Source organism: Entelurus aequoreus, linkage group LG07 (genome assembly GCF_033978785.1).
Source record: "Entelurus aequoreus isolate RoL-2023_Sb linkage group LG07, RoL_Eaeq_v1.1, whole genome shotgun sequence".
Classification (NCBI taxonomy): domain Eukaryota; kingdom Metazoa; phylum Chordata; class Actinopteri; order Syngnathiformes; family Syngnathidae; genus Entelurus; species Entelurus aequoreus.
In genome coordinates this window covers 26,905,498-27,140,497 of record NC_084737.1, presented here as the reverse complement: position 1 = coordinate 27,140,497, position 235,000 = coordinate 26,905,498, and the positions used below count along the sequence as shown (strand labels likewise).

The following is a 235,000-nucleotide window of genomic DNA, read 5'->3' as shown; positions in this document are numbered from 1 at the left end:
ACAGGCTTCACACCATAAAGTGGACTTTTGAAAAAGGATGCCTCACCTTCTGACGTAGGCAAGCACGAGCATCATCAGGTCAAAGGTGGTGGGACATTGGTGCAAATGGCTCTCACTCCTGACCAACCACCACCTGCATTTGATGAAGACACCATCCAAGACGTGAAGTGAAGTGAAATGTAATATAATAATAATATATTAGTATACATGTGATGGGACACAAGTAGGGGATTTTATTTGTTTATGTTTCATTGCCATGCATGTCTTAGAGTGTTTTATTATTGTGGATTTTAATTGCATGTTTTATTGCTGTGGAATTTGATTGTACTTTTTATTGCATGTTTTTACACATTGCGGACTTTGATTGTATTTTTAACCATGTTTTTACACTTTTGCGGACTTTGTATTTTTAACTACATGTTTTTACACTTTGCGGACTTTGATTGTATTTTTAATTGCGTGTTTTTACTCCTCGAGGACATTGCTGGCATTTTAAGACGTTGCCCCTTTTAGCTTGTTGCCCCTGACAACCAAAGTGCCAATCGGACGGCACCTGAAATCAGACGCACCTGTGGAGCATTAGGGCTGCATACATTTAAAAAGGAGCAACCGGGAGATTTGAGGGCTTGACAAGGACCGGGCGAACGTGCGCAGGCTGGGAAGGAATCCCCAGGACTATCCAGCAGACCCGCAGGCTACCGGAGCGAACCCCCAGAATCCCACAACACGCAGGGGCAGAGGAAACTCTGCCTCCAAAGTAAGTGTCGTGCCTTGTGGATTTGCGGGGGTATTCAACTGCCTTGGGCTGTGGGCTTGCGGGGCGTGCGGCGTGCGCTGGCTGTGTGGTTCTGTGAGCAGGAGCAGTCGGGACCCGGAGACCTGCGGTGACTCCCGGGAGAGACCAAGAGGCGGAGCGAGCCGGGACAAGTACGGCTACGTAGGTCCCGCGAGAGACCGGAGACTGGCGAGGTGGGTGGGCGTGCCCAATACTTCTACGCCGAATTACAGCAGAGGCCTTGCGCGTAAGTGTGACGTCAGCCCTGAGAGCGTCTCCGTGGTTTTAAATTATTTTATCCCCCGTGGCCTGCCTCCGATTTAATTTGTGTGCAGGAGGACGCTGTGGAAGTGAGCGGAACCAGGACATTGACCACGCCTGTCGTTGCTGTACCCTCACCTGTTTTATTGTTTACCAATTGGTATTTTTAGTGTTATCTACTTGACTGTTTTTAGCTATATTATAATAAATTGTGAACAAGCAAAATTATCTTCCCTTATTTTGGACAGCTGCTCTCACTTCATTGGGTTGTTAATATTTTATATTTGTTTTTAGCAACATTTTTATTAGATTTTAAATATACCACCACTCGGGTCCATCACATACATTATATACTGTATATATAATATGTAAATATTACATATGTTATATTTTATATGCTACTATGGTACAGTTTTAGTCTACTTTATACCTGCATTATCCTTTCCATCCTTTGTAACTGAGCTACTACTGTGTGGAATAAATTACCCTGTAGATCAATAAAGTTTGTCTAAGTCTAAGCCTATCAATTTGGAGCTGGAAAAACGTAACTTAACCTAAACTAAACATCCCACTCAGACTACTGTAACTCTTTGCACTTTGGCATTAATCAGTGCTCCACTTGTCACTTTCAACCGGTCCAACATGCAGCTGCACGCCCACTAATAAAACATGACATACATCACTCCTGCACTGGTTTCAATGTTTTTATTTGTTCAACCGCATTCATCTGATTTACTTGTTTTGCCCACTTTGGTCTGAGCTCTGGGTCATCCCACCAGTGTTTTTTTAAGAGACCAGAGAAGTCAAAACGCTCTCCTTTTGAATCTTGGAGCTGTTACATCTTTCCAGATGTGTACATCTTCCCAAATACTAATTATTTTATTGTTTGGTTCATATAGCCTTTTTGCTTATTGTGATTTGTATTCACTTATTTTGACCTTTCTGTTAATTTGTACAGCACGTTTTGGCAATAGTGGCTGTTTTCGAAACTGTGCGATACAAAACCCAAAAATACCTTAACTTGATTCAAACTTGCAACTTGAATGCTAAAGTAACTGATACCATCTGTGCTATTGAACGTTTTAGACGCAGTGATGGGCACGCTGCTTGGAAAATGTAGTAAGCTCAACGACTAGTTACTCAGGATTAAGTGTAGCTAAGATAAGGCCAAAATAATACGTAGAAATGGATGAGATCCTGGATGGATGAGAACAGCCATACATATGGAGAAAATTCATGAGGATTGGTTGGTGTTTGTGTGATGAGGCACAATTGGCTAAGGTTAGGGCGAAACATTACAGACTGGCCAATCAGAGGCAAGATAAACAACTAGAAAGCAAAATCTTAACAGTCACGTACTCATGCCTCATGATGACGAGGGAGTCGGAGACAGACGGATGCTTGAATTTGACTACTCAAAAAAAAAAACATACTTAAAAATGGCTGAGAAATTCTCTCCCGCGGATTAGATTTTTTTCTTTAGTGATTAAGATGACGTGCAGGAAACCCACAATAATGCATGTCTTTGGCCATATTTAGACAATTGTATGCATTTAGAGAAAATAATGCCCAAAACCCTAGTTTTTTGTTGTTAACTCTGTAAACCAAAATCATAACCGCTCTCTTCATCTAAGACGTCCAACAGAAATTTAGGAACACACATTAAGATGAGTTGAGTGCATGAAAGGTTTTACTGCACATAACCGTTACCAACTGTTCCCAAACAACACACAAGTCATTGTTTGTTATTTCAAGATATAGATAGATTTTTTTTCTTTTTTTACTGAAGGTAGAGAAAAGGAACAACACCATAGGGGTCAGCCAAAGAAAAGGAAAACTAAATAGATATATACAGTATAGTGGGGTGCAGGGACCCCTAGAGGTAGTTGTAGGGTGTCCCCAGCTAAATGACAGATAGTTAGTAGTAATGGGTCCATTACTATTTGTACACTCTCAGTTATAATAACACTGATATTATACATGTGCACCCATAGATATGCCGTTAAATGCAGCTTTGATGTAGCAAGCTACTTTTTCCGTGTAGCTTGTAGTGTAGCTTGCTACAATTGAGGCTTACTACATTTTCCAAGTAGCTTGCCCACTGAATGTAACTGAGAGTGTACAAATGGAACCAAATGGACCCAATAAGGGTCTATTACTGTTTTTCATTTAACTATGGACACCCTACTATTCCCTCTGGGGATCCCCAAACCCGACTGTATGTATTTACTGTATTCTGCCTTTTCTTTGGCTCACCCCTATAATGATATTCATTTTCTATCCCTATAGTAAATAGGGACAGATCTTGACAAACAAGTACTTGTGTGTTGTTTGGGAACAGTTGGTAATGGTTATTGAAACTAAAAAATAAAGACAACTTCAGATGGTTTTCTTTGTCTTACCTTGGCCCAAAATAGAACAAACACATTCTGAAAATATGACAATAAAAGTATATATAAAAAAATAGCCGGCAGCGGGAAAGTTTAGATCAGGGGTACCCAAACTAAAAACAGTAAAACTTTTCATGAACATAACTCACCTTAATTTGTAAATTTGTGTCAGACTTCTTTGATATTGAGAGCAGTTTGGATGTTGATTTCCAGAGTAAATAATTAAAAACAAAGGTTTTGGGCATTGTTTTCTCTAAACCAGGGGTCCCCAAACTACGGCCTGCGGGCCGGATCCGGTCGCCCAGCATCCAAAAATCTGCCCCACGGGAAGTCCCAAGTTAAAAAAAAAAGATTTTTATTTTTATTTTTTTATTTTCTATTTATTTTTTTATTTTTTTTTATATATCTCATTTCTAATCCATTTTCTACCGCTTGTTACTCTCAATATATATATATATATATATATATATATATATATATATATATATATATATATATATATATATATATATATATATATATATATATATATATATATATATATATATATATATATATTCCGTCCTTGTTGAAATGGTCATGCAGCTGTGTGGTGACTCTGAAATAAGAATGTAACAATCAGATCACAGGAAAACAGCTAAGACAATATAAGTCATACAGGGAAATGCATTTGTAGACAATATGATTTGCCTGAGCGGCTAGGGGACACCAAAAAATGAATTAAAAAAGACAGATTGAAAATAATAATACAACATTTTTTTTTTTTCCAGCGGGCCGGATGTTGGACTTTGGCGGGCCGTAACCGGCCCGCGGGCCGTAGTTTGGGGACCCCTTATCTAGTCGATAGAAAAGGGCTAAATAAATGCAATCCATTATCATTAGTATATGATTAGTGTTGGGTTTCTTCCTTCTTCATTCATCTTCAATGAATACTCCAGTTGTATATATATGAAAGATGATGGTTTATTTTAAGAATGGTTCAGTACAATGCCTCACAGCACCGGGAAACAAAACATCGGTAACTGTGGGAAAAAGAACACAACTCCATCGAACTTTTCTGTGTGTGTGATGTCATTTCCTGGCGCGCAGTGAACCGGAAGAGATCACCTGAGGATAGCGCGGATGAACCGGCACTACCGTATATAACCTATTGGAGGCGCATAACAACAACAGCAAGCCTCTCTTCTCATAATACACAGAAACAGCATTAATAACAATGAGATCACATTTACTCAACAATTAGCTACTGACGTAACACAACGTGACTCACATTTGGACATGTTACCATTGTAGCTCACTACAATGCCATGTTGTCTTACATTTCGTGTGATTCAACAATCATTTAGAAATAAATAATGTCTAATTACCTTTTCCTCCTTTTGCCCCGATGTCCATGAACTGAAACGTTGCATGTGTGCGGTGCAACCTCGCAATGGAACGAGTACTCCAGACTGCTTGGCTGTCGGGACGAGAAAGGCAGATTGAAAATAATAATACAACATTTTTTTTTTTTCCAGCGGGCCGGATGTTGGACCTGTGTGGCCGCTCAGGTGCCGCGTCCTGCAGGGGAGACCCATGGCAGCAGCCCGACCCTTGTTGCATTGAAAGTGTTCTTATATTCTCCGCTGAAGCCCTCAAATTATGAAGTGGAGCTCCCGCCTCGGTTAAGCTACTTGTCGGCAGACATTTTGTCCACAACTTGGCTTTAAAAAAAATAAAAATAAACTTGTCTGAAAAGGGGCGGGGATTATACCGGAACCGGAATGCAACATCGCTCACACACACTAGTAAGATGCTCTTACACATAGTGGTAAAATGCTCGAATACACAATGGTAAGATGCGCTCATACACATAACTGAAATCTTTGCACACATACTACTGAAATTGTTGTCCCTCACACGCACGTGTAAAAAGCACACACACACACACAGGTGAAATCCGTTTATACATACTAGTGACAAATAATTCCAGGTGTGTGTGTGTGTGCGTGAGACAAAAACATTTCAGTAGTGTTTATAAGAGTGTTTCAGTAGTGTATGTAAGAATTTTTCAGTAGTGTTTATAAGAGTGTTTCAGTAGTGTTTATAAGAGTGTTTCAGTAGTGTTTATAAGAGTGTTTCAGTAGTGTTTATAAGAGCATTTCAGTAGAGTATGTAAGAGCATTTCAGTAGTGTTTATAAGAGTGTTTCAGTAGTGTGTATAAAAGAAAAAGATTTCAGTTGTTTATGTGAGAGCATTTCAGTAGTGTATGTAAGAGAATTTCAGTAGTGTTTATAAGAGTGTTTCAGTAGTGTATGTAAGAATGTTTCAGTAGTGTTTATAAGAGTGTTTCAGTAGTGTTTATAAGAGTGTTTCAGTAGTGTATGTAAGAATGTTTCAGTAGTGTTTATAAGAGTGTTTCAGTAGTGTATGTAAGAATGTTTCAGTAGTGTTTATAAGAGTGTTTCAGTAGTGTTTATAAGAGTGTTTCAGTAGTGTTTATAAGAGTGTTTCAGTAGTGTTTATAAGAGCATTTCAGTAGTGTATGTAAGAGCATTTCAGTAGTGTTTATAAGAGTGTTTCAGCAGTGTATATAAGAGTGTTTCAGTAGTGTTTATAAGAGCATTTCAGTAGTGTTTATAAGAGTGTTTCAGTAGTGTATATAAGAGTGTTTCAGTAGTGTTTATAAGAGTGTTTCAGTAGTGTTTATAAGAGTGTTTCAGTAGTGTATATAAGAGTGTTTCAGTAGTGTATGTAAGAGCATTTCAGTAGTGTTTATAAGAGTGTTTCAGTAGGGTGTGTGAGAGAAAAACATTTCAGTTGTTTATATGAGAGCATTTCAGTAGTGTATGTAAGAGTACTTCAGTAGTGTTTATAAGAGTGTTTCAGTAGTGTGTATAAAAGAAAAAGATTTCAGTTGTTTATGTGAGAGCATTTCAGTAGTGTATGTAAGAGGTAATTCTGAATAATGTCCCTAACGGCCCCTCATACAAAATAGTCCATCGGCTTGTTTTGAACGGAAGGGTGTTTCATTTGGAGATGGCGTTTAAGCTTGCTTGGCACCATGGCGCTATTGGATAGCTTCTCACCACACACCAAGCACTGCGGAGTCGGTGCTGTCGCATCCCCGGTGAAAGTAAATCCAAATGAAAGATAGCTTTCGCTGTATTGCCTCGAGCTCACCGTCTTGTCTTTTTTATTTTGTCGACCATTCATACTGGGGCCTTCATTTGGGTCAGAATTTTGTCCAGGACCCTGTCCGGCATTTACATTTTCCCTTCTCAAAAACTTCTCCATCACTGTCACTTGCTCGCCTCCTCCTGCTGCGATCCCACACCGTCAGTGTCACGTATCACGCAGCCTACCTCGCTTGTCTTTACAGGTATATCGCCCTCTGCTGCCACCTACTGAAATAGAAGAGTATTACATTATCTGCCGCACTTTATTACAGCAGGCACCCGACAATGGTTAAAATTAGGAGATATTACATAATTTCCCGCGGCACACCTGACGATCTCTCACTGGCACACTGGTTGAAAATCACTGCCTTAGTGTACCCAAGGAAGCAATTTGCGTTTAAAGCAGAAAGTCAGATCTATGGGTGAGGGCGGACCTACGTCACTTCCGCCTACCAATCCCCTAGCAACCGGGAATTCGTTGAAAACAAACCAGCTCACAGCGAACACAGCATTGACAGAAAAAGCATTTAACGAGTGTTGTGTCTTGGAAGTCGGCGTTAAATCCTTCATTTACGCATTTTTACTTATTCGCATATCGTGTGAAAAAACAAAAATGTATTATTTGCGTCAGACTCGTCTCAGTGAACTTTAACGCTTCTCAGGCTTAGCTTAGCTTGCTAGTTAGCTTAGCCTGTGCGCTACTAAGAAAGAGACACGGAAGTTATCAACAACAAGTTTAAGTGTTAGTGTATAAAATATTGAGAGATTTGAGGGCTGCATGTATTGAATGGCAACATGAAAATTATAGGGTTTATTGGTTTTTAAAAACCCAACTGTTAAGTGCAAATTTAAACGAAACCGGTTTTCGAAAATAGCTAGCTAGGCTACAGACTATATAGTATATTACTTACTTAACTTAATCCTCTTCTTCCCGGATGGGAAATAAGGCTTCGACGACTCGACACCATTCATCTCGCTGCTGTGCTCGTCTCTGTGCCTCGCCCCATGTAAGCTTCATCTCTTTCAGCTCCCCTTCAACTGTTCTTCGCCAGGTGTTCTTTGGCCGCCCTGGCTTACGTTTTCCCGGTGGTGTCCATCTTAACGCTGCCTTTGGTATCCTCTCGTTGTCCGGTTTTCGAAAATAGCTAGCTAGGCTATAGACCAGGGGTGTCAAACATACGGCCCGCGGGCCGGAACCGGCCCCCAAGGAGGTTCGATCAGGCCCGCAGGATAATTTGAAAGTGGAAAAAATGCATAAAAGACATGGAATTAATATTTTGAATTCGCTGCAATTCATGGATTATCCGCTAAGGGGCGCACTCTTTCCATCAGAGTAGAAGACAAGCCCCATCACTGAGACAGACTGAAAACAGCAGACGGTATCAATGCGCCATCTGCTGCTTGTTACGACGTTGTTAATACCTTGGTCTCTACCTCTCCGCTACACCCTCATTAGCCAAAATGTCGTTATCCAAACGGAGAAAAGTAGATAAGGAGTGTAGAATTTTCAAAGAAAAATGGACCACGTCCTATTTATTTACAGAGATGCACGGAAAACCTTCGTGCTTGGTGTGTTTGCAACAAGTTTCGGTATTGAAGGAATATAATATTCGACGCCACTACGAGACTCATCACAGCGAAAAATATGACGGCTTGCAAGGACAACTGAGAAGAGATAAGATTAACGAATTGCTGGCGGGTCTGAGGAAACAGCAGTCAACTTTCATCCAGAGCCGAGAAGTCAGTGAAGCAGCGGTAAAAGCCAGCTACCTAATTGCTAGCGAAATAGCATTAGCATCGAAGCCGTATTCCGACGGTGACTTTGTTAAACGATGCATGATGAAGGCGGCTGAACTTGTATGTGTAAGTGGTTTAAAAATTCCTTTCTTTAAAAGTCTCATTTAATCTTAAAGTGCATTACTATATTTTTCAGTACCAATTAAAGTTTTGTGCCTTTGTACAATCAGTGGGATCAGTTGCAATGCATATTTGTGAATGATAAAAGTAAATTGCACATTTGTCTAAGGAAATATGAGGTGTTTCATGAAATGTTTTGTAAAAGGATAGTTCATTAAATTTCAATATTTTCCTAATGTTCTTGTGCTTCTTAACACCAAAACAAAGGAAAGACATGATATTTTGGTTATTTATAGCAGAGTATGGTATAATTTTAATGGTCCGGCCCACTTGACATCTCCCTAGGCCGTATGTGGCCCACGATGCGAAATGAGTTTGACACCCCTGATCTAGGGTATAGTATATACCGCATGTTATTTTTGTACAACAACAACTTCAGCTGTCGAACGTTATAAGGTACAAATTCAACAAGTACAACATTAGCACGGACGTATAGCCAAGTTGTGGCTAAGAAGGTGGATTTTTGTTCCTTATATTTACCAGAAACGAAGTGATCCGAACACACGACCCGGGACTTTGGGCGACTCCAGTGAGAACCGTCCTCGTTTTCCCGGTGTAAAGCTGCGAGCCATTTGTCTCGTCTCTGTGGGCTTTTATCACGCTTTGGCAGAACAAAATACAACCTTTGTTTTCCCTGTTTCCAGTTGTGGTTAGCACAACCAAAAACAACACAGTTTTTCGGCATTTTGGAGGCAGAATGACGGGTTTAACCAGCGTAGGTCGACAGGTTAAAGAGTAATGGCAACGGTTTGTTTTCAACGCCAGTCTGGTTGCTATGGCTCGAAGAACCCGTATGTAGCTCAGTTGCCCGGATGTCGGCCCTCACCCATACATACAGTTGCTTTCAATTGGATTTGGCTGATACGTGATAATGCAGGGAGAAGAAGAGCTCACACAGAGTTGGACAGATATGCCAATACTGACACCTAGTGGCCATAATGAAAACTGCTTCAATATTAAGAATGCCTGAAAGGCCAAGCATAAAAGCTGTTCATAATGGAGACTCAACAAGACTCTTATACCTTGAACAATGCTTTTTCTCATTGGATTTCTTTTTGTCCACTGCTGTAGTGGCTGCTGTTGGTAGGAGCTCTGTGCTCTTGTGTCATCCTTTTGTGTTCCTGATGTTTCCCTCTTGTTTTCATGTGGGTTTTTTTTGCCTTTCGTGACTTCTGCAGTGCTTTTTTGTGAACTTCTGGATCTGCCTCCTGGGAGCCTTTTTGGCCATGGAGACCAGCTGCTGGGTCTCTGCCACACCAGAGTCTGTTTGAAGGGAAAGGAGGAGATGCGGATGAAGAGACAGGGCTGCGGAGGGACAAGCTTCACAGTGTCTTGGCTGAATGAGCAGGTATCGGACACTTCGGTCTCCTTGGACGTATGCTCGCTCATCCATGCGGACTGGACACTGGCCGAGAGTTAATGGGCGGCCGAGGGTGGAGTCGGCTCTCTTGGTTGCTTTATTGGGTCTGCTCCTGTCTCGGCCATGCTCCCCCCACCCAGCAGACGATGGCGTGGAACAACGCAGACGCCACCACACTGTATATGTTTTTATTGTTGTCATTTTACTTTTGTGGCTGTGTGTAGACGTGGCTGGTTGCATCAGCTCTGCTCTTTTAATGTCTTTAATGTCCTTTGTGTTCTTTGATGTTTCCCTCTTACACAAGTGTTTATGTGTGCTATGATGTTTTTTTCCCGTGGCCTCAGTCTGGACCCCCTCCCTAGTGGCCTAGGCTTAGACTGATTATTTTTTCTTTCTCAACCACCCCCTCCCCAGCGTTTACCTGTTTCTCACCTTTTTTGTAAGGGGCGCCGAAGTTGGCAGACCCGTCAGCGATCCTGTTCTGTCTCCCTGTAATGTTTGTCTGCTCTTGAATGGGATTGTGCTGAAAATCTTAATTTCCCCTCTGAGATTATTGAAGTATTTCTGATTCTGATTCTGATTCTGACTGGACCAATGTCAGACGGTTATGCATTCTCCAAACAACAGGTGTTTGTTTCCATCATCATAATTCAGCATGAAAACACAGAAACAAAACGACTGTAGATATATATACTGAACTCAAATTTCAGTTGCCATTTTAATAAAGTACATCCCAAGGGGACAATGTATAAGTAAAACTTGGACATAATTTAGAGGATGCGACTCGTATACTGTAGCAATATTTGGGAAACTTCAGAAGATAAATGACAATAGTGGCTGAAATGTCAGGAGTTTACTCACTTCTGTGAGATACTGCAGATCACATGTGTCATACATGTCATGTCATGAGCTGTGTGACAGATTTATTGGTATTTTCCTGTGTTTAGTGTTTCTTCCTGGCGCGCGCTCTTGTTTTTGTTTCCAATTCCAGTTTTGGTTATGTCTTGCAGTGACTTCCCCACTTCACAGCTGCTCTTGATCAGTGATCAGGGGACCTCTCTTGCCTCTGATCACTAATCAGGAGGGTTTATCTCTCATTGTTACCGCATGAGACACCGGTTTGTTTTTGTCTATTTTGACTTATCTTTATGGTGCACTTTTTGATGTTCGCTTGCCTTGTCCCAAATCAAATACCTTCTCTTCTGCACTTCGCCCACAGTCTTTGCATCCTGGGGTCACGCCAACAGCAAATATGCGCTACCGTGAAAACTCAAGGCCCTGAGCCCGGATATTGCCCACCATAATGTCTGGAAATAATGTGCGTCAATAAAGCACTTTATTTTTCCTACTAAATGTATTTGTAATTTTTTAAACAAAAATTGCATGCATTTCAAACAATTGCATGTCTTATAAATTTTAATATTACTGAATCTGATCATGCAAAAACATCAAATTAACATATATTCCAAAAATTTTATGTTAGAATAAAAATCTGTATGTGTCACTTGTCACCCTGACTTATGATTTCCAAGCAAGGTGTCCATCAATTTGTACTTAAAAAAATGTAATAATCAAATGCATAGGCAATTGTCTTATATTATATGAGGCGATTGATTATACATTAACATTCATATATATTCACACTTACCAGCGGCCCTAAATGAAAATACCCTGCTGTAAATACAGTAGATGGTTCTGCACGAATGCAGCTGAAATAGGCTGCAGCACGCCCGGCAACCCCAAAAGGGACAAGCGGTAGAAAATGCATGGATGGATAGTTGATTAGATGGACAGATGGGAAGGAGACATATTCAATGACAATTACCCACTTTTTATTTGATTAATGATTTATTGACATTTACTTTTCTCCACCATGGTTTCTCTTGATACCTACTTTGTTTACCATAAAGTTTGTCATTTTTAAATTACATTTATAATAATGATTTACTCACGTACACATGTATTGTTCATTTTCTTATTGCAATAAACAAGAGTAGCCAGAATGAGTCAGGTATTGCTACAGTTCACTATACAAACTCTTTGTCCATCTGACGATGAAATTCAAAAAAATAACTTTGTTGGCAAGACAAACGTACATCATAGCCTCTCTTCTCTCTCGCTCTCTGCTGCAGGAGAGGCGGAGGGCACAATAAGGCTAAGGCTAGTCGCCGAAACACAGCTAACATGGAACACCTGCTCTGAAAATAGGAATCTAATATATTTTCTCCCACGTGTGAATAATGATGATGAATGCTTCAAACCTTTCGGACAGGCCAGATTGCAGTACACGGGATCAAGGTCCCATGTACCATACTGCGTTAGGCCACTCTATAACTCCAGGTGGCGACGACATGGGTAGCGAGCAAGTCCCAACACACACTAGAACACATATGTTACACACACCAACAGGAAGAAGAGCACAGACCCTGGAATAGTTCCTCACTTGCGAAACGGACTCATGAAGAAGATTTCTGCTCTGCAACAAAAAACAAAAGAGCACAATGGTGGACACCACAAGGCCAGCCTCTTCTTGGAGTAATGGCATGGCAAATGTTCCTCACAGAACAAACGACACGAGTCTATAGCTTTCGTCTCTCCATTTTGTACCCTGTTCCCAAAAGCAGAGATACCCCCAAGCAAAACAAAGGCCCTTTAATATGAAGGGTCGACCCCTAAAAAACACATTTCTCTCTCTCAGTCCGCCCTCAGGAGGACTTATGGAAGAACCGAAAAGTCTGTCTGCCGGCTGCCAGTTTACATGTTTGACTTCCAGACATGTCACAATGATAACGATACAAAAATGCTCATTGCATTGCAATATTCAGACAAAAGGTAAGACATTAGAGCTCAGTTTCTAAATAAAAGGGCACAGTGTACATCTCCATAGCTCAGTTGCGTCATCAGTTGTGACTCCTTTACAAGTCTGTGGGTTATCAACACTCTCATCCTTGTGTTTACGACCTACACTATTAAATCGTGCTGACTTTTTTTTTTGCTTGTCTTAATGCATGAAATAATTCAAACCAGTCTAAAATCAAACAAAGTGCTCAGCAGTCTTTGTGAAAGAAAACAAAAGTCATGGCTCTCAATTTTGTAAGGGAATATTTTGAGCTGGCTTCAACTCAATCATTACTCCATTGATGGGCCCCGAACGGGACAAGCGGTAGAAAATGGATGGATGGATGGATGTTTTTGGCTTTCACCCCCCCTCCCCCCCAATGCTTTTTTCCTAGCATTAGATTGCCAAAAGTAATGTGTCCACTGCTCTATAGCTATGTTCGCACTGCAGGTCAATTCAGATTTTCTTAGTATCTGCTTTTTTCACATCAATGTGAAATGGGACCCATTACCTCCCTGCTTGACACTCAGCATCAAGGGTTAGAATTGGGGGTTAAATCACCAAAAATTATTCCCGGGCGCGGCCACCGCTGCTGCTCACTGCTCCCCTCACCTCCCAGGGGGTGATCAAGGGTGATGGGTCAAATGCAGAGAATAATTCCGCCACACCTAGTGTGTGTATGACAATCATGGGTACTTTAACTTAACAGTGTAATTCCGATGTTTTAATCCGACTAAGGCCTTTTTGTATGTGGCTATCAGAAATGGATCTGATGTGATAGCAGTCTGAACGATCAGGGTGCAAAAGTAAATTGTGGACAAAGTCGCAGAAAACCGTCAGTGGCAATAATATGATATTTTAGAACAGGGATTCTCAAACTTTGGCTCCATCTAGTGATATGCCAAATAATCACTTAATTAAATATTCAAACACGGTGTTACTGTTCAAACTGTGTAATGTTACAGTGGCCAAACATATTAAATATACTTGCTAAATAAAACCTCTGCCTTGTTTTTAATGAATAGTTAGGCCTACTACACCACCGCATTTGTATGTTGGTCATCATGGTTGCACTTGGAGAGCCAAGTGTTTTTGAGGTGGTACTTGGGGAAAAAATTTGAGAACCAGTTTTAGACGTTATTAAATTATAGTAGAACTTAAGGTCCCATCGCTGTGACACTTTCCGTTCACTTTAGCCATACATTGAAGTTTTTGGGGTAATGATTCAATAAAAAAAATCATTCTGGGCTATCGTCATACCCTGCAGTGTGAATGCAGCCTTTGTGCAATTTTGACAGGAAGGTGAGTAGCGAGAGAATGTGAAAGTGCTGGAACAGATAACGGCGTCATACAAAAGTTTGACCCTGCAGGACCCAGATGTGATGTTGCACACAGAAACAGCTTGGTTACGTTAGCGCACACACGGTTGAGCCGCACCACCCACAGTGTGAATCAATGATTGAACACCTGGGTTCATGAGAGGTTAGTGACAGGTTTTTGCTGTGTGAAAGCCCGATGTGAACTCTCCCTAATGTGTAGTATTTGCAGTGATCATCATGGCTCTATTACAGCACTCACAGGACAGTGGAACATTTGAAGTCTTATGACAGGGAGTAGTTATAAACAAATAATTCTGGAAAAATATGCCTCGAAAGTGTAAACTTTGTGTGAGACCACCACAAAAGGACACCAGTTATTGTAAATAGGGAAATTATAATAATAACCATAGAACCACAAATAGAACGTAAACACAAAGGAAAGTGTTTTAGGTAGGGGTGTCCCGATCCGATATTGGGGTCAGATATTGGTCTGATATTAGCAGTCCTGTAGCTCGTTTACTTGTGCAAAGAAAGCCTAGTTAACAGCTAAATGTCTTCCAATAAGCACACAATGTTGGTCTTTTCTAGTATTTCAGTAAAGTCACTTAAATATTTTTACTGTCATTGTGTTTGCAAAATGACTAAAAAGACTCTTGAATCTTGAAAAGGTAAACATGGTAGGCTATATGTTAGGCTACTAAGGGCAAGCATCTACACAACACCTTAGCACACGTAAGCGTAAAAGCTAGACATACGTAATTAGTGTCCTTCGAAGACTTAATGAACAATATAGCAGTCTAAAACAACACATTTGTCAATATAAACAATTATCAAATACGTATTGTTTTACTTAGATACAAATTCTCCATGGTAGAAGTGTATTAAAAGGTATCCAGTAACAAACGTGTCCACATCATTCAATTGACTGCATCAAAACCTGAAATTGATTATTGTTGCCATTAGGTGTTACTAAAAAACAAATTACCCCTCCACTTCAACTTAAAGAGAGCATACAATAGGAAGGGGATTCTTCATGGTTTACCTGACACATGAAACGTGACAAATTGGAAGGTGCACTATCCACTTAAGCCCCCAGACGGCAGGGGAGTGTTGAATATCTTAAAATTTGTTTTGTGGCAATTACCAACTTTGACCGCAGTGTCAGTTGCTATGGAGAGCGGCACTTTCCATCATTTTCAGAAGACTGTATGGCAAAATGATTAACCCCCCCACCTTCCTCTCACGCGAGATCCACCCAGGAATATGGCCATATGAATCCCTTTCCTACTGTAAGTCTATCATATGGTTAGTGTGTTTCATACCTACCATTGCTCTCTATTTGAGTAATTCAACGCGATTAAACTGAGTAATTCAACGTGATCAAACATGTTCTAACATTCCACACAACAAAACAACACATGTATGAATGATTTGTGCTAAAATCGTATCTGATCATCGGCCAGTACTCAAAGCTCCCACATCTGTGTTTGTATCGGAAGTCTAAAGGTTGTATCGGGACACCCCTATTCTTAGGTATCTTAAATGCTTAGTACACTATGCGCTACCAAATGCATTTGATAACCTAAAAAGCATACAGCCAAAAACCATTTGGGCATTAGTGTGAAAATAAGGGATATTTTTACTGCACTTAAAAAAACAGGTTGTTTTCTACTTCTGAAGCAATCATATTAATACAGTGTACAAGCTCAACATGTATGTTTTTATAGAAGTCAACCAGCGTCATATAAACACCGATAGTTCTCCTATATGTCCCAAACTGCTCTCGTTTCGGGCCTTGCTGAGGCTTCCTTTCTTTGACTGATACTGAGGTTTGCAGATCTGCCTGGTGGAAATGCTTTTTTTTTCACTGCAATCTATTTTAAAACATAGATTTGTGTGTGTTTCTGCATGCAACCATCCAATGACCCATGCTAACACTCTTCTCACCTCACCTTCTCACAAGAGAGTTCTCCACCTGCCTGTCTGCAAATATTACTTACATTGTTGTGGGTCATATGCAGTACTTCCTACCACCATTAGTACATGTGGTGCACACAAAACTACACCACTGAAAAAACATCACCGTCTCTGTTTTTTTTTTAAGTGCATAGGATGAGAAGAGCACATTGATGATTTATGGTGGCAGAAGAATGATGATGATATGGTCCATGTGGTTTGGATGGTGCGTCTTCTGTAGCTCTTCAAGCAACCATGTCTGGCTACAGCGACAGGATGTACAAGTTCAATGGATAATAATGAATATCTCCTCTCTGCCCGTTCCTTCTGCAGGTCACTCGCAAGTCTTTGAAATGGAGAAAGGGTTTCAGGTAAAGGGAAATACGAGAGACTTGAAGTTCTCCTTCTTTCCTCCCCCAGGACATGTTTAAATAAGCTTGGATCAGTTGCGGTCTGTGGATCATGTTTGTATCTTCACAGTGTGCTTTTGGAGAGGCTGATCCCAACCAGTCCCAAGTCAGATGGTGTGATATGTCAGTAAGGGGAGAAGAGGATGGGCCCGTGGGCGGTGCGTATGGGCCCAGGGGCGGGTCTCAGGATGGCGTGGCTTAGAGGCGGTCCTTGCAGCAGGTGGTGGTGCGGGTGGTGCGGGTGGTGCGGGTGTGGTGTGGGATGTGCCGCACGGAGAGCCAGTGGGTTCCTGGAAGCGGCCGCAGCCATTGCCGCAGCAAGAGCCAAGGGACTGGGCAGCAGGCCTGCCCCCAAAGCTTTGGTGAGATCCTTGGAGAAGGTCAGAGAGGGCTGAATAGCACAAAGGAGTGAGAATTAATTTCTCAATTAATTTCTGCTACGCAAACACAAATAGAACAGGAATAAATATTAGGAACAAAAAAAAAAAACTTTACTAACTATAGGTCCTTTTTCCACCGCACAAACGTTTTCAGGAACTTTCCCATTAACCATGAGTTCTAACTGTGTTTCCACCAAAACTAACTAACTGGGTAGATTTACTTCTTTAGGAACTATTTTAGTTCCTGCCAGCTTGGTGGGACTTTAGGAAGGTTACTGGAACTTTTGAGGGGGCGGGCTGTGCTGTCAACCGCTGATTGGTTGAACACAGTTATTGACGTTCTTAAAACTATTTTTTGGAACACACGACCGCCAGGCAAAGACGACTTGTGTATTTCCCATTTCTTGCATATTTCTGTTACAGCAAACTTGATAACGGAGAGAAAGAGAGAAAAAAAAAAACACGAAGGAAACTTTTGACCTGCAGGAACTTTTGTGTGGCATCTGTGTGCTGAAGAACGCTTAACCTATATGCAGTTTAATGTTGTTTACTATCTTTTACAAAATAAATTTTTGTACGCAAAACTCAGAGAAAGGGACTTGATCTTTTTAAACAGAGGCCGCAGAACAGTTTCAGTCTTGATAAATCACAGCGTCAGCAATAAATAATTATACAGCATCTCCTCCACTTATAACAAACACGATAAATTGATAGGGCTCTCTATTTTGCTCATTTAAGAGACGCAATCTGCTCTACACAGACTTGGTAGATCAGCTGTGCAATCAAGTTTGCACATGTTTTAATAGACACTTGTAGATCAGGCCCATAATTCAATGTTTGATTATGCTTGATTGAGAAGTTTTATGGTTCAATTTAGTTCAGATTAACACACAAAAAAAATGTATAGCAAGACTTGCTAGAAATGTTACCGTTAGATCAGCTCCCCTGTGCTTCTTGTGCCGGCTGAGGAGAGGGTTTGGCTTGCCTGCCATGCCATCCCGGTGCCTTCGACTTGATATGTGCTAAAACAAATCCAACAAATAACACATTACTTGTATTATTAGTCTTTATTAAACATATTACTATAACATCTGTTCTTTCAAATGATTCATCATCATTAAAGAACTTTACAAATATGTCAAGCACAAGGACAAAAATCTTGGTACAGGTATACGGTTTGGGCTGGGTCCTTTTGTTCCTCTTGAACCTTTATTAAAGGAGCTTTTTGGTGGGTACACGCCCTTTCTGTTCCAGAATGACTGTGCCCTGGTGCACAAAAAATTGTTTGACTTACCACAGAGGTAAGCAGACAGCAGACAAAGCATTTTAATTTGGACATCATTTTTTCTAAATCCTTTTTATTTCTATATTCACTCCCTGTATAATGGCCAGATCAGGGGCAGACTTACAATTAAGCAAACAGTTACCTGTGGATCCCAAACGTCTAATAAAAACAATTTATACAGTTTTCTTCTCCTAAAAAAAGTTCCGGTATCTATTTAGTCTTGCCTTAATTTGTGCAATTAAAGTTTGATTTTTTAATTTTTTAATCAAACTACTCGATGTGGCAACTTTTTTTCTCACTGACACCGGATGTAGGTGCTCTACAGCAGCACTAATCAGCAGCAGCATTGCTGCATGTCAGCATGCAGAGGTGAAGTAAGTGATGATTTTCATTACAAATATTGGATATTTAAATACTGAAGTGCTCAAAATAGTAAATTATTGTAACTGAGGGTCTGGTAAAATGTAGGGCTATCTTCGTAGAAAGGCCCAACTTTATTGTCAACAGTTTCGTCCCCCGTTCCAACATTGCAGCCGTAAAAATTAAACAAAAAATCTACGCTTTTTCCCACTAGTCACACACTTCTGGCTTCTACAATAATAGCTAGCTAAAGAATTGCTTACACTATATTACATTTTGAATAATGTTTTTGTCAATTACAGTAAACATGTTGGGATCAGTGACACTCATCGCCTTGGTAGTTCCTCACAACATATGGTAAATTACCATGTTGTTGTTTTAATTTTTAAATTTTATTGTATTTATTTTCTTAAATTAATCAATCCAACAAAATAATACACAATAATACCATTATAATACAATTCCAATTCCAAAACCAAACCCGGCCCAGCAACATTCAGAATAGCAATCTACAGAGCAATTGAGAGGACACACAAACATGACACAAAACACTCCAAAAGTAGTCAAATAATATAATATCAACAACAGTATCAATTTGAATAAAAATTCCAACATAGCAGTGATTAGAAATCCCTCATTGACGTCATTATCACAGCCATTTATAAAAAAAATAAAAACATTTAAAAAATGAACAATAGTGTCACAGTATCTTACACTTGCATTGCATCTCATAAGCTTGACAACACATTATGTCCGGGTACTCCGGCTTCTTCCCACCTCCAAAGACATGCACCTGGGGGTAAGTTGATTGGCAACACTAAATTGGCCCTAGTGTGTGAATGTGAGTGTGAATGTTGCCTGTCTATCTGTGTTGGCCCTGTGATGAGGTGGCGACTTGTCCAGGGTGTACCCCGCCTCCCGCCCGATTGTAGCTGAAATAGGCTCCAGCAACCAAAAGGGACAAGCGGTAGAAAATGGATGGATGGCCAATATTTTCCACAAAGATAAAATGAGTCATATTTTAGGTTTATTTAATAGTTAAAACACATTTAAATAATGGATCCCATATTCCAATGTATGACTCATTATTATCTAAACTAAATGCATTTTTTTCTACTGATATACTTTCCATAGCTTGTGTACAACAGTCAGTATGAGTTGGACTATCAACATCTATCCATTTTTTTTTTGTTATGTGGAGGGCCACAATCACTAGGTTTGCCTTGGGCCCCTAATGGCTAAAGACTTGTCCATACGTAAACATATTTTTGATATAACTTTGTTCACATACCTGTTTGAGCTGCTGTTCAGAATTGACCCGCACATTGCAGATCTCACAGTGGAAGGTTCTTTCCTGAGTGTTTGGGTCCACCGGACCACTTCCCTGCTCTCCACTGGGCTTGGGGCCCAGGCGTGGATATGATTTGATGGGGCCCAGCCCACTCCGCGCCTCCAAGATGGTTTTGTGTTTGGTACCTGCACATACACACATATGCAGGTCAGTAATACCATTGACTGTTACCACATCATGTGCAGTTTTTAATGCTAGATGACTCTAAATCAGGGCATTCAATCGATCGCAACTGGACTGTGTGGTTTGTCTTAGAAGACGTTTCGCCTCTCATCCGAGTAGGCTTCATCAGTTCGTGCTCATAGACTTAGATTGGTCAGATCTAGATCTAAGGGCGGTATTAGTGCTGCAGACTGTGTATGACGAAGTACTCCAATATGGCCACTAGAGGCCGCCAGTCACACAGCTGTGCAGCAGGTGAGCAACAGCATATGAACTCAATATCCTCTTTCATGTTATTATTTTTAAAATAGTCCATTGATGTTCAATTGAAGGGAAGATGAAAAAAAAAGTGTCCCACATGTGCATGCATCAATGACATTACTGAACCCATAAAACTGTTTTACTGCAAACCACAAATGGTTCCAGAGAGACATGTGGTCTATTCATAATTATGTATTTATCAAAATGTGTGTGGCAAATCAGCACTACAACTATTATGCTATTGTTGTAATTGTGTGATTTATGATTTAATCTAATTCTGTTTTTGAAAAAAAAATATGGTAACACTTAAGTATGGGGAACACATATTCACCATTAATTAGTTGCTTATTAACATACAAATTAGTAACATATTAGCTCTTAATTAGTCATTATTAAGTACGTATTAATGCCTTATTCTGCATGGCCTTAAGCCATTAATATTAATAATTAATTAATAATAATTAATTAATTAATAATTAATAAGCCATTAACTAAGAGTCTCTCCTCAATAACCTCAGAATTATTGCTATTAGTAACCCTAACCCTAACCCTTATATGTTCCCCTAGTGTCTAAATAACTCTAAATTAAGTCTTTGTTACTTTAATAAGCAACTAATTAATGGTAAATACTATATATATATATATATATATATATATATATATATATATATATATATATATATATATATATATATATATATATATATATATATATATATATATATATATATATATATATGTATATATATATATGTCGCACAATTAACCAGTTGATGCTTCATTCGGACATGAAAAATGAAATATTTAGAGCATCAGAAAAAAATGCTTCAAAGGTAAGGTTACATGTTACAGGTTACAATTCTGATGTTCTAGCATGTTGTTGACAAACAGTTTGTGTCAAAAAGTGTGTCTGTGACGATTATCACATGCTTATGTTCACATCATATCTCCACATCAACACTTTAAGTCCACAGTCCCTCCATGCTATGCCCTCTACTCTTGAAGGAAAGCCATTGGCTCAGACTTCACTCTCCTAAAGGCCTTTGAACAGAGTTAAGGTTACAGAATGATGGAGGGTTAGGTTGGTGGGGGGTTCTGGGGCATGGAAGTTGTGAGGAGGAGGAGGAAGACTACATGACTGCATTCACTCAAGGACAGAAATGCTCTCTTGAGGTGTCTCTTTTCGCTTTTCTTCTATTTTGGTCCGAAAATAGATGGATTTATTGTCATTGAAAGGTCGACTGACATGTGGAAACCAACACAGACAACGAACATTTATGTAGATACAAACTTAGCCAATGTGTTGACAGAAAACCTTTGCAGCAAATCTGTAACAGCATTACACACACTTCCTTTCCTAGCTTTTTCTTTTGTACTCGCTCCTCACGTCTTCACACGATTACTTTTAGATCCCGTAGCTGCTAACATGCACAGTTTTATTTCGGGGAATGCACGGGGTCATTGATTCCAGATTATTCCCCTCATTGAGTTTCAACAGTAATATGTCACTCAAGGGGGCTGGATTTCATATTGTGGTATCATTTTTGGAGTTACTGTGCATACGGCCTGATCTACTGAAAGCCAAATAACAAGTTGTAATTAGTGTGTGAACATTCCAAAATTGTGTGCTCTATCAGCAGGTGTGTTGCAGGCAATTTACTAAGACTGTGTGTATAATTGATAACTAGTGATATAGACCACCTTATTTAAATGAAGTTATTGTGTCACCATGGAGACACTCATTTCCCTCCACATTTATGACATTTAGGGGTATTTAATGGTCCAACGTGTGGCGTTTCATCTGGCTATATGGAAACGCAATCTGGAGAACAGAACCTACTTTTAGCACAGTGAAGGTGCACTCTGGGAGGCGCTGTGGTGTTGTGATGCTGCGTCTTACATGATCCAGTGCAAGAAAATGCATATTGCAAAATGTTTTTTCATACAAAAGGTATACTATAATTGTTTCCAATATATAAAAAAAGGAACATTATTTTGAAAAAACACCAACAGACCAAAACAAATGACTTTAATTTGTTTTAATTAGCCCCTTAAGTCACCCAGCAGCCATAAAATGAAATTGCTGAATAGACAATATGTTTAAATTTAGTTTTATTTCCGACAGTCCAAATTTAACCCAGCTGGTGCTGCCCCTTGTTTTTACTGCATTCTGCATGGGGGCGCGGTGGTTAATATGAGAGGCATGTGTGCTGACCACTCGGCAGACCAGCCGCCAGCACTACTCTTGAAGTTGTCCGGGAGTGAGGTTTACTAACGTACACCTTGCGCAGCCACACTGGCTGGCCCCCGTTATACAAATACAGTATGTTGACACGCGCAGACAAAAATATCTCTCTCAATCATTTGTCTTTGCACCGCAATCTCCTCCTTTCTCACATGCATTCGGGTGCAACTGCCAGGTATTCTAGACGTACAAAGTATAAACACAAAACAGTGGCCGCAGAACAGTTTTAGCTTTGATAAATCGCATTGTGAGCGCAAAATTATTATATCTGCATTTTTCCCTCCCGGTATTGTGTGTGTTCAGATAATCAGCCTACATTCTACATATGCATGAAGACAGACAAGCTAAATAGACTCAACTCTCTATTTTGCTTCTTTAACAGATGCAATCCTCTGCGCACAAGCTTAGTAGATCAACTGTACGTGCACTATTAGTTTTGCACATTTTTCTAAACGCAAACTTTTGGTAGATCAGGCTCACAGGGTGCGGGATCTATTTTCATGCGTCATTCTAACGAACATTTAATCGGTATACTTCCATCGCTAAAAGGGATCCGAATCTTTTTCATGAAAATGGTTGGTTCTCAAATTGTTTCCAAATAAATACAGGGTAAATACTCAAACTGTCAATGTTTAATTAACTGTACTGTACAAAAATAAGTTACTCCCTGGAGCATAGGTGTCAAACTAATTTTAGCTCAGGGGCCACATGGAGAAAAATCTACTCCCAAGTGGGCCGGACTTGTAAAATCATGGCATGGTAACTTAAAAATAAAGACAATATCATATTGTTTTCTTTGTTTTACTTTGGCAAAAAATAGAAGATCGACATTCTCCACAACCCTCTTGACTAAACACTTCCAAGTTAGTTGAAAATTCAGAGTAAAAAAAATGATTTAGTTTCAAAAACACAATGAAGAATACAATGAACTTACACTTTGTCTCAGTGTATCTACAAAGCCATAAAACTAAGTCACAGCCTGTCTGGGATTGAAAAAATTAAATAATAAAGAGATAAAAACTCTTCTCTGTCTTAAATACCTCATTTGTCATATCCAGCTAGTTCAACAAACCCTACAAACAGAGGTAGAAATGATTCAAATGAATGAATGAAACTAGTTTATTTCGGTCATATAATCAACCATTTTGTGTGATCAAATTAACAGTACAGATTATACATATTTAACAATCATACACATTTACACACAAAAAGAAAAGAAAAAGAATAACCGAAAAGGAATAGGCTGAAGCCAAGGCTTATATTTGCCTGTCGTATACCTTCACTGAAAATAAGGTTACCTGGAACATCAACGTTCAAAAAATCCATGGGATGAAAGTAATTGTTACTATATTTTATAATTTTCTATTATTTCACCTTTCAAGGCTTTCTTAAACCTTAACAAATAACTACATGTCTTCAACTCATCACTGAGCTTGTTCCACCATTTACCTCCTAAAACTGAAATACATTTGTATTTTATATTCGTTCTTACTTTACCTATTTCAAAAATTGATATCCCCCGTAAATGATAGTTTTCTCCTCTTAATTTAAATAACCTAAGAATACAAGCTGGAAGGCTGTTGTTCTTTACTCGAAACATAATTTGCATTGTTTTAAAAACACAATATCTGAAAATTTTAACAAATTAGAACTTATAAATAATGGATTGTTAGGTTCATAGTAGCACACTTTGTGTATAATTCTAATGAACCTTTTTTGAAGCGGTTTTAAGTTACACTCTGTGTTCACATTTCTCTTTTTTAACAGAAGCATTTTGGGGCAATTGGGTGCCAAATAATGACACGTTCAAAGCAGAAGACGTATAAAGGGCAGATTTTACGTTTCATTTTAATCAAGGGGGAAGAACCGCAGCCACGCTTTACTGTGTACCATTTGCTTGCCTAACAGAATTGCTATTGCGACATCCAGTGGACATATTTAAAAACAGCAGTTTCTTTCATCAAAAAACAGCTAATCTTTATACTTAGCAATCTCATCTCGCGGGCCGGATAAACCTGTTCGCGGGCCTGATCTGGCCCACGGGCCGTACGTTTGTCACCCTTGCCCTGGAGAATACTACTGAAAAAAAGTAAAATAAACAAAAAAGTAGGAATTTGAATTGAACTCCAAATTGAAAACTAAAGTTACGGCAGTTCCGATATTATTTATTGTTTTGCGATGTAAGAATGAAAAATGTAAGTCAATAAAGAAAACTAGTAGAACCCTTTGAGTATTGTACATGTGGAATAGGTGTAAAATACCAGTCATGTGTGCAAAGCTGTGACAGAACACACACAAGAGTGCTCATGGTCAGATTTAACAGATCCAAACTATCCCCTCAAAATAGGGTCACAGAAAGGGCATGAAGGCTGAAAGCTGGCCCAGACTGAGAAAGGGAAGTTTTGCAACAGTAACACAAGCTCAGTGTTTTTCTTACACATAAATATTAACTTATGTGCGAACAATTTCAAGTGGGAGGCCACCGGCTACGGAAAGCAAGTGACATGCAGCTGGAGACACGACGGAATATGAATATTTGAAAGGGGAAAATGTGCATGTTGAATATTCTATCAGTTTTGAGGAGACAGCGTGTTAGCAGATACTGCAAGTCTTAGTTTCACAGAGTGAGCGTCTTGCTGACGAACAGATCAGCTTTCTGATGATCGATCTTCCTTTCTGGGTCACCTTAAGGTTTGAAGCATTAATCTAATCAAGTTTCTGGATAGTGACCAGGGGCTTCAAAGTGAAGCGATAATTACTACTAGGGCAATACGTACACCCCCTATCAAACATGCAAAATGGTTTGTTCCACCTAGATATCGGCTTTGGACACTTCACTAAAAATAGACGTTATAACGTCATCAGAGCTCACCTTCAAGAAATCACACACAGCACCAACATTTTGGAACAAATATGAGGTGATCGAAGAAAGGAAAAATATAATAAAGCTATCTGTGGGAGAATTTGCATCTCATTGCACATAACTGTGGTGCATTAAAGGACCCCTCGATTAAAGTTAAGATCAGAAGCGTCACTAGATTTCAAAGACACTGGGAGACTTAGCCCCCAGGAAATGCACTATTAATAATATAATCATAAAATGTATTACTATGATTCACATGATTTACAGAGGATAATCCTATGTGTTTCAGCTAATATCTAAACCAGTTGTTCTTAACCTTGTTGGAGGTACCGAACCCCACCAGTTTCATATGCGCATTCACCGAACCCTTCTTTAGTGAAAAATAAAATGTTTATTTTTTTTCAAATTCAAGACAAAGTTATATGTCTTTAGTAACACTTTAGTATGGGGAACATATTCTAAGTAACAAAGACTTAATTTAGAGTTATTTGGACACTAGGGAAACATATTCTAAGTAATAAAGACTTAATTTAGAGTTATTTGGACACTAGGGAAACATATTCTAAGTAATAAAGACTTAATTTAGAGTTATTTGCAGTGTTGGGACTAACGTGTTACAAAGTAACGCGTTACTGTAACGCCGTTAGTTTCGGCGGTAACTAGTAATCTAACGCGTTATTTTTTTATATTCAGTAACTCCGTTACCGTTACTACATGATGCGTTACTGCGTTATTTTACGTTATTTTTTATGTAGTATCGGCTAGAAACTGATGCGCTGCGGTGTTGTTCTTCTGAATCTTCCTCTGTCACACGCCGGAGAGAAGAAAAGAGGCGTGTGTGTGTGTCTGGGTGTGGGTGTGGGGGGGAGGGACACACGTGATCCGCGGTTTGATATATAAAACAAAACAAAAAGGTTGTTCGCATGCACGTTCAGTCCACACACAGCGTGGTCATGGCGAGCGGAGTAACGGAGGAGCTTGAACGCCCCGCGCCATTTAATCGGTGTGTTTATAGGTGCAGACTACGTTGTGCAAAACGAGGGTTTTAAACACATGCTGAACGTGCTTGAGCCACGTTACGACATCCCGTCGCGCACCCACTTCAGCGATAAGATTGTGCCAGATCTTTATGAGCAGGAGAAGAAAAAAGTTGTGGATGAACTATCCAGAGCATCATCTGTTGCACTTACGACAGACTTGTGGACGTCCAGGGGAACTATAAGCGCTCACTTCATCACAGCAGACTGGCAGATGAGCAGCCATGCCCCCTCTACGAGAGTCACCTTGCGCAGGTACTGACACAAGCAGTGGAGGAATGGAAGATAAAGATATCCCAGTCACAAGTGATAATGCCAAAAATCACATAAATGCAGTGAATGAGGCAGGACTGGGACCACAGATAGGTGCTTTGCACATGTAGTGAATTCGGCATCACATCTCAGTCAATAGGATGGATCAGGAAGGAGGTTTCCTAGCACAACAGCTGCTCATGTACTTAAGACAAAGCAAGAAATGCTAAAGCTGCCTACTCATAAAGCTCATACATGATGTACAAACGAAGTGGAACTCCACTTATGATATGTTGGAGCAGCAGGCAGCTATATACTCTGCATTGACCCGCAACACCCTGAAGAAAAATGTCAAAGACATCATCAACCTGTCTGATGATGATGTGAGAGTGGCAGAGGAGGTCCTCCAGGTGCTTAAACCCCTCAAAAGTGTTACATCTCTACTGAGCACTGAAACTTCACCATCTGTGTCAATGATCCCGCCACTGAAAACAAGGATTGTACAATCCATGACTCTAAGTGTGGAAGACAGCAGCATCAGGCTTTATTTCACTATCTATGTTTCAAGGAAGATGATGTGCCTTCTTATGTTGCACTTTAAGTTGTTTTTTATTAATGGTCATTGGTCCAAGTTTAAAGAAAGGAGAAAAGCCTTTTTATGTTGCACTGTTTTTCATTAATTATGTTAAAATGAAAATAAAAATGCATGTCAAGTTGATCAACAGATTGTATTATTCTCCAGTGCAATAACAGTATTGTAATGAAGGCTAAAAGGGCATTAATGGGAGCTTTAAAAAAAAAGAACAAAAAAAGAAGTAATTAAATAGTTACTTTTCACAGTAACGCATTACTTTTTGATGTAAGTAACTGAGTTAGTAACTGCGTTACTTTTGAAATTAAGTAACTAGTAATTGTAACTAGTTACTGGTTTTCAGTAACTAACCCAACACTGGTTATTTGGTTGGGGTTAGGGTCAGGGTCATACTTGCCAACCCTACCGAATTTTCCGGGAGACTCCCGAATTTCAGTGCCTCTCCCGAAAATCTCCTGGGACAACCATTCTCCCGAATTTCTCCTGAGTTTCAGCCGAACTTAAGGCACGCCCTCTCAAGGTTGGCAAGTATGGGCAACCATGCTCCCGAATTTCTCCCGATTTTCACCCGGACAACAATATTGAGGGCGTGCCGTGATGGCACTGCCTTTAGCGTCCTCTACAACGTGTCGTCTCATCCGCTTTTTCTCCATACTAACAGCGAGCCGGCCAAGTCACATATTGTATGCGGCTTCTGCATACACATGCAAGTCCCTGCAAGACATACTTGGTCAACAGCCATACAAGTCACACTTGGGGTGGCCGTATACACAACTTTAACACTGTTACAAATATGCGCCCACACTGTGAACCCACACCAAACAAGAATGACAAACACTTTTCGGGAGAACATCCGCACCGTAACACAACATAAACACAACAGTACAAATACCCAGAACCCCTTGCAGTACTAACTCTTCCGGGACGCTACAATAACAGCTCGAAGGGGAAGGGGTATGCTGCCTGCACCTCAACCCCGCACCCCCAACCGCGCCCCCGCAACCACGCCTCCCTGCAACCACGCCTCCTAAAAACCATGCCCCCAACACCCCCCTCCCCCCGCCCCCCATCTCCCGAATTCGGAGGTCTTAAAGTTTGCAAATATGGTTAGAGGGTTAGGGTTATAATAAGGCCTTGCCGAATAAGGCATTAATAAGTACTTAATAATGACTAGTTAAGAGCCAATATGTTACTAATTTGCATGTTAATAAGCAACTAATTAATGGTGAATATGTTCCCCATACTAAAGTGTTACCATGTTTTTTTTTACTGGTGCATAAAATGAACCGTGCATGAACATCACCTTGTTCAAAGAACAAAACCAACACAGTGCATAAACTCACAACAAATTACACACTTGCAAATCAGTCAGCTGTTGCCGTATCCGTAATACACCGATAAGGAGAAGTTTGTATTTACACGATGAGTCGGGTGTGTTTTGACCTCCGCAGAACCCCTGAGGCCGACTCACCGAACCCCTAGGGTTCGATCAAACCCAGGTTAAAACCACTGATCTAAACTCTGAAGGAAATAAACACTTGATAGATTTATAATCATATTTGAAGGAGAACTGCACTTTTTTTGGAATGTTGCTTATCGTTCACAATCCTTATAAGAGACAGGAAGACAAAAGGTTTTGTTTTTTTTTGCATTCTAACATAACATTTGGCTTGTTCTAGAAGGCTAGCAAAATCCAGCTAATGGGAGCAATCCATTTTGTCTCTAAATCACTTTAAACATGCATTCAAAAACCACCAACAATATTTTATTTATGTTCCGTTACCTGTATAATTACCAAACTGTAGCATCATTGTTTTTGTAAGAGCGGACACGGAGGAACTCTTTTTCAAGCGAAGTATCACATTGGTATCACATTGCTTCGGTGTTAGCCGTAATAGCTAACCACGGCTAAGCTATCTTCTACGTCTACACCCAAATCGCGTTTGAGTTTGTAATACACAAAACAATGCGATAGGACAACAATCTGTACTGACTGAAAAACATGAAAAATCAAATTATAGTATCTGTAAAGTATTAGCCCACATTTCATGTTTTGTTTGTACACAGCTAGCTCAACCGTGTATGTGCTGTAGTTGAAATAACACGAGTGATGTGCTGCATGTATCATGACCAATATTAAAGTAACTCACTCGATGGACATTTGTTCGTTTGGTCCAGCTGGCTAGGGACATTTTTCAAGTTGACTGGGTAAGCAATCCATTTATGTCAAAATAGCGTGGCTCCAAGCTCCACATTTACACCATCAAAGTCACGCCTACCTCAATCTCTCGGATTCTGTCTGCTCCAAAGTTTCACTCTTCCTTTGTGCTCGCTTCTAGAAGCACCAGTTCATCTTCCGTATATTGACCTTCAAAATAAGGTTGAGAATCCTCATTTGTCAAAAATCATTGTCTATTATCAAGTCTGCCATGATTTTATTTTTTTTAAACTTGTGCTTGTATCCGGAAGTAGGAACACACATTTTTTGTTGGAAGTCAGAAGTACGCTCCTATGGAAACGGGAAAAAATGCGCATAGGAAATGTGTTCCGGCAATAACTAAAATGACCAAAATTAGGTAAATATTATTTTACATATTGTTAAGAACGTATCTGTTACTACATTATTTTTATACCTGCAGTGTGTATATAACAATTTTGAGAAGAGTTTGGAAGTTGTTTTAGAGGGCTTTGAAGGCTACAACGGTGACTCGCATTAACCGCATCTTCCAAGCAATTTTAATCTCCCATCCATCCATCCATTTTCTACCACTTGTCCCTTTCGGGGTCGCGGGGGGTCGCTGAAGCCTATCTCAGCTGCATTTGGGCGGAAGGTAGTGTACACCCTGGACAAGTCGCCACCTCATCGCAGGGCCAACACAGATAGACAGACAACACTCACACTCACATTCACACACTAGGGCCAATTTAGTGTTTTTAATCTTTTATATCCTAAAAAATAAAAAGACGTGTGTTCTTGTCCTTCATAATGATTGTGAAATATCCAAAAAAGAGCAGTTTCCCTTTAAGTGACTAATGACAGATTGTAAGATGATTTTATTTCATATTACAGCTACTTTATATTAACTTTGTTTGCATGTTTACACACAAAAAATAAAAATAAGGTTATTGCATGTGTTTTAAAAAGCTGATTCTAACCAAATCTATTAATTATTAGTTGTTGTGCAATCAAACATATCAAGTATGTATAGGTGTGGTAATGTTGGATGAGTATACGGAGCCCTTCAGGAGTCTTGTGTATGGGCACCCAGAATTCGGTGCTGCGCCCCTGAGAGTGGAATGTGCCAAAAGGTGTGTCTCACGCCCTTTGTGCATGTACGATATTAATTAAAGACCCACCTTTGTTGTGAGCTTCCAGTTGTGACAAGGAATTGACAGCCACCTTGCACAAGGAGCAGTAAAGCAGCTTCTTTGCTTTGTCTTCCTCCGTCTCTGGGCCGGGTGGGCTGCCCGTGGCCCCTGACACCGGGGGCTGCTCTGAGTTGGGGAGGCTGCAGTCTGGCGAGGAGGAAGGGCTGGACGTGGCCAGGAGGGGGCACAAGGATGGGGAGTCCATTGGTGGGGTAGGTGGTGTGGTCAGAGGGGGCAAAGGTCCCGGGGCCAGCAGGGGCCCGTTTACCAGCGAAAGATCCTGTGTTTCATCTGCAAAGAGACCCAAATAAGTAAGGACGGTGTTCATAAGTCAGTAACAGGGATGTGCCGATCAATCGGCCACAGATCATTATTGGCCGATACGTGATGGCCAACAATAATAATTGTTTTTATTTTTATTTATTTATTTTTTAAATTATTAAATCAACATAGAAAAAACACAAGATACACTTTCAACTAGTGCATCAACCCAAAAAAAACCTCCCTCCCCCATTCAAACCCACTCACACAAAAGGGGTTGTTTCTTTCTGCTACCAATATTCTGGTTCCCACAACATGGACAACAATAATAATAATTTCTTTAAATGCCGATCACAAACGACAATCCTCTCTGGCTAATATTGTATTCATTTTTAGTCCCCTGGCTGCAAGCTCACAAGTGGTCTTGTGGTTAGAGTGTCCGCTCCGAGACTGGAAGGTCGTGAGATCCAACCCCGGCCGAGTCATAAGAAAGACTATAAAAATAGGACCCATTGCCTCCATGCTTGGCACTCAGCATCAAGGGTGGGAATTGGGGGTTAAATTACCAAATGATTCCCGAGCGTGGCGCACGCTGCTGCTCACTGTTCCCCTCACCTCTCAGGGGGTGAACATGGGGATGGGTCAAATGCAGAGGACAAATTTCACCACAACTAGTGTGTGTGACAATCAACTTAACTTCAAGCTAGCAGATAATTGTGGATCTCCATACACAGTGTGGAGACCCTCTCTGAAGTGACTAATAATCATCATTACGACAAATCAACTGCATTTCTTAAGATCTTAAGTCTCTGAAGTAATAGGACAAGGTAAACTTGTAGCATGACTGCTCCTGGCTTGTCTATATGTTTGTATTTGTTAATTTGAAGGACAATGTGCAGTTACATTAAAAAGATGGCTGCACCAGGATTTAGCACCATGCTAATTTTCATCTGTCGTTCTTTTAGGGCACATTTAACATCCACAATTAAAATTACACAGGATTAAAAATACATAACAAAATTGAAATTACTAAATGAAAAGCAATTTAAAATACAAGTGCAATTCAAAGAGAAAGGGTGAGTTACAAATCAGTGGTAGGTCAAGTTACAGTATTTTAGCAGCATCATTTAAAGGCCTACTGAAATGAATTTTTTTTATTTAAACGGGGATAGCAGATCCATTCTATGTGTCATACTTGATCATTTCGCAATATTGGCATATTTTTGCTGAAAGGATTTAGTAGAGAACATCGACGATAAAGTTCGCAACTTTTGGTCGCTGATAAAAAAAGCCTTGCCTGCACCGGAAGTAGCGTGACGTCGCAGGTTGAAGGGCTCCTCACATTTCCCCATTGTTTACACCAGCAGCGAGAGCGATTCGGACCGAGAAAGCGACGATTACCCCATTAATTTGAGCGAGGATGAAAGATTTGTGGATGAGGAACGTAAGAGTGAAGGACTAGAGTGCAGTGCAGGACATATCTTTTTTCGCTCTGACCGTAACTTAGGTAAAAGGGTTCATTGGATTCCACACCTTCTCCTTTTTCTATTGTGGATCACGGATTTGTCTTTTAAACCACCTCGGATATGAGAGTCGAGAACGCAAAATGGACATTCACAGTGACTTTTATCTCCACGACAATACATCGGTGAAGCACTTTAGCTACGGAGCTAACGTGATAGCATCATGCTTAAATGTAGATAGAAACAAAAGAAATAAGCCCCTGACTGGAAGGATAGACAGAAGATAAACAATACTACTATCAGGAGACACCGAACCAAACACTGGACCTGTAACCACACGGTTAATGCTGTGCCGCCTGTCGAAGCCTAGCAATGCTGTTGCTAACGACGCCATTGAAGCTAACTTAGCTACGGGACCTCGGCCGGGGTTTGAACTCACAACCTACCGATCTCAGGGCCAATAAGTTCCTTATTTTTCCTTATCCTCTCGTTGTGGGGCAGACTGGCTCGTACATGCTCGGTGGCCTTGTGGTTAGAGTGTCCACCCTGAGATCGGTAGGTGATGAGTTCAAACCCCGGCCGAGTCATACCAAAGACTATAAAAATGGGACCCATTACCTCCCTGCTTGGCACTCAGCATCAAGGATTGGAATTGGGGGTTAAATCACCAAAATGATTCCCGGGCGCGGCCACTGCTGCTGCTGCTGCTCACTGCTCCCCTCACCTCCCAGGGGGTGTAACAAGGAGATGGGTCAAATGCAGAGGGTAATTTCACCACACCTAGTGTGTGTGTGACTTTCAGTGGTACTTTAACTTTAACTTTTAACATGCATCTTCTGCTGTTGCCATTTCTAATACAAAGTAGCATACGGTTCTAACTTATATATGTCTGTAGACTGCATGAAAGCGCTAAAAACTACAACAAAAGGAATAAGCGGTAGAAAATGGATGGATGGATGGATGAATGGCTGATGGGGAGAAGACACATTTGAAGGGGAAGCCCGTAAAAAAGACCGCCCACAAAACGATACATCCTGATGAGAAGGTCAGAAAGTGGCTTTAAGATCGTCCGTAAAACATCTTTCACGCACATTGTTTCCTAAAGAACCCCCATTACATGTTATGTGCACCACAAGAAAGTGTTTTAAATGTAGAAAAAAAGAATATGACCCCTTTAAACAACACCAAGTGCTTAGTAGGGTTTTAGAAGTGTGGCTGGAACCATTTTGCAGCAGAAAGTAAGCAGATAAAAACATTGAAATTAACAAATAGATTAATAAGAGTTAGAGAGAGGATAATGTTACATCAAATGTTGGTGTGCCAGCATTGTAGCAGCCAGAAGTAAACGACATGTAAGAGGGAGGATCGATCCATAAATCGGTGGTGTCGACACCAAGGGTTGTATCAGTATATGATCGATACTAGAATGATTCTTTAATTGTTTTTGTCAATGTTTACAAATTCAGAGAACATATCGCTAGACACAGGAGGACTTTGAGGGCAGACATAATATCAATGAGCAATAAATAGTCGTTTTTTGAAATTTTGTTTAGTTATTGAGCACAATTGACTTTGAGTTGCCCAAACAAATGAATGTCAGAATCAGAATCAGAATAGTTTTTATTGCCATTGTTTGAGAACGGGTTCACAAACTAGGATTTTTTCTTGGTACAATCGTGCAACATAAAACACATAACACAGAATAGGTAATAAAATGAGCTGTAACTGAGCTATAAAATGAGCTGTAACTGAGCTAAATAAATGTATAAATAAATACATGTAATAAAAATAAGGAACTTGTTTAAATATAGTGTTGATATTGTTAAATTGTCAATAGCACTCACCATAAATAAACTGAAACATTTACAGTTAATACATGACATCCGTAATGGAATCAGCAGATCTCACTCATGGATGATGGGTATCAGAATCAGCAACATAAATCCCTTACAGGAACATTCCTAGTCAGTAAAGATAAAAAAGTCAACATCAAGTGTCTCACTGTGGTATGAATGTGTTTGAATGTGGTGAAGCGAGTGTCAAGAGAAACCACACTAATAACCATGTGGAGATCACAGAAACAGCATAAAATGCTTGCAGGTGGATGTAAAACCTGCACATGCCAGAAGTGATGAAAAATTGTTTATTTGAATTTCAATTTGACATCAAAATGACAAGCATACATATTTCCAGCCTGCACGGGATGGGTTTAAGATGTTTTTTTGGTTTTTCATTTGATTGAAAAGTTTATTCGAGTGAGAAAACCCCACAACCGTTGCTCTTTGCTTTGCTGCAGCCAAGGCATGGCACACGCTTTGACACAGGGCAGGGCAGGAAGTGCAAAGAAAATGTAATGAAGTGAGACGTCCCTTGACTCAGTGTTTCCCGTCTCTGTATTTAGCATTTCTTCCTGTCTTTTTCTGCATTTCTATGGATGTTTAATCAAATAACCTGTGTAAACATAGAGATCTATACACATGTTTCTGATCAGCCTACGCCATGCCTGTGGTATTCTTGGGTGTTGTCTGAATAATACGCCCTAAATCTGGGTAAGTTACTCAGCCCTCCACCCCCAATGAGGAGGGACCATTAACTGCACTGGAATGAGTGCCAAATGCAGCACCATGGTAAACACTCCCACCAACTAGATTATGGCATTAAAGATATTTGTGGCAAGAAAACAGCTTGTGATTTAAACTGCCTAATTGCTTTTTCAAGATTCCTACATGTTTTGTCATGACATCGAGGCCACAGTGTGCTGATATATTTATTCCCTATGGGATCATTTTGGAGTTATGTAAAAGGAAACTACATTTACAGTTTGATGACATCACATCTGATGAACACGCCATAGTGAGAGCTTTCCATTCCGCTGTTTTCCAACATCGCAATCTTCTCTCTTTCCGTACAGGTTCAGAGGTTTCCAGCTGTAGAGCTGCTGGCTGAAGTGTGTTGTCAAACAGATGTTAGTTCTCACTTGGTTTTGGTAGAAATGGAGCCCTCTCATCTGTCCAATTCTCTGAGGCCAGTTGACAGCCTTTGCATGGCAAATATGTGCTGGCTGCTTGCAGACCTCTGCCTTCAAACTCACGCACATTCTAAACTCAATTTACACATGCACGCACACACCCAAATCCAGAATCCATAAAATGTGATTTTAATTAAAGCTGGGAGGAACAGTGACGACAAAGGAGACATGGAACTGTGCCATAACAAACATCACATCCGGTCATAGCAGGATGTCTCCTAGCTCTTTGAACGAGGTCATCTAGAGGCTAAACTCTTCTTGGCAACACTCAGAGAAGTCATTTTTTGTCATTGTCAGTGGCTCTGATCTTTACGCCGCGGATTAACTCAGGATTTACCCATAATTGTGTTTGTTTAAAACAAGTCTCTGTCGGTCGGTAAGTGCTCTCTAGAAAGCATAGATGTTCTCCGGCTCTAATTAAAGACTGATAAGTGACCTTCCTTCCTGATAGTCGGCCTCAACTCCAAACAGGAGAAATATTCACTGAAGGGGGGGAGGTCAACAAATGGGGTTAACACAGTCCAGATGCTTTATACTAGCCTTGTCTGTCTGCATTCATTTAATCCACCTCAGGAAATTAAAGTTATGGATCATATGTGGTCTGCTTGTTGGTAAAGTCGTGGTATTCAAAAGAGAACCATTTAGTTTGAACCCAAAAAATGCCAATTGTTTGCTAGGAGTCTATGTTGAGCCAGATGCTAAAAGTGTAACCCTATCCCTCAAAGCTTCTTGGAAATGCAGAAACATGGGGATTATCAAATTATAGAGCAGAAGGGTACACCGCAAGCATATACAGTACGATTGTTTAGTACTGTGCACAGAATATTTGCTGTGAACTTCCCCATTGGAATTCATGCACCCTATCTGCACATGCATATGAATCCAATGAAGGCAAATACTTAAAATGTGCATTGAATGACTCTTAAACATGAGTACAAACGTCACACTGAATTACGATATATTTTTGTATTTTGTCATTTAAAGGCCTACTGAAATGAAATGTTTTTATTTAAACGGGGATAGCAGATCCATTCTATGTGTCATACTTGATCATTTCGCGATATTGCCATATTTTTGCTGAAAGGATTTAGTATAGAACAACGACGATAAAGTTCGCAACTTTTGGTCGCTGATAAAAAAAAGCCTTGCCTATACCGGAAGTAGCGTGACGTCACAGGAGGTAGGATTCCTCACAATTCCCCGTTGTTTACAATGGAGCGAGAGAGATTTGGACCGAGAAAGCGACGATTACCCCATTAATTTGAGCGAGGATGAAAGATTCGTGGATGAGGAATGTTAGAGTGAAGGACTAGAGGCAGTGCAGGGTGTATCTTTTTTTCGCTCTGACCGTAACTTAGTACAAGGGCTCATTGGATTCCACACACTCTCCTTTTTCTATTGTGGATCACGGATTTGTATTTTAAACCACCTCGGATACTATATCCTCTTGAAAATGAGAGTCGAGAATGCGAAATGGACATTTACAATGAGGAATGTGGAATTGTTCGATGAAAACAGAGCAGTTTGTATGGTGACACATTGGGTACGAATACTTCCGTTGCCGTCGTGACGTCACGCACAAACATCATCATATCGAAACGTTTTCAGCCGGAAGTTTGCCGGGAAATTTAAAATTGCACTTTATAAGTTAACCCGGCCGTATTGCCATGTGTTGCAATGTTAAGATTTCATCATTGATTTATAAACTATCAGACTGCGTTGTCGGTAGTAGTGGGTTTCAGTAGGCCTTTGATATATATGTTTCACACAACAAACAATCAATTGTATTTTTTATGGGGGTATTTTTACGATAACCTAATGAATCATACTTTAGATTGTTTAGTTCTCTTAAATTACTAAATACAAAAGAATAGCATATATTTGGTGTAATGGTTATACTCATGTAAAAGATTCCTTCAATTCACCATGACATCTTCACATTCCTTGGATTCATACTGTATGCATGGTGAGATGTAGGGAATGCATGAATTCCAATGTGGAGCATGTCCCGCTGAAACACCGGTTCTTGGCATAAACGCTCTATGTGGTTGTTAGGGCCACACAACTACTGAGGGTTGTTAATTTGAAAGGCTCTGACCACATCCCAGTCAATTTTTTTGTTTATATTGTTGTGCTCGTAGCGTGAAAGCTAGACAACTAGAAGTATAGTTGACACACAAAAACGTGTGCGTCGTTTATTCCTCAAAGCACAAGCAAGAATGCACGCTTTCATCACAAACACTCAAATATCGCGGGAACAACAAACCCCCACCTGTGTGAGAATCTACTGACGGCCACTTAAAGGGGCCGCACCGAATTACTCTTAACTGCACACAAAGAACAACATTGTCATGTACACAATGGAACAGTACGGTGCATGATGATGACTAAGTCAAATAACAGGTGTGGTGAATTATGTCCTTAAAATCAACCGCTACACACGTCCCCCCCAGAATTCGCCATCACAAAAGGAAAACAAACTGTCAATAGACAGGGGCACGGACGGGCCGACCAGACCGGGTGCGCCGGACTGGTACAAACGCCGGGGAGTCAGTAGGGGGGACCGGAAGGGTACCTGTACTGTCTAAGGTCCCGGGGGCCTGCGTAGAAGGATGCACAACATTATCATGGGGCCTAGGTAGAGCGGGCGGACGACCCCGGCGCGGGGGTACGGCCGTAGTAACCGGCTGACTAAGATCCAAGTGGGCGGCTTTCAGCCGGTCCACCGTGATCTTTTCAGACGTCCAACAGAAAATGCTTATCTCCGCTCTCTAGGACGCGAAATGGCCCATCGTAAGGAGGCTGCAGGGGACCGCGGTGGGCGTCGTGGCGGACAAAAACAAACGCTGCTCCCCTCAAGGAAGCGGGAACATAAGACGGCGTAAGGCCGTGTTGAGAAGTGGGGATGGGGGAAAAACTCTTGGCGGCATCGAGGAGAGCAGCTCGCTGCTTACCGGCGGACCAAGGTGCCGTCGTGCTAGGAATAAAGTCACCTGGCACCCGCAGGGGCTGGCCATACACCAACTCTGCCGAGGAAAATTGCAAGTCTTCCTTGGGGGCAGTCCGAAGCCCCAGCATCACCCAAGGGAGCTTGTCTACCCAAGCGCTGTCCTTCAAGGACGCCCTAAGCGCTGCCTTCATGGACCTGTGAAATCGCTCACACATACCATTGGCCTGCGGGTGATACGCCGTCGTGTGGTGGAGTTTCACTCCCAAGCTCTCGGCCACAGCGGCCCAGAGCTCAGAAGTGAACTGAGTGCCCCGGTCGGATGATATGTCCGATGGGGTACCGAAACGGGCAACCCACGTACCAATGAACGCGCGCGCCACCTCCGCGGAGGTGGCGGACGTCAGAGGTACTGCCTCCGGCCAGCGGGTGGTCCTGTCGACTATCGTGAGGAGGTATGTGCAGCCGCGTGAGGACGGGAGAGGCCCGACCAGGTCCACATTGACATGGTCAAAACGGCGCTCCGGAACCGTAAACGGTGCCAGTGGGGCCCGCGTGTGGCAGTGCACTTTTGAGCGCTGGCATGCCACACATGTGGAAGCCCAGTCCCTAACGTCTTTCTTCAGGCCACGCCAGACAAATTTTGCAGCAACCAGCCGCTGGGAAGGTTTCCTCCCAGGGTGGGAAAGGCCGTGGATGGAGTCGAACACACGCCGCCTCCAAATGGCGGGCACAAGGGGCCGTGGCCGACCGGTAGCGACGTCACAAAAGAGCGTAACCCCTGTGTCCTCAAATGGGACCTCAGACAACCGTAACCCTGTGGCTGCAGCCTTCAAAGCTTGGATGTCCGGGTCATCGGCCTGGTCAACTGCCATTTGTGCAAAATCGAGCCCCACATGGACAGCGCTCGCGACGGCTCGGGAAAGGCAATCAGCAACGACATTGCTCTTACCAGCAAGGTGCTGGATGTCCGTCGTGAACTCTGAGACGTAGGAGAGGTGCCTCTGTTGCCGAGCCGACCATGGTTCAGCCGTCTTAGCCATCGCGAAAGTGAGGGGTTTGTGGTCCACAAAAACTGTGAAAGGCCGGCCTTCAAGCAACAAACGGAAATGGCGTATGGCCAGATAGAGGCCAAGGAGCTCACGGTCAAATGTGCTATATTTCCGCTCGCAAGGGCGCAACTGCCTGCTAAAGAAAGCCAAAGGTTGCCAAGTGCCACCCGCCCACTGCTCATGCACTGCACCTACAGCATATTCTGACGCGTCCGTGGTGATTGCAATAGGAGCATCGGGTAATGGGTGTGCCAACAGGGTAGCGTTAGCGAGAGCAGACTTGACCCCCAAAAAAGCACTGTGCCGCGCGTCAGACCAGTCTACCATGTCCTTGGGAGCAGCTCCTTTAAGAGCATCATACAGCGGCCGCATGAGGTCAGCTGCCCGGGGAATGAAACGATGGTAAAAATTCACCATGCCAAGGAACTCCTGGAGAGCCTTAACCGTGAGAGGTGCTCGCGACCAGGATATCGTCCAAATAGACAAACAGAAACGGCAAATCACGTAAAACAGAGTCCATCAACCGCTGGAAAGTCTGTGCGGCACTCTTAAGGCCAAAAGGCATACGTAAAAATTCAAACAGTCCAAATGGGGTGATGACCGCTGTCTTCGGGATATCAAAGGGGTGGACCGGCTCTTGATGATAGCCCCGGACGAGATCTACCTTAGAAAACACAGTTTTCCCAGCGAGGTTGGCGGAAAAATCTTGTATGTGGGGGACCGGATAACGGTCCGGGGTAGTCGCGTCGTTGAGTCTGCGGTAATCACAGCATGGCCGCCAACCACCTCCGGGCTTCTCCACCATGTGGAGGGGCGACGCCCACGGGCTGTCTGAGCGGCGAATGATCCCGAGGCGTTCCATGGTCTCGAATTCAGCCCTAGCGATGGAGAGCTTAGCAGGGTCCAGGCGCCGGGCTCGTGCGTGCGCATGGGGGCCCGTGGTGGCAATGTGGTGTTCCACACCATGCTTGGCGGTAGATGACGAGAACGTGGGCTGCGCCAGGGTGGGGAACTCAGCGAGGAGGCGCAGAAAAACGTCTGCGGTGGGTAGCATGCTGGAAAGCCTGATGGAGTTCGTCGCGCTGAGACTGCACTTGTACGAGCAGAACGTAATCGCATCCACCAAACGCCTGTTTTTTACATCCACAAGTAGGCCGAAAGCACAGAGAAAATCTGCACCGATGAGCGGCACCGTCACTTTAGCAGTCACAAAGTTCCAACTGAAACGCTGTCCACCAAAACACAGTTCCACGTACCGTATTCCATAAGTGCGGATAGGGCTGCCATTGGCCGCTTCCATGGGGGGGCCATGTGACTCAGACAGCATGTCCAACCTTGATGCTGGCAGGACGCTCCTCTGCGCGCCGGTGTCACACAGGAACTGTCGTCCAGAGAGGGAGTCCTGGATGAAGAGCAGCCTGCCAGTACTGCCGACGCTCATGGCCACTGCTGAGCGCCGGCCCCGGCGTTTTCCGGCGGTGGTCCACGAAAACTGCACGGGGGACGTCACCGCCTAGTTTTGGTCCCGAACTTTGCGTGGAAAAAACATAGTCCAGAATCCGGTTGCCGCCTTGGGGGCGCAGCAGCAGCAGCAGCAGCGAGAGTGGAAGAATCTGCCACGGGTCTTTCTGTCTCAGCCGGAAGGAATGCAGCCACATAGGCCGGTTGGGAAGCTAAAAAAAACTTATCAGCTTCAGCAGCTAGTTCGCGGCAGTCCGAAATGGTGGTGTTGGCTAAAGCAGCCCGCACCTGAGTAGGCAGGAGTCTCAGGAAAAACTGCACGAAGAAGAATCCAGGTCTGTGCTCACCTAAGAGTCCTAGCATGTTGTTCATTAGTTCAGAGGGCTTGCAATCGCCAAGCCCCTGCAACGAAAAAAGGCGATTAGCTCGCTCCGCGTCGGAAAGATGAAATGTCTGTAAGAGGTGAGCCTTCAACGTGAGGTACTTGTTCCTCTCCGGTGGGTGCGTAATGGCGTTAACCACTCTGGTCGCTGTCGCGCTCCCGAGGGAGGGCACGACATAATAAAACTTAGTGTCGTCCTCGGTGATACCACGCAGGGCAAACTGTGCCTCGGCCTGGGCAAACCATGCGGTTGCGGAAGTTTCCCAGAACTCGGGCAGCTTTAGATGGTCGATAAAAATCACTGAATCCGTTCAGTGAAGCGTCGGGGTCACCAATGTTGTGCTCGTAGCGTGAAAGCTAGACAACTTGAAGTATAGTTGACACACAAAAACGTGTGCGTCGTTTATTCCTCAAAGCACAAGCAAGAATGGACGCTTTCATCACAAACACTCAAATATCACGGGAACAACAAACCCCCACCTTTGTGAGAATCTACTAACGGCCACTTAAAGGGGCCGCACCGAATTACTCGCTCTTAACTGCACACAAAGAACAACATTGTCATGTACACAATAGAACAGTACGGTGCATGATGATGACAAAGTCAAATAACAGGTGTGGTGAATTATGTCCTTAAATCAACCGCTACAATATATTCAATATCTAGAAACATTTGGAACCCTGGAGGTTTAAATTAGATTAGCAAATTCTAAAATCAAACCCTACCGTAATAATTAAGAATAACTGCACTTTTTTCATCCAAAACCCCTAAGTGCCACAGGAACGCACATGTCTTTCTCTTTTCTGTGCGTTCCAGATAGTGAAAATTTGCTAGCAAGAGGCGACTAACAATGCCGGCAACAAAGAGTCATCTATAGAGCCCTCTAGAAAAACAACCAAACCTGCTAACAATGCTCTATTTAAATGCAATGACCTGCATATTAACAGAGCTAGGGCGACATTGTTATTGTAAGAACCTACGCAGAGGAACTACTTTTAGTAAATTTTAGGACACTTACACTGCTCCCTCAGCCATAGTGAGAATACATTTATCTACTGCTCCCTATGTCTAGCATTAAAAGATTACAGTTGGTACAAAATGCGGCTGCTAGACTTTTGACAAAAACAAGAAAGTTTGATCATATTACGCCTATACTGGCTCACTTGCACTGGCTTCCTGTGCACTTAAGATGCGACTTTAAGGTTTTACTACTTATGTATAAAATACTACACGGTCAAGCTCCTGCCTATCTTGCCGATTGTATTGTACCATATGTCCCGACAAGAAATCTGCGTTCAAAGAACTCCGGCTTATTAGTGATTCCCAGAGCCCCAAAAAAGTCTGCGGGCTATAGAGCGTTTTCTATTCGGGCTCCAATACTATGGAATACCCTCCCGGTAAAAGTTAGAGATGCTACCTCAGTAGAAGCATTTAAGTCCCATCTTAAAACTCATGTGTATACTCTAGCCTTTAAATAGACTCCCTTTTTAGACCAGTTGATCTGCCGTTTCTTTTCTTTTCTTTTCTCCTCTGCTCCCCTCTCCCTTATGGAGGGGGAGTTGCACAGGTCCGGTGGCCACGGATGAAGTGCTGGTTGTCCAGAGTCGGGACCCGGGGTGGACCGCTAGCCTGTGCATCGGTTGGGGACATGTCTACTGGGGTGAGTTTTCCTTCCCCGTATGTGGGCTCTGTACCGAGGATGTCGTTGTGGCTTGTACAGCCCTTTGAGACACTTGTGATTTAGGGCTGTATAAATAAACATTGATTGATTGATTGATACTGAGCTGCTGCTGCTGAATCACCTTTGAATTGTACTTGTATTGTAGAAAGTTGTGGCCATAAGCCAAGAAGTTGGTGAACTTTAAAATTACATTTAATCCAGACTAAAAGGAAAGATGGGAAGATGCGGCAAGATGCTTTTTTCCTCGTTTTTACCTGAGGAGTGAGGATTAAGATGAATTCATCTACTAAAGGGGAGCACAAATTTGTGCTGAAAGATACAACCATCTCATCAGTCGCCATCCCATTGAGAGCGGACTGTATAGGTCACTATGGTGTTGTGTTTGTATTTTCATGTTAAGTAGTAGTTGTGTCATCGGATTTGCGGCCTCATGTTTTGGACACTCGGGTGAAGAGAGGGGCGGAGCTTTCTACCGATCACCACCTGGTGGTGAGTTGGCTGCGATGGTGGGGGAGGATGCCGGACAGACCTGGCAGGCCCAAACGCATTGCGAGGGTCTGCTGGGAACATCTGGCAGAGTCTCCTGTCAGAGAGAGTTTCAATTCCCACCTCCGGAAGAACTTTGAACATGTCACGAGGGAGGTGCTGGACATTGAGTCCGAGTGGACCATGTTCCGCACCTCTATTGTCGAGGTGGCTGATTGGAGCTGTGGCCGCAAGGTAGTTGGTGCCTGTCGTGGCGGTAATTCTAGAACCCGTTGGTGGACACCGGCGGTGAGGGATGCCGTCAAGCTGAAGAAGGAGTCCTATCGGGTTCTTTTGGCTAATGGGACTCCTGAGGCAGCGGACAGGTACCGACAGGCCAAGCGGTGTGCGGCTTCAGCGGTCGCGGAGGCAAAAACTCGGACATGGGAGGAGTTCGGCGAGGCCATGGAAAACGACTTCCGGACGGCTTCGAAGCGATTTTGGACCACCATCCGCCGCCTCAGGAAGGGGAAGCAGTGCACTGTCAACACCGTGTATGGTGCGGATGGTGTTCTGCTGACCTCGACTGCGGATGTTGTGGATCGGTGGAGGGAATACTCAATCCCACCGACACGTCTTCCTATGAGGAAGCAGTGCCTGGGGAATCTGTGGTGGGCTCTCCTATTTCTGGGGCTGAGGTTGCTGAGGTAGTTAAAAAGCTCCTCGGTGGCAAGGCCCCGGGGGTGGATGAGATCCGCCCGGAGTTCCTTAAGGCTCTGGATGCTGTGGGGCTGTCTTGGTTGACAAGACTCTGCAGCATCGCGTGGACATCGGGGGCGGTACCTCTGGATTGGCAGGCCGGGGTGGTGGTTCCTCTCTTTAAGAAGGGGAACCGGAGGATGTGTTCCAACTATCGTGGGATCACACTCCTCAGCCTTCCCGGTAAGGTCTATTCGGGTGTACTGGAAAGGAGGCTACGCCGGATAGTCGAACCTCGGATTCAGGAGGAACAGTGTGGTTTTCGTTCTGGTCGTGGAACTGTGGACCAGCTCTATACTCTCGGCAGGGTCCTTGAGGGTGCATGGGAGTTTGCCCAACCAGTCTACATGTGCTTTGTGGACTTGGAGAAGGAATTCGACCGTGTCCTTCGGGAGGTCCTGTGGGGAGTGCTCAGAGAGTATGGGGTATCGGACTGTCTGATTGTGGCTGTCCGCTCCCTGTACGATCAGTGTCAGAACTTGGTCCGCATTTCCGGCAGTAAGTCGGACACGTTTCCAGTGAGGGTTGGACTCCGCCAAGGCTGCCCTTTGTCACCGATTCTGTTCATAACTTTTATGGACAGAATTTCTAGGCGCAGTCAAGGCGTTGAGGGGATCCGGTTTGGTGGCTGCAGGATTAGGTCTCTGCTTTTTGCAGATGATGTGGTCCTGATGGCTTCATCTGGCCAGGATCTTCAGCTCTCACTGGATCGGTTCGCAGCCGAGTGTGAAGCGACTGGGATGAGAATCAGCACCTCCAAGTCCGAGTCCCAGGTTCTTGCCCGGAAAAGGGTGGAGTGCCATCTCCGGGTTGGGGAGGAGACCCTGCCCCAAGTGGAGGAGTTCAAGTACCTAGGAGTCTTGTTCACGAGTGAGGGAAAAGTGGATCGTGAGATCGACAGGCGAATCGGTGCGGTGTCTTCAGTAATGCGGACGCTGTATAGGTCCGTTGTGGTGAAGAAGGAGCTGAGCCGGAAGGCAAAGCTCCCAATTTACCGGTCGATCTACGTTCCCATCCTCACCTATGGTCATGAGCTTTGGGTCATGACCGAAAGGACAAGATCACGGGTACAGGCGGCCGAAATGAGTTTCCTCCGCCGGGTGGCGGGGATCTCCCTTAGAGATAGGGTGAGAAGCTCTGCCATCCGGGGGGAGCTCAAAGTAAAGCCGCTGCTCCTCCACATCGAGAGGAGCCAGATGAGGTGGTTCGGGCATCTGGTCAGGATGCCACCCGAACGCCTCCCTCGGGAGGTGTTTAGGGCACGTCCAACCGGTAGGAGGCCACGAGGAAGACCCAGGACACGTTGGGAAGACTATGTCTCCCGGCTGGCCTGGGAACGCCTCAGGATCCCCCGGGAGGAGCTGGACGAAGTGGCTGGGGAGAGGAAAATCTGGGCTTCCCTGCTTAGGCTGCTGCCCCCGCGACCCGACCTCGGATAAGCGGAAGAAGATGGATGGATGGATGGATGGATGTTTAGTACTCAGCATTACTTCTACATGATGCTTAGTGTTTCACTATAGCTGGATCTGTTTATCACTGTCAATACATGGACTTTGGGGTTTGTTTTCCCGGAATGCAAAGGAAAGTTGGCGCGTGCAAGGCGTGTGAGTAAGGACATCCTTTAATTATTACTATAAAAAAGGAACAAAAGGCAAGGCGGAAGTACAAAAACTTGGCTAATGAAACAAAAACTTGCACAAAGGCAAAAACTATGAACATGAAGCAAAACGTCACTAACTGTGGCATTAATAACAAAAACTTACTTGGCATGGAACTATGGAAACATGGGTAGTAGAAGTCATCAGAGGTAAACAGGGGTCACAGAGTTAATGACCGACCAACAGAAAATGAAAAGCTTAAATAACACAGACATGATTAACAACAGGTGCGTGAGTGCAAATGAATCAGGTGTGTGACATGAGGACAGGTGAAAACTAATGGGTTGTCATGGAAACAAAACAGGGAGTGAAAAAACAGGAATGACAAAATCCAAAGAAGCACATGGCCAAACAAAACATGATCACACAGACATGACAATCACCCAGCTTACAATTTGATTCAGGCTAAAAAAGATAAGGTTCTGGATCCTAATTTGTCCCAAAGTAGTCGTCGTTAGCTCTCATGGAGTCCGTCATGATTGGTGGTAGTTGATATTGTGGTAGTTGAAACAGCGATTGGTTCTATAAACGTTGTGAAATCAATGTGCCCAGGAAATAAGTTACACTATTCCTTAAAATGACCAAGATAGTGTAAATATTACATGTTATCATGATTGTGCCTGTTATTATAATATACTTACAGCGCCATTGTTGGTGTTTTTTTTCTTTAGATGTTTTTAGAGGGCTTTATATGTGGAATATATCATATAGCTGCCTCTTGCTGGCATTTGTTTTAGTTTTTAGAATGCACAGAAAAGAGAAAACTAGTTGTTGTCTCACACAGGGATTTCCAAAAAAGTGTAGTTCCCCTTTAAAGATCGGAATGGGGCCTCAAAACAAAATCTTGGGCCACAAAAAAACCTAGAGCCGCCACTGCTTTCAGTAGTAACATTCAAGGAAATGTGGAATACATACAGTATACATGTTACGTTGTCGTGGCATTGTGATGCCGGAGGTCGTCTTTTCAAGATCCAGAGGAACGTCAGGAAGCAGCTTGCAAGTGAGAAGAATTACTTATTCTAGATGCAGACAAAAATATGCTGCGCGGTGCCCACGGCACGGAAAACAAAAAGGATAGCCCAAAAGATGCTAGTAAAAATACGGACTCTGAGTGTAAACGAGAACACAACTTTGTTGCATGGGAGCAAACAAAACCAGGCTAGAGGATGAATTAAATAGCTCTCTGATTAGTGCCCGGGAACAGGTGAGCGTCCCGAACACTAACCAGAGGCAGGTGAGAGTAATCTGCCGTCATGGCAACTGCAACACACAAACTCAAAGGTGCTGAAAACCCAAGTGAATCGAAAACGCAAATAAACTATGATCTGGGCACCGGATCCTCACAATACAGACTAAAAGTGTATTTTTTAGAGGTAAAACACTACTTAAAGCACCAGTAAAGAAAATGTATGATACAAAATACAGTTTATACAAGCACTATGTAAAACATACAAGCTCGTCAACCAACAGTTTTATACCAACAACTAATCCTGAATGATTTATGAGATTCAAAACCAAATGCTGGGCTAGGGAGAGCTGATCTTCATTCATAATGCAGGTGAGTACTATTTGTCCTCTGTCTGGCCTAAGTGTGAACTCAGACTCTCACACGAAACCTAGGAAACAATATATTTTTTTCATCTTTTTTAGAATGTTTCCGTTATAAATGAAGGACGTGTAAAGAGTGTCTGTGACAATTCATCCAAATACCCAAAAGCTTTAAAAGCAAGAACCCTGTGTCACTTAATACTTCATTCTGTAGTCATGCGTTTGTCATGCAACCTATAGCTCTCACATGAAAGTCATCTGTTTAATTGACCTTGGGTGTGTGTGCCTGTGAGGGTGCGTGTGGACTAAATGGTGCAACAATAACAAGGGCCTTCATTAGAGGGGGCGTATCAGACAGCAGAGGGATACAGATGGGGGGGGGACAGGGTGAAGTCAAGTTTGTCTCCCTTCATGTTAACAGCTGCCTGCCCATCACTGGAGGCCTAAGCCAAACCCCCAGCTCGCCATGCCAAATCCCTCAAAGCAAAGCGTCTCCATTTGTGGGCGGTCCCTGACCAGAGGCCCTGCTCTGACTTCTCATTGTTGTTTGCCACATATTTTGGTGTAATGACCTCTGCTAGATGGAGACACTGAATACGAAATACTCTGTTCACACATGGTCATTGTAAAGTTGTGAGAATGATTCAGTAGAGTAGAGTAGTAGAGACCTCAGCCACTGTTGAACTGTTCAACTGTTGAATGCTTCTTCTAACATACAAATAAAATAAACTGACTTTTGTTTATTTTGCTTGTCTGGCCATGTGTTAGTTTGCCGACTACTCTGTAGTTCAGTGAGAATGATGCAAGATGTTTGCCTTTGGCAGACTAGATTCCTTTGTACGTTAGAAAGTCAATCCCCTCCATACTTTATCAAGAGAATGAAATTGTTTGGGTTTTTCATTGGTATCATGAACACTAACTAACTTACTCACTTGTAGAAATCATAACCCTACCTATTGTATTCAGTCTCGTCCAGGGGTATCAAACGTACGACCCGAGAGCCGGATCAGGCCCGCGAACAGGTTTTATCCCTCCCGCGAGATGAGTTTGCTAAGTATAAAAATGTACCTGAAATTTTTTAATGCAATAAACAGCTGTTCTAAATGTGTCCACTGGATGTCAAAATAGCAATTCTTTGTATCTTTGTAGATGATGCTACATATGTACACAATAAACCACATTATGTTATCAGTGGAGGAAAATGATCAAACTACATAAATAACATGCTGTAATCAGATTTTGATACATTTTTTTTATTTTGATAAATTGAAATTTTTTTAAAAGCCAAAAAAGAATGACAAACACATTTCTGGAGAACATCTGCACTGTAACACAACATAAACACAACACAATAAATACCCAGAATCCCATGCAGCACTAACTCTTCCGCTCAACCGACGCACGGCGGGGGGTGGGGGTGGGGGGGGGGGTTGATGTGTGGGGGGGTTTTGTGGTAGCGGGGGTGTATAATCTAGACCGGAAGAGTTAGGGCTGCATGGGATTCTGGGTATTGGTTGTGTTGTGTTTATGTTGTGTTACAGTGGGATGTCCTCCAGAAATGTGTTTTTCATTCTTTTTTGGTGTGGGTTCACAGTGTGGCGCATATTTGTAACGTAACAGTGTTAAAGTTGTTTTATACGGTACGGCTACCGTCAGTGTAAGCTGTGTGGCTGATGACTAAGTATGCTTTGCTGTCTCCTACGTGTGCAAATAAAAGCTACATACAACATGTGGCCGGGCTGGCACGCTGTTTGTAAATGCTATAGGGGACAATTATTGCAGTGCAATTAGGGCACGCCCTTAATTTAGTAATTAGATTGAAAATAGGATTATATTTGCCCTGGGAGTTATCTAGGAGAGGCACTGAGATCCATAAATCTCCTGGTAAAATCGGGGGGGTCGGCAAGTATGCAGCTGAGCCGCATCAGAGTGGTCAAAGAGCCGCATGCGGCTCCGGAGCCGCGGGTTGCCGACCCCTGAGCTAGGGAATATAACAACTACACTACCCATCATGCAACGGGAGTGACGAGCATGCACGGTAGCCCCGAAAAGTGTTGTTGCATGTCGTCACCCGTGAAAGTAAACGTCAAGAACTCAGCCAACACGCCTCGTCTGTATTATTTATAATTGGACAGACAACACATATACTGTGTGATTTTGTTTTGTTTACAAGGAAAGAAAAACAAAAGTTGAAAAAGGGAGATCATGTCATATATGTATGTGCTGCGGTTGCTATAAGAACGTTGCGACAGCTGCCGTAAAGGAGGTGCGTTGCTATGTTTCCGGTTGGTCGTAAAAGTGTTCGTCATGTGTTTGTAGTCTGCTCAAATCTCCCAGTAAAGTTATTCATTGGATTATACCTTTTGTTTTGAACTTTATTACACCTTGGAGCACTTTTTCCCGTCCATTTTTTTCCTGCTTTCGCTATCTGCGCTTAATGACCGAGCTACGTAACTGATTTCTTGTGATGTCACACGGAGCATTTCTGGTCGGGACGGGATTCGTTCCGAGGGGTTCGAATATAGAACCAACTCTTTTTCTTTACTATAGTGGTCTCGATAACGGGTACCGGTTTTTAAAAAGGGATTCGAGTCCGAGGACTCGGTTCTTTTCTTATCGAACAACCGGGAAAACCGGGTTCGAGTATCATCCCTATATATAACACTACCAAACACACTTAAAAGTAAACTGCACTTTCTTTGGGATTTTGCCTATTGATCACAATCATTATGAGAGAAAAGAATGCTCATGTATTTTTTTTTTTTAAAGATAATCAAAAACGCTTTCAAGATGCATCTAATGGAAGTCACTGTTGTAGCCTTCAAAGCCCTCTAAAACAATTTCAAAACCCTCCATCAACGTTTTATATACACGCTGCAAGTCTGTTTGTAATGTAAGAACAGACACGTTTATATCAATATGTCATATGTTCAATATTTACCGGCATCTACTGTGTTTTCCTACTTCTGCAAACAAACACACAAGTGTTCTTATCGTGGCAGACTAGGTAACAGACAACCAAGACGACTATTTTTGGACAAATGAGGATTCACAACCTTATCTTTCTAAAGCTGAATATAGGAACGCGCATATTCTACTTACAGAAGCCAGCACGAAGAAGAGGGTGAAACATTGGAGCAGACGGAAGCCCAGAGAGTGAGGTCGGTGCGATTTGGTCACGCTGCAAATCTGGAACGTCTGAGCCACGCTATGCCGAATTATTGGAGTGCCCAAATCAACTGGAAACGTCCCCTGTCCAGCATGACCAAACGGACGACTGTCCATTGAGTAAGTCCCTATACTAATGTTTATAATACAGACAGCACATCACCGTACACTGCCGAGCTTGCTGTGTACAAACAAAACATGAAATGTGGGCTAATACTTTACAGACACTGTAATATGATTGTTCATGTTTTTCAGTCAGTACAGATTAGTGTCCTATCGCATTGTGTTGTGTATTACAACACGATTTGGGTGCTGACGTACAAGCTAGCTTATCTCTTGCCGTAGTTAGCTTTTATGGCTAACATCGTAGCATGCCGACACTATCATAGAAAAATAATTCCTCAGTGTTGGCTCTTACAATAACAATGTTGCTACGGCTTGGTTATTATACAGGTTACAGAACGTAAATGAAGTATTGGTGGCAGATTTTGAATGCATTTTTAAAGTGATTTAGAGGTCGAAATGTTTAGCCGCATTGCTAGCTACCTCGAACAAGCCAATGTTTATATGTTAGAAAGCGGAAAAAAACATTTTGTCTTTTTGTCTCTCATGAGTATTGTGAATAATAAGCAAAATTCCCCAAAAAGTGCAGTTCTCCTTTAAGACAGGGAGGTCTAGGGTTGGTTACCGAATTAATTCCTTTTTTGGTATTACCCAAAATCAGTTGGTACTACCGGGCACCGAGTCACATCAAAATCAAACTGTGCCTTATTCCGATACCTTTGTTGCCTGTGACGCCACATACAGTTGCAAACTCAGCACCGGCTTAAGCCCTTGCCCAGGAAACAAGCAGTCAAGCACTCAGAGCCATCAAAGCAAGAAGAATGCGCTCAACAGTACAGTCAGGCTCTACTTTTCAATATACGCTAAATTGATGTGTATTTCTGATCTTGTCATCCTCCTCCGGACAGAAGGATGACACAGCAGTGCGGCTGGATCAAAAGAGATGTCGGAGACGCTTTACTGAACCAAAAGTTGCTTTTACAAGCGAGCATCATTATTCAGGTCTGCAGTACGTGGAGGAACTCCGGTCAAAAAATGAAGGACTCCTGCTTTGGAGAAGCCAAACCATCAGTTGTATATTCCTACCCCCTATCTGTGTGTGTGTGCTGGGTCAGGAGCGTGCATCCTGACCATAAAAAGGAGGGGGTTTGTGTGTAAGTGACTGAAAAACAACAGATGCCGACCGTAGCTTAGAATGAATGCCTAGAATGCCTTTTTTCTTGTCACTATACACAGGTACAATGAGCTTAAAAGCAACTCCAGCCTACAAATATCCAAAACATAGGAAGGAAAGAAAATAAAAATAGTGCAAAAGGTAAGGTGCACAGTCCAGTCCTGAGAATGTTTACATCAAGCTAAACATTTAGTCTCTTCTCACGGATAGGGCCATCACCTTTGCATACCAATGTCAAATTTTATTGCCTTTTCTTCCGCAAGAAATAATCCAATCCACACAGAAATGTCAGTACTAAAGGGCCCGATATTATGTGTCCCAAATGAAATACCTACTAGTTAACCTGGTGGTTTGCTTTCTCCAAGATGAATACGAACATTCACCATGGTACAACATATTATGAGTTAATTAATTCACTTCAGATGATAATTTACATTGGATTTGCAATAGACATGTTAAAAATTTGCAGTTTTGATTTTACATGGTGATTTCAACACCTCAAAATTTGATAATCCAAACTATACTACTAAGATGCTTGTTTCAATCAAACAGCTGGTGTGTAGTAACTATAATACCATCCATCCATCCATTTTCTACTTAGAGTTTAAACGATTTATAATATTTAACAAAAAACAAGTCTACTTCCTGGCTAAGGCAACACACTGTAGCCTATTTTGGAATTCCAACTGCATGCAAATCCTACTATGTAATGCTGTACAGTACAGCACTTGCAAGTGAGACACATACAGCACAGTTTATTGTTAATTGTTAAATAAAAATAAACAAATAAAGTTAAAGTTAAAGTGCCAATGATTGTCATACACACATTCTGTGCGGTGAAATCATCCTCTGCATTTGACCCATCCCCACAGGGGAGCAGTGAGCAGCAGCGGTGGCCACGCCCAGGAATTATTTGGTGATTTAACCCCCAATTCCAACCCAAGCAGAGAGGTAATGGGTACCATTTTTATAGTCTTTGGTAATAAATAAATAGACAATTAGCATTCATAAACACATTTGAACACACACAAAAGTACCAACAATTTGAACCGTTGAGTACCAGTATTGAGAATCGGTACCGTATCAATTTAAATATGAAAGGTACCCATTTCGAGGGAAGTCTACCACATTTTAGCCAGGATCTCAGCAATCACGCTAATCAAACAAAGCAGACTTTAGTGGGCAAGCGTCCCCAAGGCCAGTATCAATTGTCTTGTGTCAGTTTTCTACTAAATTTAAGTTGTGGGCTGCACTGACATGGACCAGTGTGACAGAACCACACACAAAAAAAACCCATATACCAGTACATACTGTATATTCACATGCAACATACAGCCAAACCGGGAAAACACTAGGTCCAGGGTCACGAGAAGTAGATTCTTTCACATGTTTCTGCTTCGTAATCCCTGGAATAGCGGGCTTGTTTTGGCTCACTACGCTGGAATCCTCCCTAATGGCAATCTCAAATCCCTCTGAGAGATGGAGTGTGACCCAAATGGACCTCTTGCTATTCTGGGATCAGTTACACTGCGATCTTCACTTGCAAAGCAATGTTGTGGTTAAAACAGAGACAAAAGTCAAACACAGTTCAACATCTTTGCGCCGGAATGTTGCAACATGCTGGTCTTGATCAGACGTAAGTGTTTTAATGTGATTCGTCATGTTTGTCGTGGGCGCACTAAGGTGGAAATATCTGGTAAACCTTCAGCCACCTGGTAAATGTCACCAAAACATGGCCAGTCTAGTCACTGCCTGGTGTTTAATCCAAGCACAAAGTGGGGACACTGAGGGAATGGAAACTTCTACATGAAGACAGAAGTTGGGAGGAGACACAGAGCCTCTAAGTTAAAGCTAGAAATACAGAGATGAGCTGCACTGAGCTGATGGATGAAGAGATTTTGGGAAAATAAATACAACTGGATGAGAGGAGCAGCTAAAGAAAGAGTTTGGATCATGCCTATTGTCCCATTCCAGCTATTGCTAATGCCTCATCTTCTCCAACAACGCCATCTTCATTTTTCATTCACTTATGACATTTGAGTTTGACTTTGGTAACTGATGGTGTAAAAGCACAAAAGAGCGTTTGCTCTACTCTTTGAAGACAGGCCAAGTGACTGCCACGCTGATCACTTTTAAAACGTGTTTACATTTAACAGATGTACGAAATAGTTTTGGTCAGACTTGTTTGAAACAGTATATCATTTCTGGCACCACTTTGTACGTCTTATCACAAATGGTAGCCAGGCGGCACCATAAAGTAACAGCCCATTTATGTTCATTGGTATCGTTAAAAATAAAAGCAAAATAACATCTATAGGGCAACATAACGTGAAGGGTTTTATTGTTTCAGCTTTAGGTTGTGATTATTTCCAGCTGTAAATATTTATCCAATACATATAAATATATATAAATAAAAATACACAATCCACACAATTGTAGCACTCTTTTCTTCACTCTTACCAAAAGTAGGAATAACAGTAACCCAAAAAGAAGGGAACATAATAGTATTTATACACCAATTTCAATGCTTAACATCGATTAAAATGATACACTGCACATTAGTACATTTAATTACAAAACGATTTCAGAGTCTTCTTATTGATAAGGGTCAGACAGGATTTATTAAAAACCGTCAACGCCTGACAATGTTCGAAGGACGTTTAATTTAAAATAACCCAATTTTAACCCAACTGCTGGTTCAGAAAAGGATGAACCCCTTATTTGAGTTATTTCAACTCAACATTTTGGGTACATTTTTTCAACCCAACTTTTGCGTTGAATTATTTAACCAAAGAGTTGAGTTATGATAACTTAATGTTGGGTTTTTCGCCACCAAACTATTAGGTTGAATTATTTAACCCAAAAGTTGAGATATGCTAACTCAATGTTGGCTGATTGTTAATAATGTTAATGAGATTAATCTATAGTAAAATTCCCTTCAAGAAAATAAGTTACTTTTTAATTTTAAAAAAAAGCCTTTTACCCAAAAATGCGTTACTCGTTGAAAAACAACCCAAAAATGGCTCATATTTATGAAAACCCAGAAATTGAGTTAAAATTATACCCTTATAACCCAAAACATGGATTGATATTCATAAAAATAACTCCAAAATTTAACCCAACACTAGCAACTCATAAAGTGGGTTACCAAAACAACCCAGTATTTTTAAGTGTGTAGAGAAAATACAATATGAAAAAATTAAAACCTATAATATTATTTCGCCTTAATGCAGAAAAAGGCGTTCAGAATGATTATTTGGACTTTCCTCAACCATGCTTCAGAATGATTTGGCTTTTAGAAAAAAAAATCAATTGACTGTATGAAAATTAGCGCTGTCAAATGATACATTTTTAATCATACTTTTGAATTTGGATGACTTGTGATTAATCACAGTTATAACTGGCTTGCATAATTTAAATTAACTTAAAAAAAGAGCCCATCTTTTGGAGAATAATGTTATTTTACTGTCAGAATGTCGAACTGAACATTTTTTAAATGTCATTTGAAGTGAAGTGAATTATATTTACTTAGTGCTTTTCTCTAGATACTTAAAGCGCTTTACCTAGTGAAACCCATTATCTACATATTTAAACTACATTTAAACCAGTGTGGTGGAAGCAGGGATCGAACCTGGAGCCCTCAAGTTGCTGGCATGGCAACTCTAAAATCCACTCAGAGTTTATTTTTAATAGAAATTTGCCATTGAGTACAACAGTCGTACTTTCTCAATGACCTTATGCATTGACCTGATCACCAGTGTTGGGTTAGTTACTGAAAACCAGTAACTAGTTACAGTTACTAGTTACTTTATTTCAAAAATAACTCAGTTAATAAGTCAGTTACTTACACCAAAAAGTAATGTGTTTCTGTGAAAAGTAACAATTTATTACTTCTTTTTTTTTTAAGGCTCCCATTAATGCCCTTTTAGCCTTCATTTCAGTACTGTTATTGCACTGGAGAATAATACGCTCTGTTGATCAACTTAATATGCATCACTGAACTCTGCTAAGCCATGTGGTCTACACATACAACACACAAAGACAAAGATATGTTTCAAAGGGCCAATTTATTTCAGGCCAGAACAAATTGACAAAACTATTTTAAATAGCTGCAACATAATATACATAAGTAACAAACAGCATAGCTGTAAACCTGGCTTCACCCAAGGAAGGCACACATGACATACACAAAGCCTAACCAGGCGTTCTTTTTCTCTCAAGGAATTCGGAAATAAAATCATGTATTCAGGAGATCAACACTGTACTGAAGCCCATAACACTCTACACATTTCCCCAGTTTTAGTTTAAAGAAAAGGAAAGATTGGCCTGGCCCACTAGGATCCCTCTTTATGTTTGTGAACTTTATAGTCTATACATTTAGAGTGATGTTATAATCAAACACTCTAGAAGTCTAGAATGAAAGAGTATATAAGAGAATTGACAGAGTGTGTACCATCAATGATGAATGATGAGCAGAGGCAGAGTTTGGAGTGTTTTTCTTTAGCTCGCTTTCCCTTTCCATGTTTAGGTACTCACTGTCCAGGTACTTGGAACATGTTTTCCGTGCCATTTGCTGTTTGACGTTGGTATCATGCTAATTAGCTGCCTGGAAGCGGGTGACTCCACTGTAGACATAGCCTGCATGTCTTCTAGCACATACGCTGCAATGGCTCCATCAACTTTGTCCTGGCTATAGCAGTCCCTCCGTTAAAATCCTTAAGTGGAGCTGAAGTGGCATCGGAGTCTGTGTCTCTCTTTACTAGCTTCGTCGAAGCATGTTGCTTTTGTAGATGTTTCAGCAGATTTTAATTGCTGTTTTGGGCAGTATTCCCGGTCGAGGTCACTGCTGCTGCTCACTGCTCCCCTCACCTCCCAGGGGGTGATCAAGGGTGATGGGTCAAATGCAGAGAATAATTTCATCACACCTACTGTGTGTGTGACAATCATTGGCACTTTAACTTTGACTTTAAGTAAATGGGATCTTTGATCCAAGACACAACTTACATTTAACTAAAATGTTGTTTTCTTTGTGCTCGACAAAAGAAAAGTAGCGAGAATATCTCCATGTTAGGAAACTCGACTTCTGGCTTCGCCATGATGTCTTGTTAGTTGTTATGAGAGTAGCGTGTGTGTGTGTGTGTGTGTGTGTGGCCCTTTAAGATATGACAGCATGTGAGGTGAGTGACGTCAGTGAGTGAGTGGGCGAGAGAAGTGAGGGAGCGGCGTGCAAGACACCAATAAAGTCACAAAATTGCAACAAACCGCCGGCCTCGTCATTCACCCTCGAGTCCGGAGCTGTGAAGACCCACTGCCGGGTAAAGTGAAGGTTGTTAGCCCCGAAGTACATAGGCCCTGGAGGAACGTCTCCCCTGCGTTCCTCGACTACGGTCTGGGAGCACCCCCCCGACCCCACCCACACAAAGCACCCCTTTTCTTTTCCTTGTGACACAGAAGGACGACACCGCAGCGCTCTTCTGTTTCTAGCCGATACTACATAAAAAATTACGTAAAATAATGCAGTAACGCATCATGTAGTAACGGTAACTTTGTAACGCGTTAGTCCCAACACTGGGAAACGACGCATACCAGAGGCAACACCGGGGAGGAAGATTTCATCGGATTTAGCGATCAGGAGTGACAGATTGTTTGGTAAACGTATAGCATGTTCTATATGTTATAGTTATTTGAATGACTCTTGCCATGATGTGTTGCGTTAACATACCAGGCACGTTCTCAGTTGGTTATGTGTGCATCATATGGCGTACACTTATTCAGCCTGTTGTTCACTATTCTTTATTTATTTTAAATTGCCTTTCAAATGTCTAGTCTTGGTGTTGGATTTTATCAAATAAATTTCCCCCAAAAATGCAACTTATACTCCAGTGCAACGTATATATGTTTTTTTCCTTCTTTATTGTCCATTTTCGGCCGGTGCGACGTATACTCCGGAGCGACTTACAGTCCGAAAAATACAGTATATATATATATATATATATATATATATATATATATATATATATATATATATATATATATATATCAGTGACGTGTGGTGAGGTTCATGGCTGGTGAGGCACTGACTTCATCACAGTCAGATTTACAAACATATGAACCCTAAAGAGTATCTTATTCACCATTTGATTGGCAGCAATTAACGGATTATGTTTAAAAGCTCATACCAGCATCCTTCCCTGCTTGGCACTCAGCATCAAGGGTTGGAATTGGGGGTTAAATCACCAAAAATTATTCCCGGGCGCGGCGCCGCTGCTGCCCACTGCTCCCCTCACCTCCCAGGGGGTGAACAAGGGGATGGGTCAAATGCAGAGGACACATTTCACCACACCTAGTGTGTGTGTGACAATCATTGGTACTTTAACTTTACACATACAAACTGTAGCATACAAAAAAGCATATTTAATAAAAAAAAAAACTTTATTATGGTCTTACCTTTACTTATAAATGAAGTCCATGCCCCGCTGTTGTGCTGGATTAATGCACTCCCGTCGAAGAATGCACCCCCTGACGGGAGTGTTATATCAACTGAAGCCCACACTTAAACTTTCCACATGCAAGATTTAATCCATTTAAAAAAGTTATTTAATAAGAAGCCAAAAAGTGCAAAAACAATAATGTTCGTGTTGGAGGAGTTGTGAATGAATGAAATATGAAATCCGTGCTGCAGTCTGCAGGTGTACCTAATGTTGTGGCCCTGCGGTCATTCACAACTCCTCCAACATGAACATTATTGTTTTTGCACTTTTTGGCATCTTATTAAATACATTTTTTAAATAGTGTAACTGAGGGTTTATAAATGTCGCATATACTGTATGAGACTACAAAATAATAAACACGGAGGCTCCAGTTTACACGAGGACCACTTTATTTACCTTCTTTCAAAAACCTCCGCTCCACTCCAACGTGTCATCTCTTAGCGCCTTCAAAATAAGCGCAAGGCATATACTGTATAACAGCGTATAACAGGAATTAACATAACAAAGAGGAAAGCCCATAAAAATAGGTTACAATAGATTCAATCTTGCACATGGAAAGTTTAAGTGTGGGCTTTAGTTGATATAACATAAGCACGCCCCCCCCCCCCCCGTTTTCTACGGCGCAGCAGTTTTATGATTGCTCAGCACAAGAAATACGTTACACACATACAGTTGTTGACAAAATACACTGTACATTATATACCTCAGCTAACTAAACTATGGAAATGTATAATATAGTTCATATAGCAATACGGTCTCACTGCACAGCAAGCCAGCAGTTAGCCGAGTCCGCAATCCATGTTGAGGCACAACGCAGTGACGTGGCTGCTGATCACCGCACCGTCTCTTCTCAGTATTTGAACGGCAAATGTGAAAATTCAGCGATTTTGAATAAAAATAATCTAAAACTGGTGAAGTTAAATGGAAAATAACTTTGTAGTATAATCACTAGATACATATAACAATTTAATTTTTTTTTTCTTTTTACATTTTTTTTCTTTCCATGATGGCAGGTGAGGCCCCGCCTCACCTGCCTCTAGTGACTGCACGTCACTGGTATATATATATATATATATATATATATATAGTATGCAAAGGTAAATAAAGCTGCTGCATGGTGACCAGTCTTGAAACAAATGCAGCTACTGCCATCCTGTGAAGTAATCAAAACCATAGGTGTTTTTTGGACCTTACACTAATTATAGAGACCCAGCTATTATTAGTTTTTTGTAGACCAAATGAATAGAGATTAATTGAAGCGGAAGAAAATGGATGGATGGATGGATGGATGAAACATTTGTGACTTCCGCCCTTTTTTCTGTCCTCTCACCTTGGTTGCTGGGCTCACCATCAATGGCAGCGTCCTGGGCTCCTGGAGGGGATGGTGAGGTGGTGGGGGTCACAGTCTGTGAGGGCTTGTCCCCATCTTGACGACTCTTAGAGGTCTCAATGCCTTTGACTCTCCTGGCATGGCGGTTTCCTTTGTAGTGGGATTCTGCTTGGCTCTGCCGAAAAAACACAGAAAACATGTAGTTAAAGGGCACCTATGATACATTTGGTCTGCTCAGTGGCCTTGTGGTTAGAGTGTCCACCCTGAGATCGGTAGGTCAAACCCCGGCCGAGTCATACCAAAGACTATAAAATAGGGACCCATTACCTCCCTGCTTGGCACTCAGCATCAAGGGTTGGAATTGGGGGTTAAATCACCAAAATGATTCCCGGGCGCAGCCACTGCTGCTGCTCACTGCTCCCCTCACTTCCCAAGGGATGAACAAGGGAATGGGTCAAACGCAGAGGACAAATTTCACCACACCTAGTGTGTTTGTCTATCTGTGTTGGCCCCTGCGATGAAGTGGCAACCCCGCCTTCCACCCGAAAGCAGCTCAGATAGGCTCCAGCACCTCCCGCGACCCCAAAAGGGACAAGCGGTAGAACATGGATGGATGGATAGTGTGTGTGACAATCATTGGCACTTTAACTTTAACTTTTAACTTAACTAATCTTATTTGCTCGTTCATCAAGGTTCATGCATTTTTGGCGTGAGCTTGCTCGCAGTTTTGGATGCCTCTGTTTGCGGTGTTTTGATTAATGAAAACATTCTTGGCAAATGCTTTCGCACCATTCATTATTGTCCCAAATATGTGTCATGTTTGCCATTTTAATGATGCTCAAGTTGCACCATGTTACCCAATAATGCGTGCATGCTGTCTGGCTACATTGTGAGGTAACAGTGAGGTGGATGTACTTATTTGGACGCTAAGTAAGGATCTCAGCCAGAGGGAGAGGGGTTTCTCCCTCTTTGCTTCAGGCTGCGAGGAAACATAAAAGAAGATAGGATAAAGTAATATTTTCATCTAATCTTGTCATGTTCATAATAACACCGACGTGCGACATTCAGTGACATAAATCCTGATTAAGCAGATTTTTTTATGCAGGATCTGAATCGATAATGTTGAATCTACATAGTGTTTAATAGGGTCAATTTCCTAAAATAGTGTTGACGACATCAAGATATGTTTTTAAACAGTGTACCGTTTTCAAAGGATACATAATGATACTTTTGGAAAAGGTGGGGCGAGGTTTCATTTGCAATCTGAGAACGCCTCTACGAACCTCTACGAACCTCTACGAACCTCTACGCCAGGGGTCCCCAAACTACGGCCCGCCAGCGCCCAAAATCAGGCCCGCTGGAAGTCCCAAGTATAAAAAATAAATAAATAAATTTAAAAAATATATATATTATTTTTTTCTGTCTTTTCTTATCCACTTTGTACTGCTTGCTACTCACAGTGTCTCCTAGCCGCTCAGGCAGGCAAATCATATTGTCTAAAAATGCATTTTCTCATCGATAACGTGACATCATTGCACGGGCGGAAAGTGCGCTCTCTCTCTCTCTATATATATATATATATATATATATATATATATATATATATATATATATATATATATATATATATATGTATGTATGTGTGTGTATATGTATGTATGTATGTATGTATGTATGTATGTATGTATGTATGTATGTATGTATGTATGTATATATATATATACATATATATATATATATATATATATATATATATATATATATATATATATATATATATATATATATATATATATATATATATATATATATATATATATATATACAGCCCGGCCCCCGGCCAAATTGTTTTAACCTAATGCGGCCCCCGAGTCAAAAAGTTTGGGGACCCCTGCTCTACGCACTCAAAAAAAGTAACTGTGGAGCAAAATGTATACAACATTTACAACAAAGCATATCCAATATGTGTTATCACAACCACAAGGTTTTACTTGTAGATACAAAAAAATCATCATGTCCCTTTAACGTAATAAACACACAAAAAAGGTGTAATGCATATTATTCTATACACACTCTGGGTCTCAGTCGCAGACAGCAGGCTAGTTTACAGTGAAAGGAAGATTGGATTACAACCAGGTGACTGAAGACATGCAACGGTGGAAACACCTGAGACCCCGTTTGGCCCCCTTGTTCCGAACACACTCCTTATTCCATTGTCAGCTGTTCCCAATTTACTGTAAATTCATGTAGACTTGTGTAGTTAATATTTGTTGGTGAATCATTAGTCCACTTGCAAAGACCAAAACTAAACTATTTGACAGTTCCTGGCGCCGACCTTAATTATTAACAAATATGCCGACAGATGACGCCACATGGGAGTTGAACTGAGGGTCGGCGGAATGGCTACCTCATTAACACGGCGCACGTTATCATCGGGTTGCTGGATTTTGTGAGTCCATGTGAAAAGGAAGAACGGCTAACTGTAGCGGATCACAGTCTGGCATACCTTGCTTGTAATATAATATCCACCCAGCAAGCACATTAAATCAAAATGCTTCTTTGAAAAGATGAAACCTGGGATGTACAATTTGAGCGGGGATGATTCCATAGAAAGCTAAGATCATCCTGAATTACAACAAAGATAGAAACTTGACCAGATTTATTGCAGTGGCTAATCTCTTATGAAATGCTCGCCACTCCCTGATGTGTTTGCACTGAGAGTAAACAAGCCAGGTGAATCATTCGTCCGGCGGGTGTCAGGATTTCCCGAGATTCTTTGTTTGTGTATCTGCACGGAGAAATGCGAGTCTGTAAGGTTGTTATAATGTGCTGTCGCCAGCAGTCTACAGTATGTTGGCTGTTATAAAAGCACACGCATATTGTGATCCCCTACACGCAGGTTACGCATCTCTATCTACCACCTGTTCATTTTGTCTTTATACCCCCACTATCATGGTTTTAGTGTCCGCCAATTAAAGACAACGCCACATTACTTCAGCAGTGCCCTTAAATCAGCTGTCAGCTATTTGAAAAAATATGTTGAGTGAGCAGATGTGCAATGCTAGGTGGGGTAATAAAACCACATCAATGGGGCAACTCGTGGAGATGATTTTTAACTAGTTGGATTACAGTCAGAGTCCCTTTGGTGTCTTGATGGGTGCTTGACAGCTGCCACAAGTGCTGAAAGGCGTGGAGAATTTAAGTGACACTTAGACCTTCGCACCAACCAACAGGCTTAGAGGAGAAATAGACCAGCTTGGCAAAGGGGAAGTCATGGGTGGGGTTTCTTTGCTGTTTGACAAGCATAATCTGGCACTGTAAACCAAAAGGCTGTCTTTTTCTTGTAGGGCAGAACGGGTCGGATTGGTCGTCACCTGCGTTATATCTACCAATCCAGTGAGCACGGTCTCTCGCATCCCTTCCATCCATCCATCCATTTTCTACCGCTTATTCCATTTTGTCCAAAATCTGGATCATAGCTCACCAATAGAGTCCTCTCTGGGGCAAGACAGCTGAACTTGAGGAGAGAGGACTTTTTGTGTTTTTAATGTCAAATTGTAAATACTTCGCTCCTCAATATTAGTCGACCGTATTTTCCTGACCATAAGGCGCACCGGATTATTAGGCGGACTGCCAATGAATGGTCTATTTTTTATATTTTTTCATGTAAAAGGCGCACCGGATTATAAGGCGCATTAAAGGAGTCATATTATTATTATTTTTTTCTAAATTGAAAACACTTCCTTGTGGTCTACATAACATGTAATGGTAGTTCTTTGGTCAAAATGTTGCATAGATTATGTTTTACAGATCATCTTTCTGACAGTCGCTTACTGATGCAGCGTTTTTTGGGCGGTCTTATTTACTTGGCTCACCTTTGGCAGCGTCTTCTCTCCGTCATTTTTGTTGTAGCGGTGTAGCGTGCAAGGACAGGAGTGGAAGAAGTGTCAAAAGATGGAGCTATGACATTCAGACTTTACTTGAATCAATAACAAAGCACCATCTCCTCATCTGGAAACCACAACACAGGAAATGTGTCCTGTGAAAAATCGTCCAACCGGAACTTTAATAACTAAAGTTCCTTGGGTGAATAATGTAAACTCACTGCACCGGTATGTTTTAGCGCTTTCATGGCGAGTTTACTGACAGATATAAGTAAGAACTTTACACTACTTTATATTAGAAATGGCAACAGCAAAGGATGAATGTCGCATAACAAGAAGATAGAGAAAAAGAAGCGTATCGACTCGCGGACGTGCGCAATTTTTCAGGACTTCTACAGATCCCAAATACACATCAGCAGGTACCAGAAGGTAAGAAAAGTTGCTTTTGCATAATATTGCGAAACAAAACGCCAGATAATATGTCTTACCTTATACACGTACCATACTAATAATTGTATATTTAAGCGGCTTCATAGCTTACCAAAGTCGTACTTAAACATTTGGATAGATTTTTGAGCGCCGTGTGTAATGTTCTATATTTTCAATAGAACATTTCCTCCTGATGGGTGCTGGTTAGCGCCTTGCATGGCAGCTCCCTCCATCAGTGTGTGAATGTGTGTGTGAATGGGTGAATGTGGAAATACTGTCAAAGCGCTTTGAGTACCTTGAAGGTAGAAAAGCGCTATACAAGTATAACCCATTTATCATTATCATTTATAACATTTAAAATGTTGGTGTTGTTTACTTGAGACATATTGCAATCATAGTGCTGTCTACACTTATTTCTCATGTTTAACTGCCATCTACTGGTCACACTTATCATTACACCATGTACCAAATAAAATAGCTTTGAGGTGAGTAAGCTCAACCAAACTTATTCCTTACATTAGGCGCACCGGGTTATAAGGCGCACTGTCAAGTTTTGAGGGAAAAAAAACATTTTAAGTGCGCCTTATAGTCTGGAAAATACGGTACTTGGCTTTTACACAACGGCTTTATAACAACAACAAAAAAATGTTACCCTTAAAAAGTGTGATGGGAATCTTTAATAGTGATGGGTAAATTACTCACTAGCTGTATTGATAACAGTGATGAAAACCGATGTCCGACAGTACGGGCGGTAACTTGTGAGATGACAGAAGCGCATCTTAATTAAGTAGTTGGGCGCTTTGTAGCTGCATCGGCCATATTATTTTTCTTAAAGTGACACACACAAGGGCATGGAGAGGCACAGTATACTTCTTGTGTTTCATGATGCATCGGTATCGTTCGACTCACCACCACTAGTTTGAGACTGTCTTTAGTCGTGATGCTGGCAAAATCTTCCAGCTGAGGTTGGTTGCCACTTATACTTACTCATACATGTCCCTTCATTTTGCCTTAAGGTGCATTAAGTTAAGTATGTGTCAATTTAATAAAATTTCAGATTTAGTTCTTCCTTCTTTCCCTTTATAAAGAAAAATATTTTGTTCAATTTAAATAGCATTGTGACAAGTGAACCCCATAGTGTGTGAAAAGCATTCCGGTAATAGACTTGGTTGTTAAAATGTGTCAGCTTGTCTTTAAAAGTTGTTACAGTGAGATACAAAATGGAGATAGACATTTCAAGTCAACACTTTAGAATTACATTTACTGTAGGAATGACAATTGAAAGATGTTTTGATGAGCCAGTCCGACTACAGTAAAAGGTGTGACAACCGAACCCGTTGTCCCTTATATCACGCCAAAAAAAGGTCCATTCTCTGTAACTGTACACTAGTAAAGTGGTCTTGAGAAAGGGCACAGCCTTCAGATCAAGGTGGAAAGAGCCGTGCATGGAAAGGCGTGTGGAAAGTGTGACCGCTTGCCGGAGAAGTGACCTCTCAGATGAAGGCTGTCATGAGGGGAGATAGAAAGGTATATGGCAGTGCAGAGTGAGGCGGCCATAAAGGCTTTCTTAAGCTCTCCTACTGAGCCAAAGGGATCAACTGCTTGGCAGCTGAAAATCACTGGGAGGGCCTGCTCAGAATAAAAGGCTTCTGCACTGGGACATAGCAAAAATGGAAAGTGACACCAAGATCAAAACCAAGGGGTTGTTTATTTAAGATCCTTTTTAAAAATAATAACTGTCATTTCTTTATGGATCGTTTATATGATTGCAGTGTTATGGAGACTAAAATAATCCAATGTAGTCATTAAACATTTCAAAAATGCTAATTAACCAAAAGGCCTATTTTTTCTTTTTTCTTTCTTATGTAAACATACCCTTACACCAGGGGCGCCCAACCTTTTTCCGCTGAGGACCAGACTGACAAAGCAGAGGATTGGTGGGCCATTTTTGTAGCTTTCATCTTTCAAAACTAGTACAATAATGTGATTTTTTTTTCAAAGAACTAAAACATGCTATTTCCATAGAAATTGTGTGTGTGAATGCTGAAGAGCCAAAGACAAACTGCAATGCTAACAGTTAGCGCGCTGTCCAGATAGCGTCAAGTAACAAAAAATGTAAGCAAAATGAGCTAAAAAAAAAAAAAAAAAGCTAGCTTGCTAACTGTACAATGCTTAAAGGCCTACTGAAATGAATTGTTTTTATTTAAAAGGGGATAGCAGATCCATTTTATGTGTCATACTTGATCATTTCGCGATATTGCCATATTTTTGCTGAAAGGATTTAGTAGAGAACGACGATAAAGTTCGCAACTTTTGGTCGCTGATAAAAAAAAAACCTTGCCCCTACCGGAAGTAGCGTGACGTCACAAGCTGGAGTGCTGCTCACATTTCCCTATTGTTTACACAAGCAGCCAGAGAGATTCGGACCGAGAAAGCGACGAGTACCCCATTAATTTGAGCGAGGATGAAAGATTTGTGGATGAGGAAAGTGAGAGTGAAGGACTACAGTGCAGTGCAGGGCGTATCTTTTTTCGCTTTGACCGTAACTTAGGTACAAGGGTTCATTGGATTTCACACTTTCTCCTTTTTCTGTTGTGGATCACAGATTTGTATTTTAAACCACCTAGGATACTATATCCTCTTGAAAATGAGAGTCAAGAACGCGAAATGGACATTCACAGTGACTTTTATCTCCACGACAATACATCGGCGAAACACTTTAGCTACGGAGCTAACGTGATAGCATCGGGCTCAAATGCAGATATAAACAAAAGAAATAAACCCCTGACCGGAAGGATAGACAGAAAATCAATAATACTATTAAACCCTGAACATGTACTGTAAATACACGGTTAATGCTTTCCAGCTTGGCGAAGATTAACAATGCTGTTGCTAACAATGCCATTGAAGCTAACTTAGCAACGGGACCTCACAGAGCTATGATAAAAACATTAGCGCTCCACCTACGCCAGCCCTCATCTGCTCATCAACACCCGTGCTCACCTGCGTTCCAGCGATCGACGGAAGGACGAGGGACTTCACCCGATCATCCGTGCGGTCGGCGGCTAGCGTGTCTGCTATCCAAGTAAGTCCTCCTGGTTGTGTTGCTACAGCCAGCCGCTAATACACCGATCCCACCTACAACTTTCTTCTTTGCAGTCTTCATTGTTCATTAAACAAATTGCAAAAGATTCACCAACACAGATGTCCAGAATACTGCGGAATTTTGAGATGAAAACAGAGCTTTTTTGTATTGGATTCAAAGGTGTACCAATACTTCCGTTTAACTAGTGACGTCACTCGCATACGTCATCATACAAAGACGTTTTCAACCGGAAGTTTAGCGGGAAATTTAAAATTGCACTTTATAAGTTAACCCGGCCGTATTGGCATGTGTTGCAATGTTAAGATGTCATCATTGATATATAAACTATCAGACTGCATGGTCGGTAGTAGTGGGTTTTAGTAGGTCTTTAAATGCTGATAATACCCCACTTGCAGTTTGCAATAGTGAAATACCAAAATATACAACACTGATAGGTATAACTGCAAAATTAGCTAAACAAAAAAAAAAAAAAAAAGCTACCAAGCTAATTTTAGCATGCTAAAATGCTAACTGGAGTCTGTCAAGTACCAACATATTATACTCTGTGATGTATACCTGAAATATTTGCTGGAAAAAGTTATTATCAAGTAACAAAATATGACTCTGGTGTACTCCTATAATATTAGCTAAAAAAATAGCCTAAAGGTAGCATTTGTCAAAAAACAAAATATTAAACGCTAATGTGTATACCTGCAAAATTTGTTAAAGAAAAAAAACAAAACGCTGCTATGCTAATATTAGAATGCTAACGATTGTGCCGCAGGCTGTTGAAAAGTTAGCTACGGGCCACAAATGGTTTCAGGGCCTTGCCAAAGTAAAATACATTCTGAAGATTTTAGAAAGATTGAATACTGTATATGTATAGATTTGAGTCTATATGTATAGTTTGTCAAAATTGTGCACCTGATTTCACCACCCCCCACGACAATTATTATTATTTCTTTGTATTTTGTATAATTTCTTGTGCAGCGCTCATATTTTTCGTGCCCCTTCCTGTTTGTCTCCATTCCTCTGGTCCAAGCGCTGGTTACCGCACCTTTCCCTGGTTGCCAATCACGATGCTTCTAATGCAAGTCCTGTCCCCCTGCTTTGCCCTTCATACACATGTTTGCTCTTTGTGTACTCCTCAACAGCAAATCTAATTTTTTTGTGTTACCTGCGTTTTCCCTTATAAAAAAAAAAGGCTTATTTTCTGCATTTGCCTAGGGTCTCTGCATCTCGTGGTCCAGACAGATACAGATTGTGACACCTGATTAATTTTCATTAAATAATAATTGATTATGTATGTTGTATCATCATTTCCTCCAGGGAAAATAACAAGTAAACATTCAGATTAACCATTTAGTAGCCCAAAATGAATATGACATTCATGGGTTTGATGAGTGTATTCTTATGACAACTGTTTAGAATGCTTAGAAGTGTTATCTATTAGGTGTTGCATCTGGGCATGTGCAAGTGAGACAGTGACAAGTAACACTGGTAGAACACAGCATTTGTGCTGTAATGTAAAGTGCTTTTTACAAATAAACAATATATTATTATTATTATTATTATAATGCTTCTTCAGTGAAGTGTACATTTACTGCATAGCTACTGCATCAAGCAGGATGGCATCACTTACCAAAGTCACATACTGTATACTGACTATTCATATATCTTGTCTATAAGGACTGAATGTGCATGTGAGGCAGGTGTCTTTGTCAATTGCTACTGGTAACAATAATAACAAAAATGAAAAAAATAAAAATAAAATCAATATTTAACTGGACTGTGTTATGAATATAATTTCGCTATGACTGCAATATATATATATATATATATATTTTTTGCATTTCCTAAATCACAAAATGTGCATATTTCCTGATCAAATACAGGACAGAAACCTGAGATAAGGTTGCAGTGAGTGTTTCCTCAGTCCAATTTGATGTTTAAAGAAACATTTATTATACACCATGACTTTTTACAGCCTGTGTAATCCAATCCAATCCAATCCACTTTATTTACATAGCACATGTACACAACAAGAATGTATTTAATGTAAGTGGGACCTCATTGTTATTTCCTAATCGGACAATATAACTGCCGACTAATGTCATACGATAAGGCACTTAGTTTCCTGCAGTTTGGTACGTGGCTGGGGCGCTGCCTTTTTTCTCCCAACAAAGCACAGCTGCTGTACGGTGGCTGGGAAGTGCAAAACTCTATCAAAAAGAGGCTGAGGAACTTTTAAAACTAAAATAAAGTAAAGAGTACTCTTAAAAAAACAAAGTTTTATGGAAAAGGATAGGTTCAAGGACTTTTTAAAAACGTTTTATTTGTCCAGGAAAAGACTACTGAGATGAAGAATTTCTTCAAGATACTGTAGTCCTGCCACAAAGGACTTAGGGCCTGATTTACTAAGCTCCAAACACCACGTGGTGAATAGCGTGTGCAATGTGTGTACTATTATTGTGCGCAATTTACTAACACTGCATGCGTGTGCAATTGAAAAGTGGTTCGGATATTGCATGTACTATACAAATATTACCACCGTGATAGCCTTATTTACAGCCCATTCATTTTATCAGGCACACAACTGTGGCGTTTTGCTGTTTTCCAACAAGCAGGATGCATTAACTACTTTTTATGGGTATTTTAGAAGCATTTTTAGAATTTTTTTTTTTTTTTCATATAAGAAATATTTTGAAAGAACGTCATTAAAAAAAAATACTAAAGGACACCAAAACGAATCAATTTAATTTGCTTTAATCAGCTCCTTAAAGGCCTACTGAAATGATTTTTTTAAATTTAAACAGGGATAGCAGATCCATTTTATGTGTAATACTTGATCATTTCGCGATATTGACATATTTTTGCTGAAAGGATTTAGTAGAGAACAACAACGATAAAGATCGCAACTTTTGGTATATGATAAAAAAAAAGCCTTGCCCCTACCAGAAGTAGCGTGACGTAGTCAGTTGATAGCCTCCTCATATGTTCCTATTGTTTTCAATGCAGCTAGAGCGATTCGGACCGAGAAAGTGACGATTACCCCATTAATTTGAGCGAGGATGAAAGATTTGTGGATGAGGTACGTTAGAGTTAAGGACTAGAATGCAGTGCAAGACATATCTTTTTTCGCTCTGACCGTAACTTAGGTACAAGCTGGCTCATTGGATTCCACACTCTCTCCTTTTTCTATTGTGGATCACGGATTTGTATTTTAAACCACCTCGGATACTATATCCTCTTGAAAATGAGAGTCGAGAACGCGAAATGGACATTCACAGTGACTTTTATCTCCACGACAATACATCGACAAAACACTTTAGCTACGGAGCGAACGGGATAGCATCGTGCTTAACTGCGTATAGAAACAAATAAATAAATCCCTGACTGGAAGGATAGACAGAAGATCAACAATACTATTAAACCAGGGACATGTAAATACACGGTTAATGCTTTCCAGCCTGGCGAAGCTTAAAAATGCTGTTGCTAAGGACGCCATAGAAGCTAACTTAGCTACGGAGCTAACGTGATAGCATCGTGCTTAACTACATATAGAAACAAAATAAATAAAACCCTGACTGGAAGGATAGACAGAAGATGAACAATACTATTAAACCAGGTACATGTAAATACACGGTTAATGCTTTCCAGCTTGGCGAAGCTTAAAAATGCTGTTGCTAACGACGCCATTGAAGCTAACTTAGTATAACGGGACCTCACAGAGCTATGATAAAAACATTAGCGCTCCACCTACGCCAGCCAGCCCTCATCTGCTCATCAACACCTGTGCTCACCTGCGTTCCAGCGATCGACGGAAGGACGAAGGACTTCACCACGATCATCCGTGCGGTCGGTGGCTAGCATCGGCTAGCGCGTCTGCTATCCGAGTCAAAGTCTTCCTGGTTGTGTTGCTGTAGTCCGCCGCTAATATACCGATCCCACCTACAACTTTCTTCTTTGCAGTCTTCATTGTTCATTAAACAAATTTCAAAAGATTCACCAACACAGATGTCCAGAATACTGTGGAATTATGAGATGAAAACAGAGCTATTTTGTATTGTATTCAATGGGGTACCGATACTTCTGTTTAACTGGTTACATCACGCGCATACGTCATCATCCAAAGACGTTTTCAAGCGGAAGTTTAGCGGGAAATTTAAAATTGCACTTTATTAGTTAACCCGGCCGTATTGGCATGTGTTGCAATGTTAAGATTTCATCATTGATATATAAACTATCAGACTGCGTGGTCGGTAGTAGTGGGTTTCAGTACTCCTTTAAGTCCTATAGCAGCTATAAAATGATAACATGATGTTTCTGAATGGACGATATGTCTACGTTTTTTTTTTTCTGACCGTGCAAAATGTTGGGATGGAGGTTTCTTGTTTTTGCAGCGCACGCACTGATCCTGCAGCCGTGTGAGGAACTGTCGGTTTACACGTCCTTCTGACACGTGCTGAATAAAACACAAAATAGCGCTCGCAAAACGATGATGAGTGTTTGATTGCATCGTCTTCCAGTGTTGTGGGCGTTTTGATGATCAGCATATATTTTGCATATTAATGAAGACGGAGACGCAAAATGGATTGCACGCTTTATTCTGCTTACTTAAAAAGGCACAATCCAATTTGCACCCATTCAGTAGATCAGCTTTGAGTGTGCTATCAGGTTTGCATGTGTTTTAGTACACTCAAACCTTCAGTAAGTCAGGCCCTTATTGTACAAATGAAGACAACTACAAATAAAATATAAGGTAAATCCACAAACTGGGAATATTTGAAAAGGCATTTTAAAGTGAAACATTTCCTTATGTTTGTGTTGTTCTCTAGAAGCTCTATTAACATTGATGAAAGCACATCAAGTATCAGACTCTGTCCAGGAAGCTAACACTCTGTACTTATTCAAATTTATCAATTTAAGTGGACCCCGACTTAAACAAGTTGAAAAACTTATTCGGGTGTTACCATTTAGTGGTCAATTGTACGGAATATGTACTTCACTGTGCAACCTACTAATGAAAGTCTCAATCAATCAATCATGTAAACTTAAAACTAGGGATTTAATTCCAGGCTATAGCTCTCAGACTCTGGAACAATTTGCACCATTCCCTCCGTAATCTTGACTGTGTTGAAACTTTTAAGAAACATTTGAAAACTTCTCTTTTCAGTAAAGCTTTTAGTTAATGCATCAATTTTAATCCACTTTGTATCCTTTTTATGTGGTTGCCCCTGTTGTTTTAATTGGATTGTTGTTTTACTTCACCTATGTTTTGTACAGTACTTTGTGATTTTATCTGTGAAAAGCGCTTTATAAATAAAATGTACTTACTTACTTACTTACCCTCTTTCTCTTTGTCTTTCTCGTGTCTTTCTCTCTCTACCATGTTGTTGATAAGCTCTGACTCTGGATGTGTGGCTGGCAAGTGCACTACCGTCTTTTCGAAATTTCTGCTCGTTATTGTTGGTGGCCAGGCCAATGGCGGTGATGCTGGCAGTTGACCAATACCGTCGTTGCTGTCATCATGGGGCCGGTATTGTTTCTGATACGACTGTTGTTATGACTATTGTCTTTTGTCTATCCCCCAGTCACTGTACTCCTCTATTATTTCCTCTCTCTAGCTACCCTCTGTCCCTCCACTCCGTTTGTTGATCTCAACCAAAGTGGTCGAGACTGATGGCCAGCCTATACAGTCCAAGTTTTGTACTCGGTTTATTCCCTGTAGATAATTTTTCCTTGCCTCCGTCGCCAAGTGCTTGCTCGTGTAGACCTCTGTTGGTTCTCCTCATTGTGGGAGGAGTGTAGTTCTTGAACTGCTAAGTATACCTTCAGATCATTTCTGTTGTGAATTAAATGTATTTAATTAAAATATATATATATATATAGTTTTTTTTAAATGTCAGTGCTTAAAACACTCACGGCATACATTATAGCCATTGAATCCCTTTTTTGATGATCTTTTTGAACAGGTATTGTTTGACTGACATTCTTTTTTGTATGTAGAAACTAGGGTTGTACGGTATACCGGTATTAGTATAGTACCGCGATGCTAGTGAATTATATTCGGTACTATACCGAATATAATATATATACTGAAAAGTACCGGTCCACCACCACCCCGCGTCCCCGTCATCGTCACGTCGTGTCATTACTGGTTTACGAGCAGACAAGCGTGTTCGGTAGCACAGAATCACGTTACCACAAGTACTTACAAACAGACACAGTGTGTAGACAGAAAAGAGAGAATGAATGCATTTCGGCTTAAAAAGTAACGATAAAGGTGAAGTTATAACACTGAAACGCCCTCAGGAAGAGGTGCTTTAAGACATGGCTAGCTAGCTAACGGCGAACGTCCATTTGCAGTCGGCAGTGTTTTAGTTACTTCTAAATCACTAATCCTCGCCTCCATGGCGACAAATAAAGTACGTTTCTTACAAGTATAATCCCTGCAGGACGAGGAATAGCTAAACATGCTTCACTACACACCGTAGCTCACCGGCGTCAAAATGTAAACAAACGCCATTGGTGGATCTACACCTAACATCCACTGTAATGATACCAAGTTCAGGCCTGTATCTAGTCGATACTACTATAATTATGTCAATATTTTTTGGCATCGCAACATCTTTTTTCGTTTTTTTAAAGTTGATATTTTGTTTATAAACTCAGGAAAAATTTCCCTGGACACATGAGGACTTTGAATATGACCAATGTATGATCCTGTAACGACTTGGTATCGGATTGATACCCAAATGTGTGGTATCATCCAAAATGAATGTAAAGTATCAAACAACAGAAGAATACGTGATTATTACATTATAACATAAGTGTAGATAGAACATGTTAAAAGAGAAAGTAAGCAGATATTAACAGTAAATGAACAAGTAGATTAATAATACAATTTCTACCACTTGTCCTTAATAATTTTGACAAAATAATAGAATGTAAAATGACACAATATGTTACTGCATACGTCAGCAGACTAAATTAGGAGCCTTTTTTTGCTTACTTACTAATAAAAGACAAGTTGTCATGTATGTTCACTATTTTATTTAGGGACAAACTTGCAATAAGAAACATATATATATATATATATATATATATATATATATATATATATATATATATATATATATATATATATATATATATATATATATATATATATATATATATATATGTATGTATGTATGTATTAATGTACCGTAACATTTTTTGTAAAATAAAGCCAATAATGCAATTTTTTGTGGTCCCCTTTATTTAGGAAAGTATCGAAAAGTACCGAAAAGCATCGGAATAATTTTGGTACTGGTACCGGAACCAAAATATTGGTATCGGGACAACACTAGTAGAAACTCCATACAACATGCAACGGCATCCTGAGAATGGATTGATTTAAATGGGGCAATAAGATGCACATCAGCCCCATAATGCATTTATTATGCAGAGGATTCAAACAGAAAACAGAGACATGACAGCATTGCTGCGGCTGCTGACACAAAATAATGGACACTCTGGGAGAGTAAACAACAGCGAGAACAAAAGCAATGTGTGGCAGTAAAGGAGAAAGGAAGAAAATAAACGGATCCTTATCAGCCTAATTCTGCTGCAGTCGCTCTGACGTTGGTCAATGCAGTGAAACGGAGCTTGTGACGTCACTAATGCAGCAGAGCACCAAGGTTATTGTGCATGGACTACCATGTAGCACCTCATAGCCCAACAAAACAGTGGGTTAGAAACCCAAAAAATCCTCCCTTAATCTCTCCTTCCCTCTTTTCCAGAATGCTCTGGTGCTGTCATCGCCAGACACTAATCCGTGTCCTTGACGAATGCGTCTTATGATAAGTAGTGGCAGGCAATTTTGGGGCATTTCCATTCTGGAGATAATGCACCATGAGAGGGAATGAGAGACTGGCTGGAAGTAAAATATGCTGAGGGAGAGAAAAGTTGCAAAGGTTGGAGAAAGATCGATTGGACCAGTAATTTTATTGTCAGATTACATTATACATGCCTCTGCATTGCTTTTTTTAAAAAGGTGAATGCATGCATGCTTTTTCTACAGCAATATGTTGGGCACTGCCATCCGCGGTGGGACGCAGAGAAAATAATCTGCTGCACTTTTGACATTGCTGACATATTGCAGCGAGTGCTTGGGCTGCAGACAATGACAGTGAAAGTGACAGCAGAGAGGCGCTGCGGCTCCTTGTATTGCAGGACTGAGTGTCTCTCGCTCTCTCTTTCATGTGCAAAAATACATACAACATGGCTTGCAAGTTTTAGTCTTGCCTAATGAATTGTGGTCAGGACCTGACATCACTTGAGGTTAACTCAACAAGGGCATGTAATTACTCCCAATGATTCCCAAAGAACAGGCTAATATTTAAGACAAAACCTATTTGAGTATGCTTCCATTAGTTTGAATTGCATAGTGTGTAATGTAAATGATTTGTTCCAGAGTCACACTGCTGCCATCATGGACTAAAGTATAACGTCTTACAACAAGGGCTGTCAAAAAGAATGCTTCAACCCATGCAATCTGAATAAAATATTGCATTAATAATGTATATACACAGATTAATCATGCAATCTATTTTGACCGCACATTACCTGAAAGGTGGCGCAGGTTATACGGCCAGTAATTAGTTCCCTGCATGCATCAGTGCAAAGATGAGTCAGGACACTGACTAGTGTGCTCGCTAGCAAATTTCACCTCAAAATAAACCCTGACTGGACTTTAAGATAAAACTCTTAGCATGTTTTGTGCAAAAATAATGTGGTGCATTCAAGTAAAACGTTTAAAAAATCCCCTACAGTATTTGACATTATGACAATGAAATTGTATGTGTCCAAACTAGGGTGTGGTGTGGTTAGCTACAAGCTGGCTATATTTTAAGTAATTACCAATGATTGTCACACGCATTAGGTGTGGTGAGATTATCCTCTGCATTTGACCCATCACCCTTGATCACCCCCTGGGAGGTGAGGAGAGCAGTGAGCAGCAGCGGTGGACGCGCCCGGGAATGATTTTTGGCGATTCAACCCCCAATTCCAACCCTTGATGCTGAGTGCCAAGCAGGGAGGTAATGGGTCCCATTTTTATAGTCTTTGGTATGACTCGGCCGGGGGTTTGAACTCACGAAAGCTCCACTTCCAGAGTGGTGTTTCAATGTTTATACCTCCACATTTACCGTTAAGTTTTAAAGCCCCAATATGTCCATTCTCTCTCTCTCCTTTCCCTATTCTGTTTCTGCTTGCCTCAGGCCGTAAGACTCTTGAACGCATCATAATTATCCCCTCAACTCCCCCCAAAATGCATTAACTCGCTGGAATAAAAAAGACAATATAACATACATACATTGTCTATCTGTGTTGGCCCTGCGATGAGGTGGCGACTTGTCCAGGGTGTACCCCGCCTTCTGCCCGATTGTAGCTGAGATAGGCTCCAGCACCCCCCGCGACCCCGAACGGGACAAGCGGTAGGAAATGGATGGATGGATGGATGGATACATAAATGTGGATGCATGTGAAAAAGTGCAATATATTTATCTGTACAGTAACCTATTTATTTATTTATATATGCACCTTATTGCTTTTTTTTATCCTGCACTACCATGGGCTAATGTAACGAAATGTCGTCCTTATCTGTACTGTAAAGTTTAAATTTGAATGACAATAAAAAGGAAGTCTAAGTCTAAGTCTAAGTCTAAGTGGTCTGTGCGTGTGTTGATGTTGACTGGTGACATGGTGTGCGCCGTTAGACGCATGAAAAAATAAAAATGACGGTATTTTTCAAAAGCAGTATAGTGGCTTTTTTAATTCATTAGTATCGCGGTACTTTAATATTAACAGTACACCACCCCAGTCCAAATGTTGGGGTCTTTTTGGAAGTTAATTTAAATTATGCATACAAGTAATGACTGGTGATTAATCATGATTCATCCACATACAAAGTGTGATTAATGTAATTTAAAAAAAATCGTTTGACAGCACAAAGGTTATTCTCAATGCTTTATCTTACCAAGACAAAATAATTCCAACGTTGTGGTTTAAGCTCCAGCAGTGCATGGAACACATTCCATAAAGGCATGCTTGGAGGGGTTTAGTGTGGAACAACTTGAAAGGCTTGACCTCAACCCCATCACCTTTTGGGGTGAACTCGAGCAAAGGTTGCGAGCCACCAGGTCCAATATCAGCGACCTTTGACCTCACACATGCACTGGAATGGACATAAATTCCCACAGGCACATTCCAAAACCTTCTTAAAAGTCCTCCCAGAACAGTGGAATCTGCTGAGAGGCCAGCATGATTGTTTTCTCTATAGGTTTATACCATACAAGACTTTGTAAATATATGTTTTGCATAATCTTGTCCATGTTTTTCATCGCATAAACATTGTGGGGTAAAAGTTACCAGTTCAGTATGACGATCCAAGCAGATAATTGGGTTGGAGATTATAGCCTTGTAGCTGCTTCACCGCATGGAAGCCATGATTGCAGCCCTAGCAAGTATATTTAGCACGGTATAGTGCACACTGTATAGTTGAATGGAATCCAGTCTGAACAAACAGACTGGATCTTAAATGTCACTGCACAAAAAGTAAAATTGTCATTCATGAGTTGAAAATGCAATTAGTCCCCTCTTAAGAACTGCAAGGGCTAATTGGTTCACCTACATGATGCAGGTTAAGCCTTCAACACATGTAAAATCACATTTCCACATGATGAAGCTTTTCATAAATCTTTGTCAGTGTTGTTTCACCAGAGAAATCCGGTTGCAAACAACTTATTACTCATCCTCGGAACTCTGTGCCAGATCTTGCAGCTTTGTTCCACATTCCTTATTGATTCTCTGATCCAAGACTACTTTTAAACAAATTACATTCCAACGGGGGTTACAAGTGCCAAAACAAAGCTGCAATATGTAGCACACCCTCTCTGTGTCAATATCCGTTCACCGACGAGCTAACCAAGTAGAAGATGTTGCACTTATCACCGCGCTCTAAACGTCATGAGATGTGAGGTGTACACATTCAATGGCTGCAGAGAAAAAGCAATATTTAGTACCTCTGAGTTGAAACGGATTGAACAGACGTTACAGGAAATGACCGGACGCTTGGTCTTGACCAGTGGAACTCCGAAGGTGTGGTTGATCACAGCCTTCTGGACTGGGTCCATCTGCCACAGGGAATGGGGAAGGGAGGAGAAAACCAATAAATATGTGAATTGTAATTTAAACATACATCTCATATTATCGGTCTTATGTTTATTGCATGCTTGACAGCCATGACTTAGGTAAACCTGCACGACCACATTTAAAGATATTGATTTTCTTCTTTCCGGGTTTCTAATATTTTGGGGTTGTTACTCAGCTATGTGTAATGGTTATGGTGCTCTGTATGATGCACTTCTGCTGTGCACCACTGCAAATAAAGGGCGTGGTGGAATAAGACACCAAATAACACGTACTAAATCAGCACACTAGTGCCGTGAGATACAGTCTGGTGTGCCGTGGGAGATTATGTAATTTCACCTAATTGGGTTAAAACTATTTTTTACAAACCAGTAATCATAATCCGCAAATAATGTCTCGTTGTTGAGTGTCTGTACTGTCTAGAGCTCGGCAGAGTAACCATGTAATACTCTTCCATATCAGTAGGTGGCAGCATGTAGCTAATTGCTTGTCGGGAACACGTGTGTGAGACGACGATGGTTTGTCGTGATCCCTATATGCAGACGACAGCGGGAGGCAGCATGCAGGTAAAAGGTGTGTAATGCTTAAACCAAAAATAAACAAAAGGTGAGTGCCCCTAAGAAAAGGCATTGAAGCTTAGGGATGGCTACACGGAACGGAACTAAAACTGAACTGGCTACAAAGTAAACAAAAACAGACTGCTGGACAACAGCAAAGACTTACAGCGTGTGGAGCAGAGATAGTGTTCACAAAGTACATCCGACCATTACATGACAATCAACAATGTTGCCACAAAGAAGGATAGCGTCCGTACAACTTAAATAGTCTTGATTGCTAAAACAAAGCAGGTGCGGGGAATAACGCTCAAATGAAGACATGAAACTGCTACAGGAAAACACTAACAAAACAGGAAAAGCCACCAAAATAGGAGCGCAAGACTGGAACTAAAACACTACACAGAGGAAAACACCAAAAAACTAAAAATAAGTAACGGCGTGATGTGACAGGTTGTGACAGTACACCTACTTTGCGACAAGAGCTAAAGTGATGCATGGTCTGTTATGGTTTAAAGCAGGGGTGTCAAACTCAAATACAGAGTGGGCCAAAATGTAAAACTGAACAAAGCCGCGGGCCAAGGTTGAACAAATTAACCTTTTAATAGGGACCCAAACAAGTTTTGCATTGAATATTGAACAAGCAAGGCTTATATAACTTTATAGTGACATGCAAAATTGAGTTTCAAATAATAATAATAATAATTCAAAAATATCAATGGCATATCAAATACAATTTCAATAAAAATTGAAAGCCTCTTTTCTATTTGCAGCCTTCTGCGGTAAATATCAACATTAACTTTTTCCACAGGCTAATAATAAATTTGAAAATAAAATAACAATGAATAAACCAACCATTCAGGACTTTAAACTGCTCAGTTTGCAACACACTGATCTAATCTGATGTGCCCAAGCCAGATACCTGCCATCATTTCTGGGATGCTAGTTCATTAATGTCGGGGCTCAGGTGGGCGCGGTTGGGGGAGCGGGGTTTGGTGGTAGCGGGGGGTGTATATTGTAGCATCCCGGAAGAGTTAGTACTGCAAGGGGTTCTGGGTATGTGTTCTGTTGTGTTTATGTTGTGTTACGGTGCGGATGTTCTCCCGAAATGTGTTTGTCATTCTTGTTTGGTGTGGGTTCACAGTGTGGCGCATATTTGTAACAGTGGTAAAGTTGTTTATAAGGCAACCCTCAGTGTGACCTGTATGGCTGTTGATCAAGTATGTCTTGCATTCACTTATGTGTGTGTAGAAGCCGCATATATCATGTGACAGGGGCCGACACGCTGTTTGTATGGAGGAAAAGCAGACGTGATGACATGTTGTAGAGGACGCTAAAGGCAGTGCCTTTAAGGCACGCCCCCAATATTGTTGTCTGGGTGGAAATCGGGAGAAATTCGGGATAATGGTTGCCCCGGGAGACTTTCCAGAGAGGCACTGAAAATCGGGAGGGTTGGCAAGTATGAGTATTAGCGGTGAATGCGGTGTTACAGCGGCACTGCCGCTGTATAATACCGGCGGGCCAGCTCTAATGTTAATTTGATATTGCCTCAAGGGCCAAATGAAATTACACGGCGGGCCAAATTTGGCCCACGGGCCAGACTGTGACACCCATGGTTTAAAGTCATATCCAACAACTGCAAGAACGACTTTTAATTGTCAAAGCGGCTGCTGAGTTTCTATTTTAATGTTTTCTGCTGGTGGTGTGCCTCCGGATTTTTTCAATGAAAAACGTGGCTTGGCTCAAAAAAGGTTGACAAACGCTGCGCTGAATAGCAGGTGCAAGCTTTAAAATTAGTGGCCGTGTTGCAGGTTATCTACTTAGACTGCGAACGTGATTTGTAACAAGTACACAAGTGGTAAAGATCGCCCTATTTGAATGAAGATTTAGCGTGTACTTCCAGTTGTCCCCATGGAGACACTCTTCTTCTATTGCAAACCCATTACATAACATGCGCCAACTTGCAGTATTTTTTTTAATATAGAAGTGCAATCTAGCCAACAGAATCTAAATATTAGCTCGCTGGGTTGTTCCAGACGCACAATCACAAATGAAAATATTTTTGTTGCAAGAAGTTTTTTCATATAGGGATATTCCATTGGAGATATACTAACAATAATTGTCCTATATATAATTAATGAAACTCATATGTAAAAAAAAATAACACCATTAAGTAAAAACACCAACACCAACACACACCAAAACAAATCAGTTGAGATCATGTTAATCAGCACCCACAAGTCATCCAGTAGCTATACAATTATATAAAAAAAACTGCTGACTGGACCATCCATCCATCCATCCATCCATCCATCCATTTTCTTCCGCTTATTCAAAATCGGGTCTTGGGGCAGCAACCTAAGCAGAGAAGGCCAGACTTCCCTCTCCACAGCCACTTCATCCAGCTCCTCCCAGCGGATCTTGAGGCGTTCCCAGGCCAGCTGGGAGACTATGTCTCCCCAACGTCTCCTGGGTCTTCCTCGTAGCTTCTTACCGGTCAGACATGCCCTAAACACCTCCCCGGGCAGGCGTCCGGGGGGCATCCTGACCAGATTCCCCAACCACCTCATCTGGCTCCTCTCGATGAGGAGGAGTAGCTGCTTTACTTTGAGCTCCTCCCGAATGACTGAGCTTTTCACCCTATCTCTAAGGGAGAGCCCCATCACCCGACAGAGGAAACTCATATCAGCCGCTTGTACCCCTGATCTTGTCCTTTTCGGTCAGCTCCTTCTTTACCACATTGAATCGATACAGTGTCGGCATCACTGCAGACGCTGCCTGTCGATCTCACGATCCACTCTTCCCTTACTCGTAAACAAGTCTCCAAGGTACTTGAACTCCTCCACTTGGGGCAAGATCTCCTCCCCAACCCGGAGATGGCACATCACCCTTTTCCGGGCGAGAACCATGGAGGTGCTGATTCTCATCCCAGTCGCTTCACACTCGGCTGCGAACCAATCCAGTGAGAGCTGAAGATCCTGGCCAGATGAAGCCATCAAGACGATGTTATCTACAAAAAGCAGTGACCTAGTGCTGCAGCCACCAAACCGGATCCCCTCAATGCCCTGACTGTGCCTAGAAATTCTGTCTTTAAAGTGTATGCACAGAATCGGTGACAAAGGGCAGCCCTGGCAGAGGCCAACCCTCACTGAAAACAGATCTGACTTACTGCTGGCAATGCGGACTAAGCTCTGACATTGATCATCCACAATCAGATACCCCATACTCCCTGAGCACTCCTCAAAAGACTTTCCGAGGGACACAGTCGAATACCTTCTCCAAGTCCGAAAAAGCACATTTAGACTGGTTGGGCAAACTCCAATTCACCCTTAAGGACACTGCCAAGAGTATAGAGCTGGTCCACAGTTCCACGACCAGAACGAAAACCACCATTGCTTCTACTGAAGCAATGGTGGTTCGACTATCTGGCGTAGCCTCCTTTCCAGTACACTTGAATAAACCTTATCGGGAATGCTGAATAGACAATATGTGTAATATTTTTATTTCTGACGGTCCAAATATGTTTATAAGCACACAGACAGAGAATTCTCCCTCCATCATTTATCAATGCATTGCAATCACAGACTATGTAACTATGTAAAAAAGGAGGGGATTCGGAAAAGTTTATACTTCTTCCCATTACCATTTTGAGATATGTTTAATTTTATTTAATTGTATTTTATTTTCTTAATTAAATTGTATTTTCTTTTTAGTGAAATAATGATATTGCCATTGAGCACAAGACTGTTCACTGGAGATATGTACAGTATGTATATTATGTACTATATGTATGATGTGGAGCTGACTATGACATTTCATTTTTTTATTTTTTATTTATCTCCTTCATTGATGTGCATTTTTGATCAATAGACAATTAAACTTTAGCAACTAAACACATATTTACACACCTATGCTTGAGAAGGAACAGGATGAAGAAAATCTTATATTTCCTGTCCCCTTCAACATAATAAGTAGTCTTACTTAATGGATAGCCCAGATTCACAAGCATACAAACCAAACAAATACATCCAAATATAATAAAAACAAACAAAAAAACATAAAAAAAACCAAGTGCAAAACTTCATGAAGTACAAACCGAACAAAAAAAGTAATATACACCTCACGAGATGATACAAAACAAATACAAAACCAGACAAAAAAATAATAATAAATATAAAGCAAAATGTAGACACTTACGGCTGTCCATATGATCTTATTGTTGAATGAATGAATGAATGAATGATCTTTATTGTCATTGTGCATGTACAGGTACAGGTCCAACGAAATTTAGATTGCTTCCCTGAGGTGCTTTGCATTTTTTTTTTTTAAAAAGAAGAAACCACACAATATACAAAAACAACACAATATACACAATATGCAATATACAATGTGGCCTAAGACCACTCTAAGAGGCAATGTAAAGGAAAACGAGACAGTAAAAAGTATAAAGTGACTAGAGAGGAGTAATGCGGAATCCCAGTGTGCTAAGGGGGTGGGAGTCAGCATTTCCTACCTCCTATGCTGTGCAGGCTTTTTATTGTGGATTAATTGTGTGAATAAATATAATAAATATTGTCCAGTTGGCATGTAATCGCTGATTGCACAGTCCCGGATCGTGATTGACCGGTGGCTTCCTCATGTTGCACGTGAGGGAGTTTTTTTTGTTTTTGTTTTTTTTTTACAATTTAGCTGCATTTAGTGCAGTAATGGCCCGGGGGTAGAAACTGTTTCTGAGTCTATTTGTGCGGGTTTGCATGGTTCTGAAACGTCTGCCGGAAGGCAGCCGATCGAAGTGGCTGTTGCCGGGGTGGGACGGGTCCTTGAGTATGTTGGCTGCCTTCTTCAGGCAGCGGGAGTTATACAGTTCTTCCAGGGAGGGGATGGGGCACCCGATGATTTTTTGGGCCGAGTTGACGACCCTCTGGAGAGCTTTCCTCTCTGCTGCTGTGCAGCTGCAGAACCATACGCAGATGCAGTATGTGAGGATGCTCTCCACAGAACAGCGGTAGAAGGACACCAGCAGATTCTGTCTCAGGTGGAGATTCCTGAGTACTCTCAAGAAGTAGAGCCTCTGCTGTGCCCTCTTGACGATGGCCGTGGTGTTGGTCCTCCAGGACAGGTCCTCATCCAGGTGAACTCCCAGGAAGCGTAGGGATGAGACTCTTTCCACACAGCCCCCGTCGATGTACAGGGGCTGTGTGGTAGTTTTTCTCCTCCTGCTGTCCAAGATCACTTCCTGGGTCTTGAGCTGGTTCAGCTTCAGGTTGTTCACCCTGCTCAACACTGCCAGCTGCTCCACCTCGTCCCGGTATGCCGTCTCGTCGACCCCAGAGATGCAGCCCACCACCGTTGTGTCATCGGCAAACTTTATGATGTGGTTGCCGGGGTGGATGGCTGTGAAGTCGTGGGTGTAGAGTGACTAGAGCAGTGGGCTCAGCACGCAGCCCTGAGGTGAGCCGGTGCTGAGGCTGAGGGCTGTGGAGGTGTGGGTACCCATCCTCACCCTCTGATGGCGGTCAGTCAGGAAGTCTTTAATCCAGAGACAGGTGGGGTTGGATATTCCGAGGTCTGCTAGCTTGGTCACCAGTCTGTCAGGTAAGATGGTATTAAATGCAGAGCTGAAGTCTACAAAGAGCAGCCGTACATAGCTTCCCCCCCCCCCCCCCCTCCATGTGGGACATGGCGGAGTGGAGAGCCGTAGCGATGGCGTCCTCCGTAGATCTGTTGGCTCGGTAGGCAAACTGATGGGGGTCCAATGCGGGTGGTAGGGATGAGAGGATGTGGGTCCGGACCAGTTTCTCGAAACACTTCATTGTGATGGAAGTGAGTGCCACTGGCCGGTAGTTGTTCAGACAGCTGACAGTGTTTTTCTTTTTGGGGACCGGGATGATGGTGGAGGTTTTCAGGCAGGATGGGACGGTGGCCTGGGACAGGGACCGGTTGAAGATGTCGGTGAGGACACCAGCCCGCTGATCAGCGCAGTCTATCAGCACCCGTCCGGTGACGCCGTCCGGTCCCGCAGCCTTCCTCGCGTTTACGGCTTTCAGTGTGCGTCTGACCTCGTGCTCCGTCACTGAAAGGGTGAGGCTGCTGGGGTCTGCCGAGTGAGGTGTGACTGCTGATTGAGGTGTGGCTGTTGGGTGAGGTGTTGCTACTGAGTGAAGTGTGACTGCTTCCGATGGTGTTACCTCAAAGCGGGCGTAGAAGGAGTTCAGCTCCTCTGCCAGCCGGGGGTCTCCCCTGCCGGCCGGGAGATTGCTGGGCCTGTAGTTGGTCATGTGCTGGACCCCCTGCCATACCCTCCTGGAGTCGTTGCTTTGGAAGCAGTCCTCAATCTTCGTTTTGTAGTCCTCCTTAGCCTCCCTGATACCACGCTTCAGGCTGGCTCTGGCAGTGCTGTAGAGCTCCCCGTCGCCAGATCTGAACGCGGTGTCCCTCTCCCTCAGCAGCCTCTGCACCTCTCTTGTCATCCATGGCTTTGTGTTGGAATAGACTCGGACGCACTTATCCACAGTAACAGAGTCTGTGCAGTGTTTTATGTAGCCCAGTACTCCTGATGTGTATTTCTCCAGGTCCTCGTCTACAAAGACCTCCCACGCAGTGGTGTCAAAGCAGTCTTGCAGCTTTTCAGTGGCACCTTCAGGCCAGGTATTGATGGTCTTTGTTGTGGTGGGAGCACTTATCCGGGTGGGGGTGTATGCTGGGATGAGTAGCAGGGATATGTGGTCTGACTGGCCCATGTGTGCTAAAGGTTTAGCTCTGAAGCCCAGTTTAATATTGGAGTAAACCTTGTCCAGTGTGTTTTTGCCTCTTGTGGCACATTTTACATGCTGGTGTAGTTTGGGGAGCTCTACCTTCAGATTAGCATGGTTAAAGTCTCCTGCGATGATATGAGCAGCCTCCGGATACATGCTTTGTTGCTGGTTGATTGTATCATGCAGCTGACCTAGTGGCGCTATGTACACTGCGGTTAGCAACACAGCATTGTATTCCCTCGGCAGGTAAAAGGGTCGACATTTAATAGTCAGATATTCTAGATTAGGGGAACAGTGGCTACTCACAATGCTTGTGTGTGTTCCCCATGTGTCCTTTGTGAATATTAATAGTCCTCCTCCACGCGATTTCCCTGTAGCCTCTTTTGTCCTGTCCAGGCGGTGTAGAGTGTAGCCTGTTAGCTCGATAGCTAGGTCCGGGATGGATGAATGGAGCCAGGTTTCTGTGACTATTAGCACGCAGCTATTCCTCACGGTGGTGTTCGTTGCTACCTGTACCCTCAGTTCGTCCATCTTGTTTGCAAGTGATCTTGCATTTGTGAGAAATATACTCGGCAGTGGTGGTCTGTTCGGTCGTTGTCTTAGCCTCTCCAGCAGACCAGCTCTGCAGCCTCGTTTCTGTTTACGTTCTCTACGCCGCCTGCGGCGCTTTGTTCCGGGTATGATGTACCATGGAGATCCGGGTTGTCTCGCAATTTCTTCCAGAATGTTGTTTACTCGGATAAACTCGGCCGTGACGGCGCTTTCTCCGGGAGATCCGACTTCTATGAGATCCTGCCTGGTGTAGACGTTGTTTGCCCGACAGGATGTAAAAAGTAAAATAACAAAGACATACATAAATAACATAAAAAAGCACCGAACGGGAGAGCGTTGAGCCTCTGCGACTAGTCGCGACGCCATCTTGATCTTATTGTTCTGTCTTGATATATTTTTTTCAATTCGAATATATTTCTACAATCTTTTATCTCATTGTAAAGAGAATTCCATAATTTAACCCCCACCACTGATATACACATTTGTTTTAAAGTTGTCCTTGAATACTGATGTTTGAAAGGACCTTTTCTTCTATGCTCTTTATTCTCAGAAGTGATGACAAACATTTTTTGTAAATTTGCTGGTAATGCTTTACTTTTAGCCATAAACATAACACATCATGTCTGTAACTTTACTAGCTCCTGTAGTTTCAATAAACCAGAATTAATAAATAATATGTTAGTGTGTTCTAGATAATCTGCTTTGTGAATAATCCTTAAAGCTCTTTTCTGTAGTTGATACAATGCCTTAATGTTACTCTTATACAGGTATGTGTTCCCCACATACTCACTAAACAACAACAACGAGCTAAACGTAAATGCAAAAACCGTTTCAGGCTTGATAAATCACACCGTGTCCGCTAAATTATTATATTTGCATATCCTCCTCCAATTATTGCGGGTGTCGTGATAATAAGCATATATTCTGCATATACAACAACTTTTGTGTGTGCTGTCGTGTTTTAGTACGTGCAAACCTTTAGTAGGACTATCTCTTTGACTGTGTCAGTTCAAATACGGGCCTTATTAGCTGTAAAGTAAAACCTTAGCATTGACCACCGATATTTATGTATGTATTCACATTATGTGGTCAGTGAGTATTTTAAGTAACGTGGTCATCACGGGGCCGGCTTGGCGCAGTTGGGAGAGTGGCCGTGCCAGCAACTTGAGGGTTCCTGGTTCAATCCCCACCTTCTACCAACCTTGTCACGTCCGTTCTGTCCTTAAGCACTTGACACTTCACCCTAGCTCCTGATGGGTCGTGGTTAGGGCCTTGCATGGCAGTGTGTGAATGCGTGAATGTGGAAATAGTGTCAAAGCGATTTGAGTACCTTGAAGGTAGAAAAGCCCTATACAAGTATAACCCATTTACCATTTATCATTGTTGACCGCACCTGTGGATAGGTTGATTGGCAACACTAAATTGGCCCTAGTGTGTGAATGTGAGTGTGAATGTTGTCCGTCTATCTGTGTTGGCCCTGCAATGAGGTGGCGACTTGTCCAGGATTGTAGCTGAGATAGGCTCCAGTGCCCCCCGCGACCCCGAAGGGAATAAGCGGTAGAAAATGGATGCATGACATTGTTGATTGCATGTTGCACCTGCTGTTTCCTAGCCAAGCTGGCAATTGTGATCCTGCAAGTTGCATGTTCATAGTTGTTGGGTTTCCAGCTGGTCCATCTATCAGCAGCATGCTGTAAAACACCTCATATAAATTTTACTGACTCAGGTTAGGCAGCTCTTTTGTGTGTCGTTAGATAAGACCCTCCCTTCTTTAGCTCTGTTCCAGATACTAAAGGGCACCACTTTTGTTGGACTCCATTCCACTTAATTATCATGCTTGAAGGTGAATTTATCTTGCCATCATTGCTAATTAACTTTAGTGTTAGTGAGGAGAGTCAATAGCTGGTGTGGATTTCTACCACAGGTCTTTTAGCTGAAGGAGGAAGACGTTTAAAAGAGGAAGATGATGTGGCATTGTTTCGGTGAGCAGGAGTTATGGTCTGAGAAGAAAATGGCTTTGGTGTTGATGTGTTTAAAAATTAAAAGAATGTTCCAGAAAACTTTCCAGATGCGACACAAACCTGACGCGTTGGTGTACTGTAGTTCACAGACAAGAAATTACTCAATTTGGCCCAACACCAAACTTTCTCTTAAGCCATCTCACACATGCTGTCATCTATTCTAGAAAATACCCCTGAACCTTGGCCAGCAGGGACACAGAGAAAGGAGATTTGTGCTCATACCGCAGAAACAAACAGTGGCTTTCACAAAAAAAAAAAGGGTAAAAATAGAAAAACAAGGAGACGGCCAGAGATGTTACATACGTAAACAATAACCCTACCATCTGGATACGTGCAGGAGGAAAAAAAAGATGAATCAGGGTTTATGGAGATAGAAAGGAAATAGAACCAAGACAAGAGAATGAGACCCAGGCTGGGCATCTTAATATTACAAATTCTTATCTCACGTGGCGTTTTCCTATTACTCATGACTGCTGCCATTCCTTTCTTCAGAAATCGACTTAAGAGCACATTTGGACGAGTGGATGACAAAAAGTACCAACTGCATGGACATACACTATATTGCCAAAAGTATTTGGCCACCCATCCAAATGATCAGAATCAGGTGTCCTAATCACTTTATACGCCTCAGGTGTATAAAATCAAGCACTTAGGCATGGAGACTGTTTCTACAAACATTTGTGAAAGAATGGGCCGCTCTCAGGAGCTCGGTGATTTCCAGCGTGGAACTGTCATAGGATGCCACCTGTGCAACAAATCCAGTCGTGAAATTTCCTCGCTCCTAAATATTCCAAAGTCAACTGTCGGCTTTATTATAAGAAAATAAAAGAGTTTGGGAACAACAGCAACTCAGCCACCAAGTGGTAGGCCACGTAAACTGACAGAGAGAAGCGCATAGTGTAAAGACTTTCTGCATAGTCAGTTGCTACAGAGCTCCAAACTTCATGTGACCTTCCAATTAGCCCACGTACAGTACGCAGAGAGCTTCAAGGAATGGGACTGCATTGTGCCGAGTGTGAAATTTGGTGGAGGAAGAATTATGGTGTGGGGTAGTTTTTCAGGAGTCGGGCTTGGCCCCTTAGTTCCAGTGAAAAGAACTTTGAATGCTCCAGGATACCAAAACATTTTGGACAATTCCATGCTCCCAACATTGTGGGAACAGTTTGGAGCGGGCCCCTTCCTCTTCCAACATGACTGTGCACCAGTGCACAAAGCAAGGTCCATAAAAGACATGGATGACAGAGTCTGGTGTGAATGAACTTGACTGGCCTGCACAGAGTCCTGACCTGACCTTTGAGATGAATTAGAACGGAGACTGAGAGCCAGGCCTTCTCGACCAACATCAGTGTGTGACCTCACCGATGTGCTTTTGGAAGAATGGTCAAAAATTCCTATTTACACACTCCGCAACCTTGTGGACAGCCTTCCCAGAAGAGTTGAAGATGTAATAGCTGCAAAAGGGTGACCGACATCATATTGAACCCTATGGGTTAGGAATGGGATGGCACTTCAAGTTCATATGTGAGTCAAGGCAGGTGGCCAAATACTTTTGGCAATATAGTGTATATACAATTATGCATGGTTTCTCATACACTGCACCATACGTTTTTCTGCAACCCTCCAAGGTGCTGTCAGATGATGACTCCAGTATTACAAGCAGCATTGTGCAGGTGCGCGTTACATGCTGTATAAGGCTGTGGCCCACCATTGCCTCTCTGGAGAGCGTTTAACAAGAGCTGAGGTAACTGTGCACATGAATTATGGGCTTAGGTCCAGTTCCCTGGGTGGAGGTCAGCTACGATTCATCCAGTCAAATCAGCTGTTAAAAACACTGCGCAGCTGCCATGAGGCCTTTGTGTAGGGGGGGCGCTCTCACGGCAACCGAAACCAAACGCATATGAAAGTAAACTGTGATCATGTCAGCGGGTTGGAGACGGACTTAAGATACAAAATATTGATGTTGATGATGTTTATAAGGCCTAAATGTATTATGTCCCTTTGACATGGTCGTAAAATCTTCAATAGCCATGTTGATGGTAGACCTCCATTTGAGTGGCATGGGTCTGTACCTGCTTCATATATAATACAATAGGAGTGTCTTGTCTTTGTAACCCCTAGCGTTTTTGGATTGTCCATATACTGCAGTAATAGTTACATAATGATAATCAATAACTGTGATAATGATGAGATGTGTTTTTAGTGGACAAAAATGCTTCTTGGCATGAACGTTTATTGTGCCTTTGGACGATAAAGAACATACATTAGTGGGATGAGAAGCACATTATGTGGAAAAACTTCCCTGTCTATGCCAAACAGGTGATTGCTGATTCTGATTTATATTCATCACTGGGAAAATGAAGCTTGTCATCACTTAGGGTCATCCTAGACCTAGAGAACTATTCTCCAAGTTGATGACGCCTGCCCCCAGAGAAGGGTTTTTAATCTCTGACTGTGTCCAGAAATTGGGAGTAGAAAGGACAAAGCGCCCTGCCAAAAAGTCCTGACCTCAACCCAACCGAGCACTTTTGGGTGCAGCATGGGCGTGCTGTTCATGCTAGAGTAACCAACAACAAACATGGTTGACTTGTGATGACTCCTGGTTGAGGAGTGGTATGCCGTCCCACAGCAGTGTGTGACCAGGCTGGTGAGCAGCATGAGGAGGAGGTTCCCCAGGCTGTTGTGTAAGTATGGGTTCATGCAACTGTCCATTGCCACTGTTTAGATTTTGATCATCCAATGCACCAAAGAACACCAAAGGTTGCATATACCTGTAAGCAGTGAAGCAGTGAAGCACCACACTTAAATTCATGTTCTTTACAAATGGAACATTTAGAAAAGTGTCATTTAAATTAAAAATCGGTTTAGTACCAGGCTATACAAATAAACCTGATAATGTCAGATACATTTCTGCATTCTAATATTTCCTCTAGTGCCACAAAAGTCATGTTTAACTACCTTGACGGGTACCAATCGACTAACAAGACATCATTGTAGGGTTGCATGGTATACCGGTATTCGTATAGTACCGCAATACTAATGAATCATTTTCGATACGATACCGTCTCTGAAATGTACCGGTCCCGCGCCCCCCGCGCCCACATCGAAGTCACATCGTGACATTGCTGGTTTACGAGCAGACGAGCATGTTCAGCGGCACAAAATCACAGAGTACTTCCAAGCAGACACAGTGAGTAGACAGAAAAGGGAGAACGGACACATTTTGGCTTAAAAACTAACAATAAAGGTGAAGCTGTAACACTGAAATGCCCTCAGGAAGAGGTGCTTCAATACATGGCTAGCTAGCTAGCGGCTAACGTCCATCCGCTGTCGGCAGTGTTTTAGCTACTTCTAAATCACTAATCCTCGCCTCCATGGCGACAAATTAAGTGAGTTTCTTACAAGTATCATCCCTGCTGGACGAGGAATAGCTAAACATGCTTCACTACACACCGTAGCTCACGGTGTGTCGATACTACTCTGGTTACGTCAATATTTTTTGGCATCACAACATCTTGTTTCGTTTTTTTTAAATGTATATGATGTTTGTAAACTCAAGAAATATGTCCCTGGACACATGAGGACTTTGAATACGACCAATGTACTATCCTGTAACGACTTGGTATCGGATTGATACCCAAATGTGTGGTATCATCCAAAACTAATGTAAGAAGAATAAGTGATTATTACATTTTAACAGAAGTGTAGATAGAACATGTTGAAACAGGAAGTAAGCAGATATTTACAGTAAATGAACAAGTAGATTAATAATACATTTTCTACCACTTCCTTAATAATTTTGACAAAATAATAGAATGATAAATGACACAATATGTTACTGCATATGTCAGCAGACTAATTAGGAGCCTTTGTTTTTTTACTTACTACTAAAAGACAAGTTGTCTAATATGTTCACTATTTTATTTAAGGACTTAACTGAAATAAGAAACATATGTTTAATGTACCCTAAGATTTTTTGTTAAAATAAAGCCAATAATGCAATTTTTTGTGGTCCCCTTTATTTAGAAAAGTACCGAAAAGTGGCACCAAATTAAAGTACCGAAATAATTTTAGTACCGGTACCGGTACCAACATATTGGTATCGTTACCACACTACATCATTGTGCCCCCAAAGATTTGAAACAGTGATCAAACAAGCCTTTTTCATTCTCCACAACAGAGTTTGTGTCATTTCTGGTTTCCTTTCTTGTCTCTTTATCAAGCAGTTCTTTGCAGCAGACTCCCCTGCAGTGTTTGATCACTTCTAGACAGCAGATTGTTTTGATCGTGTTGAACTTGGGCAACGAGGAACGTTCCCAGTGGCACCGCTCTGGCACTCACACTGAAGTGGATATAGAAGCGACTTTGAAGCACGAGTCGTGCTTGACTTGAGGCCAGATTAAGACACAGCATGGCAAAAAAAAAAAAAAAAAAAAAAAAAAAAGCTTCAATCATTCCCCAGGAGGTGTGTACTCACCTTCATCTCCTCAGGGTCTGTGGAAGCTTGGAGCTGCATCGTTCCTCCTGTGCGTATGTTATTATAAAAGTTGAGCGTTTGGGTCTCAGCCTGGGTGAGACTGAGAGTGCGTGATGCACTTTCCTCCAAACCACTTGTCAAAGATGGATAGAAAAGCCCTAAAAATAAGTCTTGTTGCTAGTGATGCATAGCCATCAACAGTGTCTCCTGGTTTTTGAGGTGTTGGGATGCTTGTCTCTAAACTCCCTGACAAGTGTCAATACACTTTCTGTCCAACTTCCTCCTCCTCCTCCTCTCAGCTTTCTTTCAACATGCCCCAATGATTCCCATGGTGTGTGTCCCTCAGTCCGCTCTCCGGTGTCTCCTCCCCTTCTCCTTCTCGCTCCCCTCCTTCAGATGCATAGTTTCGTGCTCTGGATGTGGTCATGGGATTGTGAGTGGGTTTCACTTACTCCCCCCCCCATGCATGCCCACCCTTCTGCATGTTCAGCCGTCAATCAAATACAACCAATGCAACTGTAACATTTGCTTTGCCGATCAACTTTTTTTCCTTACGTCATAATTTACAAGCATAAATGGTAAATGGGTTATACTTATATAGTGCTTTTCTACCTTCAAGGTACTCAAAGCTCTTTGACACTATTTCCACATTCACCCATTCACACACACATTCACTCAAACATTCACACACTGACAGCAGGATGCCATGCAAGGCCCTAACCACGACCCATCAGGAGCAAGGGTGAACACAACGGACGTGACGAGGTTGGTAGAAGGTGGGGATTGAACCAGGAACCCTTAGGTTGCTGGCACGGCCACTCTCCCAACTGCGAAACCCCGAAAGAAGAACAAGTTAAAGTATTATGAAAATTACCCTCTGTTACTTTCACTTCCCTTTCTCCGGTATCGCTGCATCTCTGCAGGACACAGGTGTGACAATTAGAAAAGCTCTGACTAGCTTAAGGAGAAATCATTTGGTGCCCCCTGCTGGTTGGCATGTCTGAATATCAAGACACAGCGTTGAGCTCTGTCATAGGGAAAATATTGTCTTAAATCTGGGTCAATAGTTTGTCTGCTGGCAGGCAGCATAACATTTAATATTCGAGTGTCTTTATTGCCAATTTATCATGTAACCAAGACGCACAGAACATCAAAATGACTCTCTCTGGGGTGCAATTACAATTGTTACAGTCGGCATGGGTGGTCGTGACCCCAGGATGCAGAGACGGCGGGAGAAGGGCAGGGAAAATGTATTTATTAGTAACAAAATGTGCATCAAGGAAGAACACTAGAAAGATTTTACGGTCACAATAAGCATAGGGATCCATCCATCCCTGCAGGACCTGTTCTGCACCAGGACCAGGAGGCGTGTGGGTCGGATCACAACTGACTCTTCTCACCCTGGACACAAATTATTCTCCCTTCTCCTCCTCAGGCAGGAGACTACGGTCCATCCAGACCCACACCTCCCGTCACCTGAACATTTTTTTCCCCTTGGCCATCAGACACATGAACAATAACAAGATCTGATAGCTCAGTTACAGGTCATTTGTATTACCTATTCTACCTATTATGTGTTTAATATTGCACGATTGTACCAAGAAAAATTCCTAGTTTGTAAATTGTCAAACAATGGCAATAAAACTATTCGGATTCGGATTCGGATTCGGAAGGCTATGCAACATGGAGGTACAAAAGCTCAATGACACAGCCCTGTCTTCTCAATCATTAAGCTTGGTACCTAAACAAAAGCATAAAAAACATTCTGATTGACAACATGAAGCATCTGTGTCCTGATTACCAATCAGGGAGAGGTAGTCAAAAAAAAGAAGTGCTTAACAGGAAATAAAACAAAATACCAGAAACTAATAACAATGGCTATAAGAGAAGATGAAAACAATAATACAATATAGAAAATGTTTGTTTTTTTTATTTAAAGAAAGGCATCGTAATTATAGCCATACAGTATAAACAGGTAAAGTTCGATATAACTCCGTTCGATATAAATTGGACGCCAAATTTCCGCACATTTTCTTTTTTCCGGCAGAGTCAACCCCGTTGTTTTTCACCAAATTATCCAATACCATTACTGTATCGACCCACTGGTGGATAGTGCACGCCCCATTCTGTGACGTGGGAGCACAATCCGCCATTCACGTCACATCACGCCAAACATCATCGCTATCGACTTCAACCCTCACCGTTTGCCGGAAGTGACGTACAAATGTTTGTTCACTTTCAAGATGCCAACCGTGTTCGGCTTTGCTGGGCTCTTTTTTTTTCCCGCCTGTCCACATCAAGAAGAAAACAGACCATTTTGACACTTGTCTCCTTTCAGAAAAAAATTCATCCGCACAACTGAGACAAGACAGGTTTAGTACGTCCCAACACTTAAGCACGAATGAAGCACTAGGCAGAGAAGAATTCAAACAATTTAAAGACAGAGCTTACCGTCAACTCACAAACTTAAAACTTTATGACTTTGGTAAGTCTGCAAACCCCTGTTGTTTTCACCACATGAATCAGGATCACTTAACTATGATATTTTGAAAAAAAAAGGATTAAAAAAGCTCTATATAACGCACTCTCAGGTATAACACAATCGGGATTTTATGGACCCCAACAGCAGTGTAATATTGAACTTTGAATGTAGTTATACAATGGTCCAACTCTACTAAAGGTTTGCCTGCATTAAAACACACACTAAAGTTAAGTTAAAGTACCAATGATAGTCACACACACACTAAGTGTGGTGAAATGTGTCCCCTGGGAGGTGAGGGGAGCAGTGAGCAGCAGCGGTGGCCGCGCCAGGGAATCATTTTGGTGATTTAACCCCCAATTCCAACCCTTGATGCTGAGTGCCAAGCAGGGAAGTAATGGGTCCCATTTTTTATAGTCTTCGGTATGACTCGGCCGGGGTTTGAACTCACAACCTACCGATCTCAGGGCGGACACTCTAACCACAAGGCCACTGAGTAGGTGGTCTACGTACTGATCTGCAAGTGGATGCGCAGAGGATTGCGTCTCTTAAATGAGCAAAATAGTGAGCACAATACATATATACAATACAGCGGGTGTAATCTCCTCATTAACATGCAGATTATATGCTGATTATCAGACTGCCAACAACACTGGGAGGAGGAAATATCATCATTTAGCTGTTTTACTGTCAATATTTAGCACATTTGGAAGGTACGTGCAAATTGGCACAGTTACACAAAAAACACCAAAAAAGTATTGGTTCCTTTGTACCTCGCACTACAGGAGTCCTTCTACTAGCCCAGAAAAGGTATTGGTGTGCTGCATGTTCCACGGTATGGTAAAACACCACATATCGGAGCATGATGCCATGGATGTGCAGTCAACGAGTTTCTCCAGGGTGACAGCCGGTAGCACACACAAAATCCTTCTTGAAATAGGGCGGTCAGTCTGCCCCACATTTTGCACTTGTTATCTATCAATTGCCTGAGCAGTCCTATTAGATCACCCGCAACACGCCCACATTTTTGCATACGGTAATATAGCACTTGTTATTTAGTATCCTAGTAGATCAGGACTAATGTGTACAATATAACAAGAAACAACACATGGTTCCCAGAGTAAACTCAAATCAAGGGAGAGCATCATTCAGTCACTATGAAACAAATAGCTGGAATAAACTTTGTGAAGATGTCAGACTTTCCCCAACTCTGACTACTTTTAAAACTAGACTGAAAACTTTTATGTTCACCTTAACTTTCAGCTAAATCTTTTAATCTTTTAACTTTTAACGTCCGCACTGTTTTTATTTTTATTGTCTGCATTTTAATTTTGCTTTTATTTTCTTTCATTTCACTTTGTTGTCTGTGAAGCACTTTGAGTCTGCTATCTGTATGAAAAGTGCTATACAAATAAAGTTGCCTTGCCTTGCCTTGTGCAAACACTGACAATAGTGCATAAATGTAAGGGTATCAAATGCAAGACTGTGAGGTAGAATTGACTTAATAAATAGACATGTACAGTGTAAACTAGATATTTCCATTGAAGGTAACAATACACAGTGCGGTGATATTGTCCAGTTTGTGTGTGTGAAATGTTAGGTAAGAGTTTATCGGGGCAGAGCGCATCTTGAACTTCGAGGTTGCTTCTTTGGTATTTAGTGTTTAATTAATCTATATTCAACATTCTCAGTTTTGGATCATTAGAATTTGAATGGTAATGTATTTCTATTTTTATTTTTTTATTTTTTTTTTACCAACAACTAACATTTGATTAATTGCATTACTCATATTATAATCAGTCGCCAGGACAGATGATGTAGCATGTTCCTATGTTACATTTACAGTTCTCATCACTTTTTTTTCTCTTTGCCCTCTACGGGGGCCAACAGAAATAAACATAAACAACAAACAAACGATTTTAATTGTCTTGATGCTGGGTGTGCTGAAATCTCACTACTCTTTATAAAATGTATGTCAATTATTCTGTTATGTTGGGATGGCCTGGTCAGAAATATCCAGACTTTTTTTAGTAAGCTAGAAAAATGCATGTGCAGTCTATATCAGGCCCAACAAATAAAGCAGTCCCATCACTGTCCAAAGCCCCAATGGGAGAGACAGGCAAATGGAGGACAAATCACATTATCCAACCATTTAAGCAGTATATATAGGCGACTTAGGAGCGGCCATTCCACTGTTATAGAGGTAATAAGCATCAGTGTGGATTCTGGGTTTAATTAAGAATGTACAAACTCAGCGAGATCAATTATCGAGACTAATAGAACAACGCTCTGCCAGCTAAAAGTGCAAGGACATTCTTATTACTGTTATGGCGGATATAATAGCAAGTCTACATATTTAACATGTACAGAAAGACACCAGGAGGTTTGAAACTAACCAGTGTTTTTTTTTCATTCATACAGTCACAAGCAACACACACAATGTTCATTTTCCTGTTGAATTATTCTTCCACATCGGTGTTAACATTAGGCTGTAAACACACTCTCTGTCTCTAACTTCAAGTAGAACATTTTCTGGGACAGCTGCAGGGAAAGGATTCCTTCCTGTGAAAACTCCTTGCATGTTTTTTTTTTCCCAATGCATTTTTTAAGCAGCTATACAATTTGCCCCGTACATCCTGAGGCTTTGCAATGCACCCCAGGGAGACTCCTTTCAGCTCGAGTGAGCGTCACTCTTCTTTCCTTTTTGAGTATAACACATCAGAGTGTAGTCTAAATGTTTGCATTTCTTGCTGCAAGGTCAAAGTTTTTTCCTTGCCTTTCCTGCGGCCCCCTCTCCTGGACGCAGGACTGTAAAACACTAAACAGAATGATGGACCGGTACTTTTATTGTAAACGACAAAATGGAGTATAAATACAGATGAATGAGGGGATAAATGCCAAAAACAGCATTTGGACTGATGTTAGTTTGTCAATGACTGAAATGTCTTTGTCAAATAAATTGCCTGGCCAATAAAAGGCAGAGGAAAGAGTTCCTTTTTATCATATATAGCAGCAGAAGTTGTGAAGATGAATTAATCCAATGTCAAAACAATTATTTTTGTCATTTTTTCCACAATTTGACGGACGCACGCTGGTCTTGTCATCAAGAGATAAAAAAAAAATGCAATCATGGAAAATGACCTCATAACATACTGAAACCACAACTGGCCCGATGAGCAAGTCCAGATCACAACAGTACCCCCAACAAGCTTCATCAGGTCATACTACAGTATGTGGCCATCACTCTGGAATAGTGTAAATCCATTAGACTGGTGTTTTTCAACCACCGTGAGATGCAGTCTGGTGTGCCGTGGGAGATCATCTAAATTCACCTATTTGGGTTACAAATATTTTTTGCAAACCAGTAATTATAGTCTGCAAATGATGTGTTGTTGTTGAGTGTCGGTGCTGTCTAGAGCTCGACAGAGTAACCGTGTAATACTCTTCCATATCAGTAGGTGGCAGCCGGTAGTTAATTGCTTTGCAGATGTCGGAAACACGTTGTGTGAGACGTTGATGGTTTGTCGTCGTATCTAATGCTTAAACCAAAAATAAACAAAAGGTGAGTGCCCCTAAGAAAAGGCATTGAAGCTTAAGGAAGGCTTTGCAGAACGAAACTAAAACTGAACTGGCTACAAAGTAAACAAAAACAGAATGCTGGACGACAGCAAAGACTTACTGTGGAGCAAAGACGGCATCCACAAAGTACATCCAAACATGACATGACAATCAACAATGTCCCCACAAAGAAGGATAAAAACAACTGAAATATTCTTGATTGCGAAAACAAAGTAGATGCGAGAAATATTGCTCAAAGGAAGACATGAAACTGCTACAGGAAAATACCCAAAAAAGAGAAAAAGCCACCAAAATAGGAGCGCAAGACAAGAACTAAAACACTACACACAGGAAAACACCAAAAAACTCAAAATGAGTCACGGTGTGATGTGACAGGTGGTAACAGTACACCTACTTTGAGACAAGAGCTATAGTGATGCATGATATAGTGATGGTTTAAAGTCATATCCAACAATTGCGACAACGAGTTTTTACTGTCAACTGAGTTTCGTTTTTTAATGATTTCTGCTGGTAGCGTGCCTCCGGATTTTTTTAACGCAAAAAATGTGCCTTGGCTCATAAAAGGTTGAAAAGCACTGCATTCGACCACTGTTTGCATTGCTCCAAAATACTGGAGACCCATTGCCAAATTTCGAGTTAAGCTTATTTGTATTCAGTAGCTAACTTGTATTTATTTTTAATGTGCTGGAAATGACACAAAAACATGACAAAATGTAAAAATATATGGAAGAATACTTTACTTTGTTGATATTCTGTAATGTGTTTTTGTAGTTTGTCTATACCTTTGCTGCAAAACATTGTTTTCTGAAATGTGTTAAATTAGTTGATTTCCAAAGAATACCTATAACAAATACAAATGGACTCAAAATATGGCTATTGGCTAGGCTAGAGTACCATTTTAGAACAGAATACAAAAGAATAGAATCCCATTATTGCCAGTGTCATCATGGTTAACAATACAATTACTTTTGTAAGTGTCGTCCATCAGTGCAATACAAATAAAAAAACTAAAATATATTGAAGTCATAAAAACAGTCTCACATACACACCATTTCACATTCAAAATATTGCATGATACCATATTGCATGGATTGTTATTTCAAGAGTTAGTATTTCACATGCAAGAACTGAAAAGTTCAACTTCAGCTCCGGTTGATTTTGTTTTTCAAATGTTCATTTCCAATGTTGATCATTCCAACCTATTACGGGGGGGGACGGCATGGCGAAGTTGGGAGAGTGGCCGTGCCAGCAATCTGAGGGTTACTGGTTCAATCCCCACCTTCTACCATCCTAGTCACGTCCGTTGTGTCCTTGGGCAAGACACTTCACCCTTGCTCCTGATGGGTCCTGGTTAGCGCCTTGCATGGCAGCTCCCCTCATCAGTGTGTGAATGTGTGTGTGAATGGGTGAATGTGGAAATACTGTCAAAGCGCTTTGGGCTCCTTAAAAAGGGGTAGAAAAGCGCTATACAAGTACAACCATTTACCATTTACCATTTATTATCAATAATTGCTCAATGGCCACTTCTTAAGTTTACTGCACTAGTTTCTGCTGTCTACAATTTGTTAAGTCATTGAAAACTCAGTATTGTTTTCCACTTTCATGGTATATGGTTTGGAAAATTAGCAGGTACATAAAGTATTGGATTACCGGTAGTTCAAGGGGAACTGCACTTTTTTTTGTCCATCATCCACATTCCTTATGTGAGACAAGAACACATGTCTATCTGTTTTCTGTGCATTTTCAATAGTGAAAAACAGCTGGTAAGAGACAGCTTCATTTACATGCCATGACCTGCATATTAATAAAGCTATGGTGACATTGTTATTGTAAGAACTAACACAGAGGAACTACTTTTTTGGCGTTGTGACAAATCGCCTTGCTCATACTGCTGCCACGACCCGGGCGCACCACAGTGCGCATTCATCTGTGCGCTGCACTGGGCGCACCTCCAAGCGTGTTCCTGCGCGCGCCACTCCGGCTGCAGCAGGCAGCTGCTTTCCATGAGCAATCTACACACCTGTCGCTAATGAGCTTCCGGGCCTTCTTAAGCCAGTGCAAACCTGCGTTCCGGGCCAGAACGTAGCGACCTGTTCCTGTACAGTGAGCCGAATATCTCTGAGCTCAATGCACACTCTCTCTCTGTGTTTCTCCCCCTCCGTGTTCATTTGTCTCGTGTCCCTTGTCGTCTTCCAGCAGAATTCCTCCGTTCCCGCGTCACAAGCAGTGTGTCTCGTCTCTCCTACCCGTATTCCCTCTGGTTCCCTGGCTGCCTCTTGGATCTCGACATCTCGCCTGGACACGGACTTTGCCGCCTCGCCCCTGCCCTTGACCTCACGCCTGCCCACGGACCTCCAAGCCTGCCTTGCCCCTCTTGGTTTTCCGCACCTCACTCAACACTCTACAGATACTCGCTACACCAGGGGTCGGCAACCCGCGGCTCTAGAGCCGCATGCGGCTCTTTAGCGCCGCCCTAGCGGCTCTCTGAAGCTTTTTAAAAAATGTATGAAAATGGAAATTGATGAGGGGAAAAAATATATATTTTTGTTTTAATATTGTTTTTGTAGGAGGACAAACACGACACAAACCTCCCTAATTGTTATAAAGCACACTGTATATTAAAGATCCTTCACTGAGTCGAGTATTTGGCGAGCGCCGTTTTGTCCTACTAATTTTGGCGGTCCTTGAACTCACCTTAGTTTGTTTACATATATAACTTTCTCCGACTTTCTAGGACGTGTTTTGCCACTTCTTTTTCTGTCTCATTTTGTCCACCAAACTTTTAACGTTGTGCGTGAATGCACATAGGTGAGTTTTGTTGATGATATTGACTTGTGTGGAGTGCTAATCAGACACATTTGGTCACTGCATGACTGCAAGCTAATCGATGCTAACATGCTATTTAGGCAAGCTATATGTACACATTGCACCATTATGCCTCATTTGTAGCTATATTTGAGCTCATTTAGTTTCCTGTAAATCATCTCAATTCAATGTATATCTCATGACACACTATCTGTATGTAATATGGCTTTTAATTTGTTGCGGCTCCAGACAAATTTGTTTTTGTATTTTTGCTCCAATATGGCTCTTTCAACATTTTGGGTTGCCGACCCCTGCGCTACACATAGTCACACATTTTGGATTAGTTTCACACTCCATTCTATTGTTAATATAAATAAATATAGAGTTAAAACAACGTCCCCGCTGTCTGTGCCGTCTCCCCCCCTGTACACGTAAGAACTGATCCTACGGCCCCTAGCAAGTAGCTTGCTACTACTATGTAGCTTGAGCTGCTAATAACGTTGGTTGCGACCTGCCATAAAAAAAGAAGAAGGAGTCTAAGCTCTTTCTGCTGCTGCTGTATGGCCTTTGAGTTAAGAAAGGTCAATGCAAGATCATGCATCTCACCTGTATAGTAGAAGGATTTGGCACCAAAATGCACACGCTACCAACTATGGCTCTCAACATATAGAACTAAGCATAAAATCGCAACATCGCTAGGAAGAATTTTTTTATCTGAGCTCCAGTACTGGTCAAAAATCTCCCAAAAAGTTGACTAGAGAAAAACTGATTTGCTTACTTAAATCAAAGTGGTGACTGTTTTTTGGCCTGGTAGTGTTTATCGGGCTCATGCACACTTAACATCGCTCCCTACTGGGAACAAAGCTCAGTGGTTTACCATATTGATGAAAAATGTGTTGACATTCTCTAATGAAGTTTGGAGGAGCAACATTATGCTGAATTGATGATGTGCCGAATGCCTCTACAGTCTGGTCTGAATTAAAAATGTTTTCAAGGCCTGAGGGGAAAAGGAAAGTCCCTCCTGTCACAATAAATAACAAATCAAACAAACGGCGCTGCTTAGAGTACGCAGCTCTGGAGCTTCCTCTTTGTTTATCAGCTTTGATACATTCTTATTTTATGTACAATAGACACACGTCAATGTGTGGTGGCCACTCAGCAAATTAAAAAACAGGCACATAAGCCGTTACAGCAACAGCACAGGCCATAAAAGTGTTATGTAAGCAATTATGCTAACACTTGCCTTACATTTTCCATGCATGTTAAGTTCCCACGGTGGATGTAAAATTATGTGTACATTTGTTTACCAGCCAGCACTCATCCATCCAGCAATAACACCTCATACTTACTGAGGCAAATAAGGCACCCAAAGGCCCGTGGGTCCAAAGGGGCGGATGCTCTTCTCAGAACTCCCTCAGAAATAAACACAATTCTTTACCACACGTTGATGACAACCTTTTTCTTGGACAACCAGAACACGTCGCCTGCACTCTGCACAGTCACACAAGAAATGGCAAAGGCTATTCTTCCAAAACATGATAATGTTTATAATAGTGCAATTTCATTTATTTTAAATAAGATTAATCACAAGGTTGCTGTGAATTAATTTAGAATAATCACGAGTCAATATCATACTTCTAATATGTATTAATTGTGTTTCTGTTATGGCTCAAGCCCCTGCCGCCTCTCCTGCTGAGGCGCGGCCGCACACAATCAGCAATCTACACATCTGCCGCTGATGAGAGCTCTACGTCCTTCATAAACCAGCGGATCCTGCGTTCCAGTGCCAGAACGTAGCTACTTATCTCATACAGTAAGCCCTACATGTCTCTTGCTCTCCTCGCCTATGTGCTTCCCTACTCTCTGTGTTTCCCCTCCATGCTCATCGTCTTGTGTCCTGTGTTGTCACCCTGCAGCTCCTCTTTGTTCCCTGGATTCGAGCTATGTGTCTCGTCTCCCCGGATTCCCCCCTGTCTTCTTGCTGCCTTCCTGGATCTCGACCTCTCGTCTGGACACGGACTCTGACGCCTCGCTCCTGCCCTTGACCTCTTGCTCGCCCACGGACCTCCGAACCTGCCTTGCTCCTTCTGGACTTCCGCACCTTCCTCAACACGCATCTTCCACAACTCCTGGTAACACTCAGCTAAACACAACACATAGTCACACCATACGTATTTGGATTAGTTGCACACGTAATTATATTATTTTAATAAACACGCCTAAGGCTAAGCGACGTCCCTGTCTCAGTGCCGTCTCCTGTTTCATTTTGAATGATCAAAGAGGCTTAAGAAAGAAGGGACTAGCTATACAAACACGTTTATAACACCATTAACAAACAACCTCTGTTTTTCTACACATTTATCCAGATTAATGCAGAGCTGTTACTCCTTTTGTGTTTTCTCTTACTCTGAAATATTTTGCCAGAGAGGGCTCAGGGATTTTGTGCCCAACTGCTCTGCAGATGGGTTAATTGCATTCAACCAGATTAATTATGATGTGGGGTGATACATGTTAATGTGTTCATTTTTACACCCCCAGTTATATATGTGAAATGAGGTCTAAAATTGTATGATGAACTCAAATAAAACTGTGGAAAGGATTGTCGTATTGGATTTAAGATTGCACAAGATTAAAAAGAAAAACATTTTGCTGTAATTGCAAGAGTTTTGGACACAATCCTACTTGGTCCATACAGATAAAATCACCTGGTTATTTTTTTAATGGAAATTGTGTAAATTCCATTATAATCTCATTGGTTTTTGAATAGGTTCAATTCTAAAAACTGTGATGCAGCATTCATGTCATGTAGCTTTCCAAAGTCAGTTTCAAACACTCCAACACAAATCTTGATTTAAAGTGACTTTTGGATTAAGGATGTTTCTCCTTACCAGGGGCCCTAAAAAGGCGGTTCATGATATATTTTCGTTTGGCCCTTCAAACATCACCTAAATATTAAAACAATTCAATCTCTCTAACAAAGTGCTGATTCGTGCAGTACTTTTTACGCCCTGCAGGAGACAACAGTGTGGGCATCACATAAGAGAACAACAGGTTGTCCGTGTGGACTCTGCAGAGTCGGGTCGGGGCGAGCGGGCGTAGACTCTGTTCGGCGGGGGACGGACTCGCAGGGCGTTGCGTGGGCCATGGTTGGAGCGGCTGTTTGCAATTGGAAGGTAACGCTCTGGAGAGTTTGCGGATCGAAGTGGGGAAGGAGAGACATGTTTGGATGCGTAGATGGGGTTGGTGTGGCTCTTGTGGGACTGGAGCAGTGTTTGGTGTTTCTTCTGCCGGGAGAGTATATTGTGTGGCTATTTATTTTAGTTGATCAGAGAAGTGCCGATTGGTTGGGGGTTTTTGGCGTGTGTATGGGTACTTCTTGGGGGCATTGAGCAATGCCGCGGTGACGGTGTTTGCTGTGATAGTTTTGCTCGCGGTGACTTTGTTTGGCTTTTTTGTTTTGGTTGTGTTTATTTGGGGAGCATTGGCAGGGTGCGTGGCCTGTTTTTTTTGCTTTTCGTTGGGGTTTTTGTTTGGATGCGGGATTCTGCTTGCCTCGAGACGCCTGCGGGGTCCTGGCCGTATGTCTCGGTTGCCTCCTGCATGGGCTGGGGGTGGGGGCCTTGGGGACTGAGAATGCCTCAATGGGGCTCCAGTCCTCCTAACTTGTCCCCTGCTTGTCCATCCGTCAATTTTAACTGCATCTTAGACCCGTAGGATTTCAGGGACCAACCCACGTGGCCAGACCTGTGGGAGAGGGGGTTCCGTTGCTGGATCGCTTCCCCACCGGCTTATTTATGTATGTGTTTGTTTGTATATGTGTATGTACTGTATGTTATTATTTATTTTCTTTTTGTTGGGCGTTGGGAACTGGGGTCGCCCTCAGAGCCTGCTTTCCCCGCAGGGGTCGGCATCCGGCGCTGCCGTGTCTAGGGCCCCTGGGTCCCGTTGCCCACCTACTTCCAGGTGCTCTGCTCAGTGGGGGCCAGCTGGGTCTAGTCCCTGCGCGCGCGGTCTGTCATAGCATGCAGCGGTGTTGCGAGGCGGCCAGCTGCTGGGTTAGTGGTTTTGTGTGTCGGCGTGTTTGTGATCTTGTTTTTTGTTCTTTTTTTTCACCCATCTCCATTGTTGGGTCCCTGCATTTTCATACATACATACGCACATATATAGGTGCATACGCATGCAAGCAAATACATACACACACACATACGTACATACAGATACATGCACATTCACTGTTCAAACATACATACATTCTGTACATATACATACATACATACACTCAGACTTATGCATATAATAACGTTTCATCAAACATACTAACGTCCAACTCACAAGTGCCTTCACAACCCTTGCTTCCCCGTTGCCTCACATTTTGCAGTACTCATGTGCATGATTGGAACTACACACACACACACACACACACACACACACACACACACACACACACACACACACACACACACAGACACGCACGCACAAGTTCCAAACTGAGTAAAAAAACATGATTCAAACACACTCTAAACCGCCTCAGGTCAAGCAAAGGGGTCAGACTTTTTTTTTTCATACACCGTTCCACCCCTAGTATATAATATGCTGTATAATATTTCCATTGATTTCTTTTTTTTAAGACAACCTTTAACCCCACAGTGCCTGACAAGAAAAAAAAAATCCAACCCTTGGACGAATATGATTGAGCACCCCTGCTCTTTACCTTTCTTCATCATCAATTAGGCCTGGAGACAATGACTTGGTCTTGTTTTAATGAATTAAGTCAATCCTTACTGTGTTGAAGTTGTGGAAGAGGTTGAAGCTGTGCGGAGGAGGAGTCTCCATGGGAAACGGCAAGAAGGGCTTCATGTCCAAGTGAGGCTGGATCATCGTTGGGTTGCGCAAGAATGTCGGCACCGCTGGCCCGGCACGATTTATACCCCCTGCACACAGAAATGACACATATACTCAATACGTGTTCTTGAATCATGCTTTCATAAAAAATGGAAACAATAAAGCGCTTGTAAAAGGTCATGTGTGACAAAGAACTCAAGGGAAACGTATACAATTCCACACATAAACATTTAATTGACAAGTGAAGTTTTAATTGTCTTTTGTAGGTTTTCTCTAAAATCAGATATTAATGGTTGTTTGCCTAGTTTTTAGAGTTCTAAATAAACTTGCTGCCCCTCCCTTGATAGATTGTATTGATTAAAAAGAAATAGCAGTCAAGTAAACACCAGAGCAGTGACCAGAGGGGACTGCAACGTACAAAGGCGCGGGACTAAATTTGGCCAAATGGTGGGGTCAATCAGAGGCATACAGTCGTGGAGCAGGCTGCCAGCCCATGTCAGAAACTGTGACACATATTTAACATTCAAAACTGCACTGAAACAGTGGTTGAAAACTAATCAGACATGCACGCACAATTACATTATTCACATGTTGTTTTTTTGTCCATGGTCTGTGCTTATGGTATGCTTGTAATGTGTAATGTATTGTGATTTATGTATTCTTTTGTATCATGACCTGTTGAATGTTTACTGTATTGACTTGTCTTAGGACAACGGATGGAAATGAGCTATTGTCCTAACTACGGCATATTTAGATTGTTGCTCTATGTGGATGAATATGCATTGTCCTAAAAAATGAAGCGCGGCGAAGAAAAATGTGCATCATGTCAGTATTAAATTCTCCTAAAAAGGCAAGCAAGGCTGACATGATGATGCATGGCTCCCTGTGCTCGTCATTGCTCCTTATCCTTCCTTTAACCAGTCAAGAATGACAGTGATGGGGCCCACACAGCAAAACTCCGCCTCAGCAAACTCTTGGATTAAGCCTATTAATATCTACTGTAGGATTTCGATGGCTTTCAGATCCCCACCCCCGCGATTTACAGCTTTTGCCGCTCTCCTTTTGGGATCTGCTCTAAGCTAGATTCTCTACCGTATCTCCGGTTCTTGCTGTCTTTGCTTGCTTGCCCCCCAGAAATTTACCTCTGCTGTACATGCCTCCGCACTTGTAAGATGTAATTCGCAGGTTTGATGACACCGCTGCGGTTTCATCATTTACAGAGGAAATAATATTGCTTCTACTGGATGGCGTTAACTGACGCACTTTGCAAAGTTTGGATTAAAGAGAGTGATTTTGTCAGACTGAGTGAAAGTGCTGTTAAAACCGGATTGCCTTCTGCTCTGCAGCTGTTTGCCTTGAGGTGGTGAGGACTGCATCATTACCTCTACTTAAGCACCAAAAACATGAACGCATTAAGAACATTTATACATAAGTCAACAACAACAAGCCTGCAACAAATTAGTTCCGCATCAAAGTTGTTTTTTCTCTTTAGCTCAGTGTTTTTCAACCACTGTGCCGCGGCACACTAGTGTGCCGTGAGATACAGTCTGGTGTGCCGTGGGAGATGATCTAATTTTACCTATTTGGGTTAAAAATACTTTTTTGCAAACCAGTAATTATAGTCTGCAAATGATGTGTTGTTGTTGAGTGTCGGTGCTGTCTAGAGCTTGGCAGCGTAACCGTGTAATACTCTTCCATATCAGTAGGTGGCAGCCAGCAGCTAATTGCTTTGTAGATGTCGGAAACAGCGGTAGGCAGCGTGCAGGTAAAAAGGTGTCTAATGCTTAAACCAAAAATAAACAAAAGGTGAGTGCCCCTAAGAAAAGGCATTGAAGCTTAAGGAAGGCTTTGCAGAACGAAACTAAAACTGAACTGGCTACAAAGTAAACAAAAACAGAATGCTGGACGGCAGCAAAGACTTACTGTGGAGCAAAGACGGCGTCCACAATGTACATCCGAACATGACATGACAACCCACTATGTCCCCACAAAGAAGAATAAAAACAACTGAAATATTCTTGATTGTTAAAACGAAGCAGATGCGGGAAATATCGCTCAAAGGAACATAGAATAGGAGCGCAGGACAAGAACTAAAACACTACACAAAAAACAGAAACAGAAAACAGCAAAAAACTCAAAATAAGTCACGGCGTGATGTGACAGGTCGTGACAGTACACCTACTTTGAGAAAAGAGCTATATTGATGCATGGTTGGTTATGGTTTAAAGTCAACAACTTTTTTCGTATCTTTTTTAATTAATTTTTTTAAATGTAATTTGTGTTCCTGTAATGTGCTTGATTAATATCAACATGCTATTAGCATGATGCTATAGCATGACTCACCGCTCTTACTTTTAGCTGCTACATGTCATCTTTGGCCAATGAATCAAATTAAATAAAACTGCCAGAGATGGGCCACCACACGTTTTTTTTACTAGTTCAATTTTTACATTATCAGAGAGTTGGATAAACGTTTTTTTGAGAGAGTGTCAACAAACAAGTAGCACAGATTCGGTGGAAAGGCCCCTTGTAACATGCATGATTCAATTGGTTAGGGCAGGGGTCTGCAACCCAAAATGTTGAAAGAGCCATACAAATACAAAAAAGTAATTGGTCTGGAGCCGCAAAAAATTTAAATACTTAAGTGTTATAATGATGGCAACACATAATGTAAGTGTCTATATTAGCCTACTATCAAAATGACCATGTGTCGCAGGCTGACACAAATCTTCGTTGACAGAAATGTTGAAATGTAATATTTATTCTACACATTTTTACAACATTGGAAAACATTAGTAATTACTGTCTTAGAACGGCCAAAGGTATAGATGTGTCTGTCCAAGTTAAAGGAAATGGCAGGCTGTCTTCTTCTAATGGATTTATTGCAATCTTTGCAAGCTGGGTAACGCTTGTTGTGGTCTGGAACAGCATAGCGCGCAAACAACCATCAGAAATGTAGCCAATATTACATACAGATAATGTGTCATGAAACCAAAATAAACCAAATACACAGAGGACATAAGTAAAGGAAATTAAATGATCTCAAATATACCTACAAACGAGGCATAATGATGCAATATGTACATACAGCTAGCCTAAAGGGCATGTTAGCATGGATTAGCTTGCAGTCATCCATCCATCCATTTCCTACCGCTTATTCCCTTCGGGGTCGAGAGGGGCGCTGGAGCCTATCTCAGCTACAATCGGGCGGAAGGCGGAGTACACCCTGGACAAGTCGCCACATCATCGCAGGGCCAACACAGATAGACAGACAACATTCACACTCACATTCACACACTAGGGACCATTTAGTGTTGCCAATCAACCTATCCCCAGGTGCATGTCTTTGGAAGTGGGAGGAAGCCGGAGTACCCGGAGGGAACCCACGCAGTCACGGGGAGAACATGCAAACTCCACACGGAAAGATCCCGAGCCCGGGATTGAACTAAGGACTACTCAAGACCTTCGTATTGTGAGGCAGATGCACTAACCCCTCTTCCACCGTGCTGCCCGCTTGCAGTCATGCAGTGACCAAATATTCCTGATTAGCACTCCATAACAAGTCAATAACATCAACAAAGCGCACTTTTATGCATTCACGCACAGTATGAAACGTTTGCTGGACAAAATAAGACAAAGAAGGAATGGCATAAAACAAGTCTTTCTGTGGCAGTGTCGGAGAATGTTATACATGTAAACAAACTGTTGAGTCACAGTCCACCCAACGGTGAGTTCAAGGGCCGCTGAAATTAGTAGGACAAAACGGTGCTCACCAAATACTCTCATCCGTGAAGCAGAAAAATATTAAACAGTGGGCTTTCTAACAATTAGGAAGGTTTGTGTCGTGTTTGTCCTCCAACAGAAACCCTATTAAAACAAAAAACATTTTTCACCCCATTTTTTTTCCATTTCTATATATTTTTTAAATAGCTCCATAGAGCCACCAGGGCGCCGCTAAAGAGCCACATGTGGCTCTAGAGCCGCGGGTTGCTGACCCCCGGGTTTGGGATCCCAAGGGCAAATTATAATTGTATGCAGTAATTGAAGCTAGATTTACATGAGAAGCATCCATAAGGGCTTGTGATAGAGCATCTGTAGGAGGTGGACCAGAAGTATTGTTGCAGTGTAGACTGAGTGCAGGAAAGCAGCGAGAGAGAGGAGGAGAGGAGGCAGAAGAAAGAGAGCAAAATAAAGATCAAAGGCAAAAGCGAATTATTTTAATTATTTGCCAGCCTGCGTGGCCCTGATAAATCTATATTTGGCCACATGCCTTTGCTTGGGAAATATGCACACACACACACACATATATACTGTAAATACAGACCAACTTTAAATGAATAAACATGTGCTCAAAACTTCTCTGAAAATCCAGGTTATTCTAATACAAAGTAAGCAAAATTGCCTAACACGATAAAGATTATGTCGAGTAAGTTAGAGAGAGAAGCTTATGCAAATGGTTGTTTCCCCCGCCCCGGCGCTTGCATATGCAGCTTCACTGAGAATATAGGCTGAGGCGTCTCTTCATATCTGTGCAGGTTGTGCTGCACAGCCTGCTTCCCCCACAGGGTGCTGCTGAGTGCATTCAGAGGCGAACAATGGGTGCAGGCTGGCTGGCACAAGAGAAAGTGGGCAGACACAGATGTGCGAGAGCTGTTGGCAGCAGCCTTGGCGAGAAGGAGGTGGTTGCATTTCAGGCTGCCAGCTTGCCTTTATGCAAGGCTGTGAAGCAGGCACCTGTCGTCCACATGGTGGAGGGAATGGTGGGAGGGTCTAGATCCGCATGGGATGCTCATCCACCACTGCCAACGTTTGATGTAGCGTATCAATGACAGACAGGCTGATCGGAATCACTACATTTGATCACATATCACATTAATTAATACTGTATTGGCCTTACTCAAAATGATGTGCTGAGGAGCAGCTTTGGTAAATAACTTGTTGCGTACGGCGGGGGAAGGAGACGACACAACAGCAGGAATCAGTTCGATAGGTTTATTGAATCTGATGAATAGGTGGGGTGTGTATGCTACTCTAAGTGAAAGGTGTAAGATGATGTGTAGAATTAACCATGTAAATGTTACCAGAGGTTGTTGTATGTGCGTGTTGGATGAACCCTTTGCAGACCAAAGGGGTAAGGCGAGAAGGCAGTCCGTGGGCAGGCAAGCGGTCGGGGACTGGAGGGAAGCAACGAGGTCAGTGTCCAAGCAGGGGTCGAGGATCGAGAGAGGCAGTCCAGAATCCAGAGGGAAGTCGAGGCACACAGCTCGATCACGGGAAACAGGGGAAGCACTACTGGAAACACAAAGTACATAAGACACGGGAACAGGGAAGGCACAGAGAGAGAGCAAGTATGTGGAAGGGAACCCAGAGACGGGATGCTTACTACGAGAGTGAACTACGTTCCGGCACTGGATCTTCAGGTGCGCTGGTCTTTATGCTGTCTGTCTTCATTAGTCCCGGGTGCGCGGATTAGTGATTGCCTGCAGCTTTTCCAGCACGTGGTCGCGATGCGGCCAGAGTGAACGGGGGCGTGTCCCGGCGTGTTTCTAGCGGAGGTGCCAAGGCCGAGCTTACAGCAGAAGACATGAGGGACTGCGCATGCGCCGTGACATAACTGTGAAGTTATGTCGATAAGTTGTTCAATCAATGATGCAAAATAAAATATTTAGAAAAATAGTCAAATGAAATGAAGCACATCGTAACCTCTGCATAAATTGGTTTTCATATGCAGGAACTCACACGTGTTATTGTTGTTCATTAAGTTTAGACTGGACATGGATTGACTTATAACAACAGCAGATCACAATTCAGCATTTGGGACCCCACAACTTCAAGCAAATGTTTGGTCAGAAAATGTATTTAATAATCCAAAAATATATTTAGATATATTTTTTTTTGTCTCCTAAATATGTTTTTCCCCAAAGAAAACACATCTCATTCATATTTATTAAGTACTGTATTAGTATGTCTTCTCAGTTGCTTTGTAAATGTATATTCTAAGTCAGGGGTGTCTAGAATTTTCCAGCGAGGGCCGCAATCCAAAATATTTAAGGATGTGAGGGCCATTTTGACACATGTAATATGTGCATGGTGCAATAAACCTGGAGTGTGCATTTAACTTGTTAGCGTGTTAGCTTCCCTCACTAGTAAACTGGCAATTTCTTGGCTCTCACTTAATGTTAATAAAACAAATGTTGTTTTATTTTGTTCTAATAAAAACCGGACAAATACTGAGCACTGCCATATCAACATCAATGGGCAGGAAATACAGAGAGTGAACTCCACAAAATTCCTGGGGGTCATCGTTGACGAATACCTCAATTTCAAATCTCACATTAGCCATCTGTTGAACAAATTATCCAAATATGTTGGCCTGTTCTTTCACCTTCGTCATTATCTTCCTCTTTATGCTCTACTTACTCCATATAAAACTCTCTTTGAACCACATCTAAACTACTGTAATGTCATCTGGTGTAACACCTTCCCTAGCTACCTTCACAAATTAGAATCCATGCAAAAGAAAATCATACGGGCCCTGTCATGGTCCAAGTTTAATGCCCCCACTCGACATCTATTCCATAATTATCATCTCTTAAGACTGACAGAGTTCAATATTTATCACAATGCTTGTCTAACCTATCAAGTCATCCACAGGCTGAATCTTAGGCTCTGTAGCTTGGTTCCTATCTACCATCCCCAGCATGCCCACCACACTCATAACTTAGATCTGATATCAGGTAAACATTGTCTAATGGCTTGTACCAGAGGTGGGACCAAGTCATTGCTTTGCAAGTCACAAGTAAGTCTCAAGTCTTTGCCCTCAAGTCTCGAGTCAAGTCCCGAGTCAAGACAGGCAAGTCCCGAGTCAAGTCCAAAGTCAAGACTGGAAAGTCCCAAGTCAAGTCACAAGTCCTGCATTTTGAGTTTCGAGTCCTTTCAAGTCCTTTTAACCACAGACTAATATTTTTACACAGATTGTGTATGCTTTTAAACCGCTGTATTTATTTATTAAAACAAGTGCATTTGAAATAGCAGGAAAAAAAATAGTACTGACATTGCAATTCATAATAGCACTATTAACCAGTCATTTTAATAGTTTAAACAATTTTAAACATTTAACTCATTCCTTTACAGAATAAACACATTTGCAAAAACAAGTGCAACTGTACTTATTTGTACAAAATTGTTAACATTGTATTTCCATGGCATATTGCATTGTAACTAGTTCCACAGCAGTTTCTATTCTGTTCTTACCTTATCTCATTGATCTCATCTCATACTGTATGTGTGTTTATGTGTGTGTACACATGAAAAACATAACAAATACATGAACATAACAATGAACAGAGTTGTACTTTTTAGATGTCAGGGCCCTATGCAATATGTACACATATTCTTAATATAGTATACATTTTAACTGACCTTTATTTGACTATGTTTGTCTTTTTGTAGGTGGCTAAAATATGCGGTGCTGCTGACCGCCGTCTAAGGTTATGTTACTGTGTGTGATACAATGACTAACGTAACGTTATGTGTAGGTACCTCATGCAACCCTGCTTAAAAAAATCACTTGACAAAAAGTATGAATAAGGAAGCAAACTGCAGTGGACGCAACATATTGCTGTGTTTGAAATGATGTTATAACCATAGACATCTTATAAGTAGACGCATTATTGGTTGCTGTGACGCGAGCAAATTGCATCTTGAAGTGGTGATGAGGAGCCGGCGAGCAGCCTAAACTGACAGTTGACAGGTAGAAAACAAAGATGCCGGGCTGGTGTTCAGCGTTTTCCTGCTCAAATGAGCGGACTGTTGAAAATAGGAATCGGGGGATTACTTTTCACAAGTAAGATTTAACATTAATGTACTTTTGGTTGTATTTTATGAAAATAACATTACCACAGAGTTAAGAAGGAGCAAAGATCTTCAATATTTGTATGTGAAAATCACAAACAAATCTTCTGGGGGAGGATGACGCCCCTACAGGGGTTTGGTTTACAAACTTTCAGCCCCACCTAAAACAAAATTCACCAGCCGCCACTGATTATGATGCATTCTCATTTTAGGCAAAATATAAGACAATACTTTCTTAACAGTATAATTGTAACCAGGAATACGTCTTCAAGTAACAATATTCAAATACTAACATTGTTGGGTAAGACAGCATTTGGTTTTATTCTGAATCCAGTGAAACAGATTGGTGGTTTTAGCTGATATAAAGACTTTCAGGTGTTTATATATGTTTAAGTATTTGGCAGACGCTTTTATCCAAAGCGACATACATAAAAAATACATATATAACAATCACTGTAAACATTATAATTCAAGGGAAGAATGTAATACAAAATATCAATACAAAGTGTCAAGACAGAATAAACTCTCTGCTGCTGCAGCAACAGAGATACGGTCTATAAGATATATAGGTATCTAATGTATTCATACATTGTTTATGTAGGATATACGCATGTATATATAACGTAATTATATTGTTTCTTCAACTTAAAAATAGCTGACCATTTTTTTCCCCCTTCTCTGGGCTTATATTCCCAGTTTTGATCTCGGACGTCTGGTCACTTATAGCATATAAGAATATTCTATTACTGTTAAGCAAACTATGAATAATAAAACATGTGTCCGTTATCATAGCTACACGTATGACAAAAAAGCGTGTGAAAATGAGTGGTATTCAGTGAGGTAAAATGAATTAAATGCGCTGACAGTTCATTGCTCCTGCCAAATGAATTGCACTGAGTGGAGCGGATCACCACTCCAAGATGGCGGCCCCGCGTCTCGTCTGCGCCAGTAAGCAGTAGCGCTCGATGCTGCGTCTACTTATAAGATGTCTATGGTTATGACGTTAGCAGTGAGTTTACAGCCTCACTGATTTAACTACACAGCAAATAAAAGTCATGTTACTTAGCCAATAAACGTTAGCTTACATTCAAAACTTACCCTTCTTTGTGCAACTTCAAATGTCGAACAAAGTTGGAAGTTGTTGCGTCTCCGTCTGTAATATTCGAACTGCGTGATTTGCATACGGCAATTCGTTTTTTGTTGACCAAGTCGTAGTTTTTATACCCGAACGAAACCAACTTTGGTATAAATCTTTCTCACTGGCGCGCTGTTTGACAACTCTTGTTCATTGGTTGTCCTGCAATTTGATTGGATGAATGCTGTGTGATGAAAACAACGTAGATCTAATTTGATTGGCTGTTGTACTGAGAGCACACACGCTGACACGCAGCACACACGCTGATAGACAGACACGTACAAAATGAAAGCTACGGAGCGCTCCCAAATAACTTTTTAAACTTTAGGTTTTGGGGAAAGTAGCAAGTCAAAAGGCTCAAGTCCAAGTGAAGTCACAAGTCATTGATGTTAAAGTCTAAGTCGAGTTGCAAGTCTCTTTACATTTTGTCAAATCGAGTCTAAAGTCATCAAATTCATGACTCGAGTCTGACTCGAGTCCAAGTCATGTGACTCGAGTCCACACCTCTGGCTTGTACTGCTCGAAGTGTTGTATGCAGGGGACCAAAGATTTGGAACCGGCTTGATGAGAGCCTCAGGATGCTGTATTCATTCTCCAACTTCAAAAAGAAACTGAAATCTTACCTATTAACCACCTATCTCTAATGCCTCATGTGGGGTAGACTACTGTTGGGTTTTGCATGGTTGAATGAATGTATGTACATTGTGTATGTATGTGTGTGTATGCTTGCTTTAGTACTATTATTTTGTGTTTATCATATAGCGTTTTTTGTGCTTGCCACCATGTTTCAGCATTCTATGTATATACTGTCCTCTGGACCCCCTGCCAAAAGCTTCTTGTAGCTTATTTGGGGGACCCTTTCACGTACCACCATCCTTAAATGATATTCACAACAACAACAAAATTGAGGCAATTGGAATCTGGAGATGAATCTAATCTAATAATTACAACAGTCACTTTTATTGCAAATGTTGATCTAAAATTAAAGAAGAATGTCGACGTCCAGCTAGCAGATTTTTACTTTTTGCAGATAGTCAGAAAAAAAGAGTACAAAGAAACTTGTTTGAAATATGTTTTGAATTTTCAAACATATATACAATATATTGCCAAAAGTATTTGGCCACCCACCCAAATGACGAGAATCAGGTATCCTAATCACTTGGCCCGGCCACAAGTGTATAAAATCAAGCACGTAGGCACGGAGACTGTTTCTACAAACATTTGCGAGAGAATGGGCCGCTCTCAGTGATTTCCAGCGTGGAATTGTCATAGGATGCCACCTGTGCAACAAATCCAGTCGTGAAATGTCCTCGCTCCTAAATATTCCAAAGTCAACTGTCGGCTTTATTATAAGAAAAGTGAAGAGTTTGGGAACAACAGCAAGTCACCCACAAAGTGGTAGGAGGATGAAATTTGGTGGAGGAGGAATTATGGTGTGGGGTTGATTTTCAGAAGTTGGGCTTGGCCCATTAGGTCCAGTGAAAGGAACTTTGAATGCTCCAGGATACCAAAACATTTTGAACAATTCCATGCTCCCAACCTTGTGGGAACAGTTTGGAGCGGGACCCTTCCTCTTCCAACATGACTGTGCACCAGTGCACAAAGCAAGGTTCATAAAGACATGGATGACAGAGTCTGGTGTGGATGAACTTGACTGGCCTGCACAGAGTCCTGACCTGAACCCGATAGAACACCTTTAGGATGAATTAGAATGGAGACTGAGAGTCAGGCCTTCTCGACCAACATCAGTGTGTGACCTCACCAATGCGCTTTTGGACGAATGGTGGAAAATTCCAATAAAAACACTCCGCAACCTTGTGGACAGCCTTCCCAGAAGAGTTGAAGCTGTAATATCTGCAAAAGGCATCATATTGAACCCTATGGGTTAGGAATGGGATGGCACTTCAAGTTCATATGTGAGTCAAGGCAGGTGGCCAAATACTTTTGGCAATATAGTTTATGTGAATTGGTGTCCCGATACAACTTTTACAGATATTTAGAAGGCGCCTGACCTTGTGAAAGGACTGTCTTTCCCTGATAAACCCAATTTGGTCTGTAGAAATAATAGAGGACACAACGGTTTCCAGTCAAGCTGCAATAATCTTAGCTAAGAGTTGTACATCAGCACAATTCTCTATTTCTACATTACTTAAAAGAAAATAGGTTTTGTCTTAAAACATTCTCCCCAAACATTTAATAAAGTCAAATACAAATAAAACAAGAAAAGTCTCTTTTCAAAAGTAAATATGTTCAGCAGATATGTGCATCTACAGCAACAGAATGATTTGCCTGAGTGGCTGGAAAGGACAGGTTAAAAAAGTAAAAAAAAAACCTTTTTTTTTTTTTTGGTAATCGATAAACATGCACCTGGGTATAGGTTGATTGGCAACACTAAATTGGCCCTAGTGTGTGAATGTGAGTGTGAATGTTGTCTGTCTATCAGTGTTGGCCCTGTGATGAGGTGGCGACTTGTCCAGGGTGTACCCCGCCTTCCGCCCGAATGTTAGTCAGGTCGGGCTTATACCGCTACGGGTAACATGTACCTCTGTGCTACCTGCAGCATTCGGGCAGATGGGGCTCGTAAACCTAAGGTAGCCCATCTAGGAGAAGGAAATCTCTAATCTCAAAACCACGGCTGCTTTGCGGTTAACCCATTTGAGGGTAAGGCTAAGGGAGTAAACCCCTACAGAAAATCAGGAGCCGGAGTCCCGAAGGCAGTTTGACGTTGTAGCATCATTCCGGCAACACCTGTGACGTCGCTGGTGCCAAGCTGTATCGACACTCGTCGCTCCCTTGGATCCACCAGTCACGCGGAGAGGGGGGGGGGGGTCTTGCTGCCTGGACAACAGCTTGCCCTCCATAGTTCCATGCCCAGGTCATGTAGATCCACTGGAGAGGTCACTCCAGCGTCCGTTAAGAGCCCCCCCCCCCTTTTTTTTTGGATCCACCCCATCATCTCCTGAGACGGAAGGATGCTGACGACACCCCGCCTTCCGCCCGAATGCAGCTGGGATAGGCTCCAACACCCCCCGTGACCCCGAAAGGGACAAGCGGTAGAAAATGGATGGATATAGAATTGTTACAAATAAGAAAAGCAATTAAATACTTTTTTTTTTTTTTGGACACACCTAATGGATGTTTAGTTGTGTTCAGTCAACACCTCCATCTTGAATCACTCTTTATGCAGTTTGTCCTGCTCACACCTGTGCCCAGAAAATAACCATTTTGTTTCAGTATTGATTTCAGTTTAAGTCTTGTTTCAGCTACACGGCACAAGAAAAACTAAGTCAAATCATTAATACTGGAAAGAAAGTGTATGTTTGTCCCTGTTCTATCAGAATGACAATCAAGATGTATAATGAGCATGATCAAGACCTTTAGTTAGGACACAATGGATGATGCATCCTAAAAGTAGCGTGTCAAGAAAGTGAATTCATAATACACCTCACGTAAAAAATTACCTAGTCAAGCAAAAGGAAACATTCCTGTGACTCACACGTCTACTTGGATTCATACCCTGATCACAGATAAGCAAATTGTTCAGTTTTACGTCATATCGCACTAATATCTCGAATTAACTGTCTCAAATTCCTTCCACCCATATGAGGAGTACTGTTTTAATAGTGTGACTTTGGTTGCTAAATAACTTTCTGGGTTGAGCTAAAGCACACTTTTTTTTATCAATGAAGGGACAAGCGGTACATAATGGATAGATGGACTTTCCATGACTTATCCAAAACCTTACTGAATTTCCATGAACAAAATATATATTTTTTGAACTGGAACAACCAGAAAGTAATTATTGTAACACTAATACTACAATATTATGTATATGCTTTTGTTCTTGTGGTACTCATTGGGCTAAATCTGGGATCTTGGGTACTAAATACCATGCCATGTTATGTGTGCTGGTACGACAATAAAGAATCAAAGTACTTCCTGTTTCGTTCTGGAAGTATATTTGTCCATAGCGTTTCTGCTCAAAAAGATTATTCATTCATCAGTCCAAGCAACATTTGTAAGTTTAACAGTATAACTAAAACAATGCTTACTTACTAAACCGTCCAATTTGTGATGTCTTTTGGAGTGTTTTCATGCATATTTACACATGCTGTCGTAATGAAATCAAGCTAGCGCCGTCAGCATTAGGAAATAGGCTATCATGTTTACAAGTGTCTGTGTTAGTATTAATAACTTACAATGGCATTCTTCTTGTACGGTTTCAGTTTTACAAATTCACTAAAATGTCACTGGGGAGTTATTGAGTCTGTTTAGCTGATTGGACAGCTAGCTTCCGCAGCTATTGAATCCCAGCTGTCGACTTCTGTTTTGTTTAATCAGCTTACTGCCATTTGGAAACAGTTAAGTTATGTAAATAAACATTTAGAAAATATTTTGTACCGGTATGTATCTGTGACTTATGTATGGTCCAGTGCAGCTAATAAATACAAACATTTCTATTTCTTAAAAAATTTGGTGGGTGCGACCTAAATACCGGTTCGCTCTATAGCCCGGAAAATAGGGTAGTCTTTTAAAATGCATAGCAAGCTTACACGCACACACAGAGGCACACTTGATCTCACCACAGTTACCATTCGCTGCAATCTGGCTGTCCAGGAGCAGCTCCCTTTTTGGATTACTTAAATGAGTAGTGTGAAGCCACACAGTATCTCAGTTTTGAAGACTTCCTTTTTTGCAGAAACATCCAAAGTTGTCTGCTAGTATGTCGCTGGCTCTCCTCAGTCCTCAAAGCATCAGCGTTAAAAAACTCACCTAGAAGGTTTGTACTTTTTCCCCTTATAGGGGAACTGAATTTTCCCAATCATTATGAGAGACAGAAAGACAAAGGTTTTTGTTTTTTTCCGCTTTCTAATATATAAAAATCGGCTCGTTCTAGGTGGCTAGCAATGCAGCTAATGGGAGCAATCAATTATTCCTCTAAATCACTTTAAAAATGCATTAAAAAACCGTCAACAATACTTCATTTTCATTCCGTTACCTGTATAATAACCAAGATGTAGCGACATTGTTATCGTAAGAGCGAACACTGAAGAACTATTTTTCTAACATAGTAACATGTCGCCATGCTACGGTATGCTCAGTACAAGCTAGCTACGGCAAGAGATAAGATAGCTTCTACAACAACACGAAACGCCTTTGAGTTTGTAATGCACAACACTGTGATAGAACACCAATGTGTAGTGACTGAAAAACATGAACAATCATACTACAGTTATTGTAAAGTATTAGCCCACATGTCATGTTTTGTTTGTACACAGCTAGCTAGACAGCATATGTACTGTAGTTGTAATATGGTGTACTGCGACTATCATGATCGATATTATAGTGACTCACTGGATGGACAGTTGTTCGTCCGGTCTAGCTGGCCACGGACGTTTCCTGTTAATATTGGGTAAGCATGCCATTTATGTCAAAAAAGATTGGCTCTAAGTTCTTTTGCTTTCACCTCACTTCCCGGGCTTCTGTCTGCTCCAACGTCTCACTCTTTCTTCGTGCTCGCTTCTATAAGCAGCAGTATATTTAGCTTAAAAAATATAAGGTTTTGAATCCCCATTCCTCCAAAAAATAGTCATCTTCATTGTCTGTTACTAACTGTGCCATGATTAGAACACACACTTGTGTTTGGTTCCGGAAGTAGGAACACACATGTTGCCAGAAGTCAGACAGGAGCTGCTATGGAAACTGAAATAAATGCGCTAAAGAAATCAGTCCCGGAATGGATTAAAATGATCAAAATACGGTAAATATTAAATATGATTGTGAACGATAGGCAAAATTCCAAAAAATAAGTGCAGTGAGAGGAACTCGCATGGCTGCAGTTTTAGTGACCCCAAGATTGTCACACCTGGGTGAAGTCTTGTCTGGGTTTCGTCTGGTTTCATGTTGTCTTGTCATTTCCTGTTTTATTTTGAAATGCTAAGTCTCCCTCTGTCACGGTTGGTAAAACTGGTGGACCCAAATGCAGAAAAGACAAGCAGAATTAAAGTTCAAGGGTTATTATTAATAAAACCAGAGGGAAAGGAGGGAGCTTGTAGTCCTTGGCTTGGCAGTCCAGGAGAGCACACTGAGGCTAGGAGGCTGAGGCTAGCAGGCTGAGGTTAGCAGGCTGTGGCTAGCAGGCTGTGGCGAGCAGGCTGAGGCGAGCAGGCTGAGGCGAGCAGGCTGAGGCTAGCAGGCTGTGGCTAGCAGGCTGTGGCTAGCAGGCTGTGCCTAGCAGGGTGTGGCTAGCAGGCTGAGGCTAGCAGGCTGAGGCAGGCACACACGGCAGGTAGGGAACACATGTAGAAAGGTGAAACGATCTGGCGATCGCGCCAAGTGAAGTCCAAACATTTGTAAGCTGCAGGTGATGGATGAGTTGATGGCAGGCAGGTGAGTGATTAGGGTGCTGGGATCAGCTGTGCCAGGCTGAGAGCTGGAGCCACGCCTATGCCCAAAACACACCCACTCTCCCAAAGACACACACAGAGACAAACAGACACAGACAGAGACTGTGACACCCTCTCGTTTCAGATCACTTGGCTTTCCTCCTGTATCACTTGTCTGATGTCTTTCCTGATTGCCTGATTGTGCCCACCTGTGTCACCCTCCCTCATGTATATAAATGTCTCGTCCTCCTCCTGTCCTGTGCCAGAGTGTTTCGTATCTTCTTGTGCGTACCTCCAGCGTCCCTTTGCCACAGTCTTGTCTACAGCCATTGCCACGTTTTTTGTGTACCTTTTGATCCACGGTAGATTCTTGGTTTGTAAAGTTGTGTCAGGTAAGATTAGCTTCCTAGCATCCCCTCCGTTGGAGCGCCTTTGGTTGTATTTGGTATATTTTGTTCTTAGCACCTTTTTCCCCCCGTAGCCGGAGCGTTTTGAGTTGTTAATATTTTTGTTAGTTTAAAGGTCAGGTTAGATCTGTTTTGATAGCCTGTTTTGTTTCCCCCGTTTTGGACCCCTTCCCTTGTCCGAATAAATATCTGTTTCCGAAATCCTGCATCTGTGTCCAGAGTCCTATTCGGGTCGTGACAAAGATGCAGAAACCAGGAGAACGAAGAGCAGGTCAAATGAGTTTTAATTTCCTCAAACAGAAAGTGAAGCAGTCGTGCATAACAGGTCCAAACATAAAACAATCTTCGAGCACAGAGTGCTCGACACTGGCATAGATAGAGACGTGCTGATTGGCAGCAGGTGTGGACCGGCTGCCAATCAACAGCAGGTGAAAGAAGAACCACAGTGCTCAGTGGGACAAACAGGAAATGGAAACAAATTAAAAGCACTGATGGGAAGTAAACATAAAACAAGGGAACAGACAGAAATGAAGTGACAGATCGTCACATGCAGTTCTTCTTTAAAGTGGCTCATGAGTGCTGCCTTGCCCACATTCGAAATGTCGAAAGATTTACAGCAAAGTTTGCATTTAGCACGTTTTGTCTTTTGCAAGCCACAATTTGTATTTATCCTTAAAAACGTTGCTGAAAATGTCCTTAGCATCGTCACTTTACTAGCAGAAGTAACCTGCTAGTGAGTGTGCCTGCACACAAAGACTAGACTAAATACATTGTTCACATCATTAAAACATCTTGACGGTCTGTAGCATTTCGTTGTGACATCGATTTTGGTTGCATTAATACAACTTGATATTTGTTTCCACGACTTTTCCAAAACCTCTGAAAAAATATTATTTCAAAACCTTTTCCCGGGCCTAGAAAATTGCATTTTAAAAGTCCTTGGCATTGCCTGGTTTTTCATGACCGTACAAACCCTGCATAGTCATCTTTTGCCATGGACAGATTACAAGTAAACGCATCCTGCCAAGTGGAACAGTGGTATTCTGTTACAGGACGACTGTATTTGTTCATCGGTTAGTCATACCAAAGACTATAACAAATGGGACCCATTACCTCCCTGCTTGGCACTCAGCTTCAAGGGTTGGAATTGGGGGTTAAATCACCAAAAATTATTCCCGGGCCCGGCCACCACCGCTGCCCACTGATCCCCTCACCTCCCAGGGGGTGATCATGGGTGATGGGACAAATGCAGAGAATAATTTAGCCACACCTAGTGTGTGTGTGACAATCATTGGTACTTTAACTTTATATCCTGATCCATCCAAATGAATACATCTTGATACAGCTACTTGAACCTCGACATGTGCTGTGTGTCAGTCAGGTGCAGGTAAAGCTCTCTCCCTCCCCAACAATAAGCTGAGCCAAGCTATCTTGCAAGTGAACACAGGAGGGTGCTGCTGATTGTTCCTATTTTAACTACTAAAAAAAAAATAACACTTAAGATGAAAAAGGGTGCATGTGCTCATCAAAATGCATCATTGCCAGTATTTGCCGAATTGTGTGATGTTGATGAGCACTTTCACGCCATGTTTAATTCATGCACACAATGTAGGTGGATACTAGAACCATAAAGATCTGTTTGACCTGTTGCCTGGAACTGCTGCTGTGTTATGCTTTAAAGCGGAGGATTATGCAGGGAATGCTGGGAAGGCTCTAACATGTTTCATTTCTACAAATACTAGTTGGACTTGCAAGTAAGGTGTGTGTGTGTGTGTGGGTGCGTATGCACAAGATGTGTGCCAGTGAGGGAGTGTAAAAAAGGTCACAGGGGCTTAGTTACTGTGAAACGCTGCAGCAATCTACACGCGTGTATTAGTTGCAACATGTCCTTATTTAAATGTACACAGAGCAGAAAGGCAGACACACTGAATGGGCCCTAAATTCAAGATTCAAGATTGTTTATTGTCATATGCACAGTTAAACAGACAGTTTGCCGTACAATGAAAATCTTACTTTGCTAGTCCACCCTTCAACAAGTCACGCGGTACTTAGCTAAAATAAAAATAAAAATGTACAGTTTAGCAGTTTAAAATAAGGTATAAAAAAAAGTATAAGTTATATACAAGGCACAGTGATGTTCCTCTCTAATCATAGAGCCTTTTAAATGTGTACCCAAACTACCAATTTGGAGAGCAGTAACGTTACTAATTTAATTGTACCTTAGAGCAGTGTTTTTCAACCACTGTGCCGCGGCACACCAGTGTACCATGAGATAAGGTCTGGTGTGCCATGGGAGATTATTTAGTTTCACCTATTTGGGTTGAAAATATTTTTTGCAATAATTATAATCCGTAAATAATGTGCCGTTGTTGAGTGTCGGTGCTGTCTAGAGCTCGGCAGAGTAACCATGTTATACTCTTCCATATCAGTAGGTGGCAGCAGGTAGCTAATTGCTTTGTAGATGTCGGTAACAGGTCGTGTGAGACGACGACGGTTTGTCGTGATCACAATATGCAGGTGACAGCGGGAGGCAAAGTGTGGGTAAAAAGGTATCTAATGCTTAACCCAAAAATAAACAAAAGGTGAGTGCCCCTAAGAAAAGGCATTGAAGCTTAGAGAAGGCTATGCAGAGCAAAATTAAAACTGAACTGGCTACAAAGTAAACAAAAACAGAATGCTGGACAACAGCAAAGACTTACAGCGTGTGACAATCAACAATGTCCCCACAAAAAAAGATAGCAACCACCTAAATGTTCTTGATTGCTAAAACAAAGCAGGTGCGAGGAATAGCGCTCAAAGGAAGACATGAAACTGCAACAGGAAAATACCAACAGAACAGGAAAAGCCACTAAAATAGGAGCGCAAGACAAGAACTAAAACTCAGGTTGTGACAGTACACCTACTTTGAGACAATAGCTACAGTGATGCATGGTTGGTTATGGTTTGAATTCATATCCAACGACTTTTTATTGTCAATATCGGCTACTGAGTTTAGTTTTTTTATGATTTCTGCTGGTGGTGTGCCTCCGGATTAAAAAGAAGACAAAACACTGCCTTAGAGAACAATACAGTATTAAGCTGTAGGATTTAAAAAAAAGTAATTTTTGTGATATTTCAGCATATGTCTGGTCTAATTGAGTCCCATCATAGTTTCTCTTTCAAAATGTAAACTTGAAACAATATATATATATATATATATATATATATATATATATATATATATATATATATATATATATATATATATATATATATATATATATATATATATATATATAATTCAAGTGGTGTGTGTGATGAAAAGTTAAATGTGATGGTAATGACACCCTAGCGAGATAATATGATAGTGCCAAGCCCTTTTTAAAATCCCCTTTTGATCCCTCCTAAATCACAGAATCAAGGCATGGAGGATTTAATTGGCCGTCTGTTTCTTTGCGAGAAAAGCAGGTCTCTTCCAGCAGGAGATTTCAAGCCAAATGGTGAGTGGAGCTGAGCAATGATGTTAAAAAATAATGGAATGAACGACTGCCTGTGATAGACTCACCTGTCTCACCTTGCAAGCCACAAGCAACAGTGTCCAGAAAGAGACGCCAGGGCCAATGCACGTGAGCCACAGATGCACACCCCTTAATCCTTGAGATAAATCTTTTTGCTGGCTCCTGGTCTGGCAGCAAGTGAACCTTGGAAAGTATTTGGGTTTTGTTGCCTGCGACTTGAGAGATCAAGTGTGTGTCTGCTAACAGAGACGCATGCACATACATGCACATAGATCCAGATTCTAGATGGTAGATGCAGAGTGATTTGCAGATAAGATGCACAAAAAAATATTTTGGACTTTGTAACTTTTTCCAACTAAAAGCAGTAAAGGTGGATGCAAAAAAAAAAGATGCATCTCTTCTTCTGCCCCTTTGGTTTCACCTTGAATCCTGAGGAAGCTTGTTTTGGGTGCGTCTGGGCCTCATGTCACAACATGCAATCTGCCATTCAGCACAGGATACCTAATGAAAATATGCTCGAATTGGCCTCAATCCCACTGCACTCCATGGCGATATTTATCTCCTAAGCGCCAACTGCGATGAAAACCCAACATGTGAATGAATGATGGGTTCCCACTTCTCTGTGAGCGCTTTGAGTATCTAACAATAGAAAAGCGCGATATAAAATCTAATCCATTATTATTTATTATTATTATGTAATAAAGGCTAAACTGCAGACCTGGCACACTAATCATTTTGTAGTCCAGATAGGCTTAGCCTGAGTTCTGCTGTGTTTTTACATGTGTGGTGACGGAGAGTGTTTGTGCTGCTTTGAGGTCAATAATGACGGACAAAAAGCTGCCAGGGCTAATGGGAGAGGACAGTGTGGCATCATGAGCGAACAACGCAGCTCCGCACTGGTGACGGGTAAAGTGAAGACATGCATCACCACTGCTAGCCTGTTTACTCTGAAATCCTCACAATAAGAGCACAACATACACACTTCACACACACCTCTTTGGGACATTGGGCCCCATTCAGCAACCGTTCTTAGGCCGACTTACGAAGTTTTTAAGGATATTTTTGTATTCACCAACGTTTTCTTAGCTGGGATTTGTTCTTAGGTAAGAACAAAATCTACAAGTGCTCTAGAGCACCCTTAGGGTGGCCTATTTCTTCTTAAGTGTGACAAGTTCCCTTACTTCTATTGTTTAATGTTGAATTAATATCATAGATAGATAGATAGATAGATAGATAGATAGATAAATGGATAGATGGATAGATGGATAGATGGATAGATAGATAGATAGATAGATAGATAGATAGATAGATAGATAGATAGATAGATAGATAGATAGATAAGACAGACAGACAGATATATAGCAAAATGAGCGATATATAGACATTTCAAAATACTACTCAACGTAATATTTATTTTAACGCTTTAGGCTACCTCAGCAGTCCCCCCAGTCTTAAACTTACGCTTTGACATTATGTATTTCCCCCGCGGGATAATACGAATTTCTCTTCTGTAATCTGTTTGTGTTTTTCTCCGTGTGCTTGATGTTCGGCATTTCCGCCAGAATTGTGCCCTTATATGGGGAATTAAGGGTGTTTACCTGTGCAAATTACGGAATTAAGGGTGTTTACATATGCATATTAGGAAATAAGGGCGTGTTTATATGCAAATTATGATAGACACGCACGCGCTAACCATTTGGCATTCAGCAACTTAAGAACAGCAGGTGGGAACAATTTGGCCGTTTAAGAACACGTCATGAATTTGAATGGACTCCTTTTTGGAAATCACGTAGGAAGAAAGATAAGAGGAAAAGTTCGGAAATTACTGCTGAATGGGGCCCATTGTGTTTAACATGCAGTTTGCAGTGGCGTAGAACTGATAAACACAGGGATCTTTCTGATATTAAGCTAATTGCAAATATGGAACATTTTAGATACCATGTTTTTGAGATACACAACTGAACATCAGTTGGTGTTCTACAAAACTTTGTAAAGGGGTGGCCTCAGAAGAGCTAGTGTAATTATATTTTTTGTGAGAGTCTGGATGAGGGTGATGGATGCAGGAATGTACCTTTATTTCTATTTTTGGGTCACTATTGCATCCATGAATAGGTCCATCCGACTCCATCCCCAATGTTTCTATTAAATCAGACTAATTGGGGAAGTTCGAAACTGTTGTTTGACAAAGAAGGGACATGTAATGAACAAGTCCATCGCTAACTCACTTTTTCAGAAGTGTCATTTGACAACTATGCTCTTTTGTTGTCATTTTAATTGATTATAATTGATGTCTTGTCCTCAAAACATTATTGTGTATCTAAGTTGTTGAACATAAATCCAGTGTGTCCAGCTTTATGATAGTGGCTCTACACTTTATTATAATGACACTACATTTTATGATAGTGACCCTACATTGTGTGATAGTGAGATTACATTTGATTATAATGACACTACACTTTATGATAGTGACACTACATTTTATGAAAGTGACTCTACATGTTATTATAATGACAATACATTTTATGATAGTGACCCTATATTGTATGATAGAGGGACTACATTTTATTATGACACTACACTTTATGATAGTGACTCTACATTTTATTACAATGACACTACATTTTATGATAGTGACCCTATATTGTATGCTAGTGGGACTACATTTTATTATAATGGCACTACACTTTATGATAGTGACACTACATTTTATGATAGGGACACTACATTTTATTATAATGACACTTCATTTGATCATAGTAACGCTACAATTTATGACAGTAACACTACACTTTGATAGTGACTCTACATTTTATTACAATGACACTACATTTTATGATAGTGACCCTATATTGTATGCTAGTGGGACTACATTTTATTATAATGGCACTACACTTTATGATAGTGACACTACATTTTATGATAGGGACACTACATTGTATTATAATGACACTACATTTGATCATAGTAACGCTACAATCTATGACAGTAACACTACACTTTATGATAGTGACACAACACTTTATGATAGTGACACTACACTTTATAATAGTGACACTACACTTTATAATAGTGACACAACACTTTATGATAGTGACCCTACATTGTATGATAGTGCGACTACATTTCATTATAATGACACTACACTTTATGATAGTGACACTACGTTTTATACACGTGTTGTCATCATACTTGCCAACCCTCCCGTTTTTAACGGGAGAATCCCGGTATTCAGCGCCTCTCCTGACAACCTCCCGGCAGACATTTTCTCCCGACAAACTCCCGGTATTCAGCCGGAGCTGGAGGCCACGCCCCCTTCAGCTCAATGCGGACCATAGACTGAGTGGGGACAGCCTGTTCTCACGTCCGCTTTCCCACAATATAAACAGCTTGCCTGCCCAATGACGTCATAACATTTAGGGCTTTTAGAGAGTGAAGTGGACAACTGCGCACACAACAAGGAGACGAAGCAGAAGAACGAGGAAATACAGACATGGCGATGCCGTCGACGAGCAAGATGAAGAAATACGCTTGCGAGTTCCAAAACGAATGGAAACAAGAATTTCAGTTCATCCAGGACAGTTCGAAGGGGAAGGTGTATGTTGCCTGTAAATATGTAGAACAGACTTCTCCATTGAACACGGTGGCCGAAATGATATACTCATGAACGGAGAAGTTAAACAGGACAATACTGTCATCTAATGGATAGCCACCGGAACACTGAAATTCAAGTATTTCTTTTATGTAAATAAAATAAATAAATATATATATATATATATATATATATATATATATATATATATATATATATATATATATATATATCCATATTTCAGTAAATTCTAGCTATATATATATATATATATATATATATATATATATATATATATATAGCTAGAATTCACTGAAAGTCAAGTATTTCATACATATATATATATATATATATATATATATATATATATATATATATATATATATATATATATATATATATATATATATATATATCGAGTTGGTGAATTCTAGCTGTAAATAACCACGCCCCCAAACACGCCCCCCGCCCCCAACCACACTCAGATAAAGCATTTAAACATCGATATAGTGATATAGTACAATGTGCAATGAAGTGTATATTGTCTTTAACATAAATACACATTAGAAGAAGGACGCTACATCATGTTTTTTTTAGTTGCTCGTCGCTTTTTACGCGCATGCCCACATCTGCAGTTCCCTTCAAGGTTTCTCATTGTATCCCATTGGGTTGAGTTTTTTCTTGCCCTGATGTGGGTTCTGAGTCGAGGATGTCGTTGTGGCTTGTGCAGCCCTTTGAGACACTCGTGATTTAGGGCTATATAAATAAACTTTTTGATTGATTGAAGACAATGACCACACTGTTTAAACTGCTTCATAAATAACAATTGAAATGTTGCCAGTCATTAAAAGACAAATAGCTCACCTTTCTTTTCTTTTTGTCAAAGTAGCACACTGAATTTATCCTGTTTTAGGTAAAGCAAGACAGATTTCTGTGAACAAAAATGGTTTATTTTAATTCTGTTAAGCTAAGCAGGAGAGCGTTCTATTGAAGAAAACTCTTCTATGCTGGTCATTTTGTTATTTTGCGCTAAAAATGTATTATGAAACATTTTGTTTCCCATGTATTTGTATTACTCCAAAACCTGCACATCTAATTAAATTATGGTTCTAGTCAAATAGTATAAAAGTATGTGAGTAGATTGTAGATAATCCACAAAAGTTAAATGGATCCAACTCTAAAATATCTTCAATAAACAAGAAGAGTCCAGTTGCCTGCATTTAACTTTTGTGGATAGTATAAAACTCCTTTCACACAAATTACAAAATGTGGTCGACCAGCCGTGCAAGGTGTCTCTTGTTTTGTTTTCCAAGGAGCAACGTTACCCACCCCTATTCGCCCTTACAAATATAAAGTCTCTGTGTCCCTAACAAGTATGTCTCTTTGTGACCTGAGATGGTACTTAAAAAATATTTACTACATTGATCATCACTGCATGCTTAGATGACAGTCACTCTGTTACTCTAAATTGTAGGTTCTGAACTCCCGACACTTGACATTTCCAACTTGGCAATATACTGGTACACTGTTAACCCGGGAAACATACAAACAGTTGACCTGAAACCCAGTGATAACTTTCATTTGGCACATTCATGTACTGGGAATTGTACCATGGGGGACACAAATGGACTTCCACAGTACCCGTCTTACTGTTCACGGTTACATCATCAGTGTTGGACATCTACCAAAGGTGGTGTGGCAGCACAGGTGCGTGTCATTTTAGGTCTTCTCCTTTTCAAGTAAATTCTCGTTCACTGGCTGAGGGCCAACCAGATTTGTAAGAGAATCACAGAGCTGCCCTGAAGACATGATTGAATGTCACTGGCTGTAGGCGATGTCTGAGACAGTGACGGATGGACTTATGGAATTCCGTTAAAGACGAATGGGAGTGTTGCTTTGTTGTGTCTGTTGCAGGACTGAACGATGGGGGTTAGACTCATGGCAATGGGGGGGAGAAGGGTCATCTAGTCCTTTGTCACTACAGGAAGCAATGGGTAGCAGGAGGAGAAATAAGGGAACAACTCAAGGAGGAAAGGTGACAAAAGGTGACAAACAGAAAGAACCGCCTTCTAACTCTTTGCACCTGTTCTCTATCATTCCTTGTTTTCCTTCCACTGCCTACCGTCTCCTCCCCTCCATCGTCCCTTAGGCCATGTCTACACTAAGTCGTTTAACCCCTTAAACGAATAATTATTTAGCCTAAGCTCCGTTTCAGCCACACTAAACCAGCGTTTAAGGTCCCCCTCCTAGGACAAATTTTTACACGGGTAAGTGCGCCGTGTATTTCTTGAATCTCCGCCACTTAGCTTTGTATGGACTCATTGATCGTTTACAAACTGAGTTTGGAGAGGAAGTGACGCCAGAAAGACTGCGCCCCACAGAGGAAGTGACGTCAGAAAGAACACGCCACAGCCAGCTTCATAATAAAGCGGTTTCATAACTTAGAGCTAACCACTGGAAATATGGAGGCGAGTCATCCAGACATGCCCGTGTTTCTCCTTCCGTCTGTAAAGACGCTCGTGGAAATCACACATAGGCAGTGGTCTCCAACCTTTTTGTAGCTGGGGACCGGTCAACGGACCGGGGGGGGAGATTTTTTTTTTTGTTTGTTTTGGTTTTTTTTCATAAAGAAATACAATCATGTGTGCTTACGGACTGTATCCCTGCAGACTGTATTGATCTATATTGATATATAATGCATATATTGTGTTTTTTATGTTGATTTAATAAAATAATAATAATAATAATAATTTTTATTTATTTATTTATTTATTTTATTTCTTGCGCGGCCCGGTACCAATCGACACGGTGGTTGGGGACCACTGCCTTAAGGGAAAGCTATTTCGGATATACAACACTTCTCAGACTGCAAGAGAACTTTCCAATGTCCGGGTCAGCTGTGATTCTACTTAGCGAAAAACTTCATCCATTTGTCGAAGGAGAGTCAACGAGAATGCTAGCTCCTGTGGATGTGATAAAAAAGGTAGCGTGTGCTTTGTATTACCTGGCCGTCGAGGGAAAACTACGGAAAACAGCGAATCCATTTGGACTGGCAAAGCAGACTGTATCAGTTATTGTCCAAATTCCAATCCCGCTTCAGAACTAACCACTCCACTGACACATGCCTTCTCTATCTGACCGACCACATCAAACATGAGGTGGACGCGGGCAAATACTGCGGCATGGTCATGCTGGACCTTCAGAAGGCCTTTGACACCGTTAACCACGCTATACTGTTGGATAAGCTCAGAGCAATCGGATTTAACAAAACCTCTTGGAGCTGGATGCAATCTTACTTGGAGGGGAGGGAGCAGGTGGTAGAGGTGAACGGCACCGTGCCCCCCCCCCTCCCCCCTCTCGGTGAGCTGTGGAGTCCCCCAAGGCAGTATATTGGGACCTTTACTGTTCCTAATATACATAAACGACATGTCATCGGCATGCGACTGTGAATTGTTTTTGTTTGCGGATGACTCTGCCTTGCTGGTATCCGGCAAGGACAAGTCACAGGTGGAGAAAATCCTCAGTGCTGAGCTCTGTAGAACTTGCACCTGGCTCGCTGACAACAAGCTATCCATCCACTTGGGTAAAACAGAATCCATCCTGTTTGGGTCCCACATCAAACTTAAGAGAGTCAATGACTTCACCATAAAAGTAGGTGACAGTGTCATCACCAGGAAAGATGAGGTCACCTACCTAGGTTCCATTCTATAGGCTAACCTTTCCTGTGATAAAATGGCAACCAAGGTAATCAAAAAGGTTAACCAACGAACGAGATTTCTCTACAGAATTTCCTCTCTGGTCAACAAAAGCACCTTGAGGATTCTGGCGGGAACTCTCGTTCAACCCTTTTTCGATTACGCATGCACCTCCTGGTACCCTAGCACCTCCAAAACCCTCAAATCTAAACTCCAAACATCCCAGAACAAGCTAGTCAGGTTACTTCTAGACCTCCACCCCAGATCCCACCTCACTCCTACCCACTTCTCTAAAGTGGGCTGGCTCGGGCTCCAGTACTCTGGAATGCCCTCCCGGTAACAGTTAGAGATGCTACCTCAGTAGAAGCATTTAAGTCCCATCTTAAAACTCATTTGTATAATCTAGCCTTTAAATAGACCCCCCTTTTTTAGACCAGTTGATCTGCCGTTTCTTTTCTTCTCTCCTCTTCTCCCCTGCGAGGGGGAGTTGCATAGGTCCGGTGGCCATGGATGAAGTGCTGGCTGTCCAGAGTCGGGACCCCGGGTGGACCACTAGCCTGTGCATCGGTTGGGGACATCTCTGCGCTGCTGACCCGTCTCCGCTCGGGATGGTTTCCTGTTGGCCCCGCTGTGGACTGGACTCCCGCTGATGTGTTGGATCCACTGTGGACTGGACTTTCACAATGTTATGTCGGACCCACTCGACATCCATTGCTTTCGGTCTCCCCTAGAGGGGGGGTTACCCACATATGCGGTCCTCTCCAAGGTTTCTCATAGTCATTCACCGACGTCCCACTGGGGTGAGTTTTTCCTTGCCCGTATGTGGGCTCTGTACCGAGGATGTCGTTGTGGCTTGTACAGCCCTTTGAGACACTTGTGATTTAGGGCTATATAAATAAACATTGATTGATTGATTGATTGAAGGTGGAGGACAGAGTTAAACAACTTGCACTGAGCCTAGTCTATAAAATCCACTACACCTCCCTGATACCGAAGTACATGTCAAACTACTTCCTTAACGTAAATTACCGCCATAACCACAACACCAGGGGGTGCTCCACTAACCACGTTAAACCCAGATTCCGAACTAACAAAGGTCTTAACTCATTCTCTTTCTATGCCACATCAATGTGGAATGCGCTCCCAACAGGTATAAAAGAAAGGGCATCTCTATCCTCCTTCAAAACCGCAATAAAAGTTCACCTCCAGGCAGCTACAACCCTAAACTAACACCCTCCCCGGATTGCTAATAATCAAATGTAAACAATCAAATGCAGATACTTTTTCTTTTTCTTATGCCTTCTGATCTCTCTCTCTCTCTCTCTCTCTCTCTCTCTCTCTCTCTCTCTCTCTCTCTCTCTCTCTCTCTCTCTCTCTCTCTCTCTCTCTCTCTCTCTCTCTCTCTCTCTCTCTCTCTCTCTCTATGTCCACTACTTGATGTCCATATCCCCCCCCCCCTCCACACCCCTGATTGTAAATAATGTAAATAATTCAATGTGATTATCTTGTGTGATGACTGTATTATGATGATAGTATATATGATAGTATATATCTGTATCACGAATCATTTTAAGTGGACCCCGACTTAAACAAGTTGAAAAAATTATTCGGGTGTTACCATTTAGTGGTCAATTGTACCGAATATGTACTTCACTGTGCAACCTACTAATAAAAGTCTCAATCAATCAATCAATCCGCCATGTGTGTCGCGGACTCATAACGTCTAGGTTCAGAGTATACATAGTCACCAAAAACGAATGGACAATGAAGGTGAAGGCAAAAGAATGAGGAGTGTCCTGACCAGATATCTACATCCCTAGTTTGATTGATGTAAAATGTTCTTTATCACATTGTTTACGTGTCTAATAAAGATTTGATTAATTTATGATGGCTCAGGTGCGATTCACTATAATAGGGCCCCACAGCACACTGGATTCCATTTATTTGAAATACCACAACACTGGATATTGTTCAGATAAGTTAAATTTAAGAACTTGCACACAAAGCAACACTGGAGGTGACTATGACTTGTGCATTTTCCGCACATGCGTATTAGGTCGCGTTGTGCCGGCGGATGGAGCGGGGAGGGTGTCTTAAACAGTGGCATTGTTGTGTGTGAACACAAATAAGGTTAGGTGGGTTTTACCCTGGATAACATTATTGTAAACGGGGCCTCAGTCACACAACTCGTCGGGACAATAGCCAGTGACTTTATTCTCATGCACCGCCCAGGAACCTGTGCTCTTAGGTGTGGAATTCTATCACATTCGTTTCACAGGACAGTCACAAAGGCACTAGATTCTCTTTTAGATTAGACCCGCAGCCTTTAAGGGGGGGGTTGGGATGAGGATGGGCTGGTGCAATGTGGGTGATGAAGGCATTTACAAGAGGACACCTGTGCTCTTTGTGGAGCCATAATACGCTGTATTTGCCAGTCCATTTCATTGACCTCCAATTCCCCAAGGAGGGTAGAGGGCAACGTCCTATCAGCGTAAAAGAGAGGGGGAGGTGCATGGATGTGTATTGTCTTTGAATATAGAAGCGTCTGACAAACAAGCATGTCCTCCAACATAGAGCTCACTGCTCATCCCTGGGCTACCCAACCAGAGTGCAATCCCTCTAAGTGCTGGAAGAGGGCCTCGGCTGTAACATCACTTGTCATTGCTGTGACCACAAGTGACACTTTTGTTTAAATCAGTGTCCATCACTCACCTCCCCCAGTATAGAAGTGCATGTAGCTGAAAAGAGGTGTCTACTGGCTGAGCCACAGTGTATTTTATAAAAAGTAGAAGCAAAAATAATACTTGAATATGAGCAGCTACATATTGCAAGTGACAAAGGGGGACAGAAACATGGGTCTATTGTCAAAGTAAACATCCATTTTTTATGTCGTCTCCTAAGCAAAGTTTAGCGCATGTTCACCTTCCATTGCTTCAAGTTCATGAGAGGCTCTCTCTTAGGCCATGTCCACACTAAGTCGTTTAACCCCTTAAACGAATAATTATTTAGCCTAAGCCCCGTTTCAGCCACACTAAACCATCGTTTAAGGTCCCCCTCCTCGGACAATTTTTTACACGGCTAAGTGCGCCGTGTAATTCTTGAATCTCCGGCACCTGGCTTTGTATGGACTCATTGATCGTTTACAAACTGAGTTCGGAGAGGAAGTGACGCTAGAAAAACCGCGCCCCACACAGGAAGTGACGTCAGAAAGAACGCGCCACAGCCAGCTTCATAATAAAGCGGTTTCATAACACAGAGGTAACCACTGGAAATAAATATATGTACATGTACAGACGCTTGTGGAAATCACACAAAGTGATTCCAGCTATTTGGGATACAACACTTCTGAAACGGCAAGAGAACTTTGGAATGCACGAAAAACTTCGTCCATTTGTCGAAGGAGAGTCAATGAGAATGTGAGCTCCCGTGGATGTGATAAAAAAAGGTAGCGTGTGCTTTGTATTACCTGGCCGTCGAGGGAAGACTAACTACGGAAAACGGCGAATGCTTTTGGACTGGCAAAGCCGACTGTATCAGGTATTGTCCGCCATGTATGTCGCGGACTCAACGTCTAGGTAGAGTATATAAAGTCACCAAAAATGAATGGACAATGAAGGTGAAGGCAAAAGAGTGAGGAGTGTCCTGACCAGATATCTAGATCCCTAGTTTGATTGATGTAAAATGTTCTTTATCACATTGTGTACGTGTCTAATAAAGATTTGATTAATTTATGATGGCTCAGGTGTGATTCACTACAATAGGACCCCACAGCACACTGGATTCCAGTTCATTGAAATACCACAACACTAGATATTATTCAGATAAGTTAAATTTAAGAACTTGCACACAAAGCAACACTGGAGATGACTATGACGTGCGCATTTTCCGCGCATGCGTATTAGGTCACGTTGCTCCGACGGACGGAGGGGGTCTTAAACGGTGGTATTGTTGTGTATGGACATGGATAAGGATACGTGGGATTTACCCTGGATAACCTTATCCGGCTTAGTGTAAATGGGGCCTTATTATCTTTTTTTCCATGAGAGCAGGCAATGCATTATTCAATGATTTCTGCTTGATACCGTCTGGAATAAATCACAATGCTGTACACATGTGCATGAGCAGCAAAGACTTGTGTTGATGCGTAGCGAATCAAATGAAACTGAACAACCAACCAATCAAATCTCAGTGGCAGGATCTTCTAACAAAGCACACTGTGGGTGAAAAGAGTCGATGCAGCTTCTGAATGTCTAAAGCAGGATGTTAATGAGGGTGATGAGGATATAAGATGCTGAATGAGGCGCAGCATGCTTGTTAAACGTGACAGCTGGATTACGTCAGAGGTTAATTTTTGTAATAATAATAATCTCTCGTTTGGCCACTGATGGCTGGTTCACCTTGGATAATTATATTGCATTGTGGGTATATTGAACGTACAGTTTACATCTTAGCACATATGTAGGCCAGACCTGGACAAAATACAAGCTTTAAAGGGGAACTGCATTTTTTTCCATATTGCATATTATTCACAATCCCTATGTGGGAAAATAACACAAATGTATTTCTCTTTTGTTTAGTACTTAACAATACTGTTTCATTATGCTTAGCGTTTCACTAGAGCTAGATCTTCTTATTACTCAGCGTCTAAAACTTGTAGCTCATCCGCCGTATATTCAGGCTCAAAAATATAAGGTTCTGGATCATTATTTGTCCCAAAGTAGTCGGCGTTGGCTTTCATGAAGTTTGCCATGATTAGTAATGCTTGTTGTTGTTAATGGAAATGGCAAACATCGTGATAAACTCTGAGGAATAAATGTGCCACCAAAACGGTTCAAAATGACCAAAATATGTAAATATTACATGTTATGAATGTGCTTGTTACTACATTATGTATATACTTACAGCATGTATGTAAAACATTGATGGACATTTTTGGATGTTTTTTTAGAGGGCTTTATGGGTGGATTAGATCGAATACCCTTTAGCTAAATTGTTAGCCATCTCTTGCTAGCATTTATTTACGATTTAGAATGCATACAAAAAGAGAAAGACGTATGTATTCTTGTCTCAAAGGGATGTTGAACGATAGGTAAAATATATTTTAAAAAAGTGCAGTTGCCCTTTAACCAAAAAACAAAATATAAGCAGTGGGCCATATATACGGCCTGTTAATATTTTTAACGCAGCACAGAGGACCTTTCCAAATTATTATCATTATTTTTTTTTTCATTCAACTTCAGCACGAGACTCGGCAATAGGATTTTAAATTCTGTTTTCAAGTTACCAAAATTATCGAAATGATAATTTCTATAACGAGTGACTCTGTGCTTTACGGATGTCGTTTGTTTGCTCAGAACTTGGTAACAGTTTTCTCCAAAGTCCCATCTGGGTTTATTTTGAAGCAATATATGCCGGCGAGCACACCAGCCGGATCTCCTCACTCACCTGTGCACTGACATGTGTATCGACCTGATCGCTGACCGTATAACAACCCATGCCACTTTCTAAGTAACCATCTAATTGTACCATCTAATCAAGTTTCTACCAGTGCAGATGTACTTTTAGGTGACGGAAATTACACCCTACAGTTGTCATGTACCAGTGCACGGTGGTTTTGACATGAAAAATTAAAGCACCCACACAGACACAAACAAATTAGCCATCAAATTAGTCTCGCAGGCAGAGAACAGCTTGGTCCTCCTAAGACCAGAGGAAGAAAAGAAGGGACATTTGTCAGGATTCTCACTGACAGTTTGGTTATGTATAGTTTTTTCCTCTGTTTGTTTTATTTCCTGTCAGCGCTCTTATTTAAAGTTAAAGTACCAATGATTGTCACACATACACTAGGTGTGATGAAATTTGTCTCCATCCCCTTGTTCACCTCCTGGGAGGTGAGAAGAGCAGTGGGCTGCACCAGTGGCCGCGCCCGGGAATCGTTTTTGGTGATTTAACCCCCAATTCCAACACTTGATGCTGAGTGCCAAGCAGGGAGGTAACGGGTCCCATTTTTATAGTCTTTGGTATGACTTGGCCGGGGTTTGAACTCACAACCTACCGATCTCAGGGCGGACACTCTAACCACTAGGCCTAGTGGTTTTGGTTCCTTTCCCTGCATGTCTCCCTGAGCGCTTGTTTCCCTCACCTGTACCTGATTCGCAGTCTGGCACACCTGGTGGCAATTACCGTATTTCCTTGAATTGCCGCCGGGTATATAGTACGATTTACCGCAGGGTCAAACTCGTTTCGCAAAATAATTAGCGCATGCCTAGAATTACCGCCGGGTAAGTCACGTAACATAAATATATGCATAGATCTACATAACATATGTCCCGAGTCTTGTGTGCAACATCCAGCATAATATATCACAATTGATTATACACATTGTACCGCTGTGTTATAACGCAGGCACTTGGGAGCCATTCAACAATTACGTATGCAAAGGATGTTGGGGGTCAAAATCCTGGGGGGGAAATGCGCACAATTAAGTACCATCATTTGTATAGTAAATTTTGCGTACGGGGTTTGGGTTATGTATGTATGCTGTGGACTGTGAGCTGTCTTCAAGTTCTTCCTGTTTCCTGGTTCCTGTTTGCTGTCTCAGGTTTGTCTGTTTCCTGGTTTCTGGTTCATGTTTTCCTTGCATTTTTTGGACATTAAAATCCAAGTTTTCCTGCACCAAGCCTGCCATCTCTGCATCTTGGGGTTCGTCACCTCTACTTCCTGACAAAATGAGTGTTCATAAGGAGACCCGGAAAGAGTCCAGCACTGTGGCTAGTTAGGTGCTGCATGCCACTGTGGCACGGCCTCATTGTTATTATGATTTATTTCATAATGAGCAGTGCGTCCCTCCCTTCTGCCATACAAAGGCCTGATTGAATCTGGCATACCATTAGCATGTTAAAGAGGCCCCGCTTCATCTGTGAGCTGCTGACTGACAGTGGATATCATCTCCGTAATTGGGCCCTACGCAGGAGCCAATGAGCGACATGGAACGAGGGAATGGAAGGAGTCGGGGAAAATGGTGTGAAGGGATTAGGATTTAAAAAAGGTTGGACGCAGAGAAGAAGGGAAGATCAATGAAAAAAGCAGCTAGAATTAACTTTGCTTTTTTATATCTGTGTGGTTTCAAACCTCACAGTGGGAATAATCTCTTTGAATGGGCCCGTTTGAAGCCACGCTTCTTTTGACATTTATGAAAGCCCAGTGTTTTGCTGTAGAAAGCCTGCTATTACTGAGGAGTCACTTGAGGCTCTGATCCACTGTTACATTAGACCACAGCTTGTCGTGTTCAATTGTAATACAACACTGCCCTTGACAGCTATAGACTGGCAGACAAAAAGTACATCACCGTACCTTTAGAGGGACAAAAATTGTTACTATACAGTTCTGCTTGACGCGACTTGCTTGAAATTTGTCTTTGACTGACGTAGTTTAAAAATTTTAAACATGGTACTGAACATGTTTCTGTATTTGTCATTTGTCACAAACTAATTGAAGTTGTATTTTGTTTATTACTACAGTAGAATATTTGTTTTATCATTATATTATATCCATCCATCCATTCACTGAGACAAGGTTCGTACATTTTTGGTGTACAAATCTTGTCTCAGTGGATGGAAGGATGGATGGATGGATATGGATTCTTAATAGGACTTTAACAAGTAGTCCTATTAAGAATCCATATCCATCCATCCACCCTTTGCTCTGATTACGGCTTTGCACACTCTTGGCATTCTCTCGGTGAGCTTCAACCTGTAAAGTGAAAACCCTTTCAGGTGACTACCTCTTGAAGCTCATTGAGAGAATGCCAAGAGTGTGTGAAAAAGTAATCAGAGCAAAGAGTGGCTATTTTGAAGAAACTAGAATATAAAACATGTTTTCAGTTATTACACCTTTTTTTGTTAAGTACATAACTCCACGTGTTCATTCATAGTTGTGATGCCTTCAGCGACAATCTACAATGTAAATAGTCATGAAAATAAAGAAAACACATTGAAGGAGAAGGTGTGTCCAAACTTTTGGCCTGTACTGTACATACGTTTGTGATTGACAGCTATGAACACCAACCATTGCATTATGCCGTCAAAATCTGCAGCCCAGGTAAGCCCGTGCAATAAGGCGGTCCCTGGTGAAGATGAGGGTGAGCCATAGCAAAAATATGTTGATTTATTTTGGTTTTTGTATTCAGACAACAATATTCCTGAAATATTATCATTCACAAAGAGCTGTAAAAACACACAAATACAGTATATGTGGCAACTGCTTCTCATTGATTGATTTATTGAGACTTTTATTAGTAGATTGCACAGTACAGTACATATTCCGTACAATCGACCACTAAATGGTAACACCCGAATACGTTTTTCAACTTGTTTAAGTCGGGGTCCACGTTAATCAATTCATGGCAAAATCCATGTCTTATCTGAAGCAAAATTGTATTACCCCACTTTGCTGACATCTAGGTGGGACATTTGTTTTACAGTTAGAGATGGTGACGTAATTCAGTACTTTTCTAGGCACGGACTGAATATATTTGTGCTCAGCTTCTGGTGCTGATCCAGCAAATTCACCCCTGATCCCTCTCATACTGCTCACAAGTAGTTCAAACCAAACCGATGAAATATAAGCATCACAAGTCAACAAACGGGCCCTCACCCAAACTACACACCCCACTGCACAACAAGGTTGTGACTCTGACAGTAAAGTGGCGTTTTCAAAAACACAGATGTCATGTACTGTTAAATATAATACATCAATAATCTTATATAAAGCATTTAACAAATTATTGCAGTTTTTTTATAGGATGAGTACAGACTCATAACTTGAGAGGCTTTGGATAATTCTCATTGCCGAGAGCTCAAACCACACGTAAACGTTTTTGTGTGTTGTATGCGGAGTAAAACTCTGGAACAAACTGGACTTAAAACACAAGCAACACCAAACTATTTATCAATGTAAACTGTTATACAAACATTGAGTCTGGTTAAAATATAGAGATGAGGGTCTTTAATTTGACTTGCTGTTGTACTCTGTCTCATAGTGTTAACGTGTGCTCAATGTTTTCTTACCATTATTGCTATGTTGTCTATTACCATTGTTGGTATTTTGTCCATTACCATTGTTGGTATTGTTCATTCTTCCTACATTGTTGCTACAAATTGTTGTTACTGTGTAATAATTATTGTTACCTGTGGTAATGCCACCATGATACACCATTTGTATTATAATCCTTAAACAAAGTAACAGTGAAGCTCAATGTATTAATCACTGAATGGACAACTGGGGGTGGGATTAAATAAATGATTTTCTTCCCACTCCCTTTCAGGCAAAACTGGATCATCATGCTTACATACTGTACATTACATTTTGCGTTATATTAATTTATATTATATCGTCTTGTCTACCTTGTACTTTTTTTCATTTATTTTTTATGTCATTGCCTGAAATGAATGAATACATGAAAAAATTAAATGTAGACATGGGGTGGAAAAAGACACATTAAAAAATGGCCTGCATGGTGTGAACAGCCTCTTAGAGTTGTGCGTCAGTATTCATCCATATTTATGTTGCACTCATCTTCCTCACCTCTAATTTTAAAGTCCTTGCTTATAATGCTCTTTTTGATTGTCTCTCTTGGTCTCTCTTCCCTACAGCAAAGGGTGGAAAGGGTGATTATCAAAATGCAGTGCATCCGAAATGGACCTGTTCACCTTCTCCCCCCACGTTGGTGTGTTTTGATGGCATTCTCAGTTCTTTCCTGGGCTGTGGTGACATGATCAGTCCCACAGTTGGTGTCACCCTTCTGTAGGAGGACAGCTTAGTGGGACAGAGTGCGTGTGTGCGTGTGTGACTGGGATGTGCAGCGCTAGCACATTTTCACTCTTTAGTAGCCTGGATGACAATGAAAGATATTTACCACACTTGCAGAAGCGCCTTCTCTTTGTCTCAAAATCAGCCCAGTGCAAAAGTAAAAATAACACATGTTTATGTCATTGTACAAGGCAATGACTTTTCTCCCGCAGTAAAATTGACATCATTATTCAGTATTTACTGTAAAATTATCTTCTATATAATCCATTTTCTACCGCTTTTCCCTCATAATTTTGACAAACAAATAAAATGAGAAATGACACAATATGTTACTGCATATGTCAGCAACCAAATTAGGAGTCTTTGATTGCTTACTTACTACTAAACGAGTAGTTGTCTAGAATGTTCACTATTTTATTCTATGTCAAAATTAGTCTTTGAATGCAATAAGAAACAGATCTTTAAAGTATCATAAGATGTTCTGTTAAAATAGAGTCAATATAATTATTTTTTTGTGGTCCCCTTTATTTTGAAAAGTATCGGAAAGTATCGAAACATATCGAAATACATTTTGGTACTGATAACAGTACCAAAATATTGGTATCGGGACAACATTTTCTGCAATATACAGTGGAATCGACAGGCGACAGAAACTATTTTAAGCAGATTGGCGGCGCACTCTGCAGGGAGGCGGGGGACCATTCCAACTCTGCAGTACATTAATTCATCTGAAATGATCCAAACTTAAGAAAATGCATATTGCAAGACAGTTTTTTAATATAGGAGGTATAATATAATATTTCATAAATGAGAAAAACTAATGCTATAAACAAAAAAACGCCAGCAGACACTAAAAAAACATCAGTTCAATTTGTTTTAATCATCTCCTGCAGTCATCCAGCAGCTATACATTTATAAAATGATATTGCTGAATAGAAGATATGTCTGTTATTTTTTATGACAGTCCAAATACGTTGACACACACACGTATAGGAATTAGGACGAAGGCTTCTCTGTCCAGCTGTCTTTGCGGCGCGATCCAGCGTCTTTCTCACAGCAGTAGATTTCAGACGTGCTAAATAAAGACGCAAATTAGCGCCCGCAGAACACTTTTTGCATTTACATCACCTCCTCCCAGTATTGTAGGTGTTCTAATAATCGGCATAAATTCTGTATTCCCACGAAAACAGACATGCAAAATGGATTCCGCTTCTTATTCGGCCCACTTAAGAGGCGCAATCCTCTGCCCAAGAGTTTAGTAGGCCAGTTTTGCTTGTGCTATCAAGCTTTCATGTGTTTTAGTACACGCAAACCTTTAGTAGATCAGGCCCTTATAGTCGAGCTCTCGGCCAGAGGGGCAGGAGGACTTAGCGGTGATGACTTCAAGATACATAGTTAAACAGTTTACATTTTTAAAAGATACATTGTAATACTTTTGGAGAGGGTGGAGCGTGTTTTCATTTGCAATCTGGGAATGGCTCCACAATTGAACATCTTGCAGACAGGTTGTAAAAAACGGGTTACTAAAGTGACTGCACAGCAAAATTTACACTAAAGCGTATCCAATGCATATTATCTAAACCAGTGTTTTTGAACCACTGTGCCACGGCACACTAGTATACCGTGAGATATTGTCTGGTGTGCCATGTGAGATTATGTAATTTCACCTAATTGGGTTAAAAATATTTTTTGCAAACCAGTAATTGTAATCCGCAAATGTGCCGTTGTTAAGTGTCTGTGCAGGTAGCTAATTGCTTTGTTGATGTCGAGAACATGGTTTGTCGTGATCACAATATGCAGGAGACAGCGGGAGGCAGAGTGCAGGTAAAAAGGTATCAAATGCTTAAACCAAAAATAAACAAAAGGCGAGTGCCGCTAAGAAAAGGCATTTAAGCTTAGGGATGGCTATGTAAAACGAAACTAAAACTGAACTTGCTGCAAAGTAAACAAAAACAGAATGCTGGACGACCGCAAAGACTTACAGCGTGTGGAGCAGCAGACGGCGTCCACAAAGTACATCCGTACATGACATGACAATCAACAACAAAATAGGAGCGCAAGACAAGAACTAAAACACGACACACAGGAAAACACCAAAAAACTCCAAATAAGTCACGGCGTGATGTGACAGGTTGTGACAGTACACCTACTTTGAGACAAGAGCTATAGTGATGCATGCTTGGTTATGGTTTGAATTCGTATCCAACAATTGCGAGAACGACTTTTTACTGTCACTATTGGCTGCTGAGTTTTATTTTTGAATGTTTCTGCTGGTGGTGTGCCTCTGCGTTTTTTCAATGAAAAAAAATGTGCCTTGGCTCAGAAAAGGTTGAAAAACACTGATCTAGACCACAAGGAAGTGTTTTAAATGTAGATTAAAATCATCATAGCTCCTCGTTAAATGCTATGTTTATGTAGTCAACGCTTTTTTTTTGGTCAGCTTGCATGTGAGGCCTGCTGACATGTGTCGGAATGTCACAGAGTTCATCTTCCCGCTGCACAGCTTGCACTGAAGGCGCCGACAGATGTGACATCAACAACAAACCATTATGTAGCCTTTTCTCTATGTTGGACGGACACACACACACACACACACACACACACACACACACACGCGTCCCCACTCCCATTACTTTTCTTCTCCCTCGGTCTTGCAATGATGTTGAGCCTCAGACTGCGGCAGTACGGGGCAGTGAGACGGAAAATACAGTGATTGTCACTGTTGAAAATAAAGGGGCTCAGTTAGAGGGGGCGGGGGGGAATGAGGCGGGGGATGAAGGATGACAATGCAAGGGCATGAGTAAAAGAAAAGAGACAGTTGGGGATGTAAAGGCTGGGCTGAGAGCTCCAGATTGGGATTTGACGTGCGATGTAGGTGGGAGCCATAAAAAGTCTCACCTTGTTCTGCACCATGCACACACAGCAACCAGCAGCCCAGCTGTCCAGCTCCCTCTCACCAGGGGGCCGACTGGGACATGAATCATTCATGAGCAAGGGTGCATTTGGCTGCGTCGACTATTGCAGCCAGTAACATTCCCTGGCACTTAAATCTCCTTTATAGAGGCCTTGGGGCGCAATGGATGCACGACAAACATGTTTAATGAAAGAGTTTTTCCGTGCTTTAAACCTGGATTATATGCTTTGTGTATTTTTCTTACAACTGTCATAAATAAAGAATAATGCACCTTTATTCCATTCCGTAATGAAAATTCCCTTGTCCCCAGCATTTTTTTTGCTTGGCATGTCGTCTTCTACTGTCGCCTCCCTGCATGCCATGAAGGTCACCTTCCCAGCAGCTACAGATTACACAGGCGTACACTCGGGCAGAATACGATACCGCCCTTCAAGGGAGGTCGAGGGGTTGTGTTGGAAAGGACGTGTCTTCTGGAAAAGCTGGGCTCCAGATCATTTTGTATTTATTTAGCTAATAATGTGGTTAAAATGCTGTGAAATGTTTGCAGTCCTTCGAGACACTTGTGAATAAGGGCTATATAAATTAACTTTGATTGATTGATTGATTGATTATATGTACATTTCAAATGAGAAACCTCATTGTAAACTACCAGCCGGTGTCCCACCTTCCCTTTATCTCGAAAATCCTGGAAAACTACTTTGCACAGGAGCTAAATGAACACTTAGCGTCTAATAATCTCTCTGAACCCTTTCAGTCTGGTTTCAGGGCAAATCACTCTATTGAGACTGCCCTCGCAAAAGTCAAAAACATCAGCAGTCCCTTCCGAGGTTTCTCATTGTGTCCATTGGGTTGACTTTTTTCTTGCCCTGATGTGGGATCAGAGGTGTTTGTGATTAAGGGCCGTATAAATAAACTGTGATTGACTTCAAATGAGAAATGTTATAAAGGCTCATTCTCTTGAACATCACATAAGTAAATAATATTTGTATGCGAGTTTCGTTGAATATGGCGTGGTGCATTGCTCATTGTTCATTTGATGGCCTGATGCTGTAAGGTTTTATGTAAAGCATGCCAGCTAGTTAAAGTACCTATGATTGTCACACATACACTAGGTGTAGCGAAATTATTCTCTGCATTTGACCCATCACCCTTGATCACCCCCTGGGAGGTGAGGGGAGCAGTGAGCAGCAGCGGTGGCCGCGCTCGAGAATAATTTTTGCCGATTTAACCCCCAATTCCAACAGTTGATGCTGAGTGCCAAGCAGGGAGGTAATGGGTCCCATTTTTATAGTCTTTGGTATGACTCAACCGGGGTTTGAACTAACGACCTACCAATCTCAGGGCGGACACTCTTACCACTAGGCCACTGAGCAGGTAATAATGCAGCCTCCGGTGTGTATGCTCCAAGCACAGTTTGTTTTTCTCCCCTGTGAGGGTATTTTGCTCATTTCTTCAAATTCTGCCCAATAAAATAAAATGATTCGGGATAATGATGCTACCAAAACAATACAGTAGGGAAGGGATTCATATGACCCCATTCCTGGAGTGGTCTTGTGTGAGAGGAAGGTGTTGGGTTAATCATTTTGCAATGCAGTCTGCTGTAAATAATGGAAAGTGCCAATCTACATAGCCACTGACGCTGTGTTCAAAGTTGGAATTGCCACCAAACACATTTTAAGATATTCAACACTCTATTGCCGTGGATAGTTTATTGTACACTCCCCAATGTGTGACTTTTCTTGTGTCAGGTAATTGGGGCCATAAGAATGCTCTTACTGCTGTAACACAGCCTATACAATTACCTCCAGCCTTCTATAGGTGACGCCGGCAAGCTTATTTTGGAGCTAAAAGTGGGGGTTTCAAAATGTGCTGAATCTCAAATCTGTCACGACGTGGACTATGGTGGAGTTTGTTTTCCCGAGATGCATAAGAACTGGACCGGACATGGCGTGAAGGTAAAGACATTATTTTAATTCTAACAAAAAAGAGTGAACAAAAGGCGCGCACAAGGCGGACGTACAAACTTGGCTATGAAAACTAAACTAGCACAAAGGCATAAACTATGAACATGAAACTAAAAAGACTTACTGTGGCATGGCATGAAGCATGGACTATGGCATCAACAGGAAGCAAAGGATAGCATGTGTGTCAGAAGTAATGTCACCAGACAGACTAACTGAAAAGGACGGGCTTAAATAATAGTGGCATAATTGCTGACAGGTGCGTGAGTCCGAACGTGAAAACAGGTGCAACTAATGGCTTGTCATGGAAACAAAAACAAACAAGAGTGCACAAACAGGAACTAAAAAGAGTCCAAAAATCAAAAAGAACCTGGCCAAACAAAACATGATCAAAAGACATGACAAAATAACTATAACAGGGTTACCTGTAGACATAATTTGTAGGTCCAAACTACGAAATAAGTGCCAATGCTGTCAGCATTAGAGCAGTGTTTTTCAACCACTGTGCCGCGGCCGCTAGTGTGCCCTGAGATATAGTCTGCTGTGCTGTGGGATATTATCTAATTTCACCTAATTGGGTTAAAAATATTTTTTTGCAGACCAGTAATTATAGACTGCAAATTATGTGTTGTTGTTGAGTGTCGGTGCTGTCTAGAGCTTGGCAGAGTAACTGTGTAATACTCTTCCATATCAGTAGGTGGCAGCCGGTAGCTAATTGCTATGTAAATGTCGGAAACAGTGGGAGGCAGCGTGAAGGTAAAAATGTGTCTAATGCTTAAACCAAAAATAAACAAAAGGTGAGTGCCCCTAAGAAAATGCATTGAAGCTTAGGGAAGGCTATGCAGAACGAAACTAAAACTGAACTGGCTACAAAGTAAACAAAATCAGAATGCTGGACGACAGCAAAGACTTACTGTGGAGCAAAGACGGCGTCCACAATGTACATCTGAACATGACATGACAATCGACAATGTCCACACAAAAAAAGATAGCAACAACTTAAATATTCTTGATTGCTAAAACAAAGCAGGTGTGGGGAATAGCGCTAAAAAGAAGACATGAAACTGCAACAGGAAAATACCAACAAAACAGGAAAAGCCACCAAAATACCAAAACACTACACACGGGTAAAAGGCAAAAAACTCAAAATAAGTCACGGCGTGATGTGACAGGTTGTGACAGTACACCTACTTTGAGACAAGAGCTATAGTGATGCATGGTTGGTTATGGTTTACAGTCATATCCAACAATTGCGACAACGACTTTTTACTGTCTACTGAGTTTAATTTTTTAATGATTTCTGCTGGTGGTGTGCCTCTGGATTTTTTCAATGAAAAACATGTGCTTTGGCTCAGACAAGGTTGAAAAACACTGCATTAGAGGATGCCTTTAACATTTAACACCAATGCAATCTTACAGTATTTAGATGTCAAGGTACAAAGTGCATGCTTGGTCCCAAGCTTTGAAAGTCAAGTGTTAATGTTACAAAAGCAGTACCACAGCCATGATAAGTCACTGTTCAAAGTATGTTTTCTGAGTGTGGGCCACAAGCTAATTATCTAAAAATGAATTGGGGGGAAAAACATTGATGGAGTCATAAAAGCCGAAGATGAGTCCCAGCAGACACAAGAGGGGCTATAGTTCTTTGTCGGTATTATCAAAGAGTCATCGGGGGAGCAGTCATGTCTGTCTTCTAACCTGGATTCAAAGGCGGAGGAATGTCACCTTTTATGCTGAAAAAATGGCACATCCGGGTCAGTTTCCCTCAAAGCGTGAAAGAAGCCATTTGTCGACAACTCTCTTGCTGCATGGAGTCATTCCAGTTTTCAACGGTCAAAGGAGTACAAAAAACATAGATCACATTGTCCTTTGCTGGCTCGGCTATTCCTGCTGTGACCTTAATTTGTTGTGTCTTGAGTAGGAGTGCCAAACGGGCGGCTGATGCTCCCAAAGGGGACAATCTGACAGGACGGGTGAGCATAAATGTGCACGTGGGTGCGGGCATATGTGCGGTGAGACAAGACGATCAGGCACACATATTTCTTCTATACTGCAGATACAGTGCTGTGGCTTACCACCATAGCGTGTGAATGTGGAGTGAATGAATGATGGCTTTTCACTTCTCTGTGAAGCGCTTTGAGTGCCTAGAAAAGCGCTATATGAACCTGATCCAGGGGTGTCCAAAATGTGCGGCCCGGGGGCCTATTTGCGGCCCGCAGCTAATTGTTTACCGGCCCGCCACACATTCTGGAAATGCTATTGCAAAAATACAATTTAAACATTAAAAAAAGTGGAATGAGGTGAAATCTAACTTGAAAAAGTTGCAATGTTGACACAAAGCTGCCATGCAGGCTGTTTTTGTTCTTTAGTCTATGTTTATTTTTATTTTTTTGACATTGCTCAAAAAAACAAAAAAAAATCAATCCAACACTAATAGTGAATTATTGACCTATTCAAAGCTCCAATTATTTCAAACATTTCACTTTAAAATGTTTAATGTGCAAAATACTGCATATAAAAAATTTAAAAATTTTAAAAATATAATTTTTTTTTTTTAAATAAAAAAATAAAAATTCCTAGTTTGTGAGCTTGTTCTCAAACAATGGCAATAAAACTATTCTGATTCTGATTGTGATTCTGATATATTATATGGTTGCCATACAAAAACATCAATGTTTTCTTTGACAAAAGAGAATAAAAAACAAACAAAATAATAGTTCAAACCTAAAAACGACAGCTATATCTGAAGTTCATCTCGTAACTTAAGTGTAGGAAGTAAAAAAAACAACTAATAAAAATGTATCACTTTATGAGTGGGGCACCTTTTGGATCCCAAATATATTTAATGGGATTTTATTTATCTTTTCACTGTGATTACTCAAAAATAATAATGAATTAAAATCAATGGTGTCCTGCATTATTGATCTTTTTAAGGCGCAAATTACTTCACATCAAACATTGCTTTCTGAATGTTTTGGGCAGTGGGGGAAATACTGCATATTTCAGTTTTATTATAAAAAACAAAGTTGTCTTTGACAAAAAAGGCATAAAACCTTTTTGTTTTTTTTAAACTTTATATCAACCTGAGGTTGATATACTGTAGAGATTTACTGTAAGCGTTAAATAAAAAAATAAAAAAATTAATTTGACTTTTTTTTAACATTTTAATGACTTAGACCCTTTATGGTCCCCAGGGGCCCTAATGGTAAAAAAAAAAAAAAAAAAAAACATATATTTTGTTTTGGTTTTGAAAATGAAAATATCAAAATGGCCCCCGCATGCTTTAATTTTTCCATGTGTGGCCCTCAGTGGAAAAAGTTTGGACACCCCTCATCTAATCCATTATTATTATTACTACTGTTATGTGTGCAGGGAACATGGTAGCTGGTTTGGGTGTAGGAGACAGGAAAGCAAAGAACTTGGGCACAGAGCTCTGATAAAAGCTGAAGAACACAAGCTGTCTCCCTGCTGGCTAATCCTCTAAATGAAGATTTGTGGCAGCCTTGCTGGTGATTACTGGCCCAGCAGAACTGGAACATTATTATCTTTGTAAAGGCTAAATATTTGATACAGCTCTTGTATCGGACCTCATTAGGTTGTGCAAGAGTATGCAATGAAGTGTTCAGGATATGTGGTACTCCTTGTTGCCATGCTGTCAAACTCGGGTGGCTGATTCAAACCCAAGAAAAAAGATAATTTGCTCATTGAATAACGCAGAAGATTTGAATATTTACAATTTTTAAAAACCTTTCTGTTTGTTTTATTGTGTTTTTATTATTACACTTCTTTGCGATTCCGAGTTTTTATGAATTCTATGTCTAACACTGTGTATCATGCTGTACGATCTCCAGCCCAAATCCATCCATCCATCCATCTACTTTCTACCGCTTGTCCCTTTAGGGGTCACGGGGGGGGTGCTGGAGCCTATCTCAGCTGCATTCGGGCGCAAGGCAGGGTACACCCTGGATAAGTCGCCACCTCATCGCAGGGCCAACACAGATTGACAGAAAACATTCACACACTAGGGCCAATTTAGTGTTGCAAATCAGCCTATCCCCAGGTGCATGTCTTTGGAGGTGGGAGGAAGCCGGAGTACCCGGAGGGAACCCACGCAGTCACGGGGAGATCATGCAAACTCCACACAGAAAGATCCCGAGCCCAGGATTGAACCCAGGACCTTTGTATTGTGAGGCACACGCACTAACCCCTGTACCACCGTGCTGCCCCCTCCAGCCCATTGTTCAAATGTTGATATCAGACTGTGGACGTGATGTTTATATTGTGAATGGTCCAAAGTAGTGTTCCGAAACATTTACGCATAACGTATTATTTTAAACTTTTAAAATGTTCTGCTCATTCATCACAATCAGAATAAGATGTTTAACACAGAAGGAATTTGACTTGGTAGACTGTACTCTCTTTGTTCAATGCAGGAAACAAAGAAATTATACACGTGCCAGCATTTTTTTTGCCAAATAGTTTCCACATTTCCAGGAATGTCACATTTTTCCGTATGTATTTTTTTATTTTTGGTGGGAAATTATTGCAAATGTTTCCAAACATCCACATTTCTCAACCGATTTAAAGGTTAGGATCCCACTTCTGTGTGAAGTTTTCCCCTCTTTGTGCCCCCCAACGTGTCCAAATCTCCCCAAACTTGTCCCAATCGTTTGTGCTGCAAACATTTCCGTTTGTGCCGTTAGTTTTTAAGTTATTCTAAAATACATTTTATGACTTGTGATGTCAATTGTGATGTGTTACTAAGCTGGAAAAAGAGTTATTCAGTGTTCGCGGTTACAATAATGCCGCTACAACTTAATATTAAATATTATACATCATTATTATTATATCATTATTATAAATCATCATTCGTTAATAACATGTGGTTAGAGTGTCCGCCCTGAGATTGGTAGGTCGTGAGTTCAAACCCCGGCCGAGTCATACCAAAGACTATAAAAACTACAAGAAACAACAACAAGGCCAGAAATGTGTCCCGTGAAAAACTGTTCGCCGGAACTCTAACTTAAGGTAAAGCTTGGTTTCTTTTTTAGAAATAAAAACTGCTTCTCTCTTAAAGTCAGAAAGAAATTGGTGACAGCGACTATCTGGCCCGTAATTGGTAAAGGAGACGTGCTTTATTTTAGTGCTTCATTTAAATGCCTCCAGTCCTTGGACACTATTTTACATTCAGCACTAAGATTTGTTACTGGCTGTCGTAGTCTCACCCACCACTGTCAACTGTATATGAAATCAGACTTATCTTCATTGAGTGCATGCAGATACACACATTGGCTGACAATCATTTATAAGGCTCTTTTAGGTTTAATGCCTCCATACTTGTTACAAAGAAAAAACAGCTGTTATGCATTACGTTCTAATAATTTGTATGTTTTAACTGTTCCCCATGTATGGACTGAATTTGGCAAAAGAGCTTTTGGCATTGCTGCCCCTATGGCATGGAATGCATTGCAGACGAAACTGAAACTCTCTGAACTACTTCCATTTGGAGCCTTCCGTTCTATCCTGAGGGACAGACTGCGAGAGACGTTTGCACAGTGCCTGTGTTTTTAAAAGGTTGTTTTTGTTTTGTAGTTCTCTTTTTAAAATGTATGTCTTAACGTATTACTTTTCTGAAACTGCTCTGTGACGTGTGCTGTTGACCTCTTGGCCAGGTCACCCTTGTGAAAGAGATCGTGATCTCAATGGGTTTCTTATCTGGTTAAATAAAGGTTAAATTAAAAAAGAGTTAGACAAAAAAAATGTGTTCGCACAAACGATTAGGACTGGTTTGGGGAAATGTTGAGAAGGTGGGGGGGGATAATTTGGTTGTTGATTTTCTGACGTGGACTTGTTTCTTCAGCATTGTCCACACGTTTAAGTCAGGACTTTGGGAAGGCCATTCCAAAACTTTAATTCTAGCCTGATTTAGCCATTCTTTTACCACTTTTGATGTGTGTTTGGGGTCATTGTCCTGTGGGAACACCCAACTGCGCCCAAGACCCAACCTCCAGGCTGACGATTTTAGGTTGTCCTGAAGAATTTGGAGGTAATCCTCCTTTTTCATTGTCCCATTTAATATCTGTGGACAATGCTGAAGAAACAAGTCCATGTCAGAAAACCAACAAGTTTAGCTGAACTGCACCAATTTTGTCAAGAGGAGGGGTCAACAATTCAAGCAGAAGCTTGCCAGAAGCTTGTGGATGGCTACCAAAAGTGCCTTATAGCAGTGAAACTTGCCAAGGGACATGTAACCAAATATTAATATTGCTGTATGTATACTTTTGACCCAGCAGATTTGGTCACATTTTCAGTAGACCCATAATAAATTAATAAAATGAACCAAACTTCATGAATGTTTTTTGTGACCAACAGGTATGTGCTCCAATCACTCTACCACAAAAAAATAAGAGTTGTAGAAATTATCGGAGGAACAAGACAGCCATGACATTATGTTCTTTACAAGTGTATGTAAACTTTTGATCGCGACTGTATATGCTGACTGTACAGGGGAATGCTTCTTTCAATTGCACAATCAGTGCAAGTTGCCTTTCAAATGACACTTTAATTTGAATATAGAGAAAATGTAGCAAACCTGAACTGCCAACTTAATTTGCATGGCATACAGTTGATAACAACTAATCATTTTCCAGCAGATTCCTCGAAACAGTAAAGCGCTACTGTCACGGAGAAAATAATTTTTGCAACAGGTCCTTATAATGAACAAATCAGTGCTTCTGTTTTGATTTATGGCTCTATTTGACCTAATATTACATACTTTACACTTGGCAGAGCCTTGCATTGACATTATATGAAAATAGTCAAGAGGCAGAACAATTAAGGTAAATAGCCCTGGTGTACATGGGTGACCTCAGCTACCACTTTGCCCCTGACAGCCTTCTAATCCACACCTCTGGCAACTCCCGCTCTTGCCCCGCCCTTCCTTCTGGCCCCAGGCAGGGGCAGGGAGGTGCGTGGTGCAGGTCCAGGCAAAGCCCGTCTCCTCCCTCTTAAGAAGTGGCAGGGCTGCGTGCTCGGAGAGGAGCATGCGAGGAGACAGGTGTGCATACCAGACGCTTGCACTGCACCCTGCAACAACTTCTCATTGAACGCAGTGTCCAAATAACTCCCTCTGTGGCTGTGCTGGAGCTGTCAATGGGCGAAATGCCACAGAGGGTTGTACTTAAGTCAAGATACAACCATCTATTTATCATTAGGCCATTATTTACAGCCATTACAGACACTATTAAACCACAGCAGAAGACCTAGTTGGCAGATTGAATATGTAGGGGTGGAGATTGTGGCTATTTTGAGAGTGTTCTGTAACATTATGGATTAAAAGCTGTAGCTCTAGGCTTCTTGGAAGAAGATTATGTGGTATAAAATACAAATGCAGTCTTCCCTCAATCATCACGAGGGTTATGTTCCCGATATATGCGGTGGGTGAATTTCTGCGAAGTAGGGATGCTATTTATTTTATGATTATTATAATTATCACATGCATTTAAAGTGTTTTTTGTAACAGATCATGACTTAATAATGGATTAGATTTATATAGCGCTTTTCTAGACACTCAAAGCGCTTCACAGAGAAGTGAGAACCCATCATTCATTTTTACAACTCATTCATTCATCATTCATTCTCCGGTGTGAGCGGCACCGGGGGCAAGGGTGAAGTGTCCTGCCCAAGGACACAACGGCAGCGATTTTTTTTGGATGGTAAGAGGCGGGGAGCGAACCTGCAACCCTCAGGTTTCTGGCAAGGCCGCTCTACCCACTACGCCATGCCGCCCCTAAAATAGACTTAGGACCTGATTTACGAAATGTTTGCGTGTACTAAAAAATGTGCAAACTTGCAAATACTGAAATAAACTGCAACAAAAAACACTGCAATTAACAGTGCAATAACAGTGCAATACATTTTCATAACATGGTCACTACTGCCTAATTTCTCTTGTTATATTCTTATTTTTACTGTTATATTTGTATTCTTATTGTTGCTTTTTATTTTTATTCTTATTGTAATATTTTCTATTTTATTTCCATTTATACCCCATTATTTACTTCTCAATTCTGTACACTGCTGCTGGAATTTTTATTTTTCTGAGGGAACTCTCCTGAATTAATCAATAAAGTATCTATCTATCTATCTATCTATCTAAACGTGAGCAAAGTGGATTGATAAGTGAGTAGAATAAGGTGTGCAATCCATTTTGAGTCTCTGTCTTCCTTAATATGCAGAATGTACGCTAATGAACAAAACGCTTACAATACTGGGAGGAGAAGATTGAGTTTGAGTTTGTGTTTATTTGGAACATGCATGCATCCAACATGATACATCACAGTTTCCAGTTTCGCTATTCAACATGTTCAAAAAGGTGTAGGAAGAAGCAGAGCTTATTTAATCTTACCCCTTTTCCTTTACATAGCAGTTGCCAAAACTTTTGTTCACTTCCTGTTCTCAATTTATTTACAATATACTCCATAAGTAATAAGAATAAAAATAAATAAATAATACTTGGTTAAGTAAGTTATATTTCATAGGGTGAGATAAGTAAGATTATCTAGAAAAGGAATGGGTGGATGAAATACATTCAGAATGTTTATCATGATTCTTCTTCTTTGTACTTTGTAAACACTTTAAATTTGAAGAGGTTCTTAAAGTGGATTATATTAGTACATTGATGCAAATATAATTTTTTTGGGAGCACAACTTTGCGGGGTTTTTCGCACGTTTGAAAAGGATGCGCAAACTCACACAGAGAGAGAGGAGTGCTCGCGCTGCAAAGACACACAATTGACGGATAGTCCTCTATCTTATGTGTGTGCTTCAACAAATTTGGACCGTCAAAAATGAAAAATAATAAGACATATCGTCTATTCAGCAACACCATTTTATAGTTTCATAGCTGCCAGATGACTTCAGGGGCTGATTAAAACAAATTTAAGTGTGTTGATGTATTTTAATATTTTTCAATGACGTTCGTTTTTGCAGCCCTTTGAGACACTTGTGATTAAGGGCTATATAAATAAACATTGATTGATTGATATATTCTGTATGATAATAAAAAAAAATTGAAATAGTGCAGCATCCCTCCCATACACCTTCAGCGGTTAAAGAAAAACAAACAGTGGTGTCAATGGAGATGCACTCCACAACTGCTTGTAAAATCCCACTAAAAGTGGAAGATGTCTTCTTTTTTGAAAACATAGCAAAACGCCACAGGCATGAGCATGATGACATGAATGTCGAGTAAATGAGTGTCTCCATGGTGATGCCCCGTATAGGTCACGCAAAATCCTCATCCAAATAAGGCAGCCTGCACCACTTTTCAATTGCAAACCCAGTGTTTGCAGATCACACGGCCACTAATAATACACGCTATATTACAGATTGCACACGCTGTGTAGCGCAAGGTATTTAGATCTTAGTAAATCAGGCCCTTAGTTTATTGTTTTCCCTGTGTTTTTGTGTTTGTTAGTGTTAGTTTTTTTCCACTTCCTGTGTGCTTCCTCTGCCATGTCACAGCCTGTCTTGCTCGCAGATCAACACAAATGTTTCTGGTGATTAGGAGACTCACCTGTAAACAATCACTGATTAGAGAGGTATATCTGCCAGCACTGGTGCATTGTTGTGTGCACATATTAGTGTGTATTTCATGTTATGCATTTATTTTTATTTTTTTCTGCTATTGCTATCGTCTGCATTTTGCATTGTTTGGTGTGGCGCACAGGTATTGGTATGTTTTTGTTTTGCCTGCTGTTGCTGCTGTTAAAACTATTAAATTAGCATATTACCTGCACGTCATTTCCTATCTCTGCATCCTGAGGTCACGCCAACAACAGCCATGCGAGTTCCTGACAGTTAATAATTCCTCTACACCAGTGGCGTGCCGTCACTAGAGGCAGGGGAGGCACGGCCTCACCTGCCATCATGGAAAGAAAAAAATAGTAAAAAGAAAAAAAAAAAAAAAAATTGTTATATGTATCCAGTGATTATACTAAAGTTATTTTCCATTTAACTTCACCAGTTTTAGATTATTTGTATTTTTATTTTCACATTTGCCGTTCAAATACTGAGAAGAGACGGTGCTGTGATCAGCAGCCAGTTGAGGCACGTCACTGCGTTGTGCCTCAACATGGATTGTGCACAATGACTGGGCTAACTGCTAGCCTGCTGTGCAGTGAGACCGTATTGCTATATGAATTATATTATACATTTCCATAGTTTAGTTAGCTGAGGTATATAATGTACAGTGTATTTTGTCAACAACTGTATGTGTGTAACGTATTTCTTGTGCTGATCGATCATAAAACTGGAGGCTCGTCTCATAACCCCGCCTCCTGGTGCCAAGCACCTCCGCCGCGATGCACCGCCCGACGGGAGCGCCACACCAACCAAAGCCCACACCCAAACCCTCCACGTGCAAGACCGAATCCACCCAAAAAAAAGTCACTTAACAAGAAGCCAAAAAGTGCAAAAACAACAATACTCGCGCAACGCGCCGGAGGAGCCGTGAACAGGGACACAACATTAGGTACACCCGCAGACGGCAGCGTGGATTTCACATGTCATTCATTCACAACTCTTCCAACACAAACACCACTGTTCCCGCACTTATAAGTAAAGGTAATACCTTAATAACATTTTTTTTTATTAAATGTGCTTTTTTGTGTGCATGCTACAGTTTGTAAGTGTAAAGTTAAGTTAAAGTACCAATGATTGTCACACACACACTAGGTGTGGTGAAATTTGTCCTCTGCATTTGACCCATCCCCTTGTTCACCCCCTGGGAGGTGAGGGGAGCAGTGGGCAGCAGCGGCGCCGTGCCTGGGAATAATTTTTGGTGATTTAACCCCCAATTCCAACCCTTGATGCTGAGTGCCAAGCAGGGAAGAATGCTGGTATGAGCTTTTAAACACATTAACTTAAAACATTAAACATAACTAATATAATATATTATATATATATATAATATATAATATATTATATATATATATATATTATATATATATACATATATATATATATATATATATTATATATATAATATATTATATATATAATATATTATATATATATATATATAATATATAATATATTATATATATTATATATATATATATAATATATATATATATATATATATATATATATATATATATATATATATTATATATATATATATATACATATATATATATATATATATATTATATATATATATATATATATATATATATATTATATATATTATATATATATATATATATATATATATATATATATATATATATATATATATATATATATATATAAATAATATAATATATAATAATATAATTAAACATAAACATAACTAAAAACATTAACTGCTGCCAATCACATGGTGAATAAGATACTCTTTAGGGTTCATATGTTTTGTAAATCTGACTGTGATGAAGTCAGTGCCTCACCAGACATGAACCTCACCGCACGCCACTGACACACTTTGCACAGTTTCCACACACACTTATAAACACTAATAGATTGTACTACTGTATATTATATAATATTATATTATACTGTATATATACTGTATATTATTCATATACACTCTTTTCCATACCGTAATTTCTGGGCTACAGCACACACCTAAATATAAGCTGTATCCACCTAATTTTTGGACACATTTTTTTTTGTACATATCTTGGCCACACGTCTATAAGCCGCAGGTGTACACATTGAAACATGCAATTTTTGCGCAGATGTTTGTGTTCATTCATACATGTAACAAAAGACAATTCTACTAACACCGTAAGCAATAGTCTACCAAAGATGTCATAGAGCGCTGTCTTTGTCCTTCTATTCCTCCGGCGCCGGCGTCCTTTTCTATCCGGCATACGTACTACAAAACCCAAAACCAGGTTTGGTTTTGGGTTTTACGTTGTGTAAATCGTAAATAAAAACAGACTACAATGATTTGCAAATCCTTTTCAACCTATATTCAATTGAATAGACTGCAAAGACAAGATACTAAACGTTCAAAATGGAAAACTTGGAATTTGATGCCTGCAACATGTTTCAAAAAAAGCTGGCACAAGTGGCAAAAAAGACTGAGAAAGTTGAGGAATGCTCATCAAACACTTATTTGGAACATCCCACAGGTGAACAGGCTAATTGGGAACAGGTGGGTGCCATGATTGGGTATAAAAGCAGCTTCCATGAAATGCTCAGTCATTCACAAACAAGGATGGGGCGAGGGTCACCACTTTGTGAACAAATGTGTGAGCAAATTGTCAAACAGTTTAAGAATATTCTTTCTCAACAAGCTATTGCAAGGAATTTAGGGATTTTACCATCTACGGTCTGTAATATCATCAAAAGGTTCAAAGAATCTGGAGAAATCACTGCACGTAAGCGATATATTACGGACCTTCGATCCCTCAGGCGGTACTGCATCAAAAAGCGACATCAGTTTATAAAGGATATCACCACATGGGCTCAGGAACGCTTCAGAAAACCACTGTCAGTAACTACAGTTGGTCGCTACATCTGTAAGTGCAAATTAAAACTCTACTATGCAAAGCGAAAGTTATTTATCAACAACACCCAGAAACGCAGCCGGCTTCGCTCGGCCCAAGCTCATCTAAGATGGACTGATGCAAAGTGGAAAAGTGTTCTGTGGTCTGACGAGTCCACATTTCAAATTTATTTTGGAAACTGTGGACATCGTGGCCTACGGACCAAAGAGGATTGTTATAGGCGCAAAGTTCTCAAGCCAGCATCTGTGATGGTATGGGGGTGTATTAGTGCCCAAGGAATGGGTAACTTACACATCTGTGGAAGCACCATTAATGCTGAAAGGTACATACAGGTTTTGGAGCAACATATGTTGCCATCCAAGCAACGTTACCATGGACGCCCCTGCTTATTTCAGCAAGACAATGCCAAGTCACGTGTTACAACAGTGTGGCTTCATTGTAAAAGAGTGCGGGTACTAGACTGGCCTGCCTGTAGTCCAGACCTGTCTCCCATTGAAAATGTGTGGCGCATTATGAAGCCTAAAATACCACAACGGTGTTGAACAATTTAAGCTGCACATCCAGCAAGAATGGGAAAGAATTCCACCCGAAAAGCTTCAAAAATGTGTCTCCTCAGTTCTCAAACGTTTACTGAGTGTTGTTAAAAGGAAAGGCCATGTAACACAGTGGTAAAAATGCCCCTATGCCAACTTTTTTGCAATGTGTTGCTGCCGTTACATTCTAAGTTAATGATTATTTGCCAAAAAAAAAGTTAGTATCTCAGTTCGAACATTAAATATCTTGTCTTTGCAGTCTATTCAATTGAATATAAGTTGAAAAGGATTTGCAAATCATTGTATTTTGTTTTTATTTACGAATTACACAACGTGCCAACTTCACTGGTTTTGGGTTTTGAAGTTTGTTAGCTGCCATGGTTGGCCGTACAATAACCTAGACGGGGCAAACTTTGGTGGGATTTTCAGTCGAAAACCGAACCCTATGAACAGTGGGGTGCTGAGGTACCGCTGTAATATTTTGTAGCTGCAATTATCCTCCAGTCCTTACGAGACAGGCGTGTACTTTGAATCGCTGAGGTCGCGCACTGAGGTGAAGTAGTGTTGGGATGACATTCCCCAAAGCGTGTCATTGATACTGCTCATATCACACACATTCCATGAGTCAGATGATACAAGAGAGGCTGGCCTGCATGTGTTTTGTTGAAAGGAATCCATGTCTTCCCGTAGGCCATCTTTAAAAGAGAGACTATCATCGCTAACTCTCATCTTATCATTTACTGTTTGCTCGTTTCCTTGCAGTCTTTACCCACTCCTCTTATTTACATCTCTGCTACACTCCTGTACCTATTTGTTGCTCCATCCAATCTTCTTTACCACCTCATTCTCTCTCTCTCTCTTCCTCTCTCGCGCTCTCTCTCTCTCATGATCACCAGCATGACCTTCCCGCATCTCAAGGACAATTGATTTCCCTTAGGTGCTTTGTTTGAAACCCTATCTAAACGATGCTGGCAGGAATATCCTCCACTCCGCAGACTGGGAAGGAGCTAATTTACTTTCATACTGACACTTTTCACTCCATTTTATACGTCCGCCTTCTTCTCAGTCTACCCCTCTCTCGTCTTCGGGGTGTGCCGAAATAGAGCAGCCATGATTAATGCAACATCTTTCGCCGCCAAACGTTTGCTTTGCTCAAACGTTTTATGCTCGGTGCTGCTTGGGGGGATTTCTTTTCATGCCCCTTTTCTGCACTGTTCCAGAATTAGTTGATCAATAAAACACTTTGCTTTTACTTTTGATGGGCTTGATTGGAACTGACAAAATAAGCTTTTTACACAGCGGCAGAATAAAGGCCTACTGAAATGAATTTTTTTTATTCAAACGGGGATAGCAGATCCATTCTATGTGTCATACTTGATCATTGTGCGATATTGCCATATTTTTGCTGAAAGGATTTAGTAGAGAACATCGACGATAAAGTTCGCAACTTTTGGTCGCTGATAAAAAAAAGCCTTGCCTGTACCGGAAGTAGCGTGACGTCGCAGGTTGAAAGGCTCCTCACATTTTCACATTGTTTACACCAGCAGCGAGAGCGATTCGGACCGAGAAAGCGACGATTACCCCATTAATTTGAGCCAGGATGAAAGATTCTTGGCTGAGGAACGTGAGAGTGAAGGACTAGAGTGCAGTGCAGGACGTATCTTTTTTCGCTCTGACCGTAACTCAGGTACAAGGGCTCATTAGATTCCACACTTTCTCCTTTTTCTATTGTGGATCACGGATTTGTATTTTAAACCACCTCGGATACTATATCCTCTTGAAAATGAGAGTCCAGAACACGAAATGGACATTCACAGTGACTTTTATCTCCACGACAATACATCGCCAAAGCACTTTAGCTACGGAGCTAACGTGATAGCATCGGGCTTAACTGCAGATAGAAACAAAATAAATAAACCCCTGACTGGAAGGATAGACAGAATATCAACAATACTATTAAACCATGGACATGTAGATACACGGTTAATGCTTTCCAGCCTGGCAAAGCTTAACAATGCTGTTGCTAACGACGCTATTGAAGCTAACTTAGCTACGGGACCTCACAGAGCTATGCTAAAAACATTAGCTATCCACCTATGCCAGCCAGCCCTCATCTGCTCATCAACACCCGTGCTCACCTGCGTTCCAGCGATCGACGGAGCGACGAAGGACTTCACCCGATCATCGATGCGGTCGGCGGCTAGCATCGGATAGCGCGTCTGCTATCCAAGCCAACGTCCTCCTGGTTGTGTTGCTGCAGCCAGCCGCTAATACACCGATCCCACCTACAGCTTTCTTCTTTGCAGTCTTCATTGTTCATTAAACAAATTGCAAAAGATTCACCAACACAGATGTCCAGAATACTGTGGAATTTTGCGATGAAAACAGAGCTTTTTGTATTGGATACAATGGTGTCCGAATACTTCCGTTTCAACCATTGACGTCACGCGCAAACGTCATCATACATAGACGTTTTCAACCGGAAGTTTCGCGGGAAATCTAAAATTGCACTTTATAAGTTAACCCGACCGTATTGGCATGTGTTGCAATGTTAAGATTTCATCATTGATATATAAACTATCAGACTGTGTGGTCGGTAGTAGTGGGTTTCAGTAGGCCTTTAAGGAAGATGTCTAACGACAAAAAAAAAAGGCGGGAATTATTAGCAGTGCGTTTCAGGCAGCAGAATGTGTGATCTTAGATATCATTAAAGTAAAGTTAAAAGTGCCAATGATAGTCACACACACACTAGGTGTTGTGAAACTAACCTCTGCATTTGACCCATCCCCTTGTTCACCACCTGGGAGGTGAGGGGAGCAGTTAGCAGCAGCGGTGGCTGCGCCCGGGAATGATTTTGGTGATTTAACCCCCAATTCCAACCCTTGATGCTGAGTGCCAAGCAGGGAGGTAATGGGTCCCATTTTTATAGTCTTTGGTATGACTCGGCCGGGTTTTGAACTCCCAACCTACCGATCTCAGGGCGGACACTCTAACCACTAGACCACTGAGCAGGTTAATTATGTATTTATACATTTCTATTTTACACTAAACGTGTGCAAAATGGATTGTGTCTGTTAAGTGAAGCAATTCATTTTACGTCTCTCTCTTCATTAATATGCAAATTATGTGCTGATCATCAAAACGCACACAATACTGGAAGAAGAAAATGCAAATGTACAGCTCGCGCAATGTGATTTATCAACACTCACCACCATCAGCACATTTGAAAAGGATGTGCAAACTGACAGTTTGCTCTCTGTGAGAGAGCAGTGCTTGAGCTGCAAATACAGACGATGGACATTTAATATTCTGTCCTACGTGTACGTTTCAACATATTTGGATGGTTAGAAATAAAAAATGTTAGACAAATCTAATCACCAACATCCTTTTATAATTATATAGCTGCTGAATGACTCATGGGGCTGATTCAAACAAATTCAATTGATGCGTTTTGGTGTCATTTGATATTTTTTAATGACGTTTTTTTCACATAGAATATGTTATTAACATACATCATATATGATAAATACGTCTTGAAGTATGCATTTTTTGCGTCTTGAGCACAGTCAGTGCAGCCTCACTCCCTTCAGCGGTAAATGAAAATGAAAGTGGAGTTAATGAAGATGCACTGCACAACATGTCTCCTGCATGTTTGAAAACATGATAATGTGAATGTGCAGTAAATGAGAGTGTCTCAGTGGTGATGCCCTGTATAGTACACACAAAACCCTCATTTAAATAAAGCGATTTGCACCATTTTTAATTGCACATGCAGTGTTTGTAGATTAGTACACAATATTTTTATAGATTGCACATGCTGTTTAGCACGAGGTATTTGGATCTTAGTAAATCAGGTTTTAAGTAAGTGAGTAAGTAAGTCAGTCAGGTATAAGTAGAATTTTAATGCAGGTCAGAACTGAGACCTAAATTAACACACTCTACTCTAAACACATGAAGGTCATAAAGTAAGGTAAAAAAAATAAATAAATAGAAGAATTCTGATGAAAAGTAATTTAAAAAAGGGAACAATTCCTTATCGTTATCCTTCTAATTATCTCAGCCGAAGCATCAGGAAAGTGACTTGCTGCTTTAGTATCCCCACCAGAAACTTCACCTTGAACCTTAAGGTTATGCAAATTGTGCAAATTAGCACCATACCACTGATTTTCTTTCCGATCTTATAGCGTAAATGTCAGGCTTGTATTGGCGATACCGAAATTATACCGATATATTTTGCAAACATATAATGTGTGACAAAATTTAAAAACTAGCGTATTTCAAAAGTTGCTGCTCCTGGGGAATCGACTTCAAACGATTTAAAATTGAAGGGCAAAACAAATGATGCCATTATTCTGCACAGAATGTGTTATCTTATTTATGTTCAACTCTGTATGTAGTGTCTCCAAATAGCCTTCAATAAAAGGGTTTGAGTTTGAGTTTGAGTTTATTTCGAACATGCAAGCATACAACATGATACATCACAATTTCCAGTTTCTCTTTTCAACATGTTCGAAAAGGAGTAGGAAGAAGCAGAGCTTATTTAATCCTACCCCTTTTCTTTTACATAACAGTTGCTAAACTTTTTTGTTCACTTCCTGTTCTCAATTTATTCACAATGTACTCCATAAGTAATAACAATAAAAATAAATAGATAAATAATAATTGGTGAAGTAAGTTACATTTCATATGATGAGATAAGTAAGATTATTTTGAGAGTGAAAGAATGGATGAATTAAATAAATTGAGAATGTTTATCATGGTTCTTCTTCTTTGTACTTTGTAAACACTTTAAGTTAAGTGGATCATATTAGTACATTGTTTGATTGCTTTGCTTAATCCATTCCATAATTTAATTCCACATACTGATATACTGAAGGTCTTAAGTGTTGTATGTGCGTACAAATGTTTTAAATTACATTTTTCTCTAAGATTATATTTCTCCTCTTTTTTTGAGAAGAATTGTTACATATTCTTGTGTAGCAGGTTATAGTTTGCTTTGTGTATAATTTTAGCTGTTTGCAAATTCACTATGTCGTGGAATTTCAGTATCTTTGATTCAATAAATAAAGGATTTGTATGTTCTCTATATCCAACATTATGTATTATTCTAACTGATCTTTTTTGTAACACCGTTAATGAATGAAGTGTACTTTTGTAATTATTTCCCCATATTTCTACACAGTAACTCAGATATGGTAACACTAGTGAGCAGTAGAGAATATGAAGTGATTTTTTTGTCTAGAACATGTTTTGCTTTATTCATTATTGACGTGTTTCTTGCTACTTTATGTTGTATATTTTTTACTTGAGATTTCCAGTTCAATTTATCATCAATCATTATACCTAGAAATTTGGTTTCATTTACTCTTTCAATTTCTTTTCTGTCTATTTGTATTTGTGTTTGACTTTCTCTTCTACTGTTACCAAATAGCATTATTTTAGTTTTACTGAGATTCAACGATAGTCTGTTTTTGTCAAACCATCTTTTTCATTTGTTAATTTCTTCTGTTATTATTTGTATTAACTTCTGTGTGTTCTCTCCTGAACAAAACGCTGTTGTATCATCCGCAAATAGTACTAACTTTAAATATTTTGTAACTTTACAAATGTCATTTATATAGAGATTGAATAATTTAGGTCCTAGTATTGATCCCTGAGGTACACCACAGGAAATATTTAGCGTTGTAGACGTGTGTTCGCCTAGCTTCACGTATTGTTTCCTGTTCGTTAGATAACTTCTTATCCAGTTTAAGACTAACCCTCTGATGCCATATCGTTCTAGTTTTTTGATTAAAATATTGTGATTAATAGTGTCAAATGCTTTAGTTAGATCCATGAACACTGCTGCTGCACATTTTTTACTATCTATTGCATTGGTAATTTCTTCTGTAATTTCAATTAAAGCCATTGAAGTTGAAACATTTTTATTTATGAAACTCTCTAATCTGTCATTGAACAGTTTTTCAATGATTTTAGAAAATTGTGGAAGTAAAGAAACAGGTCTATAATTTGTAAATTGATGTTTGTCTCCAGTCTTATAAATTGGTGCAACTTTAGCTATTTTCATTTTGTTTGGAAAAGTACCTGTTTGAAATGATAGGTTACTAATATACATTAATGGTCCTGAGATCTCTTCTATAACCTTTTTTATCGTTTCCATATCAATTCCGTTACAATCAGTTGAAGTCTTAGATTTACATTTTTTCCCGATTGTAACTATTTCCTCCTGTGTCACATTACTGAGGAACATGGAGTTGGGAATTCGCTCTATGGTATCATTATAGTCCTCAATTGGAACTGGGTCTGGAATCCTTTCTTCCAATTTTGGTCCAATATTTACAAAATAATTATTGAAGCTTTCAACTACTTCCTTTATGTTGTCATTTTTTTTTATTTCCGTCTAAGAAGTATTGGGGGTAGTCCCTCTTTGTGCCATTTTTGATAATGCTATTAAGGATGCCCCATGTTGCTCTCATGTTATAGGTACATAGTTATTGTTTTATAAAACTGAGTTACTCATGTTATTGCCAGTAATTTACTTAAATAATAAAATAAAGTTTGCAATGGCTGTTTTGTTGCAATTGCTATGTTTAATGACACCGAGATTATGAATTATTTAGGAAACTTTCCATAAACAAATATTGACTTTTTTGTCTATGTGAGATTAGTGGGGTCACTGTAGTGTCATTTACTGTATGTATCATATATGTATATATTTTTCCCGCCAATCACTTTTCATCCAGACAAGAGCTCAATCAATTAGTTACTTGACACAGTGTTTCTGTTAATGATATACATTATCTAAAATAAATAAAGTATCACAAGTATTGATAGTTTGATTTGAGAATCGATATTAGATCATGAGGATTTGATATCGGTGATGTGTGTACATATATGTATACATATATATATATATATATATATATATATATATATATATATATATATATATATATATATATATATATATATATATATATATATATATATATATATATATATATATACACATATACATATATATGTGTGTATATATATATACACACATATATATAGATACATACATATACATAATAATAATAATAATAATAATGGACTAGATTTTATATTGTGCTTTTCTATTATTAGATACTCAAAGCGCTCACAGAGAAGTGGGAACCCATCATTCATTCACACCTGGTGGTGGTAAGCTACATTTGTAGCCACAGCTGCCCTGGGTGGACTGACGGAAGTGAGGCTGCCAGTTTGCGCCTACGGCCCCTCCGACCACCGCCTATCATTCATTCATCATTCATTCACCAGTGTGAGCGGTACCGGGGGCAAGGGTGAAGTGTCCTGCCCAAGGACACAACGGCAGCGATTTGGATGTCAAGAGGCGGGGAGCGAACCTGCAACCCTCAGGTTTCTGGCACGACCGCTCTACCCACTACGCCATACCGCCCCTATACATATGTATATATACATATATATACACATACATACATACATACACATATACACACACACATATATATATATATATATATATATATATATATATATATATATATATATATATATATATATATATATATATATATATATATATATATATATATATATATATATATATATATACATAATGTATCTGTATATATATTATTCTGTACACATATTTATATATTCGTATATATGTTAGATTTTTTAATCGCTATATTAGTCTATTTATACCTGCATTGTCCTTTCCATCCTTACACTTTCCATCATTGTAACTGAGCTACTGTGTTGAACAATTTCCCTTGTGGATCATTAAAGTTTGTCTAAGTCTAAGTCTAAGTCTATATATAGGTAAAGTTCAAGTTGCTTTATTATTGTCCATTCTTAACATGTACAAGACATATAAGAACTACCATATACTGTACATGCTACTGATTAGCATTAACAATTTTACATGGCGATTTCAACACCTCCAAATTTGGTAAAATGGAAAAATACAACTAAGATGCACATCACAATCAAACAGTTAGTGTGTACTATGTATAATGGTTACAGTTTAAACACTTTGTAGGGATCAATAAAAGACAAGACTGATTACATTCAACTTAATGGCAAAGACTATGTCCTTACCAAACTAACTGTTGCTCTTTACCACGCTGGGATGGGAATCGAAATTGTGCTACTATGCGTAGTTTACAAACATGACAACACGTATGCCGTACAATACAGTATATCACAAACACTTGGCGACTCTTCTGTGCCTCTTTCCACTTTGTGATCAGAGTGCTTGTTGAAGCAAACACAACATTTTCCAGGCTTCAACTCCCAGGTGTCCTGTAGCCTGAGGATTCCTTGGTGGAAGCACTAATGTGACACCATGATCACGCACAGGTGCAGGCTGGCTGCACGAAGCAACGGCACCAGGCGGACACTGAAGGCAGGTGTGCATGTTGTTGTAAAACTATACATCATTTCCTACTCAATCATATTTATATATATACACTATATTGCCAAAAGTATTTGGCCACCTGCCTTTACTCACATATGAACTTGAAGTGCCATCCCATGGAATTGTCCAAAATGTTTTGGTATCCTGGAGCATTCAAAGTTCCTTTCACTGGAACTAAGGGGCCAAGCCCTCCTGAAAAACCAACCCCACACCATAATTCCTCCTCCACCAAATTTCACACTTGGCACAATGCAGTCCGAAATGTAGCGTTCTCCTGGCAACCTCCAAACCCAGACTGGTCCATCAGATTGCCAGATGGAAAAGTGTGACTCATCAGTCCAGAGAACGCGTCTCCACTGCTCTAGAGTCCAGTGGTGACGTGCTTTACACAACTGCATCCCACGCTTTGCATTGGACTTGGTGATGTATGCCTTAGATGCAGCTGCTCGGCCATGGAAACCCATTCCACGAAGCCCTCTGCGTACTGTACGTGGGCTAATTGGAAGGTCACATGAAGTTTGGAGCTTTATAGCAACTGACTGTGCAGAAAGTCTTTGCACTAACTGACTCTCTGTCAGTTTACGTGGCCTACCACTTGGTGGCTGACTTGCTGTTGTTCCCGAACTCTTCACTTTTCTCTTAATAAAGTTGACTATGGAATATTTAGGAGCGAGGAAATTTCACGACTGGATTTGTTACACAGGTGGCATCCTATGACAGTTCCACGCTGGAAATCACTGAGAGCGGCCCATTCTTTCACAAATGTTTGTAGAAACAGTCTCCATGCCTAAGTGCTTGATTTTATACACCGGGCCAAGTGATTAGGACACCTGGTTCTCATCATTTGGATGGGTGGCCAAATACTTTTGGCAATATAGTGTATATTTTATGAATTTCTTTAATAAGAAAATTGAACTCATTAGAAAGGAGATTAAAGACAACGCATCCCAGCTACAACTGGGTTCTATTAACACAAATACGACTGTATATACAACGGACACTGCCCTCCAAAATAGTCTCTCTATTTTTGATGAAATAACATTAGAGGAATTATTACAGCGTGTAAGTGGGATAAAACAAACAACATGTTTACTTGACCCACTTCCTGGGAAACTTATCAAGGAACTGTTTGTATTATTAGGTCCATCAGTGTTAAATATTATAAACTTATCACTTTCCTCCGGCACTGTTCCCCTAGCATTCAAAAAAAGCGGTTATTCATCCTCTGCTCAAAAGACCTAACCTCGATCCTGACCTCATGGTAAACTACCGACCGGTCTCCCACCTTCCGTTTATTTCCAAAATTCTCGAAAAAATTGTTGCACAGCAGCTAAATGAACACTTAGTGACTAACAATCTCTGTGAACCTTTTCAATCCGGTTTCAGGGCAAATCACTCTACGGAGACAGCCCTCGCAAAAATGACTAATGATCTATTGCTAACGATGGATTCTGATGCGTCATCTATGTTGCTGCTTCTTGATCTTAGCGCCGCTTTCGATACCGTCGATCATAATATTTTATTAGAGCGTATCAAAACACGTATTGGTATGTCAGACTTAGCCTTGTCTTGGTTTAACTCTTATCTTACTGACAGGATGCAGTGCGTCTCCCATAACAATGTGACCTCGGACTATGTCAAGGTAACGTGCGGAGTTCCCCAGGGTTCGGTTCTTGGCCCTGTACTCTTTAGTATTTACATGCTGCCGCTGGGTGACATCATACGCAAGTACGGTGTTAGCTTTCACTGTTATGCTGATGACACTCAACTCTTCATGCCCCTAAAGCTGACCAACACGCCGGACTGTAGTCAGCTGGAGGCGTGTCTTAATGAAATTAAACAATGGATGTCCGCTAACTTTTTGCAACTCAACGCTAAGAAAACGGAAATGCTGATTATCGGTCCTGCTAGACACCGACATCTATTTAATAATACCACCTTAACATTTGACAACCAAACAATTAAACAAGGAGACTCGGTAAAGAATCTGGGTATTATCTTCGACCCAACTCTCTCGTTTGAGTCACACATTAAGAGTGTTACTAAAACGGCCTTCTTTCATCTCCGTAATATCGCTAAAATTCGTTCCATCTTGTCCACTAGCGACGCTGAGATCATTATTCATGCGTTCGTTACGTCTCGTCTCGATTACTGTAACGTATTATTTTCGGGCCTCCCTATGTCTAGCATTAAAAGATTACAGTTGGTACAAAATGTGGCTGCAAGGCTTTTGACAAAAACAAGAAAGTTTGATCATATTACGCCTATACTGGCTCACTTGCACTGGCTTCCTGTGCACTTAAGATGCGACTTTTACTACTTACGTATAAAATACTACACGGTTTAGCTCCAGCCTATCTCGCCGATTGTATTGTACCATATGTCCCGACAAGAAATCTGCGTTCAAAGAACTCCGGCTTATTAGTGATTCCCAGAGCCAAAAAAAAGTCTGCGGGCTATAGAGCGTTTTCTATTCGGGCTCCAGTACTCTGGAATGCCCTCCCGGTAACAGTTAGAGATGCTACCTCAGTAGAAGCATTTAAGTCCCATCTTAAAACTCATTTGTATAATCTAGCCTTTAAATAGACCCCCCCTTTTTAGACCAGTTGATCTGCCGTTTCTTTTCTTCTCTCCTCTTCTCCCCTGTCCCTTGCGAGGGGGAGTTGCATAGGTCCGGTGGCCATGGATGAAGTGCTGGCTGTCCAGAGCCGGGACCCCGGGTGGACCACTAGCCTGTGCATCGGTTGGGGACATCTCTGCGCTGCTGACCCGTCTCCACTCGGGATGGTTTCCTGTTGGCCCCGCTGTGGACTGGACTCCCGCTGATGTGTTGGATCCACTGTGGACTGGACTTTCACAATGTTATGTCAGACCCACTCGACATCCGTTGCTTTCGGTCTCCCCTAGAGGGGGGGGGGGGGGGGGGGGGGGGGGGGTTACCCACATATGCGGTCCTCTCCAAGGTTTCTCATAGTCATTCACCGACGTCCCACTGGGGTGAGTTTTTCCTTGCCCGTATGTGGGCTCTGTACCGAGGATGTCGTTGTGGCTTGTACAGCCCTTTGAGACACTTGTGATTTAGGGCTATATAAATAAACATTGATTGATTGATTGATTGATATATATATACAGTATATATATATATATATATATATATATATATATATATATATATATATATATATATATGTTGTCCTGGTCTCTGACAGAGGCTACTGCAGTGAAACCATCACAGCAGAGGAACAACGACAAGTACCTCCCTCAGCTTTGCAGCACTTTACACAACATGGACACACTCACAGACACAATGGGTTTTCTCACCACCCGGCCAATTACATGCCTATTCATTGAGTTCTGCACAGTCTATTGACACCCTACTAGACACAAGAAGATGGTGCTATGGTGCCTTCTTGCCCCAAGTGTCTCTCTCCTGAAATAAGATTGAACAGAAGAGGCCAATTGCCTCATTTTCATCACACACACACTTGGCACTCTCCAGTCAGTCAGGGGTCATATCAATCTTGCATCCTCAGTCACTCAAGTGATACATACCTCATTTTGATTATGAGAGTAAGCCTCCCCAGTCACACAGAGGGGCCATTTGAAGGTAAAATGGGTCAAGTGCAATGCAATATATCATCACACACACACACACACACACACACACACACACACTAGCTTCATACGTTTGCGATGGCCTCACAAAAGGTTGGCAATATAGTGACAAAAAGGCGAAATCGGATGATAACCATAAAACTAACAATTAAACATATTTTGATGTAGAACATACAGTATTGCGTGGCCAAGGGGTTAAAAAATATCATTAATGAAAAAACACAGAAACCCGCAAAATTAGCTCTGTTTGAAGACCGTGTAGTTAAGGGGAAGAGACTCACCACACAGGCACACAGTAATCCTACCTCAACATGTTCGAACTGCATCCGCCACACATCATTAAAGTTAATCTTGATTTTAGATTGTTTGTTAAGGTTACTATACTGTACATGCTTAGACTTATTTTTACGTTTAAAAACATCAGTATTTAAACAGTAAAAAAAAAAAAAGAAAGAAAAGGTGGTGAAAAAAGTCAAGTTCAAGAAAAAAACATTACCAAGTGAACAGTTTTAGACCAAAAGTAATGTAAAAAAAAAAGGAACTTCATTTTATCAATAGGATGGCTGTTTTTTTAAGGGGAAACCCAATTTTTCTGTCTTTTCTTTTTTAACATGTTTTTTTAGCTTTGTCGCAGTCCGTCAATGATATCAGACATCGGTCCAATATCAAATGATATCGCATGCATCTTGCATCTAAAATCTCTGATATAAGGTGCGATACGAGTAGTCCTGCAGAGCTTTAAATTGCTCTAATAAACACACGAGTTTGGTCTTTTCTTGTATTTGAGGTAAGTCATTTGCAAAAGGTAAACATGGAAGCCAATAGGCTACTACAGTAGGAGCTTGCAGCTACACAAAAGCTAAGCACACAAAAGCGCTCAAGCTAGACGTACGTAATAAGTAACTTTCACTGAACAATATTGCAGTTTCAATGTAAACAAGTATTAAAAAATCCCGGTGCATATGACTAATTAATATAATAATTTAATAAATTTCTGTGACCACTAAATGTCACTAAAAATTAAATAACACTCCACACCAAAAGCATAAAAGATTAATGTTTTTGCATATCTACAATTGTTCTCTGAATAATATCCCTTAATTAACGATTTCACATTATCATTTCACACCGCAATACAATGAAAGTATGTACTTTGATTCATAATGATATCGTATTGGATAAAATTGCATCGGCCAATACTCAAGGCTTAAATATTGGCATCACATTGGACATGAAAAAGTTGTATCGGGAAACTCCCAAATGTTTTTCTCAATGTGTATATTGTTTATTTTGTGTTGCAATAATGCTCCATTGCATTTTACACAGTTAATGTTAATGTGTCTTAAAAGATCTCCTTACAGTTAGTAAGGGAGTTAGGTATAGGCAACATATACACATTTCAAAGAAAACAATTTATCGCAATTTGTAGACCTTCGTCCATCATCAAGAATTGTGATTAACTTTAGAGTTTTTAAGTTGTTTTAGTACAAGATAGAAAATTGGTCATCAGCATATTTCATTGCAGAATTCCCAAGTGTCGTCTGCACTAAATTGTCCTAATGATATCTTGGATATCCAAAGAAGCCCAAAGGTACAAACTGTGCCTCGCATACCAAATATCTGACTCATTAAAGGCGCTGTTTGCAATCTTTATGCGGCTGCCTAGAGGGCGCTAACATTCCAATGTGTTCTAAGCATTATAATTCACCCTCTTCAGGCTTTCAGCGCATAATAAGGTAACTCTAAGGGGTGTCCTGATACAAATGTTTCACTTTTAATACGATACCGATATTGGAGTATTGCAGATGATACTAATTGGATACAACAGCAGTACAAATCAAAGTATGTGCTTTTATTTTGTAGTTTGAAATGTTACAAAAGGTTTGATCGGGTAAAATTACTTAAACAAAGAACAATGGTGGGTATGAAAAACGCTAACATCATGACAGATTTATGCTTTAGACCTTAAGTAATGATTGGTTTTTGGCAACACCTTTTTTTCCACATGAATTCATTAAGTTACACTCATGACATAGTAAGTTGAATGATGCGGACACGTTTGTTACTGGATACTTTAATACCTTTTTTCCTTTAAGACTGTGTATCTGAAGTAAAATGCAACTATATTTATTTCACAGTTATTTTGAAACATATGTTTTGTACTGCAATATTTCTTAACTAAGGATATCTAATACATATGTCTGGCTTGTGTACTTAGCTGTTGTGTAGCTGCAAGTGTGACACTCGGGTCGCATGATGGCGATACCGGTGTGTTCCAGGATGCAGAAGACCTAGAAGGCACCTTAAAGGCCTACTGAAACCCACTACTACCGACCACGCAGTCTGATAGTTTATATATCAATGATGAAATCTTAACATTATAACACATGCCAATACGGCCGGGTTAACTTATAAAGTGACATTTTAAATTTGCCGCTAAACTTCCGGTTCGAAACGCCTCTGAGGATGACGTATGCGCGTGACGTAGCCCGGGGAACACGGGTATGCCTTCCACATTGAAGCCAATACGAAAAAGCTCTGTTTTCATTTCATAATTCCACAGTATTCTGGACATCTGTGTTCGTGAATCTGTTGCAATCATGTTCATTGCATTATGGAGAAAGAAGCTGAGCAAGCAAAGAAGAAAGTTGTCGGTGCGAAATGGACGTATTTTTCGAACGTAGTCAGCAACAACAGTACACAGCCGGCGCTTCTTTGTTTACATTCCCGAAAGATGCAGTCAAGATGGAAGAACTCGGATAACAGAGACTCTAACCAGGAGGACTTTTGACTTCGATACACACACGCCTGTAGAGAACTGGGACAACACAGACTCTTACCAGGATTACTTTGATTTGGATGACAAAGACGCAGACGTGCTACTGTGAGTATGCAGCTTTGGCTTCTAAACATTTGATCGCTTGACCGTATGTGCGCAACTTTTTTTTGCGTATGTACGTAACTTTTTTAAAATATATAAGCTTTATGAACCTTGGGTTAGGTGAACGGTCTTTTGGGCTGAGTGATTGTGTGTGTTGATCAGGTGTTTGAATTGTATTGGCGTGTTCTATGGAGCTAGGAGCTAGCAGAGGAGCTAGGAGCTAGTGTAACAAACACGCAGGTGTTTTTATGCAGGATTAATTTGTGGCATATTAAATATAAGCCTGGTTGTGTTGTGGCTAATAGAGTATATATATGTCTTGTGTTTATTTACTGTTGTAGTCATTCCCAGCTGAATATCAGGTACCGTGAGTATGCAGCCTTGGCTGCTAAACATTTGATAGCTTGACCGTATGTGCGCGTCACGTACGTAAATTTTTTAAAATATATAAGCTTTATGAACCTTGGGTTAGGTGAACGGTCTTTTGGGCTGAGTGATTGTGTGTGTTGATCAGGTGTTTGAATTGTATTGGCGTGTTCTATGGAGCTAGGAGCTAGCAGAGGAGCTAGGAGCTAGCATAACAAATACGCAGGTGTTTTTATGCAGGATTAATTTGTGGCATATTAAATATAAGCCTGGTTGTGTTGTGGCTAATAGAGTATATATATGTCTTGTGTTTATTTACTGTTGTAGTCATTCCCAGCTGAATATCAGGTCACCCCCGGCTCTCACAGCATCTTCCCTATCTGAATAGCTTCAACTCCCCACTAGTCCTTCACTTGCACTTTACTCATCCACAAATCTTTCATCCTCGCTCAAATTAATGGGGAAATTGTCGCTTTCTCGGTCCGAATCTCTCTCACTTCATGCGGCCATCATTGTAAACAATAGGGAACTTTGCGTATATGTTCAATTGACTACGTCACACTACTTCCGGTAGGGGCAAGCCTTTTTTTTTATCAGATACCAAAAGTTGCAATCTTTATCGTCGTTGTTCTATACTAAATCCTTTCAGCAAAAATATGGCAATATCGCGAAATGATCAAGTATGACACATAGAATAGATCTGCTATCCCCGTTTAAATAAAATTCATTTCAGTAGGCCTTTAAATAGACCTAATTGCTAGCAGAAAGCAGGTGTGTGGATCAGTACTCAATATGTGAAGGGGTTACGGAAAAACACCAACACAACAGGAAGTGCCACCAAAATATAAGCGCAGGACAGGAACTAAAACATTAAACACAGGAGAACACTAAAAAACTCCAAATGAAGCACAGCCTGGTTGCGGCCTGAATACTCTATAGCCTGGAAAATATATCCGTATGCATTTTAAAACTATATATCATTGTAAACCACTAATGGTGACATAACCTAGCGGGTGGTGTTCTTGCTATATTGTTTGGTTTAAAAAATGCAACTGTGAGCAAGTTGCTGACAGTTCCTTTAAAGCAGGGGTGTCCAAACTACGGCCTGCATACGTCTTCAAATTGTCCCGCAAGTCGTCATGAGTTTAATAAAGAATCTCACCCAAAGGGAGTACATTCATTTTAATAGTCTGGCAATTTAGATGTTGCTATTATGTCGTCATACAGTGGGTAACGTGAGTAATTCAAGTCAATGACCTTTAATTATGCTCTGAATGGAAATGTGTGCAGCATTTACTTACATGACCCAATGCAAACAAAAACCAAAAAAATCCAATCAACACAAAATGTCAATAGACATGGTCACACATAACAGACTGCTCACTGAACTTTATGGACATTATAAAAAATTGAATTTTCTAAATTACACCCATTACAAAGCATTATGGGAAAAATGCAAAACACTCTCCACACAAAACTTTTTTTGGTGCATTTTTGCTGCCTCATATTTCTGATTGATTACAATATTTTAGGGAGGTTGTCACAGAAGTAACCAAGGTAGAAGTCAACTTTTACATCCAATTATAATAGTTATTGATATATCTGTCACTGCCCGGGCGCATTCCAATGCGCATGCATCTGTGCGCTCTGCTGAGCGCACCTCCAAGAGTGTGCCTGCGCGCGCCACTCCTGCAGAAGCTGCGCCGGTGCACAGCTGCAATCAATCAGCACTCATCACACCTGTCGCTGATGAGCTTCCTGGGCTTCTTAAGCCAGTGCAGACCTGCGTTCTGTGCCAGAACGTAGTTTCCTGTTTTGTACAATAAGCCAACTCATATGCAGCTCTATGCTCTCCCTCTCTGTGTTTTCTCCTCCTCCGTGTTCATTGTGCATTGTCCTGTGTCGTGTCGTTCCAGCAGCATTTCCTCCGTTCCCGCATTACGAGCTGTGTCTCTCGTCTCCCCGTAATCCCTCTGGTTCCCTGGCTGCCTCTTGGAGCTCGACCTCCCGCCTGGACACAAACTCTGACGCCTCGCTATTGCCCCTGACTTCCTGCCTGTCTCACGGACCTTCGAGCCTGCCTTGCTCCTCTTGGTCTTTCGCCTCTCTCTCAACACTACTGGTAACACTCAACAGCTAATCACCACACATAGTCGCACACCATACACTTTTGGATTCGTCACACCCCATTCCCTTGTTTATTAGTATTATTTTCTTATTTATATATACATTACACATATATATATATATATATATATATATATATATATATATATATATATATATATATATATATATATATACACACAATATATATATATTACATATGTATAAATAAACAGAGTTAAACAACGTCCCTCCTGTCTGTGTCGTCTTCTTCCCCTGTACAAACACAACAATACCCATTGTATTAATATAATACGTACACATACACAGTCGCTGTCAAAAGTTTACATACACTTGTAAAGAACATAATGTCATGGCTGTCTTGAGTTTCCAATAGTTTCTACAACTCTTATTTTTTTGTGATAGAGTGATTGGAGCACATACTTGTTGGTCACAAAAAACATTCATGAAGTTTGGTTCTTTCATGAATTTATTATGGGTCTTCTGAAAATGTGACCAAATCTGCTGGGTCAAAAGTATACATACAGCAATGTTAGTATTTGGTTACATGTCCCTTGGCAAGTTTCACTGAAATAACACGCTTTTGGTAGCCATCCACAAGCTTCTGGCAAGCTTCGGTTTGAATTTTTGACCACTCCTCTTGACAAAATTGGTGCAGTTCAGCTAAATTTGTTGGTTTTCTGACGTGGACTTGTTTCTTCAGCATTGTCCACACGTTTAAGTCAGGACTTCGGGAAGGCCCTTCTAGAACCGAAATTCTAGTCTGATTTAGCCATTCCTTCACCACTTTTGACGTGTGTTTGGGGTCATTGTCCTGTTGGAACACCCAACTGCGCCCAAGACCCAACATCCGGGCTGATGACTTTAGGTTGTCCTGAAGAATTTGGAGGTAATCCTCCTTTTTTATTGTCCCATTTACCCTCTGTAAAGCACCAGTTCCATTGGCAGCAAAACAGGCCCAGAGCATAATACTACCACCACCATGCTTGACGGTAAGAATGGTGTTCCTGGGATTAAAGGCCTCACCTTTTCTCCTCCAAACATATTGCTGGGTATTGTGGCCAAATAGCTCAATTTTTGACCACAGAACTTTCCTCCAGAAGGTCTTATCTTTGTCCATGTGATGTCAGATGAAACACAAATTGAGCTGTTATGTTCTTTACAAGTGTATGTAAACATTTGATCGCGACTGTATAAGTATAGGCTATATATCTTACTTTATTTTTTTAATTTTAGCCCAATGCGGCCCCCAAGTAAAAAAGTTTGGACATCCCTGCTCTAAGGCTTTTTAATTACTGTGTCACTTTGACATAAACCCAGAGAGCGGGGCAGCCATGAAGAAAATGGGAAAGAAGGGCTGATCTGCTCGCAGAACATATTTACTCCTGTGTCACTTGGAGACGACCTCCAGAAGCCAGGTGAGCGTGGATGGGGAAGTGGGTGAGTGAATAGAATGAGCGTTAGCTATGCAGACAGGTCAACGTAGAGTGAGGTTTCATGAAGATAGATGAGGCCCGTAGTGCGCACACAAATACAAAGACAAAGAGACAGACAGCCTGCATGGCCCTGAGCTAAGGAGGTGAGCTGTGACTCAGAAGGGCAGCCTGATGTAACATACAACATCCAAAAATGAATAGGGTGTGAGTCAGGCTACACCACTCATAAAAAAATGTTCAGATGAAGTTAAGAAAGCAGAACGTGGGGCAGGAATGTTTCCTGCTTGTCAAACAACCCTCATGCACATTTGGGGTCAGAGTAGTAGCGATACAGTATGTCCTGTCTTAAAAGGATAAGGAGTTCCCTCTAAGCATTTGGCTGCAGACAGTAGCATTGATGTCATGCATTTCGGCCATACTCACTAGAGAAGATACAGTACATGTATGCATAGGTGCCGATCTACATTTCTGCCAGTGGGTACTCAGTGTGTGTGTGTGTGTGTGTGTGTGTGTGTGTGTGTGTGTGTGTGTGTATTAGTGTTGTCCCGATACCAATATTTTGTTACCGGTACCAAAAGTATTTTGGTGCTTTTCTAAATAAAGGGGACTACAAAAAAAATCATTATTGGCTTTATCCATCCATCCATTTTCTACCGCTTATTCCCTTCGGTCGCGGGGGGCGCTGGAGCCTATCTCAGCTACAATCGGGCGGAAGGCGGGGTACACCCTGGACAAGTCGCCACCTCATCGCAGGGCCAACACAGATAGACAGACAACATTCACACTCACATTCACACACTAGGGCCAATTTTAGTGTTGCCAATCAACCTATTTTAACAAAAATTATATTATTGCAAATTAGTCCTTAAATAAAATAGTGAACATACAAGACAACTTGTCTTTTAGTAAATGGGTTGTACCTGTATAGCCCTTTTCTACCTTTTTAAGGAACTCAAAGCACTTTGACACTATTTCCACATTCACCCATTCACACATACATTCACACACTGATGGTGGGAGCTGCCATGCAAGGCGGTAACCAGGACCCATCAGGAGCAAGGGTGAAGTGTCTTGCTCAAGGACACAACGGACATGACTAGGATGGTAGAAGGTGGGGATTGAACCAGTAACCCTCAGATTGCTGGCACGGACACTCTCTCAACTTCGCCACGCCGTCCCCAGCGTAGTAGTAAGTAAACAAACAAACGCAACGTTTCTGTTTCAAACATGTTCTATATACACTTCTGTTAAAATGTAATAATCACTTACTCTTCTGTTGTTTGATACTTTACATTAGTTTTGGATGATACCACAAATTTGGGTATCAATCCGATATCAAGTAGTTACAGGATCATACATTGGTCATATTCAAAGTCCTCATGTGTCCAGGGACATATTTCCTGAGTTTATAAACATAGTATACATTTAAAAAAAACGAAAGAAGATTTTGTGATGTTAAAAAATATCAATGTAATCATAGTAGTTTCGACTAGATACGCTATTGTACATGGTATCATTACAGTGGATGGTAGGTGTAGATCCACCAATGGCGTTTGTTTATATTGTAGCGTCCCGGAAGAGTTGGTGCTGCAGGGTTGATTGATTGATTGAGACTTTTATTAGTAGATTGCACAGTACAGTACATATTCCATACAATTGACCACTAAATGGTAACACCCGAATAAGTTTTTTAACTTGTTTAAGTTGGGGTACACGTTAATCAATTCATGGTATAAATATATACTATCAGCATAATACAGTCATCACACAAGTTAATCATCATCAGGGTATATACATTGAATTATTTACATTATTTACAATCCGGGAATTCTGGGAATTTATTCTGTAGTGTTTATGTTGTGTTGCGGAGGAAATATTCTTCCAAAATGTGTTTGTCGTTGTTGTTTAGTGTGGTTTCACTATATGACACATCTTTATGACAGTGTTAGCATTGTCCATACTGCCACCCTTAGTGTGACATGTATGGCTGTTGAGTAATTATGCCCTTCATTCATAAGTGTTCAATGTCGAGATAAATGTGTCATTAGTTCATGATCGGGTACAATGAAATCTTGATTAGGATTAGATAATTAAAGACTATATGATTTGTGGCTTTTTAATTATGTAAAAAGGAATAAACCGTCACAAAATTAACAACAACAAGATTGATTTTTCTTAAATTATTTTAAAGATTGAAAGTTGCCATCAGTCCCACATGGGTGCTTGGGCCCCGAAGCACCCACGGGATCAGTGCCTATGCATGCATGGTGCCATGTCATCTTATTTCTTTAACATACAATGGGCCTGATTTACGAAGATCTAAAAATACAATGCACCGGACAGCATGAGCAAAAATTAAAATAATTTGTGCTATGAGCGGGTGTGTTGTAGATCTACTAACACTGTGCAATTGAAAAGTGTTGCAGAGGACCTTATTTAAATGAGGATTTTGCATGCATACCACGGAGACAATTATTTTCTGCACATACATGTTATCTGTGTGCGATGTGTTGAAACAGCAGCACACATCTATAATCGCTAACACTTTTTATGAATAAAAATTTAGACAACACAAACATATGCACACTGGCACTTAATCCTGTGAACGAGGCTGCACTAAAATGCAAAAAAAAAAAAAAAAAAAAAGCACAATGAAAGACGTCTTTTTATGTGGGAGGTATATTATAATAAAAAAGTTCCTAAATTAAAAAAAACAAACGACTTAAAAAAAATTTTTTTAAAAGCCAGCAGACACCAAAACACATTAATTGAATTTGTTTTAATCAGCCCCTTAAACCATCCAGCAATGAAATAATAAAAGGAAATCACTAAATAGACGATTTGTCAAATATTTTCTATTTCTGACCGTCCAAAATGTTGACACACACACATAGGATGGAGGATTTTCATCTGTCCATCGCCTGGCTGTGCAGCAGACGCACTAATCATTCAGCCGTGTGTGGAACTGACAGTTTGCGCGTCCTTCTGACATGTGCTAAATAAAACACAAAATAGTGCTCGCAAAACCGTGATGAGTGTTTATAAACCACACTTTCATTGTTTTTAATGTGCAATGACAATAAAAGGTAAACGCTGTAAAATATGATAACACTACTTTATAAAACTACCTTAGTTGTAAGTAGTACATTCTATTTTTTTTTTTTTTTAATAATACGATGTATCTCTGGCACTAAGTGATTTACTTTGATTAAGGGACAAGCGGTAGAAAATGGATGGATGGATGGAAAATAGTATTCCCTCCACCGATCCACAACATCCGCAGTCGAGGTCAGCAGAACACCATCCTCACCATACACGGTGTTGATAGTGCACTGCTTCCCTTTCCTGAGGCGGCGGATGATGGTCCAGAATCGCTTCGAAGCCGTCCGGAAGTCGTTTTCCATGGCTTCCCCGAACTCCTCCCATCTCCGAGTTTTTGCCTCCGCGACCGCTGAAGCCGCACACCGCTTGGCCTGTCGCTACCTGTCCGCTGCCTCAGGAGTCCTATGAGCCAAAAGAACCCGATGGAGGGAATACTCCGAAGACCTCCTCAATCCCACCAACACGTCTTCCTATGAGGAAGCAGTGCCTGGGGAATCTGTGGTGGGCTCTCCTATTTCTGGGGCTGCTGAGGTAGTTAAAAAGCTCCTCGGTGGCAAGGCCCCGGGGGTGGATGAGATCCGCCCGGAGTTCCTTAAGGCTCTGGATGCTGTGGGGCTGTCTTGGTTAACAAGACTCTGCAGCATCGCGTGGACATCGGGGGCGGTACACCTCTGGATTGGCAGACCGGGGTGGTGGTTCCTCTCTTTAAGAAGGGGAACTGGAGGGTGTGTTCTAACTATCGTGGGATCACACTCTTCAGCCTTCCCGGTAAGGTCTATTCAGGTGTACTGGAGAGGAGGCTACGCCGGATAGTCAAACCTCGGATTCAGGAGGAACAGTGTGGTTTTCGCCCTGGTCGTGGAACTGTGGACCAGCTCTATACTCTCGGCAGGGTCCTTGAGGGTGCATGGGAGTTTGCCCAACCAGTCTACATGTGTTTTGTGGACTTGGAGAAGGCATTCGACCGTGTCCCTCGGGAAGTCCTGTGGGGAGTGCTCAGAGAGTATGGGGTATCGGACTGTCTGATTGTGGCGGTCCGCTCCCTGTACGATCAGTGTCAGAGCTTGGTCCGGCAGTGTGGGTTGGACTCCGCCAAGGCTGCCCTTTGTCACCGATTCTGTTCATACCTTTTATGGACAGAATTTCTAGGCACAGTCAAGGCGTTGAGGGGATCCGGTTTGGTGGCTGCAGGATTAGGTCTCTGCTTTTTGCAGATGATGTGGTCCTGATGGCTTCATCTGGCCAGGATCTGCAGCTCTCACTGAATCGGTTCTCAGCTGAGTGTGAAGCGACTGGGATGAGAATCAGCACCTCCAAGTCCGAGTCCATGGTTCTCTCCCGGAAAAGGGTGGAGTGCCATCTCCGGGTTGCGGAGGAGACCCTGCCCCAAGTGGAGGAGTTCAAGTACCTCGGAGTCTTGTTCACGAGTGGGGGAAGAGTGAATCGTGAGATCGACAGGCGGATCGGTGCGGCGTCTTCAGTAATGCGGACGCTGTATCAATCCGTTGTGGTGAAGAAGGAGCTGAGCCGGAAGGCAAAGCTCTCAATTTACCGGTCGATCTACATTCCCATCCTCACCTATGGTAGAAGCAGCCAAAATGAGTTTCCTCCGCCGGGTGGCGGGGCTCTCCCTTAGAGATAGGGTGAGAAGCTCTGCCACCCGGGGGGAGCTCAAAGTAAAGTCGCTGCTCCTCCACATCGAGAGGAGCCAGATGAGGTGGTTCGGGCATCTGGTCAGGGTGCCCCCCGAACGCCTCCCTAAGGAGGTGTTCAGGGCACGTCCGACCGGTAGGAGGCCACGGGGAAGACCCAGGACACGTTGGGAAGACTAGGTCTCCCGGCTGGCCTGGGAACACCTCGGGATCCCCCGGGAAGAGCTGGACGAAGTGGCTGGGGAGAGGGAAGTCTGGGCATCCCTGCTTAGGCTGCTGCCCCCGCGATCCGACCCTGGATAAGCCGAAGAAGATGGATGGATGGATGGATGGATGGATGGATGGATGGATGGATGGATGGATGGATGGATGGATGGAAAATAGTGCGCCCCTCCCCCCATTAAAACTCTTTAAGGTCAGAAAACTCGATATAAATACTGTTTATAGGTTATTGTTTTTTTGTGATGTCAAGGTTTACCATGTTTTTCTATGCAGCATGCAATATTTAGTTACACCACCAGAGGACGCTTGGTGCCTTTGGTATCAGTAGCTGGTGCTGTAGAAGAAGTCCTGTCCGTATGTGATATGAGAAAAGCTGAGGCATCAAGCTCCGGTTGTAACAATGTTTTAATTGTTTTGCAGGTAAGCTGGTTCGCATATAACACACACACGCAGTGTAAAGTTTCTTCTGTACCTTTTAGAGTAAGCAACGTTAAGCTAAGGTCTGTTTTGTTAAGTTTATGAGTTAAAAACGAGTCAAATTCAGGGTTTGATTGATTGATTAAAACTTTTATTAGTAGATTGTATTAGTTAATTGACCACTAAATGGTAACACCCGATTACGTTTTTCAACTTGTTTAAGTCGGGGTCCACATTAATCAATTCATGGTAGATGGTTATCTTCTAAGATGGCGGACGTTGGTCCAACGGTAACCACGGTGACGAAGCAAAATACAGTTAACTTTAGTTTAAGACTAAGTTCACGGCATAAATCCTCAGAGATACTTGAAAATAGGATGTTAAATGCCATTTATGTTACAAGGACATGCCATTTATGTTACAAGGACATGCCAAACGAGTGTTGAGTGTTGTATTGATCATAAGCACAGCAGATATGTGTCAAAGCTGAACTACAGTTATTGTGTGCTAAGGCAGTAGATGTACAGTCGCACCAAGGACAGTAAGGTTGAGTACAAGTAACGGTAAAATGACATAAGAGATAAATACAATCCATAGATTATTAAACGGTGACTAAAAACATGATTTAAAGGAAGATAAACTGTTTTTATATATTTTTTTGAATATTTGTAAAATTGTCTAACTCCAGACATTGTATTTTGAGAACAAGTCCTGTCAGTACGTGATATGAGAAAAGCAGAGGCATCAAGCTGTTTTAATTATTTTGCAGTTTGATCCCGAAAAATAAATGTGTCGCACAACGAAAGAGTTGGCCCATCTTTCGAGCCGTGTAACATATCTAAAAGTTTTTTTTTTCTTTTAAACAAAAGAATGTTACATGTTAAAATTGCGCTGTTTTGGAGGTGGAGGGCAAGCAGCAATTTAATTGATTTATGTTCCATTTCAGTGGGAGATGTTGATTTGAGGCATACTTGCCAACCCCCCCGATTTTCCCGGGAGACTCCTGAATTTCAGTGCCCCTCCCGAAAATCTCCCGGGGCAACCATTCTCCCGAATTTCTCCGGATTTCCACCCGGACAACAATATTTGGGGCGTGCCTTAAAGGCACTGCCTTTAGCGTCCTCTCTCATCGGAAACCTTCACCCCTTAACAGCCGCATGCTGTCCAGGTGTCCACTTTTCCTCCATATAAACAGTGTGCCGGCACAGTCACATAATGTAGCGTTGGACGGGTTTAACAATGGGTCTTTACTGACATGTTGTATGATCACGGTTTAGGTCCAGCCTATCTCGCCGATTGTATTGTACCATATGTCCCGACAAGAAATCTGCGTTCAAAGAACTCTGGCTTATTAGTGATTCCCAGAGCCAAAAAAAAAGTCTGCGGGCTATAGAGCGTTTTCTATTCGGGCTCCAGTACTCTGGAATGCCCTCCCGGTAACAGTTAGAGATGCTACCTCAGTAGAAGCATTTAAGTCCCATTTTAAAACTCATTTGTATAATCTAGCCTTTAAATAGACCCCCCTTTTTTAGACCAGTTGATCTGCCGTTTCTTTTCTTCTCTCCTCTTCTCCCCTGTCCCTTGCGAGGGGGAGTTGCATAGGTCCGGTGGCCATGGATGAAGTGCTGGCTGTCCAGAGTCGGGACCCCGGGTGGACCACTAGCCTGTGCATCGGTTGGGGACATCTCTGCGCTGCTGACCCATCTCCGCTCGGGATGGTTTCCTGTTGGCCCCGCTGTGGACTGGACTCTCGCTGATGTGTTGGATCCACTGTGGACTGGACTTTCACAATGTTATGTCAGACCCACTCGACATCCATTGCTTTCGGTCTCCCCTAGAGGGGGGGGGTTACCCACATATGCGGTCCTCTCCAAGGTTTCTCATAGTCATTCACCGACGTCCCACTGGGGTGAGTTTTTCCTTGCCCGTATGTGGGCTCTGTACCGAGGATGTCGTTGTGGCTTGTACAGCCCTTTGAGACACTTGTGATTTAGGGCTATATAAATAAACATTGATTGATTGATTGATTGATTGATTGATTGATCTTTTAACTGGTTTAATGATAACGTTAATTTCAAGCACACACACCCACAAGTAAATGCAAGGCATACTTGCTCAACAGCCATACAGGTCACACTGAGGGTGGCCGTATGAACAACTTTAACACTGTTACTAATATGCGCCACACTGTGAACCCACACCAAACAAGAATGACAAACACATTTTGGGAGAACATCCGCACCGTAACACAACATAAACACAACAGAACAAATACCCAGAACCCCTTGCAGTACTAACTCTTCCGGGAGGCTACAATAACATCTACGCTTTTGGAGCTCAGTGCACAACTGCACACACAACAAGAAGGAGACGAAGCAGAAGAACGAAGAAGAGACATGGCGACGACAAGTAAGAAGAAGAAATACACTTGCAAGTTCCAAAAGGATTGGAAAAAATAATTTAATTTAATCCAAGACCGCTCGAAGGGGAAGAGGTATGCTGCCTGCACCTCAACCCCGCCCCCGCAACACTGCCCCCATAACCACCCCCCCCCCCTATCTCCTCTCCAGAATTCGGAGTTCTCAAGATTGGCAAGTATGATTTGAGGTACAAGTGTTGAGTTAAAAACTCCATCACAGAACCAATTAAGCTCGTAAATTGAGGTACTACCGCATTTGTCATCGCCATCAGAGCACTCAACTATATCCACCTGCACACAGGACTATGCCCTTACAAAGCTATGTTAGTCTTAACTTGACGTCCAACCACAATATTTGCAGGTAAACATAGGATGTAGCGACACACATGCAGACAGTCAGCACACATATTTACATTACACACTAGAGATGCGCGGATAGGTAATTATTTCATCCGCAACCGCATCACAAAAGTCGTCATCCACCCGCCATCCACCCGAACTAACATTTTATCAAAACCACAACCGCCCGCCACCCACCCGTTGTTATATATCTAATATAGACGATGCAAGGCATTCCTGTTAAAGAAAGGAGACTGAGCCAATGCAGCAGAGACATTCAATGTGTGCCAAAAAATACATAGTTAAATGTTGTTACCCACATACGAAAAACGAGCAGCACTCTTTGAAACAGGCAATTATTCATCAGGCACTGCTGCAGCTGTCACACCAAATTTCTTCCCCCTACAAAAACCTCCCCCCCCCCCATTTACTTCCGTGGTCATTGACAGCGATCGATAGCACTTTGACTGCCCGTCGCTGGAAGGATACTTCGTCTTCGACAGCTGCTGGAATCTGAAGAAATCGATTGGTTTTTTTTTGTACAGGCACGAAACAGGACAGTCGCGTACGGGTTAAGGACCCCCAGCAACTTTGTGACTTTATTGGACGCAGCCCCGGAAGTAAATGGGGGGGGGGGGGGAGGCTTCTGTAGGGGGGAAGAAATTTGGCGTGACAGCTGCAGCAGTGCCTGATGAATAATTGCCTGTTTCAAAGAGTGCTGCTCGTTTTTCGTATGTGGTTAACAACATTTAACTATGTATTTTTTTTTTCTGAATTGGTTTAACCGCTACCCGCCCGAATCTATTTAAAATCAATTTTTTTCGTCATGCCTCCGCCGACCCGCGGATTGTCCGCGGAGTCCGCGGTTGTGTCCGCAAACCGCGCATCTCTATTACACACATATTTTCATCTGAACATTGTTGTTTTTCCACACTTGTCAGGGAAATGTCCGTCCAACATTTACAGATCCGTATCAGTGCACTGAATATGATGATAGAAGGTCCATATCAGGCCGCGTCAGTATTGCAAAGGTCATTGCAATGACATTAGCCTTTTCAGAGGATGAAAGCCACAAATGTCAAATTGCTCAACAGACACACATCATCATGTAAACGCCGCAGAATTTCAGACTGGGGAAATCATGCAGTACAGGAAGAAACGTAAGGTAGATACATATCTGAATGGCAGCTTATTAGGAGAACATTTTTGGCAGGTGCTAAAGTCGAAGAATCCACAGACCATTAAATGCGATAAAAAGCAGATTGATTTGGTGTGAGTCAAACAACCTAACAAAGGTGCAGGCAGTGAGCTAAAAATGAATCCCTCTAAAGTTGGACATCATCATGTGTTTTTCTTTTGCTTCTATAGGCGTCGCTCTGCTGATTGAGTTGTTGTCACTGTTGCAGCTTAGCATTAATCACACAAATACCATTTGCAAGAGCTGCCCCCAGCTGCAACCTGACCAAGTCTAATTGTCTAATTGTTAAATAGTCCCCTTTGACCAGCTTCAGACAGGGGGGCGAATTTAAAATAATGTGTAAACTCCCCAAGAAATACAAACAAGACAAAACTAAAACTTGCTTTAAGGCCCACATGTTGTCTGCATAATCATTACAGGCGCCTGCTTGAAAAACACGCTTGCCCTGAGAGCACCGGAGCAGAGCTTGAATCAGTCTAGGCATGCGTTAACACAAAGTGGCGTCTCGGCAATGCACGCAGCGACACAATTAATACATACAGACTCCCTGACACAACCGTACACACATTAGTATGTTTGCAGATGCGGGTGGGCAACCGCATCGCTAGTTAAATGCATAAACATGTCCTTTTCTAGCTTACAAATACACAGGCGCGCATGCATGATCGGTCATTTGGACTTACAGTGGCAAGATCCCATCCTCTGTGTGAATGCACAAGCCAGCTATGTAGAGCACACTGGATCCCTCTCTCTGACATGGCCACTATGAGACCAGAATACTAAATAAGAAAGTGCTGGCTGAGTCAGAACACAGCAGGACTGCTTAAAAAAAAACTAACTGCTACACTGTGCCACAGGCAGCTGAATAAAATGTGAATTTATCAGAGTCGTTTCATATTCAGACGTTTTGCCAGGACCAAATGTCATGAAATGAAGGAATTAAGGACAACAATATAGGTTAATGCATCAGATCTTATACTGTAATTTCAAGGTAAATAAGACCCTCAATGTCTGTGAGCAGAACAGTGAGGACATCAGAGGAATCTGATTGAATGTTTGATAAGTTATTGGTGATACAGTGACATTACTACCACTGGTCTCATCTATAAAGATTGTGTACGCACAAAACTGGGATGAAAAGTTGCTTACGGTGTTTTCCACGTAAAGTGTGTGATCTGTGTGTTATCAATTAATTCATTTAAATAGCCATCTGTTATTTTTTTCTTTGTGGACTTCATATTTATAGATGAGATTAGGGATGATGCTCGAAACCGATTTTCCCGGTTGTTCGATAAGAAAAGAACCGAGTCCTCGGACTCGAATCCCTTTTTGAGAACCGGTACCCGTTATCGAGACCACTATAGTAAAGAAAAAGAGTTGGTTATTTATTCGAATCCCTGGGAACGAATCCCGTCCCGACAAGAAATGCCCCGTAGGACATCACAAGAAATGACGTCACGTAGCTCAGTCATTTGTCACGGTGGGGTGCAACGTGCTGCCGTTCGTTCTCCCGGGACGCAAAACTGACGGCTCCGGACAAAAGCTAGCAGGTAGGAGATGATTTATTTCTCATAAATCATACACATTACAACAGACAGGAACGAAACAAAAGGAAAGCGTGCCCTTCGCACGAGAAGCTAAAGCAAAAACTTACTTAGCACAGGAATACTAGAAGCTAAGGTAACTTAGCACAGGAATCATGCGCTCGAAAACCAGAATGCCAACGTAGCTTTTGCAAATGCAAACAATGAAGCCACGACGAGTGACCGGAAAAGGCAGGCTTAAATAGAGTCTCTGATGAGCAACAGGTGCGCGTACAAGGCAGGTGAAAATCATAAGTAACCATGGTGACTAAAACAAACCCCCGAAGTGCACAAAACAACTAAGGAAGTCCAAAACTAACAGAACATAACTAAACAAAACATGATCCGACAAATATATACATCATTTACTGACCTTTTTATAATAAAATATCTGTGAATTAGTATATACAACAGTTTTGTAATATGTAATTAATTAATTCAGTCATTATTAATATACTGAGATGAAAAATATCTTATTTTCAATAAGGTTGAAAGTATTTCTCATAATTCTTCTTCTTTGTACTTTGTAAGCACTATTCATTTGGACAACCTCTTAAACTGGATCATATCAGTACAATGTTTAACTTCTTTACTTAATCCATTCCATCATTTAATATCACATCATTTTAGCTGTTTGCAATTTTACCAAATCATCGAACTTTAATATTTTTGACTCAATAAATAAAGTGTTTGTATGTTCCCTATATACAACATTATGTATCAGTCTAATTGATCTTTTTTGTAACACGGTTAACGAATGTAGCGCACATTTGTAGTTATTTCCCCACATGTCTGCACAATAACTCAGATATGGTAATACTATCGTAGCGAGCAGTACAGAATGTGAAGTGATTTGTTAAACCAAATGTATGTTTTTTTCCAGCTACAACAACCTATCTGGACTTGATAAGAGAATCGATAAGGAATCGGTTCGATAAGAAGATTTGATAATAGGCTCAAACTCGATAATTTCTTATCAAACATCATCCCTAGATGAGATACCTGAATATTGAAAACAATGATTACTACATTGTTACTTGAACTAAAGAGTAGCAAACTTAAGGTGGAACTTTCCTTTTTTTTTTTTTTTTTGCCCATCATTCACAATCCCTATGTAAGACAAGAACACAAATGTCTTTCTTTTTTCATGCCTTACAATTTGTCATATACACCAAGTACAAGGTGGCTAACAATCCAGCTAATTAGAGTCCTTGATTTCTCCCACAAACATACAAAAAAACGCCAACAATGCTCCATTTTAATGTCGTGACCTGAATATTAATCAAGTATTAACAATTCTGTTATTATAAGCGCTAACACCGAGAAACGACTTTTAGCGACGCCGTGACAACAGAGAGGTAACTACCCTAGCAGCTATTGACATACTGAGCCAGTGAGTTGCTGCATCACCTCTGAGCTGGTGAAAGGTAATGCTAGATTACAAATCATGTCTCTCACGTGTATAGAAGAAGGTTGTTGCCATAAACCGAGAAGTTGGTCAACTTTGACTGTAACTGTTTTTTTTTTCCCGTGTCAGGATTATGATTAATTCTTCCCTCCCCCAGGGAGAGCAGACATTGTACAGTAAATGATTGTTTTATTATGTTAGTAGTTTGTATTTCTTGTTTAGCATTTAGCACTTGGTAGATCTGTTTATCACTCAGCTTCTAAAATTTGTAGATCATCCTCGGTATAATCAGGCTCAAAAACATATGGTTCTGGATCATAATTTTTCCAAAGTAGTAGTCGGCGCTCAAAAAGTCTGCCGTGATCAGCAGTAGTTGTTGAAGAAAATAATGAACTTTGTGATGTGTGAAATGTGTGAAATTAATGTGCTACTGTTTACTTAGAATGACCGAAATACATAAATATTACATATTATTATGAATGTTCCTATTACTACATTACATACAGTATATGCTCACAGCATGTATATAAAACATTGATGAAGGTTTTTGGATGTTTTTTAGGGTTTTATAGGCAAAAAAAAGAGCAAATCCCATTACCTCCATTGTTAGCTGACTTTTGATCGCATTTATTTGCGAGTTAGAATGCATAGAAAAAAGAAAATCCTATGTGTTCTTATCTCACATAAGTATTGTGAATGATAGGCAAAATTCCAAAAAAAGAGTGTAAGAGTGTTTTGAGATATGAACTGTCTCTCCACTAATTGTTATTGTTTAAGTTGCAAGAAAAAATTGGAGTTATTCATACCAAATGTTACAGAGAACCCTGTAAAATCTGACCAAAACATCTGTAATATTAGCTTATAGCTAGAGATGGACACAACTTGGTTTGTCCAAGCATGGTGAGAAAGAAAGTTAGAGAGAACAGTGCTGAAAAGAAGAAGTGGGTAGAATTCATTGAATTAAATAAAGAAATCTTCAAAAATATGGTTTGGCGAAGCAATCTGAGGGTATATAACGCAAGCCAAGAATCTTAAGAAAATATTGGAACAGCCGACATTTATCCATGAAAATATGTACAAGCTGCTGATGGTGTGTTTGACGCCAAGCAGCTCGAAGGCGATAGATTAGTCCTCTCTCCAAGGTAAATGCTGAGCGTCATTATTACATTACTTCATAAAACTACTGTAGTTGTTAGTCGTGCATTCTATTGTATTGTTTTTATACAATATTTCTCATGTAAAAGTTAGTAGTTTTTTCTTTAAAGGCAATGTTACATGATAATCAAACCCCAGCTGAGTCATACCAGAGACTACAAAAATGGGACCCATTACCTCCCTGCTTGGCACTCAGCATCAAGGGTTGGAATTGGGGGTTAAATCACCAAAATGATTCCCGGGCGCGGCCACCGCTGGTGCTCACTGCTCCCCTCACCTCCCAGGGGGTGAAACAAGGGTATGGGTCAAATGCAGAGTGTAATTTCACCACACCTAGTGTGTGTGTGACTATCATTGGTACTTTAACTTGTTTTAACTTTAACATTAAAGGTGTGCTGTCCAATTAAATTGATTTCAGTTCATTTCAATAGGTAATGTGTTTTGAGTTAAGCACCAATTAACCTCGTAAAATTGATGTACTGCAGTGTAGCAATATTCCAGAACTTGTAACCGTTTGGACAGACTCCCAACGCGAAGAAGATGCAATCCTTTAAATCGTTGGTGTATATAATCAGCTCATGCAGTTAAGTTAGCAGAGCTTCGCCAGCTCCTCCGTGACATGTGAACTCGGTCACGTGACCCTAAACACCCAAAAATAATCATACAATTGGGCTCTAAGCCCTTTGACCTTCACTGTCATCACTCACACCTGCCCTGTTAATGGCACACCAGTGCGATCATTACAAGCCCTCACCGCGGTTTAAGGGTTTATCCTGCCGCTCCGTGTTGACAGATGTGGAATTAACACCAGGCAGAGGATCCTACTAATGACCGGTGGCAAGCTTAGAATTTAGTCCAACAACATGCGTGATAAAAAAAAAAAAAGGAAGCTGAAAAACTCACCCAAAATCATGCTGTGTGTTGGAAGTGGTGCCCTCCACAAATAACTCCAACGTCCCTCCTCAGAGTTGTCCTCAACAATCCCGAAGGAGTCAACTCAGATGATGTGGGGAGAGACAACTGCTGTTGCACATGCCTGCACTCTCCAGGTGAAAAGCTAGGTGTGTGTGTGCATGTGTGTGTGTGTGTGTATGAGAAAATGAGAGGGAAGGAGCACGTGTGTGTGTGTGTATGTGTGTGTGTGGAGGAGGGGTCCAGTGCTCCTGCAGCTGTCGTTCAGGTATACACTATATGGAGGGGTTTAGTTGCAAAGGGGAGCAAGAGAGAGGAGTCAGTAGGAGGAACCTAAAGTGAGGTAACCAATCAGAGGTGGAGTCTACACAGCCTAGTTCTTCTTCTGTTCTTCTTCAGTAGCCAGGAGGGATTGCAGTGATCTCCATCGAAAGAGCTGACAAACAACTTCTTCCCTTTCGTAAGGCGCTCCAGGGGGGTCGGGAGAAGAAGCTTCCAATGCACACAACTCTGCAAAAACACACACTCGCTTTTCCACGGCTGGGTCTCTCGTTTTTGGGGTTGGGTATAACCTCCAGGCACCTTGCATGCCTTCACTCTGATTGGTGGTGGCCACGACCAATGGGAGCTGCTGCAGACACTTGTCATCATGCAGGGAGGAAGTGCATGACTGAGAATGTTATCTCCTCCCACCACGGTTTCTCTCAGTCTTTTCCCACAATCCCCATCATCTACACACACACACACACACACACACACCCTCCGGGCTATTTGATTGTCACATCTGTTTATTGCGATTCTTGTCCATCGCCGCTCTCCTCTATGTGTCCTTTGACTTTGTGTGACTATGTGGACTTGCCAAAGGATTAACCTCCTCCCTTGCTTCTACCTTTTCTCTTAACCTGCTCAGGCAAGGTTACCTTCCCGGGCAAGAAGGCACAGGGAGGTGGTGGCGTGTGCAAAAAAGAAGCGATGCAATAGAAAGCGACAGAGCAGAGGAAGCAGTGAGAAAGAAGGGCAGAGATGAAGGCAAATGCAAAGTGACAGTGTGATGAGGAGATGTGGAGTGACAAGAAGAGATGACTGGGGGGGATGCAAAGTCACGGGAGAACGGCACCAGAAAACGGAACGTTGTACAACACAGCGGTTCTGACTAATTGAAGAGGAGCCACTCAGCAGTTTCATTCGCACCAAGAAGCTCGACTCCAACAACTGCTCTGTTTCACAGACCAAAGCCAAAAGAAAGGGCACCTTTTGAAAAAGCACACAGGCGTGATGTTACTGCCAAGCTTTGCGCTTAAAAGAAGGCTTAACAAAGCTGTCAAAAAATTAATCCCCCCCGGGCGGGAGTGCTCACAAATGCATACTGTATATAGACACGTGAGCCCGAGGCTATAAAGAAAACACTGCCTGATGTTCACAGCACCTCTTCTTGTCCTGCATGCTCCCTCGTGTGCTCTTCTGTCATCACAAGAACCCCACCGCCCATCGCCGTTGCTCCACCAAACCGCCCTGCTTACTTACACTCGCAGGCGGAGGCGGTGAGTCACCGGGAGCTGAAGAGAATACTAAGAAGGCTTCCTGACTCCACCAGCTCCGTCGTGTGTAAACACCGAAAGACTTTTGGTGGCCACAAACTGATTGGAAGTGAGTGTAAAATCCACTAGTGAACATATGAGTATATATTAAGAGCTTCCCACACAGAACCCAACTAGGAGGAAACACCTGCTATATGTGGCTGATTGTACAAAGTAGCTAGTGTGGCCAATGTAGAACAAGCTGCACAATGCAAACAGACTGGCTTAGCTCTCAAGACATAACTAAGACTTTGTTGGGGATGGCTTTGTAGCTTACCTCTGGTTTGTGCAAGGATTCACCCGTCCTGCTCCATGGTTTGCACGTCCTGTTTGTTTTGCCTTGTTTCACCCCAGCGATCTGCATTTTCTTGCCTTATTTTTGCAGTTTGTTTTTAAAGTTAAAGTTAAAGTACTACTGATAGTCACACGCACACTAGGTGTGGTGAAATTACCCTCTGCATTTGACCCATCCCCTTGTTCCATCCCCTGAGAGGTGAGGGGAGCAGTGAGCAGTGGTCGTGCTCGGGAATCATTTTGGTGATTTAACCCCCAATTCCAACCTTTGATGCTGAGTGCCAAGCAGGGAGGTAATGGGTCCCATTTTTAATAGTCTTTGATATGACTCAGCCGGGGTTTGAACTCACGACATACCAATCTCAGGGCGAACAAACTAACCACTGCCGCGACCACGCTGGTGCTTTTTTTCTTGATACCTAATAAATAGACCTTCTGCCTGTATTTGGCTGCTGTCTCTGCAATCCTGGGTTCACACCATATGCCGACATGCCAGAACATAACATCCACATGCCTCTCTCAGCCATTAGACCAACATTTTATTTTTTTTATTTTTTAAAAGTAAATCACAATTTATTTGTATAGCCCTTAGTCAGAAGTGCCTCAGAGGATAGCATCGGACTGTCTGCCCCGCAGGATGAATTTGAGGACCAGTCATAGACAATTTAGATTGAAATGCAAATTTTATTTTCACTCGCATAGACAACATTCTGACTTGGATTGTGTCCCTGGCTTTGAGACTCTCCCAAAGGACAGTGCGGCGAAGACACAACAAACTCCCTTCTTGTCTCTCATGGACACACACCTGTTGTTGTTGACTTTGGATTGACTGGCAAGAACACCAAGGCCGCAGAACAAAGACACTGGGCAGGCTTACACACGCATCCACAAAAAATATACGACACACACACATACCCCACCCCTTGACGCGAATCCCTTCGGGGTGATGGACGGCTGGGCAGCGCCTGAAGAGCTGTATCCTGCCACCATAGCCCCCACTCCCTCCCCTCTGTTGCAAGTCTCAAGATGTATGTTGTAATATGTACAGTATATATGCTTTGCTATGGAGGTTTTTTTTACCAGTCTAGATAGTATTCTTTTACTCATCCTCCCCCAGCGTTGACCTTTTTCCCCATCTTTTACGGGGCTCCTTGTGGCGACCCATCAGCGTTCCTGTTCTGTAGCCCTGTACACTGTTTGTTTGTCTAATCTTGAACTGGTTTGTGCTGAAAACAAAGTTTCATTGTACTTGTGCAATGACAATAAAGACCTACCTACCTACCTACTTCGCTGCTGTCTCTGCATCCTGGGTTCACACCATATGCCGACATACCAGAACATAACATCCACATGCTTCTCCCAGCCATTAAACCAACATTTATGTATTTATTTTTAACAAAGTAAATCACAATTTAAATCACAATTTATTTGTATAGCCCTAAGTCAGAAGTGCCTCAGAGGGCTTCACAAACCACAACAACATGTCCTGATCTGAACCCACAATCCCAAGCTAGGAAAAAGAAGGAACCTTGGTAAGGGGGCGCAGATGTTAGGACCCCTCTTGCGTGACCGGCTTCAATGGCTACCGAGTGGGTACATTATTGAATTGTTACAATAATAGTTCATGTGAGAGTCCAGTCCATCGGGAAGCCAGCGGAGGTCGTAGGGTGATCTACTTGCATGTCGTCATGACGTCACAAATTGATGCATAAAAGAGTAGTAAATAAGGGTAAGTAAGTAAAACATTTTTTAAGGGACTGTTCAGCGTAAAACTAGCAATTTTATTAGCAAATACATATTTCTCCAAAATATTTGCTGCTGTGCCTTTTATGCAGAACCCAGCAAAGTGGAATATGGTACCAACTATTACAGAAGGAAATGCTTTTAACGCAACAGAGCAAAAGAAACGAGCGCAATGATGTTAAACTTCAGACCACAGAATAGCCTTATATACTCCCTTTGGCCTTCAGATTGCGGAAACTTTGTGGTTCAACTCAGTTTCTCCCATTCATGTCAAGGACAATTGTAGAACAGCGAAACAAGAAAAAGGTGTGAAAATGTCTCCTTTTAGAGGCAGTGCAGGATGGGCTAATTAGTGCTATTTTGAATTAGTTGGACCTTACATAAAATCGAATTGTGACCATATCAGTAATAATCAAAAGGTAGCAAAATAACAATAATCTTGATCAACTTTCTTCAAGCTGCATTCTAGGGATGTGCCGATCGATCGGCCACTGATCAGTATGAAACCGTTTTTGTAAAAAGCTGCGAGATCGCCATTGCCACTTATTGGCTTTTTATTGCCGATCACAAACAATGAGCCCCTCTGGCTGACATTGGGTTTATTTGTAGTCCCGTGACTGACAACCTAGCAGCTAATTATGTATCTCCATACAGAGTGTAAAGCCGCTCCCGTAAGTTCTTAATAATAACCTCCATTACGGCAAATAAACTGTGATTCTCAGTATCTCAAGTATCAGTATCAAGTATCACTGGAGGACGAGGTTGAACATGTTACACACCGAGGGCAAACCAGAAGCAGGTATGCTAATAGCTAACTTAGCTTTAAACATCACAAGAAATAAGTGCTTAATAAAGTTTAAGAAGTGTTGATGGAACCGTGTTACAGAAGGAATTAAGCAACTGAGACAATGAAATTAAAAAGTAGAATATTAAGAGTTTAGAGAGAGGATAATATAACAACTGTTGGTGTGTCAGCATTGTCACAGTCAGTACACGACATGAAGAGGGCAGATCGATCCACAAATTGGTGTTGTCATTACTATCACTATATGATAGATACTTGACTGATTAGGTCGATATTTTAAATTTTCTCAAAATCTTTTTTTGTTGTTTTTGTTTATGTTAACGAACACAAAACCAAAGATTAGTAGATAGTACTTTTTTAGTTGTGTACTACTGACTTTTTTTTTCTCAATTAGTTGTATGTTGTAAAAGGAGAATAAAAAACTAGTTTAAATATTGTGTTGATATTGTTAAACTGTCAATAGCACTCGCTATATATAAATGTGAACATTTTTATAGATAATACATGTGATCGGTATCTGTATTGGTATTGTTCGGTCTCACTCATGGATGATCGCAATCGACCACATAAAACGCTGATCAAACCGTCCGTACTGCATTCCCTTTTTTATGTCGGTGGCATTTTTGTAACTATTGTGCAATAGACGGACAGAAAAAGGTCCATTTTGAAAATGATCAATATTCCAATGCATCAATACGGCCGTGATGTGTGAAGGTCTCGCTGTGAGCTGTGTGTGTGTTTATCAGCACAAAAGTTAAGGTATAGGGTTTCCTCAATTAGTTGTGCTGCTATCAATAATTCAGAGATGGTCCTTGTCTGCGCTCAATGGTCCGAGTGCTAATGTGTTGTCGGACCAACGGGGGCCCGGGGTCCATTGCCACTTTAATGGATGTCATGATGAGACGGTGGAATCGGAGTACAGATATCCTGTGTCACCAGTAGGAAAGAGACAGGGAGGAGGAGGAAGGATGTCTAAAAGCCTCAGGGAAGAGGACAGACAGATGGCAACATTGGACAGGTGAGCGCAGGGAGAAGGTGAGGGAATTAGACAATTAGGTGTGTTTATTTGCAAGATAACTTATTGGGACAATGATGTGCTGACCTCTGTCACCTGTGAGCTCATGTCGTGCGACCACAAGAAGTACATTTTCTATAAATAAAGTTACGTGGTCTGACTTGCATAGTCATGAGGTATCAATCTCACAATTTAAAGAGTTAGTTTGAAATCATTTGCACGCAAGAAATAACCCAATCACCTGCTGTGCTGCTACTAATGGAATTTACCGGGATGACGAACACATGCAGTTACGCTAATTGGAATAAAGTATTTAGCAATCAGATGTTATTGGTGCTTCCTATTGATCTTAGCAGTTAATTACGTAATTAGTTTGATTGTGTTTTTCCACCAATAACTTTTTTTTTTTGTTCTAAGTTGTTATCTTTGTGTGGACGTTTTTTGGCTGGTGTGTGTATGTTACAGTTAGAGTCTGTTTACCGAGTCTAGCCCCGGACTAGACCAGCGACCATGGACGCCCCAGCAAATGACAGCTACGTGCAGCAGTGCTAGATAATGAGCTAAAAGACCTAAGCTCATTGTCCAGTGCGGTTGTTATGATGTCGGGAAATGAGGTTTACTTGCTGTACATCAACACAGCCAGCCAGAAGCCGCACCACATGACAACGTCCGGGGATCGAACAGGGGTCGGTAGACTGAGAGATGAAAGTGCTAGACACCAAGCCAAAAGCCCGGGTTTATTGCTTGTTGTCCAGTGCGACTCTTAAGGCGTCAGGGAGTGAAGTTTATACATTCACAACCGCCGAGCTACACAAGCTGGCATACGTCACATCCATCCATCCATTTTCTACCGCTTGTCCCTTTTTGGGGTCGTCACACTCAAAGCATTTGCAGTGAGAAGCCATCATTCATTCCTTCCACATTCACACATGAATGGTGGTTGGTCTATTTAGGAATATATACAGGTACCTCAGATATTTCGCTCGCAGGGACATTTTTTATTAGATTTTAATTTAAATTTGAAAGAAGTCATTTTAGCAAGATGCATTATGAGCAGGGCCATAACTAGGATTTGACAAATACAGAGGTCAAAAACTGGTGATCTAAGAGAAGCTTTGAAAGGCTGAAATCATCCCAGCACCATATTCATATAAAAGTGGTCTGTTACAAAATTATGTTTATTGTCAAAATTGTCAATGAATATTGTATTATTTATACTTGGTGCCCTTGAATACTTGTATTATTTATATATAATTATATATAGATTATCAACTACACAATTTTGACATCATTAAAATATAAAAATAAAAACTGTGCCAAAGTTTATGCCGTGGTCGGGTTTCGAATTCAAGACGTTCTGCTTTGGAAAGCAAGAACCGTATTTTCTGGACCATAGGGCGCACCGGATTATAAAGCACACTGCCAATGAGCGGGTCTGTTCAGGTTTTTTTTTCATACAAAAGGCACACCGGATTATAAGGCGCATTAAAGGGGTCATATTATGATTATTTTCTAATTTGAAATCACTTCCTTGTGGTGTACATAACATGTAATGGTAGTTCTTTGGTCAAAATGTTGCATAGATTATGTTTTACAGACCATCTTCAAGTCGCTCTCTGACAGTCTCTTCAGGATGCGCCGTTTTGTGGCCGATCTTATTTACGTGGCTCACCTTTGACAGCGTCTTCTCCATGTCATCTTTGTTGTAGCGGTGTAGCGTGCAAGGACGGGAGTGGAAGAAGTGTCAAAAGATGGAGCTAACTGTTTTAATGACATTCAGACTTTACTTCAATCAATAATGGAGCAGCATCTCCTCATCCGTGGCTCAATAGTGCAACAACGCCGGAAATGTGTCCCGTGAAAAAACGTCCGACAGGAACTCTCTAATAATTAAAGTTCCGTGGGTGAATTATGTAAACCCACTACACCGGTAGTTTTTAGCGCTTCCACAGCGAGATATACTATAATTTAGACATTTACGCTACATTATATTAGAAATGGCAACAGCAGAGAGTGAATGCCCCATAACAAGAAGAAAGTGAAAAAGAAGAAGCTTATCACTACGGCGTCAGCACGGACTACAGTGGCGGACTTGCGCACATTTTCAGGACTTATGCAGATTTCAAATACACATCAATAGGTACCAGAAGGTAAGAAAAGTTGGTTTTCCATAATATTGTGAAACAAAACGCCAGATAATATGTCTGCTAATGGGTGCCATTTTGCGGTCTTTATAAACACTATAGTAATATTTGTATCTCAGACTATGGTAGCCGTAACGGGCCAACAATCCATCAAGTGTTGTGGCTTCAAAGTCATACTAAAACATTTTGACAGATGAGTGCCGTGTGTAATGTTCTTTATTTTCAATGGAACATTTAAAGTGTTGGTGTTGTTTACTGGCGTCATATTGCTATCCACACTTATCTCTTATGTGTGTCTACCATCTACTGGTCACACTTATTACACCATGTACCAAATAAAATTGCTTCAAGGTCGGTAAGCACAACCAGAATTATTCCGTATGTTCGGCGCACCGAGCCATAAGGCACACTGTTGAATTTCCGAGAAAATTAAAGGATTTTAAGTGCGCCTTATATTCCGAAAAATACGGTAATATTGACACCTGCCACAGAGCCACCAGATGTATAAATGGAAAATGTGTTTATATTCCAATCAGTGACAGAGCATGATGTGGCAAGAAATAAGAATTGTGTCATTCAATAATTTAAATTGTTAATGTGCTTCTTCCTCCCCCACCCCAACATTCTGCATTTAGGGCAGGCGGCACCTGACTGACACAACAACGTTGTTATACCGACAGCGTTTCCCATCGATTTCATTCATGTGAAACCAACATCAGTTACATCAGTATGATTTAATGTTAATGTTATGTTGACAGCACATTTAAAGTAAAAGTGCCCTTCATTGCGTTACGTTGTTGGAGTTGCAGCGGGCTGTGCATGACCAAAGATCGTATTTTGTGACAGGATTCTCTCCCGCATGATGTTGTACAGCGCACACGATGTGCTACACAAAGTACATTGGCAGTCAGTTATATCATCTTCTTTTTGTCACTTCGAAAAAACATACCGAGGACATGACCTCGGTGTCCTCAATGGTAGTGACGGCCATGATTATGAGACATGCCCAAATGCAAAAAGTGTTTCAACATTCAGTTCAGTTCAGTTTCAGTTTATTTCAAACATGCATTCGATACAATGTAATTTATTACACATTTCCAGTTGTTTCATTACAGCACGTCCGAAAAGGAGTAGGAAGAAGCAGAGCTTATTTAATCCTACCCCTTTTCATACCATAGCAATTGTATCCAATTTCCTTGTTCTCTGTAACAGAACAGTGAACACAAATAAATAATAAATACATAATTGTCAGGACTGGGTCTGTGGCGTGGTTTGTTCTCCCGTGGTGCAAAGGAAAATTGGCGCGTGCGAGGCGTGAATTTGAATACATGTTTATTTAACAATAAAAAAGAAATAAACAAAAGGCGCTCACAGAGGAGGTAACAAACTTGGCTATGAAACAAAAGACATGCACGTGGGCACAAAAACTATGAACAATAAACACAAACTTACTTGACATTGAGAACTGTGACACGACATGAAGCAGAGTGCTGAATGTGTGAGGACGCCAGGACGAACAACAGGAAAACAATGGACTTAAATAACACAGACATGATTAAAGACAGGTGCGTGAGTCGTGAGGACAGGTGAAAACTAATGGATTGCTATGGTGACAAACAAGCGTGCACAATGAGTCCAAACGTGGAACAGGTGAAACTAATGGGTAACCATGGAAACAAGACAAGGGAATGAAAAGCAGGAACTAAAAAGAGTCCAAAACCAAGTAGAACATAACTTAAACAAAACATGATCACACAGATGCGACAGAGCCCCTCCCTTAAGGACATATACCAGATGTCCACAAAAATAAAAACAAAACAATGATCAATAGTCATGGGAGGGCGGGAGGGGGACATGGCGGTGGGTTGCCAGACGACGTGTCCCCGTATCCACCGGGGCATAATCAGGTGGCGGCGACGCGTAGACCGCCGCTGTAACTGACGAGGTGGGCGACCCGGGAATGGCCATATCCATGGCCGATGAGGTGGGCGCACTTGGCGTGGCGGCCGACCAGGTAGTGGCCACATCCGTGGCTGACGAGGAGGTCGGCGTACCTGGCGTGGCGGACGCCCATGGACTGGCCACATCCATGGCCGACGAGAAGGCAGGCGCTTCGTCGACGTGGCAGACGCAGATGACGAAGCTTGGCGTGGTGCGTCGGGCGGCAAAGCTTGGCGTGGCGTGTCCTGGCAGCGTGGGTCTTGGTCTTGGCAGCGTTGGTCTTGGCAGTCTTGGTCTTGGCGTGTCTTGGACTTGGTCTTGGCGTGGTGGGTCTTGGACTTGGTCTTGGCGTGGTGGGTCTTGGACTTGGTCTTGGCGTGGTGGGTCTTGGACTTGGTCTTGGCGTAAGGGGTCTTGGTCTTGGCGTGAGGGGTCTTGGACTTGGCTTGAGGGGTCTTGGACTTGGCTTGAGGGGTCTTGGACTTGGTCTTGGCTTGAGGGGTCTAGGCGTCGTGGAGCTGCGACTGGCGGCACTAGGCGTCTTGGAGCTGCGACTGGCGGCACTAGGCACCGTGGAGCTGCGACTGGCGGCACTAGGCGTCGTGGAGCTGCGACTGGCGGCACTTGGCGTCGTGGAGCTGCGACTGGCGGCACTTGGCATCGTGGAGCTGCGACTGGCGGCACTTGGCGTCGTGGAGCTGCGACTGGCGGCACTTGGCGGCGTGGAGCTGCGACTGGCGGCACTTGGCGGCGTGGAGCAGGTACTGGCGGCGCTTGGCGTGGAGCAGGTACTGGCGGCGCTTGGCGTGGAGCAGGTACTGGCGGCGCTTGGCGTGGAGCAGGTACTGGCGGCGCTTGGCGTGGAGCAGGTACTGGTGGCGCTAGGCGTGGAGCAGGTACTGGTGGCGCTTGGCGTGGTGGGGCTTGGCGTGGAGCTGGGCGTGGAGCAGGTGGAGGTGGCCTAGCTGGAGGTTGCGGCTTGGCAGGCCGAAAGACCGGTGGTGGTGACCGAACCGGAGGTTGCGGCTTAGCAGGCCGAAAGACTGGTGGTGGTGGTCGTGCTGGAGGCTGTGGCTTGGCGTGACGAAATACTGGTGGTGGTGGTGGTCATGCTGGAGGCTGTGGCTTGGCGTGACGAAAAGCGACCCCAACTGAACAGTCCCCAGCCCTAGCCCCCCCCCTCAAGGAGCGGATACCAGACGCGCTCCCTGCGGTCTGGAACCGTCTTTTGGGGTGGGTGGAGGGAGGTCAGGGGGGGGGGCAGAATCTTCCCTTCCAAACTGTCCAAAATGTCCTTTTTTTTTCTACATGTGATTGAGTGGGTGAAAAAAAAGAAACCTGTTGTGACATGGGCGTGGCTTGAGTCTTGGGGGGCGGGGCATGAAATTTGGGTGGCTTGGCTTGACATGCTCTTATTTCTAAAAACATGTCTTGGTAATGTCTTATCATGTTTTTACAGTCTTTTGCTGGAGGTGAGTGATCACAAGAAAAAGTCTTGGAAAAAAAATCCTGGTCTGTGATGTCATCAGGGTGACGCCGGGCTGCCTGTGGCTTGCTTCCGCCCGGAGGGGGAGGGGCTTGTGGGAGCGGCGTGTCCTGCCGGCTCGCGGAAGTCTTCCCTCGTCCTTGGCGACGCTTTCGGGACGGGAACGACGCGCCGATTGGCACCAGCTTGCCTCCATTCCCCCACATCATCCCCCTGCGCTCCCTGGGGGAAAAGCGCAGCGTCTCGATCTCCATGGCGCGCAGCACCTCCCAAGAAGCCTCATCCAAACTGACCAACTTTCTTGCGGGAGAATTTTTCTGCTGGCGTCCTACTGTCAGGACTGGGTCTGTGGCGTGGTTTGTTCTCCCGTGGTGCAAAGGAAAATTGGCGCGTGCGAGGCGTGAATTTTAATACATGTTTATTTAACAATAAAAAAGAAATAAACAAAAGGCGCTCACAGAGGAGGTAACAAACTTGGCTATGAAACAAAAGACATGCACGTGGGCACAAAAACTATGAACAATAAACACAAACTTACTTGACATAGAGAACTGTGACACGACATGAAGCAGAGTGCTGAATGTGTGAGGACGCCAGGACGAACAACAGGAAAACAATGGACTTAAATAACACAGACATGATTAAAGACAGGTGCGTGAGTCGTGAGGACAGGTGAAAACTAATGGGTTGTTATGGTGACAAACAAGAGTGCACAATGAGTCCAAACGTGGAACAGGTGAAACTAATGGGTAACCATGGAAACAAGACAAGGGAATGAAAAGCAGGGACTAAAAAGAGTCCAAAACCAAGTAGAACATAACTTAAACAAAACATGATCACACAGATGCGACAATAATATACCATAGTAAGCAAACACATATTAAATACATAAATAATGTTCATCATAATTCTTGTTCTGTGTACTTTGTGAACACTTATAGTTTGAACAGTCTCTTAAACTGAATCATATCGGTGCTTTGTTTGATTTCTTTGCTTAATCCATTCCATAATGTAATTCCACATACGGATATGCTAAAGGTTTTAAGTGTTGTACGAGCTTACAAATGTTTGAAATTATATTTTCCTGTAAGGTAATAATTCTCCTCTTTTGTTGAGAAAAAATGTTGTACATTATTGGGTAGCAGGTGTTGGAAGCAGATCAGAATCATATCCATATTTAAGTGTTACTTCTTTCTAAACTCCTATAGTCATATAAAGAATAGCTAGTATTCTTCCTTCTTTTGAGTCTCATAGTAAGGTGTCGGCCTTCTAGATTGGAATGTGTCAGAGTAGAGATAACTCGGAGTAGTCTAAACAAAGAAAGTGGGGGCGAGGGACAGAGGGAAGATCACGGGACTTCCGGGGATTTGAGGGGAGACCGATCTGGACCGGGCTGGAGAATGCTGGTGTGCTAGATTGGTCTCACGTTTGTCCTCTAAGCTTGGAGAATAAACCACAAAATACCAATTACTGCCTGTTGATTGAATATAAACATCAGCTTATTGCCATAAAAAGAATCTGGGAGAGACTAGCAATTTGAATTCCCCATTGGAGGAATGCTGGTCAACGCAACACAGGTTATAGTTTGCTTTGTACATAATTTTAGCTGTTTGCAAATGCACCAAATTGTTGAATTTCCATATTTTTGATTTGATAAATAAAGGCTTTGTATGTTCTCTATATCCAACGTTATGTATTATTCTACTTGATCTTTTTTGTAACACAGTTAGCGAATGAAGCGCACATTTGTAGTTGTTTCCCCATATTCCTGCACAATAACTCAGATATGATAACACTAGATGTCCTTGGAGGTGATTGATTATTAACTAGACTTTGCTGCCCTCTACTGGTATAGCTCTGTCAACAACGCATTCACTCCTCGTCCAAGTTCCAGAATTTGCTTACATGCTTACATGTTTGACATGAGGAAGCCAGTTCATGAGGTATGATATGTTAAACTGCATGTCAAGAAGGGCCTGCTCCAAATATGCTGTTCTTTCTCCTTTCTGTCCACTCAGCATGTGTGGCGCGATGAAAAGGCTTCTTGTTAATACAAAGTCTGCACTGAGGTCAATATATCATGGCTTCTCCTGGCACCATGGTGGTGAATTTAGAGCCTGACTACCAGGGTCAGAGGTCAGGGGGGCCCGCAGAGAGGTAGCCAATAACATACTTGCACTGCCCTAAAGCCAAAGTATTTCCAGTGCAACCAGGAGATCATCCTAACCAACTAACGAGATTTCTCTATAGAATCTCCTCTCTGGTCAACAAAAGCACCATGAGGATTCTAGCGGGGACTCTCATTCAACCCTTTTTCGATTACGCATGCACCTCCTGGTACCCTAGCACCTACAAAACCCTCAAATCTAGACTCCAAACATCCCAGAACAAGCTAGTCAGATTACTTCTAGACCTCCACCCCAGATCACACCTCACTCCTACCCACTTCTCCAAAGTGGGCTGGCTCAGGGTGGAGGACAGAGTAAAACAACTTGCACTGAGCCTAGTCTATAAAATCTGCTACACCTCCCTGATACCGAAGTACATGTCAAACTACTTCCTTAACGTAAATGATCGCCATAACCACAACACCAGGGGGAGCTCCACTAACCACGTTAAACCCAGAGTCCGAACTAACAAAGGTCTTAACTCATTCTCTTTCTATGGCACATCATTGTGGAATGCGCTCCCAACAGGTGTAAAAGAAAGGGCATCTCTATCCTCCTTCAAAACTGCACTAAAATCATATGTAAATAATCAAATGTAGACACTTTTTCTTTTACTTTTTCTTATACTTTCTGATCTCTCTCTCTCTGTGTCCACTACCTGTTGTACATATCCTACCAAGTCAGTCCTACACTGTTCCAATGTCCATTTCTCTGATGATGCAATTGTTGATGACTGAAGTGTTGATACCAACCAATCCTAATTCCCCCCCCCCCCCCCCCCCCCATATCCCACACCCCGGATTGTAAATAATGTAAATAATTCATTGTATATACTCTGATGATTATGTTGTGTGATGACTGTATTATGAAAATAGTATATATCTGTATCATGAATCAATTTAAGTGGACTCCGACTTAAACAAGTTGAAAAACGTATTCGGGTGTTACCATTTAGTGGTCAATTGTACGGAATATGTACTTCACTGTGCAACCTACTAATAAAAGTTTCAATCAATCAAACAATCAATCCATCCATCCATCCATCCATTTTCTACCGCTTGTCCCATCAATCACAACTTATTACATATGTCACATGATTGATGCCTTCATTAAGAACATTAAATGCGAGCTTACTCGGGGTGAACAAAGGCTTCGCTTTCACCTTGAATTGGGCCGAGCTTGCAAGTCTGACGTTTGAGCATATCAGCTTGCAAGCATGAGGTCTAATCATCACTCTGCATTTAGACTATTGATCAGATATGTGCAGACAACATGCCCAGGTGCACAGTTTGTTCCCTCGCATATACTGGAATGTGCATTTGCATGTGAGGGCAAAAGCAAACCGAAGGTGGCAAAGTCATTATTTCTTATAATACACCCACAATATTACAGGCTCTTAAATGTATTCAAATGGTGCTAATTGCGCAAATGAAGCTTAATGTTTATTCGCACCGCTATAAATAGTTTATATCTTATCAAGGTCGCCCCTCGCTTTTTCTCATTTACTGTGATTAATCATAAATAATCTATATCCAAGTGTGTGATTAATCTAATTAAAAAACAATCTATCACTTGATTGCACTAATAATGAATGGATTTGTTTTGGAGCAAAAATGGCATCAAATTGAATTTTAGTTTAGTTGAAATAGTACAACAAGTGTTCACATAAACTAAAAGGTGTAAAAACATTTGTAATTGGGCTGCCTCCAAATAAAATTTTGCATAGGGCCCCAATTTAGCCTGGAGGGCACAGTAGCTTATTAAAAATGAAATATTGTAATTGTTTAATTTTTAGAACATGTCCAGGGTCAATAAAAATACTAACTAAAAATCAAATGGGGAAAAAAAACACAAATACAAACCACTTGTATTTTATTTTAGTTTGTCTAAGTCTAAGTTGATTGCACAAATAATGACACATTATTTCCCATGAATTTGTTTTGAAGCAAAAACTGCATCGAATTTAATTCTGGTTTAATTAAAATAGTACAACAAGTGTTCACTTAAACTAAAATGTGTAAAAACATTTGTACTTGGGCTGCCTCCAAAAAAAATTCCCTAATTTAGCCTGGAGCGGCCCAGTAGCTTATTAAAAATGAACTAACTATTTTAATTGTTTAATTTTTAGAACATGTCCAGGGTCAATAAAAATACTAACTAACAATCAAATGGGGGGGGGAACACAAACACAAACATAAACTTTCATTTGATTTTTTTTAACAATTCAGTTTTGTGGAGGTCTGCACTTTACTAAGTAGCATTCCAATGACATGTGGTCAATAAAGTGATGCTAGAATAACATATCTACAGGTGGTCTAAGACTTTTGCAATTAACTGTATGCGTCATCACAGAGGCCTAAAGAAAGCAAGGTTTGGAATATCACTCACAGGTTCCTGACCACAGAGTTGGAGAATGTTGAAGTTGACTGTCACACTCTAACACATCCATGACGTTTTTACGTCCACACTGGACAAACAGGACATCGTTCTTCCCCATCCCAATTTGCATCTCGCAAGCGCACTAAATTCTCTTTGCTGCTCATACCTTGAAACCACTTTCACCTCAAGTCATTTTACATTTTGCCCACCATAGTTTGGACTCAGACATTCCTCACCTCAGTGACAAAACACTTTGACGTCACTGATCGTACATAATTTCATCTGCAAAGCATTGCACATGCACATAGTACTTTATGTTGACACATACATATACACATATTGCATTCAAGTGGATGCATTACTGAGACACAGCATTGTCTTTTGGACTATCTGAGTATGTGGCCGAAGGAGTATCAGGTAAACACAAGTGAAGGAGATAGCAAATTTCCAAAACTTTTGTTTGCTATGAAAGGTCACCTTAAACCTATTTTGAATTCTAATGCTTGAATAGGGCAGTGTTTTTCAACCACTGTATCTCACGGCATGTGCCGTGGGAGATGATCTAATTTCACCTATTTGGGTTAAAAATATTTTTTGCAAACCAGTAATTATAGTCTGCAAACTATGTGTTGTTGTTAAGTGTCGGTGCTGTCTAGAGCTCAGCAGAGTAACCATGTTATACTCTTCCATATCAGTAGGTGGTAGCCGGTAGCTAATTGCTTTGTAGATGTCGGAAACAGCGGGAGGCAGCGTGCAGGTAAAAAGGTGTCTAATGCTTATACCAAAAATAAACAAAAGGCGAGTGCCCCTAAGAAAAGGCATTGAAGCTTAGGGATGGCTATGCAGAGCGAAACTAAAACTGAACGGGCAACAAAGTAAACAAAAACAGAATGCTGGACGACAGCAAAGACTTACTCTGGAGCAAAGACGGCGTCCACAATGTACATCCGAACATGACATGACAATAAACAATGTCCCCGCATAGAAGGATAAAAACAACTGAAATATTGTTGATCTCTAAAACAAAGTAGATGCGGGAAACATCGCTCAAAGGAAGACATGATATTGCTACAGGAAAATACCAAAAAATGAGAAAAAGCCACCAAAATAGGAGCGCAAGACTAGAATTAAAACACTACACACAGGAAAACAGCAAAAAACTCAAAATAAGTCACGGCATGATGTGACAGGTCGTGACAGTACACCTACTTTGAGACAAGAGCTATAGTGATGCATGTTTGGTTATGGTTTAAAGTCATATCCAACAATTGCGACAATTACTTTTTACTGTCAACTGAGTTTCGTTTTTTAATGATTTCTGCTGGTGGTGTGCCTCTACCTTCGCTCAATAAAGGTTAAAAAACACTGGAATAGGGCACCAGCTATTACAACTCAAGTGTTTTTTCAACATTTTTAAAATGAATTAATATAAAATGGCAAAAAAAACCTACATATTCTGTACCCACATATACTTTACTCACATTGGGCTGATGCTCGTATATTAAAATTGCTCTGGCCTGAAGCACATGTGTCAAACTCAAAGCCCGGGGGCCAGATCCGTCATTTAACGTGGCCCGCAAAAGACTTGAAATAATGTGCATATTTCATCTTTTTTACTAAATGTTTTCATTGTTCCATTTTGACAGAAATGTATACATGAAATTTCATATGTTTTCAACTTTGATATATATACAAATATTCACTTGTTATTGGTGTGAATCTTTTGGCACCTCGCCATTCCATTCAGATTCTTGGGGTGAGGATTTGATTCATAATCGATACTCGATCCAACACGATTCCTGATTCAAACTGATTTTTGCAATGTATTATTTGGTATAATAATAACATCTTGGGGTGAGGATGTGATTCATAATCGATACTCGATCCAACACGATTCTTGATTCAAACTGATTTTTGCAATGTATTATTTGGTATAATAATAACAACACCTTAACAACACAGCTTACAGGTTACAAAACGTATTTTTGGTTGCTGACGTATGACACGTACGTGCACCAAGGAAGCATAGAGATGGCTTAAAAAAATTTAGTTTTTTTAATTAATTTGCCAAAAACATAAAATATATATAAAATAAATATGATTTTTGAAAATTACCCAAAAAATTGGGATTCGAATGTGATAAAAAAAAAAAAAAAATTTTAAGCACCCCTAATTATATAACGTATGATAGTTTGTAAAAAATAACAATAAATACTAAATACCTTGGCTTCCGATTTCAAAGCAAGTTATCCTTTAATATGTACGTACAAAAATCAAATAACCAAATGCAAAGGCAATTATATAATGAGGCGATTATACTTTTATATTTTTACATTCACTGTTACAAGCAGCCCTCGATGAAAACAAGTTCAACACCCCTGGCCTAAAGTGAAAAATGGTAATATGCCGATCAATACATTTCACAATTTTTATAACATAAATGTAATTTTTTTTTTTTTTTTTTTTTAAACATAAGTGTTCATGTCTCTCATAACGATTGTGAACTATAGTCAAAAATTCCCCCAAAAAAGTGCAGTTCCCCTCTAAATTTAATTCAAAATATATTTGTGGTACTTTGCACAAACAATCGAGTTACTTTCAAAGCAGAATACATGTTTCATCGCCCATGAAATGTAACATTAAAGACTTTTGGCGTGAATTCGTATTTTAGGAAAACATCAGAAATGTGACAGCAGAAATGGGTCTGTAGGTGCTTATGGGTTAATCGCAACAATACCACACAATTAATGTCACACAAGTCAGTATAATACAATCGGTGGGGTTTTTGCATTTAGAAGTTTGGTGTGCAGTGGGAGCGTAGAGTGAACAAAAATTATTAAAACAAACTCTTCATGCTGTATCATTTACAATCTTAAAAGTGCGGAAAAAAACATATTTTCTTACCTGCGCGCCACATTGATTAGCCCTCCGCTGACCTTCCTGACTCAAATCTCCAATATCCACTGTCAGATTCTTCCATATAGTCAAGGCGTTCCAGGTAAATGAAGTAGGCACCAGAGGTTAATTAATGTTCTCATTAATTTGAAAATATTTCAAAGTCAGCACAAAAAGAATAAATCCTGACACCTATGGTAATGTAAAGGACATTACTAAGATTAGTACATTATTAAAGGGGGGACAAACACGTTGCTTCTATCACCTCCCTTCAAAAGTCCACTGCATCTCATTCCCTCACTTGCTTGCGCACTGTTTTTTGGGGGTTTTTTTTGCAGCTCTACGTGAAAAGATCTGGAGAGGACCGTTGAGTGAGCGTTACAAAAAGAAGAAAGGAGCAGAGTAAGGCTGCAGAAAAAAAATTGTGTCCGATGCTGATGAAGTCATGAGGAGAAGAGGTGAGGTTCTGCAATCTGCATGAATTCCTGAAAATACTATTGGGTCAAAGCAGTTAAGATAAAAGGGATAAGGAGTTGAAATGCAAAAAATTAATTTTATGAACAAAATATTGCCACTTAACCAACAAGAACTTACACAATTATGTCATGTCTGACCTGCTGGCTTATCATCTTCTAGTTACCTACAGTCACGATCAAAAGTTTACATACACTTGTAAAGAACATAATGTCATGGCTGTCTTGAGTTTCCAATACTTTCTACAACTCTTATTTTTTTGTGATAAAGTGATTGGAGCACATACTTGTTGGTCACAAAAAACATTATGAATGTATTTATTTACCACAGAACTTTCCTCCAGAAGGTCTTATCTTTGTCCATGTGATGTCAGATAAAACAAAAATTTAGCTGTTTGGACACATTAACCAGCAATATGTTTGGAGGAGAAAAGTTGAGGCCTTTAATTCCAGGAACACCATTCCCACCGTCAAGCATGGTGCTGGTAGTATTATGCTCTGGGCCTGTTTTGCTGCCGATGGAACTGGTGCTTTAAAGGTGACAATGAAAAAGGAAGATTACCTCCAAATTCTTCAGGACAACCTAAAATCATCAGCCCGGAGGTTGGGTCTTGAGCGCAGTTGGGTGTTCCAACAGGACAATGACCCCAAATGTGGTGAAGGAATTGCTAAATCAGGCTAGAATTAAGGTTTTAGAATGGCCTTCCCTAAGTCCTGACTTAAACGTGTGGACAATGCTGAAGAAACAAGTCCATGTCAGAAAACCAACACATTTAGCTGAACTGTACCAATTTTGTCAAGAGGAGTGGTCAAAAATTCAACCAGAAGCTTGTGGATGGCTACCAAAAGTGCCTTATTGCAGTGAAACTTGCCAAGGGACATGTAACCAAATATTAACATTGCTGTATGTATACTTTTGACCCAGCAGATGTTGTCACATTTTCAGTAGACCCATAATAAATTCATAAAATAACCAAACTTCATGAATGTTTTTTGTGACCAACAAGTATGTGCTCTCATCACTCTATCACAAAAAAAATAAGAGTTGTAGAAATGATTAGAAACTCAAGACAGCCATGACATTATGTTCTTTAAAAGTGTATGTAAGCTTTTGACCACGACTGTATCTCTAGTTTATCACAAAGATGCAGTTGTGCACTGAGCACAGCCATGCGGGCACACAAGCACTCCCAAACTACCCTGTCAGCTGGTAACCAATAAAATGGTGTGTTTAAATTAAACTATTTGCCTAAAAAGAAAAGCCGTTAATCTCAAACATGTGATTGGGCGATGCAGGGCAGAGAATGCAATGTCTTGATAGTGCAACGAATCCCCAAATGTTCACAAGTTGTTGTAAGCACATTACATCGACGGAGGCCTGTGGGCTACAGTAACACACTTTAAACCGTGCATGGTCCTTGTACCTGACTGCAACAACCAGGCTAGTAAAGTTTACACCACAAGCTGTGAAGTATACTATCTATTTTTCAATAGTTCTCCATGTTAGCTCAGAGCCATAGAAAGGAAAAAAATGATGTGGGTGTTATTAGATGCACGCCGCAACATTAATTGTCATTAATCCAAGTAGGAAGTCCATCCGTCCATTCATTCATTTTCTATGACAATTTGGTTAGCTCAATTTAACTGTGGGCAGGATTTCCATCCAAAATATAAAAATCCTCTACCCCAACAAAAAAGATATATCAAACATATTTTTATATTTTTTTTACAAGATCCATGTTTTCAAATAACTAAATTATTATGGGTTGGAACAAATTAATATACATGACTTTGCTGAAGTTAGTAATTAGATACCCATAGGTATTTTATTCCAATGAAATGTAGATGTGTATGATTATTTTCAATTTATTTGAACTAATAAATTTGATTTAAATGTGTCCTTATCCACAAAGATGGGCTTGGTTGACATTTTGACTATACCGCAAGAAGGAAGCCTTGACAGTGGAAAAAAATTGTCAATTGCCAACAGGGAGAAGCATAGTCTGCTACATCCCTTAAAGGGGAACTGCACATTTTTTACCAAATTTCCCAAATTTTGCCTACCGTTCACAATCATTATGAAAGACATGACGATGGATTTTTTTGTTTGTTTTAAAGGCCTACTGAAATGATTTTTTTTTATTTAAACGGGGATAGCAGATCCATTCTATGTGTCATACTTGATCATTTTGCGATTTGCCATTTTTTTGCTGAAAGGATTTAGTAGAGAACATCGACGATAAAGTTCGCAACTTTTGGTCGCTGATTAAAAAAAGCCTTGCCTATACCGGAAGTAGCGTGACGTCACAGGGGATAGGGCTGCTCACATTTCCCTATTGTTTACAATGCAGCGAGAGAGATTCGGACCGAGAAAGCGACGATTACCCCATTAATTTGAGCGAGGATGAAAGATTTGTGGATGAGGAAAGTGAGAGTGAAGGACTACAGTGCAGTGCAGGACGTATCTTTTTTCGCTCTGACCGTAACTTAGGTACAAGGGTTCATTGGATTCCACACTTTCTCCTTTTTCTATTGTGGATCACAGATTTGTATTTTAAACCACCTCGGATACTATATTCTCTTGAAAATGAGAGTCGAGAACGCGAAATGGACATTCACAGTGACTTTTATCTCCACGACAATACATCGGCGAAGCTCTTTAGCTACTGAGCTAATGTGATAGCATGGGGCTCAAATGCATATAGAAACAAAATAAATAAATCCCTGACTGGAAGGATAGACAGAAGATCAACAATACTATTAAACCATGGACATGTAACTATATATATATGTTAAGATTTCATCATTGATATATAAACTATCAGACTGCGTGGTCGGTAGTAGTGGGTTTCAGTAGGCCTTTAATGCATCTAAATATTAAATAAATGCGATCAAAAGTTGGCTTACAATGGAGCCGCTCTAAATTGCCTATAAATCCCTTAAAAACATCCAAACATTAAGGTTTTATATACATGAAGCAAGTAATAATAATAATAATCATAATAATTCTGGGGGGAATGGCGTAGTGGGTAGAGCGGCCGTGCCAGAAACCTGAGGGTTGCAGGTTCGCTCCCCGCCTCTTAACATCCAAAAAAATCGCTGCCCTTGTGTCCTTGGGCAGGACACTTCACCCTTGCCCCCGGTGCTGCTCACACCGGAGAATGAATGAATGAATGAGTTGTAAAAATTAATGATGGGTTCTCGCTTCTCTTTGAAGCGCTTTGAGTGTCTAGAAAAGTGCTATATAAATCTAATCCATTATTATTATTCATGAGAGCCAACAAACATGATAAAACATCCCTTACTGTACAATGTCTGCTGTCATTAGGACGCCGACTGCTAGGATGTGCATATGTTCGCATTGAGATGAAGAATGACTCATAATCTTCACAAAGAAAAGGGGGGTGCAACCAAGCGTCTTTTCGTGTCGTTCTCGCCATTAAAGGCCTACTGAAATGATTTTTTTTCATTTAAACGGGAATAGCAGATCCATTCTATGTGTCATACTTGATCATTTCGCGATATTGCCATATTTTTGCTGAAAGGATTTAGTAGAGAAAATCGACGATAAAGTTCGCAACTTTTGCTCGCTGATAAAAAAAGCCTTGCCTGTACCGGAAGTAGCGTGACGTCACAGGAGCTAGTATTCCTCACAATTCCCCGTTGTTTACAATGGAGCGAGAGATTCGGAGCGACAAAGCGACGATTACCCCATTAATTTGAGCGAGGATGAAAGATTCGTAGATGAGGAACGTTACAGTGAAGGACTGGAGAGGCAGTGATGGACGTATCTTTTTTCGCTCTGACCGTAACTTAGGTACAAGCTGGCTCATTGGATTCCACACTCTCTCCTTTTTCTATTGTGGATCACGGATTTGTATTTTAAACCACCTCGGATACTATATCCTCTTGAAAATGACAGTCGAGCACGCGAAATGGACATTTAAAGTGACTTTTATCTCCACGACAATACATCGGTGACACACTTAGCTACTGAGCTAAAGTGATAGCATCGTGCTTTAATGCAGATAGAAACAAAATAAATAAACCCCTGACTGGAAGGATAGACAGAAGACCAACAATACTATTAAACCATGTACATGTAACTACACGGTTAAAAATTCTCAGCCTGGTAAGGCTTAACAATGCTGTTGCTAATGACGCTAAGGCTAATTTAGCAACTTAGCAACCGGACCTCACAGAACTATGATAAAAACATTAGCGCTCCACCTACGCCAGCCAGCCCTCATCTTCCCATCAACAGCCGTGCTCACCTGCGTTCCAGCGATCGACGGCGCGACGAAGGACTTCATCCGTGGGTTTGGCGGCAAGCATCGGCTAGGCGTAGTAAGCAGTCCTTGTTGTGTTGCTGTAAGTATTGTACTTAGCCGCTAATACACCGATCGATCCCACCTACAACGTTCTTCTTTGCAGCCTCCATTGTTCATTAAACAAATTGCAAAAGATTCACCAACACAGATGTCCAGAATACTGTGGAATTTTGTCGAAGAAAACAAGAGGTTTCTGTATTGGGTTCGATGGGGTCCAACCACTTCCGTGGATTTTGTGACGTCACGCGCATAAATCATATCCAAAGGAGTTTTTCAACCGGAAGTGTGGCGGGAATTTTAAAATTGCACTTTATAAGTTAACCCGGCCGTATTGGCATGTGTTTCAATGTTAAGATTTCATCATTGATATATAAACTATCAGACTGCGTGGTCGGTAGTAGTGGCTTTCAGTAGGCCTTAAACGGGTCTAAATTGGTTGTCAAAGTCGGAATACGTCCTCGTCCTTCTACTGTCCAGGAGAGAGGCATGATTTATGATGTACAATAAAGTTTGACGAGGAAGTAGCTGATCAGTCGATGGTGTCAATATTGGCACACAAGCTCGTGCTTACGGCACCGCTATAAATAGTTTGTCTGCGATAGCGCGTAAATAACAATATCAATAATACTTGGTTAATATTCCAATCACGAAATGTAAATGGAGTTCTGTTTGCACTTTTTGGATGTTTTTTTACTGGGGTTTTATGGGCGGAATAGAGGACCTCCCACTGGCTCCATTGTAAGCGGACTTTTATTTACGTTTATTTATGAGTTAGAATGCATTTATATATATATATATATATATATATATATATATATATATATATATATATATATATATATATATATATATATATATATATATATACACTGTATATATATATCCTTTGTCATGTCTTTTATTATGATTTTGAACGATAGGCAAAATAAACTCCAAAAGTGCAGTGATTTGTTGTAATATTAGAGAGGACTATGATTACAGTATTTTACTGTTGGGAAAAAAAAGTTTAATGCTGTGAAATATAATATGAAACATATTTTTTACATTGATTTGTTGTAATGTTACAGTAAATTCTGATCATAGTATTTTACTGTGAAGAAATACTGTTAAATGTTGTGAAATCCTGGTAATTTCTTTACAGAGTTACCACTTACTACTTTGCAAGTTGTTTTAATTACAGTAAATATGACAATTGTAGTGCCCCCCCCGTTTGTTTTATTTACAAAAATTACTCAAAATATGAATGTACTTTTTTTTAACATGTTCCTATATTCAAACAGTGTTACTCTTGTAATGTTACGGTGGCCAAAAATATCAAATATACGTGTTAAATAAAACCTCTGCCTTGTTTTTAATGAACATTTAGGTCTAATACGCTACTGTATTTAAATGTTGGTTGGTATGGTGGTGGGCAGCACGGTGGAACAGGGGTTAGTGCATGTGCCTCACAATACGAAGGTCCTGAGTAGTCCTGGGTTCAATCCCGGGCTCGGGATCTTTCTGTGAGGAGTTTGCATGTTCTCCCCGTGACTGCGTGGGTTCCCTCCGGGTACTCCGGCTTCCTCCCACCTCCAAAGACATGCACCTGGGGATAGGTTGATTGGCAACACTAAAATTGTCCCTAGTGTGTGAACGTGAGTGTGAATGTTGTCTGTCTATCTGTGTTGGCCCTGCGATGAGGTGGCGACTTGTCCAGGGTGTACCCCGCCTTCCGCCCGAATGCAGCTGAGATAGGCTCCAGCACCCCCCGCTACCCCAAAAGGGACAAGCGGTAGAAAATGGATGGATGGTATGGTGGTAGTCGGAGACCCAAGTATTAAATAAAATACTTTTTTTTTTAAAAACGGAAAACCAAAATTGAATAATAGCAACTATGTCAACATTAAGAATAATAAAAGTAATAAAAATAGTCATCATGATCATAATATCCATACCAGTGATTAAAACACATTGAATTATAATAAGAGTAACAATATGTATCATTATTATTATTATCACTTATCATTCACATTACATCACAGCCAAATAACAGTCCCAGTTGCTTACACTTGCATTGCATCTCATAAGCTTGACAACCACACTGTAACCATTGATTACCAAAAGTAATAGTCAAATGTTTAGTTCATTTAATAGTTAAAACAAATTAATATAATGGGTCTCATACTTCAAGATAAGACTAATTATTTAATCTAAATGCAGTTTTTTTTCTACTGATATCATCTCTATAGCCAGTGAATACCAGTCAGTATTTTTTTCTTTATTGTCACATGCATGTACAGATCCTATATGGCTCATCATGGTTCAGCTTCATGGTCGGTGAAGCTTCCCTTTGTGGTAACCTAGCGGGCACTGTAGGCAATATGTCCTGCCCTACAGGAAGTGGGATTTTAAATGGGAACTTTATCTTTACTAGACAAGCCGCTCTGATCCCTGAGCCACGCTGCCCCGAAATAAGTTGGGACTGCCAGCATCTATCCATTTTTTCATTCACTAGTATTGGTTTAGTTGTGATGCATGTTGACAAAAATGCATGTTTATGCTTTGATGACAAGGTACTAAGTTGATGCAGACATCCCAGAATTGAAGTATGTGGTGCCATTTTATTCAAGAATGTAATTGTTTCTTTTGTTGTTTTTAACGTGTGATTGTATATTGGTTTAAACTTGCTTTTAGCTTTACTGGTATTACAAATTAACTCAATACAACATAATTTTTTACTTGGTTTTTAACCAACATCATCCTTATTTATATATTTATGAAATAGAAAATAGGAAAATACAAAATACAATACAAGACGTGACACAAATAAATAAATTGACCTTTAGCACCCTCTAGTGGTGACCAGCGAATATAACAGGCCACGTTGTTCCCATGTTAAAATGGCGGACAATACAAACTTAAATATGAACGTCTTGACACATAAAACGCACATAGTGCAACAATTATTACCTGCAATGAGTGATCAGAACGCACATACACACAATATGTGGTTAGCACCTCCACTGTTTTCGATGTCTACAGGGGGAGAATAATATCGACTTCAGTGCAAAATAGTAGTACAGCTGACGTTAGCAACAACCAATTCAAAACGAAAATTCCCCAATATAGCATTTCAACTGCTGTCAAATAACTGTGCATCTTACAATACATCTCACGTTAACTTTAGTGCCATTTATAATACTTTGCAGAGCAATATCAGACCGTGGCTTACCGTTAGCAGAGTGCGGGAAGTCGGCTAACAGCTTCCGGTTTGTGGTCATATTTATAGACTTTTAGGTACCAGCAGATGGCGCAATTGGACCTCTCATTGCATGACAAAACAATATGCATACTTTAGCAGGAATTTCACTCAAATAATCAAAGTATTTCTTATACCTGTTACATATATATACTTTATTTTTTAATCATGTTATTTTATTTTTGTTTATTTTTGTTGTATGTTATTTAACTAGATAATTTGATTATGGTTGAGTTTACTCCCCCCCCCCCCCTTTTTTTTTTTTAATTAAAACTAAGGTCCTGCAGCTTATATGTTTGTAGTCTATATATAAATACTTTATATAAGTGAAAAAGTGAATATGTGACTTCCATGCATCGTTTCATGCCCACACCCCGTAAAGTTACAGGTTATATATCTTTTATTATTGAATGTATCAAATGTGATGAATGTTTAATGGACCACAATGGAAACAAGCCTTTTGGCTTTTTGTGCCATCCATTTGCCTTTTTAAAGCCTTACATGGGTTCAATTACTTTAGAATGTCAATAAACTTCTCAATAAAAAAACAAAAAACACTTTCAACCTGAGTCAAATCAGTTTGAAGTGAAATCTCCTGTGTAAGCTCGTAACGTCACCTGTGGGTTCATTAGTGTTAAGTGTCTACATAAGCTCCAAATGCTGGGCTGGATCCATCTCGGTGTAGTCATGGCCAGTATAGACGTCTTAACAAAAAGGTTTCAGACACATGGAATGATGTACAGTCAAGATTTACGTGAGAAAACCTTTGCAGACTGGCCCTTTCGAGAGGATTGTAACTGCACGCCTGAAAAGGTGAGAATATCGCTCTGATTGGCTTTTGTTTACCATTTTATACTTTTGCCCTCTACTCTTCTGGGACAGCATGTAAATTACCATCCAGCAGGTGCCGGATTCAGTTTCACTGTAAAGGAGTTTAGAGTAGAGACAATCTGCCTTCCCTCTTTTCTTTTGATTGATGTGCTGATGACACATCCTGCATGTGCAACATTATAGGCCATGTTACTGTTAACCCCAGAGAGCCCAAAAGCCCCCAAGAGACAATGATTCTCCCTAATGCTAATCCTGTTTATATGGACCACTTGCAATTGTCACGCATATTATTTTATGCAACCTGGTCCAGCCCCTGCTGCCCTGGTCTCAAAACTGGGTGTTGGAGCACCAGGCATTGAGCTAAGAACTTTAGCCGTCAACACCAATGCGCTAACTCTTAAGGTGTCAGGGAGTGATGTGTCCAACGTATACTTGCACAGCCAGCCTCTGTTGCACAAATGTTTCATCTTATTTAATGGCTGAATGTTGACTGTTAGCACGGAGAAACGGGGGTTATTGCATTAGCCTCACAATTCGAAGGTCCTGGGTTTGAGCCCCGGCTCTGGGTCTTTGTGTAGAGTTTGCATGTTCTCCCTGTGCCTGCGTGGGTTCCCTGCGGCGACTCCGGCTTCCTCCAAAGACATGCACCTGGGGATGCATGTCCTACATCATAATAATCCCCTCAATTCCCCCCAAAAACGGAATAACTCCCTGGAATATAAAGACAATATAACATACATCCATAAACGTGGATGCATATGCAAAAGTGCAATATATTTATCTGTACAGTAATCTAGTTATATCTGCACCTTATTGCTTTTATCCTGCACTACGAGCTAATGCAACGTGTTATCTGTACTGTAAAGTTCAAATTTGAATGACAATATAAGGAAGTCTAAGTCTAAGGTTGATTGGCAACACTAAATTGACCCTAGTGTGTGAATGTGGTCTGTCTATCTGTGTTGGCCCTGCGATGAGGTGGCGACTTGTCCAGGGTGTACCCCGCCTTCTGCCCGAATGCAGCTGAGACTCCAGCACCCCCCACGACCCAAAAAAGGCAAGCGGTATAAAATGGATGGATGGGTGTTGACAGTTTTCTTACATAGTCTTTAAAACATGTTTTAAAAGTAGTCTGCTTTATTGGCGTGTTTTCATATATCAGTCACAGTGTGTCTCTTCAAAATCTGTCATGTGGCTGAAATGTACATTCTAGAGCAGAGTTATTCAACTAGCCTCCTTGGGGCCAAATCCGGCCTGAGAATGACACCATACTGGCCCCCAGGTTCAGTCCAAAAAAAAATTTCAGCAAAGTCCTGAAAATGGTACAATTTCCTGTTGTATAGAGGAACTTGGACCACTGTAAAGACATTGGCAGATCTTTGCATTGGCATTTGACCAAACTTGGAACACCGGGGTGATGTACATAACTAAGTTGTTCCTCAGGGCACCCCTTTAAGTCCTCTCCTTTTTGGCAGTTACACTTTTTTTTTGGTAATGTGATTTATGTAACTAAGGTCTTGCAATAGCATGTTTACTTTATGTTGTCATTTGTTCAACTTTAGTTTATACAAGTGGTGTGCCTCAAGGTTCTATTTTAGGTCCCCTTTTTTCTCATAACGTAACAGATGCAATACAGTTAATAAATCTCACATTATTAACTGTATCCACTCAGCATCCATTGCACCAATCACCCAGGGGAATCCCCACATCTGCAATGCCTTCCAAAGTTTCTTGTTGTCCCCACTGGGTTTAGTTTTTTTTCTTGCCCTAATATGGATCTGAGCAGAGGATACTGTTGTGACTTGTGCAGACCTTTGAGGCATCTGTGATTAAGGGCTATAAAAAAAAAGCTTCAGAGACTTACATTTTTGCAAAAGGTACTTAAAACCAGCACTGCGCTCCTGTGACTCTGACCAAATAGCCTAAAATCAAATGTCTAGTGTAGGTAGGGGCGCCGCTAGGGATTTTGGGCTCCATGAAAAGAATCTTTACAGGGACCCCTCCATCATGGGCCCCTAGAATCCGTCTCCTTTACCCCCCCTCCCCCCTTTTCGGCGCCCCTGAGTGTAGGGACAACTTAAACTTGAACAGTTACACCAAGGTTTTTCATACCTAAAAGTGTTCTGTTTGACTAATTTCACTTGATTAAACATTTTCCACAATACAAAATAAAAGTATGTATCATGACTTGTGCTGATATCGTATTATCATATCCTTCAGTATCAATTCGGAAGTGAAACCGTATCGGCACACCCCGAATACAGTCAGTTTTTGTACACATTTGGATGTACAACCAGCAAAATAAAACTTGGCTGTGTTTTCAGTGGGGAAAATGGCTATTCAGTGGAAGCTGAAATAATTTTGGAAGGACACAAACTTGATAAACAGTGGCATCTAGTGGACATTTATCACATCTCACCCACTTTGATAAAGTTGCTATGTCCAGTGTGTACACTTTGTATGTTTCAAGTAACTGCTGAAGCGGTTTGGTGTTTACAGATGGCCAAGGCTGGCTTTGTGTACTGTCCCAGTGAGAATGAGCCTGATGTTGTCTGCTGTTTCTTCTGTCTGATCGAACTGGAAGGATGGGAGCCCGATGACGAACCCTGGTGTGTAAAACCTACATTTAATTTGAAATAATAGTCGTAGGAGAATTAACCAAATATGTTCAATGGGCTGCCAGCCGTGCCCTGAAAAACGGAATTGAGACAAATTTAGAAATAAAAGTATAATTCCTTTAACGTACTACGGTGAAAATCTAATAGTTTGTAAAACGTCAACGGAAGAAATGGCTTTATGTAGGGCACGTGTGTCAGACTCAAGGCCTGGGGGCCAAATCTGGCCCGCCACATTTTATGTGGCCCGCGACAGCCTGGAAATAATATGCGTTGATAAAATGCTTAATCTTTTCTTACTAAATATTATTTCCCTTTTTGACATGAAAAATCATGTACTGCATGCAATTGCATATCTTTGAACATTAAATATTATCAAAATGTTCCAAAAATATTTATTGTTAAAATCCAGAAAAACTGTACTTAAATATCTGCTTGACTTATGATTTCAAATCAAATTATCAATCAAATTGTAGACTGTAAAAATGACAATGGATTTTACGGTTAAATTCCGCCGACTGAGTTGTTTTTTTACCGTAAAATCCACTTAGGTTCTGTTTTTTTTTTTTCCATATACAAGACATAAAACAAGATTTTAAGGTGAAAAAAAAACCTGGCAGCCTTGAATTTTACTGCTAAAAACAGTATTGTTTTTCCATTCCATTTATTCAATTTTTTTGTATGCTGTAAAAAACGCTCTGCTTTTACTGTAAAATTCTGGTGACTGAGCTGCCAGTTTTTAAAGTAGAATATTAGTTATTTTTTTTATATCTTATGTGAAAAATATGTGTATATGTACTGTGTTCATATATTACTCATTGTTAAAAACGGCCCTCTGAGGGCAACCATAACTGCGATGTGGCCCTCAATGAAAACAAGTTTGACACCCCTGATGTAGGGCAAACGTATTACCAGTTTTTTAATTTGAAACCAAAACAAAATGGATAACCAGCATTTTTTGTAATTCGTTTTTATTAAATAAACAAGTGAAACGTTTTGTTTTATTATACAGTCATTCCTCATTCCATCAAGTTTGAAATATTGTGGCTTCACCACATTGCATATTGTTTGTGTAGTTTCATTTTTTTTTCCAAAGTACTTTTTGTCCTACATTAACCATTTTCAAGCATAAAAATTACTGCATAAGTTAAAAATATCAATACAATAGTATTGGCTAATAGAGACCACACTACTCAGATCATGCTGTTCAAATCAAAATGTTTAGCACTTTTCGTACACAGGCAAGTGGCAAACAAAGTGCTGTACAAAAAGAGAAGCAAAGAAAACATACATGCAGCACTATTGACAATAACAAGCAAAAACAACATGGCATGGAACTAAGGATTTGGGGAAAAACGCAACCTTTCAGGCATCCACACAGGAGAATAACAAATTAATGCAATCAAAAAAATAGTATGAAATAAATGATACAAATATTAGATTAACAAGTTAATAAAAACATAACGAGAGAATAATGGTAGTAATATTAATAATCAAGAGAACACAACAAAATAATCAACACAGCTTAAGATCAGTAAAAAGGTGTCTTTAGACTTAAAAAAAAAAAAAAAAAAAAAAAAAGTCAACACTGGAGGGGGGGGGGGGGGGGGCATAGTGGCATAATGATGCCTCACTGTGGGTCTTAGTTATGGTATTTGGTAAAGAGAAAAGGCCAGTTCCAGAGGCCCTCAGGATACACAAGGGTTGATACGATAAAAGCATACGATAAAAGCATTAGGACATTTAAAAACTAAACTTTTCAAATTTACCCTGAAGCGGACAGGGAGCCAATGCAGTGACCTTTAAAACTTGTGTAATGTGCTCCCGCCCTCTGGTCCGCGTCAGCACGCGTGCAGCTGAGTTTTGTAATCGTAGACTTCTGATATTATTTTGGGAAAGCCAGAGAGCAAGGCATTACAATAGTCTAAACGACAGGAAATAAAAGCATGCATCATTAACACCTCAGTGTTGGCCTGAGAGAAACGAGCGGACTGTGGCTATGTTCTTAAGATAAAAACCTTTTTTTGTAATATTTGCAATACGTGGGATGATAGTCGGCTCGGAATCAAAAAACACCCAGATAATTTTGTATAGACTGTTGGTTTAAAGCAGGGGTGTCAAACTTACGGCCCGCGGGCCGGATCAGGCCCGCGAACAGTTTTGATCCGGCCCGCGGGATGAGTTTGCTAAGTATAAAAATGAGCTGAAATTTTTTAATGAAAGAAACTGCTGTTCTAAATGTGTCCACTAGATGTCACAATAGCAATTATTTTTATCTTTGTAGATGATGCTACATATGTACAAAATAAACCACATCAGTCGAGGAAAATGAGCAAACTACATAAATAACATCCTGTAATTTGATTTTGATATAATTTTTTTATCTTGATAGATTGAAACTTAACACCAATGAGTTGACTGATGAACATTATCACATCATTTATTCAGAAAGTATAAGTAACAACAAATGAAGATAGAATACTATTAACCGCAACATGTAAGTGTAAAAAAACAACATGATTTCTACAATTTCAGAATGTGCTTGTTCTATTTTTAAACCAAAAAAACCAATGTGAAGTTGTCTTTATTTTTAAGTTATCATGCCGTGATTTTACCAGTCCGGCCCACTTGGGAGTAGATTTTTCTCCATGTGGCCCCCGATCTAAAATGAGTTTGACACCCCTGGTTTAAAGTGTTGTAATTTTGGTTAGAGTTTCTCCCTCTAGTCTTCAGGAACAATAACTAAAACCTAGTCTTTAGGAACTATAACTAAAACATATGTTTGTCCTGGTTGAACTGTAGGAAAGTCACTGCCATCCATGTCTTGCTGTCTGAAATGCAGTTTAAGGTGTATCTATTGGTCCTGCGTCATCAGGTGACACGGCAATGTACAACTGTGTATCATCAGCCTAACTGGAAACTGATCCCGTGTCTCCTAATGACGTCCCCAAGAGGCAGCATATAAAGATTAAAAAGAATGCAACCTAAAAATTAGGCCTTGAAGAACCCCACATCTTATCTCATAGGTTCCCGAGGAACATGCATCCATACTTGCATAACATCTGAGAAGAGCTGAACCAGTTAAAACATTACCAGAGCGGGCCTAAGTATGCTTAATAAAATGTGATAGTCCACTGTATCAAAAGCGGCACTTCAAATCCAGCAGAACCAACACTGACCTTTTTTTTTATCAATATTCCACCTGATGTAATTTAATATCTTAAAGTGCTGTCTCGGCACTGTGGTTCATCCTAAAGCCAGACTGATGTATTTCTCAAATATTTCCATTTAAAAAGTCATTGATTTGGTTAAACAGCTTTTCTAAAATTTTACTTAAGAACTGTAAGTTGGATACAGGTCGGTAGTTATTAAAAATATACAGGGTCTTATACAGTTGCTACACCAACTAATGGCGGGGATGCCCGTAACACACATTTTTAAAGCATAAAAATTAGCCAACAGACAGCTCTTATATTAAAACACTTAAGTTGGGGCACTCTTAAGGTTCAGTGCTACTGTACAGCTGGGTAAACTTTGCGTAAAAAATCGATTTGCAGGAATTAAGTTGTGAAGCTTATTGATCATATTTAATGAATATACATAAAATAAGAAATCTGCATAAGTTATGATCAGTACAATACTTTTCAGGGGAAATGATGCTATTGTCCCGGTCTTCTAAAGATCCCAAAAACTAATTTTAAAACCCGTAGAGACCTGGCATTCCAGGCTGTAGCTCCCAGACTCTGGAACAACTTGCACCAGTCCCTCTGTGATCTTGACTGTGTTGATACTTTTAAGAAAAATTTGAAAACTTCTCTTTTTGGTAAAGCTTTTAGTTAAAGCACCTGTTAACTATCATTTTTAATCCACTTGGTATCCTTTTTATGATGTTTTTGCTCCTGTTTTAGTTGAATTGTTTTACTTCACCTATGTTTTGTACAGCGCTTTATAAATATTTACTTACTTACTATTGCAACCCCTCACGGTGAAAAAGTTAAAAGGACATCGGTTATGTTCTGTTAATAGCTACCTTACTTGTGGGCCACTTGTAAATACTTTCATGGCATTTTGACTCTCCAGGAATGAACACCTAAAACGCTCACCTACTTGTGGATTCCTCACCATGAAGAAAGACTTTATCCACCTGACTGTGCCTGAATTTTATCATGTTGAGAAGGAGCGATTAAAGGTTTTTGTTGTGAGTGGTATTGCATTGATTGAAACTATGCTAGATTACATTTGCACTTTTTAATCTGTCTCTTTTTGTTTTTAGAAAAAAGTTTGTCATAAGAGGATGGCATGTCTTCGGGATGAGACCGAGAAGGTCCTTGAGGTCATTAAATTGTTACCCTAAACTTGCATTTGATTAATGTGCACAATATAAATAAAGTTTTGTATACATTTTACATATGCCTTGTTGCAGTTGTAATGCTTACCACAGGATGGTGCTTTTGTACTGTTTTTTTTTAAAGTGTGGCAGGGCACAAACTCTTGAGGCTCTCTAGTGCTACAAAAGCAATCTTGGATGAAAGCTCACATTGAGCTGGATTACAATGCGGTCTATATTCCCCCGTCTCAAAGCCATACTTACCCTATTCCTCAACTTGCAGCCATCTCTTGCATCCCTTTTCAAAACTTGACCCTGGACAGATGGCGTCAAGTCCCTCCCCTCCAGTACCAACTGTTGCCTCAGTAACATCTGTTACAAATAGAGGGACAGTGTGGACTGAGAGGGTCCGTCACAACACTCCCAACCATTTGGAGCACTGAGGAACCGGCAGCCAAAGACTGAAAATGCGGGGCAGTGTGCTCTTGTTTACAACTGTCTGTAATCGTGTTAATGTTCTCTTCTAATAAAGTCATGGGGAAATAATTTTGCTGCATGAAACTTGCCATGAGAGATGGAGACTGGGATTAAAGTTATGCCATCTCTCGTCCTTCCGCTCTTCTCGATTGTCTAATGCAGGGCTATTCAACTAAGTAGTTTTGGGAGCTATATTTTCAGAAAGCTAAAGACTAGAGGGGCTTTTGTATATTCCAGATAACCAGTGTCATCTACAGTAGACATTTGAATTTGGTCTATTTTGACAGTCACCAATGCTCTGCTGTTTGGAAAAACCTTTCAAAAAAGTTTTTTTGTGGCCTACCAGTTGAATAGCCCAGTATTTTTCAACTAGTGTGAGATTATGCAGTTTCACTTATTTGGGTTAAAAATATTTTTTGCAAACCAGTAATTCTAATCTTCAAATAGTGTGCCATTGTGTCGGTGCTGTCGAGAGCTCTGCAGATTAACAATGTTCTACCATACCAGTAGGTGGAAGCCGGTAGCTAATTGCTTTGTAGATGTCTGGTACACGTCGTGTGAGACGACGATTGTTTGTCGCGATCACAATATGCAGGAGGCAGTGTGAAGGTAAAAAGGTTATCTAATGCTTAAACCAAAAATAAACAAAAGGTGAGTGCCCCTAAGAAAAGGCATTGAAGCTATGCAGATGGCTATGCAGAACGGAACTAAAACTGAACTGGCTACAAAGTAAACCGAATGCTGGACAACAGCAAAGACTTACAGCGTGTGGAGTAGAGACGGCGTCCAAAGTATATCCGTACATGACAATGTCCACACAAAAAGAGATAGCAACAACTTAAATATTCTTGATTGCTAAAACAGCAGGTGCAGGGAATAGCGCTCAAAGGAAGACATGAAACTGCAACAGGAAAATCCCAACAAATTAGGAAAAGCCACCAAAATAGTAGCCCAAGACAAGAACTAAAACACTACACACGGATCAACACCAAAAAACTCTTAAGTCACGGTGTGATGTGACAGAACTACTTTGAGACAAGAGCTATAATGATGCATGGTTGGTTATGGTTTGAATTCATATCTAACAATTGTGACGACTTTTTTATTGTCTGCGGAGTTTCATTATTTAATGATTTCTGCTGGTGATGTGCCTCTGGATTTTTTCAATGAAGAAAATGCGCCTTGGCTCAAAAAAGGTTGAAAAACACTGGGATAGCCAATGTGATGAAAAAGAGGACCTAAAATGAGACATTGAAGAACTTTACTAGAAAAAAGAATTGTACATAAAAATGTATAGCACAAACCTCTACAGTAGCAGAAAATAATTAAAAAACCTATAAAAGCACGCTACAATAACTATATTACTATTAACATGTAGAAAAAATTATTACAGGTACTAAGAGTGATTACACTCATTACTTCTCAGACTGAATCATAAAAAAATGGCAACATGATGGAAGTGAAGTGAAGTGAATTATATTTATATAGCGCTTTTCTCTAGTGACTCAAAGCGCTTTACATAGTGAAACCCAATATCTAAGTTACATTTAAACCAGAGTGGGTGGCACTGGGAGCAGGTGGGTAAAGTGTCTTGCCCAAGGACACAACAGCAGTGACTAGGATGGCGGAAGCGGGGATCGAACCTGCAACCCTCAAGTTGCTGGCACGACCACTCTACCAACCGAGCTATACTGCCCCTGTAGTTGAAAGCTTTAATAACTATGTTTATATTGAGCCAAAACTGGAGGAAAATATTCCAGAACTAGTGTCAGTTGAGGACTTGAAGGACACCGTTGATAGAAATCTCAACTCTGTTTCAAGATAAAATGGTTAAATTTGTTAAATGTGAATCCAAAACCTCAATTGTTTGTAACATAATTTATATGGAGATGATAAATGTTAATGAGAGTTTACAACCATTAATGTATATCAGTAACCTATTGTTAAAAGAGGCAAATTCCCAAACTAAAAATAGGTAAAGTTGTACCAATTTATAAAATGCAGACAAGAAATAGTTTATAAATACAGACCAGTTTACTTCCACAACTTTTTAAAATCATTAAAAACTAACATTTGACAAATTCACAAAGAAATATAGAGCACTCATAGTACCAATATGGATACAGACTGTTAGCTAACATTTTTACATCGATGGCCTTAATCTAAATAATAGAAGATATTATGCAACAGATGGTAAACCGTGCGCAGCTGCAGTGTTTATGGATCTAACGAAGGCATTTGACACAATCATAATTAACAAATTAGAATGGTATGGCATTTGAAGGTTGGTCTTGAACTGACCAACAGGAAGCAATGTGTGAAGGGATCAGTCCTGGGACCACAATTGTTTTATCTCTATACAAACATTTTTAAAGTTACAAAGGACTTAAAGTTAGTACTATTTGCTGACGACACGGTTGTTTTGTTCAGGTGAGAACACACAGAAGCGAATATAAATAACATAAATTTATAAATTAAAGAGATGGTTTGACAAAAACGGGTATTGGCGGTGCCTAGTTTCCTCCAAACATGATGCCTGGCATTTATGTCAAAGAGTTCAATCTTTTATCATCAGACCAGATCATTTGGCTTCTCGTGGTCTGAGAGTCTTTCAGGTGCATTTTAGCAAACGTTTTACTAAGAAATGGCTACTGTCTGGTATACCATACAAGCCTGATTGGTGGATTACTGGTGGTCATCCTTCTGGAGGGTGGAAGGTCCTTCTCTCTCCACTGAGGAATGCTTTGAGAGAGTGACCATCGGGTTCTTGGTTGCCTCCTTGACTAGACTAAGATGAATGCAGCAATGTACCGTGACATCCTGGATGTAAACCAACGCTTCCAATCCAATCTGATGGATCTTGAGAGGTGCTGCTGAAATGAATAGGCAAAATTCCCCGAAATTAGGTGTGTCAAGCCTGTGGCATTCTATTCAAAAAGACTTGAGGTTGTGATTGCTGCCAGAGGTGCATCATCAAAGTATTGAGCAAAGGCTGTGAATACTTAAGTACATGTGACATGTTTTTTTTTTTAATTTTAAATACATTTTCAAACATTTCTTAAAAAAAAAAAAACTTTTCACATTGCCATTATAGGGTAATTTTGAGGACAAAAATGTATTTATTCCATTTTAGGATAAGGCTGTAAGATAACGTGGAAAAAGGGAAGCGCTGTTAATATTTTCCGGATGCACTGTAACAGGGGTGAAGTTATGGTCTACTTGAAATAGTTGCACTTCTGTTACTTTTTGGTTCGATCATTCCAGAGTCAAGCGATTGCTGTGCATCGCCCTAAATTTCGGTTGAGTGAAAAGAACCACAAATTTGAAGACTTACATCACAACTGTGGGATTCACATACTGCAAACACTCTTTATCATCCATGTAACTCATGAATTAGGCTTTTTAACTGCTGCTCATGTATCCATTCAAGCACCAGAAAATGAACAAAGGTTTCCCATAGCGTGAGTTCTGTCCCCCGGAGTAGCACAGATGTTGAGTGATAGGCTTATGTATATGCATGGGAATGGTGCAAAACAGTTAATTTGTTTGGATAATCTCTGAGGTTGGGGGTTGCACATCCCACAACGGGCAGAACCATTGAAATGTATTGAAACTAAGTCATTAAGCCAAATGATGCATTACACTGAGGGTCAAGGTTAGATACAGTTGGATATTGTGCATACAGCGTAGTTTATGCATGTGGATGCTTCATTTAAAAATGTAAAACATGTTTTTCAATCCTTAGTATATTGATTTCATTTAAAACTAGGAAAACAACTTTAACTTTCAATATTTTAATTCACATTATGCTATTACAATGTATTGTAATGTACTGATTTAAAGGCCTACTGAAACCCACTACTACCGACCACGCAGTCTGATAGTTTATATATTAATGATGAAATCTTAACATTGCAACATGTGCCAATACGGCCGGGTTAACTTATAAAGTGCAATTTTAAATCTCCCGCGAAACTTCCGGTTGAAAACGTCTATGTATGATGACGTATGCGCGTGACGTCAATGGTTGAAACGGAAGTATTCGGACACCATTGTATCCAATACAAAGAGCTCTGTTTTCATCGCAAAATTCCACAGTATTCTGGACATCTGTGTTGGTGAATCTTTTGCAATTTGTTTAATGAACAATGAAGACTGCAAAGAAGAAAGCTGTAGGTGGGATTATTAGTATTAGCGGCTGGCTGCAGCAACACAACCAGGAAGACTTTGACTTGGACAGCAGACGCGCTATCCGACGCTAGCCGCCGACCGGATCGATGATCGGGTGAAGTCCTTCGTCCCTCCGTCGATCGCTGGAACGCAGGTGAGCACGGGTGTTGATGAGCAGATGAGGGCTGGCTGGCGTAGGTGGATAGCTAATGTTTTTAACATAGCTCTGTGAGGTCCCGTAGCTAAGTTAGCTTCAATGGCGTCATTAGCAACAGCATTGTTAACCTTCGTCAGGCTGGAAAGCATTAACCGTGTAGTTACAGGTTCATGGTTTAACAGTATTCTTGATTTTCCGTCTATCCTTCCAGTCAGGGGTTTATTTCTTTTGTTTCTATCTGCAGTTAAGCCCGATGCTATCACGTTAGCTCCGTAGCTAAAGTAATTTGCTGATGTATTGTTGTGGAGATAAAAGTCACTGTGAATGTCCATTTCGCGTTCTCGACTCTCATTTTCAAGAGGATATAGTATCCGAGGTGGTTTAAAATACAACTCTGTGATCCACAATAGAAAAAGGAGAAAGTGTGGAATCCAATGAGCCCTTGTACCTAAGTTACGGTCAGAGCGAAAAAAGATACGTCCTGCACTGCACTCTAGTCCTTCACTCTCACGTTCCTCATCCACAAATCTTTCATCCTCGCTCAAATTAATGGGGTAATTGTCGCTTTCTCAGTCCAAATTGCTCTCGCTGCTGGTGTAAACAATAGGGAAATGTGAGAAGCCTTTCAACCTGCGACGTCACGCTACGTCCGGTACAGGCAAGGCTTTTTTTATCAGCGACCAAAAGTTGCGAACTTTATCGTCTATGTTCTCTACTAAATCCTTTCAGCAAAAATATGGCAATATCGCGAAATGATCAAGTATGACACATCGAATGGATCTGCTATCCCCGTTTGAATAAAAAAATTTCATTTCAGTAGGAAAATGTGCATATAGATACCTTTCATATAAACTACATTAAAGCATGCAGGTCAATGTTGATGTGTATCTTAAACAGATCAGCGGTTCTTTATTAAAATAAACATATAGTCATCTTTTTAAAATTAAGTATTGAAATTGAAAGATTCTGTGCATTTGCAAACAGCTAAAATTATGCACAATACAAACTGTAACCTCCTATCCAAGAATGTACAACTATTATTTTCACTAAAAGATATATAATATAACATTAGGTAAACATTGAACTTTAAACATTTGTATGCATGTACTACACCTAAAACATTTAGCATATAAGTATGTGGAATTAAAATGTTAATTATCAATAGTTACTATTAAGCAAAGCAATGAACGTACTAAAATGACCCAGTTTAAGAAACTGGTCAAATACAAAGTGTTTACAAAGTACAAGGAAGACAAATCCTAACAAATGTTACCTAATCTTCCACCCATCATAATTTTCTTTTAACTTTATTTATTTATACATTTGTCTGTGTTACAGAATGAGACAGGAAGTGAATAGGTGTATTTAGAATTTTTTTTAATGTGAAACTGTAAATATGTGATGTAACATATTGTAACTGTATGCATATTCCAAATATACTAAAAAAAAACAGGGCACTCTGCTGACATATCAATAGGATATAGTGCATTTTAAAAACATTTTCCTTAGTTATTCAGTGAACAATACCTAAATCGTAATGACAACATTAAGGGTGATGGAGTATTATGCACATTTGGTCCATGATTTAAGTCTAAGGAAAGACATTTCTCTGGTCGCTTTCCATTTTGTTCTAAGCATCAGGGAATTGTTATGTTAACTAAACCAAAAAGTGTGATTGTACAGTACAGGCATTAACTTCACTATTGTATTTTTTAGATCCAGGGTTTGTTTACTTGCTTTGTGCTCCTCTTAGTATGCAACTCGACACACCACCGTTCTGAATGGAGCCAGGTTGTTCCTATATACATATGCACAATTCATGTCACTAGAACATAAATACGATTAATATTACTCATTGTTCCCACGATGGGCTTAGCTCTTAGTTCTTCCTGGTACAATTGATATGCATTGACACCGATGGCCTCCTGTGTCGTTTTTCCTAATGAATCAGTTTCAACTAAGCAAACCGTAAACAGCGAGTGTAGCAGATGGAGAAACGGACAGATGTTACGGGCGCAAAGTTTACAACCTGAGCCCTCCGTCAGGCCCATCTGTTGCTGTTGAACCTGGTACCTCCCTCTAAACCCTCCTCCTCGCCTCTGTCTCCCTTTTCTCCCGGCTTCTCTCATCAGCATCCATCACAGGAGCCTCCTTCTGCCGTGCTGTCCCATTTAACCTCTTGCCTGACCCAGTCGAACCTTGAGTAGACAATTAGCCGCTTATTACCACAGCCCTACAATTTTCA

At 41.0% G+C, this 235,000-nt stretch overlaps 2 protein-coding genes across 6 annotated transcripts; one reads left to right on the top strand and one right to left on the bottom strand.

The window, feature by feature from the left end:
- Window positions 1-11,666: 11,666 nt before the first annotated feature.
- Window positions 11,667-194,261, bottom strand: znf385a (zinc finger protein 385A). Of its 5 annotated transcripts, XM_062053082.1 has the most exons (9): window positions 149,104-149,294; window positions 147,506-147,528; window positions 106,071-106,219; window positions 77,943-78,053; window positions 59,476-59,650; window positions 30,532-30,834; window positions 19,703-19,887; window positions 17,696-17,788; window positions 11,668-16,777 (listed from the first exon to the last, which is right to left on the bottom strand). In XM_062053082.1, the coding sequence occupies exons 2-9, from the start codon at window positions 147,516-147,518 to the stop codon at window positions 16,511-16,513; spliced, it is 1,296 nt and encodes a 431-aa protein (XP_061909066.1). In that variant the 5' UTR covers window positions 147,519-147,528; window positions 149,104-149,294; the 3' UTR covers window positions 11,668-16,510. The 5 variants fall into 5 exon arrangements, with proteins under 5 accessions (XP_061909069.1, XP_061909066.1, XP_061909067.1 ...); XM_062053083.1 differs by lacking the exons at window positions 147,506-147,528; window positions 149,104-149,294 and adding an exon at window positions 193,681-194,261; XM_062053081.1 differs by lacking the exons at window positions 147,506-147,528; window positions 149,104-149,294 and adding an exon at window positions 189,315-189,337.
- Window positions 194,262-220,832: 26,571 nt separating this feature from the next.
- birc5b (baculoviral IAP repeat containing 5b) lies at window positions 220,833-228,399 on the top strand. Its single transcript, XM_062051991.1, has 5 exons — window positions 220,833-220,991; window positions 223,509-223,618; window positions 227,705-227,822; window positions 227,898-227,957; window positions 228,235-228,399. Exons 1-5 carry the CDS (start codon window positions 220,836-220,838, stop codon window positions 228,262-228,264), a joined length of 474 nt encoding a protein of 157 aa, XP_061907975.1. The 5' UTR covers window positions 220,833-220,835; the 3' UTR covers window positions 228,265-228,399.
- Window positions 228,400-235,000: the final 6,601 nt, after the last annotated feature.

Excerpts from the sequence above, each read along its gene's own strand:
- znf385a (XM_062053081.1), bottom strand. Across the intron at positions 59,651-77,942 it reads CAATCCGTTTCAACTCAGAG|AGCCAAGCAGAATCCCACTA; the intron begins GTACTAAATATT and ends TTTTTTCGGCAG. Across the intron at positions 30,835-59,475 it reads TGGTGAGCCCAGCAACCAAG|ATGAAACACAGGATCTTTCG; the intron begins GTGAGAGGACAG and ends GTCTCTTTGCAG.
- birc5b (XM_062051991.1), top strand. The coding sequence starts at position 220,836 with ATGCTGGGCTGGATCCATCTCGGTGTAGTCATGGCCAGTATAGACGTC. Across the intron at positions 227,823-227,897 it reads AGCGATTAAAGGTTTTTGTT|AAAAAAGTTTGTCATAAGAG; the intron begins GTGAGTGGTATT and ends TTTTGTTTTTAG. Across the intron at positions 227,958-228,234 it reads AGACCGAGAAGGTCCTTGAG|CCATCTCTTGCATCCCTTTT; the intron begins GTCATTAAATTG and ends CTCAACTTGCAG.